Genomic DNA, 276,692 nt, shown 5'->3' on the forward strand with positions numbered 1-276,692 from the left:
AGGTAACCTGGGACCTGAAAGGAGCATCCCCCCCACTGTTGGAACCAAGTGATTCTAGGAGCAGAAACACCAGTGCTTGTTGCTGTAGTAAGAGAAAATAGAAACGATAACCAGTACCATTTATTGAGTGCTTACCATGCGCCAGGCGTGGAGCCACACATTGATGCGCGTTATTGCGTTCAGTCCTCACAGAGCCTCATGGAGAAGGTGGTATTACTCCATTTTACAGATGAGAAAAGTGAGGCCTAGGGCAGTTAAATGATACTCTTAAGTAGTGGTGTCAGGGTTAAACCTTAGATTTCCCTACCTTGAAGCCTGTGCGTTTAGCCATTCATCATCCAGCTGTTCAACTGATATTTGTGAAATGGCGTCTTCATGTCAGGCATTGAGTGGGTGCTGGGAACACACAAGACAGGGCCCCTCCCTGCCCCCGTGGAGCTTGCCGTCCCATGAGAACCAATATCAGACAAGGTGACTGTGGTGCTTGGCTGAGAATGCGGCTGGGACGGGGTGCTCAGGAAGGTCTTACTAAGAGAAGGCGCAGTGTCTTGTCTTGCCCTCTCACAAGGAGAAACCAGTCCACCTCCCGAGGATAAGTCCTCCGTGAGGTGCCAAAGGTGGAAAGAATCCAGGGCTGGAGGTCAAAGCATTGAAGGCGAAGCCAGGGCAAAGAATGGTCCTCCCGTGTAGCAGGCACTGACGGGCTGATAGCAGAAGGTGGGGTCAGGACGTGGATGACCGGAAGGAAGCAGGGGTCCCCTGTGTGAAGGCAGCAGCCATCATGATCTGAACGGTGTGGTCCCTGGCTGGGTGGTCGTTGGCTTGCTTAAAGGTGGAGGTCGAGAAGGCAGCTCGTCACACCTGAGAGGGATATCTCCTCTTAAGGGTGTCCTTCAGCAGCAGGAGATACTTAGAGTCAGATACACAGCAGCACCAAAGGGGTCAGTTCATGGGAGGTCCCCAGCCAGCAGCCAGAAGCTTGGGGAGCTGATGTGACTTTGGGGGATGGGAGCCGGCATGGTTTATGCAGGGGTTTCAAGCCCCAGCCAAGCAGGGTGGGTTTGGGTGGGTTCAGGGCAGAGTTCCAAGCCCAGCGGGAAAGCGGAAGTTGAGGGTGGAAGCCAGATCTGAGCCGATCCAGAGCCCGTAAGACAAGTACCTGAGGCCACCTGCTGGTGGCGCTGTGGCCACCAACCTGCTTTCCGCTCTGTCACAATGGGGAGTGGTGGAGAGGGCTCCACCTGGAGAGGCAGGGAGGCTGAGCCACCCCAGGCCTGGCACTGCCAGGGCCTGGGAGGGTGGCAGCCTCAGTCCTGCTGAAAAGAGCTTGTCCTCTGTCTGCATGTTGTTAGTGCTTCAGCCCTGTGGCATGGGGTTCAGCTTCTCGAATTGCAAAGTTTGGGGCCCTCAGAGCCTCTCATCCCCTCCCTCCCTGAGCCCCTCCTGCTCAAGGCTTCACCCTGTTGTTGAACCTGCCCTGAGCCTGACCCTCACTTCATCCTTGACCCTTGCCCTGTCCCTGACTCTCCACTCCCTGCTGCCCTGCCCCTCCCCCATTCGGTTCCCCCATCTCTGACTTCTGCTCCGCCCCCACCATTTCACACCCATCCCAGATCCTTCCCCCATCCTTCCCACCCACCCTGCCTCTGGAATGGGGTCAAGACCCCACGTGAGATTCCAGGAGGAGAGATGGGGGTATCTGCTGCTCATATTCCTTATAAATTATTTTAGAGCTGAGAGGTCCCTCTTTTCTTCAGGGGCCAAAAATCGGTGGGAATTTCAAGATGACCTCATTAAAATGCTATGTGCAAAATCAATCCACAGCTTGAGACATCAGAATAGCGGTCCCCCTTGTGGGAGGTGGGGGGCAGAGGGTAGAGGGAGGGCACAGGGCGCCATCTGGGGGCTTCTGTCCTGTTTCTTGATCTGGGTGCTGGGTACACAAGTGTATTCAGTTGGTGAAGATAAATCAAGCAATACAATTTGTGTACGTTTCTGTATCTATGTTATACGTCAACAGGAAGTATTTTTTAAAATGCACTGTAGTCTGGGCATTTTGGGCCCTCAGGGCAATGGAGCTGGCCACAGGGTCCCTGTAGCAGTTGGAACATGACCACCTAGAAGGCTGGTTAAGCTGATTCTGCCTTAAATGGGCCCTTGGAAAAGCACAGTTAGGCTCTCAGTGTTCCCAGCACAAGCTTTCACCCCAACGGGATGCAGACACCAAGCCCCACCCCACCAGGCACCCCCTGTCCGCTGGGACCCTGCCTTGGTGCCAGCTGCCTTTCCTAGCCTAACAGCTGTATTTTTCAGGTACAATATGACAGGCTCCATCTATCCCTGTTATATATTTCCCAGTAAATGGACAAGGTGAAAACAGTGTCAGTTCAAATCACCATCATGACACTTAATTCTGATTTACTGTACCTTTTGCTGCAATCTTGAAAGTGCCTGCGTCTTTGCTGAGCTGGATTGCCCAGCCAGGCCCCACGGGGTCGACGTTCAGATCAGCTTCAATAAAAGAATTTAGGGTAAGGCAGCCCCCGGTGGGCAGGGGGCAAGCTGGGGCCCAGAGGACAAACCAGCAGAGACGCTGGAGCCTGGCCCTCCCGCGCCTCCCTCCCACCAACTCTGCGTCCCAGCCCTGTGTTTGCAGCAGCTGGGAAATTTACGGCGGCTCCATAAACGGGTTTTACAGACAGCTGTTAGAGCGTGCGGGGCAAGGCTTGGCTGTCGGGGGACCTAGTCGCAGGCTTACAGCCAAGGCACTTAAATATTATGGCCTCACATATATAAAAAGTGTGCTGTGCACGTCCTCTGCTACCTCCTTCCTCCTGACCCAGGAGCGTGGGATATGGCCAGAGAATAGCATCGTTCCCGGCTGCCGGCTTGCCGGAGACCAAATGCCTGCAAACTCTCGCTCCAGCCTCTGCCACCCAGGCCAGGAGCCTCTGGCTGGGCTGGCAGCATGCATGCAGGGAGACTCATCCAAACAGCAGTGCCAGAGGAATGCCGGCCTCCTTCTGCCCTGTCCTCCTGACCCACTGTGCCCAGGCTCAGCTCACCAAGTTCTTTTAGCCTCAGGGCCTGGCTCCAGCTCTTTTCTCTGCCTTGAAAGCTCCCTCCCCACCCCCTCCCCCAAACTTTTCTTGCCCTGGCCAGTTCCTACCTACCCTTTCAGAACTCAGCTGAAATATTCCTTTCTCAGAGGCATCGTCCATGCTTTCTAGAATCAGGTCCCGTGTTATAAATGCTCACATCCCCCTTGGACTTCTTCATAACATTTATAACAATTGTAATTAACTAATTATTGGTGTCATTATCTGTTTAATGTCTATCTTCCCCACTGGACAATAAACTCTGTGAAAGCAGGGACTCTATTTGAATGTATCCCTAGTGCCTTGCACAGGGCCTGGCACTCAATAAATATTGAATGAATGAATGAAAGAATAAATGAACAAAGGAAGAGGCAGAGATGAATCACACACGACCTTCAGACATAGCACAAGGCAAAATGTGCTCAGATCCTAAGAGCAGGTGAAAGGTTTGTGAGGGTTCAGTAAAGAGAAGCCACTTTGACAAAGGGGGAATCAGGGAAGGCTTCCTGGAAGAAGTGCCGTGGAACCTCTTGGTATAGTAAAGTGCTTTCATTCAGAAGTCCCAATTGTGAAGCTTAAGATGTGAGTCAGAGGGCTAGTTTCTTAGTCTCGTTGAGCCTCAGCTTCCCGGTCTTTAAAATGGGGCTAATGATAGTGATGCTGAAAGCTTGGCGTCTCTGCACTGGTGCCTCATCAAATCTCACAGACAGAGTTTTGGGTGAAGTAGAAAAGAATAGCTTTATTGCTTTGCCAGGCAAAGGGGGACACAGCGGGCTCCCACCCTGGAAAACTATGTGTCCAAACCCAGGGGAGTTCAGTGAGGAGTTTCATGGCAACTGTTCAAGGGTGGGGGTGCTGATAAGATTAGGGTGTGTGCAGGGCCTGCATTCCTTTAATCTCATGTCAGGTAATTTTAACTTGTCCGATTCCTTTAGTCTGGCCTCAGGTGGTCTTCTCCTATGAAGAATGCTGACATCTTCCATTTGCTGGGTTTTAATTCTATAAAGGGCTTAAAGTTATGTGTATCCCTTGAGGGGAACCAGGACCCTGCCCCAAGACAACACTATTGTTTCTTGGCGGCCCCTCCCTTGTCTTTGCATCCTATGCTTCCCTTCCTGGATAAGCAGCTGTTCGAATCTGCCCTTCAGAACTCAGGGAAGGTCACAGAGGTCGGAGTCAAGAAACGGGGGACAGAAAGGCTTCCATGCTCAGGAGCCCCACAGAGCCCTGCTTGGTTTCAATAGTGACTACATCATGTGTTTGTTGTGAAGCTTAACTGTATTTATAGCACAGCTCATGTCATGAGAGTTCCTTAAGGTATATTACTGCTGGATATAGCCAGAACTTGGTAATTCCAGGCAAAAGGGGCAGCATGTGTGAAGGTATTTATGAAGGATAAAAATCATTCCCCTTGATGTCTTGTGCCTCAGAAGCCATGTTTTGTATCTCATAACTTTAGCCTGAGCTACCTGACCAGGGGAGAGTGTCTGACCCAGTAAGAGCCAGTCATAGGCTGGCCAGTGACCTAAGACCTATGGCTGGGCCAAACAGATTTCCTCTCTTGGGTGTTTGATTGAAGAGACATGGAAGAATAGGCAGGAGAGCCAAAGCTGAGAGTTCCATGATGAAAATATCATTGCACAGCAAAGTGGAAATTATAACTAAGCGCAAGGAATTGGAAAGATGCCTCGGATGCCTCAGCCCCCAGCCCATCTGTGGCCTTATGATAGAAGTGGTTTGTTTTTTTTTTCTTTTCTGTTTGAAGAGGCATTGTAGCAGTGCAATTAAATTTGACTTCTCACTCAAAGACATATTAGCTGTGTGACCTTGGACAGAGTACTTAACCTCTCTGAGCTTCAGTTTCTGTGTCTGTAAAATAGAGATCATAAAAGCATTTATCTCAGAAACTTGTGGTATGGATTCAATGAAATAATGAAGTAGATAGTGTTACTCTTCACTGATACCCTCCTCATTAAGAACACCAGCCTGGTGTAAAAGAGATTGTTGTAAAAGAGACTTCCCTGGTGGTGCAGTGATTAAGAATCCGCTTGCTAATGCAGGGGACACGGGTTCGATCCCTGGTCACATGGGTTCGATCCCTGGTCCGGGAAGATCCCACATGCCGCAGAGCAACTAAGCCCTGTGCCACAACTACTGCATGCTGCAACTACTGAAGCCCGCCCGCCTAGAGCCCATGCTCCGCAATGAGAGAAGCCACCATAATGAGAAGCCCGCGCACCTCAACGAAGAGTAGCCCCCGCTCGCCGCAACCAGAGAGAGCCCACGCGCAGCAACGAAGACCCAACACAGCCAAAAATGAATAAATAAATAAATTTATAAAAAAAGAAAAAAAAAAAAGCAACCACCTTTCGGGCTCCAATCTTTCGTGGAAAGAAAAAAGGCAGAGAAATCTGCTCAATCCCCAAACTGGGCATGTTCTCTAATGCTCTCATCATATGTGGACGAGGAAAGGTTGAGCCGTATGAAATTGTCAATATTCAATTCAGTGTTTTATGGACATTTTGATCCATTGAAGTGGATTTCCATATGGTTCAACTTCAGAAAAGAAAGGATTCCCCAAGAACCAAGAGCCACAGGGAATACTGGACCGGGGCATTCCTCCCAGGAGATGGAATTGGGGCCTAATCAAGGAACATTCCTGAGGCCCAGGGAATAGACCCCTGGAAATGTGTGCCCAGACTGATTTCAGAATCTACAGAGCTGTGACTGCCATGTGCTCCTCTTCTTGTCCCTTCAGAGTAGAAGTGTTTCTCTGTGACTCCCCGTCCCATTTCACTACAGCATATTGGGCCTGTGGGTGGCAGGTAGCTGGTCGTTTTGGTTCATAGATCTCTGAACCAAAGCAAGTCTGTTCTCTCTTCTCTCTGACGAAGAGAATTCCAGGCATCACACAGGAATATTGGACTTTGAGCTTGAGCCAGTGTCTGGATGGGACTTTGCCTTGCTTGCGTAGAGGCGAGCAGGTTCTACAAGTAGGGTGGGGCTGGGGAGATGGAATGTGTGATGACCAGAAGGGCAGACCAGGGTAGATTATTGTGTTGGTCACCAATGTCCCACCCCCTTGAAGTCAGTCTTGGCCACGCAGCTTACTTTGGCTAATGAAATGTGAGTGAAAGTGACACGTCACTCTAGGCAGAAACTCTATGAGCTAGTTTGTGCTTTGCCACACTCTTTCTTGCTGAAATGACAACCACAGCCAGCAGTGTTCCAGACAGAAGAGGCTCCAGAAGCCTGGGTCCTGGAAGAAAGAAAATAGGTTTCCAAGCCACAGCCAATGTACCTCATGTAGGTAGCATGAGTGGGAAGTAGACTTTGGCCATTGTAAGACCCTGGCATTTTGGAGTGGTTACTGCAACATAGCTGGCCCATCCTGACTGATAAGATGATATGCAAAAAGCTTAGCACAGAGCCTGGCTCAGAATAAGTGTCGTCATGATTTTTCTCCTATCTCTTGAAAGCCAAGGAGTCATATTAAAAGCCTGGAGGCAGAAAGTATGATTTTGGTTTGGCAAAGAATTTGACGTAACTGGGGTGAAGGCAACATGAAGGGGAGTAGTTAACAATGAACGTGGAAAAGGGAGGCCAGATCATGGAGAACTTGGAGTAGAAACCATATGTCTGGCTTAACTAGCATAGAAGATAAAAAATAAAGTCACCTTTTAACATTCCACTGACTCTCGGACCCCATCTCCCCGGAGCAGAAAGAGTGTCTTTCTTCTCTCCTGACAGCACCTGCCCCTAAAGCTCCCCACTCACCCCAACTTAAGTTGAGATCCTCAGCAAGCATCCATTGGAATTACTTTTGTCTCACAAAGAGGATCAGAAAAGTGAATCTGTCCATCAGAGGGAGGGCCTGTGTTTCCCTGCCTCACCATGTCACTGCTGCAAACAGACTGGCCTGAGCCAGTCTGTTTCATGCTGAGCAAGCAGCATGAAACCAACAACTGACAGAGCTCACTACACTAAAATGCAAACCTTCCAAATGACAACAGACACCATCAACAAGCTAAAAACAAGTAATAGCCTGGGAGAAAGTATTTGCAATTTATATAACAGATAAGGGATTAGCATCCAGAATATATAAAGAATTCTAACCAATCAATAAGAAAAAGACAAATGGCCCAATAGAGCACTCTGCAAACGATAAAAAAAAAAAGTCTATTTATGGAAAAGGAAATTCAAATGGCCAATAAACTTGAAGAATGTTCAGTTTCACTAGTAATCAAGGAAATAAAACATTAAACTACCACAAACTATATTTCACTCATCAGATTGGCAAAAAAAAAAGAAATGAAGTTTGATATTAAATGCTAGTGAGCGTGTGTGGAAATAGGGACTCTTGATTACTGCTCGTGACAGTACAGATCGGCACAACCACTTTGAAGGCCAACAAGTCTACTTGGTAGTATCCCCCCTAGAGAAAACGTTTGCACACGTGCACAAGGAGGCCTGTGTAAGGATGTTTACTGCAGTACTGTCTGGAAGAGGAAAAAATTGGTGAAAAGCTAAATATCCATCAACAGGGGATTAGCTAAATAAACCATAGCATGGCCATCCTATGAGGTACTATGCAACCGTTTAAGAGAATGAGATAAATATATGACATAACATGAAAGGATATTCTTGGGTGAATAAAACAAGTGGCAAAAAATACATAAAGCAGGAAACTTTTTAACGTAGAGATAGAGAAACAAATATACACGATAATTTTTAAGAGATATAAACGCATAAAATATCTGCAAGGTTGATTCAAAGGGGAATAAGAGTAGCAACTGTGGGAAAGGACCTTGTGTGGTGGTGGTGTTGGGAAGGTGGTAGACAAGTAGGGTTAAGGAGAAGGAGTCAGAGGGGACTTGAGGGACTTCCATGGTGGTCCAGTGGTAAAGAATCTGCCTTCCAGAGCAGGGAATGCGGGTTCGATCCCTGGTCAGGGAACTAAGATCCCATGTGCTGCGGGGCAACTAAGCCTGTGCACCACAACTATCGAGCTCATGTGCCACAACTACTGAGTTCACCGTGCCTCAACTAGAGAGCCCGCGTGCCACAACTACAGAGCCCACGTGCCCTGGAGCCTGCATGCTGCAACTAAGACCTGACGCAGACAAAAATAAAATAAATAAATAAATAAGAAATAAATCTTTAAAAAAAGACTCATTTTGAGTTCTGAAATGCAATTTGCAAAGTAAGCATTAACAAAAACAAAAAAACAAACAAAAAAACAAAGGGGACTTGTACTGTATTGTCAATATTTCTGTATTTTTTACAGACAAGAAAAAGAAGGTATTTATGGACTGCTTGTGTGATTGAAAATGAATTATTTATAAAGAGAAAAACAGGGTGTCTGGCCTGTGAACTCCCTCCCCACTGGCATCACCACCACTGATGGGCAATTATTCTTTAGGTGCAAGGGGTGGAGCAGGAGCAGGAACTGTGGCTCAGTCGGGAGAAGGTCACTGCTGTAACTAACACCAACACCACCATCTCAGTGCCTTAACACAACAAAAATTAACTTCTCACTCATGTGACAATTCAACGTGCATGGTGGGGGAGGGGAAGCTCTGCTCCACACAGTCACTCAGGGGCCCAGGCCCCTTTCATGTTCGGGTTGTATCATCTTGTGGTGCCTTGTCTTCCTCTGCAATTGGCTGGTGAGTAGGATACAAGAGGCAGCATGGAGGATTGCTTGGGAGACTTATAGAGGTCAGGCTTGGAAGTGACCATACCTCACATTCTGTTGTCCAGAACTTAATCATATGGTCCCACCTAACTGCCAGGGAGGCTGGGAACTGTCGTCTAGCTGTGTGCTTGGGAAGAGAAACTGGCTTGGTGGTCACAGAGCAGTCTCTGCTTCACACCGGCTCCTATTTATATAGATGCTTTGGGACACACCCTGGCCTACCTTCTGGCAGCACCTCCCCCACCTCCCTGCACCTCACACTGTCAGCTTAGGAGGGGTTTCCGACTTTCACCATCCTCTGAGCCTAGACCTGAGGCAGGAGATAGATGGGCCCCAGGCTGAGCAGCTGGAGGTTGTCCCTTGTGGGGGAACAGGAGCAGAGAGGAGCTGAGCCCTGCCCAGATAAAAGATAAAGAGACCACACATTCCTCAGTCTCAAGGTCAAGGAGACCTTCCCAACTACACATGTGCAGAAAGGCTCCTAGGAGGTCAAAAGGGAGGGGCGTCACTCCATAGGACGTGATGTCAACCTACCCACAGGCCTGTTCGCTAGAATCCATCTTGGCTAAGAGATGCACGCACACACATGGGAGGACCCTGAGATGAACCAAATATGGACTCAGAAGCAGGCAAACAAGATGATTGGCCAGAGGAAACCTGGAAGAAATGCTCCATGTAAGTGATTAAAATTGCTATGAGGGCGTGACTCTCTCTCTGAGTCCACCCGTGTGAGTCTATTCACAGGTACCCTTTTTCCTCCTAATGAACAGTTTACTTGTTTCACTACTTTCCGTCTCTTTGTGGGAATTCATTTCTACAAAGCCAGCGGGCCAGGGCCTTGTCACTGGCCACTGGTCTAGTGGCTGGGATTCGGCGCTCTCACTGCCTCGGCCTGACTTCAGTCTCTAGCTGGGGAAACAAAATCCTGCTTCAAGCCACTGCAGGCCAAGGCCACCTGAGATCAGACCCACCCTCTGCCCTCACCTCAGTGTCTTGGCTCTGGAGAGCAGAAGAAATCCCTCCCCACCCTCATGTCCAAATGCCCATCCTATTTTTAGTCCAGTGGGATGTTGAGGCACACACATGAGCAGAGGAGACACGCACAATATTTACGTCCACTGTTCCTTGCCTCCCTGTTGGTGTATAGTGTTTGCAATGCCCCACAAGCACAAAATACCGATGGACCCACAACGTGTGGGAGCCCAGTGAGACTTCAAGCAACTAGAAGGTGCCCACAGCCCCAAGTGGTCACACGTTCCCTTCAAATAAGAATTTGCTTGGAACGTAGAAAGAAGGCAATTGTATTCTAAGAAATATGAACTACCAAGCACAACCCTATCACATCCTTTGCTCCTTTCCGGTATTAGCCAAGCACTTAGGTTGTAAACGGTGATACGAAGGAAAGGAAAGATAGAGCAACCATAGTTCCTTTTCTTCTTGATACTTCCTTACTCCTCAGTAAGCTCAGGGTAGACAATGCTAAGAGAATGTGCATATCAAGAAGTAAATAAGAAAAAAAAGTTGAGTTTGTTTTGTGCAGTGTTCCTATTATTCTGATAAGAAGAAATATCGGTCTATGTGAGCTACCAAATATGTATGTAATTTTGGTGATTCTGCATATGAGTTAAATGCTCTTATATATGCACTTAAGACTGGCATTACAAAATATAAAATACAGTTTATGCTAATAATTTTAAATTATATTATTTCTTCACCTAGCGTGGCATTAACTAGCAAATAAAAATATTAAAAGTCAAGAGATGTACCACTGAAGAAAGGAAAAAGCTTTGTATTTTAATATTTTTTATTGCACTTTTCCCCTGCTTTTTGAACAAGGGGCCCATGTTTTCATTTTGCAGTGGGCCCTGCAAATTATTTTGCCAGACCTCAGCTCAGGGTTTTGCTTAGGGCCTCAAGACCCAGGGAAAGTCTGTGCTCTGGGGAAAGCATTTGGGCTCACTTGCTTCTTGACCAGGCATTCGAGTTCTTCTGTAATTTGGGCCTGTCTCTGATTGTGGTGGCAGATTGCCCCATGGTTCAGAGCTAGGCTTGAGCCAGTCTGCTCCAATTCAAGCCCCAGCTCTGCTGCTTTTGCTGGCTGTGTGATCTCAGGCAAGTTACCTGATGTCTCTGAGCCCCAGTTTTGCTATCTCTTGAGCGGGGATTTTGATAACACTACTCACCTCAAAGAATTGTTGAGACGGTTAGGCCAGTTAATACCTGCAAGGTGTTTGGGACAGCCCTTGGAACCTACAGTTGGGACTCAGTATGTGTGAGCTATTATCCACATGGCCCATGAGGCAAGTCCCTGGGTGCCCTCTCCTCTTGCGTCTTGGTGACGCTGAAAGATGGGACCAAACTCAGTCCCTGTGCTTAGGAAGGGGCTGGGAGGAAGGGGGCTCCCCAGCAGGAAGTGGGCTTCTGGTCTATGCGTGTGTGATGTGCTCACTGGGGATTCTGTGCTAAGGCTGTGAAGGCAGCAGTGGGCCTGGGGTGGTGTTGGGGGGATGTTGGCGGTCACGTGGTCTCCATGTCTGTTTCTAAGGCTGCCATAATGAAATACTCCAGGCTGGGTAGCTTAAATGGCAGAAATTTATTTTCTCATAGTCTGGAGGCTGAATGTCTGAGATCAAGGTGTTGGCAGGATCCGTTCCTTCTGAGCCCTCTCCCCTTGGCTTGCAGACGGCTGTCTTCTCCCTGTGTCTTCACGCGGTCTTCCCTCCGTGTGCATCTGTGTTCAAATCTTCTCTTCTTATAAGGACACCAGTCAATATTGGATTAGGGCTCACCCAGTGACTTCATTTGACCTTAATTATCCCCTTCAAGCCCAGTCTCCAAATACAGTCCTGTTCTGAGGTACTGGGGATCAGGACTTCAACATGTGAATTTGCGGGGGAACACAATTCGCCCCGTGATAATGTCTGTGAACGCGTGGCTGCTCCGTGGGTCCCTCTGGTCGCATGACTGCACACCTGTGGTTCTCTGTCAGTGTCTGTGTCCGTCTGAGTGTCTGACCGTCAGAGACTGTGTGTCTGTGAGGCCAGGCTCCTGGGTCTCTCGGTGTGCCTGAATTGGTAGACTCTGACAGTGTTCTGTGTTAACCTGCCTGTGTCGTGTGTCCGTCAGTCGGTCTGTAATTCAGGATGTTGTAAGTCTGGGAGGTGGGGGGCCTGGGGAATGGGATCTGCTCACCTCTGGGTCTCTGTGCATGTGAGTCCTATCCTGTGTGTGTCTGTGATTCTGAAATCTGACCAGGCATGTGGCTGGCAGGCAGGATTTGAAAGGAGAGGGGAAGGAGCATATTGAGATTTGAAAGAAGACAGCGTGTTTACAAAAGCGGGAGAACAGCGGGTTAAACATATGTTGGCGATGACGGTGAGAGGACGGCAGTTGAGGCCGGGCTGGCTCCGGTGTGAATTCTGAGGCATGCTGGTGTCTTTAAAACTGTCACGAAACCAGATACAGAAGGAAACAATGGGACTGAGCGGGGAGAGGAGGAAGCGGTGTGTCTGGGAGGCGGAGTCATGGTGGAGGCCGCTTTGTCTCAGCACCAGCCCGCACACAGCAGGGGGAGGGGTGGGGGAGGAGTGGGGGGAGGGGTGGGGCCCGCGGGCAACAGTGAACTTGGTCTCACTCTCCACCCCCTTCTTTCCAGCTGAAACAGGTCTGCACCCTGAGCCCCGGAGCAGTGGGGCAGTGGGGGCGGGTGGGACTCTAACGTCCAGAGCCCCAAATCAGGCGGTGCTGTGTTCTCTACTCCTCCCTACTGGCCTGCAAGGGGGTATTTATTATCTCCATCTAAGAGTTGAGGAAACTGAGACCCAGTGAGATGCACCGCCTTGGTCAAGGCTTTAGCAGCCAGGGTTTGAACTGAGGACTGTCTGATAGCTCTCAGGATTCCTGGATGGTGTTTGGTTAAGAAACAATGAATGAATGAATGAATGAATGAATGCATGAATGAATGAATACATGCTTGAGAGAGAGAAGGAAAGAAAGGAGGGAGGGAGGGAGGAAGGGAGGAAGGGAAGAAAGAATTGATAGAATAGTCCCTGTGCTTTGAGGTAGAATCTATGTCCAGGCACTAGTTAATACCCTGAAGGGCAGTAGCCAACCCTTATTTTCTCCACCACACCCATCGTTCCTGTAATAAATGGGGTTAAGCATTTCGATCTATTCTTTTTGAAAAATCAGTAGCAGTCAAGGGACAGTGGACACGGGTGTCTTCTAACTGAGGGAGCAGACTTTTTCTTAGGAAACAAACAAGAAAGAGATGGTCAGGACAGAGATTCTTTTGTTCCCCACCCTTCCCCAACACACAGACACTAAGTGCCAGCCTTGGTTTCGCTCAGCTGTGGATCCGGGTTTGAATATCGGCTCTACCACAAACTAGCCTGTTCATTTTCCTTACTCTCCTGTTCTGGCCTTATGCTTTCATGCCTACCTTTATTTCACTGAGCAGGCTTAATGCACAGGGCTCTCAGGTTGTTTTCTCATCTCCAGGTCTTAAGGTACAAATGTCCCCCCCTGGATGTACCCACTGGGTCTTCCTCTTGGTGGCTTGTTTCCTTGTGTGCTTTATAATTGTCGTCTGTAAACTCACACACTATGCTTGTTTCCCGTGGGGGGTCTCGTGTACCTTGGGTCGTAGCTACAGAGCAGGTTGAAGCTTGCCTCCACTGGGGATTGCAAGGTTTTTTTCTCTGGTCCTAGATGAGTCTCCACAGCTCCAGGCTTTGTATGGGAGCATGTTGTGGCCCTGGAATCCCATTTCCTTTTCCACTCCTGACACAGGTGGATGGTAAGGCCTTTTGTCTCTTTCACAAACCAGTGGGCAGAAATTTTTCCCTATAAGTTTTTTAAAAAGTTTTATTGAAGTATAGTTTGATTTACAGTGTTGTGTTGATTTCTGCTGTACAGCAAAGTGACTCAGTTATAGATATATATATGTGTATTCTTTTTCATATTCTTTTCTATTATGGTTTATTACAGGATATTGAATATAGTTCCCTGTGCTATACAGTAGGACCTTGTTGTTTATCCATCCTATTTATACTAGTTTGCATCTGCTAATCCCAAACTCCCAATCCATCCTCCCCCGCCCCCCTGCGCAGCCACAATCTGTTCTCTATATCTGTGAGTCTGTTTCTGTTTCATAGATATGTTCATTTGGGTCGTTTTTTAGATTCCATGTATAAGTGATATCATATGGTATTTGTCTTTCTCTTTTTGACTTCTTTGCTTAGTATGATAATCTCTAGGTCCATCCATGTTGCTGCAAATGGAATTATTTCATTCTTTTTAATGGCTGAATAATATTCCATTGTGTGTGTCTGTGTGTATATATATATGTACCACATCTTCTTTATCCATTCATCTGGCAATGGACATTTAGTTTGTTTCCGTGTCTTGGCTATTGTAAATAGTGCTGCTATGAACATAGGGGTGCACCTATAAGTTTTAATAGGTAGAGTTTCTGTCCTTGTTTATTATTATTATTTTTAATATTTATCTATTTATTTATTTATTTTGGCTATGCCAGGTCTTAGTTGCAGCATGTGGGATCTTTTTTTTTTTTTTTTTTTTTTTTTAAAGCTACTTGCCTTTCTTTTTTATTTATTTATTTATTTTTATTTATTTATGGCTGTGTTGGGTCTTCGTTTCTGTGCGAGGGCTTTCTCTAGTTGCGGCAAGCGGGGGCCACTCTTCATCGCGGTGCGCGGGCCTCTCACTATCGCGGCCTCTCTTGTTGCGGAGCACAGGCTCCAGACGCACAGGCTCAGTAATTGTGGCTCACAGGCCCAGTTGCTCCACGGCATGTGGGATCTTCCCAGACCAGGGCTCGAACCCGTGTCCCCTGCATTAGCAGGCAGATTCTCAACCACTGCGCCACCAGGGAAGCCCAGCATGTGGGATCTTTAATTGCAGCATGCGGCATGCATGTGGGATCTAGTTCCCCGACGGGTCGAACCTGGGCCCCCTGCATTGGGAGCACGGAGTCTTACCCACTGGACCACCAGGGAAGTCCCTGTCCTTGTTTATTTGTAAGTGTGGCACTTTCTTTTTTTTTTTTTTTTAAGTGGTAGGTTTCTGCTTTTAAGATTTATTTATTTATTTTTATTGATTGATTGGTTGGTTGCTATGTTGGGTCTTCGTTTCTGTGCTAGGGCTTTCTCTAGTTGCGGCAAGTGGGGGCCACTCTTCATCGCGGTGCGCGGGCCTCTCACTATCGTGGCCTCTTTTGTTGCGAAGCACAGGCTCCAGACGCGCAGGCTCAGTAGTTGTGGCTCACGGGCCTAGTTGCTCCGTGGCATATGGGATCTTCCCACCAGGGCTCAAACCCGTGTCCCCTGCATTAGCAGGCAGATTCTCAGCCACTGCGCCACCAGGGAAGCCCGGCACTTTCTTATTTCCATGACGACATCTTCTTGGACCCATCATAATCTGGAAATGTCTTTGCAACTAGCTCCTTTTTTCCTTTCCAATTCCCTTGTTTATACTGTTGTCTTACCTAGTAATGTTATGTAGCTTTATTTGTTGCCTGATTCTTCCACCACAGATTTCTTTGAGGGTAAAAGTTCCCTTGTAACCTTGGCTTTGGCTCTAATCTATGAGTTTTGATGAGGCGTGTTCTCCAACTCAAATGTTCTAACGGCCATTGCAATTTCATCTTTGATCTTTCCTGGATTTATAAGTGCTTTGTTTACTTCCCAAGGTTTCTTTTCTCTTCTTTATCTTTTGTCAGTTCTAACAGACTTTTAGAGTAGGTACTAACTAGAAAGGACAACATGAGAGGTGTCTAGAGATGGTTTATTTAAGTTGAATGTTTAAATAAATTGACAGTGCCTGATGGGGCAGTACGCAGGAGGGGAATCTGGTGGCCAAGTTGAACCCCTGCTCCAGGCCTGACTTAGTCATGTCAGTTGGATGATCCAGCTCCGCTAAAGGTCTCGGGGCCTCTGGCTGCTCATCAGGAATATGGCGGCAGAGAGCCCTGGGCAGAGTGGTGCCTCTTTCTCTTAGCAAATACTTGCCTGTGGCTCTTGGCTTTATGGACGTGACTCAGTTCCAGCCCATTGTGTTCACAGGGCCCAAAGCTCCCCCTGGCCCCCCTCCCCAGGGAGCCCCTCAAGCTCAGATCCCGCTCACTGTTGCGACTCCGAATTCCCTCTTTGTCTAGTTCCTGGGGTTTCCTCTTTTTTGGCTTTGAACTCAGCTATGCATTTCCATTTTGGGGGTTATATTTTACCAAACATTTTAATGTGTGTAGAATAGGAGGGGGGATTTCCCATATTGACCCAATGTACCACATTGACTAGAAATTTCTGATGTGATTAGCTATATATCTTTGAGCAAGTCCCTTAACTTCTCTGAGCTTCTTTCTTCATCTATAAAATAAGTAGGTCCTATAATAGGAATATCTACAACATATTGAATAGGTTGTTATAAGAATTATGTGAGACAGGCATGTGAGTTTAGCATATATGGTGCCTGGAACATAGTAGATGTCTGATAAATGGTAGGTATCATTATCATTTCTGCTCCTGTTTTACATAATAAGATCTCGAGCTCAAAGTGATTAATTTGCCTAAAGTCACACAGCCGGTCAATGGACTAAACCCCAGATGTCTGAGTCTTGTCAGCTCAGATCCAGGCATGTGAGTGAAGAGGTCTTTAGAATGTCTGGGGCCCAAGTCACCAACTGAATATACCCTCATGAGGGACCCCAGGTGAGAACTGCCTAGCAGGACCCAGTCAGCCCCCAGAGGCACGAGCAAAGTAAACAGTGGCTGGTATTGTAAGCCAGTGTCTGGGGAACGGTTGTCACACAGCAGTAGAGAGCAGGAATACTGTCCTGTTGCTTACTAGCTGTAGTTAAGTCCTGGGCAGACACGAGGAAACAGCGCTGCATCATTTGTTCATTTGTCCGTTTACTCAGCAAACAGAGGTTGAGCCCCATCTGTGCCGCAGGCTCTTTGCTGGGCACTGAGGACTCAGTGGTAAACAAGACAGGCAAGATAGGAAACAAACAAATAAATTAAAAAAAGAAAATACCAGGTAGTGATAAATGCCGGGATGAAAATAAAGCATGATGAGACAGAGTGACAAACGGAGTCTTTTCAACTTAGGTGGTCAGGGAAGGTTTCTCAGAGGCATTTAAGGTGAGATGATGAACAGGAGGGAGTGAGAGCTGGCAGCAGAATATTCCAGGCAGAAAGAATTGCCAGGGGAACTGCCCTGCAGTGGGAGTGAGCTTGGGGTGTTTGGGCATCCCTCAGAGGCTGGCATGGTTAGAGCATAGTGAACATAGGAGTACGGAGCAGGAGAGGAATGTCAGGTGGTGTGCGGGGCACAACGTGTAGTGCTTTGTAGGCCAAGGCAAAGATTTCAGATTTTTTCCGAGAAGGTACTGGTAGGTATTTTAGCAAGATGGTGTGTCAATAAGAATAGGACAGGCTATGCTGCAGTAGCAAATAAACCCAAATAAACCCCCAAATCCCAGTGGCTTCCCCAACAATGGAAGTTTATTTTCCTCTTACATCACAGCCTGTAGTGTGTGTGTCTGCAGGATTTCCTCTGTTTGGCAACTCAGAAGCTCAGGCTGCCTCCATCTTGTGGCTCCATCATCTTGTAGCTTCAAGGTCATTGTGATGTCATCTACCTAGGGACAGGTAGAAGGAGAAGAGAGGGTGGGGAAGGCTCACCAGCTACTTATCTACCTTAACCTGGAAATAGTACAAATCACTTTGCTCACATCCTCCCATTGGCCAGAACTAGTTGCATGGCCAAGCTAACCAGGAGACTGGGAAATGTGAAGGAGCACACAGATATATCTGAGAGCTCCCAACAGGCTCTACCACAGGTAGTAATAGAATCTGATTTATATTGCAAATTGGCACTCTGGTTACTGTAAAAAAAAAAAAAAAAAAAATGTGAATCATGAGTAGTGGGAAGCCGAGCTATGGTTAGGTTCTGAAATTGTAGCCTAACTTCTTTCCCTTTAAATTGGTCACTTGTGGCCTTAAATGCTGGGCAAATTTTACCTCCTGGAACAAAATCCACTGAAAGTTGTGTCCTGAAGGGATGCTCAGGTCAAAGCTGGAGTCAAGACTTCAAAACCAAATGTTTATGTCACACCAGTCAGAATGGGCATCATCAGAATCCCTACAAATAACAAATGCTGGAGAGGGTGTGGAGAAAAAGGAACCCTACTACACTGTTGGTAGGAATGTAAATTGGTGCAGCCGCTATGGGGAACAGTATGGAGGTTCCTTAAAAAACTACAAATAGAACTACCATACGATCCAGCAATCCCAGTCCTGGGCCTATATCCGGAGGAAACTATAATTCGAAAAGATATTATACGTGCACCCTAGTGTTCACAGCATCACTGTTACACTAGCCAAGACGTAGAAACAACCTAAGTGTCCAGTGACAGATGAATGGATAAAGAAGATGTGGTACGTATATACAATGGAATATTACTCAGCCACAAAGAAGAATGAAATAATGCCATTTGCAGCAACATGGATGGACCTAGAGATTATCATACTAAGTGAAGCAAGTCAGCAAGAGGAAGACAAATATCATATGTTATCACTTATATGTGGAATCTAAAAAAATAATACAAATGCACTTATTTACATAACAGAAACAGACTCACAGACATAGAAAACAAACTTATGGTTACCAGAGAGGAAAGGTCAGGGGGAGGGATACATTAGAAGTTTAGGGTTAACAGATACACAGTACTGTATAAAAAATAGGTAAACAACAAGGACCTACTGTATAGCACAGGGAACTATATTTAATATCCTGTAGTAACCTATAATGGAAAAGAATCTGAAAAAAAAAAATATATATCTATAAAAACTGAATCACTGCTGTACACCTGAAACTTAACACAACATTGTAAATCAACTATACTCCAATAAAAAAACCAAAACAAACTCTAAATGTTTAATTAGGGAAGCCCTGATTCCCAGACTTTGGGATCCTGGATTGGTAAATTCCAAAACTAATTTGGAAACCAACAAAGAGTTATTTTGCCTCATAAGTACATACTGTCACCATCATTTCACTTTAAAAAGGGCATCTTAATATTTATAAGTTGGAAGGAAATAATAGCACAATATAGAACATTCCTAGAAAAGACAGTTGACAACTTTACACAGATCATACGTGCACACGCATCACGCACAGGCATAGACACACTAGCCGAATATGCACAGACACTGTACATTCGTGCTTCCTGAATTGCCCATGAGAATATTTTATCATCATTAAATAAGTGAGCTACTCGGAGTTGCCTGTGTGAGAAGCTGCTTGAGGCAATTTACCACTTCTCATTCAAAGCATCATCCTCAAAACTTTCAATTTGGGAGTCACAATTGAAGTCACTGTAGGTCTTCTTTTACTGTGATACCTTAATCCTCACGTCATGTGCCTCTTGATGGGTCACTTGACAGGCCTCTAATTGTAATAACTGTTTGCCTGTTGGAGGCATCTTTCCCCTTAGGGCTCCCAATGTGAATTTTGTGCTCACTGCGTAGCTTAAATTTTAAGCCAGAGCTTTCCAGACATTGTACTCACATTCATTATGTCCAGCCATGTTCCTGTGATATGGTAACAAACAAGAGGAGATGAAATTCTGTTTATATAATGCCACATTGTCCTTACTTTTCTCATTTCCCGTCTCACTGACAGGCACTGGCCCAGGAACTGGTATTTGGAGGTTACAGGGCTGGGTGAACAACAGCAGCCAAGGCCCAGAGCCAAACACAGAGGTTTGGGAACCAGGATGCCAAGAGCCAGGGATGGCCACATAGACAAAGGGCAGGAGTCTGGGTGAATACAGAAGGGGCAGGCACATGCCTTGGTGATTGGTGACAGGCCACAGAAAGCCTGCAGGGTGAGCTGGGGGACCCAGAGAAGCCTCGTCAGGCCCTGCAGGAGCTGGCAGGACTCTACGTGCTTCTCCAGCCTTCCCTCCTCTGGCTGCCTGCAGTCAGACTGACCTCCCTCCTTCTCCTATTCCTGTGCCCTCTGTCCTTTCTGCCTGCTTGACCTCCTTCCTGTGCTGCGACCCCACCATTTTCTGCCTGGCCAACTTGTATGCACCCTTCAGATGGAACATGCTCCGTCTTCTTCCACCAAAAAAAAAAAAAAAAAAAAGACAGAGGCAGACACAGGGAGAAGGAGTAATAGGAGGACACATGTGACTCTGGAAAAGCCCTGGAATTTTCCTGCCTTGTGATGGCTCCCATGAGAATCCCCATTTGTTCCAGGACTCCCAGTGAGGGATTGAAGGAACAACCGTCACCCATAGAGTAGCAGGGCTCCGTCCATCAGAATGTTCTCCAGGACTCTGGGAATCCTGTTCCAGAGTTTTGTACAGTGAAAAAGCATTTGATTTGGAGTTTGATGCCTCCAACCCACACTTATAAAAATAAACTTGGCATTCAGGAGAGGCACCTCCTTTACTTCCCCGAGCCTTGAGGCGCACACAATAGATGTGAAGTAGAAGAGAGAAAGAGGGGGCAAAGATGGCTCCTGGGTTTCTGGCTGAGCACCTGGGAAGATGGAGTTTCCAGCAGCTGAGATGGGGAAGACTGAGGGAGGGGCGGGTTTGGAAGGGGCCATCAGGAACTGAGTTCTACATGTGATGCATTTGAGGTGCTGGCTAGACATTCAAATGGGCAAGTCGGGTAGGCTGTTGGATATATGTGTTTGGAGTTCAAGGAAGAGGACCAGGCTAGGAACGTAAATTTCGGAGTCATCAGCATAAGGCTGGTATTTAAGGTCATTTGGGGGATGAGATTATGTGGAATGTGGCTCCCAAAGGCCTTCAGCCTGGGACATCAGAGCCTTCTAGCTGGCCTTGGCCATCACTTAACCTCACTGTCTCCCCTCCAGCCGTGTGCCCTTCACAGCGGCTCCCGCAGCCCCTCACCCTTCCTCTGCACTCTGCGTGTGCCCACAGCTTCCCTCCTTCACCTGTCGCTGACTGCTCCTTATTCTTCAAAGACCAGAGTATCCGTCCTTTTTCTCTGTAGCTTCTTTCTGGAAGAATGAATATTTCTATTCTCACTATTACAACAGCACTCTAACTATATGTATTGAAACCCTGGGGCAAATTACTTCACACCATATTATAATACCTGTGTCATTGGTAAATATTTTGAAATATTTTACCCAGTGCGTTTTCTCCTTGGCAGTTCCTTCTAGCATCTCAGCCTGAGGCTCTTCCCTCTTTAAAGCCTCTTCTCTGAGGCTTAGTACCTCAGGGAAGAAATAGTACAAAGTAAAATCAACAAACAAACAAACAGCAAAAACAAAGGATTAACTTCTTGGCTTTGAGTTTTCAAATTTCACTATTAAAAATCCATAACATCAAGGGAATAAGAAGAGAAGCTGCAGATTGGGAGAAAATATTTATGAGCAACAGTGCCTGACCCCCAGGTTATTGGGTCCAGGGTCGACCTGACCATTACTAGACCTTTCAGATTCCCCCCACTAAGACTGGAATTGGGGCTTAGAGATGCCTGTCTGTGTCTGCAGTTCTCTGGAACTGATGTGATATAGACAGGCTAAGGGTACTATCACAGCAGCCCCAGTAGATTGTGAACAGGGAGAAGAGAAAGGTAGCCTGTTAGAAAAGATGAAGAACAGAGGCAGGGACTTCCCTGGTGGCACAGTGGTTAAGAATCTGCCTCCCAATGCAGGGGACGCGTGTTCGATCCTTGGTCAGGGAACTAGATCCCACATGCATGCCGCAACTAAGAGTTCGCATGCCACAACTAAGGAGCCCTTGAGCCGCAACTAAGGAGCCCACCGGTCACAAGGAGCACATGTGCCCCAACTAAAGGAGCCAACGAGCCACAACTTAGGAGCCTGCAAGCTGCAACCAAGGAGCCCGCCTATCGCAGCTAAGACCCGGCACAACCAAAAAAAAAAAAACAAAAAAACAGAGGCAGACACAGGGAGAAGGAGTAATAGGAGGACACACGTGACTCTGGAAAAGCCCTGGAATTTTCCTGCCTTGTGACTGCTCCCATGAAAATCCCCATTTGTTCCATGGCTTCTCTTTTTTTGCCCAAGCTAGCTTGAGTGCGTTTCTGTTACTGATGATCAGATGGTTGTTGACCAACAGTAACTGAATCCCCTCCAGACTGTGAACATCTTGGGGGCAAAACTGACTCTGTTCATCTCTCTAAATCCAAAAGGCTGGCCAGGACTCCCAGTGAGGGATTGAAGGAACAACCGTTACCCATAGAGTAGCAGGGCTCCGTCCATCAGAATGTTCTCCAGGACTCTGGGAATCCTGTTCCAGAGTTTTGTACAGTGAAGTTATAAGCATTTGATTTGGAGTTTGATGCCTCCGACCCCCACTTATTGCAGTGTGACTTAGGAAGCCCCAATTTCCATAGCTGTAACTTGGGAGTCCCAGTTTCTGCTTCACAGGGTCGATGTCAGTATTGAGTGAAATAATTTCTGCAGAAGGACCTAGCCCAGTGTCTGGCACAGAGAAAATGCCCTGTGAATGGAAATCAGCATAATTTCTAACTGCTACTGAGAGCTGACATTATTCATTCAAAAAATATTTGTTGAGTATCTGCTGTGCCCTGGAGTGGTGAAAAGAGAGACAAGACTCCTCTGGTGCCTGCCCTCATGAAGGTTACAATCGAAAGAAAAGGAAGCGGCTTTTCTTGATTGCCTTCTGTGTGCCAGCTCCCCGGGTCAAGCTCCTCTTGATTAGGGAGGGTATTGAAAGAATCACTCTTTGGATCTGTCATGATGTGGTGCCTCTGTGTAATAAAAGCAGTTCTGCACGTGGTTATGGTTTCTTAGTTTCAACACCACCATTTGTGGTTATGCCATGTTTATTTTTCACATCCTTCCAGTCAAACTCTTGTGAAAGAGAGCCAGCCACATTTATGCACCTGCCCCACGAACGTGTCTGTCCCACCTGCCTGCCTTCTGCTCCTGCAGGCATCTGGGTTCAATCTGAGAGCACAGATCAGATTAAAAACTGTGCAGATCAGGGGCAAGTTCTGTTTAGACAGCAAGACTGGTAACTGATGAGAGTTTACCCTCCATCTCTCAAGGCAGAGTCAGTCTGTTCTATCTAGTTCCTACAGATCAATACCAGAGAACAGCCTTAGGGGCAATGATGTATTTATTGAGAGAGCCCTTAAGGAGAGCCAAAAAGGATAAAAGTGATCAGTGGCGATCTCAGGTTCAGGATGCTGCCGGACTTGCTTCCTGACCTGCGTGGGCTTGGACTGGCGAGCAGAGAGCTGCATGCTGTTCCCCGTACTCTGCCCACCTCTCTCAGAACAAGTCATCTTTGTGGTATTGACCACCCTTTGGGATCTCATCATGTCTGAAGTACACTGACCTTTTTTTTCCCCCTGACTATAAAGGTTATACATGTTCATTATTAAAATTTAAAAAAATCTTAATGGCCTTCCTCCCTAATAAGGAAACAGTGATTATTTTAATTTTATTTATTTATTTATTTATTTATTTATAAATGTTACGTTTACTGGTCTTTTTTTTTTTTAAAGATTTATTGATTGATTGATTGATTGCTATGTTGGGTCTTCGTTTCTGTGCTAGGGCCTTCTCTAGTTGCAGCAAGCGGGGGCCACTCTTCATCGCGGTGCGCAGGCCTCTCACTATTGTGGCCTCTCCTGTTGCGGAGCACAGGCTCCAGACGCGCAGGCTCAGTAATTGTGGCTTACGGGCCTAGTTGCTTCGCGGCATGTGGGATCTTCCCAGACCAGGGCTCGAACCCGTGTCCCCTGCATTGGCAGGCAGATTCTCAACCACTGCGCCACCAGGGAAGCCCCTTTATTTTATTTTTTTCACAGGTTTATTGAGATATAATTGACATATAGCACTGTGTAAGTTTAAGGTGTAAAACATGATGATCTAATAGATGTATATATTGTGCAGTGATTACCACGATTACCATAGTAGCACATCCATCACCTTACACAGTTATTTTGTGTGTTTGTGATGAGAACTTTTAAGGTCTACTCTCTTAGCATCTTTCTAGTGTATAATACAGTATGGTTAACTGTAGTCACCATGCTGTATATTAGATCCCTAGAACTTATTGATCTTATAACTGGAAGTTTGACCCCCTTCACCCATCCTCCCACCCTGCCCCTGGCAACCACCAATTCACTCTCTGTGTCTATGAGTTCAGTCTTTCTTTTTTTTTTTTTAATATATATTTATGTATTTGGCTGCACTGGGTCTTAGTTGCAGCATACGGGATCTAGTTCCGTGACTGGAGATCGAACCCGGGCCCCCTGCATTGGGAACGTGGAGTCCTTACTGCTGGACCACGAGGGAAGTCCCCTGAGTTCAGTCTTTTTAGATTCCACCTATAGGTGAGCTCAGACAGTATTTGTCTTTCTGTCTCTGACTTACTTCACTGAGTGTGATATCCTCAAGGTTCATCCATGTTGTCACAAATGGTAGCATCTTCCTTCTTTTTATGGCTGAATGATGTTCCATTTTACATATCTATAGCTATATCTGTCTCACACTTCCTTTATCCATTCGTCCATCACAGACACTTAGGTTTTTCCCATGTCTTGGCTCTGGTGAACAATGCTGCAATGAACATAAGAGTGCAGATACCTCTTTGAGACCCTGTTTTCATATCTTTTGGATATATATCCAGAAGCGGGATTGCTTGTAATTCTATTTTCCATTTTCTGAGGAACCTCCATACTGTTTTCCAAGGGAACAGTGATTTTTATTGCCCTGGCAATGTGGGCAGCCTCAGGCCATGACTGACAAAGCCAATCTCCTAGCCTCCTTTACAGTTAGGAGTGGCCAGGTGACCCATTTCTGGCCATGGGATCAGTTTCTGGGAAAGATTTTGCTCCCCACCCCATCCCCCATCCTGCCATGAAAGAAGAGGCCATGACACCTGAAGCAGGAGGAGCCATGCTGTGTCCGTGAGGCAGCAAACATGAGTGTAAAAGACAACCACCTGAGGAGGTCAACGAAGGATGGAAGGATATGCATTCTTAACGTCTTCATTTTCCTGTAACAGGAAGACTGGAAGTAGATGACTCCTGGCCAAATACATGCCTGTTGTTCAAGCCACTGTTGGTTGGGTGTTCTGTTATTTGCATCCATATTCCTAAATATGCTATAATATAGATATACAGACGGTCCCTGACTTATGATGGTTCAACTTAACGATTTTTGACTTTACGATGATGCAAAAGCAATCCGCATTCAGTAGAAACCATACTTCGGGTTTTGAATTTTGCTCTTTTCCGGGGCTAGTGATGTGCGGTAGGATACTCCCTTGTGATGCTGGGCAGTTGCAGTGAGCTGCCACTCCTAGTCAGCCACAGGATCACAAGGGTAAACTACCAATATACTTATAACCATACTGTAACCAGACAACCATTCTGTTTTTCACTTTCAGTACAGTATTCAGTAAATTACATGAGCTATTCAGTGCTTTATTATAAAATGGGCTTTGTGCTAGATGATTTTGCCCAATTGTAGGCTAATGGAAGTGTTCTGAGCACTTTAAGGTAGGCTGGGCTAAGCTTTGATGTTCGGTGATGTATTAAATGCATTTTTGACTTAATGATATTTACAACTTATGACGGATTTATCAGGGTGTAACCCCGTCATAAGACAATGAAGATCTGTAGATACACTAAAATAGAAGATGAAAGTCTCCACCCTTTCCCCAAATATAGCCACTGTTAATGTTTGGTATACATTTTTCCAAGTATTGTATGCATATATTAATACATATAAATAATCACAAATACATATAAAATTAATAGGCTCATAGAATAAATGCATTCTGTTCTATAAACTGCTTTTTTACTTAACAAAATATCATGGTGTATTTCTGTGTCAGTACAACTTTTTTTTTTAACAAGTTAATTTTTTAATAACTTGTTTTTTTTAACAAGTTATAAGCAATGCTGAAATAATTATCCTTGAACATACATCTGTGTGCACTTGCCTGATTGTTTACTTTGGATAATTATTAGACATGGACAAAGGATATGCACATATTAAATGTTGACACATCTATCTATTAAACAAATGTTTATTGAGGGCCTAGTATGTGTGGCACAGTTATGCTTAATGAACAGATACCTTGGAGCTTTTAGTCTCGTGGGGAGACTGACAGTTGAACAGGTAAACAAATAGTACATAGTTACAAATTGTGATGAGTGATGAGCAGGAAATGAACTGATATGGTATGAAAACACTGGGGACATACTTAAATAGATGACCAGTGAAGGCCTCCAAGGAGGTGACACTTAAGGTCAGAGTTAAAGGATGAGAAGAGCCCAGGTCCTGTAAAGATGGAGAGGAGGAGTGCTCTGGGTGAAATCCCCCAGGGAAGAAGGAGCTTTGATGTTTACGGATCTAAAAGGAAACAAGTGTGGCTGAAACAGCTGAGAAGTGGATGGAGGGGCAGGCAAGGTCTAGACAAGACAAGATCTTGTAGGTCATGTTGGAGCATCTGAATTTTATCTTATGGAAAGTCACTGGAGGGCTTTAAGCAAGGGAGTGACTTGCTACATTTTATTATTATTATTATTTAATGACCACTCTTGTTGCTATCTTCCATTGTTTGGATGGAGGCAAAGCCAGATCAGTAAGGAATTTATTGAAGTGGTCTAGGCAAGATAATATGGTTTGGAGTGGGATATTAGAAATATTCAAATAGGTCAGTGGATAGAAACAAAGCATTTATAAACAGGGAACTTATACTAGTGGCCCACAATTTTATTTACTGAAGTTTTACATTATATATTAATATGTTAGAACAATATTATTACTGCTCTAATAGATATTACACTATAATATAAAACTTACTTTATATTGTATATTCATCATTATTTTTAATAATGTTCTTATAATAATAATTTATTATTATTCAGTTTCAAAAATTTCTTGGATATTTCCCCGTATTTATTTATTGGGATAAGTTTTAAAATAATTTTGTCATATTCCATTGCACCCCACCCCCAAATTATATTGGTTCTTTGATTTGGATTCCACTAAATTTATAAGTTGAGTTGGGGAGATCTGACATCTTTGCAATATTGAGACTTCCTGCCCGGGGATTTGTTACGCTTTTCCTTTACTAAGGACTTATTTTTTTATGTCCTTCAGTGAGGTTTTATAGTTTTTTTCCTATGGGCCTTGACATTTCTTGTTAAGTGTATGCCTAGGTATTTTATAGTATTCATTGCTAATGGAATATAATCTTTTTAAAAAGTCATACTTTCTAAATGGAAATCACAGATATTTAGTGTTGTAATTAGGGAATCTTCTAAGTAATACTTCTCTTCCTCTTCTGAATTTGGAAAAAACTGAGGCATGGGTACAGAAAAGAGACATAGGAGATAAAAATACTAACTTCATTACTGATAAAGTTGACTGGAAAAATGTAGCTTTTGATCTGTAATCAAGTAGGCTTGCTGTATTTCTCCCTGAACTGGATAGATTTACCTCCATAAAAGCAGGTAGTGCTGGACGATAGTATCTTTACCCCGGAAACAGGTCCACTTACCACCTGGTGGAGAGCACATGAAAATATTTGCTCTCTGCAGTAAGCGAAAGCCAAAAAAGAGAACTCAGAGCATCTGTTCTTGTCTAGTTCCTTCTCCCAAGCTCACTAGTGAGATAAACCATTCATTGTCCTCTAGGGTGGAGAAAGGCCACGAGTCTTTTCTAATGCAAGTCCCTCTATATGGAAAAGAAGTCTTTTCCCTTAACATTTAGGAAAGCCATTGATTTTCATTTTTATCTTATAACTAGCCACTTTACCAAAGTCTCTAAGCTTTTTAGTTGATTCCCTTAAATTTTTATTTTTAGGCATGCATTTACATCATGAACAAATGACAATTTTGTCTCTTCCATTATTTGTATTTCTTATTTATTTTTCTTATCTTATTGCATTGGCTTTAGTTTGTAGCAATTATAACGGGCATTCTTGTTTTGTTTCTGACTTAAATGAGAATACCCTTAGTGTCTTACCATTAAATATGTTTGTGGATGGCTTCTGATAAACTTTGTCATGTTAAGAAACTTAAGTTTTCTTCCTAGTTCATTAAGAGTTTTTAAAGAAAATTAATTGTAAGGTATTGGTGTTGAATTTATCAAATATTTAAAAAATATTTCTCCTGTTGATAATATCCTGTGATTTATTTTTCTTTAACAATGAAATGAATTTACATACTCCCTAATGTTGAATCATCCTTGTACTTTTGGAATAGATCTTGCTTGATTATGGTGGATTTTGACTTGTTTTACAGCAAGTTGGATTCAAATTGCTAAAATTTTGCAACTACTATATAGTTAAGCAGATTGGTCTATAAGAGTAATGATTCACATGTTAGAGATTAATTGGTGAACTTTGAACAGGTGGTCCTGGCTCAGATGAGTTTGGGAAATGCCAGGTTAATCAGGTTTCTTTACTCTTGGACTTCACAGAGACCTTAATAATACTTATTGTGATTCTCCAAAAGATGGACCAGAAATGGCATGCAGCACTAAGCACTTTCTCAAGTTATTTGACTGCAGAACCTCTTTTTCAAAAAACACATTAAATTCTCTGGAGACTAGTGTTCTATAACTGATCTGTAATTCTCCATTTTGGTGTTATCTCTGTCAGTTTTGTTATCAGAGTTACGCTAAACTTGGGAAGTGAAATGGAAAACTTTTTTTTTTCTGTATAACAGTTTAAATAACATAAGGATTATCTGTCCCTTAATGGTTTGATAGAACTTGCCTGTAAAACCATCTGAAGTAGTAGCATTTCTGAGTGATACAGATGCTCAGGAATGCACACACTAACAAGGCTTCCCCACAGGACATTTTTTCCCAACAGCCAATTCTTCCTGGCACCCTTTTCTTTAGGATCAAACAGCTGTTTTAGAAAAGCCTAGAATGTGTGAAAATTAGACTTGAGGCATTAGCGAAGTGATGCTGAATCAGTCCTGCAGGGTCCTCAGCTCTAACAAATAGCACGCTGGCTACTGCTCCGGGGTGCCTTGCTGGGGCTGTGTAGGGCATTTTTGGTTAAGGGTGCAGAGTTGACTCCCACCTTTCATAGTAGCCACTCTAGCTGAGGGCCAAGCTCTGGACCCCTTTCCTCATCCAGTTCCATTTTATCCTCTGGCTTGTACCTTTTTCCAAGTACTGTAGGGCGATAGGTCTGCTTAAACTTCTTCTAGATGCTTCCTGGAGGCCAGCCCTCAATAGTCCTTGCTTTAGACCTCTGTGGGTAGATCATTTGCCCAGCATAAGGGGGAGGCAGAGAATTGCTAGGAGATCAGGGTCAGTTTGAGAGGCCTGGTATTAGCAGTGGGGACTAGGGCCAAGCAAAGCTTATGTGGGGTCAGCTGGACCAGTGGGTCTCCTGAACTGTATGAGCTGAAGGATTGGCTTGGGGTTCAGTAGGGCTGGGTGTCCCTTCAAGTGAGGGGGGCGGGTGGTGTGTGTGTGGCTTGGGGGCTTCTAGGGATCTAAGGCTGTGCTGAAGGATTAGTCTAGGGTACAGTGAGGCCTAGGAGAGCTGAGGAGGCTGCGGGTCCCTGGAAGAGGCCAACTTGGGGGAGGGGGCAATTGGGGCCCAGGCTCCGACAGGCCCGGGGCTCCCGTGGGTCTGGGCTGGGGCGGGGGCCGCCTGCGTACTCGGAGAGGCCAGGTCGGCGGCGCCGGGGCCCTGCCCGGGGCTAACGGGCCGGGCCGTGGGGAGGCGGGGTGCCGGGCAGGCGGCGGCGCGGGCTCCGGACGCGAGGGCTCCCGCTCCCTCCTCCCGCCCGAGCCAGCCTCGGGCGCCCGGCGCCTCCCACGGAGCCAGCGCCAGAGCCGGGAGGTCCCGGCCCGCCGCCGCGGCCCGGGGAAGGAGCCGCCGCTGTTGTTGCTGCCGCCGCCGCCGCCGCCGCCAGGCCGCGCCCCGCCCCTGCTGCTGCCGCTCCCCGGTGAGGCTCGCGCTCGACCTGCGGCGCCGGCCCCGCCGCCTGGGCCCCGGGCCCGGCCCCTTCCGCGCCGCCCGGGCGATGAGAAGCTGCTTCTGCGTGAGACGGAGCCGGGACCCGCCGCAGCCGCAGCCGCCGCCACCGCCGCCCCAGCGGGGAACAGTTAAGTGAGGCCGGGTGGGCCGGGCGCCGCGGAGGCTCGGCCGAGCCGGCCCTGCTGCCCCCGCGGGCGGGCGGGCCGGCGCCGGCCCCGGGCCGAGGGGCGGGTGGGCGGGCGGAGCCGGGCCGCACCGAGGCCTGCGGGCTGTGTGCCCGGCCGGCCGCGGGGACAGGCCCGGCAGCCTCTGCTCGGCCTTGCGCGCGCCGCGGCTTCCCGTCCCCGGCTTGGCCTTGCGGCTTGGCGAGGCCGGAGGGAGCTCGGGGACCAGGGTGCGAGCAGCGTCCCCTGGGCCGGGGCTGGTGAGGGCTCCCGAGAGCCACGTCCGCCCAAGTGAGAGGTGAGGCGGCCCACCTGTGCCGGGGCACGGCGGCCACCTGCACAGACCCGGACAGTGGTTTCGCTGGCCGGGCCCGGGGGCCACTCTCTGTAGTCACGTGGGTGTCGAGCTGACTGCACCTGAGCCTCGGGCATGATCTAGGGTGCGGTCTCATCTATGACCTGGGCAGAGCAGAGAGGACACCCAAACTCCAGGGCACCTGTGTGCAAGGTGAGGTGCCGGTCGGGGCACCCAAGACCCAGAGTACCCATCCTCGAAGAATGGTGCGCCTGTTGATGGTCACCCCACGGGGACTTAAGCGCAAATGAGGCTCAGGGGCAGGGGCCGGGTGAAGAAGGCAGACCCATGATCATCTTCGTCCTCTTTGTTACCAACACACAACTCTTCCTGAATCATCAGCCTTTCCGGCCATTAAAAATGACTCTTGTATTCCCTGCCCCTCTGCAGCCTCTTCAGCAAGGCACAGGGGAGGGCCCAGGAGGGCAAAAGGCAAACGGCTGTTGCGCCTTCTCTGCTCCCCGCCCCCACCCACGAACCAGCCCCCCCGCTCAGTTTTCTGCCACAAAGCAGACAGCAGGCCAGAGTCTCTTTAGGGGCCTTTGTCTCCGTGATTCCTTCTCAGTATAATCTCATTGTACATTTCTCGACAGCTGGCTGGATCTCATCTCATTTTAACTGGGCAAGAAAATCTTATCAGCTGCACCAGAAAAGCCTTAGAAAAGTTAGGAGATAAGCTGTGTGGAAGCCTAGACTAACTCAAAAACTCAGTGTACTCAGAAGATTAGTACAGGAGACAGGTGACACCTTTCTTGCTTGTGGGAAATTGAACCAGGTATTTCAAGACATTGTGCCATGCATAGAATATTTAAATGGGGCCTCTTCTGGGACCTGGGCACCAAGACCCATGTGAAGCAGTTGACATAGCAATTACTGGTTCATTTGAGCTTAGGATCATCTTCTTTAATCCACATTTTTCATTCCTTCCTTTTAGCTTTTAGGCCGCACTCCTGATTTATGCTGAAGGCATTTCCCTGCCCGGCCTCCTTCCCGCTGGTGGGCTTTTCCCCACTTTTAGCTGGAACAGTGCACCATGATTAAGTGCAAGGACTTATAATTAGGCCTCGGCTTAAGCCTTGGCTTTCCTACTTACTGTGTGTTCTTAGGGAAATTAGTGAACTTTTCTGAGCCTCAGTTTCCTCATCTGTAGAGTGAGGCTAATGATAATATCTATCTCATAGAATTATAGTAAGAAGCAAATGAAATATTATAAGAGAAGTGCTCAGCTCCATTCATGCCACAGGGCAAGTAGTTAATAGAAATTAGTGGTTATTGGGACTTCCCTGGCGGTCCACTGGTTAAGACTCTGAGCTTCCACTGCAGGGGGCACAGGTTTGATCCCTGGTTGGGGAACTAAGATCCCGTGTGCTGTATGGCGTGGTTAAAAAAATAAAATGAAAACAATTAAAAATTAGTGGTTATTATTAAGGGTTTGTTAACTGGTTGATCAGAAGAGTAGCTTCAGTTTTTTTTAGAGTGCCTTTCTGTTTGTGGTTATTATTTAGGGCCACTAGGAAGGGATGGTAGAGTAGAAAGAACACTGGGCTTAGAACCTCAATTTACCTCCTGGAACCCAGGAGACCCTAGGCAAGTCATGGAACCTCATGGGACCTTTCTGAATCCCCATTTCCTCATTTGTTAAAGGGGCCTAAGAATAAAACCTGCCCCGTAAGGCTGAATGGGCTAATGTGTATGAATGTGTGTGACACTGTGGAGGGGGTTGGTGGGTCCTCACTAAATGTAAGTGGGATCTAACGGCAGACCCCGGTTTGGTGGGTCTGCTGTTTTGACAGTTTGTTGTGGTGGGGGAGGACTATAAGAAGAGCAATGCAAGAATATCTTGTTTGTGTACAAGGATATCTTGGTGCTTTACAAAACCATACAGCCGTGTGAACACATTGTGATCCCCCTCAGGGCCTTGGAAGGGGGGAGTGGGTGCTGACGGTTCTTAATCTCTATCAGTTTCACAGCAGATTTGCTTCTGGGGGCATCAGAATCCAAGTGTCCCCAGCCCCTCTGCCTTAGCGGGTTGGAACTGCTCCATGCTTCGTGCTCAAAGAGCGACATCCTTGCCACACTGGAAAGTCATGATGGTGTTGGGGTCAAGAGTGGGAAATGTCAGAGGTGCTATTATGATGGTGAAGATAACAAATGACTACATGGTTGGATGCGGTGGGCTGAGAACACTGTATTTAGTTGGCTGTGGTTGAGTGAGCAGTCTCGTTTGCGCGTTGGCTTGTGGGAGGGGAGGCCTGGGTTCCTTGAATGAGCTGCCCCTCCCCAGGCTGTTCTCGCTGTCTCTGAGGCCCTGCCTGACCAGCGTTGCACCGGCCCCACTGGCTCTCCTTGGCCTCGTGCTCGCTGGGCCGCCCTTGGGAATTGTGGTTTCCCTGAGTTGTCGGCACTGTTTGCGGCGGGGTTGCCTACCTCACGTCTCTTCTCCCCAGCTGCTTGGGAGGCAGGGTGTGCTTGACGTTGCCTTCTTGTTGGGGACATCCTGTGGGCAAGCGTTGGTTTACTTGACACACTTCTGGCGGGATGCAGAGCTTGTCTAGGCTGAAATGTGAGAGGCCCGTGGGCCTAGAGCCCAGGGGTCACATACTAGAGCTTTGCAGCTCATACTCCCCTGAAGACTGGAGGGCCATCTTGCTGGGCCTGTGGCTAGGATCAACACAGGATCGTTCTACACACACACACACACACACTTTTTTTTTTTTTTAATAAATTTATTTATTTATTTTATTTTTGGCTGCGTTGGGTCTTTGTTGCTGCATGTGGGCTTTCTCTGGTTGCGGCGAGCGGGGGCTACTCTTCGTTGCGGTGCACGGGCTTCTCACTGTGGTGGCTTCTCTTGTTGCAGAGCATGGGCTCTAGGCTCATGGGCTTCAGTAGTTGCAGCACGCAGGCCCAGTAGTTGTGGCTCGTGGGCTCTACAGCGCAGGTTCAGTAGTTGTGGTGCATGGGCTTAGTTGCTCTGCGGCATGTGGGATCTTCCCGGACCAGGGCTCGAACCTGTGTCTCCTGCATTGGCAGGCGGATTCTTAACCACTGCGCCACCAGGGAAGTCCACACTTTTGGTTTTTTTTTTCAAACAGATACTGATCAGCACAGCAAAATGTTCAAAAGAATATCCTTTAGGAGAGAGAAATAAATGAATTCTTAACGAACTAAGAATCCTTAGGATGTTTATTAAAATGCAGAACCCAGGGCCTCAAACCCAGATCCTGAATCAGAATATCTGGGGAAGGGGCCCCAGAATCTGCATGTTTAACAAGAATCTTGGGTTGTACTGATGCTTACTGAAATTTGAGAACCCCAATTATAGATGCTTTTTAAAAATATTGTGAAACACACAAAATAAAATTTACCATCCTAATTGTTTTTAAATGTATACATCAGTGGCATTAAGTATATTCATTCTGTTGTGCAACGAATCTCCAGAACTTTTTCATCTTGCAAAACTGAAACTCTATACAGTTGACTCTTGAACAACATGGGTATGAACTGCGCAGGTCCACTTATACGTGGAATTGTTTCCATAGTAACTACTGCAGTACTACACCATCCGCGGTCGGTTGAATCCCCAGATGCAGAACCACAGATACAGAGGAACTCCGAATTTGGAGGGCCAACTATAAGGTATATTCGGATTTTCGACTGCTGGAAGGTTTGGCACTCCTAACCCCTTCATTGTTCAAAGGTCAACTGTACTCATAAAACTCCTGTTTCCCCCTCCCCAGCCTCTGGCAACCACCATTCTACTTTCTAGGAATTTGACTACTCCAAGTACCTCATATAAATGGAATCATATTTGTGAGTATTTGTCTCTTTGTGACTGCCTTATGTCACTTAGCATAATGTCTTCAAGGTTCACCCACACTGCAACATGTGTCAGAATTTCCTTCCTTTTTTAAGACTGAATAATACTACATTGTATGTATAGACCACATTTTGCTTATCCATTTATCTGTCTGTGGACACTTGGGTTGCTTCCACCTTTTGGCTATGGGAAATAATGCTGCTGTGAACATGTATGTACAAATATCTCTTTGAGACCCTGTATTCAGTTCTTTTGTGGATATATATCCAGAAGTGGAATTGCCAGATCATATAGTAATTCTATTTTTCATTTTTTGAGGAATCACCACACTGTTTTCCATAGCTGCTGCATTTCCATTACCACCAACAGTGCACCAGGTTTCCGATTTTTCCACATCCTCACCAACACTAATTTTCTGGTTTTTGGTAGCAGCCATCCTAATGGGTATGAGATGATATCTCACTGTGGTTTTGGTTTGCATTTCCCTAATGAGTAATGATGTTGAACATCTTTTCAGATGCTTGTTGGCCATTTGTATATCAGCTTTGGAGAAATGTCCTTTTTCAAGTCCTTTCCCCATTTTTTCATCGAGTTATTTGCTTTTTGTTATTGCTAAGTTGTAGGAGTTCTTAATAGATTTGGATTTTAACCTCTTATCAGATATATGATTTGCAAATATTTTCTCCCATTCTTTTGGATGTCTTTTCACTCTGTTGATTGTATCTTTTGATGGAAGTTCTGCAAGTTCTTTATACACATTAAAACCCTGTAAAGAAAATATTATCATCCATTATTCCAATTTGAGGGGCATGGAAACTTAGGCCCAATTCAGTTGAGTTGCTTGGGGTCACACAGCTGTGTCAGACCTGCGACTCAAGCCCGGGTCCCTCTGAGTCCAAAGTCTGCACCCTTTCCTTTCCTCTGCTTTACCTCCCAATCCTTCCCTGAGCTAATAGCATGAAGAGGCCCTACAGGGTGTGCAGGAAGTGGCCTTGGCTTGAGAAGCATTCATTTACAGGAGAGGAAATAGGAACGCAAGACTTGGGAATCTCTTCCTTCTGACCACTGGGGCGCTCCTTCCTGTAGATCCACATCATTACTTAGACCTTAGAAATAGCAGAGAAGTGCAGACAGGTTTTTAACGGTTTTGTTTATTTGTTTGTTTGTCTGTTTAAGCGTTTCATAAGCTTGTTTCAGAGCCCATCTGCTACTTAACAGTTTCCCAGACAGTCCGGGACTGTTCACGCCACCGTTGGTGCCGTGTCTTCTGCCTGCACCGCTTGCAGTACTCGGCACCCTCCATCTTTCAGGAAGCCCAGCTCCCTGACTGCCCAGCCAAAGGGAGCATCCCCTCATTTGCGGTCCTTTCCTTTCGGGACATTTCCTCCAGCCCGTGAGCCCTGCAGCTGGTACCCATGACTTATTCGTCGCTGTGTCACCCAGCACAGTGGCACTGCACCTGGGCTCTGCATTCTCCAGTCTCTGACCCAGCCCAGATCAATGAGATCAGAACCTGGGGGTTGGGACAGGCAGCTGTAGTTTTTACAAACTCCTTAGGGGAGTCTTCGTGCAGCCTCCTGCCAGGCCCTCATCCAGCCTGCTCCAGCTGAGTCACACCCACTTCTGGAACCCCCTGGAGTGCCGCAGTCCCACCTCCCTTCCTCGGCAGATGGCCCAGCCCTGGAATCGTGGTGTTTGTCCTGCATGGAGCATCAGTGACCCCAGCGTGGCACTCTCACCATCGCCTCTGCTGCTTTACATGCCCTCCTTAATCCGATGAAACATTGGCGATTTTGAGAGGAGGACAGGAACTTCATTCATCCATCCTCCCGTCCATCCGTCCATCCATCCATCCATCCATCTATCCGTAATCCATTTATTGAGTTCTCATTGTGGGCTAGGCACTGTGGTGGACATATACCTTTGCACAGCTGATGTTCTGCTAGGGAAAGTATTATAGCCTTCTGAGAGGCAAGACTCTGTGTAAGTGTGTATGTGCATGCGTGCATGTGTGCACATGTATGTGCTAAGGCCATGTCCTTGGACAACATCAGGATTCTTAGTGACAGCACTTGTCTGGCTGGGCAGTGGGGAAGGTTTGGGGTGAATGGGAGATGTGACCCAGATTTTGAATGGTGGGATGGGTGCCATAGGGGAGGAACTGGGTGCTCTTGGGCAACCTGTGTTGGGGAGGGAAAGACTGGGGGACTTACTCTGAGGCTGTTCCCCATGGATGATGACCTTCAGGTTCCTTCCTCCTTCCCTCCCTTCCTTCCTTCATCAAACATCTAATGAGTACCTACTGCCTTGTAGTCAAAGTTTGGACTACGGACCTGCTGTTTCAGCATCACCTGGATCTTGTTAGAAATGCAGCTTCTGGGACTTCCTTGGTGGCACAAGGGTTAAGAATCCGCCTGCCAATGCAGGGGACACGGGTTTGATCCCTGGTCCAGGAAGATCCCAAATGCCGCGGAGCAACTAAGCCTGTGTGCCACAACTACTGAGCCTGAGCGTCACAACTACTGAAGCCCATGCACCTAGAGCCTGTGGTCTGCAACAAGAGAAGCCACCACAATGAAAAGACCACGCACCGCAATGAAGAGTATCCCCCGCTCACTGCAACTATAGAAAGCCTGTGCACAGCAACGAAGACCCAACACAGCCAAAAATAAAAATGAATAAAATAAAATAAATTTATAAAAAAGAAAAGAAATGCAGCTTCTCAGGCCCCATCCTAGACCTGTTGAATCAGTATCTCTGGGAGTGGCTTTAAGACTGTTTTAACGAATTCCTTAGATGACTCATGCGTGCTAGAATTTGAGAACTCCTCATCCAGAATGTTGGGGTTTCCATCTTCACCATTGTTTCATGCTCAGCACAAGGGCCCTCCGTAAACATTTGTGGGCTGACTGTTACGCACCAGGTCCTGTTAGGTACCAGGAACGTGGGAGATGCTTCAGGTGGGAGGATGGCAAGGTCCGCCAGGTTTGAGGTATTAATGGGACGTGTGGGTGACCGTAGCCAACAGGGTACTAGATACACTCGTCTGAGTCTCAGGAGAAAAGTCCGGGCCATGGAAGTAATTTGGAAGTCATCAGCACACAGAATGATTATACGACCAAAGAAACTCTGAAGACCCATGTGCAAGTCACAGAGCGGGTGGTAGTGATGGGAGGTGTCTGCTGACCTGAAGCCAGGTGTTCTGATGATTCTGGCCTGGGAGCCCATTTGCCTGGCGTTGAGGTGACATTTTTACTCTGTACACTGTGGCCATCAAGCCAAGGCTGTGACCGTTTTACGTCACCGAATATCAAGAGAATGTTGCTCTTGGGACCTCCTGGGGTGGGTTCATTTGTAGGGCATCTGCCTTCCATCGGTGTCCTTCTTCCTTCTCTCTAGGGGACAGTATGACACTAGACCTGATGGGAGTGGGTGGGGACGACCTTCATTTGCAGTGATTGTGAGCAAGTTGCAGGTTGCGGTGGGGCTCACAGTGTACTGGAGAACGCCCCCTCCTCCCCAGCACCAGGCTCCCTGGTTTTTCACGTTCGGGCCTATAGGGGCAGGCCTTTGGCCACGGCAGTGCTGTAGAACTTGATCCTGATTTATCTGGGGAGAGAGAACTCTGGGACCTAGCACTGCACTGTACGGGCTGCAGCAGCCCAAACCCCAGGCCCGCCTCACATGGTTTATGGAAAATCTGTTTGGTAATCAAATGGTTCATATCAGTCTAAACATAGGTCTGATGGAATGGATGCATTTGTACACCAGATTCTCCTATTAGAAGTAACAGACCTTCACTGGAGAAAAAGGAAGTGCTTGCCATTGTTAGTTCCCTAGCTGGAAAGTCTTTGTGATCTAGGGGAGCTTAGGAAAATATTTGCTTTAGTTCCCCAGTATCTTAGCAGCCTTCCCAGCAGCCTGTGGCCTGTTGCCACCAGGTCGTACTCAACAGCATTTGTCGGAACGATTTGGTTTCTGACTGGTCACTAGGTAAGTGGTCCAGGCCCAAGTACAGGTGGCGCCAGGATGCTATCCTGAGGTTCCGTAGTGGACACCTCTCAGCCTGTGTCCCCCATGGGCAGCCCCCAGAGCCGGCTGGCCATTTGCCTGGTTGCCGCAGGGATTCTGGCCTCAGCCTGCAGTCTCCGTAGGAGGTAGGGCTCTGCACCAGGGCTGCCTGAGGTGGCCCAGTTTGTGTATTTGTGTGTGTTGTGGGTGCATTGGTGAATCACGCCTGGCCTCCCCTGTCCTCTGTCCCCTGCTTAAGATTTGTTAGCAGGAAGGTGCCAGGAATTATGGAGCAACAGAGGAGGGCATGGGTTCCCTGCAGCCCACTGGTACCACTGCTGCTGCTGGGAAACAGGCAGAGAGCTGCCGCACGACGGCCAGAGCCGGAGCTTTTACTGGGGGACGGCCGTTCTCATTGGAGGCCCTGCTCTTTGGCCGTTTCCCACAGGGAGTGAAATATTTATCCACTGCTTTTCCCCAGCGCCACAAGCTGCTAGATGTGGGCAGACAGTTTGTCTTTTGTGCCCTTGACTTTGGATTTCAAACAATCTGATCACAAGTTCATCCTTCTGTAGGGACTTCATTAGCTCACTGGTTTTGTCATTTCAACTACAGTAGCTCAATTTAACCTGCTCCCCCCGCAATACTTTGAAATTACTCTCCTCAAAAGTTGTGTGCGAGTCCTGCCTTCAGCCCTGGTGGGCAGCAAGGGCACCGCTTCTGAGTCGGCCTTCCTTCCTCGCCTGGGGTCCCTGCTGCGCCTCCTTTGAAGGCAGCACCCCCTGCCCCCCGGCAGTTGTTGCCTCCCCCCGCGCAAAGTGCTTTAAACTCCTCGGCCTGCACCCCACCCTGCTGCTGGAAGGGCCTCCGTGGAGAGAGGTCTGAGCTCTGCTAGTTGGGTTTTGATTTCAGTACAGGAGCTGATAAAACGAGATAAACCCCAGGCTCACAGGGCCGGGGAAATTAAACAGAGATGATATCAAAGTTCCCCTGAGTTTTCAACTGTGATACAGTAGCTTAGTTTTCTCCCAGACTGGGGCTGGGAGGCACGCCTTTGATTCTGAAACAATGTTCAGCATCAGTTAAGCCCAGCACTGCTGACTTTTAGGGATTAAGCACACTGTTGTAGTGATTCTTTGATCAGCTACAAGGGAGCCGTGTGCTGTCTGTATGAAGGGGCTTTATAGTTAAAGTTCATTTCTCTGTGAACCTGGGATGACAGCACTGGTGAGGTGTTGCAGTGCTGTGAGCTGCGGCCTCCCCCAGGCACCGTTTGCAGCATTGCAGGCTCACGCAGGAAGCTGTTCTCTTACCCAGTGTTATTGGATAGAACTCATTGAGCACAGCGTGGAAAAAATCTTGCTGGCCTGGAGATCACACCTCACCCTAACTGACCCCATCCAGCCCCTCTAGTCCCAGTATGTACAACACACACACACACACACACACACTCATTCTCTGTCTCTCTCCCCACCTTGCAGAGAAATCCTCTTGGGGCAGACACGGGCACACCTGTCCAGAGCGAGGCTCTGTAGCCCCCAGCCTGGGCAGTGATCTGAGTGAGGCTGGCTGCACACTCGGGGTAGAGGTTGGGATAGGGACCAAATGACCTGCGAGGTCAAGCTAGGAGGACTAGCTCAAGGTCAGTGTCGCCAATGTACTCTCTCCGTGCCCGAGGGCAGATGTGACTCCCAGGTGCTGCCGCCATCTTCGTTCCTTACCTCGCGTTTACTGAGAACCGACTTAGCTTCAGGTTGGCTCAATCCTGTAGTTCTCAGAAATCTCAACATCTGTTATCTTGGCCTCTAAAATACTGCATCAACTTTTGGCTTTTTCTGTGGAAGCCCTCCTTGTAGCCACAGCTGGGACGGTAGAAGTTTCCCCAATTGCACCTCCACCCCGGTTGGCCCTGTGACTTCCAGCTGGTCATGGAGCCCCCGTGTGCCGTGGATCGCACTCACACCGTGCTATACATCAACCTATCCCCTCCTGTGCCGGGCTCGCATCTCCCTCACTAGGTCTAAATTTACCTCCGTCGTACACAAACATGGCCTTAGCTCAATTTTATTGTTGTAAATTATTTATGAGGGAAATGTTGAATCTTGAAACTAAGGTGTGGGGAAAATTAATCCCATGTTACTTCTATCTTTCTGTACTCTTTTCCCCCCTTGCTTCCGTTACTGGGCTACAGCTAGAGAAAGAAGAGCGTTGGCATTTTAAAATATAATTGGTGTTCAAAGTGCTTTCTTGATGGGATATCGGATGGGAAGTCCGTCTCTCTCTGCACAGTGTATGGAAAGCAGACCAGGCTGGGGAAGGAGGGCCAGAGGTCCCGTTGGGCTCTGCCCTCTGCCAGCTCGTGGTGTCTGAGAACTCCAGGCTTCCGTTTTTCTCCTCTAAAACAGGGATAATACGCCCCAGCCACCTTCTAGGTTTGGTGTGAGCATCGATTGAGAAGGAGCCCGAGAAAGCTTTTTGGTAATTGCAGGGTGCTGTTCAGATGCGGGGAGGTGTGTTAGTTTGTTCTGTGTGCAGCTAGGATTTGGAGATAGAGGTGGGTGCTGGGCGGGGAGTGCTGAGGATGACACCAGCTGTTGCAAGTAGGCCTTCACGTTTTCTGCTGTAGCCCAGCATCGCATCTTGCAAGACAGGTTAATGTTGGCCTTAAACACCCTGCTTCCCCCGCTCCTCTCCCCGCGGCAGGTCTGCTCTGCAGCCCGGCATTAATGGCCTCTTCTCCCCCTCGCAGAGGCCTGGCCTGTGACCCGGGCAGCCGCGAACACAGTGGTGCCATCCCTTCTGGCTGGAGGCTTCGCACAGCCCAGGGAGCATCGAGAGCTAGTTAATAAATGGCCTTTTGTTAGGAAGGTCAATTGAAGTGACGGTAGAGACGCTGTTAAGAGTAATTTGCAGTCAGAAAATATGTAATTCAGGGCAGGCTGCTTTGAGTGATTGCCTCTGCCGTGGATATCTTGGGCGTTTCTCATTAAAAGCTTCCTTTACTGGTGGTGGTGCTTCCTCCACCGCGGAGCTCCGCGCGGCGAGGAGTCATTTGTCTGTATCTCACAAAGGCTGCTGGATCCCCAGGGCACGGTCACTGCGGGGGAGGAAAGAGGGAGGCGTGCATCGGAGATGCTCGGTGCTAATGCCCTGCCCGCCGCATCCTCCCAGCCTGCAGGCCGGGCCGTGACCAGGCACGCAGGCCCGGCCGCCGGCTCCTTTGTCTGCTCCGGGAGGCCGCCCGCAGCCATCTTGGGGCCCGGTGCCGGGCTGCCCGGTGCATTGTGGGAGCAGCGGCGTCAGCCCCCCGCCCTTGCTCACGCTGCAGAGCAGAGGAGGGCCGTTGCCATCAGTACGTGGCATGTGGTGCCCCGAGGACGGGCATCTCTCAGCTAATAAAATGTTTCTTATTTATTCCCATGCTCACTTCCCCCCCCCCCTCAGATAGTAGAAGCGCTACTATCTTAAAAAAAAAAAAACAACACTTACCTCTGATGTTCTTTTATTAAATTCACAGCATGATATTTTAGCACTGGCAGAATTGTACATTCTATTAATGAGTTGTTAATTGCGAAGCATTTTGGTAACCAACAGCAGGTACCAATATTTTGCAAACTGCAGCAACGTTATTTCCATGTTACCAGGAATATGGGGTTTTCCACGTGAAGTACTTTTTGATCAGTGTTTGCTTTGGATTGGGCTGGTGCAGATATTTAATTCTAAACCTTCTTTATTGGGGGCATGCATGCGGATTCCGTCAATAAATATTTATTTAGTGCCTACTGTGTGCAGGAAGCATTAAGCCCTGTTCTTTATGCAGATAAAGCTGCCTGGTAAGTGAAATTTGAAAATAGAAAACGATGCAGTGATGTGGTTTGGTGTCCTGTCCCCCCTGCCCTGTGCTTCTAGAAGCTTATTTTCAGTAGAATTAAGTAAAGCATAACTTAGTTTGGCTTTTGTCATAAACAGAAGCTGAGAGTGTGGCTGCTGCCCAGCACTTCTAGCCTTGATCCGAGACTTGGCTCCGTTGCCCTGACAAGTCTGTTTCTGGAGCCTTTCGTGGGTTCCAGGGGACGCTGATTACATGGTAACTTGCATACAGCATTCTGGTTGTTTCTATTCAGGAGGCTGTAGTCATTTTTAATAGCCTCTGCCTTTTCTGATTCTAGGCTGAGAGCTAAGAATATTCCTCCTGCCTGCCTAGTTAGGCAGGGTGTTTGGTTTGCTTTGGAAGCAGTAACCAGCCTTGAGAGATCTGGCAGACCTACAGCCAGTGGAATTCAATTGCTGCAGAAGGAGGTAGAATTTAACTTGCTCTTTTTCGCTGCTTGTCCTTTTAAAAGCACTAGAAGTCATTTACATAAGGTGTTACGTTTTTTATTTGCTTTCTGGTGCACTGCCACTCGAGCTGCCCAGACCCAGTGCTCTCTATATTCTGCTTGTCTCCTCTGGTCACATCAAGAGGCAATCAGCAGCAGAATAATAATTTCATTTCCCTCCGTTTCTCCCAAAGTGCCCAACAAGAATTATGGCCATTGTTAGTGCTTAGCTTTGAGTAAGTGCCCACATGACCTGCGGGATTAAACACAACAAAGGGACCCGCCAGTCCTCTTGGGAGCAGCACCAACCATGTTTCTGGCCAGTTACACTGGACCTTTGTATCCCAAACCCTCCAGTCTCATCTGCTTTTTGTTGAGCGCCTACTATGTGCCAGGGAACCTCTCCAGGCCCTTGATTTACGCGACTCCTTTAGTTCTCACAGCAGCTCTGCGACTGTCAGTGTCCTGACTTCTTGCTTGCCCGGTCACCAGCTAGTAAGTCATGGAGACTGGACTCCAGTGCCATGCCTTGGCCTCCACGCCCAGAGCACTTTCTTCTGTGTGTTTGCAAAGCTCTGCCGCCCGAACAGTCCACCCTTGGATGTGGTAGAGGCTGTGGATTTGGAAGGCTGCACTTCTGCAGGGAGGTATTGTGAGGGAGAGAGACGGAAGGTACTGTTAGATTTAGCCGTGTCTGATTTATCCTCAGAGAAGCTGGTGGTATCTGTTCAGAAGTCAGGCAGCTGGGCAGGAGAGTGTTCAAAGCTAACTTGAGAAGAGCAGGGGCCGGAGATGACTTGAATTCTTGATCTGAGGAAAGGGTCCAGGGCTCCCTTAGCCAGTCCAGGTACATGGAGCTTAGTTCAGGATATTTTCCCCGAGACACTGGTTCTGTCTGTGCGAGACTTTACATCGTTCACTTTAAATGCTCCGTTTGAATTGTACGCTTTCTTTTTCCTTTTCGGAACCAGGAGCAATCCGCCATGCCTGAAGTCAAAGACCTTTCAGAAGCCTTGCCAGAGACGTCAATGGATCCCATCACGGGAGTGGGGGTGGTGGCTTCTCGGAACCGAGCCCCGACAGGCTACGACGTAGTAAGTCAAGATTCGCTGATTCAGCAAATAGTTATCCCCTGTGTTCAAGGCCCTCTGAACCCTGTGTGTAAGATGTGCTGCTTCTCTCTAGGAACTTAAAACAGGGAGGGAAGACGTCACCAATGGGAAGGCGTGGGGAGCGTCCTGCTTTGGGAGTAGATGACCTGAGCCCGTCTGGGCTGTTTCGTGGCCTTAGCTGGGTCACTTGACCTCTGTAATGGTCATCTTCACATTCTGTAAAGTTAAAGGGTTGGATTAGTTGATTTCCAAAGCCATTTCTAGCTGTGACATTTCATGAAAAGGATCCAAGAGTCTGAAAGACCCTTGGTTTGTTGTCACAGATTGTCCTACATGTATAAATGTCATAAGTGTATTGACATATGTTTATATAGCTCCTTACAGTTTACAAAGCAGTTTCCTACCCATGAACTCATTTGGCTCTCATGATTCCCTGGAGGCTGGGAGGGGAAGTTGCTTTCTCTCCACTGTGCTGATCAGGAGAACTCAAGCTCTGAGAAGGGAAGCGATGGAGCCCCAGCCCTTGGGAGTGGTGAATCAGGACCAGACCCCCTCCCAAGTCCAGGGCTCTGACTGACCACATCACTGCGGTATAGCAGAGAACTTGCTTTGCTTTTCAGCAGACATCTGTGGTGGTGTTCAGTAGTACCGATGGCTGGAATTGGTTATTTTGTTTTTTCAGTAGGTAAATTCCGTTTTGGGTGAAGCTTAAAAAGTGCAGAGGAACTATTGGGAGGGTTTAGTTAACAGTGACTGTTGTCATGTGTTCTGAGCTTCTAAGGTGGTCTTATTTTCAGTTTCCTCATTTTGTTTATGACGATGTTTTATTCTTGCTCATTGAAAATATGCACCAAGAATACATAAAAGAATACAAGTCTCATTAGCCAGCATTGAAAACCTGGCACAGTGATTAGATCAGTGTCTGATGTCCCAGGGGTGGGAGGGATGCCATGCCTAGTCCAGAAGAAGCCCAAAGGCAGGGTTTCTTGACCTTGGCACTACTGACATTTTGGGCCAGATGATCAGAAAATAGTGTGTAGTCGGGCAGCATCCCTGGCCTCTTCCTACTAGACGCCAATAGCACCAACCCCCGAGTCGTGACAACCAGAACTGTGTCCAGACATTGCCAGATGTCCCCAGGCGGAGGAGGTGGGCAGGCAAAATCAGCCCCCGTCGCGAACAGTGCGGTGCATTTTGCGTCAGCCCATGCCGGGCCCCGTGTGAGAAGGGGAAGCCTGTTAAAATGCTCTACATCACTTTCCCAACTGTTTGAAAGCTTATAAACATTTTAAAAGTGAAAGAACGGGGGAATCTTTTTTGACAAAGATTTGAGTCTTACCTGCGGCCTGACTTCAGAGCACTGTTGGAATGTATAACTTGCCATAAAATAGAATCATTAGGTATGGCTTTGTGCCATAAAACTCCTGAGGAAGCTAATAAAAATGTTCCTGATTTGAGAAGCCCAAGTGTCTTTTGATGAATTAGATATGAAGCAGTGAGGCGTGAATCAGGGAAGGGGCTTGGTGCGTGCCATCTCTGGGAGGACTGGCTCCGGAGTGGCTCTCTGGGGGCGAGGGGTTGCCTGGGGTGTGGCCCAGGTCTTCTCGCTGTTCCCTCTTGCGGATCTGTGTCTTTAACATTCTGCTTGTACCTTCGGGGTCACCGTGAATGCTTGGCTAGTGGGCGACAGATGGCCTTTGATAGTCTGGTTTTCTGAAAGTCTTGGTAAGTCTGACAGGAGCAGAATCTATCCGTATCATTTTCTCCTAACATCTAGCTCAGGGCAGAAGAGCGCAGTGTCAAATGGGTAAGATTAATAAGCACATTTCATGATGAGGCTGTACCAGGCATTACCATGAAAGGTGAGCAGGGCAAGAGGCTCCAGAGGGTCAGCCCGGCAATTACCCAGCCCCTGCGCGCCGAGGCGGAGTGTCCGAGCTCCCTCCGAAAGCCCTTTCAGGGAGGGAGGCGGGAGTCCTCTCTTTGGACTGACCGCTGGACTCTTCCCAGATAAGCATCTGCTTCCTCAGAGGTCTGACCCTGAGTTCAAGGGGAATGAGGGAAGGCACGGGGTGGGCAGGCAGGGAGGCACTCCCCATTCCTTTTATCCGGAGGAGTTTCATGTGAGGTCAACATCCAAACCGAAGTGCGAGGCGTCGGGTGGTGGCCGCGCCGCAGAGACGCTGAGACGGAAGTGCGGGGGCTGAGGAAGCTCTCTGCGGACCGTGGCCAGGCCTCTCTCTCTCGGTCGCGTCTGCCGGAGGATTAATCCCTCCCTGTGCACAGGGCACGTTAAGTACCGTGACACGCAGCCCCAAGAGCCGGGCGCTAGATGGGCTGCTGACCCTCGATGGTACAACCACTTTAAAATGAGCAGAGGCCCTGTTGCTGCTTGAAGTAAAAGATGCCAAGTATTTGTTTATAAAAATTTAATTTTGTAACTTCTCTGCAGGTCAGGGGAAGCTTCCTAGGCCAGGCAGCTGGGGATTATTTGCTAAACTTCTCAATTTATTGTCCCTATTTCTGCAGTCCCCTCTGAAATAGCCTGCACTTCCTGCCCCTCAGCCACGCTCTCAGATCTGGGAGTGACTGGGGTTCCCTGCCCTCAGAGGGCTGGTGGGTCTCATGTGTCCACGGTCCCTGGTAGGATGACTCTGTGTTGTAGATGCGTGGTAGCACGTGCTGGTTTATCATATGCGATGGGCAGTTTTCAATGAATCGTGATGCCGTGGGAGCACTTCATGCTAAAACTCCTCTGCACAAAATTAACCTTTGATTACCAGGTCCCTCTGGGATGTTGCAGTGTCTAAGGGCATCAAGCTGGACATCACCGATGACCACTGTTGGGTGTATTTCTGTGTATTTCCAATGAAATACATCATACTTTTTACCTGCATTCTCTTGCCTTTCTCAGTGAGTGTTTACAACTCACAGACTAAAGCCACAACACTGTATTTGTGAGATGACTCTTTCTTTCCAAAAAGGAAATAGTTTCCTTTGATAATACACTTCTTGGTGACATAATTTCATATGATGATATACTTTTTTGGCAAAAACAAAAAGTCAACAATACAGAGAAAGAATAATCAAACACTCCAGAGTGTTTTAATTTTAAGTTGTTTATTTGTCCAACCTATATTTTTGGATACCTACTATGTGCTGTCTATCTAGGAGCTGGGGGTATAGTGGTGAATGAAAACACATTCCTGCCTTCTTCATGAAGCTTAAAGTCTAGATAGAGAGAAAGACAATTAAATGATCATACAAGTAAATGTAAGATAAAATTGTGATAAGTGCTTTGAAGGGAAGTCCTAAAAGACTGTTCCATCTTTCAGATCTAGCTTTCCAGATCTCCCCATTTCTCTTGCTAAGTCCCGGATTGTGACAGCATGACCCTCTCCAGCTTAACTTCTAGAAGTTGCTCCCTTTTTTCCATACCCTGAGGCCTGCCCAGTGTCTCTCCTCCAGCTTTTCCTGAGCATTTCCCAGGGCACCGGCTCAAGTGTGCTTGGGGTCCTTCGGCTCTGGCCTTCTCCCCTGCCACCACACTGCACCATTTTTGTTGGTGACGTCTGTGAGGTCGCCCTTGTCTGGGTGCATCTCCCCCGCTAACCTGGCGAGGCTGCTCCCCTCTTCCTGGCCTGAGTGGGGAGATGGACACTGCTTTCCCTTCCACTCCCTTGTTCTGTGACCTTCCGTGGTTTCCCACAGAACAGCTGAGACCAGAATTACTTTTCCTGAGATTTTTCTGGAGCTCTGAGGATGATGGGAACAGGAGAGTGAGGCTCAGAGAATATTGCTGCTGAGGCCCAGGTCCGTCCTCCGACCCCTCCCTGCCCGGCCTCTGCCTTGCTGTTGGCTACCTTCATTCTACCTAACGGCGTTTACAACTGCCGTGTGTAGGGGCCCCGCCAAATTGAGTCTTGGCCTCAGAGAGCCTAGGAGACTTTTTTTTTCTTTTTCTTCACTGAAATCTAAGACCTCCTTCGTTCCCTTCCTGAGAAACCCCGCCTGACACCCGGGAGTCTTTCGGCACAGTGACTCTGAAGTGACAGATTATCCCCTAGTTCAAGGACTGTTTCCAGATGTCCAGGTGGGGGATTCTCAAGCTTTCGTGGGCCTCATTCCTCTGCGGGACCCCACGCCCCGGGTTCCTGCTGCAGTAGGTCTGGGGTGGGGCTGAGAGTTTGCATTCTAACCAGTTGCCAGGTGATGTTGATGCTGATGGTTCAGAGGCCACACTTTGAGAACTACTGCTCTAAGTTAGGTCATTCTTAAATAATCTGTACACGTGGTCACCACAAGTCTATCTCAGGAAGTGCTGTGCTAGCTTTTCCTGTTATTTTTTGGCCTCTCCTGATTTAAAGTTTAGAAAGTCTCAGGGGATGTGTGTGTACGTTTGTGAGTTTTTTAAAAAAAACATATTTTAAAAATACAAATGGGATGGTACTATTTATACTGTCATAACTTAAAAAAATATATTGTGGGCATAGCTCTATATCAGTCTCTAGAGATAGGTCACATCCTCTTAATAATGCATTTGTTTTTTTTTTTAAGGAATTCCTTTATTTTCATTTTTTATTTATTTATTTATTTATTTTTGGCTGTGTTGGGTCTTCGTTTCTGTGCAAGGGCTTTCTCTAGTTGCAGCAAGCGGGGGCCACTCTTCATCGCGGTGCGCGGGCCTTTCACTATCGCGGCCTCTCTTGTTGCGGAGCACAAGCTCCAGACGCGCAGGCTCAGTAGTTGTGGCTCACGGGCCTAGTTGCTCTGCGGCATGTGGGATCTTCCCAGACCAGGGCTCGAACCCGTGTCCCCTGCATTGGCAGGCAGATTCTCAACCACTGCGCCACCAGGGAAACCCCGATAGTGCATATTTTATTGTCTGGCTGTACCAAAATTTGGCTAATAATCCCATATTGAAGGACATTGAGTTTGTTTCCATTTTATGTTTTTAACGTGATAAACAACATCCTTGTGTATGTATTTTGGTGTGGTCACCCTGTTAGTGCCATAGAATAATTTCATAGGTTGGAATTACGGGGTCAGAGTGTTCACATTTTAAACTTGCTAAGTATTGCCAATGCCTTCTAGAAATGTTGTGACATTTTGTCAGTTTCTATTCTCACTCAAGCAGGTGTTGAGTAAAGTGAAATTTGGGGGCTGAAGGATGAATTGACCAAGTTGCCCCCCTCCCCCACCCCAGGCTCTGCGCCCAGCTTCCTGTCACTGGCCCTCCTCTGGGCCAGGCGGACCTCTGGGGCGAGGGCCTGGATGGTGTGTCGTTTCAGGGGTAGCCGTGGATCTTCTCCCCAAGAGCTTCCTCCTCTTGGGTAAACAGAGAAAGGACAGACATGCAACTCCTTTCACTCGGCGCACGTGCTCTCAGTGTGTCTTCCTGTCTCACTTCCTTCTACTCACTTCTCCTCCAGCCTCATTGAACCTCGTTCTTTCTCATATTCGGAATAAGGAGCAACTTTGTACCATCAAACCCTTGAACCCACTTTTTCCATATTTTCAAAATTCCCGTCCTCCCCCCCTTTTGGGATAAAATTTTCTGAATCTTTTAGAACCCACTTTGAAAACTCCTTGGTAAAGCTTTTTCTGATGTTATGCGTTCATTTATTGCTTCACGCAGTGGCTTCACAGATGTTTGTTGACCACCTACTATTGTGCAAGGCCCTGGGAATTGCAGTATCTTGGGAGGGGTTCCATCAGGTGAAAGGCGAGAGATGAGGAAGGGTGGGTAGATGAGGCTGGATCACCCCAGAATGTTGTAAGCTACACGAAGGCATTGGCCATGCCGAGGGTGGTAGGAGTCACGAAAGGACTTTAAGAAAAAGGTTCTTAGATTTGTGTTTTTAAAAGTTTCCTTGGTGTGTACAGGAAGGGAAATAATTGGAGGGCGTAGGTACTGAGGCAAAGGGCTGAGTTTGGAGGCTCTGTATTGGTGTCGAGTGAGAGGGTGGAAGCCTAACCCATTAACAGTGGATCGACCTGAGGGACATGGAAACATGGGGCATGGGGACCCGAATACATATTCTTTCACAGAAAAGAAATGGGTTGAATGTTGAGAGATGGGTGCAGAGGTGAGGAAAGGGAAGGACCAGAGTGACACGAGGGTGTCTTGCCGGGCAGCTGGGTGGATGTTGATGCTTTCTGTTGAGATAGGAACATAGACAACCAGGTAGGTTGAGGGTGGAGGAGGACCGTTGGTTCGGTTTTGGACACACTGCGTTTGAGGTGCTTGTGTGACCTCTGGGTGGGGATGTTGAGCGGCCCTGTGTCTGAAGGTCTGGGGAGATGCCTGAGTGTTACCATCACGTGGCAGAGACCGTGGTGTCATGGAGATGGTCCTGTCGTATCAGACTCCTCGTCAGAGTCCCCTGGAGCATCGATGATGAGGGATGGTTGGGAAGGAGGCACTCAGAAGAGGGCTGGGGCTGAGCATCCGGAGAGGTGGATGGAAAATTAGTAAGAAACTGGAGGAAAATGTATTTCTAGAAGAAGAGGTGGTCAGTAATAGTCAGAGTTCACTACGGGGTAAGTAAAATGAGGCTGAAAGCTTACTCTTGGGTTCAGTAACAAGAAGGTGCTTGTGAACTTGGTGGTAGGCTGAGAAGCAAGATTGGAGTGGATTTGAAAGGCCCGCCTGAAGTGGGAGGTGAGAGTGCAGATGGCCTTTAAAGGAGGGAAGGTGGCAGCTGGAGGATGATATGGGATCAGGGGTCTTTTTTCCTTTGTTAAAGGTAGGCAGGTGTTGAATGTTTAGTTGCTGATGGGAAGGAACCAGCAGTGAGGAGGGTTGACGATATAGGAGAGAGAGGCGCTGTCTGATGAAGCAAGGCCCCTGAAGGGGCAGAGGACTTGGTGTCCAGAGCCTGGTCAGAGAAAAGCCCAGGAAGTTGTGTTTGTGTTGCTCTTGTTCCTTGCCGGCGCTGCGTGCTGGAAAGCCAGCCTTGGTCGTGGCCTCTGACCAGCAAGTGGGCCTCCGAGGGCCATGCACGGACCAGGCATCCCCTAAGTCTCCACTTCCCATTTCTTCTGTGCTTCTTCTCCCCCCACCTCGTTTCTCTCAACACTCCTGTTTATTTCTTTTTTTTTTTAATAAAGTTTATTCATTTATTTATTTATTTATGGTTGTGTTGGGTCTTCGTTTCTGTGCGAGGGCTTTCTCTAGTTGCGGCAAGGGGGGGCCACTCCTCATCGCGGTGCGCGGGCCTCTCACCATCGCGGCCTCTCTTGTTGCGGAGCACAGGCTCCAGACGCGCAGGCTCAGTAGCTGTGGCTCATGGGCCTAGTCGCTCCGCGGCATGTGGGATCTTCCCAGACCAGGGCTCGAACCCGTGTCCCCTGCATTGGCAGGCAGATTCTCAACCACTGCGCCACCAGGGAAGCCCTCCTGTTTATTTCTGAAACTAATTAGACAGCCAAACATTTCTTAAAAACTGCTGGTCCTGTATAGTTTATATATTTGGGATTTCCTAAATAATTGCAAGTTTCAAATGCTTGAACTGCCAAATGAGGGGGGCTTTGGGGGTGCTAGGAGTGATCAGCTCCCCTCTGGGCCTGTGGGCTGTGTCTAGGGGCATAGAGAAGGATAAGTTTAAAATTCTAAACCCACAAATGAGGTCCCGCCTACCAAAGTGGAGAAAGAAAAAAATAATCCACTAAATGCTGAAGCTGATTCAAACAAGTTGGTATTTTTGTATAGAACTCAAGAAATTTTTTAAAATGAATGAAAAGTATGTGAAGATGGGAATGATATCTTATTAAAAATATATGGTAGACATCAAATGGGAGTTGTAGGACATAACCATATGTCCCGTCTGATCACAGCTGTCACATGAGTCTCCAGAAAGCTGAAGCTGTGTGGGAGGCCCGAGCCGGGCAGGAAGACCACCCTGCTCCTGTGGCCGGAGGACGGGAGAGCCGCCCCTCCTGAAGCTCTGGTTCCATGAAGCAGATGCAGGAGCAGGTGTGGCAGCCTCTTCCCGCTACCCCTGGCTCCCTCCCCGTGTGGCTTCGCTGTCCAGGGCCTGCTCCCAAGGGCGGAAATGACCGCAGACCGAGTCCCAGCTCACCCGCTGGTTTATTTTCAGAACCAGAGCTAGTTTTGATAAAAGGCACCAGGTGTTCCTCTCTTTTGTTTTGTGAGAAAATACATGAAACTGAGATTTACTGAAAACACAGAAAGTAGTTTTATGACCAGCCCTTGGGCCTTTGTTTCCTGTGGCCTGGATTAGCAAGCTTCGGTAACAGCATTGTCCCTGCACCTTCCCCTGTGACCTGCAGAGCCCTGGCCTCGGGCAGTGGAGCCACGCTGGGCAGGACGCACATGGACCACTTACACATGCACATGCCTGGCTTCCCGGAGGGGTGCATGAGGCAAACGTTGCTGCTGTCAGGATGACTCTGAGGTCATGGCTTTAAATTGCCTCCTTCTAAGTGTCTCTCCCCCACCAACTATGAATTTTGGTTTTGACCCAAAGACTTTACTCTCCCTAATGACTTGTTCCATGGTTGGTTCATTTGGAAAGGGGAGAGGACTTGGGGAGCACTGTAGTATTCTGGCACTCCCTCCTGTTCGCTGCAACCTCCCATTCACTATGTAGAAAGGCTCCTGACAAAAAACCTCAAGTAGTGGATTAATGGAAAAGAGGAGGGACTTGCTTTAATCTTCCATTTTTTTCAGTTAAACTTTTTATTTTCGGATAATCATAGATTCACATGCAGTTGTAAGACATAATATAGGGGGATCTTGTTTGTACCTGTTTCCCCCCAATGGTAATATCTTAAAAACTCTAGTACAGCATCACAACCAGGATATTGACACGGATACAGTCAAGATACAGAACATTTCACTTTTAAAATGTACCTGGGATTTTATTTTTGTTCGGGTGTGGTGAGGCCTACAGATCAGGAGAAAACTGCCATCGAAAAGAGAGTTTGTTTTCACGGTCCAAGAGGAGGGGGCCTTCCACACTATGCAGGGCCACATGGGGAAGCACCAGGGTTGGTCAGCAGGCAGAGGGAGCAAGGGGAAAGTGTGGGCAAGAGCCTTTATTGTGGTTTCTGTGGGAAAGGCAAAGCAAGGAAGGGTAAGCAGATTTTGGATTGTCGTAATAATTTCAGTGTGCTCTGGGCTATAAGGGTGGCCTCTAGTTGTCAGATACCTGGCCTTGGGGTGATTTAGGGCAGGAGGATAGTGTTTCAGACTGACGGAGCCTGAGAAAGGGGGCTGGTGGGCATATGGCCTCAGGATTGGTTGGTTTGCATACTGAAAGTGTACAAATTGTGTTCTGTCTCTAGGAATTAACTAACCTTCTCCTTAACCACTGACAACCACTGATTTGTTCTCCATTTCTATAATTTTGTCTTCAGGAGTATTATATGAATGGAATCATATAGCATGTAATCTTTTGGAATTGGTTTTTTCATTTTCAAAAACTCAGCATAATTCTCTGGAGATTCATCTAGAGAATCTATTGCATGTATCAATAGTTTGTTCCCTTTTATTGCTGAATAGTATTAATTGATACTACTGCACCACAATTTGTTTAACCATTTACCCATTGAAGGACATCTTGGTTGTTTCCAGTTCGGAGCTATCGTGATTAAAGCTGCTATAAATACTCGTTTACAGGTTTTGTGTTAACATAAGTTTTCATTCCTCCAGGATAAATGCCTAGGAGTGCAATTGCTGGTCATATGGTAGTTGCATATTTAGTTTTTTAAGAAAATGCTGAACTACTATCCTGTGTGGCTGGTAACATTTTACATTTCCACCAGTTACTCCACATCTTTTCTAGCATCTGTTATTGTCAACACTTTTTTGTTTTAGCCACGCGGATAGGGTTTTAGTAATAACTCGTTTGGCTTTAATTATATTCCTTTAGTGGCTAATGATGTTGAACATCTTTTCATGTGCTTATTTGCCATCTTTATTTCTTCGGTGAAATGTTGCTTCATGTCTTACTCATTTTCTAATTGGATTGTTGAGTTTTAAGAGTTCTTTGTATATTATAGATATGAGTCTTGTTAGTTAAGTGGTTTGGAAACATTTTCTTCTAGTCTGTACTTGTCTTTTTACCTTAGCAGGATCTTTACACAGCAGAAGTTTTAAATTTTGATGAAGTCCAATTTGTCAGTTTTTCTATTTATCAATCATGTTTTTGGTGTCAAGTCCAAGAACTCTTAGCCTAGCCCAAGAACTCTTAGCCTAGCCCTAGATCCTGGAGATTTTCTCATTTTTTTTCCTAGGAGTTTTATAGTTTTACATTTCACATTTAACTCTGTGATACATCTTGACTTAATTTTTGTACAAGGTATGGATTTAGGTCAGAGTTATTTTTTTCCCCCTATGCATGAACAGCTGCTCCAGTACCATTTGTTGAAAGTTGAATTGCTTTTGAACCTTTGTAAAAAATCAGTTGGGCATATATGTGTGACTCTCTATTCAGTTTTTTTCTGTGTGTCTAGCCCTCTGCTAGTACCACACAGTATTGATTGTTGTAGCTTTACAGTAAGTTTTGAAATTGGATTAAATGATTCCTCCAACTTTATTCTTCATTTTTTTTTAAACATCTTTATTGAAGTATAATTGCTTTACAATGGTGTGTTAGTTTCTGCTTTATAACAAAGTGAATCAGTTATACATATACATATGTTCCCATATCTCTTCCCTCTTGCATCTCCCTCCCTCCCACCCTCCCCATCCCACCCCTCTAGGTGGTCACAAAGCACCGAGCTGATCTCCCTGTGCTATGCGGCTGCTTCCCACTAGCTATCTATTTTACATTTGGTAGTGTATATATGTCCATGACACTCTCTCACCCTGTCATATCTCACCCCTCCCCCTCCCCATATCCTCAAGTCCATTCTCTAGTAGGTCTGTGTCTTTATTCCCGTCTTGCCACTAGGTTCTTCATGGCCTTTTTTTTTTTCTTAGATTCCATATATATGTGTTAGCATACTGTATTTGTTTTTCTCTTTCTGACTTACTTCACTCTGTATGACAGACTCTAACTCCATCCACCTCATTACAAATACCTCCATTTCATTTCTTTTTATGGCTGAGTAATATTCCATTGTATATGTGTGCCACATCTTCTTTAGCCATTCATCCGATGATGGACACTTAGGTTGCTTCCATGTCCTGGTTATTGTAAATAGAGCTGCAATGAACATTTTGGTACATGACTCTTTTTGAACTATGGTTTTCTCAGGGTATATGCCCAGTAGTGGGATTGCTGGGTCGTATGGTAGTTCTATTTTTAGTTTTTTAAGGAACCTCCATACTGTTCTCCATAGCGGCTGTATCAATTTACATTCCCACCAACAGTGCAAGAGTGTTCCCTTTCCTCCACACCCTCTCCAGCATTTATTGTTTCTAGATTTTTTGATGATGGCCATTCTGACCAGTATGAGATGATATCTCATTGTAGTTTTGATTTGCATTTCTCTAATGATTAATGATGTTGAGCATTCTTTCATGTGTCTGTTGGCAATCTGTATATCTTCTTTGGGGAAATGTCTATTTAGGTCTTCTGCCCATTTTTGGATTGGGTTGTTCGTTTTTTTGTTATTGAGCTGCATGAGCTGCTTGTAAATCTTGGAGATTAATCCTTTGTCAGTTGCTTCATTTGCAAATATTTTCTCCCATTCTGAGAGTTGTCTTTTGGTCTTATCGTTTCCTTTGCTGTGCAAAAGCTTTTAAGTTTCATTAGGTCCCATTTGTTTATTTGTGTTTTTATTTACATTTCTCTAGGAGCTGGGTTAAAAAGAATCTTGCTGTGATTTATGTCATAGAGTGTTCTGCCTATGTTTTCCTCTAAGAGTTTGATAGTGTCTGGCCTTACACTTAGGTCTTTAATCCATTTTGAGTTTATTTTTGTGTATGGTGTCAGGGAGTGTTCTAATTTCATACTTTTACATGTATCTGTCCAATTTTCCCAGCACCACTTATTGAAGAGGCTGTCTTTTCTCCACTGTATATGCTTGCCTCCTTTATCAAAGATAAGGTGACCATATGTGCGTGGGTTTATCTCTGGGCTTTCTATCCTGTTCCATTGATCTATATTTCTGTTTTTGTGCCAGTACCAAACTGTCTTGATTACTGTAGCTTTGTAATAAAGTCTGAAGTCAGGGAGCCTGATTCCTCCAGCTCCATTTTTCGTTCTCAAGATTGCTTTGGCTATTCAGGGTCTTTTGTGTTTCCATACAAATTGTGAAATTTTTTGTTCTAGTTCTGTGAAAAATGCCAGTGGTAGTTTGATAGGGATTGCACTGAATCTGTAGATTGCTTTAGGTAGTAGAGTCATTTTCACAGTGTTGATTCTTCCAATCCAAGAACATGGTATATCTCTCCATCTATTTGTATCATCTTTAATTTCTTTCATCAGTGTTTTATAATTTTCTGCATACAGGTCTTTTGTCTCATTAGGTAGGTTTATTCCTAGATATTTTATTCTTTTTGTTGCAATGGTAAACGGGAGTGTTTTCTTAATTTCACTTTCAGATTTTTCATCATTAGTGTATAGAAATGCAAGAGATTTCTGTGCATTAATTTTGTATCCTGCTACTTTACCAAATTCATTGATTAGCTCTAGTAGTTTTCTGGTAGCATCTTTTGGATTCTCTATGTATAGTATCATGTCATCTGCAAACAGTGACAGCTTTACTTCTTCTTTTCCGATTTGGATTCCTTTTATTTCTTTTTCTTCTCTGATTGCTGTGGCTAACACTTCCAAAACTATGTTGAATAATAGTGGTGAAAGTGGGCAACATTGTCTTGTTCCTGATCTTAGTGGAAATGGTTTCAGTTTTTCACCAATGAGGACAGTGTTGGCTGTGGGTTTGTCATATATGGCCTTTATTATGTTGAGGAAAGTTCCCTCTATGCCTACTTTCTGCAGGACTTTTATCATAAATGGGTGTTGAATTTTGTCGAAAGATTTCTCTGCATCGATTGAGATGATCATATGGTTTATCTCCTTCAATTTGTTAATATGGTGTATCACGTTGATTGATTTGTGTATATTGAAGAATCCTTGCATTCCTGGGATAAACCCCACTTGATCATGGTGTATGATCCTTTTAATGTGCTGTTGGATTCTGTTTGCTAGTATTTTGTTGAGGATTTTTGCATCTATGTTCATCAGTGATATTGGCCTGTAGTTTTCTTTTTTTGTGACATCTTTGTCTGGTTTTGGTATCAGGGTGATGGTGGCCTCGTAGAATGAGTTTGGGAGTGTTCCTCCCTCTGCAATATTTTGGAAGATTTTGAGAAGGATAGGTGTTAGCTATTCTCTAAATGTTTGATAGAATTCGCCTGTGAAGCCATCTGGTCCTGGGCTTTTGTTTGTTGGAAGATTTTTAATCACAGTTTCAATTTCAGTGCTTGTGATTGCTCTGTTCATATTTTCTATTTCTTCCTGGTTCAGTCTCGGCAGGTTGTGCATTTCTAAGAATCTGTCCATTTCTTCCAGGTTGTCCATTTTATTGGCATAAAGTTGCTTGTAGTAATCTCTCCTGATCGTTTGTATTTCTGCAGTGTCAGTGGTTACTTCTCCTTTTTCATTTCTAATTCTATTGATTTGAGTCTTCTCCCTTTTTCTCTTGATGAGTCTGGCTAATGGTTTATCAATTTTGTTTATCTTCTCAAAGAACCAGCTTTTAGTTTCATTGATTTTTGCTATTGTTTCCTTCATTTCTTTTTCATTTATTTCAGATCTGATGTTTATGATTTCTTTCCTTCTGCTAGCTTTGGGGTTTTTTTGTTCTTCTTTCTCTAATTGCTTCAGGTGCAAGGTTAGGTTGTTTATTCGAGATGTTTCCTGTTTCTTGAGGTAGGCTTGTATTGCTATAAACTTCCCTCTTAGCACTGCTTTTGCTGCATCCCATAGGTTTTGGGTCATCGTGTCTCCATTGTCATTTGTTTCTAGGTATTTTTTGATTTCCCCTTTGATTTCTTCAGTGATCACTTCGTTATTAAGTAGTGTATTGTGTAGCCTCCATGTGTTTGTATTTTTTGCAGATCTTTTCCTGTAATTGATATCTAGTCTCATAGCGTTGTGGTCAGAAAAGATACTTGATACGATTTCAATTTTCTTAAATTTACCAAGGCTTGATTTGTGACCCAAGATATGATCTATCCTGGAGAATGTTCCATGAGCACTTGAGAAAAATGTGTATTCTGTTGTTTTTGGGTGGAATGTCCTATAAATATCAATTAAGTCCATCTTGTTTAATGTATCATTTAAAGCTTGTGTTTCCTTATTTATTTTCATTTTGGATGATCTGTCCATTGGTGAAAGTGGGGTGTTAAAGTCCCCTACTATGATTGTGTTGCTGTCGCTTTCCCCTTTTATGGCTGTTAGTATTTGCCTTATGTATTGAGGTGCTCCTATGTTGGGTGCATAAATACTTACAATTGTTATACCTTCCTCTTGGATCGATCCCTTGATCATTATATAGTGTCCTTCTTTGTCTCTTGTAATAGTCTTTATTTTAAAGTCTATTTTGTCTGATATGAGAATTGCTACTCCAGCTTTCTTTTGATTTCCATTTGCATGGAATATCTTTTTCCATCCCCTCACTTTCAGTCTGTATGTGTCCCTAGGTCTGAAGTGGGTCTCTTGTAGACAGCATATATATGGGTCTTGTTTTTGTATCCATTCAGCCAGTCTGTGTCTTTTGGTGGGAGCATTTAATCCATTTACATTTAAGGTAATTATCAATATGTATGTTCCTATTCCCATTTTCTTAAATGTTTTGGGGTTTTTTTTTATAATTTTTATTTTTATTTTTATTTATTATTTATGGCTGTGTTGGGTCTTCGTTTCTGTGCGAGGGCTCTCCCTAGTTGTGGCAAGCAGGGACCACTCTTCATCGCGGTGCGCGGCCCTCTCACTATTGTGGCCTCTCTTGTTGCGGAGCACAGGCTCCAGACACGCAGGCTCAGTAATTGCAGCTCACGGGCCTAGTTGCTCTGCGGCATGTGGGATCTTCCCAGACCAGGGCACAAACCCATGTCCCCTGCATTGGCAGGCAGATTCTCAACCACTGTGCCACCAGGGAAGCCCCAATGTTTTGGGTTTGTATTGTAGGTGTTTTCCTTCTCTTGTGTTTCTTGCCTAGAGAAGTTCCTTTAGCATTTGTTGTAAAGCTGGTTTGGTGGTGCTGAACTCTCTCAGCTTTTGCTTGTCTGTAAAGGTTTTAATTTCTCCATCAAATCTGAATGAGATCCTTGCTGGGTAGAGTAATCTTGGTTGTAGGTTTTTCTCCTTCATCACTTTAAGTATATCCTGCCACTCCCTTCTGGCTTGCAGAGTTTCTGCTGAAAGATCAGATGTTAACCTTATGGGGATTCCCTTGTGTGTTATTTGTTGTTTTTCCCTTGCTGCTTTTAATATGTTTTCTTTATATTTAATTTTTGATAGTTTGATTAATATGTGTCTTGGCGTGTTTCTCCTTGGATTTACCCTGTATGGGACTCTCTGTGCTTCCAGGACTTGATTAACTATTTCCTTTCCCATATTAGGGAAGTTTTCAACTATAATCTCTTCAAATATTTTCTCAGTCCCTTTCTTTTTCTCTTCTTCTTCTGGGACCCCTATAATTCGAATGTTGGTGTGTTTAATGTTGTCCCAGAGGTCTCTGAGACTGTCCTCAGTTCTTTTCATTCTTTTTTCTTTATCCTGCTCTGCAGTAGTTATTTCCACCTCTTGGGCTGGTGAGTGCTGGTTGGCAAGGCACCGATCCTCTGTGCGGGAATCTCTCTGCTTTGCCCTCCGCACCCCTGTGGCTGTGCTCTCCTCTGTGGCTCCGAAGCTTCCCCCCTCCGCCACTCACAGTCTCCACCCGCGAAGGGGCTTCCTAGTGCGTGGAAACCTTTCCTCCTTCATGGCTCCCTCCCACTGGTGCAGGTCCCGTCCCTATTCTTTTGTCTCTGTTATTTCTTTTTTCTTTTGCCCTACCCAAGTACGTGGGGAGTTTCTTGCCTTTTGGGAGGTCTGACGTTTTCTGCCAGCGTTCAGTGGGTGTTCTGTAGGAGCAGTTCCACGTGTAGATGTATTTCTAATGTATCTGTGGGAAGGAAGGTGATCTCCTTGTCTTACTCTTCTGCCATCTTCTTCGACCCCGCCCCATTCTTCATTTAAGAAATTGTTTTAGCTATTCAAGTTCCTTTGTCTTTCCATGTAAATTTTAGAGTAATCTTCTTGGAATTTAGATGGGAATTAATGTTTAAAAGGCACTGTGGGACTTCCCTGGTGGCGCAGTGGTTAAAAATCCACCTGCCAGTGCAGGGGAGACGGGTTTGAGCCCTAGTCCGGGAAGATCCCACATGCTGTGGAGCAACTAAGCCCGTGTGCTACAACTACTGAGCCTGCACTCTAGAGCCCAAGAGCCACAACTACTGAGCCCGCATGCCACAACTACTGGAGCCCACGCACCTAGAGCCCGTGCTCCGCAGCAAGAGAAGCCACCATGATGAGAAGCCCACACACCACAACAAAGAGTAGCCCCTGCTTGCCACAACTAGAGAAAGCCCGCACGCAGCAACGAAGACCCAATGCAGCCATAAATAAATAAATAAATAAATGGACTGTGGACCAACATGGGGGTGGTTCCCTTTACCAACAACAGGCAGTTCTCAGACACCAGCTGTAGGTGTCCTACAGTTCAACAGTTCTGACACTGTCTACCTGGAGATAGCGTCAGAGTCCATAGGTTAAGGGCTCAGTCCCACAAGACTGCCCCCTCCCAACTTCAGACACTGATCACCAGCCCAGGTTGTCACCTGTGTGTCTGACCAACTGGCTGTAGTTCGGGGGTTCCAATGACCCCCTCCTTAGGTTCAGTTAATTTGCTAGAGTGGCTCACAGAAGTCAGAGAACATTTTACTTACTAGGTCTTTGGTTTATTATGAGAGGATATAACTCAGGAACAGCCAGATAGAAGAGATTTATAGAGCAAGGTATATGGAAAGGGTGAGGAGCTTCCATGCTGTCTCTCCCAGCATGCCAGTCTCCCCAGATCTCATGTGTTCATCAGCCTGGAAGCTCTCCGAACCTCATCCTTTGGGGTTTTTATGGATGCTTCATTACATGGGTATGATTGATTAAATTATTGGCCATTGGTAATTGAGTCAACCTCCAGCCCCTCTCCCCTCCCTGGAAATCAAGGGGTAGGACTAAAAGTTCCAACCCTTTATTCACGGTTGGTTCTCCTGGCAACCAGTCCCCATTCTTAGGTGCTTTCCAAAAGTCATCTCATTAACGTAAACCCAGTTGTGGTGGAAAGGGGCTTGTTATGAATAACAAGACACCCATTTCACTTTTATGGCTCTGAAGTGATTTCAGGAACTGAGGACAAGAGACCAAATATGACAAAAGATGCTCCCATTGCTCTTATCATTCAGGAGATTACAAGGGTTTTGGGAGCTGTGAGCCAGGAACTGTGGGTAAAGACCAAATATGTATTCCTTATTATAAATCATATTATCACAATGTTAAAATTGTACATCAATTTGAGGAGAATTCCCATGTTTATTAACATTGTGTCTTCCAATTCATGAGCATAGTATGTCTCTCCATTTATTTAGTACTTCTTTGATTACTTTCAGCAGCATTTTGTAGGTTTCAGCAGACAAGCTTTATACGTGTTTTGGTTGCTTTAAGCCTGAATGCTTTATTTTTTATTTTGAGCAATTGTAAATGGAATTGTATTTTTAATTTTGATGTCCGTGTGTCTATTATTATTATATGTAGAAATAAGACTGATTTTTTTATGTTTATCTTTGCTGATCTCACTTCTGTATGTTTATCTTTGCTGAATTTTGAGACCTTGCTGAACTCACTTATTGGTGTATATTCCTTGGGATTTTCTATGTAGACTGTCATGTCATACTTTCTTCCTTTCAGGCCTGTATGCCTTTTATTTCCCTTTCTTGCCTTATTGTAATGGCTAGAACTTCTAGCACTGTGTTGCGTAAGAGTGGTGAGAGTAGACATCCTTGCCTTATTCCTGATCATAGAGGGAAAACATTCAGCCTTTCACCATTCAGTATAACATTAGCTGTAGATATCTTTATAGATGCTCTTTATCAAGTTGAGAAAGTTCCTTTCTGTTTCTGTTTTTCTAAGAATTTTTATTATGAATGGGTATTGAATTTTATCAAATGCCTTTTCTGCATTGATTGATATATTATGTGATTTTTTTTTTCTTTAGCCTGTTAACGTGGTGAATTACATTGATTTTTGAATAATGAACCAGCCTTGCATGCCTTGAATGAGTTCTATTTGGTCATGGTGTATAATTATTTTCTATATATCGCTGAATTTTCTTTGCTAATATATTTTTAAGAATTTTTGAGTCTGTATGCATGAGGGATGTTGATCTGTAGTTTTCCTTTTTTTGTACCATTTTAATCTGGTTTGGTAATATTAGATTCATAAAATGAATTGAAAATTGTTCCCTCTTCCATTTTCTGGAAGAGACTATGTAGAGTTGGTGTTAATAAAACGTAAGCTAGGATTTAAACGTTAAGTAGAATTCTCTAGTGAGATCGTCTGGACCTGGAGATTTATTTTTTGAAAGTTTTAAAATGATGAATTCAATTTTCTTAGTAGTTATAGGGCTATTCAAATAATCTGTTTCGTTGGGTAAGTTGTGATAGTTTGTGGTTTTCAAGGAATTGATCCATTTCAACTAAGTTGTCAAATTTATGTGTGTAGAATTGTTCGTAGCATTCCTTTATTATCCTTGTGATGTCTGTAAAGTCTATAATAATACTCTGTTTCTGATATTGATAATTTGTGTCTTCTCTCTTTTTTCTTTATCAGTCTTCCTAAAAGTTTGTCAATTTTATTAACATTTTAAGAAACTTTTTTTCATTGATTTTTCTGTATTATTGTGTTTTCAATTTCATTGATTTCTACTTTTATCTTTATTATTTCTTTCTTTCTGCCTGCTTTGAGTTTATTTTTCTCTTTTTCTAGATTCTTGAGGTAGGAGCTTAGATTATTGATTTGAGAGTCTTCCGCATTTCTAATATATGCATTTAGTGCTATAAATTTCCCTCTCAGCACTGCTTTAGCTATGTCCCACAAATTTTCATATGTTTTATATTTCTTTTTGTTTTCATTCTGTCCAGTGTATTTTTAAATTTCTCTTTAGAATTCTTTGACCCACGGATTATTTAGAATTGTGTTGTTTAGTTTCCAGACATTTAGAGATTTCACTTTAATCTTTCTGTTACTGATTTCTAGTTTGATTCCATTGTGATTGGAGTACACACTCTATATGATTTCAGTTCTTTTAAATTTGTTGAGGTTTGTTTCATAGCCCATGAAATGGTCTATTTTGGCATGTATTCATGGTTACTTGAAAAGACTGTGTATTCTGCTATTAATGAGTGGAATTTTCTTTAAATATCAATTAGACCCTTTTGGTTGATAGTGTTGTTGTGTTCCTCTGTATCCTTGCAGATTTTCTGTTCACTTATTCTATTAATTTTTGAGAAAGGGAAGTCCCAACTGTAATTTTGGAATTGTCCTTTTTCCTTTCAGTTCTAATAGCTTTTGCTTCACATATATTTTTCAGCACTCTTGTTTGGTGCATACACATGTAAGGTTGCTATGTCTTTTTGGTATATTGACCATTTTATCATTATATAATGTCCCTTTCTGTCTGGTAATTTTCTTAGCTCTGAAGTCTATTTTGTCTCATATCAATATAGCTACTCCTGCTTCCTTTTAATAAATGTTTTCATGAAATATCTTTTTCCATACTTTTACTTTCAACCTGCCTATAGAATTATATTTGAAATAAGTCTTTTGTAGACAGCACATAGTTAGATCATGTTTTTAAATCTACTCTGCCAGTCTCTGTCTTTTAGTTGGTATATTTAGACCATTTGTATTTAATGTAATTATTGATATGTTAGGGCTTAAAGCTGCCATTTTATTTTTTATTTTCTAGGGTTTTTTTCTCCTGCCTTCCTGTGAGTTACCTGAACATTTGTTAGAATTCCATTTTTAGCTTATCTAAGTGTTTTTGAGTGTATTTCTTTGTATGGCTTTTTTAGAGGTTGCTCTAGGTATTACATTGTGTGTGTGTGTGTGTGTGTGTGTGTGTGTGATAACAATCTCCTGGTAACATCATTTTACTAGTTCACGTAAAGTGTAGAACCCTTACTCTCTTTTATATCCTTTTACCCTCCCTCATTTATAAATATAATTGTCTTAAGTATTTCCTCTACATATATACAGAACCATATCAGAAAGTGTTGTAATTTTTGCTTCTACCATCAAACATAATTTAAAAAATTCAAGAGGAGAGGAAAGTCTATTTTATTTACTTATATTTTTGCTTGCCGTTTTTTTTCTTCCCAGTGTTTCACAGTTCCTTCTTTTATCGTTTCTTTTCTGTTTAGAGAACTTCCTTTAAGCCTTTATTTTAGAGTACATCTGCTGGTGACACATTCTCTTAGTTTTTCTTTATCTGAGAATGTCTTTATTTCTTGTTCATTCCTGAAGGATAATTCACTGGACATAGAGGATTCTGGGTTGACAGTTCTTTTAGCACTTGAAAAATGGTGTGCCATTTCCTTCTGGCCACTATGATTTCTAATGAGAAATCTGCAGCCATTCTAGTTGTTCTTCCCCTATAAGTAAAGTGTCATTTCTTTCTCAAATCTTTAAAATTTTTTCTTTGTCCTAGTTTTTCAGAAGTTTGACAATGATGTGTCTTGGTGTGGATTTATTTGGATTTATTCTGTTTGCAGTTTGCTTACCTTCTTGACTTTGTGGATTTATGCCTGTTGCTAAATTTAGGAAATTTTTAGCCATTATTTCAAGTACTTTTTCAGCCTTACCCTCTTTCTCCTCTCCTGGAACTCTGATGACAGGAATGTTAGATCTTTTGTTACAGTCCCACAGGTCCCTGAGGCTCTCTTTATTTTCTGTTCAGTCTATTTTCTCTCTGTTGTTCATACTGGGTAATTTCTATTCTGTCTCCCAGTTCACTGATTCTTTCTTCCCTGTCTTCCATTCTGCTGTTGAGCCCATCCATTTGGTTGATTTCAGTTGTTGTATTTTTCAGTTCTAAAATTTCAGTTTGGTTCTTCTTTTATCTTCTGTTTAGTTGCGAGCCTTTCTATTTCTTTGCTGAGACTTTCTGTTTTTTCATTTGCTTCAAGCATGTTTGTAATTGATCATGAAGCATTTTCATGATGGCTGCTTTAAAATTTTTTTCAGATAATTCTAACATCTGTCGCCCTGACTTTGGCATATTGATTTTTTATTTTTATTCAGTTTGAGATCTTTCTGCTTCTTGGTGATTTTCTTTGATGAGTGAGTTTTGATTGAAAACTGGAAATTGGGGGTATTATGCTACATGAGTCTGGATTTTATTTAAACTTTCTATTTTAGCTAGCTTCTTTTGATACTGCTCTGATTCCTGCCAGCTATGAGTAGTAGTCCAGTTTCCCCACTTGGTGACACCTAAGGAGGTGGGGCTCCTTTTTATTGCTGGATGGAGGTGGGAGCTCTAACTCCCTACTAGGTCTCACTTAAACCTTCCTGGTAGGAGTGCCTCATTACAGCTCCCCTTGTGGCCTCCACTGGCATCACAGGGTTGGGGAGGTGGCCTTGGTAGATATTATGGTGAAAATCCTGACTCCCCACCAGGCCTCTTCACCATCACCCCACCACAGGGAGGGGTGCCTCATTACTCCCTGGTGGGGATGAAAGTCCTGGCTCCCTACTTGGCCTTCCCTGGCACCATCTTGAGGTGTTGATGTCTTGTTACAGCCCAGTGAGGGTGGAAGTCTGGCCTCCCTACCCTGGTTTTGCTGGCATGGGTCAGGGGGTGGGCACCATATTTTATGTGGTGTTTGGCTGGAGTAGATTTGTTACTGCCTAGAAGTTTCTGTCTTGCTAAGATTTTCCTTTGGCTAGAGAAAGCAGGCTTTTGGGGGGGCTTGTTTTGGTCTGTCTGTTGCTGTTTCTGGGTTGCTGGCTTCTCTAGCTCCAAGTCAGGGATATGTCAGGCAGAAAGAAACCCAGGAACTCACTACTATGTTGTTCCTTGGGTCCCAAGGTCCTTAGCTGCTTACCTTCTTCTCTCACCTTTCAGAGTCCACTTATGTTTGTTTCATATAATGTCCAGTGTTTTCAGTTGTACTTAGGAGGAATAGGGAAACGTATATCTACTCCATATTCCTGGAAGCGGAAATCCTGGCTCACTTTAATTTTATGTTAATTCAGGGTTAACTAGAGAATCTGTTTGTTTCCAAGCCTGTCAGAAATCTTTCCAAAACATTTATGTTCCAGCCTTATTACGTATGTAGGCAGGAAATACGGTACTGCATGCTTGTAAAATACGAGCTAGTTATTCCTTAATGCCTGTGAGACTTGAAATGCTCAGGGCCACCTTTCTCAATTTTTGTGGTCCACGTTTACAGTATTAACAGGCTGTTTGTGTGAGGATGATGTGTATCAGGAAGAGGAGATGTGACTGAAGTTGAGAACTGTGGGTGGTGAGCTATATTATTGAAAAATCAAGATCGCTAAAAGGGAGAGTCCGTGAGATGTCTCCAGAAAAGGGACGTGAGGCTAGGAGGAAGTATCTGCTTTGGTTCTTGAATAGGCGGACATCCAGGGGATCTAGCAACCAGTTCCGTTAATTAACTAGCTATTTGTAAAGTATTGTTTTGTCTTAATAACAAGTAACTATTGTTAACAGTTTGGTCTATATCCTTCCAGTCCTTTTTCTATGAATTTGCAAATGTCTAATATATAGAGAGAGGCTGTGTAGTTGTGGTCAAAAGCATAGACCCTTTAACCCTCCAACCTGGGTTCAGATCTTGGCTCCGCCACTTATTGCTGTGTGACCTTTGTCAGGGTACTCTACCTCTTAGTGCCTCAGTTCCCTCATCTCTAAAGTGGGGATTAATAACAGAACTTTCCTCAGAGAATTGTGGTGAGGATTAAATGAGCTAATAATGTTCATAAAGTGCCTAAAACAGTGACTGGCATTAACTTGAGCTATGTAGCTGTTAGTATGTTATTGTTATTATTATTTGTACAAATGCTATACATAATATTCTTTGACTTTCCTCTTTTCCTTAACAATATATATAGGAAATCTGTCCATGTCATGTCTGGACAAATATATCAACCTCATTCTTTCTAATGGCTGTTTTTCCACTGTATAGTAAGTAACTTGTTAACCACTGCTCTGCTAATGAAAACTTTTTATTTTTGCCTTTGCAAAGCAGTACTGTGATAAGTATCCCTGTACATACATCTCTGGGTGTGTGCTGATGGATCAAAAGATATGTCCATTTAAAATTTTAGTAGTTACCACCAGTAGCTTTTCAAAAATGCTTTACCAGTTTATATATACTCCCAGTAAATGGTATACAAAATTTTCTATTTACCCTCATCCTTACCATCATTCTTTATTATCAGTCTTCTTATTTTTATTTTTCCAAACTAGGAGCTTGTGGTGTAAATTTGCAGTTCTGTTACTAGTAATGAGGTTGAGCATCTTTTCATGTTTACTGGCCATTTGTGTTTTTTTTTATTAATTTCCTGTCTTTACAGTTGACTCATTTGGTTGGCTTTTTCTTATTGATTTGTAGGATTCCTTCATCTATTCTGTTTATTAATTCTTTGCCTATTATATTTGTTATGTATATTTTTCTCAGACCATCATTGTCTTTTAACTTTGTTCATAGTATCAAACTTGGTTTGTTCATCTAATCAAAGTTTTTCATTTTATGTAGTCACGTCTGTCAAATGTTTTCTTTTTGGACTTAGTGGTTTAAAAGATCTGTCTAGATGCTAAAATTAGTAGGTAGAAGTTTTAGGAGAAACAGTATATTTACATAGTCTCAAAGTATCTCACAAAATACTAATTACAAAAGAATAAAAGTGGGGAAACCAAGCAGATACCACCTTAAGCAAGTGATCCAAGTTAACATTACCAGTAAGGAGACAAATCAGTATCATGTGCCTCTTGATATGATTATAAATGTTACATATATATGTGAGAGAGAGAGAAGAAGCAAATATGGTAAAATGTTAACATTTTAGGGAATCTGGGCAATGGGTATACAGGAATTCTTTATTTTATTTTTGTAACAACTCTAAATCTTAAATTATTTCAAAATAAAAATTAAAAAAATTAAAGACAGAAAAAGCCTGCCTATCCCAGGATTATAGAAATATTAGCCTCTATTTTTAGCCAATACTTCATCTTGTTTTGTTGATTTGGCTTTTTAAATATCCAGATTTTTATTTTGGAGTGTAGTATATGGTGGGGTCTAACTTATTTTTTCCAGATGTGTAGCTGTGTTCTGAGCACCACCCGCTACATGTGCTGCGGTTGTCGTAGGCTAGATCGCTGCATATACTGCACAGGGTTGTGCTTTAGTCTGGCTAAAAGCTCATTTCCTGACCCAGAGGTGGAACTCAGCAGCTTCTTTTCCCTTAGGGATAGGGCCCTTATGTAGACAACACAGTACATGAGGCAAACAAATATAAGCTGTATTATGGTCTCCTTCTGACCTCTGCCGACCCTCAGCCAGACCACCAGGGTTGAGGGGGAGTTAGTTGATCTGGGGGATCCACAAGGAATGCTGGGTGGGCCTTGCCTGTAGGGCTGGGATGTGAGTCCCATGTGCCTTTTCAGTAGGTATAACAACAGCTACACTGCAGCAGGCCCAGGGCCAGGGGTAGCACCCCAGTTTGGTCAAATTATACCACTAACAAACAGCAAATCGTGCCGTTAACATTCAACCCTGGCTTTTGTGCTTAAATCTAAACTCCTGCATTATGACAGTGTTGCAACATCTTGCTTATAACTGGAGGCCTGCAGCCATCAACTCATTTAGGAAGCAGTTTGGTGATGAGTCTTGTTGCAGGATGACATTTGCTTGAGCCCCAAAGCCGGGAATTTTCCAGACTATTTCTAGGCTTTCTTCCATTTCATTAATTTATTTAACCTATTCTTCTACAATAACACACTGTTTTAGTTATTGAAATTTTATAGCATGTGGATTTTTTTGAAGTTAGTAATTCCTTGATTTTCTAAAAATTGAGGTGAAATTAACCATTTTAAAGTGAACAGCTCAGAGGCGTTTAGTGCAATCACAGTGTTGTGCAACCATCACCTCTATCTAGTCCCAGAACATTTTGTCACCCCAAAAGAAAACCATGCACCCCTTAAGAAGTCACTGGCCTCCCCGTTCCCAGTCCCTGGCAACTGCCATCTGGGTTCTGTCTCTATGGATATACCTATCCTGGATATTCTGTATAAATGGAATCATATAATGTATGACCTTTTTTGTTTGGCTTCTTTCACCCAGCATAATGCTTGCAAGGTTTTCATAGAATGTGTGATATCTGATAGAGTGATTTCCTTCCTTTCTGTTTTCATTTTTCAAAAATTTTTGGTTATTACAACCTACTATCTGAAAGAACTTGAGAATCAACTTGTCAAATTCCACAAAATATTATGTTTTGACTCAAAGTACAATGCACTGAGTTAGTAAGTTGATTTGAGGGGAATCCATATATTTACAATATTGAATTTTCCCATCTAGGAACATGGTTTGCATTTCTCTTTATTTAGGTCTTGTTTTATGTCCTTCAGTAAAGTTTTATAGTGTTCCTTGTATGTCATATCATTTCTGTATGTGCTTTGTTTCCGATGTAAATGGGTTCTTTTTAAATACAGCTTTATTGAGATAAGATTGATCTACAGTATACTGCATACATCTAAAGTGTTCAGTTTGATCAATTTTGACGTAGGTATGTATACATCTGTGAAACCATCATCACGGTCAAGGTGACAAGCGTGTCCACCACTGCCACAGACCATTCCTAAGACACCACTGGTCTGCTTTCTGTCACTGTAGACTAGGTTGCATTTTTTAGAATTTTAGATAAATTCTTTTTTTGGCCTGGCTTTTTTCTCTCAGAATTTTTTTTGTTTGAATTTTTTCTCTCAGAGTAATTATTTTGATATTCATCTTTATTGTTGAGTATATCAGTAGTTTTTATTTGCTTGTTAATGAGCAGTAAGTACTTCATTGAATACTTACATGACAATTTGCTTGTTGATGATTATTTGGGTTGCTTCCAGTTTGGGCTATTAAAAATCAAGCTACTCTGAACTTTCAGATACAAGTCTTTGTGTGGACATATGCTTTCATTTCTCTTGGGTAAACACCTAGGACTGGATGCTGGATTGAATGGTAGAAGTATGTTTAAACTTTTTAAGAAACTGCCAAAACTGTTTTCTAAGTTTTTATATCATTTTGCATTCCTACCAGCAGGACATTAGAGTTTAGTTGTTTCATATCCTTGTCAACACTTAATTTTTTCATTCTTTTTAATTTTAGCCATTTTAGTGTGTGCGTAGTGGCATTTGATTATGGTTTTAGTTTGCATTTCTCTGATCACTGATGATTTTGAGTATCTTACCTTATGCTTTTTTGCCATTGGTATATCTTCTTTGGTGAAGTATCTGTTCAGATTTTTTTGCCCATTTTTTAAATTGGGTTGTTAGTCTTACTATCCAGTTTGAAGAGTTCTTTGTATATTCGAAATATCAATACAAGTCCTCTGTTGGATATGTGTTTTACAAATATTTTCTCCCAGTCTCTAGATTGCCTTTTCATTTTCTTCACAGTATTTTTGAAAGGCAAAAGTTTTAAAGTTTGATGAATTTAGTTTATTAATTTTTTCTTTTGTAGTTAGTGTTTTGTATTACATGTAAGAAATCTTTGCCAGGGGCTTCCCTGGTGGCGCAGTGGTTGAGAGTCTGCCTGCCAATGCAGGGGACACGGGTTCGAGCCCTGGTCTGGGAAGATCCCACATGCCGCGGAGCAACTGGGCCCGTGAGCCACAACTACTGAGCCTGAGCGTCTGGAGCCTGTGCTCCGCAACAAGAGAGGCCGCGATAGTGAGAGGCCCGCGCACCGCGATGAAGAGTGGCCCCCACTCACCGCAACTGGAGAAAGCCCTCACACAGAAACAAAGACCCAACACAGCCAAAAATAAAAATAATAAATAAATAATGAATAAAAAATTTTAAAACAAAACCAAAAAAAAAAAAAAAAAGAAATCTTTGCCAAATGCAGGTCAAGACTTTTCTTTATAATCTCTTCTAGAAGTTTTATGGATTTATCTCTTACATTTAGGTCAATGACTTATTTCAATTTAATTTTTATATGTGTTATGATGTAGGGATCAAGTGTCACTTTTACATATAGCTGTCAAATTGTTATAGCACCCTTTTTTTTAAAAAAAAGATTATCCTTTCTTCATTGAATTGTTTTGGCACCTTTGTCAAAAATCAGCTAATCTTATATGTATAAGTATATTGCTCACTGTATTCTATTCTATTGATCTATATATCTATGTGCCAAGACCACACCCTTTGGTTATTGCAGCTTTATAATAATTTTCAAAATCAAGTAGTCCTCTAACTTTATTCTTTTTCAAAGTTATTTTGGTTATCCTAGGTCCTTTGACTTTTGATATAAATTTTAGAATCAGTATGTCAATTTCTACAGAAAAGGCCTGCTGGGATTTTGATTGGGGTTGTAGTAAATGTATGGATCAATGTGCAGAGAATCGACATCTTAACAGCACTGAGCCTTCAGATCCAATAACATGGTATATCTCTTCATTTATTTAAGTCCTCTTTAATTTCTCTCGTGAATCTTTTTTTAGTTTTCAGTGTAGAAGTCATGAAGATCTTTTGCTACATTTTTCCTTAAGCATTTCATATTTTTGATGCTATTGTAAATGGTATTTATTTCCATTTTTAATTAATTCTGTTTTACAGAGATAATTCATTTTTGTTTATTGACTTGGTATTCTGCAACCTTGCTTAGTTCTTATGCTTTTTTTTTTTTAGTATTCCTTATAATTTTCTACATAGACCATCATGTTGTCTGTGAATAAAAACAGTTTTGCTTCTTCATGTCTGGTCTGTATGCCTTTTATTTATTTTTCTTGTCTTATTCACTGACTAGATCACTGACTAGAACCTCCAATGCACTATTGAGTTGAGGTGGTGAAGGCAGACATGCTTGCTTTGTTCCAGATCTTAAGAGAAAATCATTCAGTGTTTCACCACTTAATTATAGTGTTAGCTGTAGATTTTTTTGGTAGATAGTCTTTAACAGGATTAGGAAGTACCCTTCTAGAGAGTTTTTATCATACATGGATGTTGAATTTTGTCAAACACTTTATCTGCCTCTATGTAGATGGTCATATGGTTTTTCCTTTTGTCTTTTATTATATACTGATTGACTTTCTTTAATTAATTTTTATTGGAGTATGGTTGCTTTACAATATTGTGTTAGCCTCCACTGCACAACAAAATGAATCGGCCATACACATACAGATATCCCGTCCCTTTACTGATTGACTTTTGGATGTTAAACCAAACTTGCATTTCTGGAATAAACCCCAAATGACATATTCTATTGTCCTTTCAATATATCATTAGATCAGTTTGCGAAAATTTTTTAAGACATTTTATATAGAGGTTCATGAGAAATATTGATTGTTCTGTGGTTTTCTTTTTGTATAATTTCTTTGTCTGGTTTTGGTATTAGGGTAATGCTGGAGTCATAGAATGAGTTGGAAAGTGTTCCTTCCTCATCTGTTTTCTGGAATAGTTAGTGTAGAATTGGTATTTTTTCTTCATTAAATATTTATAGAATTTACCAGTGAAGCTATCTGGACATAGGAGTGTTTTTAACTTCAGTTCAAGTTTTTAAATAAATATAATGCTATTTAAGTTACCTACTCTTAAATGAGCTTTGGTAATCTGTGTCTGTCAAGGAATTTTTCCATTTAAGTTTTCCAATGCCTGGGCATAAAGTTGTTCGTAATATCTCCTTATCTTTTTAAATCTCTCTAGGATCTGTAGAATATCCTCTTCTTCATTCCCAATAATGATATTTGGTATCAGCTCTCTTTTTTTCTTCCTCGGGCTGCCTGGGTTTTATTAATCTTCTTAAGAAACTAGCTTTTTTGGTTTTATTGATTTTTCTCTATTATTTTTGTTTTCTATTTTATTATCTTCTCTTTATTACTCCCTTCTACTTACTTTGGATTCAATATTTTTGTTTTGTTTTGTTTTTAATAAATTTATTTATTTATTTTTGGCTGTGTTGGGTCTTTGTTGCTGTGCGCAGGCTTTCTTTAGTTACGGTGAGCGGGGGCTACTCTTCTTCGTTGCGGTGTGTGGGCTTCTCATTGCAGTGGCTTCTCTTGTTGCGGAGCATGGGCTCTAGGCGCGCGGGCTTCAGTAGTTGTGGCACGCGGGCTCTACAGCACAGGCTCAGTAGTTGTGGTGCACGGGCTTAGTTGCTCTGCGGCACGTGGGATCTTCCCGGACCAGGGCTCAAACCCGTGTCCCCTGCATTGGCAGGCGGATTTTTAACCACGGTGCCACCAGGGAAGTCCCAAAACAGTGGACATTTTTTTTTTTTTTTTTTTTTTGGCTGTGCCGTGCAGTTTGTGGGATCTTAGTTCCCTGACCAGGGATTGAACCCACGCCCCCTGCAGTGGAAGCGTGGAGTCTTAACCACTGGACTGCCAGGGAAGCCCCTTGGTTTTTTTTATAAATCTATTTATTTGTTTTTATTTTTGGCTCTGTTGGGTCTTCATTGCTGTGCGTGGGCTTTCTCTAGTCGTGGCGAGCGGGGGCTACTCTTCGTTGTGGTGTGTAGGCTTCTCATTGTGGTGGCTTCTCTTGTTGTGGAGCACGGGCGCCAGGTGCACGGGCTTCAGTAGTTGTGGCACGCAGGCTCAGTAGTTGTGGCACACGGGCTTAGTTGCTCTGCGGCATGTGGGATCTTCCGGACCAGGGCTCGAACCCGTGTCCCTTGCATTGACAGGTGGATTCTTAACCACTGTGCCACCAGGGAAGCCCCACCCCCTTGTTTTTTAAAAGTAGAGGTTTGGGTCATTGATTGGAGAGCTTTCTTCATTTCCAACAAAAGCATGTAATGCTGTGAATTTCCCTCTAACTCTGCATTAGCTGCATCCCTCAGATTTTGATATGTTGTGTTTAATTTTAATTCCATTCACCGTACTGATTTCCCTTTTGATTTCTTTTTTGACCCATGGGTTGTTGAGATGTGTGTTACCTTGCTTCCATATGTTTGAGGATTTTGTAGATATACCTTTGTTATTGACATCTTATTTAATTCTGTGTCATCAGAGAATAACTCAGTTTTATGGCCTAGCATGAGTCAGCAAACCTTTTCTTAAAGGTTCAGATAGTAAATATTTTAAGCTTTGTGGGCCACATAGGGTCTCGATTGCATATTGATTTTTTTTTTAACCCTTAACAAATAGAAAAACCATTTGTAATTCACAGGCTGTACACAAACAGGCTACAGGATGGATTGGCCTACATTGACCCCAAGCCTAGACTATGATCCATAAATGTTTCTTTTCTCCTGAAAGGAATGTATATTTTGCTGTTATTGCAGTTGGAAAATTTCTGGTCATTATTAAAATAGTTCTCCTTCATCTTTCTTTTCTCTGGGACTCTAATTACATGTATATAGACCACTTGATATTGTCCCACAGCTCAAGTAGCTTAGATGAACACATGGAAGGAAATAACATAGATATAATCATGACGTAAGAGAAAAGAAATTAGAAGAGAAAAGAGGGGAAAGTTGTTAATTGAGAATTGATTCTTTGTAAAAAGCATAATAAACTTTTGGCAAATATAATAGTAAAAGGAAAGAAAATAAATATAAGCAGAATTTAGATTGCAAAGAGGAAAGTAAGAGTATACGGACATTTGAAAATTATAAAAGAATATGATGTCTAGCTCTTATGTGCAGCCTATGCAACTAAAATTGAAAATCTTGATGAGTTAGATCATTTCTACTGCTATTTAAGAAGAAATTTCATAACAAACCCATATCAAAGGAAGAAATTGGAAAAGTCATTAGAGAATTATTACCAACAAAAGCAGTCAACTCTTTGAGTTGGCCCAACTCTTTTTAAGGTAGCAGTCTATAAACTTGTCAAGAACAGGTAATTCCCACATTCTGCAAACTATCTTAAAACTTTGAAAAGAGTTGGGAAGCTTCTCAGTTTGTATAGAGGAAAACTAATCTTTTGAAAATTTATCTTATGTCCAGCAACCTCACTGAATTCTTCTATTGTTCCTATTTCCCCACCCTGTTTCTTGGCTGTTCCATGACCCTTCGGATCATGTTTTAGGCTGACAAGTTTTTTATGAGCTTTATGCGATAGGAAATTATGTGATTGCAAATTGCATGATGTTTGTGGAGAGGGGCAGCAGATGAGAGGGGAAGGGTTTAAGAAGGGGTTGACCTGTTGACTAAGCAAATGTCCAAGGACTCTATTCTCCACTCTTTTTTTAAGGCCTGTTGAATAGTCTCCCAGTGCCTCTCCCTAACTCCATTCTAACCTGTCTTTCCTACATTCTCTCCAGTGGAAACTTTCTAAAAGATCAGATTACTCACCTGCTTAGAATTCTCTTCCAGCCCTCTGTTTTTAGATTCAAAGGCAAGTTCATTGTTTTACTTACTACTGAATGCTTAGCAGCTGGCAGCTCAGTACGTGTTTATCAAATGGGTGGACCTCACTGGAATCTAAGACTTTTTTGATTTGCCCCTTCCCTGCATTTCTAGCCCTCCTCCTGCCCGTGGGAACTCTGTATAGTTCTCCAGATGTGCTGTTGCCATTCTTGCCTCCGTGCCTTTGTGCATGCACTCCGTTCCTCTCCCTGTGGAATTATGTTCGAGCTCTGTGTTGTGGTAGTGCCTTTACTTTCCTCCATCGGAGCTCTCACCACTCTAGTTACAGAGGCCAGTTAGCGTGCCCCTTGCCCTGCAGCCAAGGCCCTGGAGGTCATGCAGTGGTGTCTCTCATAGGCTCTCCCTCCAGCACGGTGCTTGGCTGCGTCCGTGCTCCAGCAGGCGTGCAACGAGCGTTTATGGAAGTAGCTGACTCCTTCCTGTTTTGCCTTTCCGTGTCTGGGATATTGGATGCCAACATCCAGCTAAGTTATGTTTGTGTTAAACATGAATTGAAATGCAATTACAGCTGGCAATGTGGTTTGAGGGCTGAGTAATAGAGTAAATAAGAAGGGTGTCTTAGTCACGAGTGCCAGTTCATCTCCTTTGCTTTCCCACCTCCTGTCATTGAGTGTGACTCATGAGCGGCACCAGTTCAACTTGTCTTCTCTTAAATCCTATCACTTTCACTCTTCCTGTGCTCCTAGCCTTGTTGGGTCTCTTCCAGGGCCCCTTTGTTAAAACCGCTCACAAGCCCACAGCCAGGCCTTTGCGGGCTGGTTGGTTCCCACAGCACGTCCACGGCCTGCTCCGGTGGTCTGTGCGGAGCCTGGGCAGAGGGGGGGCAGCGACACGGGGCAGGGGGAGCCTGGGCCAGGCAGCAGCCGGCATCCTTCCTCAAGCCCCGGAAGCCATGCACGGTCGCTGGGGTTTCTGCTGATGCCAGGATCACTAGTTTTCACTATTTTCTTAGCCAGATCCTGCTAGTACCCTAGCTGAGGCAAAAACAGTGCCGTTTATCAAAGGTGTTGCCCCCTTATCTTAGACCCATTTTGTTTTTCTTAGCCTCATTGAACTGCATTCAGGAATTACATCTTATAATTCGGTCTTACCTTGAAGTTAATTGATTTGGTTTGATGGAAAAACTTCCCTCTTGTTCTGAAGAAGACACTTAGCTGTCTTGGGGTCTCCAGAATCTTTCAGCCCTGTGCCCTTGCTTGTTAATGAGCATTTCCATAGTCTCCCTAAGTCAGCCGGCATGCTCCTTCATAGAAGCCCACTCTCCTAGGTGCGGAGGAGGGTTCCTTAAACTTTAGAGACGGAGCAGCTGAAGAGGGGAAGCATTCCGGTGTTAGCAGTCATTTATCAAGCCCTCACCATGTGCAGGTCCTGCGCTGGGCACTGGGAATTGTCAGGTGCAGTCGCTGCCCACAGGCAACTCACAGACCCAGACAAGAGGGGTAAAATGAGCAAAGACATGGAGCCCCTCTTCCTTCCCAAGATTGATCCCCCCATGAGCGGGGAGTTCTCACTTCCATGTCTTCCTGCCTTGGTTCTTGCTTGTAAACCCCTCTCGTGAAAATCTCTCTCCTTCTCTCCCTCTTCTCTCCCCGTTCCCTCTCCTCACAAACATGCTGCTGTCCCCTCTCTTCCTGAAATCAGACGCAGCTCACCCCGTGCTCCCTAAGTGTCTCGCTCAGTAGCTTTTTCCTAATTTTTATTCTTCTTGATCTCATCTCAGCTTTGCACGCTGTTGACCAGTTTCTTCCTTCCTTAATGTATTCGTTTTCTGAATACAGAACTAACGCATGCTCATTGTAGACAATTTGGAAGATATAGAAAAATACAAGGAAGAAAAAAAGTGGCTCATAATCCTATCACTCAGAGGAAAAATGCTGTTAACATTTTGACATACATCCTTTAGTTTTTTCCCTCCGTGTGTGTGTTTTAGCAGTAGTGGGATTCTATCATATATGCTATGTAATAACATGCTTATTATTGCATTGTATGTTATTATTATACTATCGCAGTGTTTTCCTGAGTCATCAAATATTCTTCTCTAGCCCTTCTTTCCTGAAGCACTCTTATCCCTTAAATGAGATTCCGCCTCTCTTCTCCCTTGTTCTTCCCCGATTTCCCCTTTGTGTGGTATCTCTGCCACACCACCACACCCCCAGGCTCTGACCCAGTCTCCTTCACTGTATGCTCTCCTCCAGCCTGGGGCCCAGCCACTCCCCACTCCTCACGCACCCATGCTAGCCTCCCTCCTCAGCCAGGCCCACGTTTCCACCTGCCTGGCAGACAAGCCCACAGGTCGTGGCTGGCTGACACTCAGCCTGGATATTCCCAAAGTGAACTGTCTTGTGTGTCCTCCCCAACTCCCCACCCAAGTCCCCAGCGCACAGCCGCCCCTGCTCTGAACTCCCTCCCACTTGGAGGCCAGACTCCTCCTGGGCCTCCTCCGCCCAGCCCCCTGCCCCTCCCACACCCAGTCTGGCAGTTTCTTGGATTCTCCCCCCGCTTCATCTTTTGCATCATCCTTTTCTGTCTCTATCACCCTAGGGCAGGACCTCACCATTCTTGTCCTGGATAGTCTCTTCCAGGAGGACTCTGGTCCCTCCCTTCTCAGCTCTGGATTTTCTCCTTTAAGCATCACTCTTAGAATTTCTCTTCCGGCTCTAAGCTCTCCAGACACTGTCCCTGTTGCTCAGGGGCGAGCCCTGAGTCCTGCACCTGCCCTGCTCCTCCACGCTGCCGTGTGTCTCCTCTCACAGTCCAGCCATCCCAGCCCCTCCCAAGTGGGCCTCTTAGGACCCAGGCCCCTGCCATTTCTGGTCCTGTCTTTTCTGGGGCCGTGCCTTCCCCTCTTCCTCTGCTTCATTCCTGCCTGTTGATGCTTTATGAGGCCCCCACCTAAAGCTGCCTTTGAGTCTTCTCTTGCCCCACCCCCTCCCTGCACCCTGAATATCCGTGCTGTGTCTGTCCCTGTGCTAGTTGCTTCCATAGATAGTATTTACTTCACAGAGTGACCGCATGAAGATACTTACTATAATCTTATTTTACAAATAAGAAAACAACCTCAGAGAGCTCAAGGGCTCAAGATCACACGACAGGTGTGGATGAGCCGAAATGAAACCTGGGTCTCCTGCCTCTAAGCGTTGTGCCCTCTTGCTGATTCATCGCATCCTCTGGCTTTCCTCTGAGGGAGGTTCCGCGTCTTACTCATACTTGTACATGCTGAAGCGCATGGTGCAATGCCTTCCATGTCGTAAGTGCTTAGTAAATGTTTGCTGAAAGAAAAGTAAAGACTTGTGGCCTGAAGAGATGAATTGCAGCCTAGTGATGACTGTACCCACAGGTAGAAGTCTCTATTTAAAGCCAGGTCAGCCAGCATACCCCACTGCGGTACGGGAGGGACACAGTGCTTCTGATACAATGTGAGCAGCAATATTTACCACTGAGGAAGTGTTTTCTGTATGCTAGGTGCTCGGCAAGGCTCATAATTGTCTCTTTTAATTATTACTACAACTGCGTGAGATAGACTCTATTGTCTCCATTTACAGAGGCAGAAGCTGAGGCTCAGAGAGGTTGAGGAACTCAGCCAAGGTCACACAGCTACTAAGTGGCAAAGCCAGGATTTGAATTCACATCTGTCCTGTACCAAAGCCCATGTTTTAAGCTGCTGTGTTCTGCCTCCTTGGCCCAGGAGAGTAGGTATTGGGCATATGAGGCCTAGGTTGTTAGCTCATAGCCAGAAAGGGACTTTGGAACACTGTGCCATGGTTAGCCGGGACAGAGAGGGTGGTCTTTAGGGGCTGAGCTAGGCTTCAGCAGCAGCTTCTCTTTTGTTCTCTTTTCCTTCCTCTGCTTGGCAGACGCATCCTCCATAATGAAATTCTTACTCTCCAGATTCCGTGATAGAGAGAGAATCAGTGAACCCTGCCTTTTTTTTTTTTTAATTAAAAATATCTTCATGACATTTTAAAAATTATAAAAGCTCAGTTCAGAAAATCCAAATCACATAGAATTACAGAAATAAAGAGCAAAAATATTACCTTTCTTCCCTGTAATCCTACGCGTATTATTAACAGTTTGGAAATATCCTGCTAGGCTTGTTTTTTCCTTTTGCAAGAAATTGTATTTATTTTTAATAAAATAAGGAATACAAAAACTTCTTATTTTAGAAATATCAAACAACACAGCCAAAGCTCAAGCACCTTTCGACCACACCTCTGATTTCTATTAGCTGCTGTCATCCGTTGGCTTTTTCTTCCTTCTCCTCTGCATTTGCATATGTAAATAACTTTCAGAACTATAGCTTCATAACTTGTCTTCTCAGTATGAATTAGATCATGCAGTGAGCTCTCGCTACATCTTTACGGAAGGATGCACGTGTCATTTAGCTCCTCCTAGATCAGCATCTGTAGGTCACACACGTTCCCGCTCCGCGGTGTGTGGTGTCCGTGTGCACTGAGCGCTCTGTGCAGGCGTCCTCCCGCTGCTCAACTTTTAGTTTCATTCCGGTTTTTCACTAAACAAAGCCTTAGTACAGGCCTCCTTGTTTGGGTCGCCAGGCTTAGCAAATAAGAATACAGCGTACCCAGTTAAGTCTGAGAAATTTGAAATTTTTTTAAAATTTGAAAAAAATGATTCATTGCTTACCTGAAACTCACATTTAAGTGGGTGTCCTTCCTGTGTCTCCTCTGGTAACGCTCCTCCTTGTGCACATTTGCGAGTATTTGAATGCCTCACTCCTTTATTTTTAAGGTCTCTATCGTCTGATTTTTTTTTTAATTAAAAAATTGTGATACAAAAGATTTCATACATATACAAAAGTATAGACAATAACGTAACAAATATCCACATAACCGCCATGCATCTTTCCCAAGTCTTAACATTTCACCAGGTTTATGTGAGGTTTTTTTTTAATAAAAGAAACAAAATGTTACTGGTGCCTGTGCACCCTCCAGGCCCACGTGTCCTTCCACGTGCCAGAGTAACCACTGAGTTCGGTATTTATCATTCCTATATGTTCTTTTCAGCTTTTATATAGATGCTATCATATGGAATACATATCATACTGTACATATTTTCAACTTGCTTTTTTGCTTAGCATTGTTTTTGAGATTTATCCTTGGGGATATGTGTGGCTCCCCTTCATGTGTCTTCAAGGCTGTGTGGAATTCTGTTGCATGAATATACTGTGATGTATTTATTCACCCTTCTGTTGATGAAGATTTGGGTTGTCGCCAATAATTCACTACTATGAACGGTATTGCAAATAATATCCTCATATCGTTATGCTAAGAATTTCTTTTCTAGGGAACAATTTAGGAGCAGAATTGCTGGGTCATTTTCCCCTTACTGAACATAGTAAATGTGTTCTCCAAAGTGGCTGTGCCAGCTTGTGCCCCACTCATTTTGGTCAGATAGTTATGGTTTAGTCAATGATTTACCATGAATGGTATAAAATTGTCATTTTTAATTTGTATTTTCCTAGAGTGGGTGAACATTTTCTCATATGGCTTCTACATATTGTATATAATTTTTCTTTTCACTTATTTCTTTTTCTCCTTGATTTGCAGGGGTTCTTTATTTATTTTGGATATTAATCCATTGTCAGTTATGCATTTCTCACAGTGTGAGGCTTGTCTTTTCACTATTTGAGTGATCTTTGTAGTATCATAGTTTTTAATTTTAGGATAGTAAGAATCATCAGTCTTCTCTTTTATGGATTTTCTTATACACATGTGTTTATTTCTTTAATAATTCCCTCTATTAAAATCATAAGATAGTTTACATCTTCTTTGAAAAGTTTTAAAGTTTTGCTTTTCACATTTAATCTTTAATCCACCTAGAATTTGTTTTTATGTGAGGCAGAGCTCTAGTTTAATTTTTTGGTCCACAGTGATGACTAGGTATCTGCGTGCTATTGATTGAGTAGTTCATGCCTCGGGCACTGGTGTGTCATCAGCAGCTCTGTCACAGATTGAGTGCTCGTGGCTGAGAGGAACGCACCCTCCACTTGGGTGCCAACCAGCCACGAGGGAACCTCTAGGCCACTGATGCTGCCCTCCATGGGGTCTGTGGAGGTCCAGGGCTGTGTCCTGGCGTGGCTAGCTGCAGGTGGCAGAGGCAGGAGCATTTGTGGCCCAGGTGCTCTCTCCTGACCACCAGGAGTGCGGAGGAGATTCCCCTTTGATGCAGCCAAGTGCCCTGCCCATGTTTCCTTCCCATTTCCTGTCTCATGGGCCTCACAGTCCCCAGGAACTGATTTCCCTGTGTCTTCCCTTCCCCATCAGCAGATGCAGAAGCAGGGCTCCTGATTTCCAGGGGTGTCTCTAGGGCCCTTTGCTTTCTTCCGCCCTGCCCAGCACCAGGAACCGGTCCCCTCTGTGCCTGCGGTTACCACGGCAGCTGCAAGGAGGGTGGAATAAAGAGAGGGCTGTTCCATGCAGCCCCTGATGTGCCCCCTTCACTCCGTGTACATCTTTCACACTGTACATTCTTTTACTTGTTCATTCAGCCATCTGGCAAATACCTGATTGTGTCCTACCAGCAAGGCCTTGGGCTGTGTACTCTGAAAAGTTTAAGGAGCAGAAGTAATAATAAAGAGCTAACATTTTTGGAGTGTCTATCACGTGCCAGATCTTATGCTAAGAGTTTTTTTAAAAAAATACAGCTTTATTGAAATATAATTCACATACCATAAAGTTCGCCCTTTAAAAGTGTATAATTCAGTGGCTTTTCATGTAGTCAGAGTTGTGTAATCTTCACCACTGTCTAGTTTCAGAATGTTTTCGTCACCCCAAAAAGAAACCTTATACTCATTAGCAGTCACTCCCCATCTCCCCCTGCCTCCAGCCCCTGGCAACCACCAATCTATTTTCTGTCTCTATGGATTTACCTTTTCTGGACATTTCATATCATATACTTGTGCAGTTATCTGGCCCTTTGTGACTGTCTTGTTTCACTTAGCATAATGTTGTCAAGGTTCATCCACATTGTAGCATGTGTCGGTACTTCATTCCCTTTTCATGGCCAAATAGTATTCCATTGCATGGATAGATCACATTTTGTTTCTCTGTTCATCAGTAGATGGACATTTGGGTTGTTTCCACCTTTTTTTTAAAATTTTATTTATTTATTTATTTATGGCTTTGTTGGGTCTTCGTTTCTGTGCGAGGGCTTTCTCTAGTTGCGGCAAGTGCGGGCCACTCTTCATCGCGGTGCGCGGGCCTCTCACTATCGCAGCGTCTCTTGTTGCAGAGCACAGGCTCCAACGCACAGGCTCAGCAATTGTGGCTCACGGGCCTAGTCGCTCCGCGGCATGTGGGATCTTCCCAGACCAGGGCTCGAACCCGTGTCCCCTGCATTGGCAGGCAGATAGATTCTCAACCACTGCGCCACCAGGGAAGCCCCCTGCTTCCACCTTATGACTCCAAAAATCCAAGTTCTTTCCTCTGTCTCATCGTTTTCTCCATATTAGAGAAGGTTTGATGCACGCAGCTGTCAGAAGGGAAGATCCTGGAAGAAGAGAGTTCACTCCTGGCTAGTGTGTGCAGGGAGGCCTGGCAGGGTGGGACTCTGTCAGCCACCCCCTGAGTGACGAGAGGGAGCCACGGGGGCAAAGCCGGGGAGGAGGAGGCCACAGGAGGTCTCTGGGCAGATTAGGAAAGATGAGCTCGAAGAGGGAGAGCTCGGCCCGTGCTGTGGGACGTGAGTGGAGAGAGCAGCCCGGAGGCTGAGGGAGCGGCGGCAGGCTCAGGACAGAGCCGCGCATTCGTTTCTCTTGCTAAGAAATATCAGACATTTCAGCTGAAGACCCCTGGCAGACTTGAGTCTCCAATCAGGATTCAAAACAATAAAATGATGCAAATCAAATCAGAACCGAAAAGCAAGCATTCCTGGGCTCATCAGCAGATAAGTCAAAAGGCTCTTTTCACTTTATCATCTTTAGAAAGCATTTGGGCACACCTCCTGTTAGGGATCCAGAAGGATGTTGTGCCCACACTGGTCTGAATAAGGGTTTAAGGGGCTCCACGGTTGGCCACTGTCTGACCTGGGCCAAGTGTGTGTGTTTCAGCAGAGGATGATCTAACACATCAGGAACCCTTTGAACGTTGCTCTTGTTTCTAGTGTCCACCAGATATTTCCTTTGGAATGTCTGCAGAATTTCCTGGCCCCTTTGATTGCTTTCTGTCTGGCAAGCACATCTTTGAATTGTGGGTGGGCTCTCTTAAAACACCAGGGTGTGAACAGATTGACAAAAACCGGTGGTTAGCTGTCTTTCAAGAGCTACTCTTTGGGCAAGGGTACTTGATCCTGACATTGAAGGACCTCTGACAGTTTTAAGGATTTACTGCACAGACCCTCTCCAGGGGACTTAGTTGGAGAGCTGGTTTACAAAGTGCTTCTCAGGTTTAAATCCAGCATATCTTTAGTTCTCATCCCATCAAATGAAGTCTTTTAAATTGTTTTTCTTTTTCTTTTAATATTAAATTTTTTTTTAATTTTTGTTTTTCTTATCATACAAGCTATATAGAGTGAAAAGGTACAAACTTCCAGTTACAAAATAAATAAGTCATGGGATGTAATGAACAACATGGTGACTGTAGTTAACGATACTGTATCACATATTTGAAAGTTGCTCAGAGAGAGTAGGTCTCTAAAGGCCTCACAGCACACACGCAAATTCTGTAAGTACATATGGTAACGGATGTTAACTAGACTTACTGTGGTGATCATTTCACAGTGTATAGAATATTGAATCATTATGTTGTACAACTGAAACTAATGTAATATTGCATGTCGGTTATACCTCAATAAAAATAAATTTTAAAAAATACCATTAAAGAATACCCGTAATCTCAACTGTGCAGAACCAAACAGTAGTTAATACTTTGCTTTGTATTTGTCTAGATCCTTTTCTGTATAGATAACTTTTAAAAAACAAAATGTGAGATTGTACTTTTTAAAAAAAAAATTTTATTCAAATATAGTTGATTTACAGTGTTGTGTTAGTTTCAGGTGTACAGCAAAGTAAATTGGATGGATATATATATATATATATATGTGTGTGTGTCCATTCATTTCCAGATCCTTTTCCCATATAGGTTATTACAGAATATTGAGTAGAGTTCCCTGTGCTACAGTAGGTCCTTGTTAGTTATGTATTGTATATATACAGTAAGTTTGTATATGTTAATCCCAATCTCCTAATTTATCACTTCCTCCCACATTTCCCCTTTGGTAAATTTGGTTTTGAGATCTGTGAGTCTGTTTCTGTTTTGTAAATCAATTCATTTGTACTGTTTTTTTAAATTAGATTCCGGGATTGTACTGTAGAAACCATTTTGTAACTTATTCTTTCCCCTGAACTTTCCATATTAGTAGATACCTGTCCTCAAAGTTGTTTGAAAAGGCTGCTGAGTCTTCTGTTGTAAGGGTGCCCTGTAATCATTAGAAATGTGTCACTCCCTCCCCACTTTTGCCGTTACACTGTCTAGACAGCACCCCTCCCCTCCTACCAGGCTCCAGTCCCGAGCCCCTCTCTCTGCCCCTTTCGCCCATCAGCCTTGCTCCCCCTGCTGTCCTCACAGGCCCCCGCCAGCCCCCTGCACAGCTCTGTCTCCAGATCTCATGCCAGCATCTTCCTGTCACCTCCTCAGAGAGGCCCCCCCGGTCCCCCACCTGAGTAGCCTCTCCCTACCCTCCATCACTGTTCCCATTACCCTCTTTTATATAAGATGCTTATTACCTCCTGAAATTATCTTATATATTTGTTTATTTGTTCACCTGTTTATTGTGCATCTTCCCCCGTCTAGAATGTGACCGCTGTGGGGTCAGGGACCGAGTCTGTCTTGTCCAACCCTCTGTCCTGTGCACCTCATCGGTGTCTGGCACCCAGAAACTCAGTATGAAGGAACAAATGATGATCCACTCTTGTGCACAGAACCGATTATCTCCTCAGACTCTCTGCCCAGAAGTGGAATTCCTTGGTCACAGAGCATGTATATCTTTAAGGCTTTTGATATGCAGCACCAAATGAATGTCATTTAAGGCTGTACCACTTAGTACTCATTTCTGGAGCAATTGGTGTGCCCATTTCCCCCTTATATGGATTCTCTCATACGCTTTTTGGTTAAAAGATCCCCCCACACACACACTTAATAAATTATGGACATAATTCTATATATAGACATACTCCATCCTTTCTAAGAACTGAATATGTGTTCCATTACATAGACATACCATAATTTGTTTAGCCAAGATCCTTTTGTTCCTCAGTTTCCTCATCTATAAAATCAGGTAGTAACTGATTATTACTTACAGTAACTCATAGGGTTGTTGTGTTAAATGAGTGACTTACACTAACAATTTGAGAATAAAATACTTAGGGCAGGTCCTGGCACATAGAACACGCACAGTAAACGTTAGGTGTTGTCATGGCCCTCGCAGCGTGGAGAAGGCAGTGGAATAGACCGCAGAGTAGGGTCATCGATGATGATGGTGCAGCATCTCACACAAGTCCATGCGTCTCTCCATCGGGGTCCTGAGCAAATGAACCCAAGTGTGTTCTCTTCCTAGGTCTGCCTGCTGGGGCACTCCTTGGTCCTCGTGTGCCAGCATCCTCTAGTACCTTTTCCTCCACCTCCCACTGTGTGTGTGAGCTCAGGTATTTCCCATATCCTGCAAGTTAAAGAATGTAATTAGAACACTAGGCCTTGCCTGAATGTACGGGACCTTTTAAAACCATTAGGGCTATTACCTTAAATTTAAGTCTCACAAAATAAGTCAGTCATTTCAGCGTTACAATTAGTTTGTTTTCTTCTCTTCTTCTGTCGTCAAAGCGAAGCTCTCCAGACCTACGTGCTTCCAGAAGTGTTCTCAAGCCCTCTCTTCCCTGCGGCATTCAGCCTGAACCTGTGCCATGTGCCCACAGCTGCCTTTCACTGTGGCAATGCTGGTGCTTCTTTAAAGTGGCCCTGGGTGGTTCTTTGTGTTTGGGTCCAGGGAGGCCTGCACGTGGCTTCTCAACTGACCTAAAGGCAGGGCCCACGGGTGTCCTGGTTTTGACCTGGGAGGTTGACTGTCCTTCCCTGGGCCGTGGAGGTGGGGGGCTCTGCTTGCTGGGTGCTGAGTGGGGAGAGGCAAGGTGCAGGGAGACCCACCTCTGCTCTGACCAGTGAATGACTTTGAGTTTACAGAGGTTCTCCAAGCCTCATCTTCTCATCTGTAAACTGGGTAGTAAATAGTACCCATTCCATTGGGTGGTTGGGAGGATTCAGTGAGAAACTGCACATAACCTGCTTCGACCAGAGCCTGGCAAACAGTAAGTGCTCGGCAGGAATTCCTGCCCCACCACCTGTCCTCAGACCGGGAGGGTTTCCTACATTTAACCTCAGGATCCCCTCACACGGGCTTGCCCCATAAGCCAGCTGCAGGCAGCCAGCCCCGCTCCCCGCGGGCCGTCAGGGCTTCCTGAACACACGTTTCCTTCTGGGACTGCCGCACGTCGGTGCAGAGTTTGACCTCTGAGCTTGAGCCCGAGAAGGAAGGAAGTCGGCGGCCTGGGCTGCGTGAGGCAGAGGCTGAGCCCGCCCTGGGCAGGCAGCTTGTTCACGTCCCGGCATTGGTTCTGCGGGACTGGGGGCTGCCGCTCGCAGACACTGGCCTCGGGGCTGCGGCTCCTCCTCATCCTCGTGTTAGCTCTGGTGGACTCCGGCAGTGGAGAAGGCGCGTGCAGCTTTGACCATTGTCACGCACTGGGACACACTACAGAGATGCCTAGAACCGAGGTCATGTGCCTGTAGGAACATCCCTGATGGTCCTGATAGTAAGGCTTCCTCTAAAAGGAATGATACCCCCATACTGTCTTTCATGGGACATTTTCCCAGCTCTCTGATTTTTTAAAATTAAAATTTGTTTTTCTTTTTAACAAAGTGATACACATACAGGTTAAAAAATCAGAGTACTAAAAGGCTTATAAGAAAATTCAGCTGCCCCCAGCCATGTCCCTGCCCGCTCTCCATTTTTCACTCCCCAGAGGCAGTTACTTTCAACTCTTTTAGATTTTTTCACTTCTGGTACATCTCCTTATTTCTAGATAATGTGTTTATACTGCTTATTTCTTTTTTTTTTTGAAATTTATTTATTTATTTATTTTATTTTTGGCTGTGTTGGGTCTTCGTTTCTGTGCGAGGGCTTTCTCCAGCTGCGGCCAGTGGGGGCCACTCTTCATTGCGGTGCGCGGGCCTCTCACTATCGCGGCCTCTCTTGTTGCGGAGCACAGGCTCCAGACGCACAGGCTCAGTAGTTGTGGCTTACGGGCCCAGTTGCTCCGCGGCATGTGGGATCTTCCCAGACCAGGGCTCGAACCCGTGTCCCCTGCATTGGCAGGCAGACTCTCAACCACTGCGCCGCCAGGGAAGCCATACTGCTTATTTCTTGATCTCCCTATCCTCACGTTTAGTTTTCTCATAATCTCCCCCCATCAGGCAGTATCACAATTTTTGGTAAATTAGTGGGCAGTGTTTACACATGTAAACATTGGGTACCACTGAATCAAGTAATGCACCAGGACTAGAGTCTCTTTCTTGTAACCCTTTCCTTTTCTTGGAATTAGTTCTTGACTTGTTTCTTTCATTTGCTTTATTGTCTAGGTGCCTACTGATTTTTATACAAGAATTTAACATTTTTCTTTAAAATTTTCAAGTTAGTTACTAAATTATGTTTTCAAACAGCTTTACGCCTCTGTTTTTAATTTTGTAAATGCTCCAGTACGTCTGCCACGTGCCCGTCTGTATCTCTTCCCAGTGCTGGAGTACAGTCCCGTACTCCCTCCTCTCTCAGAGACGGCCGCATCTCTCTTTGTTCCACGACCTTCTCTCCTTTCCCTCCTGTCCAGGCCCTGCCCAGGGGACGGGCCACTGCCATCCCCTGGCTGTCCTGTGTGGGATCTGTTCTGGAGCTCAGGGTTTCCTCTTTATTGATTCAATCCCCAGCCGTGCTCATGCATCCTCCTGTAGGTTCAAGGGTGGGCAGGGGATGAATTTAGTAAATTGTTGCACGTCTGCAAAGGTCTTTATCCTACCTTCATGCTTACTTGACATTGGCTTAGGTGGAGAATTCCAGAATTCCTCGGAATTTTGAAGAGGTTGTTCTCTTAGTTTCCAGCGTTGCTGGTGAGAAGTCTGATGCATTCTGATTCCATTCCTCTGCACGTGGCCTGTTATTTCGCTCTGGAAGTTTTAAAGTGGTTTCTTCATCCCAAATTTGGTGGGATTCTCCATTGCTTTGCTTTGGGGTGGGGCTTTTTTATTCACTGTGCTAGAACTCTCAGGACCTCTTTAAGGTGGAGGCTCACCTTTTGTTCCATTTTTTTATTTCTCTTTCTGGAAATTTCATTAATTGGATGTTGTATTGATTCTTCAGTTTTCTTAGTTTTTTTCCCCTCTAGTTAACCTCTTCATCTTTGTATTTTACTTTCTGGAAGATTTCCTCAATTTTCTCTTCCAGTATATTTTTTGAATTTTTTACTTTAGCCGTAAGTTTTTTATGTCTAAGCTCTTTACGTTTTCTTAAATTGTTCCTTTTAAAATGTTTTTCACAATATTCTGTTCTTGTTTGGTGGTTGCAATGTAGTCACTCATCCATCTGAAGATATTAATTATAGATTTGGTTGTTTGTTCCTTAGCCTTCACTGTTTCCTCATATTATCTGTGCTATTTTCAAGTTCCCCTTTTCCTAATAATTTGGGCCCTGTCTTTCATATCTGAGACTTCCCGCAATGCCTGGTGACCCTTTGTTGTCAGGTAAGAGTGAGGCCCTAGCTCCTGGGGTCGGAGCCCCGCGGTGGGGTAAGGCCTGATGACCTGCGGGCTGCACAGCGGGTGGTGCAGCAGGGAGCTGGCTTCTGTAACAGGAGGCCACAGAGCCTGTGGGTGCTGGTCCTCTCTCTGGAACTCTTCAGTTTCTCCAGAGATGCATCCTTTAATTTCCAGCATTTAGAGGGTACGCCTGGCTGCCGAGGTGCCAGAAGCAGGACGGAGGGTGAGCCTGGAGGAGGCCACCATTCAGTCACCGTTCACTCTGCATAGTTACCGCCTGCTTTCACTCTGGAGTCTTACTTCCTCCTTCACCTCCTTCCCCATCAGTCTGGTGTCCTGGAGCCCTGAGCCCTACTGGTCCTGTTTCTGCAGAAAATACTTCTGAAACAGGGGTAGGGATCTGGGAGTCTAATGGCTTTGTTTATAGGCCTGTTCCCGTCTGCCTGTCTCAGCCCTAAACTCGCACCCACCCACCTCCAGGCCCTCCACCCTCATCCCTGGGGTATCTGGTGGCTCGGGGCCCTGGGGCATCCGTCACCCCCTCCACTCTGCTACACCCCCCCTGACCTTGCACTTACCACACCTCCACACATCCGATGGCATCTCTCTCGCGTTGTACCCCTCTCTTGCTCTTTCTTTTAGTGGCCCCAATACTTCCTCCACTTTGATTGTCATCTTAGAAGAATATTGGCAGAGAAGAGAGATAAACCCATGTGTCCATTCTGTCACTGCCCACCTACTCCTCCGCAGAGGCAGCTCCTGTACCGGAGAAGATGCGAGAAAGAGAAGGAGGGTATGAGAGTGTGAGTGGGAGAGTGTATGTGAGTGTGAGTGTGTGAGAGAAGAGTGTGTGTGTGTGTGTGTGTGTGTGTGTGTGTGTGAAGCCCTGTGACAGACACTCTGGGGGCGCTGCAGCCAGCAGCAGCATTGGACATGTTCTAGTCATTTGGGGAACGAGGCAGGGTACAAATAAGAACCAAAAGGATAAGTGGCCTTATTGTTGAAATGGGGATGTGGCCTCAGAGTGGTGATTTTGAAGTGGATACATACACTCAGCTCAAGGGATTAAGTCGTGGAAATTTCATGTTTTAGAATTCTTATTACCTCACTCCAGGAGTTGGCAGGGTCCTTGGTTTTTCACGCTTTGCTCCAGATTGACTGGCTGATTCCTTCATTCATTCCTTCAGCAAGTTTTGGTGGAGCCCATGTGTATCAGGCAGCATGCTTAGTGCAGGGGATAAATGGCCACCAGGCGTCGTCCTTGTCCTGGTGAAGCTTTTAGTACAGTGGTGGGGCAGTAGGGGCAGGTAAACGTTAATCACACAGGTCCCTGATTTGCGTCTGAAGACCAGGCCCAGTCCCAGGGATGGGGAAGGAGTCCCAGAGATGAGGAAGGAATCCCAGAGGACCGGAGGTTGGAGCTGAGCCCGATGTGACAATGCAGGGCTTTTCGAATCCTGACGTAGTGTGGTATCACTTTAAATATCTGTTTTGCTGTCAGACCAGACATCCTCGTGTTTAGTGTAGACCTGTTGGCACTGGCTTTGTGGGGGTCCTGAGTGAGCACTGAGGCACGTCTCATGCATTATCCCCTCTGTCCCCGCAGCGCCCTCAGGGTAGGGGGCTTGCTTAAGCACTGGGGTGTCAGGTTGGGGTCTGCTGTGCCTAGAGCACTTCTTCCGCCTCCCCCTGCAGCCTCCCATCCTGGGACTCAGGACTGAGCTCACAAGGGCAGAGTTCAGACGTGAACTTCTGCAGGGGTGCCCCTGTAGCCACCTGCCACATTTACGTTGTAGCTCATCTCACTTGGGATGGGAAGAGTTTAGGTTAGTCAACACCTTTACATGCCTGGGTTGTAAAGAAGCTTCTGGGTACTTCTTATCGCTCCACGGAGGGTAGGGCTGCCAAGGCCCAGGCTGTTACACCGGGGCCACTTCCCTAGTCCGACTGTGAGCCAGGCCCGGGCCTTCCCACTCCCTGCTTAGCAGTGGAGCCGGCCACCAGTGTGGATCCGGCCTGCGGGCCCCAGGCTGCGGGCAGCTGCGCTCTGCCCAGATACACACACACACACACACACACACACACGCTCACGCTCATACTCACACTCACACACTCCCCCACCCCCTCTCTTTCTCTGCCTCTTCCTCTCTCTCACCCTCACCTCCCTCCACACCTCCCCTTGGCTGGGGTTGGAGGGCGATACACATTTTCACTTCATTGCAAAGGAGTCGTGGCCTCAGGGCAGAGCTGGGCCTTTGGTTGTCTGTGTTGAACGTTTCTCAGGAGCGGATTGGACGACTGTAGCTGCCAGGGTGAGAAGGAGAGAGGTGAGGGGGGCCTCTGAGGAAGGAGCAGGTCCACTGCCTGCTTTCTCCCTTTGCATTCCTGCACCGGCCTCTTTATCCTACCACGGTGTCTTCTCATTCAGAAAAGGGAAAATTCTAGCAGTGGGGTGAGAGGAGGGAATCATCATTTTCAAACCCTGGAAACAATAGCCTTGATTTAGGGTGCATAACACCCCTTAGTGGAATTTCCAGTAGCCTGGAAAGCCCTTCTGAGCCCCCTGCCTTTTCCGTGGGAGGTTGGACACAGCTCTCTTCCTTCTGAGTCCCAGCCTGTGGTCCCACAGCCTTTGAGTGTTCTGCAGTCTCTATTTTTAAAAATTTATCAAAAATAATGCATTTATTATAGAGAAACCACGTAGGTTTCCTTATTTCTTTGTTCCTATAGCATCTTTTCACATTTTAATCGTCCTGAAATGAGGATGCATCTTAAAATAGGTTTGTGCTTTTTTTTTTTTAAAGATACAGATTTTTTTTTTTAATTTTTATTTATTTATTTATTTATTTATGGCTGTGTTGGGTCTTCGTTGCTGTGCATGCGCTTTCTCCAGCTGTGGCGAGCGGGGGCCACTCTTCATCGCGGTGCGCGGGCCTCTCACCATCGCAGACTCTCCCGTTGCGGAGCACAGGCTGCAGACGCGCAGGCTCAGTAATTGTGGCTCACGGGCCCAGTCGCTCCGCGGCATGTGGGATCCTCCCAGACCAGGGCTCGAACCCATGTCCCCTGCATCAGCAGGCAGACTCTCAACCACTGTGCCACCAGGGAAGCCCGGTTTGTGCATTTTGATATGATATTTCTTTTTTTCCTGAAGGAGTGTTCTTTAAATCCATGGGTGATTCCCAAATGACTATATCTTAGAACTGAGGAAATACAATAAAAGTACAGTTTGGGAAACAAAAATCTTTCAAACATGGAACCCATGGGAGAAAACAAAGCAAAAGGGATCCTTGGGAGTGGGAAGTTGGGACCACTGCTTCAAATTTCATGTTTTCCGAGAAACTTTATGTATGACCATTACGGGGGGAGATGCGGCCAAGGCCTGATCCTGTTGCGTCGTGTTTCTTTCTGTGAGGGTGACATACTTGGAGCAGACGGTCCCTGAGATTGTCCCCATACCACTCCTCCTTCAGATTTCAGGTCAAACATATCCGCATATTTAGAATAAGGACCTTTCTTTTCCCTTTGTTGCACTTGCTAACTTACAATCATTCGGTTTGAAAGAAGGCATTTTTCTTTTGCCAGTTGGCCTTTGGGCTTTCCAGAGGCCCCCTCAGAGAGCGTGGCCGTCGGGGCTCTGGGACTATCCCCGTGTTGCCACCCCCGCACCCCTACCCTGCGCATGTGACAGTCCGAGGTCGTGGGCCTGCTGAGCAGTGTGGATACGGGATGGGGCTGCATCAGGGCTGTTTTGTGTAAAGAATGGAAGTGCTTTCAGCAGTTTGTGAGAACGGCCTGGAGCTTGTCAGATCAAGGACGGCTTCCCAAAGTCTAAGCCTCAGAAGGACGAGCAGGGAGATGCCCAGAGTGCCCTGGTGGGGGGAGGGGTGGCGGCTGCAGAGCTCATCCCCAAAGGGGCGCTGCTCCCAGTCTTCCTGGAGGTCCCCCGTTGGGGTCCAGCCAGGGTGTGGGAGCTTGATTAATACTCTGACCTGTTAGGCCGCTGAGGGAGGAAGCAGCCCAGGCCCTGATGGTCCGTTAACGAGTATCTTGGAGAGAATGGGGAGAGCGCATCCTGGCCGGCCTCCGTCTCCTCTCCTGTGTCCTTGTGAACTCTTCCCACTAATAGCCCCAGCCCCGCAGTCTCATGCACAGGTCCTGTAAGACTCAAATCAAGGCTGGCTTCATCCTTGAATGCTGCTTAGAGGAAAATTTCTGCAGCTGAATACGAGAAGATGGCTCTTTAGACTATAGACAAGCAGCTGAGTCTTTTTTTATTTTCCTGTCATGCGACAGTTTCCGACCTTGACTACCACTCGCAGAGCTTGTACCGAGAAGAAACAGTGAATTTCCCAACTCGCCGCCCCCCCAGTGCCCAGCAGAGTCCCGGCGACGGCAGCCCCTGGCCGGCCTGGGTCCCAGACAGAGCAGGAGGCCGTGCCAGGCTCACGGCGGGCGGTGCCCCTCTCAGGTGGCATTTCACGCCCCATTGGACTTTTTTCTGTACCCTGTACTGTCCCCCGAGTAAGTGGTAATGAGCAACTTAATGTGCTGACTTCTCCAATCCCTTCTTGGTCCATGACAACAAAATTTGCTCTCTTCTCATTAGAACCACTTTTGTCAGGGTGTCTTTAATCAATGGCTTCCCCAGGGACAGTATTTTTAGAAGTTGTATTTTTCACACTCTCCCTTTACCCCTCTTGGAAAATCTCTTCCCAGGGCCTCATGAAATGGACTAATGAGATGCCGCACGAGTCCAGGCCGGAGTTAATTGGTGCAGGTACGAAGAAGCTGCTCCCACACGCCCTCGGCTGCATCCTGCCTCACCTGCTGTCCTTTTCTCCATCTCTTTGGTGTAGGTTGCACAGACAGCAGATGGTGTGGATGCTGACCTCTGGAAAGACGGCTTATTTAAATCCAAGGTTACCAGATACCTATGCTTCACAAGATCATTTTCCAAAGAAAATGTAAGTCTTAGGGCTTTTCTGTTTGCTAAGTGAGCCCAAGTCATTTACATTCCTGTTTGAAATCTCCTCGTTTTTTGGCTGAGGTTTATTTTCATCACTATGTTAATTTATCTGTGGTTTTAGTGAATGGGGTAGAACCAGCAGCCAGCGCTGTGTTTCATTTATTAACAGTATTATTAACCACATACCCAAGTGTACAGTGAATTCCATTAAAACGTGTTCTCTGAAGGAGACTAGGAGATTTCCCTCACAGCTCTTGTCTGCCTGCCTTTCCTCCAAGTAACAAATCACAGGGTAGTACGGAGGTAAGTGTCTTCCAGGGGAGCTGCATTTAAAGCTGACCAACAGATGGGAACATAGCTAGAAGGATGCCACGCGGTCACCCCTCCCCCAGACGTGGCCTTGTTGACTTTTCTCCCCGCGTCTCTCTGACATATGACATTTCACTGTTTCTGCAGGTAGGTGTCCACCACACAGGCAGATTTCTTTTACTGTGTTGTTTTTAATACTTAAGCCCATAAATTAGGAAATTTTAAAGACATCTACTAAAGCTCTTCCAACAAAGTATTCTAATGGGTGGCTTAGAAAAAAGAGAAGTGGCTTTCGTGAGTGTCCACCCTGTGTGAGGCCTGTCCTGGGCACTGTGTAAATATGCCGCTTCTGTCCTCAGACAGGCTCTTGAAGTACTAGCTCCTTTCTGACGTCAGGGAGTTTTCATGCTTGTCCAAGGCCACCTGTCTTCCCTAACTGCAAATAGGGAGCAGTCAGATGTTCATTTTTAAGGTGACATTTTATTTTGGGCCTGAATGCTAAAAAAAAAAAAAAATTGGGTGGGAAATATTTTTATAAGTTTTATTATAACAGTAATACATGTTCATGATTTATAAAGAAAAAATCAAGTTCAAACATCCCCATTCAGAAGCATGGAAGGGGAAAGGCAACGGTCTTTCTCTCCATCACAAACCCCACAGCCCCATGGTCCTATCACGGTCCTCGTGCGTCCCTGCAGCATTTGCTGGCCGTGGACAGTCACACAGTTCTCTGGCCCGCACTCTCTTCCAGCAGCCATTCGTGTTGTTTGTTGGTAAGTCTTTGTTAGGAAAATCATTCCTAACGTACTCAGGGAGAACTCATTGCTTTAATTTTTTCCCACTGATGATGAGAGTAATACATGCTTGCTGTAAAGAACAGAGTTTCTGGTGGAGTAGGGGAAAGTCCTGGCAGCTGAGCCTGCGGTGGGTCTGAGCAGGTCCCTCAGGTCACGGTGCAGCCGAGGAGACCCCAGGAACAGGTCTGAAGGCCGGGTTGCCCTTCCAGACGTGGGGCTCGTGATCTTAGGGGTAGTGCCCCCTTGGCCCCATCCTTCCCTCCTGCGTCCACATCCACATACAGTTCACTCTTGTCCCCTTTGTCCCTGGAGCTTACCTAAACCTTTTTTGAAACTAGTCGTATCCTTAGCTTTTGTCACCTCTTTTCTGCCCATTGGCTACCCTTTCTGCAGAAGGTCCGTGTGTTCACTGCCGCTCGGGGCTGTGAGGACCAACTCCTGAGGGTTGAGCATCTCGTTCACACCCTTACTCTGCCTGGTGGTTTCATGTGTTCACTCCTGGTCTCCACACAGCCTCAGCCTATCCTACTGAAGAGGAGACTGTGGCCGCAGAGCACAGCTACGATCTCATTGGTCATTTTAAAAATTTATTTATTATTTATTTATTATTTATTTTTAGCTGTGTTGGGTCGTCGTTTCTGCGCGAGGGCTTTCTCTAGTTGCGGCAAGCGGGGGCCACTCTTCATTGCGGTGCGCGGGCCTCTCACTATCGCGGCCTCTCTTGTTGCGGAGCACAGGCTCCAGACGCGCAGGCTCAGTAGTTGTGGCTCACGGGCCTAGTTGCTCCGCGGCATGTGGGATCTTCCCAGACCAGGGCTCGAACCCGTGTTCCCTGTATTGGCAGGCAAATTCTCAACCACTGCGCCACCAGGGAAGCCCTCATTGGTCATTTTTGATTGCTGTTTTTATTGCATTTCCTTGAAGGCTGTGGGGTGTCAGTACTCTAGGCCAGAAGAGCCCCTGATCCCTTGGAGTGGGGACAATGACAAGTCTCAAAATGACGGAGAGAGTCACTGGGGCTTGTTAATTTTAGGTGTCACGGGTAAGTGGATGATAGAAAATACACCGATTTAGTCAACATTTGTCGAACGTTCAGGAGATGTTCTTTGAGTGCCTACTATGTGTGTCTTGCTCCATGAGGCCTGGGCAGACGTGGGGAGGTGGGTGTGATGAGGGGATGTAAGATGAGGACAAGGGCAGTGGGAGAATCCTCTGCCCCTCTTTTGAGGCAGTAAGGAAATTAGGTGCATTTTATTTTCAGAAAAAGAATGAATGGGTCCTGTAGTGAGATCCAGAGGGATACAGCTCAAGGGGTGGCAGAGGCCCACTTGCCAGCCCAGGATTAGAGCAGGAATAAGGCATATTTTAATGTTACAGCCGGTCTGTCCCGGCCCTGCTGTCAGAGCCAAGACTTTGCATGACATAATTTTTTACAACTGCAAAGGAGGGATGTGGAATCTCAAGACTGGACAGATTCTTAATTAGGTGACTTGAGACTCCCTGTGTAGGAGTTTGGGGAGACTCCTTTGGAACCTAAATTCCTTCCCCCCAATAATGCTATTAATACAGAAACCTGGCTTTGGAGTGACATTGCTTCCTGGGGAAGGATTGAGATTAATTGCACTTTTCATGCCCTGTACTTTCTGCATTACCTGTAATAATAATGTACATAGATTAGGTAGGGAGGATATTAAACAGAAGAATTTATGAACATTTGAATATTAAGTTGGTTATCTGTGGCTACCTTAAATGCAAGGTTGTCAAAAATAATTACAGTATACTAGCAAATACTGGCTACCAGAGACAATATAAATACCCTGAGTCAGTGCATATTGGGCTTTTGGCATGAATCATTTGCTCAACAAGGATTGGGAATACATTCTTCATATTTATGAGGAGGAAATGAAAGAGAGCACGGGATGGGGGAGGGGAGAGGAACAAGCAAAATTAATGGTGTCGCAGACGTACTGTATTAAACCTGGTGCAGTGGCAGCCCCTGCACGGAGGGACCACACTTGGGCTGCGGGAAGCTGAAACAGTGTAGGCTCCCGTTCCATATGCACAGGAGGGGTTTTTTCATGCTTTTTTTAATGGCTGCACCACTGATGTTCTGGTTTTATGATCAGGGACATTTGTAGAGTGTGGAGTGTGAGGTCGCTAAGTGGTTTGCAGTTGACTTCTGTAAAACCCAACTTGTCAAGTAGAAGACATTTGAGAAGAATATTGATGAACACCCATCCGTCTATGGGGCAGGAAAACATACCCAGTTGTTAATTTCTCAATGCAGAAAACAGTGATGACATGGAAAAGCAACTGCCATGAAAAAGAATTATGATAGATTAGATCAGGTGACTCTGAAAGCAGCTGATGTTTGTGAGTTGGGTTAATGGTTCAAACCCTTCCTCCACAGTCAGAGATTTATTCCGCATTGGTGAGGGTTCCGCTTTCCACTTGCTGCGCTGGTCTGTGCATTGTTTTCCTGAGACCCAGCTACCTGAAATGTAATAATATTAAATCCTCAGCAAATACCATATTTCTAGAGAAACGGTTTTGTGACCACAGTGCCGAAAAACCACTGGTCATAGTTTACACTTGACATTTTGACCTTCATGGCTAAATTTCAAGAATTTATTTCATTTGTGTACTTTTGGTTTATAATACGTTTATTAAATATACTTTTAATATATCTATTGATATTGTTTAGATTCATCATCCAAGCAAATCCAATTTGATTTCTGATTCTGAGTGGCCCGCCCAGTTAAAAATGTACCAAAAAAATTAATTTATTCAGCAGATAATTATTGAGCACCTACTGTGTGCCCAGATCTATGCTAGGCTTGGATATATAGTAGTAGCAGAGATAGTTTTGGTCCTCATGGCTCTCAAACTCTAGTGGGGAAGCAGATATTAAATAAAAACCTCACAAATATGTCATTATAAATTGATATGAGGGAAAATTGAGAGGGCCGGGAGAGAACATAGCGTAGAGTTTAGATGGTAGGAATTCCCTGACTGGCTTTCAGGGATGGTGTTGGCACTGCGCAGGACGGGGTGGGGCACAGAGACGGAGGGGCACGCCCTTCTCCGAGCAGGACGGGAACGACGCCTGATGAGTTGCTGTGCAGGGCAAGGTGGTGGGGTCGTCCAGGAATGCAGAACAGGTAAACTGAGAGTGTGCTCATGGGGACTTGTGGGGATGAGGCACTTCTGGAAGGTGAGCATTCCAAGTGCATTGCTAGTATCCTAACAGGAGAGATTTGGGATCAGAAGGCATCATTCTTTTTTTAACTGAAGAATTTAATGAAATCTCCGAGGTGGGCCCACATATCTAAGTTGTAGGGTAGATCGCTTTAGAGCTTGTTTCCAGCTTGAAATGTGGGCTGCGAGTGCCAGTGCGTTTGCAGAGAATTCTCTCTTGCAATTACAGGATGGCGTGCTGTCTTCGAAGATATTTTTGCACTGGTTACGGAAACTGCGCACTGTGGACCCCGTGCACTACCACTAAGTAGCAGCTATAAGAGGCCCTTGTGCATGTCATTTTAGAAGGTGTGTAGTATTAGGCAGCAGGGCTTTTCACTGTGTATTAGTTTATGATTCGTGGGGTTTTACAGAATGTGTCTAGCCACCGAAATGTGTGTCAGTATGCAGACTGGCGATCACTTAGGAGTGTGATTGGTTCTCTGTTAGGCCGAGATGCAGCTCTCCCTGTGCAGCGACCACCCCAGGAATGTGCTCTTTCTAAACCTGCTGCCCCAACAGCTGATGCTCAGGGCTGAGTGGCCGCGTGGTCCCGCGACGTGTGTGCACAGCTGCCCTCTGCTGGGTTATGTCTCAAGCATCTCCTGGGTTGCTCATCTTGCTAACCAAGGCCACATCTGAGTAAGTGGCTTTGAGGTTCCGCAGATGAAACTCCTCCCCGGGGGCCACCAGAGTCCCTGTGTAACTGCTGGGGAACATTAAATGACACCTACTCTAATTAACCTGCTGTCGTAAAGCTGCACAAGTCTTGTGTTAAATATGCATTTTGAAGCCAAAATGGCAAACCCACCACAGGCGTGTTCAGATTAATCATCTGTATCTCTTTTCTTTCTTCCCAAGAGCCATTTAGGGAACGTGTTAGTGGACATGAAGCTCATCGACATCAAGGACACTCTGCCTGTCGGCTTCATCCCGATTCAGGAGACGGTGGACACACGTGAGTCACCCCTTACTACTTCTTGTCACGATGAGAATTTTCTTCCTCCAGGTATTATATTTTTAGACATTTTTATGTGCGTTTTTCTTCAGAAACATTTTAGGAGGCCTTACTGCGTGCCCCAAATAAACTCTGCTGCTTTTGACATATGCCTGACTTGGTTCTCCAAGGAGTTTTCAGCGTTCTGGGTAGCGGCATGTAAATGAGCAGAACAGTGCTCCCTGCTGAATCGGCTCACTCAGGAAGGGGACAGCGAAGCCGGTTATAGTTTGTCCTTAGCCCGTTCTCCGGTGCTGCTGAAGCCAAGCTTGGCAGGAGACCCAGAGGCAAAAGGAAATAACCAAAAGCACACAGGGACCACAAGTGCAATAATATCCCCATTTTTGGCTCTTGGAGCGCACAAGAAAAGTCAGAACCAGAAAGACTGCAACTTAGAGTCCTCAGGATTCGAAATTGAGGGAAGACTCTGATCGCTGAGCAACACAGAGCGGAAGTGAGTGGCTGACACGTCGGAAGCTTCTTCAGGATCCTGGGGCACTTCGGGGTTCTTGTCGTGCACGCCAGTTATTAAATAGAGCTGGAAACCTCTGGGTAGTTGAGCCTCCTCATTTTGATGTGCTATAACTTGTTTTATTTTAAATTACTAATGACCAATGTTAGGATATCCACAACAGTGATGCAGTAAATAAAAAACAAATACAGAGAATCCTTTCTTTATGACACATGATCCATTTATGAAACTCTGCATTTCACTTTTTGTCACACATACTTTATTTTTCCATAGTTAGCCCCATTTTGGACCTACTTTTTTTTTTTTTTTTTTTGCTGTTTTCTTACAAGCATTTCTTATGGACCAGACTTTTCGTAACCCCACATAGCTGTTATTTTAATGAAACAAGTGGATTCCATTGTGTAGCCTACTTTTCTTAATACGCTCCTCACTTTTGGACATTGGGCTGCTTTTGTTTGTTACTGACATGTATTAGCTAATAATTGTGATAGTTGGTATTTAGTATGTCTTTACTGTATGCTAAATGCTCTACATACCTGATCTCATTTAATCTTCGGAAGACCCCTATTTGGAGATGGGTATTATTATACCCATTTCACATATGAGAAAAATGAGGCACAGTAACAACTTAGGTATTAAAGAGCTTATCCAAGGTTACACATCTAGAAGTGGGGGAATGACTAGATTACACACACAAGCGTGACTCCCCACACTTTTAACCATAGTGCCACTCTGTAAAAGCATGTGTTTAAGCACCTTGTACCGATAGATTTTATATATTTATGTATTGGAGTTTTGGGATAACAGCTTTCTTGAGGTATAATTCACATACCATACAATTTACCCATTTAAAGTTACAATCCAACGGTTTTTCGCAGAGCTGTGCAACCCTTACCACAATCAATTTTTTATTGAAGTATAGTTGATTTAAACAAATGTGTTCTTTTGCATGTGAGTATCCAGTTGTTCCAGCACCATTTGTTGAAAAGACTGTTCTTTCCCCCATTGAATTGTCTCAGCATCCTTGTTGAATACCAATTGACTGTAAGCATGAAGGTTTGTTTCTGGTCTCCGAGTTCTCTTCCATTGATCTATATATGTCTCTCCTTATGCCGGAACCACACAGTCTTGGTTACTGGAGCTTTGTAGCAGGTATTGAAACCAAGTGGTGTGAGTCCTCCAACTTTGTTCTTCTTTGTCAGGATGATTTTGGCTATTCTGGGTCCCTCAAATTTCCATATGACTTCTAACATTAGTCAGTTTCTGCAAAGAAGCCAGCTGGGATTTTGATAGGAATGGTGTTGAACCTGTAGATCAGTTTGAACATGTATAGATTTTGAATGATTTCCTTGTGATATGTTTACAAGTACTTGAGGCTGCTGGGTCATATGTCCTCTACGGCCTGCTCCCAACCTTCCTCTACAATAGAGGTCCCCAAGCTTTTTGGCACCAGGGACCGGTTTCGTGGAGGACGGTTTTTGTCGGGGGGAGAGGAGGATGGTTCAGGCAGTAATGCAAGCGATGGGCAGCGGCAGACGAAGCTTTGCTCTCCCGCCGCTCACCTCCTGCTGTGCGGCCTGGTTCCTAACAGGCTGAGGGCCGGTACCGGTCTGTGGCCCGGGAGTTCGGGACCCCTGCTCTGCAACGTACCTCTTACCTTCAAGCACCCCATGCTTTATCCAGACCGAGCCACTTGCTGTGCCCTCTTCATGCTCCTTTCTTTTCTGACTCCATGTATTTGCATTGTTGTTTGCCCTGCCTGAATGCCCCTGCCCTCAACTCTGACTGTCCACACCCCATGTCTTTCAAGGGTGAGCTCAAGACAGCGTGAAACAGCCTCTGATCCCTAGACGTGAGTCTGAAGCAAGCAAGCTCTCCTCTCCACAGTCAGCTACAATGGATGTGTGTCTACTGTGGGCACCGCAGGCTTTGGGGTATAAAGATGAGCCTAGGAAAAGAACCCACAAGGAGCTTATTAGTCGAGCGGGTGGCTATAATCAGTCGGAGGTCAGGGTCCCCGTCTGCCTTCTTTACTGCTTTTCACCTGCCTGGCACAGCACACATGTGTTGACGGGAGGGCGGAGAGTAAGCAAATGCCAGTAACAGTGGTGGGAAGCCAAAGGGAGTGGTTGATTCTGCTTCTGAGTTCCCATCTTTACCTCTGTTAGGACAGACTGCACCAGGCATAATGGGAAGAACTTGGGCTCTGGAGTCAAACTCTCCGAACACTGAGTCTGGCTCTGCCACTTACAAATGAGGGACCCTGGGCAAATGACTTCAGCCCCCTGGGCCTCAGTTTCCTCAGATGGGGGGGGATATTTGCCTGTTTTCTTCATGTCTTTGCCACTTACTTTCTTCGAGGGCAAGATCCGTGTTTAATTCATCTTTGAATCACCTAAGGTACCTGCCATACACAGTGCCTTGATCAGAGGATGGGCTCAATACAGATAAGCTTTATTATCCTCTGTTGCCAAATTAACTTCCAGAAATACCAGTTCATGTTGCCGCTAATGATACCGGCTTGTACCTGCTTTCCACCGGCCTGCCAGCATAGGCTTTACATTTTTTATTTAGTTTTACTATCTAATTTTATTTAATTTTCACTTATTATTTATTAGCAAAACTGAATATTTTCACAAGTGTTTGCTTGCTACTTTTGCTTATTCTTATATGAATGGTCTCTTTAAGAACTAAAATTGCCTTGTAGACTTTTTGTATGTATTTCCTACTTTTCCCCTGTGTTTTTCTTAGTTTTAAAATTTGCATTGTCGTTCGTTTTTGACAACTAAGTGGCTTAAAGTGTCTTTATATTGATATACTATAGAGCCAAGGGAGTTCTCATTCTGTGTTTCCCTCTCAATTTGTTGAACCAGTTGAGCGAGGAGGCCCAGGGCCGAGTCCTGGTCTAGCTGCCGTGGGGCCCCAGTGATCCTGGGAAGTCCCCCCACCGTGTCTGGGGGTGCATTGGTTGCTGCCCCATGGACATTCTGAGGTCGGGCCCTGGCACCTCCAACAAATGTCTTATCACACAGGAAGGGTGAGTTTAGGGTCGCCTATTCATTTAGGTTCATGCGGTCATTCCTGGAGCCTTTACCCAGGGACAGGTGAGCTCAAGCTGACCAGATGAACCTGTGGTCAGCTCTGTGATGTTTGAGAGCATTTAGGGTCCTGATTTTATAAAATCAGCCAGAAAGATGAGACTCCTGTAGTTAATTTAAAATACGGTTTGTTGCAATCTGTATAGCACTTAAAAACTGGAAGACTGTTTGTTTTAGTAAAGTGCTGTGTCCTTTCTCCGTGTTCATTAGCATGACTGAACACATTTCTGTGGACTCTGTATGTTTGCTTAAAATCAGGCCTGTTTAAGCATGTGTAATTAGTGGCTCCATCTCTTACCCCGAGTTTGCTGTAGATGGAAGAATGGAGCAAAGAGCAGCTGGCAAAGCAAGTACACAAAATACCTGCATCTTATTTTACTTTGAGGAAAGTTCTCTCCTCCTTCACGCTTTCAAAGGCCTGATCTTATCAGCTCATAGTTTTTGAAGCTGCAGGGTTGCTGTGGACAGTTTACCCCCAGTTACCACCCCTACCTTCTTGGATACAATATTTGGGGTCTGGATTCAGTATCCAGTATTATTACTCATAGCTGGTAGATCTGATCTAGCCCTCAGTTTCCTCACTAGGAAAAGAACCCACAAAGTTTCTGAGTTTCCATCTGGTTCCCCCCAAATATCAGCACCTGATTCTAATCTCCCCTTGGTAAAATCAAGACCAGCAGCAGGACTGCACTTCCCTCTTCATCCTGCTCCCTGATTTAAATGTGCTTATTTCCTGCCACAGAACTGAAAGGTCTTGAAAATCAATGCCAAACACTGACACGAATTGTGTGCCAGAGGCTTACTTACAATCATACGGTAAGAACATCCATGGCCGCTCTTTACTGAGCACTTACTGTGTGCCAGGCACTGGGCTAAGGGAAGCACATGTGTCATCGCATTTCATCCACCCAGTGTCCCTATGGCCTCAGGTTTCATTAACTCCCTTTTACCGATAAGTCACTTGCCTAAGATTATGGTGCTGGGTAATGGTGGAGTTGGAATTTCAATCCAGATCTATCCGACTCATGTACCGAATGGCTGCAGCTGATTGAAAGTCATGTTTAAAAACCACAAATGAGGGCTTCCCTGGTGGCGCAGTGGTTGGGAGTCTGCCTGCCAATGCAGGGGACACGGGTTCGAGCCCTGGTCTGGGAAGATCCCACATGCCGCGGAGCGACTGGGCCCGTGAGCCACAGCTACTGAGCCTGCGCGTCTGGAGCCCGTGCTCCGCAACAAGAGAGGTCTCGATAATGAGAGGCCCGCGCACCGCGATGAAGAGTGGCCCCCACTTGCCACAACTAGAGAAAGCCCTCGCACAGAAACGAAGACCCGACACAGCCATAAATAAATAAAAATAAATAAATAAAAATTAAAAAAAAAAAAAAAAACCACAAATGAACAAACAAAAAACACGTGGGTGGTTGTTCACCTCTGGCAGTTGCTGGGGTACCAACTCATCACTCTAAGACTTGATAAATAAGAGAAAAGAATCACATATTTATCTCTCCTTTCCTATAACAAAGCATGTTTCAGGGAGACCAGGTAGTTGAAAAATAAGATGTTTTTTATATAGAAAAATTCCAGCTAATAAATGCAGAAGGCATGACAGAAAATCACTATGTTGACGACTTTAATGAGATTATGAATCTAGGCAACAGTCATCAGGGGATGAGAAAACCTCATGAACATGGTTGTTGGGGACTTTATAACTGAGGTACCAACAGCAGTGGAACCTACCGAGGGCGGCCCAGCTGAGCTCCAGGCCGCATGTGTGACACCATCGGATGTACGTTGCATCACCTGTGAAGTGCTCCTGCCTAATCGGAATCGAATCGAGCCTTTCACTCTGCCGGTTTACAGGAAGTACAGGGGGTGACCTGAGTTCTCCATCCTATCAGTGCCCTGAAGATAAAGGGAAGGTGGAGAGGTTGCCACAGAACAAGAGACCTAACAACCAAATGCAGTGCACAGACAGTGTTTGGGTCTTGGTGCAGACAAACCAACAGTTAAATGACACTTTTGAGATAATGGAGAAAACTTGAGTATAGACTCTTGGATGATATTAAGGAATCATTGTTCATTTTGTTAGGAACGATAATGGTCATGGTAAAAAAAACAAAAACAAAAACAGCCTGCCATGGATGCCTACTGAGATATTGGTGGGTGACGTGACATGGTGTTGGGGAGTCATTCTAAATCTCCAGCAAAGCTGAAGGGGGCGGGGGAAGGAGATGAAACCAGCTCGCCCATTGTTGACAGTGTTAAAACCGGATGATGGGAACATGTGGATTCATCTTACTGTTCTCTCTGTTTGGGGGGAATGTTTGAAAATTTCTGTAATAAAAAGTGAAAAAGGACTTCCCTGGTGGTCCAGCGGTTGAGACTCCGCACTTCCAACTGCAGGGGGCACGGGTTAGATCCCTGGTTCGGGGAACTAAGATCCCGCATGCCGTGTGGCATGGCCAAAAAGTAAAAATTTAAAATATAAATAAATAAAAAAATGTTTTAAAAAGTGAAAAAAAAGACCATGTAGTGAAATGTGTTGACACTCAGGGTGTCCGTGTGTTTGTATCTGACGGCTGGAGCAGCGAGCAGGTTGTAGTCGCGGGTTTATTCCAGGATGCTCCTTGCAGAGGTGTGTGTGCCCTGTGGGCCCCTTCTCGGCAGGGGATGTCGGGGGTCAGGCCCCGAATGCAGAGCGGGGTGACTGGGCCTGTCCTCTGCAGCCCTGCGCCCAGCCCTTCTTTCGGGCAACTTGGATGGCTGGTCACTTCCACTGCCAGGAAGGGAACGTGACAGGAGACATGGTGTTGAAAACGGAGATGTGGGCCCCTCTGGAAGACTCACCCCTTTTCTTGTCCTTTCCTTCAGAGGAAGTGGCTTTTAGGAAGAAGAGGCTGTGCATTAAATTCATCCCACGGGATTCAACCGAAGCTGCCATTTGTGACATTCGGATCATGGGCCGGACCAAGCAGGCCCCCCCTCAGTACACGTTCATTGGGTAAGTCTCAGCGACCCCAGTCTCATCTCTCCTGTCTGCCGCGAGTGCTCAGGTCACCCCTGCGGACCGGGTCCTGAGACCTTCTGTGTGACCCGTGGGCTCAGCCGTCTGCCTCTCATCAGCCTCTGGCCTTAGCTCTCCTTGCTGCCCTTCCTACCCGGGAGGCCGCTGGTTCAGGACACCACGCTCCTGACCAGTATTCAGAAGTTCTAGAATTCATTCGCCTTGGTCTTGATTGATCTCACTGGGGTCATGTGCACCCTGAGCCCGTCACTGCTGCCTGGAAAATGTCAATCTCTGATTGACCAAGTCTGAGCTGAAAGTGGGGTCAGCTCCTTTGGAACTCAGGCACTGGGAATGAGGGGTGGCTGCTCCCCGAATACGGAGGGAAGGTAAAGAGTCAGGAGAGGGATGAAGGGATGCTGGATGTCCAAAAGATAATAGATGTTCACCCATTGTACTCAGTCAACTGAAATTCGGGTCTCTCGAATTAATAGTGTGGTAGAGGGTTTTCGGCCTCTTGGCCATGTGCCTCTCCCTGGCCGGCTTTGCAATCTTCTTGCTTATCCCTGTGGGTCCCTACATCATGGATGCGTTCTCCTACTTGGCTTTCGAGGTCGGCCTCCTGGATCTTGCTCATTTTAGCCCAGACCCTCCTCTTTACTCGAAAAGCCACGGCCTTTCCTTGAAGGCTGCTCACGGACTGGGTGATAGAGAGAGAGATAGAGCTGCGGTGTTTGCTTGAAGCACATGGGGAGTGGGTGTCACAGAGGTTATTTTCATCTTGGTGCACGATAGCTTGTTTGGACTCTTCAACTATGGAATCTGATTCTCTGTCTCAAGATTTTGTGGTCCTTAAGAAGGACTCAGGCTTCCCTGGTGGCGCAGTGGTTAAGAATCCGCCTGCCAATGCAGGGGACAAGGGTTCAAGCCCTGGTCCAGGAAGATCCCACATGCCATGGAGCAACTAAGCTCGTGTGCCACAACTACTGAGCCTGTGCTCTAGAGCCTCTGAGCCACAGCTGCTGAAGCCCGGGCACCTAGAACCCATGCTTTGCAGCAAGAGAAGCCACCTCAATGAGAAGCCCGTGCACAGCAACGAAGAGTAGCCCCCGCTCGCCGCAACTAGAGAAAGCCCGTGCGCAGCAACAAAGACCCAACGCAGCCATAAATTAATTAATTAATTAATTATTTTAAAAAAGGACTCTATGATCATACCCTTTCTACACACTCAAAAATCCTGTTTTGCAACATGGTTTAAAGTCATTATGGAAACAGGATTATGGAAGTAGAAAATAGGTAAGAAAATAACCATACTTCAGGTATCTTAGAAACAGCCATTTACATACAAATAGTAGAAACCAACAATTTAATAATTACTACATGTATTATGTATATTCAGTTGCTATGTGTATTCAGTCCTTTAAAATTACACACTATGCTACTTTAAAAGATTCAATTTTTAACCAATTTAAACAATTCTAAAGAATAGATTCTTACCATATATGTCTTGGTAATCAAAACTAGAATCCTTTTTTATATCATTTTGAAAAGATTGCTAAATAAAGTATATTTTTGTTTCATCTTGGGGCAAAAATTCTTTTCCAGAGGAAGACAATTCCAGTGTTATTTTTAAGGAAAGAGAATTCAGTGTTCAGAACTCTGTCACTTCTTCTTAAAAATGGGCACAGTTCCACAGGTTACTTTGCAAAGGTCTGGGGTTGTCAGACTGGGAACAGGTCCTCCAAGGCCTGACTGTGGCCTGATACCGGGAGGTGGCAAAATCAGTGCAGCTGATTGGAGTCAACCATCTGATAAGACACGGCTGTGGTTCAGAATAGTTCTGCAGTGTACTGAGAGGCTACCAGAAGAATCCTCTGAACAAATCTGTTCTCATTTTTTTGGAGAGATGATCTTCCTCTACATCCCAGTGTGTAGTTCTGTGGGGCAGCTGAGCAGTTGGACGTTGATGTGGCTAAAATAATCCTGTTACAGTTCCTGCGAGTATGCCTGTCTCATAAACACTTGTGACCGTGGGGCATGGGGCCGGGCTGCGGGGGTGTGTGCAGATCAAGTAACAGGAACCCTGACGTGGCATCCGTCGGGCCCTGTTGTCACCACCCTTAGTTGTGGTGGTTCATGGGGCACATGCCTCGGGCTCTGTGAAGATGTCTCCCAGACTGACCCTGAGAATGAGGCTGACTACAGGTGACACCAGGCAGTGAGGAGCTTTATCCTGGAGGTGGGGGGGCGCGGCACGGCATGGAGCTGGGTGGGGCTAGTTCTCCCCATAGTTAAACACCAGGCACACGTGTCAGCCCAGTGCTCTATCTGTCTCACTCTAACCACACAAAGAACTTGAAGCGGATGATCGCACAAACACCCACAATGAAATGGCAGAATACAAAGAATTTTGCAGACCGAGAACCAAGGAAAATGTTGATAGCATATAGTAGGAAGGCAGGAGGCCCAGGGGTGGGGGAAGAAGACGGCCATGTCAGACGGGCCTGCTGAGTTGGGACAGTTGCCATCACGTTAGGCTTTGAACTGTGAAGCCCAGAGCACAAAGGGAGGTGATGTAACCCACCTTCATGGGCGAGCATCGATTCCCTGGCGTCTGAGGCTATGATTCTCTTAAATGAGTTGGTTTGCTTTGTAGCTCAGGTGATTTTATGTTAAACGGTGCCATGAAGATTTCTCTTTTCTCCTAAAGGGAGTTGAACAGCATGGGGATCTGGTATCGAATGGGCAGAGTACCAAGAAATCACGACTCATCTCAACCCACGACGCCTTCCCAGTCATCAGCTGCTTCCACCCCAGCCCCCAACCTTCCCAGGTGAGGCCCCGTCAGTGGCATCTTGTTCTGTTATGCATGTCACAGAGTCATGTGGTCTTGGGTCCCACCGCGTGACATCTTAGAACCCCTGCACTTGGTATCTGCGGAAACATTGCAGAAGCGATATACCTTTAGAGGAGATTTTACAAAGCCAGTTAGAAATCTTTGCATTACATGAACGTAAAAGCCATTCTGTATTCTATTGTACCTATTCTGCAGGCTTCTAAAATAGCAGAATATGCAACTTAAAATGGGCTTGTTACTCTAAAGAGCTCATAGTCGCACACAGACACATGACTTGTAGCCACGCTGCCGGGAGTGCTGGCCATAAAAGGTGGAATTCCTTCTCTGCCTTGGCCAGCAACTCTTTCAACTCCAGGAGGGTTGGTAAGTAATATTGTTCATTTCCACATTGTTCCTGTTCCCAAAGAGCTACAAACTAAGAGATAGGTACTTTGGGTAGGAGAGAATAGTGAGAAGTTTTTCAGGGGCTGTTAGTTTTAATAGTTGTTTCCACAAAGAAACTTGGGTGAGCAGACTGGTCTCTGCACCTGATTTTACCTGATTTCCGTTGGAGCAGAGGCAGTAGTGGTCTCAACACCTTCTGTCCGATCAAAAACCTCTGCGTCATTAGCAGTAAATTATTTGAGGACAGGGAACAAACAGCAATGATAGACTAAGCTTGAGAAAGGAATTACAAAAGTAAATAAAACCAGTAAGAAGTGGTGAGGTGGTGCCATTTGGAGATGGACGTAACATAAATGAGGACGGATCTCAGAGCTTCCATGTGGGCAGTTCAAGATGAGCAAAATCGATCAGGAACAGGACAAAACCATTACTGCGTGCTTCCCCCTCCCCACGCCCCACGGTCCACACCCTGCCCCCGGGAGTCAGGGGAGGGGGTGGTATAGGCGGTCCCCTGCGTCCTGTTCCTTGGTTGGGCTTCCCGCTGCCTCGGACGAACGCGCGGTCGTGAGCCAGCAGCTCGGGGCCTGTCCTTCGGGGTGTTCTCCAGAAGACAGTCTGGCCTTTCTCACTCTCGACAGTTTCACAAACCAAGAGCGGTACTTAATCATATCTACCCCTGCCATCGCCTGAAACTTGAGGAGTATTGACAGCTTTCAGTTTCACTTTGGTGTGAAGAGATATGACTAGCTGATGAGCTTCCCAGAGTTGCGCGTCTTTGGTTTAGGAGTACAAGGCTCGCACAGCTCAGTTCAGCACTTTGGAGTTCCTTTCTCACTGCCCAGGGCACCGTCAAGGCTGCGATTCCCATCACGTGTGCTCAGGGTCAGCTCAGGCCCATCGCCTTGGAGAGGTTCCAGCTGCTCCCTGTTGACATCATATGGTCTGGAAGGGCCTAGAAATAGGCACCACCTCAGGGCAGGTTTTGACTTTCTGTGAGATAAAGGAAGAGCTCTGATTCTCCAGTTAAGGCAGGAAGAGCGATCTCCCCGGAAGCTAGCCGGTCAGCGTGGGCGCACGGGCTCTAGGAACTGAAGCCAGGGGACCCGAGAACACAGGCCACAGAGAGCCACGCAGAACTGGAGAGAGTGCGTGGGAACAAGCCTTATGAGGCTTATGTATTTTATAACCTCTTGTTGTACAGTTTATGGTTTACACTGGCTGCAAGGAAATTGGATCAGTTTTGTTTTACTTGCCAAATAAAGCAAATGTCAAAATAGTCAATATAAAATGTATTCTAATTTGACTGAATTAAGTCAGCCAGTATGCAGTAGGATAACTGAATGTTACATTAATGCTTCTCAGTGAAAACCACTTGTCTGTCCCAAGCTCTCCTCTCACTATGCAGTAATTTACAGGTGGCCTGTACACCTACATGAGCCCCCTAATTCATCAGGGTTTTTTTCATGTTCTTCAGTTTTCGTATTGTTCTCCTATCGTGCATCTTTGATAAGAAATGAAATGCTGACTTTTCAAATTTTCCACTGAAGATTTATGAAATGATGTGTATGCTATTCCGTGAGGCTTCGGATCCCTGTAATCTGTCCAGCAGAGGAAACTAACAGCTTTCTCTCTGGCGGTGAGCTGTGGATGAGGCTTTTGTTGCTGCTGGGGGTCCGCAGTGGGCCTGTAGGATGGAGGCCTCCAGGTCTGGATCCCAGGACTAGTCTTCTCACTCTCGTCCCCACGCCTCAAACTTTGAACCAATAGCCTCTTTTCCCCTTCCTGTTTTGTGCTTCTGTGCCTTTGCTCATGTGGACACCTGTGCGTCAGGTGTGTCTCCCATCCCCTACCTCAGATGTTAGCACAAATGCCGCCTCTCCCAGGAAGCCTTCCCTGAGTGCCCTGTGCCTGTGCCAGGCTCTCCCGTCAGAGCGCTTCTCAGCCGTTATACCTTCACTCGTGTTGTAAACTCCTTAAAGGCAGGGACTGTGTCTAGTGCCTTTTATTGCCCAGAGCTCAGCCCAGGTGCAGGCATATATTCAGTTTTGCAACAAATGCTTCTCCAACAGCCTCAGACCCTGGGCTGCAGCCTCTCCACTCCCACCTGCAGACAGCTCCTGAGTCCCTGAAGACTCCTCAGGTTTTTCTGATTATGAGAGGAATACAAGCTTGTAGAAAACTGACAGAATATAGAAAATAATGAAAAAAACAAATTCCATCTCCAGTGAGCAAAGGCTCATAACCTTTGGCTATATTTCTTTCAAGTCATTTTTCTGTGTACTTTTTACATAGGTGATATCATATCATAAAATAGCAAGTTTGCTTTTGCTGCTGCTTTCTTCTGTACTATTAAACCACAAGCATAAGAAATACCTCAGCTGTGGTCTTTGTGTGGACACAGGGATCAAGTTGCAAAGCCCAGGCTGGAGAGAGAGTGCGGTGACGCAGCGCCCTCTACTGACCAGATTTGGAGGAACCTGGAGGACAGGCAGGCCGGTTCCCCCGCGGGCAGCGGGCCGTTTTCCCAGCCAATCCCCGGGGGAAGGAGGGGAGTCAGGGAGGGCCAGTAGCCGACCTTGTTGCCTTCTTGAGCCGGAGCTTCTGTCTCAAAAGCTAAAAACGTGTTCGCTGCCTACATTTCTTTTGTTGTCACTCATATATCAAAGAATTTCCTGCCATTTTTTGGAGAGCTGTCATCCCCAGCTTATGTCAGACAAAAGGGGCAGCTGGTGGAGTTTCTGATGGTGGGTCATCACCTGAGGCCCTCGTGGTCCTGGCAGAGCCGCCTTCCCTTTCCAGAGGCCGGGACTGCCCCTCAGAACGAGCACCTCCTGCCTCTTTCCTCCCTGTTACTGCAGAGAATGCTAGTCGCGGGGCCAGATGTGGCGTTGTCCTTTCAGGATGGGCAGTCCCCTTGGCTGTATCCAGCGAATGGGACACAGTGGTCGAAGTTCACGGCCAAAGGCAGGATAAGATGTGTTGGCAGAGCTCCTCTTCCTCACCCAGCGAGTCTTCATCACACATACACAACATCTCTGCGCTCATTTCTTGACAGTTTTTCCCGCGTGAAGAAGGGCATGCCACTTCTTCCGGGAGCCTGCAGCCTCCGTTTTCTCCCTGGGCCCCAGCGCTGCCCCATCCTCTGCCGTCTGCTTCACACACATTGATCAGCAGGGTGGGCCTGGCCTTGGGCATCGGTCGTGATCCCACGTCCCCACCTCTCTCCCGTCTGGCCTCAGCTTTGCAAGTCGGCCTGGTGTGTGTGAGCAAATGTTGGGGTCCCTGGATTTGGGCTTTTCCGGTTGCTTCTTTGCTGCCGCCTTGGGGCACGTGCAGACAGAGGAAGCACCTTCCCCCTTCAGCCAGAGCAGCCCCCGCTCCTCCCCCACACACCGGCTCTCACATATGATTCTGCGGGGAAGAGGAGGTTCAGCTTCTGCTGGAACCGAGGTCCGGAAAAGCTCGGGGAGGCAGGTGGGCTCGCGGTTGATGGAGTACCAGTAGCCCGAGAGTGTGGCTGAGTGAACGGTTCTGTGCCTTCCCACGAGGGGCCCTGGGGGGCTGCTGCCCCCCAGCTTGCCGAACAGCAGAACCCGTGGCTTGATAAAGACATCAGAGGCATGCATGTCAAATGTGCAGATGACACAGAGTCATTAGGGAGAGCTGATGTGCTGAGTGACAGAATCAATACTCCGCATCGCCTCTACAGCCAGAACACCCTGCCGCTACCGGGGGATGAACGGTGATGGGCGAAAATGGACAGGGCCCCCCAGGGTTCAAAAAGTCAACTGCTCGGGCACCAAATTGAGGAGATGTGGCTTAGCAGCGGTCCGTGTGAAGTAGCCAGGCTGGGCACGAGCTTGGGTGCCTCGAGTGCAGCCTGGCGTGCACAGTGGGGCACGCCCCCTGACCCGGTGTCCTGCGCCTGTCAGGACATCAGGAGGGTCACGTCCACTGCCACGCACCACCTTGTCAAAGTTACCCGACTCGAGCATTGAGCTTGAGTGTGAGGAATCGCTGAGTTTTGATCGGAGTCAAGACGAGGCAGCTGGCTTCAAATGTCTAAATGGTCACCGTGTAGAAGGGAAAGTAGAAGTGCTTCCAGGTGGGGCTGGGGCATTGGGAGCCCCTGAAGGCAAAATTAGATCAGGTGGGATGAAGTTATAAGGAGGTAGGTTTGGGCTTAACATTTTAAAAAATTAATAAAGAGAACTTCCCAAGGGTAAAAAAAAACCCCATGGCATTGAAGAAGCCGGCTTGCGAGGTCACGTGCACCCAATTGCTGGCAGTATTCAAACAGTGTTTGGGTTTTCAGACCTTCAGTGGGTCTTGAAATGCATCATATTCCCTAGCCCCACCCTCAGAAATACAGATTTAGCAGACCTGCACGTTAGGGCCGCAGACACCTTGCCCCGGCTGACTCGGGGAGCTCCAGCGGGCACCTGTCACCCAGGTCTGCTCGCGCCGCTGTCGGCGTTTCCTCATCCTCCGACCTGCAGCCGGGCCTCCTCCCACGCACTGGAGCCGGTATCAGGACGGAGCTCAGGGCCTGCAGGGTGGCCACTGTGGCGCCCTCCCGAGACGGAGGCCCAGAGGCCCAGGCGCTGCGGCCCGTGGCTCGTCCCAGCGTGGGCAGGCAGGAGCTCGCTCTCGGAGTCCAGCTGAAGCCAGTAGTCTGCACCCCGGAGTGCTGGGATGTCCGGGCACTTCACGGCTCTGCGGACAAGGGCTGGGCGGGGCCCCATGGCTCCGGCAGCACCACTCTGCCCTTCCCGCTGGCCTGGGGTCCTGAACTCTGCCCCCCAGACCTCAGGCCACAGACTCCTCCGGTGACCCTTCACCGACACTGTCCCCCCAGGAGAACATGTCATCTTCCCTCCCAGAGACACAGGGCGCAGCCTCCCGGGAGCCTCTCCCCATGTCCGCTGGGGCTGAGCTTCCCTTATAAGGCGCGCGGCGCTGCTCCGAGTTGTTCAGGAATCTTCCGGTGATTTGTCAGCTTCCAGCAAGTTGTCAGTCACAGGTTCCGAAGTATGTTTCTTAGTGACAGACATAATTGTACTTAACTTTTTGCGTGGATGTTATCAATCTGTGACAGATACTCTGGGAAATGGGGCATTTTGATGGCAGAAGATCTGTCACGTGCATTTAGTCTTCCACTCAGGGACACCAGGATTCAGTCACAACTTTTGCACGTCGATGTCAGGTTCTGAGAACAGAGATCCTTGCTGACCTCAGAAATCGTTTCGTCACTCCCGTCCCAGGGCTGTCATCTGAAAGGTTAATAGCTCTTCCTAGAGGAGAGGAAACATCCCTCCGCGGTGATCTAGCATTCAGGCCACGCACGTCCGGGCTCATCCCTGTCACATCCGTTGTCAGGAACCTGTGGGCTGCCGTGCTCCGTCCTGGCCCCCCGACCCCACCTTCCCGCGGGTGTGGGATCCACGGGGCCACTTGATCCACCCACGGAATAAGCCGGCAGCAGGGACGGAGCCTTTGCTCACCGGCTGCAGTCCTGTCGTCTGAGCTGACGGCCTGAAGTGCTCGGGCTGCCTTCTGTCAGTGTTCAGTCATAAGATGCTCTTTGAACCACAGACGACATCTGTCACCCGCCCTGTTGTGGCAGGACTTGAACGGGAGGCCTGGAGTTGCACAGATCAGGGAGGCTGTTCTCCCTTTCCTGCCGAGGTGTCTGCCCCTCCCCAAGGGGCGGCTGGCTTGGAGCAGGGGCATTTGCCTATGAGGAGGCCCAGCAGTTTTTCCTCTTTTATAGGTTTTAGTAGGAGAAGGCTCGGCCTAGAGGATTGGAGGGAATTTATTTTAGAGTTGAAAGCTGTTGTTTAATAAGGGTTCATCATTTATGAGAAGGGTTATATGTGTCCCACGTCAAGGTAAGATTAGAAGGCAAGCCCAAGGGCTGATTCCAGTGATTCTTTTTTTTTCCCCCCATAGTAAACAATTTATGACATGGATTTTGAGCTCCACAGTCGCAAGAGACAGTTTGGGGGTACGTGAGCCCAGGGAGGGCCTGCAGGACCTTGCCCCTCTGCAGGCCGTGGCCAGGCACAACTGCGGGTCTGGCTTTACTTAGGAGAAGTAGACTTACTTTCTGTTCATGCGAACACCACACACATTTTTGTTTAACTCTGAAGATAGGACACACGTGTTCGTATCCTTCCTGCTATGACCCTCCTTTGAAGATGGAGACGGTAACACAGCTTTGCTGTTCCGGCACAGGGAGCGCGGGAATCATCCTCACTCCGCTCGTGGTACCCTCCACGCGCTCCAACTGAAAGCACCAGCCACCAGGGGTGTCCCAAAGAAGAACCTGCTGGAGGGGCGGGACCAGAACACAAAATCAAACTTAGATTAGAGGCTCCTGGGGCTCGGTATTATTTCATTTAAATAGCCCACGCTTACATTCTTTGTCTGGAACTTTAAAGTCCTGGGTTGCCTGCCATCCTGTTGGGGTTCTCAAGCATGCACGTGCTCTTTTACCTGTCCGGAGCCTTCGCTGGCTTCCTATTGCCTGACACGCCTCCCACATCATCTCGCTCGAATCAGGCCAGTCTCCTCTCGGCGCCTGGGCACCCTGTGCTCATCCCAGATCCATCTCTGCTCGGGCCGTTGCTGTGAGCCGCTGCCCCCCTGAAAGACGCAGGCTGGGCTCCAGAGTGCCGAGGACGGGTCCTGTCCACTCTCCAGCCCTCGCCTCGCCCTCACCTCTTCTGGAAAGCCTGGCCACGTCGCTTTCCGCCTTCCTCTCCTCCGGTTGCCTGCACCGTACAGTCTGGCATTTCACGTTTCCCTGTCATTGCCGAGTTTATTTATGTTTGGTCTTATGAATAGATTTGCTGGCTTACTGATGACAGGGGTTCTTCTCATGTTTCCTTTTTCTCCTTTAAAGCCTCAGAAAAGGCTAGTCACAAAAATAATGATGATAATGTTGCATCACTGTGTATCAAAATTTACTGAGTACTTTGAGCTGCATCATCTCATTTGACACAGTAAGAATTCAGTGAAAAATGTGTGGCTCCAAAGTGGTAGGGACCTTTGAACTCCAGGTGCCTGGCACGTGGCGGCACTCAGAAAATATGAATTGAATGTATAAAGTGAGCTGATTTAGACACATAGGACCAAGTATTGTATATTGATACATCTCTCCTTCCATCTATCCATCCATGCAACCAACCAACCAGCCGAGACTTATTTACTGGGTGTCAGGCACTATTCAAGTACTTTACAAAGAAAAGCTCATTTAATCCTCATAACAGATCTGTGAGTCGGGTACTATTTTTTCCTCCTTTTCAAGGTGAGGAAACTGAAATCAAGGAAGTTTAAATTCCTTTCCCAAGGTCACACAGCTACTAAGTGTCAGAGCTGGGATTTGAACCCAAACGGATGAGCTTCCCCTGGCTTGCAGACCGTCCCTGTGCCCTGATGCTCGTGGTCACAGGCTTGCTGGTGTGAAGCATTTCGCTGGGGCGCGGAGCCGTGGTTGGGTGCAGCCCCAGGTGTCCCAGCCGTCTTCACGCGCAGCTTCTCCAGGCTCCCGACCGGCGCTGGAGAGAAGGACTTCCCAGAGCCTGCCGTGTGGGCGGGAGCTGGGGGGCCAGTCCGCTTGAGTTGTGGTTGCTGCCTGAGGAGAACCTGTGGGGGCCATACACCAGAGGGTCCCCTCGACCGGCTTCCAAGCCCACGATTGCACAAGATTGCGAGCAGTTTGATTTATTCTGGTGATCATGAGAGTGGTGTGAGAGAGACCTACAGAGCAAGGTTATTTGAATATCTTTAAAATGCATGGGCCACAAAGCACGCACTGCTTTTGGAACGGTATCAAACTTAGTTTTGGTGTCAAGAGTTATTTTGAAGGTGAAATTTCATTAGAATGCAGTTTGGTATTGTTAGATATGAATGATGAGTTTAGGCTGAGCGATATTATTTTTGATATTAATTTTTAATGTGGCTTCTTGGGAAGTCAGAGCTTCTATTTAATGAACAATTAGGTACGTAGTCAGTACGGCTCCCACCTCTGAGCTGGCCTTCCCTGCTTTCAGTCTCGCACATCAGATTTCTGACAAGGTATATGCTGCTTGTAAATGTGTTATCTTTGTAATTTTTGTGACTGTGAGTGTCTTGTTTTTCTTGGTGGTTATGATGGTTATGTGGGCTTGTTGTTGTCCCAGAGAGCAGCTTTATAAATGTGAAATGATTCCCTCCTATGCCTGGTTCTCAAATGTGCGAGGGCTCTTTGCACAGTGGGTTTGAGCTCGGGGGGTTGGAGAAAGGCCTTTTTCAGGATTATGAAAATAGTTTTCCATGTGTCAGAACAGATTTATCAGTTCACTTCAGGGTCGGTTTTGTGAACCAGACCATTTAGAGGAGGATATTTTACCTTTTATCAGAGTGGAAGCTGATAGTCTGTTTGCAGGTGGCTCTATGGAATATTTCACCTGGATCTCTCAGTGTAAATCTAGCCTCCAAACAAAGTAAAAATGAGTGTTAAGTGAAATTTCCTGGTATTTTACCACCTCTGCGTGCACACCGCTCCCCCTGCCCCCCGCCCATGCTGTTCTGTTTCAAGGCAGGGTTTCCGTTATTAATTTGGATATTTAATAGAATCCTTTGCTTGCAGTAACTTTTCAAAGGCCTTTTGGATTTATTTAGGTGGGACTTTTGCCTGTGGGTAGGGTAGCATTCAACTTGGAACTTCCTTTTTGAGCAGCAGATGTTTTGTTTCCAGTTGAATAAGAATATTAATAATTATCAGAATAAATACAATCATCACCATCATCATTATTATTTCAGCTACAATTTTTTGAGCGTCTTGTGCCAGGCATTGTGTAAACACTTCATGTATATCGTTTTAATCTTTACAACCATGCAGTAAGGTGAATAATCGTGTCCTCATTTTAAGAAATGAGAAACCCGAAGCTTGGAGAGACGGTGACTTACCCAAGGGCCAGGATCGGAGCCCAGGCCCCACCATCCTGTTCCCGCTGTCTTCAAGGAGCCTCAGGGCTTCCTGAATTTAGGACCCTCCACCTCAGTGTCCCCTGCAGCCAGTGGTACGGCCTCCCCCGGGACCAAACCCAGCCGTAAACGCTTCCAGACCAGGACCCACATTCCACCTCCTAATTAGTCATTGCTTCATTTTGCTAAACAAATTGTTTTCCACAGCTCTGGAGAATGTTTGGGCGAGAAGGGGAAGAATGTGCCTTGGGTCTTTGTTGGGGTTTGTTTTCTGCCCAGGCTGCTTCCTGCCTGCCCTGTGCTCTCACGCATGGGGCCTTTCATGAATCTGGGTTTGGCAGCCTCGCTACTCTTGAATTTTGGAGAAGCGGGTATTTTAGTAGGCTGGAAGAAGATGAAAAGCTAGCAGTGCCCATATGTTCCTTGTTTTTAAAAGCAGGGTCAGTGAGGTTTAGAGACTCTTTAAATATTTCAGTTTATAAGATGAGACTAGATCATCTGCAATGGAAGTGCGGTGCCCTCAGCCAGGCTTGGCTTTTTTCTTCATTTCTTTTATAATGGAGGTAGGTGTTTCGGCATTTCAGGGTTCAAGTGTAGTAAAACTTATATGTAGTGAATAAATACCACGATTTGGAATGTTGCTGCAGCTATGAAAATTAGTTTCCCTTTTTTTTTTTCCCTTTTTTGTTTTATGAGTAGTCAGTGACTTGAAAAATAGCAGAGTGGTCCAAGAATGGTAGTTCAAGAAACCGAAAACTCCCAAGCGTTAAAGCAGTATAGGCTCTGACATTTTTCTAAGAAAGCATTTTCTTCACTCAATTAAATCTTCCCTGGTTGAGATTAGACATCTATCCTGAAATACATATTTGAATACTGTAGTTTGAAATTCTACACAAGTGCCCATTTTTAGTTAAGACAGTGTCATCCTATGCCCCCACTTTCCCTTGAATTTTGAAAGGTAAATGACATGGTGATGGTTTTTCTTGATCCCAAGTTATTTATAGAAGCCCAGAATCTGAGTGACTGTCTAGCCCAACCCTAAGTATCCAGCAAGGGGCTGTTGGCAGTGACTTGTTGAGGCTGGCACATGGGGAGAGCAGGGCTGGAACCAGTGTCTCACCTCCCCGTCACGGTGCACCTGGGAGGTGAGACACTGGCCACTGACACGAGGTGCAGGCGGGGATGGCTGTGCTCACGGCCCTGGCAGAGCCACCAGATGCCCAGAGAGGTGGGCCCTTGATCCGAGTTGTCTTCCAGGGCCCAGCCCTTCCCCGCCGTGGAGTAAGCAGGAACTCCGTTCTGCTGGCATTTCCTGGCATGCTCCCTTCACTCTTCATACCTCTCCGGTTCTAAATTTCACAAGTAATTTGTCACTTTAGAGGAGGGAGTCATTAATAACCATTATTCAGAACTGTCGAGTCTTCCTCTCTGTGTGTGAGTGAGTTAAGCATCCAAAAAATTGGCCTTGTTGGTGGCAAACAGGGCCTCCCTATTGACAGATCAGACCTGCCCCGCCCGCGCTGGCCTTTCTCACGTTCTGGTTATTCCAAGTCTGTCTTTCATCACTGAAAGGGTGGTGACAGAGTGGTTAAAGCACGTCCTCCTGGAATTCATTAGTATTATTACCAAAGACCGTGTTGTAAATTGTTGATTTTTTTTTTAACTGCTCCGAAAAAATTTCTCCTGAACTATTTCATTTTAACGTACTTTAAAAAAAAAAAAGATTTTCCTCGTCAAACATTTGAAACAGAATAGTTCAGGAGCCCGGACTGCAGATCCCACCGGGGGAAGGCTGGGAGTGGTTGTCCCAAGTGAAGCTCTGAAACTGTGTCGCCATCAGGTTGTGGGGTGAGGGGTGGAGGAAGATACCCCCAACCTTCCGACGGTGGTTACGGAAAAGAATTGGCATTCGATGTATGTTAATGCAGGTAACGATTCTTTAACGTTAAAATTCCACTGAAGTACTAATAATTACTGTTAATATCTTTCAGTGGAAACTTACAGTAAAGGAGCAGTAGTAGAAACAGTATTTAAGGGAGAGCTGCCGGCGTGAGAAGAATGCAAATAAGCGTTATTAGCCTAATGATTTTGCCGTCGCCATGGTTGTGCAGCAGCAGTGTTGTGAATATGTCATCCGGCACCCGTGAATTTGGAAAGTGTGTCAAAACACAACTTCAATTAGTTTGCTCTAATTATGGCTCTGGAGAGTTTGTAACTACATCACTCCTCATTAAAAGAGATTTTCTTGTATGGATTAATGTGATATACAAAGGAAAGTTTCAAAGTTCCCGACGCCACTTGCTCCCGCAAGGAACAGGCTCGGAGCAGGGCTGCTGGATCCTGGGTCTCCTGCAGCCCACCCGCCGGGCAGGGGGCCGAGCGCGGGGCTGCGCGGCCGGCTCTTCCCTTCCGTCCCGTAATCCGCTTCCTGCCAAGAGTGGCCGCTGCATATGGAGCTCTGGCCACGTCCACGGGAGGGTAATTGAACCCATCGTGAGCTTCTAAAAGAAAATTGCTAGTCGGAAACCATCAGGACGCCCCTCATTCTCAGCACTTCGGTGGAGTCTGGAAGCAGAAAGATCTCTGAACCCACCATGGCCAAGCGCAGTGTGCACAGCCAGCCTTTGGCCCCATTCTGGGGGTCTTGGGGGAGATTGCATGGGAAAATGTGTTACTTTTGGTCACTCAGAATCACATGGCACCTGTGAAATGTCAATGAAAGTCTTTTCATACAGTGAGAAAGAGGACCTTAAGGAAATGTAATCTCTTGTCCAAACTGATAGGTAGTTATAAATGCTACTGTTGAGCCATTGCCATTTTGGAAGAAAAGAAAACCAAATTCACGTCTTCTTGTCCTGTTACTGACCGCGGCCACCCCGCCAGCCCGCCCGGCCACCAGTGGCGGTGTGCAGTGACTGCCTCGGCAAGGCTCCCTCGTGCAGGGTCGGGGCGGCAGCACCAGGTGCCAAGTTTGCAGTCCAAGGCTGTTTGCTTGAGCTTTGCTGCCCGTGCCCTCACCCGTCTCCGGAGCAGCTGGACACAGCGTCATTGTGATGTCCCAGCCTGGGGAGCTCAGTGGTGCATTTTGAATCTGAGAGGTGAATTTTCGAATGCTGCTTGAGGAGGCCTGGGTTTGGTTGCCCTCTCCCTCCAATTTATTTGCACGATGAAGAATATCCAAAATACAGCTTTATATACATTTTTATTGACTGTTAAGTGTTTTCTTTGTCACTTTTGGAGAGTACAAGGTAGGGGTGTGTGTGTGTGTGTGTGTGTGTGTGTAATGAGTGACTTGGCCTTCTTGATACCACTCACAAGCAGTGATACCTTGAGTAAGTTATATCAGTCCTCTGAGCCTCAGTTTCCTTGTCTATCAAATGGAGATAAGAATACCTTCTTTGCAGGGTTGCTGTGAGAACCAAATGGGGAAACACATGGAAGTGCCACGCCGGGCACACAGTGGACACTCGCGCATGTGACTTTCTGTCTTGGTCCAGGGTTCGTTTCAGAGTTCACTCTGGGCACGAGCAGTTCGTTCCCTTGGACCTTTTCTATTGTCACCATCTGGCCCCTCTCAGCCTCGATCGCCAGCATCCCCCCTGAGTTCCCACGGCGTCAGGCTGGGCACAGGCCTTCTCCCCCGCAGAGCTGCGCTCACAGGTGAGCAGCTGGGAAGGGGTTAAGATAGCAATTGTGTAAGTCTTCCAGGCTTTCTCCCAGTTCTGTGGTAATTTGATGAAGAACTTCACCCTAATTAAATATTCAAATTAGGAATAAGTGTCAATATGGCTTCCCATTGCCTGGAATGATGATTAATTGTATTCAAAACTCTAGTGGCCCACTGTAATCTAAACTGAACCGTTGTTCTTGATTATTTCTGCACCACACTTGCCATGTTTCTGTTTTAAGATTTAAACTAGTAATTGATTTGCCATATGCTGTCGAGTATGTTGTGGTAACATACTTTAAAGTTACGCGTTTAGGAACTTGGGGAGTTTGGAATTGAGATTTCCTTAGTCTTACAGTGGCAGCTTTTTTTTCCCTTGTCCAATGCAGAGTGATTTGGTTGGAGTGTGCGTGTGTGTCTGTGTTGCCCATGAGGGAGACTCATTACATAGTCAAGTTGGTAGGTTGAAGTTATATTGATCATGGCAATTGGGTTTCCTGAATGGAAAATGAACAAGTCTGCATTTATACTTTTGTGCTTGTGTTGTCTTGGTAAAGCAACATGGCTTTGTGGAAAAAGCATAAACTCAAATCCTAGCTCAGCCAGTTCCTTTGGCTGTGTGACCTTGGACAAGTTCCTTAACCTCTCTGAACCTTCTTTCTTCCTACCTGTAGAACCCACTGGGTTGTGAAGATTAGAGATGAGTGAGAAGCATGAAGAATGTGCTCAGTAAGTGGTGACTGTCATAAACACAGGTGATAACAGGAAGAAAGCATTCAGTGCCCCGGCCTCCAGAAAGCCACTCCCAACCGTGAATCAGCAATGACCTCCCAGGTCTCTGACTGCAGAAGCCTCTGTTGCCCCTCCCTTACTTTGTGACATTTCTTAGGTCGTTGTCTTGACTCTTGAATTGCTGTTTCATTGCCCCGGGCTTTCCTCCCCGACCACGTTCTTCCCTCTTGGCAGGTGGCACTGCAGCTCCCACATCCCTGGGTACTTCACAGGCTCTAGTGGAGGCACTGGTGTGTGGTAGGCCCTCAACAGATGTTTGTTTTGTTTTATGCCATTGCTTTAAAATTGAAGCATATAACCTTACAGTCTTCTCTTTGTATAGCTTATGATATTTAGAGCTTTTTACTTTATGATAGAGGGGATTTATGTATGTGTTTCAATTTACTTATAGATACAACTAAAGGGGAAAGATGTGAGTCTTATTTGGGTTTGGGGATTTTTTTAAAAATTATTTTTAAAAGACTTTATTTTTTTAAAGAAGTTTTAGGTTTACAACAAAATAGAAAGGTACAGAGATTTCACATATACGCCCTTCCCTCACTCATGCCTTACTTCCTCCATGATCAATGTCACTCACTCACCAGAATGGTTCCTTCTTTTTCTTTTTTTTTTTTTTTTTTTAAGATGAATACATTGACACATTATAATCACCCAAATTACACAGTTTACCTTAGGGTTCACTCTTGGTGTTGTACATTCTGTGGATTTGGACAAACGTATAATGACATATGTCCATCATTATAATATCATGAACAGTATTTTCACTGCCCTAAAAATTCTCTGTGCTCTCCCTGTTCGTCTCTCCCTGAGGCCCCTCTGGCAACTACTGATCTTTTTTTTTTTTTAATTATTTATTTATTTATTTATTTATTTATTTATTTATTTATTTATTTATTTATTTATTTATGGCTGTGCTGGGTCTTCGTTTCTGTGCGAGGGCTTTCTCTAGTTGCGGCAAGTGGGGGCCACTCTTCATCATGGTGCGCAGGCCTCTCATTATCGCGGCCTCTCTTGTTGCGGAGCACAGGCTCCAGACGCACAGGCTCAGTAATTGTGGCTCACGGGCCTAGTTGCTCCGCGGCATGTGGGATCTTCCCAGACCAGGGCTCGAACCTGTGTGCCCTACATTGGCAGGCAGATTCTCAACCACTGTGCCACCAGGGAAGCCCACTACTGATCTTTTTACTGTCTCCATAGTTTTGCCTTTTCCAGAATGTCATAAGAGTTGGAATCATACAGTATGTAGTCTTTTCAAATTGGCTTCTTTCATTTAGTAATATGCACTTATCATTTTTAAAAAACTATCCCAGGGCCAAACACAGTGCTTGGCATACAGTAGGAGCTCAATTAAAAACTGGTGGACTGAGTTGGTCACAACGTATTGATTCTAGTACCCTTGTGTGCCTCTGGATCCCACAGTCTGTCTCCCCTTGGATGGCATCAGTTTATTGGGTATATTTGGAATTAAGTTTCAGGTCTGGGCATGGAAGGTTTAAGATAGTGAATTATCATTGCAGAGGAAATAGGTCCATTTTAGGTTTTATAAAACCACACTTGACTTTGCTGGTGTCATTTACAAAACAGAACAAAACAAAACGTCTCATCAGATCACGAGAAAGGGTAGTAAACTGCACTTTCTGAGGTTGGCTCCAAAATCAGTGAGAAAAAAAATCGCCACACCTAAAAATATTTTAGGGCCCAGGGTCATAACTGACTCTCTGTTTTAGTAGAACCAGGTTACAAGAAAACGCAGTGTTTTCTCACCTCTCCGGGTCTGCACAGATCTGAATGGTAACTCAAAATCTCGATTTGGAAGCACAGGGGACCCAGCGCAGGAATCCTGGCTGTGAAGTCTTAGAGGAGGATGTGAGCGCCGGTCAGGCCCTTCCAGCTGAAAGTGATCCATTTTAATTACCTTCCAGAGCGCTCCAATACCTGAGCATATGGTCCTTAAGAAATCAGCTTCCCCAAACTGTCAGCGAGTGTGGGCAGTGGTCAGGGACCTGGTTCTGACACCGTTGACCAGCCTTGGAGAGCGGACACTCTAGAAGGTGCTTATTAAAATGCCAGCAGGTGCAGCGAAGGTCTCCCTTCCTGTGACTCCCTCACCCTGCTTGTGCCAGGTGTTTTATAAGAGCCTTTTTCTTCATTAAATGGCATTCATTAAGCACGTCCTTACACCTGGCACAGAAGCTGTGTGTCACAGATGACTTCTTCCCAATGGTGTTTTGCAGGAATGAAGTGGAATTTCATTTAGCCATTTGCTGTGTTCTTTCTCCCCCTGCCCACCTTCACTCAGTTATTGTGGCTTTTGCATATTCCTCCTCCATCCCTCCCCCGATTCCGTTAACTTTCTTTTGCACATCACCTCTGGTCCTTGTCCACCAGCAGCCACATTAGCTGGAAAACAAGATGTTCCTTTAGCACCAAGCGCTGTGCAGGACGTGTTTATATATACCCTTGCTCTTCTAGAATTCTCCTCCTAACGTTTGCCATCTTTTTTTCTGATACAAAGAAAAATAATTTCTCGTTGAAAAAATTAACATATAAAAATATATAAAAAGCAGGGGGAAAAAAATCCACACCCTGACCTCAGAGACTTGTATTGTCCACACCACAAACACCGTCCTGCACCGCAGTCCTGCCGGTAGCCCAGGGCCATCACTGCTCTAAGCTACCAGGTCCTTTTTGTCCTGGGATATATGTGTATGCGTACCCGTAGGAATATATTGTTTGTGTGGTGGCTTACATGTATGTCATTCTGCAGCTTGGTTTTTGTTTTATTCCCTTTTGTTTTGACCTTACAGCCACGTCCTTGAGATCTGACCATGTTGATATAAAAATGTCTGGCTCGTTCCTTTTCCTTGGTCTGTCCTGCTAGCATTGCATGAACACTTTCCCAACCCCTTGCTCTTACAAACGCCACCCCAAGGATCCGGTTTCTGCCTCTTCCTGCAGCCGAGATCACTGTCTTCAACACAGTCTGCACCCGAATTCCTCACTCAGCATCATGTCATAAGCACCCTCCCCCAATTCCACCCAGAAAACCTGTAAACATCATTTCACGTCTGTAAAATATTCTGAATCAGACATCTTATAATGTTATTTCCTGTTTTTGAGGAGAGAGTCATGACTCAGAGCTGAATTTTGTAATTTGCCTCATCCGGGTTCAGATCCAAGCTCTGCCCCCTCAGGCAAAATGCTGAACCTTTCTGAGACCTTCTGTCCAATAGAGATGATCTCAGCGCCTCGTTATAGGATCCGGGTGGGATTACATGATGCATGTGAAGGGTAAGCCCTGCGAAAATGTCAGCGAACATTATTTTACTGTTTTTATCTTAAATAAGTCATTTCTCATGTTTCAGATTGCTTCCTCAGGCTAGGTTTCCAGAGGAAAAGGATAAACGCCAGTCCTTTTGTCTCATTACTTCCCTATTCTTAGGTCTTAATTTTGAATCACCTGGAGCATGTTTTAATGTATTTATTTCAGGGAAAGGGACGGGATCTTTTTTGTTGTTGTCTTCACATGTGAAAGGCAACTAGGGATTCAGAAATTTTTCATCCATTCAGCTTTCTTTCCCTTCCTAACTCTGTGGCTCCCTAGCCTTCAGCATGTAGTATGCCGGAAGAAAGGTCTGAAGTCACCGTTAGTATTTGCCAGGATTCCTCGTGGGTCTCTGTTCATTGCCTTTTCTGGAATACTGTGAACCCCATTGGCTTCTTTATTAGGTCTTTTTTTTTTTTAAGATCAGGAAAGTGTTTTCAGCTTTACTGAATGAAGTATACTCGATGTGCAATAAATGCACATATTTAAAGTGTAATTTGATGAGCTTTGACATAGGTAGGTATACACCTGTGACACCATCACCAAAATCAAGATCATGAATATATCCACCACCCCCAAAAATTTCTCTGTGCTCCTTTGTAATACGTCCTCTCTCCTCAGGCAATCACAGATCTGCTTTCTAACCCTATAGGTTAGTTTGCATTTTCTAGAATCTTATACAGATGGAATCATGCCATATGTACTCTTTTTGATCTCTCTTATCTCACTTAGCATCATTATCTTGAGGTTATCCATTTTGCATGCATCACTAGCTCCTTTTTGATTGCTGAGTGGTACCCATTGTATGGCTAGACCACAATATGTTTATCCAGTCACTTGATATTGGACATTTGGCTTGTTTTCAGTTTTTTACTTTTTACATATAAAGCTGCTTGGTACATTTGTATACAAATTATATGCTTTTGTTTCTCTTGGGTAAAAATCTACAAGTGTAATGGCTGTCTTGTACCATAGGGTACGTTGAACTTTTTAAGAAACTACAGACTGTTTTCTGAAGTGGTTGTACCATTTTATATTCCTACCAACAGTGCATAAGAGTTCTAATTGCTCCTCAGTAATGTAGGAGCAATTAGTAATATCTCACTGTGGTTTTAATCTGCATTTCCCTAATGACTAGTGATGTTGAACATTTTTTTCATGTGCTGATTTACCATTTGTATATTTTCTTTAGTGAATTGTCTGTTCAAATCATATGGTCTTTTTTAAATTGGCTTGTTAGTCTTCTATTAGGTTGTAAGTTCTGGATATGTCCTAGTTATAAGTAAGGTATGTGTTTGCAAATATTTTCTTCGGGTCTGTGGTTTGCCTTTCCATTTTTGTAACAGCATCTTCTGAATAACAAGAGTTTTAAATGTTGGTGAAGTCCAGTATATCGATTTTTTTTTTCTGGAAGAGTTTTGGTTTTTTGTGTCCTATTTAAGAAGTCTTTGACAAACCTAAGGTCACAAAGATTTTCTCCTGTCTTTTCTCTGAGAAGAGGCCATGCTATGTCTGGTCAATCAAGATGTGTTTAAATAAAAAGTATCAAACCCCAGGGCCTGGACTTAATAATTTACCCTTTCCTTTTCCTCTTTTCTAGAATAGTTCTGTGAATCTCTTGGGTTATTTTATGTATGTATGTGGTGTGAGGTAAGCGTCAAGGTTCTCTTTTTTGTGTGTGGCTATTCAGTTGTTCTAGCACCATTTGTTGAAAAGATTACTGTTTCCCAGTTTAATTGTCTTGGCACCTTTGTTGAAAATCAATTGATCGTATATGTGTGAGTCTGTTTTTGGACTGTCTATCTGTTCTATTGATCTATATGTCTGTGTTTATGCCAGTACCACACTGTCTTGATTACTGTAGCTTTACACTAAGTCTTGAAATTAGGTAGTCTTGAAATCAGGATTTATTTGGCAGTGAGTCTCTATTGATTTTACTTGGAATGTTGGAAGCCCTATCGGCTTCTATATTTTGTTGTTTGTTGTTTAGTTGGTTTTTAATCAGGCAAGCTTTAAACTGTTTTTTATTGTTACTTCTCTTTTAATTGTTCTGATTTCTTTCTAACACCTAGAATATTTAGATTGGTCTTAGTTCTCCATATTTATCATATTTTTCCTCAACATTGTCATCTCTGTGTTCTTTCCTTCTCTGCATTCTGGAAAATAGTGGGGGTTTATCCACGATACTGCTGATTCAGTTTGGGGGATTTTATTTCCACATTATTTCTAATGCAGATAGCTTTTTCTGTATCCTACAGTACATTTTTTTCCCAGAGGTAATGTTCTTTTTATCTTGTTGTGTGACATTTTTTACAGGCCCTCGTGAGGATATATATTTCTAGACTGGGTGTTGGCCAAAGGGCAGGATGTGTGAGTTGCTCCTTCCCTCCCCTCCTCTCCCTTGGGCGCTCATTGTTTGGTGGTAATCTTCTGAACCTTCATTACCTTTCTCTGTTCTCATTAGTTTTTGTAGACCCTTGGTGACTGGAGTCTGGCTAGAGCCACGTCTGACCCTACAAGTCATATAGTCCTGATGTCTTTTTAGGGCATGTATCATTTCATCCTTCTAGTTTGAATTTTTTTCAGTATTTTAAATATTTTCAACTAATGATTCTTTTTTTTTTTTCATTAATTAATTTATTTATTTTTGGCTGTGTTGGGTCTTCGTCTCTGTGCGAGGGCTTTCTCTAGTTGCGGCAAGCGGGGGCCACTCTTCATCGTGGTGTGCGGGCCTCTCACTGACGCGGCGTCTCTTGTTGCGGAGCACAGGCTCCAGACGCGCAGGCTCAGTAGTTGTGGCTCACGGGTCCAGTTGCTCCGCGGCATGTGGGATCTTCCCAGACCAGGGCTCGAACCCATGTCCCCTGCATTGGCAGGCAGACTCTCAACCACTACGCCACCAGGGAAGCCCTCAACTAATGATTCTTTATACCAGTGAAAGTGAGTAAACAAATGTTATTTCTCATTATTTGGGTGATATACTGTTTAAATATCTAGAGTAGTCTGTCATTCTGACTCAGAGGAGCCTTGTGTCTAAGGAACATCCTGACCCAGAGGTAGTACAACTAGACATCTGCCTCCACAGAGTTACATTTAACACATTGTTCTAGAAGAGTGGTTTTCAAACTTTTGGGTCTAGGACTTTAATAGTCTTAAAAATTGAGGATTCCATCCTGCTGGAGAAAAAACAAAATGAGGATTCAAAAGAGCTTTTGTTGATGTGGGTTATGTTTATCTATATTTACCTTATTAAAAATTAAAACTGAGAAAAATGTAAAACATGAGACAGAGTGATGACATCCTCATAAGCTTCTGGAAGTTTTTTCTGTCTGCTCGTGAGAGGATGAGAGGGAAAAAGGCAAGTGATGTCTTAATGTTATTATGAAAGTAGTGGTGACCTCGTGGACTCCCTGAGAGAGTCTGAGGAACCCCTGGAGGTCCCTGGAGCACGCATGGAAAACTGCTGCCGCACGCAGAAGGTGGTTCTGATATAGCCAGAAAACGGAATGGGAATTGTGATTTAACACCACAAAATTTGTTGGTTGCAAGTGTGTGTGTGTGTGTGTGTGCGTGCGCAGGAGGTGGAAGATAGAAGTGACATCTGTCTCTAACCATGAGTCCACCTCTGCCGTACCAGCCACGGGCCCCTCAGCGCTGCCCTCCAACAGTTTGAGAGGAGAGCCGGCATCGCGGCTGCCTGGGCAGAGCCATCTTCATTACATGTGGCCACTGGGTTCGGAAGATTAATGGTAACATTTTAAAAATTCACACAGACCTGGAATCAGCACTAGAAAATACAGATTTAAATTAACAAGGAAAAAGCAGAATCCCATCAAAGGAAATAAATCGTGCTGGCAACTATTGTCACGTAATAAAATGTATTCTATAACTGAAGGGCTTTTATATGGAGCTGTCTGCGGCTTAGTGGCCATGTTAATTGAATAAGGTGCCAAAGACTGACTTGGGGGAAAAAAAACGGAATTTCCCTCAGCCTCTATTTAGCCGGAGCTGTGGTTGGCAGCACATGCGATGCTGGCCTATTTGTTACAGAACAGCCAGCGCCCGTGCAGAGAGACGTGATGGCTTGCAGGGTGTGCCCTGTCTTCTCTGGGCCACTCTGGGGGTGGGGGACAGGGAGGAAAGCTTGGTAAAGCTGCCCTAGGATTCAGGGGCTGTCCTAGTTGGAATTCTCTGGTTACCAAACAGATTTTGGAATCATGATCCATCATTTGAGTCAAGTGGCAGAAATTGCTGGCCTCTAACGGTCAGTCCCCTGTTCCAGTGGTCCAAGACCTACTGGGGATGGTACCAGAGGGTCTTCATCTCTAGGTGCTACCCCAGGTAGAGCCAATTTCCTGAGTTCTTGGGTTTACTTCTCCTTGGCCTGCTGGTGATCTTTATGAACTCTCTTAAAATCTAAAATACACTCTTCTAGATCAACAGAGTGATCTAGAGGGATCACAGAGTGATCAACAACTTTGGGGCCCATTGAAATGACTCCACTGAAATTGCTGTCTGGGTGGGTCCCAGCCAGCATCATGGTCATGGACTTTGTCTCAGCCTTGTTTGATACTCGTTCTTGTAACTCCCCTGGCTTAGGTGCTTCAGAAAAGCTGAGTGTTTAGTGGCCATGTTCTACTGAAGTGCCTGGCTTCTTCTTTCTTTCCTCATCCAGCATCACCCAGTGCCATGAGTGGCGCATCCCTTTAATCTTACTAGATCATCAGGTTACGGGCAATAAGCCAAAGAGTGTTGGGTTAACTGATTATAATTCCAAATGTAAAAATAAGGGTTTTATATTTTTTCTCAGTAGGCGCTATGGTAATGGGCACGAGCTCAGGCTATTAAGTAGTCTCTAAAATATTTTAAATGACTGTAAAATATTTTATCAGATGGCTGTACTGTAATTTTTTAAGCAGTCCCCTATTATTTGATATTTAATTTGATTCCATTTTTTGGCTTTATAAGCAATGCCATGACGAAGGTAATTCCTATAAGTTTCCCCAAATGATCTCTAATTGCAGGTCAGAACTGGATTCACTGGTTCATTCAGCAGCATTAGGTAATCTTACAGGGTTCTCCCTAATAATTTTTAAGTGCCCACTGTGTGCAGGGCACTGTTGTAGGCACTAAGGATACGGTGGAAAGAGGAAGTGTCACGGAGATCGTGTCCTAGTGACACATAAACAAATTGACAGTCCTGTTAAGCGGGAAGGGCTCAGCAGAAAGGGAAGTGAGTGTCGAGGGGGCACGCCACCAGAGAGAGGTGGAGTGCTTCCCCAGGGGTGCCTGACGGAAGCAGGAACAGCAAGTGCAGAGGCCCCAAAGAGGGAATGCGAGTGAGGGAAGGAGGGGACCAAAAGCAGCTGGTGAGGTTGGAGGGTGTGAGTGCAGGGACCACAGACAAGCCCAGGTCAGAGAGGAGGGATGGGCCAGAACTGGCAGGACCTGCCAGCTGTGGGGGCAGCTCAGGTTTCATTCTAACGCAGCGGGAAGGTACAGGCGTTTCATAGTGGTCCTGTACTGAGGCCCTCGCGAGCGGGGCTTAAAACAGCGCCAGGGGGGGCAGGAAGGGGAAGAAGCAGAGCAGGAATCGTACTGCCACGTGCTTGGCACGTCCTGGTGCTGTGCTGTCAGCTCTGCCTGCGTCTGTGCACTGGGAGGCAACACCCCCTTGCTGAAGGGCACCCAGCCCCTGCTGGTGGCGCTGGGATTTGAACCTATGTCGGGTGGACTCTGGGCTCGGTACTCTTCACCACTACACCAGCACTGCCTCCACTGGGTGTCCAAATCGGCCTGTAGCTTTTCCCTTTTTCCCATATTAGAGGGACTGTGACCTGTGAGGGTCACTGAGCTAGTAAGTGGCAGACAGGTCGAGTCCCTGGCATCATCGGTTTCCCCGGGCCTCTCAGGGTGGACCCCAGATTCCTGGTTGAGTGATCTCACTCTGTGTACCTGATGGTGAAGACGACCCATCAGGGCAGCTTTAAGATGACGGTGGTAACCTCCAGAGGACATGTGGACCGGCCTGCTCATGAATTCTAGCTCGCTTCCGTCAGCTTCGTCTCGGAGGGCCTCAGTTTCCTGTTCTGTTAACTGAAAGTGATTGTTCCTGCCTAAAAAGGTTGCTGAGAGGATTAGGCAAGGTGACATACGTGAAGGAACCCAGCCCAGCACCTGGCAGGTGGGTCCCCACCAGATGCCGAGGAATTAGAATCTCATTTCGCTCTGAGGCTCGGCTGACTGCAGGGCCGTTCGTGTCCGTCCTCACTTTCAGGCTGATAGGAGGTTGAGCGCCCCTGGGCCACTTCTCCTTCAGCGGGGGACTTTTTCGTTTGATTTAACCACAGGTGATCTGTCTCCTCGGCCCAAACTGTCCACTCTCATTAACGGGAGGCCTCGGTGTGCCTTTTCGTTCTCCTGTCCCCACGTCCCTTCCTCCCTATGTCCAGGAACAATAGAAGTGAAAATGCAAAAGCAGCAGCTATTTGTGGTGCAGGGACTCCTCTTCCTACGGCCCTCTCTGGCCGGGGGCCGTCCCACTGTCTGGTCTTAATGCTGCCCCGTCCCCCTCACCGTCAGCCACCAGAGCTGGAGTTTTTGGCAACCTGATTTCAATTTGATGGATTCCTATTGAACAATTGGTCTGTAAAAGAGTCAGGCCTGCAACTTGAATTCTCTTTTAATTTCCCATTTACCACATCAGCCCCACATTGTCTATCATATGTGATCAGAAACTTTTTCTTTTTTTTCCCCTTGTAAATTCCTGGTTGCTGCCACCACTGACTTCTTACGTCATACCTGTTTTCCTCCGTAGCAGAGGGGAGTGGGATGTGTGGTGTCATGGGTTTCCCAGAGACCCCCTGAGTCTAACTCAGCAAACACACAGGGGAAAATGCAGTGGTAGAGGCAACAGCAGTTCATGTTTGAAAAGATCCAGGGGTTTTAATGCCGTAGGTTCAACACTCGATTTGTTCAACGGCCATTTGTTCAGTGATTGTCTACTCTGGGGAAGAAATTGTCCTGGAAAATGGGGTACCAACTTGATCTGATCTGGTCCTGCTCTTGAGAAGGTGTCTTGGGATAACTGGAGTGAGAGAGGACGCACAGACACCCAGTCTAGCCTGGGACAAGCCCAGCAAGGGTTTTACCAAATGAGGATGAATGGAGTCTTGAAGGACGAACGGGAGTTTGAGGAGGAGGGAAGGAGGAAATGGGGATTCTAGGAGGAGGGAGTGGGGTGGCTAAAGAATCAGGCTGAGGCGGGAAAAACCGTGGCAGATTCAGAGATGTACAAGACTTTCACTCTTCCTGGTGGAGGGAGGGGTAAGCAGTGACGAGAGTCTGGAGAGGTGGGCTGGTGTGTGAGGACGGCTAAAACCAGGGTACAGATGTGGGTTAGGTTGCCCAGGGAAAGTGTGTGGAGTGAGAGAACACACTAAACCAGAACCCTTGCCGACAGCAACCCTCACGAGGTTGGAGGAGGAGCCAGGAGGGGCTGCTGCGAGACAGAAGGAACGAGGCCAGGGGAGGAGGAGTTGCAGAGTGGGGTCAGCCAGGCAAAACCCGTTGCCCCAGAAAGGCAGGCAGGTTCGGCCAGGAGGTCCCTGTGGACAGGGCAGCTAAGGAGCCGGGCGGCTTGATTCTCTAGCGTACACTTCTTAAGTTCCGTGGGCTGTAGAATTACCCCAAAACTGTGCATTTAGATGGTCACAGCAGGTGGTATTGACAGGAACTGTTGAGTCTGCACGCAGTAGGTGCCGCATAATTGCTTGCAGTTCCATGACAGTCCTCATCGTGATTGGCTGCTCTGTTCCCAGCTACCGTGGCATCTCAGTTTTTTCCCTCACTTTGCCGCAAGCAGGTCATCTTTTAAAATTGTAAATTGGATCTCGTCACTTCTCTGCTTAAAAACCCTTTAGGATAAAGTCAGAGCTTGTGTGGGGTCCTGGGTGCCGTGGCCCCGAAGCTCTCTTCAGCCTGGTCCCCTACCCTCTCCCTAGCCTTCAGGCCCTGACCACCCCGGCCTCCTTCCTCCTCAGCCAGACCTCCTGCTGCTTAGGAGATGCCCCAGAGCCCCTGCCTGCCTCACCCCTCCACCCCTGCCCATCCCCAGTTCCCCACCGGAACAGCACTTCCTCGGGGGAGTGGAGAGCCTTCCTGCTTGCCCTGCGTCAGCCGCTGCTCCTGTAACTTCATGGACGTGTTTGTGTCCCCTGCTGCAGCGTGAGCTCTGCAAAAGCAGCGATCCTGCCTGTCCTGCCGCCCCAGGTCCCCCCCTCCCCCGCCATCTGGGTTGATGTGGGGCAGGGCTTGCTCAGCCATCTCTGACAGCTGAATGGCTGGGCTGACCCTGTCTTCTCATCCAAGGAGGAGGCCCTCTGTGCAGTCACCCAGGTGCACCTGTCGTCCGAGGTTCAGCCAACACGCCACCTCCTCTGCGAGCTTCCTGGAGTGGCTGTCGCACCGTGCAGATGTTCCGTGTCCTCAGTTAGGTGGGATGCACCTTCTTAGGGCTCTCGGGGCACAGCAGTCTCGGGGTGTGGGTTCTTTCCCGGCTCGTGGAAAAGCCCTCGGCGTACAGCAGGTGCAGTGCCAACATCTGCCCCCGGCCAGCTTCTCGTGTGTGCGGCCAGTGCATCGCACGGGGCCCCGTGCTCAGGAGGGCCCCGCGCTTGGTTTAACGCTCCGCTGTCGCCATCTTGAAATTCTTAATGATATTTGACAGGCCCCCCCATGGTTTTGCACCGGGCCCTTTGCCTGCCTTGCGGGGGCGACGTGCGGGACCACGAGAGAACCCTGGGATCTGTAGACCCCGGGGCCCAGCTCAGGGCGAGCCCTCCCTGCAGGGTCGCCTGTCACCATCTTAGCGCTGCTCACCCACAACCACAGTCAGTAACTCATTCTTCTGTTTGCTCAGCTTCATTGACTAAGTGCTGTGGTCAGAGGCATCGATCAACTGCGTAAAAACGCTCTGCAGCTGCTCCTCCCCCTCCCAGGGTTCCCGGACGCGGCCTGTCTTCAGAGGCACTGCTGGGGCTTGTCCGAGAGATTTCTGGGCTGCACCCAAGGCCCACGGAACCAGACTCCCCGGAGCTGGGACTGCGAATCTGTATGGTTAGCGGTAGTGCCTGCCTCTGTGCTGGGACGGGCGGAACGGAGTGTGAGAACCTCCGTCCAAGTGGATGAGCCCTTGGTGTGGCGTTTGGTGTCCTCTCGGTCTGGCCCCGGCTTTGTCTCCCACAGGCAGCCTAACCCTGCAGCAGAGTCAGCGCTCCCTGACTGCCGTCGCTCCCGTCTCCTCCTGTAAGACCGGCAACCTCCTCTGAGGCCGTGTCCCCGGAAGCCCCGCCCGCCTGCTTTCGTGCTCACTCAGCACGGGGGTTTTTTTTTGTTTGTTTGTTTGTGTTTTTTTTTTTTTTATAGCTACTTTTATTTTATTTATTTATTTATTTATTTTTTGGCTGTATTGGGTCTTCGGTTCGTGCGAGGGCTTTCTCTAGTTGCGGCAAGCGGGGGCCACTCTTCATCGCGGTGCGGGGACCGCTCTTCATCGCGGTGCGCGGGCCTTTCACTATCGCGGCCCCTCCCGTTGCGGGGCACAGGCTCCAGACGCGCAGGCTCAGTAGTTGTGGCTCACGGGCCCAGCTGCTCCGTGGCATGTGGGATCTTCCCAGACCAGGGCTCGAACCCGTGTCCCCTGCATTAGCAGGCAGATTCTCAACCACTGCGCCACCAGGGAAGCCCAGCACGGGGGTTTTTAATTCTCCTCCGAGCACGTGTCCTGTTGCACAGTGGCTTGTTCCTGCCCCGTTGTCCCCCCAGCCTGAGAGCTCCTTGCAGGGGGTAGCTCACCTCTGCATCCTCAGTTCATCAGGATTGAGCCGTGGACACAGGACTCACGCTCAGCAAGGCCCCACTCCCTGGTCCAGCTGGCCGGCCGGTGGCAGAGATGTTTGCTCCTCCGGGGCCTGTGGGAACAGGCCCTGCCCAGAGTCATTCTGGGAGGTCACGCGTTTGTTGTATGGAAAGGGCAGCACGTAGAACGTAAGCTTTCTTTACGGGATCATTACCCACCCCTCTTCCGTTTTAGAAATGACCGTGTGTGACCAGAGCTCAGGCTACTGAGCTACTTCAAACCAACCCCCAGTCACACCACGAAGAGGTAATTGTGTTGCTTTTGTCCCCCAAACCTGTTGGGTTTTAAATGGTTTTCCTATTATTGTAACCTTTCTTCTTGGCATTGGCTAAAGGCAGCTGATGACCACAACAAGCGGATTATGTGTTTTGATCGAATACCTGCTTATGTGTGGGCATCGTGAGCCTTAATGGCCAACACCTGCGCCATAAAAGACGAGCTGGGTCGATGGAAGGTACTTTCTGAGCACCTACTGTGTGCTCCCACCTGAGGGGGACACGCGGACACAGCAGTTCAGGGGAACGTGCCATTGTGGTTCTCAGTGGGCATTCGTTTCCTGGACACACATGGTAATAACACCTGACGCCTTCGTTCACAAAGTGCTTCCTGGGCTGTCACCCTCCACAGCCCCGCGGGACAGGCGTGGAAGCCACTGGGTGGGTAATGGGACCAAGACAACAGGACAAACCAAGTCCTGTGCTCAGAGCTGAGTGTCCTGGTCCCACTGGTGCACTTTGCCCAGTGGGTAGAGGTCAGGATTCAATCACCCACTTCCTCGGAGCACCTGCCACATCACTTAAGGCTTGGGAAACCCTTTCTTCCTCTTGGATGTCCTTCGCCATATGGAAAAAGGTAGCCACTGATGTCTGGAAACTTCTGAGTTCCTAGGGGGACTCGAGCTGGTGGGGCAGCTCAAGTCCTGCTTGAGAAGGCGGAGGTCCCCAGGACTGCCCGCTTCCCGTGCTCTGTGTGCTGTGGGCTGTCGGTGGCGCCTGTGCTTTCTGAGCCGTGGGGACTGCTCCGTGCACCCTGTAACCTCCTTTTTCTCCTCTGTCTTTCTCAGGCACATCTCCCTCACGCTCCCTGCTACCTTCCGAGGCAGGAACAGCGCTCGGGCTGACTACGAGTACCAGCACTCCAGTCTGTATGCCATCTCAGGTACGTGGGGCCGCTGCGAAGGGCCAGCTAGTGCGTCTGTGTCCCAGGCGCCGCCTCCCGCTACGTGTTTTCTGGCTGCTAATGGCATCTGTGTGTCTTGCCTCTCTTTTTACCCCTGCAGGGGGCCCGTTCCCTGCAGGGACCAGGCCTTCCCTTTCCTCTGTGTCGCCGTAACGCTTAGTGAAGGGGCAGATACTCAGCATGTTTTGAAACTAATGATGAAAAACAATGCGTGGCTTTCACAAGCTTGAAGGGAGGTTTCCAGAGAATAGTCACCACATCGTTCACCTGCCAGATCCAGGGCAGGTTCCCCGCGGGGACTGGGGACCCCGCAGACCTGAGGCCTGGTGCCGCCTGCCCTCCGTATCCACGTCTGTCCTCGTCTCTCATTTCTCAAAGCCAGGTCTGTGACCAGCGGGTGCGCTGGCGCCTCCCCCACCCCCAGCCCCATCGTATGAGTCTGTGATTTCTGAACTCGGCCTTGAAATGGATAGTGTTACCTTGGCAGGAACTTCGTCAGTCCTAGTTTCCTTTTTCAAAAAACTTACAAGCCTTATTACAGAATTGAGATTCATTAGGTGCCTGGCAGGGCAGGTGACTTGCTAAGAGCTGAGGAGACCCACAAACTTGACTCTGGTTATACAGGGCTTCCAGTTGGGGGGCGTTTGTATATAAGGGGGAAATGGCAAATCGGTGCCACTTACCAGCACATACCCTTAATGGTGAGTGACGTTTTGAACACGGGAACATGGCATTCATTCATGTACCATAATGAATCGGTTATTTGAAAGGTAATCTTTTTCTAAAAATTGCAACTTCGGGTTACTAAATAGATGAAATAGAACAATGGTATAATTCGTGTCAGTATTAGTTTTTCTTGTTATGATCACTCCCTAATAGGTTTGGAAGTATAAGCAAAGGCCAGTTGTTCCGTTTCTGGGTGGCGCTCCTGCTGGGGAAGGGGAAGGGGAAGGACAGGGACGTTCTCAAAGCCCTCATCCTGGCTTTTCTCCAGGAGCCAAGCTCCCCAGGGCAGCAGGAAGGTGTTGTTTAAGAGAAGCATCTCCAGGGAGAATTTCTTTTGTGCGCTGGCTATTTCAGCAGAGTCGACAAGGAGCATAATAAGTGTGGAAAGATGACCTATTTTGTAGAAAAGCTGAATATTTCCCCAGATGCCTAGTGGCAGAGTGGTGCAGAATAGGTCTGTGAAATCCAGCAGGGCGGCCCGTTCCGAATGCACATAAGGAAAGCTCAGTCAAAGCAGGTGACTTTTTTCCCCTCCAGCTTGCAAATCTTCTTCCAGCCACGGGGTTCGGCTGCCCCCACCTTACCTGGATTCTCTGATGGCTTTCCCAGCTGTTGACGTTTCTGCAGAGAAGGGCCCACAGAGTGAAATCTCCTCTGGTTTGGCAGGAGTGTTCCTGTCTGCCTCTGGGCCACTGCTTCCTCGCCCCGCGGCTTTGATGAGGTGTTGTCTGGGTTCATTTCAGCTGTTAGTTTAGCAGTACCGAGGTAACAGCCTCAAGACGCAGGGGAAGCCATTCAGAAACTCCCTGTTACATTTACGTAAGTGGCAGTCAATTGGATTTTATCTTCCAGACAGAGGTAGTTGAGGCTGTGGCCCAGGGCAGCAGGCAGCTCGGGCCTCCTCGGTGGTGGCAGCACCACATTGCCCCGCCAGGGTCCACGACTGCTTTGTCGTGATGCTGCCAGGCGGGACCCGCGGGCTCCATGAGGCCTGCAAACTCAGCACTGCGCAGCCGTGGTGCAGCTGGGAAGCCTGCCCAGCGGCAGCCTGCCCGCGAGCCCTTCTGGCTAGAAGGGAGCAGAGACCGCCCCCCCCCCCGCCCCCCGTTCCGACAGTATTTGGCACTGAGTGGCATGTCTCAGTTTGGTATTGCGAAGTTAAGGTTTCAGTGGTTCACTCCAAAAACAGGCAAGGCAACGTGTGCCCCAGCCCCCAGCCCGTGCACAGTGCCCAAAGCCATGATGTCTGGCGCTCTGCTGGTAGTGGAACGAATCACCAAACTGTTCTCCTCCCGAACCAGCTCTGGCACACGTTCGCTGCGGACATCAGGCACTGAGCCTTTGGTGCGAACTCCTGGTCTGCTCTGGTTCGTTCCTGAAACCATTTGATTACTGCGCCCCTTGCTTGCGGTCCCTTCCTAAGATAAGTAAGTTTCCAAACAATGTAATTAGAAGTTTGAAGAGCAGCCCACATTTAATTTGTACGTATGGTTATTAAAGTAATAAGTACTTTTAAATGTTTTCCCAAGGGCATACCTGTTAATATATTCCTCCTGTACCTTTCACTGAGACAGTTCATCTCTGTCCTGCCTGCAGAGGGAGAGACACTGCTCAGAGCTGCTGAGAGACCGGTGGACACAGCATGTAGCTCTGTCCCCAGCACACAGAGGTGCTCGTGAAATGGCTGTGGAAGGAAGGGGGGGAGGAAGGAAAGCATTTAGCCTAGTGTCTGCCTTGCCTGGGAGTACCCTCTGACCTCTGGGGCAGGTGATCGTCCTGATTTGCTGCTCCAACCCTGCAGTGTCTGGGCCACCATCTCTGAGCAGCCCAGCCCATCTCTGCATGGTGCTCCCGTGTTCAGCGGGGCTGTCTTGCTGTATCTTCATATCCATCCAGCCACCTGGGGTACCACTCGTCCCGTCAGCATTGCATGCCAACTGTTCTGCACTGTCCAGCCAGTGGGTAGTTCTCTCTTGCCCACAGAATTGGGGTGAGGAACATCGTGCTGAAATCCTGAGCACCTTATTCCCTTCTCTGCCATCTTGTACCCTCATCACAATGGCCATGAACCACACCTTTGATCCGCACACTTCCTCTTCCAGGAATTTCCTTTGGAAAATACAGATGTGCAAAAAAGATTTATCCACAAGGGCGAGCACTGCTGCTTTTTTAAAATATAATACCCCAAAAAGGGGTGGGGGGTGGATATCGTAAATGTCTAAAATAAAGGCAAGTGGTTAAATTATGAAACATCTATACAGTGGCCTTAACTTTTCAAGCATCAGGAACAGTTCTGATTTAGATAAAAAGATGTGCATGAATGCTGTTAAGTGACAGCCAGGACGTGCAGTGTGATCTCATTTTAAAAAATATATCTAAAGGTCCGGGAAGGTACATGCCAAGGTGTTTAGAGTGGTTTTCACTGGATTTTACTGCTCTTCTTTTTGTTTCTTTGCGGTGTCTCATTTTTCTGTGATAGCACATATTGCTCTCGTAAGAAGAAAAAATAGAGGACCGGTGTTAACTTGGCACGCTCTTGGGAAGCCTTGCTGATCCCAGCGATTGCCGTCTTTTCTGAGTGCTCTCTAGTCTTCTGACTCGTAATATGCTTGCAAATTCTAGTGGATATCACTTCCAAGCCACAGATCAATAACTATCTTATTATCCCTTTTTGAGGACGTGATTTTTTTTCTGTTGTTCAGTCCCCTGGAACCTCCAGTCCACTGATGTTCCTCAGAGACCACTGACTTATCCTTTGCGCCCGGTGGCCCTCCAGACACCGACTGAGCTTGAAAGCACCAGGCTGCTCCAGCCGTCCCCTCACCTTTCTTACCCCTCAAATTCCCCATCACCATGTTATTCACTCCTTAGGGTTTGAGGATGGTTTTCCTTGAAAGAGGAGATGAAATAAAATAGTGGGTACCTGGTTTGTCTCACTCTGTAACCTGCATATAGTAGGGTTGGCAAACCACTTCTTAAATTGTCCTTACTTGTGATAAATGGCAGCTCATGGGCTCATGCTTTCCTGGCGATGTTCTTACTGGTGTGTCTCCCTCAGTTACATGCCCTTAAGATCTTCTCCTGGGAGGACTTGCTGCAGGGCCATGTTGATTTCTCTACATTCTGTCCCAAAGCCCCAGTTCCTAAGTTTCCTTGTCAGAACTTTTAGTGGCTGTTAGTTTTCTTTTAAAGAATATCTTCTCTCTCCTGAACATCTTCTACTTTAGTCCCAGATGATGGTATCCTCCCTTTTTTTTTCCTTATAATTTTTTTAGATGTTTAGGTGTCTGACCGTGTGCTCATTTCTCTTCCACCTATTCCAGAAAGATTTAAGGTAGCTGCAAAAATGCATGTAACAAAGTGAAAACGAAAGGGAAAAAGTAAGAGTGAATGAAAATACAGGATAGCAAAGTAGGGGGCAGCTGTGGGTGAGGCTTTGCATGAAGCGGAGATTCTGGATTTGGTTCTGAGTCAACAGTTTCCTTACGGACAACCTAAAAATAAGCTGGTTGTTCGAGGAGAGCCTGACTATTCCTTTTATGAATTTTTCTTTGTACAGAGGGCCCTGTAAGGTGCTGGGAACAGCAGAACAGCCGCTTTTCCGTGAGTTTGATAAGGACAGACTGTATGGCCATGTGAGGCAGATCCACTCATGTTTAAACCCCTAAAGTGTTTGGAAGTTGAGTGAGATGTTTCTTAAGAAATGTTCTTGTGCTGGGCGTCATGTGCCTTAGAGGCTGGGGACCTCGGGGGACGTCAGGAAAGAGGAGTTCCCCGACGTCCTGTCCAACCTGAGGGCCACCTGTGCCGAGGGTCCCTGTAACAAGCAGCTCAGCCCAGAGGCACCAGGATTGCTTTTTCCAACCTAGGAATGTCTTGTCAGCCACGTGGCAGGTTTTACTTAAGGAACAGGTGACAGTAGGTATGGGACACTACGCTGTAAGAGTCTTTTGCTTTTGTGGTGGTTATAAACTGATTTATAGCTCCATGTAAAGAATTTTTACCAAAGAACTTGTTTTTCTCCGTTTTGAAAAAAATTGACACAGTCGTATAAATTAGTACAGTAAAGCAGATGCATATTAAAACCAGCATGTAGGGCTTCCCTGGTGGCACAGTGGTTGAGAATCTGCCTGCCAATGCAGGGGACATGGGTTCGAGCCCTGGTCTGGGAAGATCCCACATGCCGCGGAGCAGCTGGGCCCGTGAGCCACAGTTACTGAGCCTGCGCTCTAGAGCCTGTGCTCCGCAGCAAGAGAGGCCGCGACAGTGAGAGGTCCGCGCACCGCGATGAAGAGTGGCCCCCGCTCGCCGCAACTAGAGAAAGCCCTCGCACAGAAACGAAGACCCAACACAGCCATAAACAAATAAATAAATTTAAAAAGAAAAAAAACCAGCATGTAATAAAACCAGAAATCTCCAGCTCAGCCCACAGTTTCAGGATGAGCCACGTGCAGAAATGCGCTGAGGCCTCGTGGTGCGGGGAAGCACCTTTTAGCGCCTGACATCTTCATCTGTCCGTCAGCACCAGGCTGACCACGTGCTTTATTTTCTACTTCGTCCCTTTTGAGAGTGAAAGGGGCACAGAGTTGCATCCGGACAAAGCCAGAGCCTGGAACCGACCCGGCAGACAGGGGCTGTGGTCACCTTGCCTTTAGCTTTTCTGTGTTTTTCAGGGTTTTTTTGTTTCTGTTTTTGTTTTTGCTTTTTTTTTTTGATTGCTGGGAAAGCCAGCTTATGGCCCTGCACAGCTGTTGCCTCTTAAAAACCAGTCTCTTTTCAAGATGTTTGACATCAGGAAGCATGTGAGAGTGGACAAGCCTGAGTCCATCGGCCAGCAGTTTAGCCACGACACTCGTGCAGAGAGAAGGAGAATTTTATCTGAAACACAGAACCCCGTATGAGCCGTGTGACTCTGACATCAGACCGGGAAAGCGCAAAGCAATTAAAAATAATTAATGATTTCTGAATATCAGCCTTCTCCATGCAGTTTTAATCTAGTCCTCATTTAAATTGGAAGATGGACATTTAATTATCAGTATTATGAAATTCATGATTTATATATTTCATCCAACTGGATAAAATTTCTGCCATCAGCTCTTCATCTTATTATGAAAGAAAATCTGTATATTTCACAGTGTGATCATTTAAAAACTCATCTGCAGCATACCAAACAACTGCAAACATATTTTCCTTTCATTTCTGGTGATTACATTATTTCTATCTTTTAATTAGGAAAAAAAAAAATCCCACCTGGAATATCGGAAATAAACTTAATACTGTAATGATCATAAAGCACTGCCGGGTCAGAAAATGAAGACCAAAGGGCTAAAACAATAGGGTGTGTGAGAAATGCTGTTCTTTTCTGTGTAAGGTGTTCTAACAGATAGCTGTTCCACATGTCACGTTTATGCTGCAGAGTTTGCGTGTGTGGGGTGTGTGTGTGTGTGTGTGTTTCTCCTTTTCCCATGCATGTGGGTGAGTGTCAGCCTGCGATTGGGTTGACAACCTCAAAGGAGAGGAAGGGCTGCCAGCTTCTAGTGGGAGCCCCGTAGTAATGTGAATCGCCCCCTGCATTCGCAGGTACCCCTGTGGCCTCTATGTCATTAATGGACATGTTCAAGCAGCTTTTGTGGCCTTGAACTTCAGACCCCTGCTTTCCTTTATCCTCCAATGAGGATTTTCAGACTCACCTAGGACTGGTTGGAGAGGTGGGGGGTGAGCACGTGGGAGGGAGGCAGGGATCCGAGGGAGGAACATCAGTTTGATGCAGCCCCAGATTATAGCATATGGGGAAAATTCCTCAATGAAGTGAAAAAATATTTACAATAACGGTGCTCAAATCAAGGAGGAAATAAGTCATTTTAAAGACATATAAATTTTTATCATCCCGTCTAACAGCCATTGCGTCCCTTGTCTATCCATCTATTCCTGCCCTGACAACAAAGGAAAACAGGATAAGAAAAAGCAGAAATGAATGGGAGCGGGTGGGCACTTTATTGCATAGTGTATCTGTACATCCTGACGTAAAGGTGCGGGTGACAGGTGGCCAGGTTTGCTCTGTACACAACCATGTGTGTGCTGTCAGGCGCTCACACGCTGCCTTGTTTCGATTGATGAATTGCCTGCTTTCTTGATTAAACCTTCCGTCACTTAAGAAACAAAAAGCCTGTGTTTAGATGGCAGAGTGGGACACGTCAAAAAAAATCTGTCTCCTTTACCTTTGTGCAGATGTTGGGCACAGACTGTAACATGTATTATTAAAATGAATGTGGCATTTACTGTGCATTATTCCTTTCCTGGGAGAAAGGACTGTAAATTATATGCTAATAATAAGCTTTAACCCTTTCGAAATGCAAAAGATTTAAGAGTGCAAATATTCATGTAGGCCTGGCTAATTGGACGTGCTTTCATACAGCCACTGTGGTCACTGAAGTTAATGAACGGTGTGTGCGGGCAGACACGCAGGGCGCTTGGGAACTCGAGGTGCTCCGCTCTGCAAGTGCCTCTGCTAGGATTTTGCGGAGAGAGACCCTGAAACCCCTTGGCTGGGCTCTGGGTCATCTTACGACAGATGAGGTCCGGAGCCATGTCCAGTCCCCCCGGCGCATCTTCTGGACCTGAGCATCAGGCGTGGTCCTCTGGTGTTCTCCTGTGTCCCCGCTTACGGGGCTGGCTGGGCTCGGGCCCGGCAGGTACCAGGTGTTGGTGCCTCGCACTTGCTGGACCTGGCTTATCCAATCCTCAGTCCAGTTGCCGAGGTGGCAGACTCATGTCCCCAAAGCACAGCCTCTCAGATCAGACCTTGCATTCTTTCCATACTTCACCTGCCCGGCGTTGGGGCTGTCGGTGGCCAGTCTCCACCTGTCTGGTGTCCCTTCCTCTGTGCCCAGCAGCCGGGGTCGCTCCCTGTGTCCTCACGTTTGTGTCTTTCTGTGCATCTGCCCCTGCCAGTCCCATGGCCCAGGTGGCCCCACCATCTCTTCTCCTTTTCTCTGTTGACCCATCCTTGAAGGCCTGCTCCTACACTACCTCTTCATGAAGCTTGTCTGCGTCCCTTCCAGTCGGGGCCGCTGGTCTCCTCCCACACTGCTTTGTGTTAGAGCGATTTCACCTGGGAGCATTCTGAGGCAGCAGAGGCTGTGTTCAGAAGAGACGATGGAGGCTGTCTCCAATCCTTTTTGAATCCATGAGGTTGTAATTAAAGGCAAAGAGACCAGAACGACTGTTTACTTCCCTGTTCATTCAGCAGATAGCGCTGCCATGTGCCAGGCGCCGTGTTCCCTCTTCGAGGGAAGCATGTGGAAGAAGGTTCAGCATGTGACTGACGGGGCGTTTGGGGTCAGAAGCACGTGTGGCCATCACGCAGAGCCACTGTGAATGGCCGCACCGCACAACGCGTGCGAATGGTTCCTGGCTGGAGCTGTGCAAGGGCCCTGCGTTATGTTACCCTGGGCAAGTCACTCAACACTAGTTATTCACCCCTGGAAGATAATGCAGTAACCGCCCACTGTCTTCCCAGGATTCTTGTGAGGATCCAGCATATGGACGAGTATGTTGTAAATCAGGAAGCAATGCGGGAATGTCACTTCCCTCCATCCTCGCCTCCCCTGCAGGGCTGTGGTCAGAGTAGGAGCCTCTCAAAGGTTTGATGAGAATTATCACTCAGGACACACTGGCGCATCTTCTTAGCCCCGTGCTCCCTTATATGATCTTATTTGTAAGATTACTTCTCAGCAGTCAGAGTGCTCTGAGTGCTCGGCGAAAACATCTTCCTCAGGCCAGAGAAGTTTGCAGTAGAGGCTCTGGCAGGGCTCGGCTTGGCATCCCCTGGAAACCGAGACCCACTGTCACGCATCGTCACTTAGGCGTTGGCTGCTTTCCGTGGCAGGCAGCCCATGAGCCCTTCTCGGGAAGGTGACAGGATGCTGGCTTGAGGGCGGGAAGGAAAGACGCGCTTGGCAGAGTGAGCTGGAGACTTCCATGAAATCTTCTAATGTGACTTTGCTGTTTTTGGAGGAAAAGTGCTGGTGGGCTGGCTGCCTTCCGCGCCAGGCTTTCATTTCTGCTCTTCCTGTGCTCCACCGGCAGGAGAAAGTTACGACTTTTTCCAGTTTCGTCATCGTGAAAAATAAAAATATTATTAGGTGACAGATACTTCAGTGCTCTTAAAAGGTGGCCACCCCCCTGCCGTGCCTTTAGCCTCTCTTCGGTTTTTAGGCACGGCAGAGTGTAGGCGGCGTTGGTTTAATGGGCCACGTCCCCCTCTTAAATCCTCCAGAGAGGCAGCTGAGAGGCAGCGGGAAGAGCCAGGGCAGGAGCCGGAAGAGCCGGGTGCAGGCCCAGCCTCTCCTGCTGACCAGCCCAGTGATGCCAGGCTCGGCGCCGAGCGTTTCTGGATCTAAATGCCCACGTCTCTCGACATCAGTAATTGCAATAACAACATCAGTAATTCAAATGTAACAGTAGTTCAGCTAATATTTTTTGGAAGTTTCCTCTGTGTCAACCGTTGTCTAGTATCTAAGGTAGCGGTGGTAACACCCACCTCCCAGGGCTGGGGTTGTGTGGGAAGGAGCCTGTGTGTTTTTCGGGTTGGGATACCTGAGGTGTTACTAGCAAATGTGTACTTATTGACTCCAGACTTCAGAGAAATTCCATCCAAACGCTGTCTTGACTATAAAGTTCCCAGACACGGACAATTTAGAGAAAAACCAACTTTCTGACACCTTTCTCCCTGCGTGTTTACCTTCTTTGTCTAGTTTTTAAGCAGAAATATGCCTCCATTTCCCCATCGTAATTCCCTTCCTGGCAGGCAGCATGATTGTGGTCCTTTCTGAAGGCCTAGCCAGGGAAATGCTGAAAACAGAGGGAAGACGCTTAATCCCAGCTCCTCATCTGCTCTTAGCACTTCTTAAGAGGTTTTCTCTGGGGCGAATGAAGTCGTCAGGTTTACCAAACACTCCTGCCTAGGAGCAGCTTATATCAGATTAGCCCTTTGTTTCTTTTTCTATCTCTGTCTATCCCTATGTCGCAATAATAGACTATCAGCTGAGAGGGGAAAATGATATAATTAAGGAAAATTCTTTAAACACGTTTAGGGAGCTGAAGTTGTTTTTGCTTTTATTAAAATGGATTGCATTAATTTATTTTAATAATACCTAGCCTTCTTCTAGCACTTACTGTGTACAAGACTCTGTAGTAAGCCCTTTCCATGCATTTTGTTATTTAATCCCAACAAATCCTTACCAAGAAAACCTTACAGAAAACCTTTAGGATTTGTCCTATTACTACTACTATCTCTATTTTACAGATACAGCACAGCTGCCCGTGTTGCTGAGTTCCTATGTTCAAGCCTTGTTTCGAGCCTCATAAAATAAGTATCTTTATTTTACAGGTGGAGAAACTGAGGTTTGAGAGAGTGATTTACCCACAGTTACACTGCCAGTAAGCGGGAGGGCTGAGATTCAAGCCCATCCAGACCCTAAGCTCCCAGCCCCTACATGAAGGACGCTCCTTCTGGCTGTGGACCATTTCCCTGCCTTGTCAACTGAAGTTGGAAGGACACACACACCCAGAGTGGCTCATGGTTTATTAGGTCTCAGTGTTGTTTCAATCTCAGATGATCCCTGGCCCCTCATCTCTGGGACCGCATCAGAGTGAGGGCTTTGATGCTTGACTGGCAGTGACCCCCAAGTCCGCAGGGCAGTGCCAGGAGTGGTGTGACTCCTGTTGGCCGTTGCTGGGCAGAACAGTGAAGAGGTGAGCACACAGCCCCTCACTGAAAGCTGAGTGACCTTAGGCAAGCGGCTTCACCTTTCTGGGCCTCAGTTTCCTTGTCTGTTAAATGGGAATGACAGTGGTTTGTAGTGAAGATTAGAACCGTGCCTGGTACATGGAAGGTGCTATAGATGTGTTGATTATGATTGTAGTTATTCCACAGCCCCTCCCTCCCGCCCCTTCTCAGATTCTTTCCCAACCAGGAAAGGGAATACTCCAGATGCTTCAAGGAACCTCCTCTCCATCAGTAGACAAGCCTACTGCTGGTCTTGTGTCGGAGACGGAGACCTTTGTCGGGGGCTAGGGTGGGGTGTGGAGCTCTGGGCATCTGGATGTCCCCTTGCTGTGGCCTTCCATCAGCCCTGTGGTGGCAGTGGGCAGCACAAACACACCATTTCACATCTTGGGACTGAACTGTAGGCGTCTTCTTCCCCTGTCCCAGCTTTCTGGACCCTGCCCACAATAGGGCTCTTATTTGAACTGACAGTCACCTCAGTGCCATCCGCTTTGAAGCTTCATTCTCTAGATTGGGCCTCCTAAGGTGCCAGCCTCTGCTGAGGTTACGGAGCCATTCCAGACCCTGTGCGACCCTCTCCTGAGCTCCTGTTCCCAGCTCCCGTCCTGCTGCCCCCACTGCCTAGGTTCTCCTGCTCCCACGTGGGCCCGGCTCCCAGGCTCCAGCCTGGCTGACTTACGACAGTAGTCACAGGGCATCAGCTTCCAGGTGAGCGTCTTTAAACTCCTGAAGGCTTAGTGAGTAAAGATGTGGGCGTCGGCAGAACTCGGGGAGAGGTTGGATGGCTGCACTGAATTCGGTGATGAGATCAGGAGTTATCCTCTGTCCGTCACACAGGATGTCAGGACGAATGCATTTAACTGCTAACATTAGGACAAAAGACATTCTGATCTGTTTTGTAGCAGTGAAGCCACCTTTCCTCTGGACAGAATACCTGAATCCATCCGTTGCTGTGCATTTGATGTTTGTGTCCTGAATACCCAATGCTTTTTTCCCTCTTTTTATAAATGGCCGGTGGTGGTCTTAACCTTTTATGTTTAAAAACACAATCTTCACTGCTCCAGCCCAGGGTTTGGATGGGATGTATTTATCACATACCCCGGAGGACGAGGCTCCTTACTCCTCAGATTTGTGTTTTGATTGTCTCTGAGATGGTGAGTGATGCAGAACTCTCCTCCAAGCTTGAGATCCTTTGTTAGAGCGCAGTTTCTCGCGCCTGGCTTGTTTTACAGTGTGAACGATCTCATGATCCACTGGCGAGGCAACATTCATAATTTTGAAGGAGAAAGGAAAGCGTGCCTCGTCGGCCCCAAGCATCGCTCCTGGTGACACACTTAGAAGGACTTAATCGCTTCCTGCCTGGAGGCAATAAACTCACCCATCTTTCTGTTCCATTGCCTCCTGTGTTTACCTTAAATATGCCCTATGCTAACAAAATGCCAGTGTCACTCCTGTCAGAGGGTCCTTTGGCTCATGAATTACACAGCCCCCACTCACCCTTCTTCTGCCAAAGGTGGTTGGACCTTTTATAGGCCCAACGTGGGCAGCTTCTTTGGCCATAAGCCTCTTGGCTATTCGTGTTGCTTATAAACTTTGGCCGTCTGACTGGTTTCCCAGTTCTAATAAGGGCGACCTGTCTTTGGTTACAATGTCTGGTTCAGTGCTCAGTTCTCTGCTGGAGTCCAGGGTCCGTCCCAGGAGGTTAGGACCACGAGCCTCATTCACTGGTGTGTGTCCAGGCAGGGCCCGGCCCGCGGGAGGCGCTCGGTGATATTTGTCGTTGAATTGCTTCTTGAAATCCACCCTTTGTATCCGCCCTTCCCAGCTGCGTGACTTTGGACAGTTTGTGTAACATTTCACTCGTCTCCTCTTCTGAATCTTGAGGATTAGGGATAATGGATGTGAAGTGCCTTGTACTGAGCGGGCCCCGCAGAGATGGCAGCTGAATGACTGTCACAGACACTGTCGTTCCAGGGAGCGCTGGTCTTAGTCACCTGCAGTAAGACCCCCACCTCCACCCCGCCTAAAATACAGTCAGGAGGGGCAGCTGGTCCACTAGGCAGGGCCAGAGGGGAACTCACAACTCACACCTGGAGGGACCCTGCCCAGTTCAGGGGACTTCTTGGTGTCATATAAGACCAACCCCCCATCCTAGCTCAGAAATTGGTAATTGCTTGAGATGTCAGTTTGTTACTGGGTAAAACAATTTAAAAGAGAACATCTCAACATTTAAATGAGCCTCCAATTTTCCCCTTCCCTTCTCATCAGATCAGCTCCGACTGAGAAAGGAGCATATCCGTGCTCAGCCCTCTAAACACTGTGACTTCTTTCTTCTTTGCCTTTTGGTTTGTGGCTCTTTCTTTCCTGCCCCTGTCATCCCAGGACCCTTGAGCCAGAGTCCTTACATAACTGTGAGCCAGGGCTTTGGTTTCAGGGTCCATGAGAGTCACACCACCCACCGAGCACACCGTGAAGGCTTCCCCGCGCTCCAGAGCTGCTGCCAGGCTGGGTCCCGGCTCCAGGGCTTGTGCCGAGGGCTGGCTCGGCAGCCACAGGACACACCATGCACTGAAGACGATCTTTCTTGGGGTTTGGGAGAATAGTTTAAACAACTTTCTTAGATGTCCCCATCTTAGGGGAGGAAGCCAGGGTATCTTTCGATGCTAAGGGACTGCTCCTTTCTTCAGACTACATTTTTTTAAAAAGATACTGTACCTTTTATTTGGATTTAATGAGGACAGACATTTTAATCAGAGGTTAGTCATTTATTTTTGCAAACTATTGTTTTGATTCATCATTTTTGCAGATAATTAAATGGTTCAGTTGGCACAGTGTGTCTACTTTATTAAAACAGGTAATTTTGGAAAAAAAGAGAGAGAGATGCTATTTTTTGGATCACTGCACAAGAATTGCTTTTATCTTCATCTTTGAGCATAGTTTCTGGTTGTTTTGCCAAAAGGCTCTCTCATGTTCAAGCATTTGGTATACTCTCTGGTCTGGGGGGGCTTGCCCTTGAATGATTGGGTTGTTAGCCTTTATGCCCTTTGAACCGGGAGGTGAAGAATAAATTCTGTGCTGTTACCTTTTAGAAAGACTCCTAGGTTTTAATTGGATTGGGGAAAAGAGCCTACAAGTTATGAACTTTGCAGAGCAGCAGTTCTTATGCTAAAAACAGATTAATTGTAGCCCTCGCAGTGGGTGGAGTTTAAAAGTCAGTTACTGCTTGTCCTATTATAATTTACACACCTAGGATTTGAAAAAGTCTGTCACTTGGTATAAAAATGAAAAGGTTACGTGTACTAGTTGGAGTATTCCTGTGACTTTTCATTTGTAAATGCTTTAGCTACACATATTTGTGTGTATGCAACTTGTAGCTGCGGAGTTCTACTATTACTACAGCTGTGAGCAAGATTCTTCAGGAAGAGTAACCTTTAAGATTTCATTCTTTAAATCCATAACCGCTTGGAATATAGTCCTTTGTCTGGCAGTTCATTCCACTTGTAGGCACCGTGGCAGCCCCTGCAGGGCCTTGGGGACACTCCACTCCCGGGTCATGAACCAGTAAGGGATGGCCCTTCAGGGGTCAATTTTTTAAAAACAAATTGCTCACGACGTTTGCCTTCTTTGATTTGCCCATGTTTGCATCCTGAATCCGTTAATTCACTCATTAAAAGGATTTATTTTAGGTGGACCAATTAAAACTTTGGAAGCTAATTTTTTGCTGAGTAGCGCAGACCTCTGGAAGCACAATTTATAACACAGCTTCTGCCCTTTCCCACCGAGAGCTGTCTGATCGTGCTGCAGTCCCTGGTGCTCAGAGTACGGAACCACTGTTCTTTGTCCTCCCGTCCCGGGAAGCTGCCGTGTGGGTGGGTGTCTCCGGGCCTCCGTTGTTTTATGGGGAACTGGCAAGTCTGAAAAACCCAGCCCAGCCCGGGAGTGGCTTGCAGGATTTGTTTGCTTGCATAAACCCCATAGTTTAATTTTTTTTTAATAGGAAGCTGCTGTGTAGTTGGGATATTTAAACAGTTATTAACCGAATGACAATTAACAGATTGCATAGACAGATTTTCTTTTGAAAACCTCTGAAATTGAGTACAGTTTGCAAAACTATCACGGCCTAGTAATGACAATGAATTTTGATTTCCCGGAACTGATATTAGACTCCTTATTAAACTATGTGCATCTGCTTTTAATTTACTCCAAATAATTGGAAAATGCAATGAAGCTTTCCAATTAAAGCACGGCTTTATGCTGTTTAATAATACCCCCATAATATTATAGCTTATGAAGTGACAGGTGAGTTGGTGTATGAATAAAACATAAAGCCAGCAATAAGGGACAGAAAACCGGAGACAGTTGTGGGGATTTTAAATGCTGGATGTAATTTGCATATATTAATCTCTTCTTTTCAGCCTTATCAGGCGTTCTTCAGTATTTGAAGTTAAAATAGCGTTGACAGGCGGGAGTACGCTTAGTTTTTTCAAGGATTTATTACTTGTATAATTTCTGATCTTTAATAAGCAGATATGACTGATCCTCATAGTTCTATAGAACTCGGTTAATTGTTCCAGATGGCGTGTACTGATTATGCAAAATTACTTTTCACACCATTTTTTTTGTGATGGAGTTTGGAGTAAAATTAAATTTTTTATAGCCTTCTTATCATACTGCTTTACAGTGGTTTTTCCACAGAAGTTGAATTTAATCTACTATATTACATTGACCAGCACAGTTGTTCTAATGTAGCATTTTGTGATTTGACAAAGAATAATAGAGCACATTGCTCATTGTTCATTACTGTGTCCCTAATAAAAAGGAGCTTCTGTGTATAGAGCATAGCTGTTATTTATGAAGAATGCCTAATTCATACAGTTAAAAATGCAAAATTGTACTATGTAGTAGTTCCTTTTGGGGAGAGAATATCTGGGAGAAGCAAATGGAAATAGGCTTGTTGCTACAGATTTTACATGCTAGAGGAGGGGTCTTCTTTTAATGACCAGAGTGTTTAAATTGTGCTACTTTCTTCTTCTGTGAAGGAAAAAAAAAAAAAAAGGCTAGATAATCTCATTCTATTAAGAGAGGTGTCACCAGTTGACTTGTCTTGATTTACATAATCCCAGAAGTCTTTCATAATTGAATAGCATATATAAAAGGTGGTTATACTTTGGTATAAAGTATCAAAAAAAAAAGTCTAAAAAGCTCCAATGATAATTCATCTCTAACGTTTTCTATAGCGTCCATTTTTGCAAAGCATCTTGCGCTGGTGTCAGATCCAAGTCCAGGCTGTGCGCGCTACCGGGTGACATTAATCTAGGCTTATCCGTGTCCAGGTTCTCAGATAACATTCTCTCTACAATTCAGCTGGTAGTGGGATATGATGGACTCAACATATGCACCCCAAAATGGGATTATAAGGCTCTTACCTTGATGCGGGGGTAGTTGCAGTTTCCTTCCTTTGGGAGAACTCCTCCCAAGAGCAGGGGGAAGGGGATAGATTTTTCTGTTGCATGAAGAATCCTGTTCGGGTGCATAGTATTTTAAGTACAGTACATAAAGAAGAAAAGCATTTCTAATGTATATAATCTGAAGTTTGACTTGTTTTCAAGAGGCCGCTGGGTAGTACATCTTATCAGGATTTTTATAGACTCGGGATATACATTTCTATTTCAGATAGAGTAGAATCCCTCACACAGGGAGACCCACAGGTCTTTCTGTGGCCTGACCGCTTGCTCTGGGTAGTTAGTTCAGTTCTGTGCGTCAGCACCTCACACCCGCCGCCGTCCTCCCGCAGGCCTTGAGAATGCTTCCTTGTTTGAACAGACTTGAGGTGGATTTGGATCTGTTTAAAAGGTTCAATTCCCTTAGCCCTGGGGGAATCAAACTTTTTAAAAAAAATATCCTTCTACTAGCAACACTGATTGCTGTTCACAGCGAGGGCCCCGGAGTAGAAGCAGGACTTCACTGATGCCTCCGTGACAGGCTCAAGGGAAACAGACAAACAGAAGGTTGCAGACCTCAGAGGTCAGAGGACGTCTGTCCAGCTGTCTGCTGAGGGTGGGAGCACACGGTGCAGGGCAGGGGTGCTGTCTGGGAGCGTGGGCTCTCCAGAGGGCCCAGGAAAACAGATTCAGTTAGATGCCCAGATGTTACCACTGCCAGTGTTGTGTAGATTGTACTGTATTCTAGTCTTCAAAATATTTTTGGTTAAGGTCTACTTTGTTTTTTTTTTAAAGACAGTGAAATAGAGAGAAAGCCTTTTTTTTAAATTTTTTTTATTTATGGCTGTGTTGGATCTTCGTTTCTGTGCGAGGGCTTTCTCTAGTTGTGGCAAGCGGGGTCCACTCTTCATCGCAGTGCGCGGGCCTCTCACTGTCGCGGCCTCTCTTGTTGCGGAGCACAGGCTCCAGACGCGCAGGCTCAGTAATTGTGGCTCACGGGCCTAGTTGCTCCGCGGCATGTGGGATCTTCCCAGACCAGGGCTCGAACCCGTGTCCCCTGCATTAGCAGGCAGATTCTCAACCACTGCGCCACCAGGGAAGCCCTATACTTGTTCTTTTAAGAAAAATACATGAAGTGAATCACATATATACATACATATTTTTCTATGGCTTGCTGGTTTTGGCTAAATAATAGAGCTCTTTTCCATGTCGAAGGGTACAGGTCTATTTATTCTTCTTAATGGCTGGGTAGTGTTTCATTGTTGATTGGTTTTGTTTTTTTTTGAACAAGTCTTCTCTGGATTTTGAGGTCGTTTCCCTCTTTTTTTTTTTTTTTTTTTTTGCTATAGCAAATAAAAATGCTCAGTGGACATACATATCCTAATATGCTATTGTAAGTACTGTGTATTTGTAGGCTTAATTCTTAATAGTTAATTGTGGGCTAGATACTTTGTATCTAGTCTAGTCGTGAAAGAAGTTAAATGGTAAGGTAAATATATTTGGCCGCCTGTAGAACTGGAATGACTAATTAAACCAAACGTAAAGAAATGTGATTCGGAGCCCAGAGCACTTTCAATAAGCAGTACTAACTAAATTCTGTATTCGCTGTACCTCCAGAGTACTTCAAACACTTCAAACCTTTTGCATGCCCTCTTTTGTAAACTCAAAATGTATTTTGTGAAAATTATATGAAAAAGAAAATGCATAAATCAGACATGATTAAAAATATTTGTTCTAACACAGTAATAATTTGGTAGTAATGCTTTCATCAGTACAGCTTAAGGCTACATTAAGTGGACAGACTTTATATGGGTTCTCTAATTTTAATCTTCAAAATGCTATCTAATGTCTCATTAAGACTTGCATATAATGTATCTTAAGTACAGTCATTAAATATAGTTTAGGGAGATTTATGTTCAGATATTGCTTAAAGATGTTTTAATAGGCCCATTTACTCTGATGATATTAATGAGCTCTTAATACAGACTAAGCTTCTAAAACTAATGGTAACGACTCCAGCCTGAACACAACAATTTGGGCTTAGAACCTGGTTTGCACAAGAGCCCACAGGTTAGCCCTGCTGACACGCAGGGTCAGGGCAGACCCTCTGTGGAGCCTTAAGTTTTGGAAAACGGTCTCCCCTGACTTGGTCTGACTGCTGACCCAGACGACTCCCTCCTTCTGCCAGCCCTGAGCACAGTCCCACACCGTGCACAGGACATGTGCTAATTTGGCCGGATCGTCTGTCTCCAAGGTCATCTGAGTGGCATCGACGCCCTTGGCGTTATCGCTGGGGCACGGGAGGGTTAAAGGGGGCTGTTGCTGTGCTTCTCCTGGAAGCATCTGCCAGGTAAGGTGTGCACAGCCTGGCAGCGTTACGTGAACAGCTTCAATCTGCCATAAGTGAACTGTAAAAGGTCGCATGGGTGTGCTTTCGTAGGCATTCCCAGTGACTGAAATATACGTAATCAAGTGGTCCTGCAAATTCAGAATTGGAAAGAAAAACCCAGCTCACCAGGAGTCCCTGTGTGCCCCGCGCTTGTGCACAGTCGTTCCCCAGGCCCCACTTCTAGACGTGTTGCAAAAAAGTCTCTATTGGTATTTCCTTTTCTTTCAGAGAAATGTTGAAAAGCACTTTTTTTTTGCGGGTGGCGGGGGGGGGGGGCTTTCAGTTATTTTAGGGGAAGAAAAAAAAAAGAACCTATGAGTTCAGAGACTTTTCTAATTACTAAATTGGTTTGTTATAAAAAGATAATAGCAAATTTCTTCTTTTCATAATTGGACGTTTCTTCCCTGTAGGCTAATGCATGCACAGCCCCTGCGTGCACAATAAGTTGTGCTTCTGAAAAGCCATAACTAGCTAATAACAGCTACAGTGTCATCAGAGAGTAATGGTGTGCTGATTAGCATAATTAATGACAAATGGTGGTGCAGAATTGGTGGATTGGTTTAGCGGATGATGAATGTGGCGAGGCCTGGTCTGGGACCTGCCAACTAGGCCTCGCTGGCTGTCAGCCCTTCTGTTCTCGCCGAGGCAGCCCTCATTAGTCATGATGGGAGGTGCCAGTTTGTATTCTGTTTGGAGCACAGAAAACTTAATAATCCAAGCAAATGTGGCTTTCCCATTTTCCTCTGTTTTTACTCCCAAAACTCTCTTCTCGCCTGTTCCCACCATGGCTGATCCATGAGCACACAGGTCCTTCGAGACGCTGCCCTGATCCTTGAAGGGGGAACACAAGGTAGCGTAGTGGAGGGACACGTGTCGCCCGGCTCTCCTCTGACCATAGATGAATTACTTCCGCTAGGAGGACTTCTGCTTGTGACTCTGTTTATCTGGGTATTTATAAGGGGAAAAGAAATGAACTCGGTAAGCTATACATTCTGTCCTGAAATCTGACTAGCACATTTATCTTTGACTTGATTAATCAGACCTAATTTGCATTCTCAAATGAGACTGATAAAAGTGGATTTACCTTTTAACCTTTAGAGGGGAAAAGTATTTCTCTGCAAGGTTTCTAGGGCTATCTTTCCTTAACTGATAAGAAGCAACTCCTTTATCAATAAAGATGAAAATCCTTAATTTGCATTAGTGAATGAGACTAATTATTATATAGTTAATTAGCATCTGGAAATGAGGATTATCTTAATTACAAAGCACAATTTCCCTAACAGCTACAAAACTGTAAGTTTGATCCGTGTGGAAATTGGTAACTATTATTATGTAATTAGTGATAACATTAATAGTACAGAGTATTTAGACATCATTTGCATATGCAAATGTAATTTACCTGAGCCAAGCAATTGGACCATTAATGATTAGAACATGACAGAGCTGAGTGAAAGTTCTAGATAGCTAAATGGTATCCATTATGCAGAGTATCTAAATAATTGTCGTCGAGTAGGTAAGGACCTTTTATATTTAGATGGTCAGAGTGGTTTTTGTTTTAAGAAGAATCAGGAGTGGGAAGGTTAAACCAGGACACTTCACTGCTTAGGGAAATAGCTGGCCATATAGTCATCTCCTTGACTCTGATTTCCCCATGCTTCCCAATATCCCTTGAATCTTAGATGTACTTTCCCTATATATTTTAACATTTCTGAATATTGGCTCTGTCTTACAATTGATGTGTACTCTTAAGACAGTTATACACACACATGAGCGTAGTGAATTACGAAGTTGATGGTGCAGCTTACAGTTCACAGGGGAAAATTCAGGGCTTTCTGAATTTTATCTGTGTATTCCTAGAGTCTCCTCCCTTCAGAGCTGCTTCTTTATCTACATCTCCTCTGGTACCCATCTACTCCCTCCTCAGGCTGTAGCAGTGTTTCCCAGAAGATGGGGTGCATGCCCGTGAGGGAGTGTGAGATGCGGATGGCCTTTAAAGTTATTTTATTTCAACCATAATAGCACCTCAACAGATAGTACTGTTGAGAATAAGATTAAAGCAGGTGTATTAATCAGTCTTTGCTGGGTAATGTTGCAGTCAGCAAACAACCCCCCAAACCTTAGTGGCTTACCATACCACCATTTTGTATGTCACTCAAGTTCCAAGTTGGTGACTGCAGGTTAATGCTCCATATGTCATCTCCATATGTCATCTCTTTCTGGGACCCAGGATGAAGGAGCAGCTCCCATCTGCAACATGCTGTTCTCAGAGTAGAGGGGAAGAGCAGGAGACCTGGAAGAAACACCCAGTGGCTCCGAAAGCCTCTGGTCAGACATGGCAAGGCGTCCAGCCATCCTCCTCCCCAGGAGGCCCTGACCTCCCGCCTCTCACAGGGAAGTGGGAACACACACCCAGGAATGGTAACTTTGAGTTTTAAAAAGTAGTTCAGAAAAATTAAATTTAAAATGATAAAAATAAAATAACATTTTTTTAATTTAAAAAAATTTTAAGTGAGTTTTCAGGTGTAAAGAAAAATATAAAGTCAGTAATAATACTGGAAAAAAATAAGTGAATCTGGGACATATGAGATACTGTTTCCTGAAGTGTGGGAAACATTGGCCTAGAGTGTCTGCTGCTTATCTTCAGCTCATCAGGAGCTTGAATTCTCCTGGGATGGTTAGGGATTCGCTCAGGGATTTTCACAGGTGTCCCAGTGTGGCGGAAATAGCACCGCCTTCTGGGATTTAAGGCTCATTTTGACCACTTCCAAACTTGAGGAAGTCGCTTCCTTTGCCTGGGGTTCAGTTTTCCCAGCTGCAAAATGAAGCTCTTGAGCCAGGTGGTCCTTCTTGCTGCTCGGCCCTCCCACCACCCCTTCTGAGCACCTGTTGGGAGCCAGGCACCTGCAGGGACTGGAGCAGAGGTGCTCCAGAAAGTTCTGCCTCAGGGCTGGTGGGACTCAGCGGTTCCTATAAGAACCTAAGAAAAAGTTTGTTGCTAGACAGAACAGTTCATTGATATTTTTTATCAAAATAGACACAAACTTCTCTGATTTATAAAAGTAGAAAAGTTGGAAAATATATAAAAGCATAGGGAAGAAGATAAGTATCACTCATAATCCTGTTATCCAGAGAAACAATTATTTTAGAGTATATATCATATATATTTATATATAAAAGTATATTCCTACCTAACCATCCATTATGGGTTTTTATGTTAGATTTATTGAGGTATAATTTACATACAATAAAATTCATCCTTAATTTTATTGTGTATTTATTAAAACTATAATGTGTGCAGTTAATGAATTTTGACAAATGTCAAATCACATGATAAATGTCATGTAACTACCACCAGAAGTAAGATACAGAATTTTTCCATTACCCCCCAAGGTTCTCTTTTTCCTGTTTCCAGTCATTTCCTGCACCTCCCCCCAAGTCCCTGGCAGTCACTCATGTGTTTCATGTACCATAAATGGAATCATACAGTGTGTAGTTTTGTTGTCACTCGGTGTAATGTTTTTGAGATTCGTTGTTGAACGTATCAGCAGCTCCTTTTTATTCCTTAGAATGTCCGCTCCATCTGGAGACCCGCTCCTTTTTACTCATCATTTCCAGACCCTTCCTCAGGGCGAATTGAACGTTTGCACAGTCTTCCTCATGGATCCAGTGCACTTTTCCTAACCAGTCCTCTGTGACTGGATACTTCTCTTGTCTTCACTTCTCAAAGTTATACTTTGGTGAGCATTCCTTTAGATAAGTCTTTGTTCCTTAGGTTAAGTGTGCATTTTTAAACATTTTGATGCATAATGACAGATTGCCCACCAAAATGGTTGAATCCATTTACACTTCCACCTAAGCCTTGCTTTCCCTGAAGCCTTTACCAACTGGCTGTTGTTTTCCCAACTCCTTATCAATTTGGAAGGTGAGATAGTGAGCGGGCTGTTCCCCATGTGGCTTGGCCCCCTGGATCCCTCCAGTCTTTTCCTGTACCCGCCCTCCCTCTCTTCTGTTGAAGTCCAGCTTTTGCTTATTGAGTTGCAGCAGCTCCCTAAGGACAGGGTCTTTAAGGACATGCTGTCATGTTACTACTGCCTTTTTCCAGTTTGTGGTTTGACCTTTAATTTTGCTTTTCCTTTATTTGTTGTGCCTTTGCCCATCACATTTTAGAAGGACCTTCTCTATCTCATGATATATTCTGGTACCTTCCTTTTCTTTAACATTTAAATCTGAATTTCTTCTATAACTTGATATATGACATGAGATAAGGATCTATGTTTTCCCAAATTATTTATCATTGTCCCGGTGCTACTTATTAAATAATCTTGTTTTACCAACTTACTTGAAAACAATCTTATATTAACCTCCTGTTGTCTACTATGATATATTTTGTGGCTTATGTCCTGTTCCATTGGCTTGAATGCATATTCTAATGAGAGAATCACACCTCTAAGTATTATACATGTGTATGTTTCGATATCTTGTCTTATTATTCTTTGTAGTTGATTTTCAAAATGTTCCTGGTAATTCTTTTTTTTTTTTTTTTTTTTTTAATAATGAAGCTGCTTTTCTTTTTTTTTTTTTAATTTAGGGAAGGCTCTTTTATTTATTTATTTATTTTTATATTTATTTTTGGCTGTGTTGGGTCTTCGTTTCTGTGCGAGGGCTTCCTCCAGTTGCGGCAAGTGGGGGCCACTCTTCATCGCGGTGCGCGGGCCTCTTCACTATCGCGGCCTCTCTTGTTGCGGAGCACAGGCTCCAGACGCTCAGGCTCAGTAGTTGTGGCTCACGGGCCTAGTTGCTCCGCGGCATGTGGGATCTTCCCAGACCAGGGCTCGAACCCGTGTCCCCTGCATTAGCAGGCAGACTCTCAACCACTGCGCCACCAGGGAAGCCCTGTTCCTGGTAATTCTATCTCAATTTTTTACCCAGTTGAAATTTGGAATCACTTTAAGTTCCAAGGAAAATACTTTCAAGATTTTGACTGAGAAAATATTGAAATTATATTAATTTGGGGAGAATGATCATCTTTAAAATACTTGATCTTTCCTTCTAGAAACGTAATATGACTCTCCATCCATTCAAATGTTCTTTTATATCATGCAGTAAAGTATTATAGTTTTCTTCCTGATTATCTAATTCCTAGGTTTTAAATTTGTTGTTGTTGTTGCTTTGCCCATTATGTTTTAACTGGGGATTGCTTATATATATTTTAAAAGCTACTGTTGGTTTTTGAATATTCATTTTGTAACTGGCCACCTCTCTGTTTGCTTGTTATTTCCAGTAGCTTCCAACTGATTACTTGGGTTTTCTCTGTAGACAACGTCATCTGCAAATATGATTTTGTCTCTTCAATAATATTTATACCTCATTTCTTTTTCTTGCTTTATATTATTGGCCAGAATATCCAAAGCAGCAAATGATAGTAGCAATAGCTTGCATTCTTATCTGGTTCCCGACCTCATTTAAGATGTTTCTAGTGTCCTGCAGTCAGGTTTAAGGTAGGCTAGTAATTTAAGAAAGAGAGTTTGATCATGCTAAAGGAATGATTCTTCTACTTCTATTTTCCTGGGAGGTTTTTTTTTTTTTAACTTTTCATTTGTTTTTTGTTTGGGGGGTTTTTTTGTTGGCCTCACTGCACGGCGGCATGTGGGATCTTAGTTCCCCGACCAAGGATTGAACCTGTACCCCCTGCATTGGAAGTGCGGAGTCTTAACCCCTGGAATGCCAGGGAAGTCCCAGTTTTTGTTTTGTTTTTTTAATTCAGAGCTAATTTCAAGTTCATATAAAAATAACTTCAGAATCTATCAATGTATTATTGTATTCATACTCGTTTAATTTATTGATATGAATCCTTTTATTTTGATGATTTAGCATTTAGAAAATTATTGCTATACTTCTGAAATAAATCTTACTTTCCTATGGTGCATTATTCTTTATGGTACTAGATTTGAGCTGCTGTTATTTAAGTTAGGATTTTGGTATTTTATATGTGAGGTTGGGTTTAATGATTATTAAGATATTTTTGAGTGATCTAAGAATCAGTTTTTTCTTTCAAATAAAAGAATATTTTTAAAATATTTTAATTTCTGTTCTTGGGGGGAAAAAGAAAATGAAAAAACAATACCCTGTAAAAACTAAATGGAGTCGGAAGCATTTGGGGGAGATAGGGGTGCTTTGGGAGGAAGGACAACAATTTCAATTTCTTTCACGGTGATTTTTTTTCAGGCTTTCTGCTTTTTTTGGTCAGTTTTGTTATTTACATTTTCTTTGAAAGAAAAATCAGCCCTTTCACCTAAATGTTAAAGTTTGGTGGTACAAAATTGCACCTAAGAGTTTATTTTGATTTTAAAAGTAACATACCTGTGGTAATATATATCACAAATGGGCTTTTTTCTTCCTTTTTCTTAGTTATCCTTACTAAAGACTTGTTTTATTTATCTTTTCAAGTAACCAGTTTTTTATTTGCTTGTAAAGGCATTAGGATTTTGCTTTACATTTCATCATTTAGTTTTATCTTTATTAGTTCCTTTTTTCTACTTTCTTATGGCCTATTCTGGGTTTTTTATAGCTTCTTGGGTTGAAAGGTCACCTCATTTGTTTTCAGTTCTTTTTGATTTTTTGTAAAAAGTATTTAAAGCTATGTAAATATTCTTGTGTATTGCTTTGATGGTAGTCTGATATATAGTACTCACATTTATAAATACATAATAATTTTAGTTTTGATTTCCTCTTTGACTTAAATAATAGAAAACTTTTTTCTGAGTGATTGGGATTTTGTTTAATTAATTTCTAATTTTATTGCATGGTGGTCAGAGAATATGACCTCTATAATTTTTTTATTTTTTCACATTTATTGGGTCTTTCTTTGTCATCTAGTACATGAACAGTTTTAGTAAATGTTCCATTGTCACTTGAAACTATGTCTTCTTTCTGTGAGGCACAGTGTTTGACATACACGCTACCGTTCTTTGATCAAATAGGAAGAATGGATCCATATCCATATGCATATATACATCCATCCATCATGTTTGACCAAAGATGGTAGTGTTTATTGTTTTTTAAATTTCTTCTTGTGTCATTATCATTTCGATCATCGGTTTTGTTTTTTTCAAAGTAGTGTTATTCAGGCCGTGAAGGTTTATGGTTGTGTATCTTACCTTTCATCAAAATAAAATTCCCCCTTTTTGTTCCAGTTTGTGTTTGGGGCCTTAAGTTCTATAATGTTCTTGTCCCACGTTGGCTCTCGAGTTCTTAGCACGGGCCCTGAGGCTGTGGGCTTGGTCACTCTTCCCTCTGCTCTGGCCGGTAAGTCTCCGCAGGGTGCTGCCCACAGGGGCCTTGCTTTGGGCTTCCTCCTGCCCCAGAGAGCCTTCCCGTCCCCTCCACATCCTCACCAGCCCCTGCCCTGCACCCTAGCCCCAGCTCTTCCCAGAAGCCATTTATCCCTGGTGACTCCTGTTGCCCCCTGGTTCCTTCTACAAGTGCGTCCAGCCCACCTTTGTACCCAGGCGTGAGCACAGTCTCTCAAGTGTCCTTCACGTGCACGCCAGCTGCCCTGCATCGGCTTCGTCCACTGCTTGCAGACAGGAACTCTGGTCTCGGAGTCTCCCAACCCTGGCACACGGTACCAAGTCTAGCCCTGCTCAGTCTTTCTTTGCCACACAGTTACCTTGTTACTAAAGGGGCTGATTGCTGCTACTGGTTATTCTGTGCTTAGAGAGCAATCCTGAAACACCAACTATTTCATCTTTCAAAAATTACTTTAAGACCTTACTCTAAAACTTTGATCATCGGAAGTGCTATTGAAGCCTTGCACATTCCCTGGCGATACTCCAGGGACACACACAAGAATACCAGGCGCGGGGCAGGGGCTGGGTAGGGGAGAGCGCGGGCGCTTTGGAGACCCCCGCCGTCCAGTAACTTGCAGCTGCTCTCATTCAGGCTCGCAGGGCTCCCTGCACCCGTGTCACACTCGGGCTGTGAGAATTCACGAAGCCGTCCACTCATTCAGCAAGCAGTCACTGAGAAACTCCTGAGGGCCCAGCCTGGGGGCCAGGTGTGGTAGGTGACACACACAGTGCCTGGCAGACCCTGGGGACAGTGGGCAGGTGCTCAGAGTGTATCGCCCACCACACTGCTGTGACCCACCACCAGAAACGTTCGAATCACACGCGGGGAATCAGACGTGTTCGTCAGCTTGTGGATGTGTCATTGAAGAAGGTTCGGTGGCCACAGGCACACAGCGCCACGTGCAGAGTGAACCTGGCAAGTGGGGACGGCCCCAGAGAGCCGCGGGCCCTCTCTCTCAGGCTGGGTGTCTGACAGACAGTCACGGCCTCCCTGGCTTCCTGTCATTAGCGTGGTTTCGGATGAGAGTGGATGTGCCCCAGCGCCTCCCCGCTAAGGCTCATTTCCACAGGAAGGCAGAGGCTCATCCTTCATGGTTAAGAGCAAGGAGAGCCTATAACTGGGGCAGATTTAGACACTTCCTACCTTTCCTGCCCGGAGACCCCAGAATTTTCTGAACCTGGAGGGCCTGGCCTGGGCCCAGTAAGCCCTGAGCCCTGTGGGCGGCTGTGCCTGGGCTGGGATGACTGCTGTATCGTCGCCCACACTGAGAAGGGCTGGCTCCTCTCCTCCTTGGACCAGCCGTCCCACGAAGGAGCAAGCGACACGCTTCTGTTTGGTTTCAGGAATAATAATATTCATTGAGTGAAATTGCTTTCCTGCAGGAATTTATTTAACTGTTATTCCCATTTTATAAATGAGGCACAGAGGTTCAGAGAGGTTAGTGGGTTTCCCAAGGTCAGACAGTAAATCACGGCAGTGCCCCAGGGTGCGTTCACGGTGCCTTCTGCAGAATTCCGTCGCAGCCTTTCACCATCTCCTCCTGGTTTCAGGTTTCTTTCTCGTTTCCTAGACTGGATACTCCATGAGGAAAGTGCTTGGCCTTGTCAGTCTTTGTACCCCCAGCCTCCTGATGTTTATAGCTTTGACTGAGAGGGCTCTGCGGTCAAGTTCATACCGCCTTTCGGTCTCCCCTCCGGCTGACAACCTGCGCCACAGCACAGCGGCAGCAGAGCGGCCCAGGCAGGGAGGCTCACGAGGTGGTGAGCACTGCAGGTTACCTGCCTTGTGTAGAGCCAGGACCCCAGGCCCTCCCTGGGAAGGAAGGCCTGGCTCCCAGGGAGGTGGTGGGGAAATTCCATTTCCTCTCATTAGGCAGCCTAACTGATGGCCTGCTGAGCTTGCAGATCTGTCCAGGGACTGGTGGACTCTCCCGCGTGCTCCCAGAGCAGCCTGGGAAGCCGGCCCCCGGCGGGGTGGCACAGATGGCAAGCCCAAACGACAAAGTAAACTCCAATATGTCTTGGAGACATTGTCAGCCTGCAGCTTATTTGTCATGTCACAGCAGCCTCGTGGATCAGGGACGCCCCCCTCCCTGTCCTATTCCCGCCCTGTGTGAGGATTATTTACAGGAAACTGGTTTTTGTAGGTTGGGGGGAGGGCAAAGCGACAGAGCATTTCCAGAATAGACATTGGTCATTTTCTTTCATGTTTGGGAAGTGAATAATAATAACAAGAACAAATACTTAACCTAGCATTTATGAAGTGTCGGCCCCTATTCTGAGTGTTTTACCTAAACCATTTCTATACTCGTAACAGCCCTAAGGGGTGTAAGTATCATTAATCCCAGCTTACAGATGCAGAAATGAAAGCACAGAGAGCTTAGTTAACTTACCCATAGTCACACAGCTCAGGCAGGCTGGTCCAGCAGCTGCTCAGTCGCCACACTCCAGTGGCCAGTGTGTGGTGGAGGCTGAAAGGGCACTTGCCCCTCACTCGGGGCTGGCACCCGGGGCTAAGGTCACTAGGGCAGCTGCCTGTGGGTGCAGACCAGCCGCTCCTTTCAGCCTGAAATGCGAGACACTAAGGTGGGGGTGTCTGGACCATCAGGCCTTTGTTCCACCCCAGGTTGTGGCCTGGCTCCTCGCTGGTGACATCTTCGCATCACTGGAAGGGCAGGGGTCGAGTCTCCCCCAGCTCTGCCTTTCACCCCAGACCGTGATCAGGAGGCAGGCCCCTCACCATCTGGGCCTCAGTTTCCTCAGCTGTAGAAACAGAAATGGAGGCACGAAAAGCCTCCTCAGAGAATGCAGTGAGGATTCAACGAGGTAAATGGCCTGGCCCACAGCAGGAGCAGAGAGTGGGCCGGGGGCGGCAGCGAGGAGGAGGCTCAGGACCCTTTCAGGCGGAGGAGCCGTCGGGGACGCACGGTGGGCCGCTGCTGAGGGGATGACTCTGAGGGCTGGCTGCACCTGTAGGTCCTTCAGTGCTCTGAGGCGGCGGCCGGGCGCCAGGCCACAGCAGGGCTCTCAGAGAAGCGAGGGCGGGGAGGTCGAGGTGGGACTGCCCTCGTCCCTGCCTTCCAGAGGCGGGGGGAGAAAACGCTCAGGGCCTGGCTGGGTGCCCAGGATGCACCTGATTTATGCACAGATACCTGATGTATCCGTCTTTCTGATTTAACTTTAAAGATGCCCCGGAACTCACAGCCTCTGGTCACAGGTAAGCAGTGAAAAGCAACTTAGGTGAGCCACGTGATGGTCCCGAGCTGTTTGCGGAGTCTCTGTGTAAATTCCAGGCCGGCTGGCTGACTGGGGCCACCGGGAATGTCCCGGGCTTGGCGGTGATGAGAGTCCCATTGCCTCACTCCTCGGACCCGCTTACCGCTCGTGTGACGGTTTGTACAGGAAACCCCGTTCCCTCAGCCCCTGTGCACGGGGGAGCAGGGCAGCTCGTCAAAGCCTTGGGCAGACGTTCGAAATGAGGTGCCTTGTTTTCCTCTGCAAGATGAAGGAAGGAGAGAGGTTACGGAGTGCCCGGGAGGGTCTTCATGTCGTGTGTGCCCGTACAGACGTATGCTGTATGCTTCGTGCTCGTGTGGCCACATGCATACGCGCAGGTGCACACCTACACACGACCAGGGCTCTCGAGTAGAATTTGCATTGTTCCTGGTGTTGGGTGTAGGCCTTTCAGCCAGTCGTTTATTAAACCCTGAAGCTCTGCTCCCCACCAGTCACTCTACTTGATTCTGGGCCGTAAAAGGCAGAGAAGGCAGCCCTGCCCTGGCCGGGGGCTCTCCCTCAGGAGGCGGCACAGCTCTGCTGTGCACGTGGGCCTGGGGCTGGGGAGACGTGTCCCCCACGGAGCACAGTCTGTGTGGTGATTTGGGGACAACCGCAGTAAGAAATTTCACGGGGCCTCCAGGTTGTTTGGCTGTCCTGGAAATTTGGTTCTATTCCAAATATTGCTGGAAATAACAGGGGAGCTGTCAGCCTCTGTGCTGGTGAATAGGCGAAAAGGGTTTCAACCAGAGAAGGACAGAGCTGTCAGAACCCTCTTCCACCACACGTGGGCTCTCTCAGACCTGTGTGTTTGGGGTGCAATGATTTGGGGTTGGGGTGAGCTTTTTGGCGGAAGTGCTTGCAATAATAATTGAAATAGTAATTGAAATATCATAGGAGGGAGGAAGGAAGAGAAGTTCAAGGGTAGATGCCGACTGAGGCCAAAATAAAAGCACCGTGAAGCACGTAGCACTCCAGGCCTCTCTGCAGGCCATGGTGCAGCTCTTTCTCTGGGATGAGTGACCTGCCAGCATTGGGCGGGGGGACGGGGGGTTGGCTGCAGGACAGTGTGGCTTCATTTTAAAAGCCTGGACTCGCGTCACAGCTCTGCTCCTAGGACAAGTCACTCACCTTCCAGCTTCAGCTCATCCTCTGTCAAATGGGGATTGTGGGACAGACCACGAGGAAGATGTGCTAAAGTGCCCAGTCAGCTGTGAGATGCGTAAGGATGGAATCCCGATTTCCTCAATGCAGCAGGTTTTTACTGAGCATCTATTTTTGCCTGTGCCAGTGTCATGTACACAGAACCCCATGAAGGCGCCACCTCCCTGTGAGCCCTCCCCAGGTCAGCTGGTCCTCGGCATCCCTGCCCACGGGGTGGGAACTTCCTGGTGCATGAACGGTGCGGGCAGCGGGGAGGGGGTGATGAGTGGGGGCGGGCCAGGGACCTGGCCAGGGCAGCAGAGACACCCTGAGGGCCATCCGCATTTGCCCCTGCCACGTTCTCAAGTTTGGAGTTTTATTGTCAACTCTACTGTTGGAAATTTCCGTGACAGTTTTCTCTTCGTCCCTGCGGACTATGAAGGAACTGGGTTGCCAACATCACTGGCCCTGTGTGTGCCCGGGGCTTCGTGGAAGAGGTCGGTAGTCACACCTGTGAGGCTCGAGTGGTTTCCTTCTTCTTGCTGTGCCACTTTCTCATCCACACACGTGTGCACATATGCGCACACACGCATGTACACACACACGTGCACACCTGGCCCTGCCTTCTCTCTGGAACATCAGCATTACCAACCCAGTCACCATCCAGGCCCCGAGAGGGCAAAGCGAGATAGAGAAAACAAATGTCTCTTGTCCCATCACGGAAAAGCTAAGCCAGGAGGAGATGCAGTACAACCAAGGCAAGCATCCGGAGACAAACATGCAAGCGTGTAGCTCTGATCTGGTGTGACTCGCCGCCCATTAGCGCCTTCCCTTGGTGCCTTCAGTAGTTTGAAGCCATCTTTCTATACCGAGACGTTGCCTTTCTGCTTTTATTTTCAGACTTCAAAGATTACTTTTGAAATAGTTTTTCCTATGAAATTCCAGAGGTTTTACACATATGTGAAAGGAGGAGTTTGGCTGTTAAAATGTGTTTGTCTGCCCCTCGGTTCTCTTAACTATAAATGTTCTGAGACCACCGCCACTTTGTTCCCTTAAATGTTATACCAGCTACCTCACCACCATGTAGCACATCGCCCCAGCCTCTTCCCAGCGTCCCCCAGGCTGATTTCTGTTCAGCTAGAGCCCCATGGGGCAAAATTGATTTTTTTTTTTATTACTGGAAGAAATATTTTGTATTTGGGCACTGTTCACAGCTCTCGGCCCTCCCATGAACCCCGGTCTCGGTAACTGAGACAGCCACAGTGTCCAGTGCTGGGCAAGAGGGGTGATGGCCCTGGTCATGGCCAAAGGGATTTCCCATCGAAGAGTAGGGGTAAGTTTGCAGTGGCCAGGGGTGTGGGCATGGTTGATTTTAACTCCTGCGTGTCTTTAGCCCCACAAAGACCCAACTAAATAATTGGGGTGAGGGTGGATTTTTGTGCTTCTAATGCTCCATGTTGTGTTTTTGTTGTCATGGATGATTCTAGACTAGTGAACTTTGATAGGTCATCTTGAACATCTCGTCTGAATACAGTAATTAGACCATAAATGTTTTCATGGGACGATTCCCCAAAACATTCCCAAATGCCCAAACTTAAAAACAGCTCTTTAGCACATAATTTCTCCCACAAAATCTAGTAATGTAGAAGTGAAGTGTGTTGGTGAACCTTTAGAACTAACGATTCTATGAATAAAAACTGACATTTATGAAGTTTTTAAAATAAATTTTGTCATTTAAGGAAATTCCTCCATATATTACATCACCATTAATAATAATTTTAACTGTGGGTTTTGTTTATGTAAAAAAGAATTGGGCCAAGACCCAGGCTTTTGCTAATCAGGCTGTCGGTGTACTTGGCCCAGGTTCCCATTTTGCCCCTTCCCGCGCCCCAGCTCAGGATGTTCAAAATGATGGCATGAATCTAAAGACAGCTGCAGAGGGAGTTCCCTGGTGGTCCAGTGGTTAGGACTTGGCGATTTCACTGCCAGGGCCTGGGTTCAATCCCTGGTCAGGGAACTAAGATACTGCAAGCTACACAGCGCGGCCAAAAAACAATAAATAAAAAAAAATAAAGACAGCCGTGGAGCCCAAGGAGCAGTTGTTCTTAGGCCACATGGAACCCGGAAGCTTCCTTTGCTCCAGGATATCGGGTCTGGGACGGCGTTTGCTTATAACAGAGGCCAGTTTCACCTGCACCACGTGTTTCTCCTCAGCCCTGAAGCCAGGTGGTGATGCCATCACCAGCAGCCTCCTCTGCCCACAGTTCCCTCTCCAGCTTCCCTTTGTAAAATAACGCAAGAGACAAAAAGACCTCCAAAAACTCTCAAGCTGCCTTTAGTCTTGGAAGTGTTCCTGGGTCCCTGCTTTAAAGCTCCTGAACCACCTTTGAGAATCTGTACTTTCTGTGAATATCCTCACGTGGTCAGCGCCTGGCGGCGCCGGAGTCCAGCTGTGCCCTTGCCCCACCTCCCCAGCCCACTCTGTGATTAAACCCGGACTCCTCTCCTCACCCTCCAGGAAGCCCCTTCACTTCCTTAGACCTTTTTGACTCCCCCTCCCGCTTCCAGCACCAGCAGCAGCAGGTGGCTCTTTGTGGGGCTCAGTTTTTTAAAATGAAGAACATTCAAGAAAGTTACTGCTTTGGGGGCTTCCCTGGTGGCGCAGCGGTTAGGAATCCGCCTGCCGATGCAGGGGACACGGGTTCGAGCCCTGGTCCGGGAAGATCCCACATGCCACAGAGCGACTAAGCCCGTGTGCCACAACTACTGAGCCCACGTGCTGCAACTACTGAAGCCTGCGCACCTAGAGCCTGTGCTCCACAACAAGAGAAGCCACCGCGATGAGAAGCCCACGCACCGCAACGAAGAGTAGCCCCCGCTCGCTGCAACTAGAGAAAGCCCGTGCGCAGCAACGAAGACCCAATGCAGCCAAAAATAAATAAATATAGATAGATAGATAGATGCTGCTTTTGCAGGAGGAAAGTGGGGAGTATCCCAGATGGGCCGGAATTCAGGTGCTGAGTGTCTGATGGGCTTACTTCCTGGCCAGACACCCCACTCATGAAATTCCAGTTGTGCTTTTAGCAAAATGACAGATTATTTCACGTCACGGCCTGCTGGGTTTCCGCCCATAGCAGCCACCGCGAATACCGAGTACCGAGGGGAGGGCCGTTTCAGGGGCAAGGACAGCTCCCCTTTCTGCCTTCTCTACTTCCGATCACACTGCAGATGACCCCAGAAATGGGGAAGTGTCCCCTCTCACTCCAGAGGGGAGAGGAGGTGTGCTGGAGGGGCACCCCTCACCCCTGGCCACTGGGGACCCCAGGCAGAACAGTTAAAGCCACCTGGTGTTTTCACAACCCTCCGTGAAAATGAAATCACTGGTTGGTGCTTGTCCGGCAGCCTGGACGGCATCAAGCTAAGGGCCCCAGTCAGCACGTGGCTTTGCTCTCTGCCAAAAACTAAACAATAAAAACGAGTGGAAAAGGTGTGCTTTCAAAGTGTGTCTGTCAGAAGACAATTTGGAAACTCTTTCACAGTAAGGACTGAGCAGACTGTGAATGGCCCGTGTCCTCGGAGCCCCCAGAGCCGCTAGACCAGCAGCCCTGAACTTTCTCTCATCAAGAGGCAGCCTTTGACTTTAGGTTCTGGGGTCTGTTCAGGCCTCTGCTCAAATGGTTTTTCCACTGACCCAATAAATGATTACATAGTAGTTGGGAGACCCGTATTCAACACCCGGTTTTGTTACCGGCCCGCTGAGTTGCACTGAGCAAGCCAGTAAACCTCTCTGAGCCCGGTGTCGTCATGGCAAAGCTGGGACAGGGTCAGCCTCACGGGCACAGGGTGGAGACTAGGCTAAAGGAAATCATGGGCGTGTGGCCCAGAGGACAGTTGCAAGGCGCCACCGGTGTCCACCGGGGCTGCTCAGGACTGTGGTGTCCGTGCTGCCCGGCCCGGCCGAGCCCTCCCTCCCCACGGGCCTAGAGCTGTGCCCACCTGCAGGGTTTCTGTTCCCCCGAGGGGTCTGGTCTTTTTTTTCTTTTTTAATTCATGTAATATTCCCCTTCCCCTGGGGCTTTAAGGAAAGTATTTTTAAGAACAGGCCCCTGGTTTCCTACTGACCTGCCTTTCTCAATGGTTCCCTGCTCCTGGCATGCAGCTTTTCCTCCCAAGTTACTGCAGCAGCCCTGAAAGCCTCCTGGTGGAGAAGTCACTTAGGTGTGTCTTTTTGAGCTGTTTGCTCCCATTGAAATGTGGACTTTCACACTTTGTTCTGACCAAAGGGTCCCTTTAAAAAATCCAGGGCAGATTTTCAAGTGGCTAGAAGTCATCACTCAGAGAAACACAGAAAGGTTTAGGAAGGAAACTCAAGAATCCGGTACAAGTGAGAAATGTGTTCCTCAGCTTCAAAATGTGAAGAGTTCAATTTGAGTTCAGGGTAGGGGAGGGGGAGGGGGAGAGAGAGAGAGGGGGAGAGGGAGAGAGATGGAGAGAGGGAGGGAGAGGGAGAGAGAGGGAGGGAGAGAGGGAGAGAGAGAGAGAGAGGGAGGGAGGGAGAGAGAGAGAAGGAGAGAGGGAGGGAGGGGGAGGGAGAGAGAGAGGGAGAGAGAGAGAAGCCTTCTGTCTGGATTCCAGAAAGACAGTCACAAGCTAAGTGAATCTTTTTTACCTACTAGTGAAGGTAAAAGCCATAGAAACCTTAGTACTCAGAAACCTCACTACAGATGAAGAGCCAGGAAAACCAAGGACCTTTCTGGGTTCCTTTTCCCTTGTGAGTTTTAGAGGCTCAGTGCACGAAGGGTCTGGACCGAAGAGAAATCCAGGGTTAGGTTACAGCATAGGGAATAATCCATTAGTGAGTAGAGTCCCTGGTTGTACTTTGGCACTGGTGTTTCTTGACACCAAATTCTGTAGGAGTGTCGAGAGCCCGGCCTCCTGAGCTAGACAGACGTGGGTTACAGTGCTGGCTTCCCTTTCGACTGGAAGCACGGCTCCCTTGCCTCTGGCGGACATAGGAGAGGGTGATCGCGTCCGCCTGGCAGGGTTGTGACCGGGAAAGGGTGGAGCAGAGTGCCTGGCACTAAGTCCAAGGCTTTCACCAAATGACAGCTGTGACCGGTGCTACGGTGCTGCCTTCCCTGCCGTGGTTAGTCCTTACAGACAACAGAGAGCCCTGCTTGTGCAGAAAAGCTTCACGGAGCTGCACCCATGAGACCTTTGTAGCCGTTTGGTCCATGAGACCCTCAGCGAAGCGCTCTCTGGCTCTAAGCACAGAGCGGAGTTTCTCCTGGTGCCATTGTCCCTAAGTTCCTGAGCCCGTCTCTGGAGGTTTGGGGCTAGGGATTCACATTTTTAACGAGCATCCCCGGCCATTCTGACACACCTGTAAGTCCGAGAACCTGTGGTTTGGAGAGAGAGGATGCCTCCTCTGGAGTATGGGGCCAGCTCTGAAGGCACTGTCTTTAAAGCGCTAACAAAGGCCGGGCTCACCGGTGCCCACCCTCCCTGCCTCCCCCGTCTGGACCAGCATGTCTCCCATGGTGGTGCTACTGGTCATCTCGAAGGGTGCGATTGCTCTCCAAAGAGAGGGCCCCTGTGGTTGGCTTCCTGAGTGAAGGTGCCCTGGTTGAGAAGCAGTGACCCTACGATTGAGATTATCTGCCTGGACTTTCCATCTGGGGCTCCTATTGAAACCACTGTTTTTTCCCCTGCCTGTGGCATCTGTGATCTCATGCAGCTCCATCTCAGCGGCTCTGTCTCTTTGAGGGCCCCCTAGCAGTCCCCCAGATGAATCTGTGATACACCTCACAACCTCTAAACCTGGCAGAATTCCACCGAGCCACGGTTGCTCGCTGTGGCTCTGCTCAGACCTCCTGACAGGGCAAAACGAGGCCCTGACCGCCGGGTGGGGCCGGCACTCACTGCCTAACGGGTCGGGACCTGGGCGGAGGTGCCCTGGGGCCTCAGGCAACCTGGCTTGAGCTCTGGCTTTGTGGCCGCCTTGCTGGAAATGTCCCTGTGAAAATCATGAGACTCTGACCCACGTGTCTCCACCTGAAAAAGGAGGGCATTCCGCAAAATAAGCCACCGAACTGCTGGCTTGGGCCTTCCCATGTCCCTTGAGTTGTTTATCCTCAGAATTCTAACACCCCTGTTTCAACTCACATCAGCTGTGTTTTCAGCTGTCCCGCTGTACGCCCCAAATGCTCCGCTTTTGTTGCACTTCCCATGTACTGTGGAAGCGACTGCTTGGACCCCATTTCTTTCCACATCCCCTTCTGTGAGAGAGGAGACTAGAGGGAGCCAGGGGTAGCGAAGCAGCTAATGTCAGGGCCAGAAGGGTGGGCATCCCCCTGGGTCCAGGGCAGCAGAGGTGGGCAGGAGGGCCAGGTGCCAGAGGGATCCCTGGGTAGAATTAAGAGGCACCGTGGTGTCGCAGGAAAGAGTCAGGCTCCTGGGTTCAGTTCCTCCTCTGCATCTTGCTGGCCACGTGCTCTCGGGCAGGTTGCTTACCTGCTCTTTGCCTGAATGTTCCTTGTAAAATGGGGTTGATGATGATGATTTAAATAATAATAATATGTAACCTCATGGGATTGTCATGAGGAATCAGTCAATACACAGAAAGCACCTAGACCAGGGCTTGCACAGGGCAGTTCAACTAACTGTGAGCTGCCGCCACTGACCGCCCTCTTTGGGATTTAAAGAAACTGATGCCAGATGAGAGGGAGGGGGCAGGTCCCTGTGGCTCCAGGCCCCGGGGTGGGTGGTAGAGCCGTTCACCGGAATTGGGAAGACGAAACAGGAAGCTCCCAAGGGAAAAGAGATCCACCCTTGCTTGCTTCTCTTTCCGAGAGGGCAGAACAATGCCTGCTGCCTCTGCCAAGGTCCCCTCGCGGGCTCGGCCACGTGCAGGCAGAGCCCCCCGCGATTCCCGCCCGCCGGCTATGCTGCGGCTCTTCAGGGATTGCGGTCTATTGTCTTTGAATCACACTGCTGGGGAGTAGTTTGCATAGATTCCCAAGTTTGTAATTAAAACAATTGAGAAACAATTTTTACTGTATAAAAAAAAAAGAAATCTCTTTTAAGCAGATGTTGTGCTGTGAGCCCTGTAGAAATATTATCTTATCATCAAGCCAACACAGTTATCTCAAAGCTCAAAAGAAACTAAGGGAACATCTTTTCTCCTAACCCAGCATTTTTTTAGCGCCTAATATCATTTCACATTTAAAGGTGACAGCAATATCTTTAACGTTTTTCTATTGGATTAATAACATTTAACGTTCAAAGCAATAAAGCGAAATGTTTTCGTGAGGCTGCTTTATATCACTAGCGGAAAATTCAAGTTGAAAAAAAAAGACCACACACACAAAAGTAATAGACGTCGAGAGCCATAAACTCAAAAGGGAGCCTGGGCGTGGAGGTGGTTTCTCCAGCTGGCAGTTATGGGTGTGCAAGGCGTGAGCCCCGCCCCGCCTGGTGCCAGGAGGGGCTTCTGCACTTGGCGTGAGCGCTCAGCACCCTCACCCACTCCCCCAGCCATTCGTCTCCCCCCAGCAGCGGAATATGACAATGTTAGCATTTTTCATTTCCCTGACGTTACCATTAATAAAGCAATGATCCAAAAGGGGCTTTGCTGAGTCTGTCCTTTATGTTCCCATCACTCACGACTAGATAATTTCACACAGGATCGTTTTAAAATTAAATGACGATAAAAACGCTCTGCTGTTCTGTGTTCACCAGTTCATAGAAGTCTATCAAGTCATTAATGTGTCATGACAAACTGCTCGATGGATACAAGAGTAATTAATTATTTGAATAAATAACAAGTTGAACTTGGGGCTTTGAACCACAATGACATATGCATCCCATTAAGGGCGTCTTAGAACCTTTCCAGGGCGCTGGTATGAAGAGTTAAAATGCAGGCCAGGGTATTGGAAATGATGAAAAACAATTTCGTAAACACAGGGTAATAATTTTACGAGGAGAAAGCCAAAGTGTCACGTTTCCATGCCCACATGGAGTTCGGTGTTAAAAGTTCTCCGGCTATGGCCATTTCAAGATACCACTTCATCAGTGATGATTTCAGAGAACAATTATACAGATTTTCATAATCACCATTAATCTCTGCATATTTTTCAAGATAATTACAGCAATTATTATTTAGATTTCTCTTTTATATGCCCATTGTAGAAAGGAACAAGTGCTTATTATACTGGATAGTTCAAAGAACCTTGGATTAAAATTCTTTGTCATCTCCACACTCATTATTTCAACTTATGTTGCCTCTGAAAGTTCATCAGCTCTAGAAATGAGAGCAATATTATCAGGCTCTATTATTAAATCTTAAGGTTGAGCTCAGACTGTGGTTAGCGAGGATGGCTGAATTGTTCGTTTGTGGGACTGCTGGGTTCCGTTGGAATTACTGTCAGGTGGCAGGAGATGCCCATGACAGATGTAGTCAGAGCTGGGTGGCAGCCTCACACCTATTTTCCGTGATAGACTTACAAAGTGAGCTCACAACCAATATTTAGAGAATACATTTCTGTGACATGCCCTTTAAAGGTTAATTTTAAATCTGAAATCTGGGTAATTTGTGGCATTGTACTTCAGAGACACAGCAACCAGATAGAAGGGAGCCCACTCCCCAGTATTCCACATCAAATCGGGTGTCAGCCGAGGCGTCAGTTCTGTCTGTGGCTGCTCGTTTTCTTCACATTACCGTGCTCCAGGGAGCTTGTCCACTAGAGCTGAATTTTGGAAATGTGATGTACTGTTTTCCCGAGAAGCTGTTTCCCAGGGAAAAGTCCCTTGAACCTTCTGCTGATTGGAAAGGCACCTCTGTGTCGGTCAGTGTGCTTGCCTGTGCCCTGTCCCAACTACAGGTGGTAATTCTGTCGTCTCCTGTCATTGCGCACCCTCTGTGGGCACCAGCAGCCTGCCCTCCTCACAGATGCTGCAAGTCTAGCTACATGAAGGGGAGGAAGCCCAGGCCTTTGGTTTTGAATTGGGAAGTTCAGTGTTTGAGAAAAATACAAGGTGTAGAAATGGGGTTTTTTTCTTTTCAAATTAAGTTTTTTTTTTAATTTTTTTAAATTTTATTTATTTACTTATTATTATTATTATTTTTGGCTGTGTTGGGTCTTCGTTTCTGTGCGAGGGCTTCCTCTAGTTGCGGCGAGCAGGGGCCACTCTTCATCGCGGTGCGCAGGCCTCTCACTGTCGCGGCCTCTCTTGTTGCGGAGCACAGGCTCCAGATGCGCAGGCTCAGTAGTTGTGGCTCACGGGCCCAGTTGCTCCGCAGCATGTGGGATCTTCCCGGACCAGGGCTCGAACCCGTGTCCCCTGCATTGGCAGGCAGATTCTCAACCACTGCACCACCAGGGAAGCCCTAAGTTTTATTATAAAGTTACAACCTGGTTCGAAGGCACACAGGCATTGCAGTCTTATGTAAACATAGGTTGGATTTCGATCGTTGTGAGACTTCCCGTAGCAGGTCGCTCTTCATTTGGTGCATGTGTGACTGTCACTGTGGCGGGGCTTTTGGAATCACTGGGCAGCTTGGGGAGGATGAAGCCGGGGGCCTCCCGCGGTGGCTGCCCCTCCAGGGCCCACCTCCGACCGCAGGGCTCAGGGCCTTGGCTCCGGGGCGCTCATCCTAAGTTCTCCCGTTTACTCAGGGGCGCCCAGGCCCTGGGGAATGGGATCCCACTAATCACGATCAGAAGGGCTCTGTGCTGTTGGTACCAAAGTGTCACATTTTGTACCATTTTCCTTTAACCTGTGGGCAATCTTTTCTCAAATCTTAAAATTTATAACAAGGTTATACCTTTCCAGTTTGTGTGATGCTCAAGCCTACTATCCTAGTGTTAAAGTACTTGGGCAAACAAACAAGTAATTAAAAGCTTACTCATTGATCATGGAATCGGAAGAAAAGGAGTTAGAATGTCTCTGTTTCACGGAGTCCTAGAGAATTCCCATCTCGAAACACAGCTTTCTTCTGAAAGGTGGCCTTGCATCATTTATCTGTCCATCGCCTCATCCTTGCAGGCCCTGGGCTAGCCTGGAGCTTGTCATCTGGGGAAAGGCATTGGGATGGATGATTGCAGCAGAGTGGCAGTGGGAGCAAGACCACTGACTCCAGTGAGTGACAGCTCGGAAGGTGACCCACATGGGTAACTTTCAGCTGGTTTGGGGGGTTCACGGACAGGAATGGGCTCTCCAGGCCGAGCACACAGCAAGGAGAAGGGCATATCGCATACAGAATGCATGGCTTGGTCAGGAAATGGTGAGTAGGTTGGCGTAGCTAGATCCCAAGTTGTGGGGAGCCAGGGTGGGAGGGCAGCTAGACCACAAAGCTAGGTTGGGGTCAGCCTGTGAGGGCCTGGGCTGAGGCATTTGGACATCACCCCTTAAACCTGAGGAAACAGTTGAAGATTTTAAGTAAAGGAATAGCCTAAGCAGACCTGCATTGAAAGCCAACTCCAAAGATCCCTGGGGCAGGTATGTCTGTCTGGGCCACGAGTGCTGTCTCCCTGGGGCGAGAGCCCAGAAGACACCATGAAGACCCCGCACATGCTGGCTTCTTCACACCTTCCAGCTCTGCGTTCCTTCCGTTCACATGTTCGCCCTTCTCGATTATACCTTTCTGCTTCCATCCTTGGATGACTCCTTCATGCCACGTAGGGAGGTGTTCCCACCTCTTCCTCAAGTGGTGGGAAAGCAGTGGACTTGGAAGAGCTCCCTTTCTATACCAGCTTTGCGGCCCTGGCCAGGCCCCTCCCTCCTGGGCTTCAGGTCCCTTTGGCAGAGTGGGGGTGGCGACACCCATGGGGCTGCTGGGAGGTTTAAGAGGGCACGTGTGTAAGTGCCCCGACGCTGTTCCCTGGACGGACGCCCCTGGTGCAGTGCTCTCTGGAGCGTGGGTCAGCGCTGGCTGTAGACACCCGGACGCCCTGGGACACCTTCTCTCCTTGCCCTTTGACTCCAGGGGTGGGGAGGGGAGGGGAGGGGAAGGGAGGGGAGGCATCTGGCCCAGAACCTGCTATAACTCTTCCTGATTGTTGCTTTTGAGAAGGCTGTTTGAGTAGAATCTAGAGGAGGGCTAGAGAAATCAGTTTACCTACAATGGGCCAACTTTGGTGGATTTTGTACATTGTATCTTCTGAGGTTTAAATCCAGGTCTCAAATCACCAATACGTATTTAATACTTAAGGTGATTGTTATGGTTTGTGAGACTGAGAATGTCAGGGTTGGGAGGGATTTTTTTTAACATCTTTATTGGAGTATAATTGCTTTACAATGGTGTGTTAGTTTCTGCTTTATAACAAAGTGAATCAGTTATACATACACATATGTCCCCATGTCTCTTCCCTCTTGCGTCTCCCTCCCTCCCACCCTCCCTATCCCACCCCTCTAGGTGGTAACCAAGCACCGAGCTAATCTCCCTGTGCTATGCAGCTGCTTGGGAGGGATTTTTGAGATCATCTGATGGCCCAGGGCGGTACACACCTAGCTGCACATATTCTCACCTGGGAGCTTTGAAGAACGACTGATGCCCGGAGTCCACCCTCAGACCAAGTAAATCAGAACCTCTGGGGGAGGAACAGCAGGCAGCAGTAATAATTTTTTAAAGTTGCCAGATGAGCACCAGCCGAGTGGCTGATGTGGTCCAAGCCGTTCACTCACAGATGAGGACGCTGAGACCTGACTGGCCGACACGTGGGCCCCCTGACTCCAAGAACAGTTCTCTTCACTGTTATTTATTCTCAGTGCATCATATCAGGAGGTCCATGATGTTGGCATGACCCAGCATTGGTAAAATTAGCTGGGATCACGTGGTTGAAGTGCTGTTTGCCAGGTTTCTTCACTGTGAAATTTCTGTTTTTCCTTTTGTAATTATATACGTAATTTGTGGGAAATACTTCAGGACTATGTAAGTAGCTCATTCCTCATCAGATTTTCACCTACTAGTTTTAGCACCCATTCATTTTATAACTCCATCCTTCCTTCAGTATTTCTTACTTGGCATTTTTTTATAAGGAAGAACTTTCCCTTATCCCCAGTTTGTGTGTATTCGTGTGGACTAGTGGATTCTTATTCATTCTTATCATTATTTATTTTGATGCTCAAATTTTTTCCATATTTAGCCCATGGGAGCCCTGGCTCCTGTGTCCGTCTGATGCATTGCCCCGATTCTTAGAGAACGTCTTTACTTTCTGGTGCAACAAGATGTCCCAGGTGTGTTCCTTCCCTGCTCAGTGCTGAATCAGCCATTTCTCCAAAGAGCCCTATTTCTTTTAGAGGAGAATCCTGGAAACCAAAAGCTGGGCCCTGGGTATGCTCATCACTCTCGAGGTGCCATTGCTTCTAGGGCCTCAGCAGGTAGAAATATATTACGTGTGTGTGTGTTGGAGCACATACACGTGCATGTAAATGTGCATGTGTATTTACATATACATATCTACATGTATTTACACGTATACCTGCTTTTCTTTTTTTGAAGTATAGTTGATTTTCAATGTTGTGCTAATTTCCGCTGTAGAGCAAAGTGACTCAGTTATACATATATATATATATATATATATATATATATATACATTCTTTTTTTTTAATATTCCTTTCCATTATGGTTTTTTTTTTAATTATTTATTTATTTATGGCTGTGTTGGGTCTTCGTTTCTGTGCGAGGGCCTTCTCTAGTTGTGGCAAGCGGGGGCCACTCTTCATCGCGGTGCGCGGGCCTCTCACTATCGCGGCCTCTCTTGTTGCGGAGCACAGGCTCCAGACGTGCAGGCTCAGTAATTGTGGCTCACGGGCCCAGTTGCTCCGCGGCATGTGGGATCTTCCCAGACCAGGGCTCGAACCCGTGTCCCCTGCATTGGCAGGCAGATTCTCAACCACTGCGCCACCAGGGAAGCCCTCCATTATGGTTTATACAAGGAGATCGGATACAGTTCCTTGTGCTATACAGTAGGACCTTGTTGTTTATCCATTCCAAATGTAATAGTTTGCATCTACTAACCCCAAACTCCCAGTCCGTCCCTCTCCCTCCTCCTCTCCCCCTTGGCAACCACAAGTCTGTTCTTTCTACAACGGAATACTACTCAGCCATAAAAAAGAGTGAGATAATGCCATTTGCAGCAACATGGATGGACCTAGAGATTATCATACTAAGTGAAGTAAGTCAGAAAGAGAAAGATAAATACCATATAACTTCACTTACATGTGGAATCTAAAATATGGCATAAATGAACCTATCTACAAAACAGAAACAGACTCACAGACATATATCTGCTTATTAAAACCAAGTTTATACTAACACCTCCAATTTTTTGATCCATCATCACCGAGTACCTTCTAATCTCCTTCGCATTGTTTTGCCAGCTTCTCTTCCTCAACCTGAGTGTTAACTGTCAGCATCCCTCAGTGTTCCGTCCTGGGCCTGCCTCTATCCTCACGTGTTTTCTTCCAGAACACCTTCCCTTCTCTCGTGTCCTTGGTTATCACCATGCCGGTAACTCCCAATCTCTCCGTCAGGACTCACTTCTGTACTTGCATCCGGGCGGTCCTCACCAACCAGTCTTGCATTCTTGGTCATGGTGTTCCCACCAGTGTTGGCCAGGGTCTTCCCTTGGATGTCTCAAAAGCCCCTCAAACCTGGCACATCCAAAATGGAACCCACCGGCTCATCCCCGCGCTTCCTACTCCACCCCACTGGCCCCCACATCTGTGCCTGGCATCCCTTTCTCCCAGCTGTTTGAGGCAGAACCTCAGACACCCCTGACTCCGCCCCCTCCTCCCTTAACCCTCCACAGCCCGTTGCTGGATCCCTGGATTCTGCCATCTACATATTCCTCCATGTGTCCCCTCCCCTCCGTTCCTACTGTCACAATCCTGGTCCAGGCCACCAGCCCCCCTTGATTTACTGTCAGAACCTCCTCCTGGTGGTCCTGCCTCCAGCCTAACTCCCTCTAATGTGCCTGGACCAGGAGACATCCCTCAAATATAAATACAATGTGTCACTCTCCAGCTCAGAAACCCTTCAGTGGCTCCCCAGGGGCCTCACGGGGACATTCAGGCCACTTTAAATGGCAATCAAGGCTCCTTATGAGCTGGCCCTCGGTTGTCACCCCACCTTTACTTCTGTGCAAGTGTAACAAAGACTGAGATAGATCTGTAGCTACCCCGACACGGAAACCCTCTGACAGGTGAAAAAAGCAAGTTGCAGAACAGTTAGTTATGCTGTGATGCTATTTTTATTAAAAACACAAACACATAGCCCCAAAAATTCTATATTTCTTCTGTACATGCAAACATATACATAAGCCCATAGGAAATGGGCTGGGGGGGGAACCCCAAGGACTGTGCACAGACCACTACCCCGGCTCTTCCCCCGAGGAGACCCCCGAGATGCGGCTCTGGAGTCAAGGGGTGCTTAACGTAGCTGGACTATTGGAATTGTTTCTTTAGAGAATGTATTTGTTTTTTGAGGAGTTAAAAAAAATAAAAATATATATTAGTTGGTTTTGAGAAGGTGAAAAGAGCTCTGGAAATGAAAGTGCATCTTCCTGCGCTGGGGCCCGAGCCCTGCCCAAGCCTGTCCCGTCCCCGTCAAGGCTTTGCCTCAGTCGCAGGAGGACAGTGGGTTTAGACCATGCCTGCCTCCCCAGGAATGTGCCTGGTGGCAGTACCCCTGTGTTGGCCCCTCAGTTCAGCTTTTTATTCTGCACACCCAAAGCCCTTTTTGTTGGTCTCGAGCTCACCAAGGAGTTTCTGTGCGTGTGCACTGGGGAAGCAGGTGTGAACACATGGTGATGGTGACTTACCCAGGAGCCCCTCAACAAGCAACAAGGAAAAGTCTCACTTAATTGGATTTTATCTTTACTTTGAGCAAAATGCAGTTGGTCTCTGCCGCAAGCCATTAAGTACTTACAAAGTTTTAAAATGCGTTTCTGTAGCAGAGTGAGGACGTTCTCTTTCATCTATTTAGAGTCCCTGCGGGGCACGTGGCCCAGCCTCCGTGGGCTCCCGCCTCCCAGCAGAGACCCACGAGGCGTCCTGCTGCAAAGCCCCGGGGGCCCGCTGGGCGGTTACTCCAGAAGGAGGGGTGTAGGAGGGCTGGAGGGCCCTCGGCTTCCTCCCAGGATGTTGGGACGTGGAAGGGTGAAGCAGGCTGCAGGGCTGAAGTGACAGTTAGTGTCAGGTGCTCCGCGTTTTGGAGGCCGGGGGCAGTGTGGGCAGAGAAATGAGGGGGAGGGCTTCCTAATTACCCACGCGAAATAGAACCTCAGAGAATATTCGTTTATGGTGTGAAGGCGCCTTTATTTGAAGAGTATGGTATTTCTGACTAACCTGGTGAATTAGCCTCCTGACACCCAGGGGCAGTTTTCTTCTCTTTGCTTTGGGGGTTCTTTTCCAGGGGACATTTAGCACCTGGGCCCACCTTGGGCCCTGCTCCTGCCGTTGAGCTTGACCTGTGACAGCAGGGATGGCAGATACCAGGAGAGCCATGGTCTGGACACCAAGGGAAGCCCTCCTGGGTAGGCTTCACTTCCGCACCTCCAGAAGCCTTTGGATCAGGAGTTACAGCCTCGGGTTACGTAATTTAATGTGGATGCACTTGTGTTTTTATGTAAAAGAAGAGAGAAGAAAAAGGTCTACCTTGGAAGGGCTTTTCCTCTAGTGCCGTGATGATGACAGTTACTGAGCAGTTAGTTTGTACCTGAGCCTTATGCTTTTTTTAAAATTTTTATTTATTTTTTATACAGCAGGTTCTTATAGTTATCTATTTTATGCATATTATTGTATATATGTCAATCCCAATCTCCCAGTTCATCCCACCCCCACTTTCCCCCCTTGGTGTCCATACGTTCCTTCTCTACATCTGTCTCTATTTCTACCTTGCAAACCGGTTCATCTGTACCATTTTTCTAGATTCCACATATATGCATTAATACACAATATTTGTTTTTCTCTTTCTGACTTACTTCACTCTGTATAACAGTCTCTAGGTCCCTCCACGTCTCTACAAATGTCCCAGTTTCGTTCCTTTTTATGGCTGAGCAATATTCCTTTGTATACATGCACCACATCTTCTTTATCCATTCGTCTGTCAGTGGGCATTTAGGTTGCTTCCGTGACCTGCTGAGCCTTATGTTTTTATCTCATTTAAACGTCACAGCAATCCAGGTATGATTTCCTTCCTTCTACAGTCAAAGAATCAGGCACAGAGAGATTGAACGCTTGTCCTAAGTCAGAGATGGGGCAGAGGGCCTGACCTGAATTCACTCCTCTGAAGAAGCAGTGGGCTGCTTGGTGTGCCTGCTGCAGGCCCCTGGCCCCTTCTGATTTCTTCCCATCAGCCATGCTGCGGAGCGGCCGTGGCTGTCCCCCGTCCCCGAGGACAGGCAGACGCGGAGGCTAAGTGGCCTGCCCAGGCCCCAGGGTGCTCACGCGCTAAGGCCCCTCTTTCCTCCCGCGGAGCCACCTCATGCGTGGGACTCGGGAGGCTCTCGCCGTGGCTGATAAATCACTCCTTCTGGCTTATGAATAACGTGGCAAAACAAATTACTTTGGGGATCTAGAAGGAAGTTGTTGGCCTTGTGTAAACTCAATTGGAATGTCACCTAGCAGACAGCTCTGGGGCGTCTACAAATGTCTTCCAAGGAATATCCCCAAAGTGAAATCACCAGGAAAGCCGAACGGGCTTGGTGTTTTGGTTTGCAAATGAGTTTTGAGAAATGGCCTTGAAATCTAGAGTTGCTGGCATTTTTCCCATCACAAATTGTAAAGAACCTTTGAAATGCCGCAGGAAAGGGGAGAAGAAAGGGCCAGGTTGCTGATTATTTACAGCTCTGAGCCCCAAGCAGGCCCACAGAATTAAAGGTCTCCTACCATTCCAACTGCATTTAATTTTATTCTGAAAATGACTGCCTGCCAATAAGCCGCGTTGTTCACCCTCATCTCTGCAAGGACTTCTGAGGAACCATGACCAAGCTCACTTAACACCACTTGGCAACTGTAAGCAGACAATTGAGATGCTAGTAATGGAATCTTTTTAAAAATTTCACATTTTTTTACCACATGACTTTACGAATCTCTTTATCAAGGGCGTTGAAATTAACACATGTGTCGACTGGAGTATTTCCTCATTGAGGAAGGAATCGCAGGCCTGACCAAGGTGATGGGCTGGTCCTGGTCCGGTGCCTTTGGGAGCTGGTCAGCGGTGGGTTTGTGCTGAGCCCTCAGAAGTCCGGGGGTGTGCATTTGGAGGGGAGAATCAAGGGAAGGCGCTGAGGGACTGCCTTGGCAAGTACAGTTACACAGTAGCTCCCGTACGCAGGAGCTGTGACCCTATCCCCTTGTCAGGCAGAGTTCCTACAGATTCATGGCAGAGCTGTCTGTGCAAAAGCCGAAATCCAATTTTATGTCCAAACAGATACGGCACCCAAATTGGACTTCTTCCCCTAGGAAAGGAAAGGCAGGTATCCCGGTCAGTCGGGGGGAAAAAAAAAAAAAAATCACCCCCCCCTCCTTTCCTTCTTTAGAATAAGGGGTGGTATTAATACAGTAGCAGATTAGAGCTTTATTTGTTTAAACCTTGCAGATTCTGTAAGCATTCACAATCCTCTTGACTTGTAGTGCCTGATTGTAAAAAGAACAGTTGAATGAGCTCATTGTTTCCTGGTTTTTTTCTTTAATGTATTTTACAAACACTCTGGTGACAGGCCTGACACACTGATTTCTATGTACTCGCACTTCAGTTTGGGATTACAGCATTAATAACAGAGTTCCATGCATCATGCCATTTTTAAGCATGATCGTTATGATAAAGGGCATATACTTAATTACAGGCCTGCTTAATTACAGCTCTGCTGAAGCTCGTTTGTTTAGGAGAATGCTAATTGCACCACGGAGCCCACGGCACATCCTCGCTTTCATCTGCTCTACGCCGCTCGGTGCAAGAGGATCAGCGTTTTGTTAAAACTGCCACCAAAACTAAAATAGAGAAAGGACAAAAAAGGAAGACGGCGAAGAAAGCACTGTCCTGGTCCTGAAAGGGAGCCTGCCTGGCACGGGGCTCTGGGTTGTCGCAGAAGCCCACGTTGGCTGTGTGCCCCTTCCAGCCCTCACAGCACCTCCTAGGACAGCTGGCTGTGTTGTCCCTGCTTTACAGGCAGGGCGGCCAAGGCTCAGAGAGGTGAGACTGCCTCTCGGCCACAAGTGCTGCCCCCTGGAGTTCAGGCCCCTCCTCCCTGCCACACCCATGGCAGCGCCACACCCACGGCTCTGGACTTGAATCCTGGCCCCATCAAGCTGTGTAACTCCTGCAGCCTCAGTTTCCTTAAATGTAACTTGCACGTGATCATTTTGAGGGTTAAGTTATTTGGTGCATGTTCACTCTCTAGTATGTGGTCAGTAAATGTGGTTTCCTTTCCTTTTCTCTCTTTCTAGCCTAGAACTGGGCTAGGGGAGAAGTTCTGTTACAGCCAAGGTTTAAGGGAGCCGAGGGGCCTGGAGATCGGACTGCTCTGGGCCCCGGGAATGCCGCCGTTGGTGCCAATGAGGAAAGGACAGGCTTCCGTGTCCTGCCTCTGGGTTGTGACCGTGGATCGGTCAGGCCGTGTCCGTGTGAGAACCCTGTACAACCCCAGGCTGACTGGGAGGGCCGGTTGGGGGGCAAACATGTACCCCCTGAGCAGTGGCCCCATGAGAGCTGCCCCCTCGTCATGGCTCTCCCTCCAGCCCCTCCACTGCACGTCACTCTGAGTAGGACTCGGCAGCAGGCTGAAGGCTAGAAGGAGGATCACGGTGAGGCCGAAACCCTGGCCTCAGCTCGGGAGAAAAGGAAGGAAGTAAACGCGGCTCCCCACAAGGAGCCCAGACGGAGATGACCTATGAACTTCTTTTGGAACGCATGAAAAATGTGTGCCATTGATTTCAAGAATTATGTTTGGCAAACCTCTAGATATCTTAAAATATGGAAAGGCTGCCCAGATAAGGAGAACAGAAATGGATGTCATGGAATTAGAAGGGGATTTAGCAGTCCCACAGATCAGCTTTCTACCAACACATAAAATCTCTCCCTAACTCCCTGACGAGCGGCCGTCCACCTGGACCTTTGTCAGCCCGTTCTGCTGGTCCTGCCTTCTGCCTTTCCCCGAGGAGGGCAGGGTCCCCCCTCTGAATCGTGCCCCGTCTCTCTAGCCCCTCTTCCTGTGACAGCTCCGAGAACATGTGCAGACATTTGACCACATTCACCTTCAAGGCCTCTCGTATCTGGACCAAACCCCATCTTGCTGCACTTCCCGTGTGCCGGGCACGGCGCTGGGCACTCGGGTGCCAGGTGGGGTGCAACGATGAACAAAAGTGGACGGCATCAGGCCTTCCTGGAGCAGCAGGTCTGATGGCTTCCTCTCCTTCCCTCCTGTGGGCTGGCTTCAGGTCCCTCACCATCTGGCAGGCTGCCCAGGACGACCCTCTGAGAGTGCAGCCCCGGCACTGAACCCCTCCCTTGAGCCCGGAGCAGACCAAGGTGGCGGCTCCCTCACCCTGGCACCAGGACTGCTGCACTCTCCCTTACAATGCCATCCCTCCCCCTTTCTAAACAGTCAAGTCACGCTGTTGACTTGTTCAACTACAGACCAGTCTTTTTTCATGTCTTCTGCTGTTATTCCAGCATGAACATCTCTTTCATTCCATCTATAACGCACTTGGTGTTTTGGACCTAAAGTACAGGACTTAGCACTGACCTTTAGTAAATTCCATCTGTTAAATTTAGCCCGTGACTCCAGCTTTTTGAGATCTTTATTGGTCTTCTGTTATCCAGTTTGTAAACTGTCCTCATCAGCCACATACTGGATAAGCCCACTATGCATGTCTTCATTAGAGTAATTGATAGCACCCTGGGCACCCTCCAGAGAGGTCACTTGAGGTCAACATCAATTTGTTAATCAGCGTCTTGAATGTCTAGTGCAACCAGTTACGGATTCTCCTACCTTAACGTTGTCCAGCTGTATTTATCCATCTTGTCCGTATGGGTAACATGGGAAACTTGTCAAGTGCTTTGCTAAAATCCATGTTTTCCTCAGCCTACCATAATCTTGGCTATATTAGATTTTTTAAATAAGTGGAACTTGGTTGGCATATCATCTGTTTAGCAAACTCTCACTGGCTCCTGGGGACTCTGGCTCCCCTTTCCAGGGACTCGGGACGTGTCACCATGGCGACTGTTCCTCTCGAGCCAGCTCCCATTCGGGAGCTTCAGCCCCTGGGACCCTATGGACTCACTCTCTTTTCTTCCAAGATTGTTAAAGTCTGTTTTCTAGAATACAAGGAGCATCCGGCTGTGCCCGTCTTTCTGTCCTGAACTCTTAAGATAAAGTGGTAACTTATCCCCAAGTTCGCATCTCTCTCCCTTCCCCAGACAGCTCCCCTTGAGGTCGGGGTAGGTCCGAGTGGATCTCCACACCGTCTCCTCTGCTGCTAAACCCTGTCAGGAGGGCATCAGCCCCACAGTCCGGAGGGCCACCCTCACTGCTGCCTCTTGCTTCGCAGACAGTCTTGGGAAGGCGTCTTCCCTTTCTTCTCTCCAAATGTCCCCAGGCTGGAGCCCCGTTACAGGGGATGCTGAGCGCCCCAGGAACCCCCTGTGCTGGGACAGGAATGCAGAGGTGGCTCACACGTGGATGGCCAGGACCCTCAGCCGAGAGAGGAGATGCGGCCCTGGCTAGGCACCCAGGGGGCCACTCTGAGCGGATCCCAGAGGGATGGCGGTGGGTGGACGTAGGGCGAAGGGGCGGGGCGTCCTGTGTGGAGGGGCAGTAAGCACCCACCTTGGAAATCCTCCTGTCTCTTCCCTTTGTACGCAGGCTTGACTGCCAGCCTCGCGCTGGGCAGGGGTCACCAGCCTTCCTCACTTTCGCCCAGTGCTCCCCAGGTCTCTCATTTCCCGGGGTCGTTGGGCCTTTGCAGGTCACTTACCTTGTCAGAACACCAGTTCTCTGAACACGCGTTGACATTTGGATGGAAACAACTGTCACCAGGGAGAAGGGAGATCTTCACCATATCTTACCAGAAACCCCCAGACACTAAGGAGGTCTTTAAACACCAAAGGCAGAAAGCCTAGTGAATGAACGAGCGGGGTTCTCCGCTTAGCAATGTGGCCAAAGATGTGCTCACTGGAAACCGCTCTCCAGCGTTGGGTTGGATTGCTTCCCGAGCTCAGGAAGGGAGCTCTGCCCTGGGCCCCACCGTCTGTCTCCTGGGCAGAGAGAAGCTGGGAAAGAGGTGCGTGTGTGCAGACACGTGTGCAGAGAGCAGAGGGTGACATGGCCAGGGCAGGTGACAACAGGGGGCTTTGAGAATCTGAAGAAGAGGTAAAGTAGGCTGTGGCTTCTAGCGCCTGACTTGGGGTGGCCAGGATGGGGGCGGTGCCTTAACGGTGAGGGGGATGGCCAAGGGAAGAGTGGCTTCGAAAAGACCATGATGGGTCTGATGGGGCTTTTTGCACACAAGCCCACCTCCTGCCCCATAGGTCTGAAGGGAAGGAGCTGGTAGAAGGGCCAGCTAGACACCTGGGTGGGGGGGGAATGGTAATGTCAAAACCGTGAAAGGCCCTGGTGTGGAAGAAGCAGGTTTGCTCTCAGAAATTTCATGTATACCTCATGGAAGGGCCAAAGACTGGAGTCACTGCTTGGCACCTGTGTGGGCTCTGACCCCCAATCTGTGAATGATCAGAAATGCTGTCAGTGTTGCGTGCTCTCCTGCCTCCGTGGCTTTTGAAAGGGGGCTGGGGTCAGAGTGCCGCATGGGGTGAGCCTTGACTCCCAGCCACATTGAGTGGACGGTGGCAACTTCTGGGAAGGGAGCTTGGCCTCTCCTTGGGTCCTGGGTGGGCCTGGTCCTGCTCTTTCTAGAAGGCGTTGTGGCCTTTCAGGGACCATCTGTTCAGGGATGGGTTTTCCCAGCTGTAAATGAGCATAGGTGCTCAGACTTCATTTGTATATTTGCATGTGTGCTGTACTGTGTAAGGTTACTGTGGGCTTTCCCCTGCCTTTCTGGGGAGCTGTCACACTGTCCCCAGTGCTTAGCTGGTCCTCTTCCAGGCAGTGAGGGCAGGTCGCAGGGCCTCCATGATGCGAGGTCTCTGACCACAGACTTCTCTGTCGGAGCCCCGTGGCCAAGCAGGCTTCCCAGGAAAGGAGGAAGTTTCCAGTGCAGCAGCTGCAGCCATCTGTGCTATTGCTTTTTCCTCAAACTTCCCAGAGAAGGTTCCATGTTTATCTTCCCAGAAATTAGGAATGTAGCTTAAAATGAGACATTTGGTTCATCTTGCTGATCAGAGAGGCTTTGTCCCAGATTTCTTTTCTTTCTCTTATTTCCTTTTCTTCTTTCTGCTTCTGTGACTCTTATTCCTTAGGACTGAAAAAAAATTGTCCACCACTTGTGTACCAGAGAGGGCCCCATCTTAGATGTCGGGGGAGGCAGAGATGATCGTTTCCCAGGGAACTCATCACTCCGTTTCTTCTTATGACCACAATTTACCAGAAAACCGCTGCCCTCGGCGTGATGCTCCACGCCACGCCAGTGGCTGGGACCAGGGAGGCCGGGTTTGGCCTCTGTTCAGACCTGAGGGCGAAGCCGGGCCCCAGGAGAAGCCCCCGCCCGCCCCACAGCCCGCGGCTGCCGGGCTTTCACGCTGCGGGGTACCGGCGTCACGCTCGGTCCTACCCCGGCGTCATGCTCGGTCCGGCGCGACCTGCTCCTCCGTGTGCCGAGGTGTCCGCACTGACGTCATAATGCCGCTCCTCCCGGGAGAGCGCGCGCTCGGGGAGGCAGCTCCCGGTCGTGATTTGACAGCGATGACCTGGGGACTCGGTGGGCACGGGGCTGTGGGAAAGGAACTGAACCGCTGACACACACCCCCGCCCCGTTTTCCTTTGCTGGGGACCCATTCCCGCCCCTTCTGTGTCCTGTTAACACTGAGCAGACAGGGGAGCCGCGATTCAGCCCAGGAAAGCGGACCAGGAGCCGGCGATGGTGGCCGCGCAGCCCCGCCTGCCGAGCACCTGGGCGCCGGGGGCGGAACCCCACACACAGCCCGCTCGCACCTACTGGCAGGCCGCGCCGTCTTCCTTTTAAGCTCAAGCGCACCCAAAGCCGTGGCCAGGGTCCAAACCCAGTGTGTCTGACTCCAGAACCACTCTTTCCTCCAACCTGGCTGGGATGAGGCTCAGCTGGAAGGACGTCTCACCAGCACGCTTACTGCCCACCTCCTCGCCGAGCGCGGCCTTGTCCCCGCAGCGCTCGTGCGCCTCTGTCCTGCCACCAGCCCTTCGGTGGCTCCCACCACTTACAGGCTGGACCCCGGGTGGGCTCTGGACCCTTCCCTGCTCTCACAGCTCGTCTGCACTTCGGCGGGGCATCTGCCTCGCTCACCAGGTGTGTGTCCTTCCTGGGAGCAGGAATGGTACCTGGGCACCCGTTGCCCTCGGCCCCACTCACCTGTGCACATGTCGGCCGGCTCCAGCCCCTGACCGGCCTGTACTGTCTGTGTCAGTATCTCAAGGTGCTGAACATCAGTGGTGTTCGCAATGCCATTTCCTCTCTTTTTTTCTTCTTTTGCAGCAATGGATGGTGTGCCATTTATGATTTCAGAGAAGTTTTCTTGCGTTCCAGAAAGTGTAAGTTTTAAGCACGATCGCCCTCCCCTTCTGCCCCACTCCCCTTCCCCTTCCCCTGCCCCTGCTGGAATCACTGCTGTCCTCGTGTTCTCCCCCCGCTGGAAGCTCAGCCCTGCAGCCTACAGCAGGGCTGCCTGAGAGCCGGAATTGGGTCGTGTTCCTCCCTGGGCCCCTTCAGCTAATGCTGCACATAGTGGGTGCTTGAGAAGTGAAAGAAAGGATGAGGGTGGGGAGGGAGTGAGACAGACTAGCAGACACACTCAGACGCAGCCGCAGCCGAAGCTTTTTGATTCAAATGTGATGGCAAATTGTACTGAACTTCACCGGCTGTAAATGTTCTTGCTTTCCAAGCTCACCTTATTAATTTCTGTTCTTTTTTATTTAACAAAGTCAGTGTCCAGCAGGAAGAAAGCTGCCTCACTTCCCCATTGTCATTGCCGCATTCCGTGATGACCACGTTCTCTGCTCTAAATCGCAGGCATCCGAATGGCAGGGCTGGGCCTGCTAGTGCTGGGTGCCCTGCAGCTGTGGGTCTCCCGCCCACTGCAGGCTAGCACGGACCCCATGATACACGTGAGGCAACTGAGGCCAGGCTGGGCCCTTGAGCCATCTTTAGTGACAAAGGGATTGAGTGAGCTAGCTGGGTCTGAAGGCCAGAACCCAGATCGTGAGAGGCACCCAGCACGCACAGCTATGTGGGCCCCGCCTGGCACCCCTGTGTGCTCTCTCCGGTGGCACCTGCCCCCCAGTGTGGCAGTGGCCCTCCCTCAGCTGTGCAGGCCTGGTCCATGCTGGCTCAGTAGACTGCTTTCCTGGGCTTTTTAAAATCCTTTCTGCAGAAGTTTGCTTTGAGTAGCTAATAAACATGAAGGCCCTAGTTTGGGCACTAGCTAAAGAATCCTTCAGTGTTTTTCTTGGACCCAGCTTAAAACCACCCAGCTCGCGATTTGACCTGCACTGGAGTTTCCATTTTCATGAAATATAATAGGCCTCCTCTGAACCCTTCTGGTAAGCAGCTTAATCTTGAAAAACGCTCGTGACTTGACCTGCGGAGCATGAGTAACTTCAGCCGACTCCACTTGGCCGCGTTGCCATGGAGATGCTGGCGCCTCTCCCGCCCACTCCCTTGGAGAGGCTGTTCTGTCCTGCGCACCGGCTCCAATCAGGAAAGTTTAGTGGGGCAGTTAGAGCCTAATGATACAACAGCTGGACCTCTGCTGGATCCCGGGCCGCTCGGGCAGGCAGCCCCACTCTCTCACCACTCGGGCTGGCAGCAGGAGAAAGCCAAACTGTTTTGTGGCTACTGGCAGAGCAGCCCCAGGAGCTGAGTGCCTAATTCGGTGGCCCTGTCCCAAGATCGGGCTCTGCCGACTCAGCAAGTGCTCAGGCAGGCGGATTCGGGCCAAGCCCAGTGCAAGAGCTTCTGTGTTTAATCTCAGCAGCCCAGCCGGCAGGGCCCGCCCGCAATGCTTTGTAACGGGAGAGGAAATGCTCGAGTGATTAACCTGCCGCTGCTGCGTCACGAAGGGGCACTGAGCCCAGTTAGAATCCAAGGTCCGTGGGCTTAGAGCCGGCCTCTTTCTACCACCCCTCCCAGGAAATCCACCCCCTCCGGGCTGCAGTTCAGAACCGTGAAGGCCCCGGGGTTTTGTCAGAGATTCTCAGGTTTCACCTGTTCATCCCCGGCTGCCAGCTGCTGGCCTGGGCTGCAGAAGGCTGGGCTGGTACCCCTCGGGAATACAGACCACTGATGATCCCTGAGGGGACTCGGACCAGGGACCTCAGAGACCAGGTTCCCGCTGCCCCTCACCATGCATTATTTCAAACCAGGCTTCTCTGGGCCTCCAGCTGACTCTTGTTGCCATGTGTATTTGATTTTTCATGCTGTCTGGAAAAGCCAGCGTTTTTAAAGAAAGGTCCCCATCTCTATGAAGTTACAGAAACACCCATTAAAATGCAGTGTTACCATTTTCCACCACCACTGACTTCTTAAATGACAGTTGATGGGCAGTTACTTCATTTACCTTGCATTTTCAAAGACCTGGAATTCCCTCCAGCTCCTTCTCTGATGCCAAGGAATCCCGGGCAGAAGATTGGCTGCCTGCCTCGTGGAGTTCCTTAGACCCGTTCCAGCACACAGACGCGGATGTCAGGGCGGTGTGGGGAAGCCGTGGGCACCTCCATCCCCGCGGCTGCAGAAAGAGCACACCGGCTTTTCCTGTGGGCAGGGAGAGACAAGAGGCAGAAATTATTGGTGATAGTCATGGTCTTTCAGGAGAGCCGTGACCCGCCCCCCGGGTTCTGCAGACAGGTGCCTAGGCTGGGGTCCCCACCAGAAGGGACCCCGGTGACGGCCAGGTCTTCTGAGTCTGCTCCTGCTACTGGTCTATTTACCCTCACTCGTCACTATAGTCACACTGATGGTTTCCATGGAAAAGGAGTGGAGAAAACGCCAGATCACAAGGGGGTTTGAAGTGTCACAATTGTGAATAAGAACAAACGTGAAGCAGCATTTTTCCAGCCGTTTAAAAGGATGACTTGATCTGTATTTTCAGATGCAGCCCTTTGATCTCTTGGGAATCACCATCAAATCTCTGGCAGAAATTGAAAAAGAGGTAAGCAAGCTTCCCAGAGTGGGGCAGGTGGGGGGCCTGGGTCATCACTCACTCGACCCAGGGTCTCCCATCCCCATTAGGGTTTGTGTTCCAGGAACAGGAGGGACCTAGCTGTGGGGTGACCCTCTGAGAAAAATACTTTCATTTCACTCAAGTTTATTTCTGAGAAAAAGAAACTCACTTTTAATGTGTATATTACTTAAAGTAATAGGACAGAAGGTTTTACGTGATACACGGAACAATCAATTCTGCTTCATTTTTTTTTAAATGTCATGGAGTAAAGAAGGTAGAGGTTGGGGGTGGGTGGGTGCAGAGTTGGTTTTTCCTCCTTCTGTTTTATTATTTGCCACCAGTAGGAGTTTGGGGAAATGTCAGAGGCTCTTCGTGATTTAGAGGAAGGATCACGGTACATTCCATTGTGCTTGATAAGCCAGACCCCACTTGGCAGCCTGTTTCGAAAGAGTTTGGATGTTTTCCTAATAAAAAAGAAAGAAATCCAGGATTGGAGCACATGTGACAACTCCGAAGAAAGAGAGTTGAGATAATGGAATCAAGCTAGAGGTCAGATCTGCCGGTGGTCTCCCCACTTTCATAAGACAGCGTTAGCGTGTGTGTCGTCTTTCACATGTAGACAGTTGTTAAGCGGTCACATGCTTGCAGCCAGCTCTCCTCTGAGAGGCACATTTGTCTCAAAGATGGAAATGGTAGAACCATTTCAATATTCTCAGTTCCTCTGGGTTTTCTGTTGTGTACCCAGCTTGCAGAAGCAGGTTGCATTATTGAAAGATGGCTGAAATCAAGGAAAATTGAATCAATGTAGTACAACAAATTTCTAAACCTGTCATAGCAAAAACAAGACAAAAAAGTCCCCTTTTGTCTTTGATTTTCAGTAAATCATAAAAACCAACGTGATTGTCATCTATAGATGTTGGGGGGCGGATAAACTTAGGAGAAAGAATGTCTGGCTACCACACCAGAAATATACATGTGCGTGGAGCCCCCGGTCAGCCCTGCTCAAAATTGAGGCGGCCGTCCGCTTACAGACTGCCTTTGCTTGGGGTCCCGCACAGAGTGGCGCCAGCGAGCCTATGTGGAACGCCTTTGCCGGGACCTGCTCTGGCTGCAGGCAGTGAAGCAGGGCCACGCATGGCCTGTGACCTTTCAGGATGGACAAGGCCACACAGACCTTAAGGGGCGCGCGTGGGGGTCCGGTGGTCACGCCCCCTCTCTGCTTAAAGCCAGGATAACAGTAGAACCTGTCTCACGAACACTAAGTGGATAGATGTGTGAAGCACTGCGGGCAGCAATTGCTCATCGCCCTGGGTAGGCGGGGTAGGTGGTGAGTGCCAGAGACGGGGCAGCTGTGAATGTCTCCCCTTCTCTCCCCGCCCATCCTCCTGGGCTGTAACCAGAGCCCCGTTCATTTAAGCACCTGCTACATGCTCCGCTCTGGGCCTGGGCTTTACCTCCGTCATCACCGATTCTCACCCCAAGTTGACCAGGTGGCATTGTTCCTCCCCATTTCATGGGGCAGAAGTTGAGACTGAGCGGTGAAATAGTAATAATAATAATACCCAAGACAAGATTGAGACCTAGCGTGTCATACTCCAAATCCGCTCCGTTATGACATAAAGTCTGTTGCTCCCTGTCCTCTGATGGGGCTGATGGGGACAGTGGTACCTGGGAGGCCCGTCGACCTGGGTTCTGACCCCGGCCGGGCCTTCAGGCTACCAGGACGGGGTGAAATAGGAGAGAGCCCAGTGCAGAGCCAGTACATGTGGTGGAAACCACCCTAAGTTCTCTTAATTCTCTTCCCCACTAAAGGGCCAAAAATGTGTTTGGTTTGAATGCGTCGTCTTGATGTCAGGTGCTCTGAACAGAGCCTGGTGGGGCAGAATCCTCAGTTCCTCCACTTAACCTTTCTGAGCCTCAGTTTCCTCTTCTGTAAAATCGGGATAGTAATAAAAATGCCCTGTAGCATTTATGGGTTTGACCGAGACAGTCATGGAAGTGGCTTAGAACAGCACCTGCTCTGGCTACTGCCCAGTTAGTTATCAGCGGCTGCCATCATGGTCATGGTCATTGTTACTACTGTTCCCCTGGTCCACAGGAAGCGGGGAGAGTCGGTGTAAGTCTGTCCTGTTGCAGCCTGGCGAGCTGCCCTCTTGCTGGTGGTGGAGCAGAGACAGCCCCGTTGACCAAGCTTGGCTTGCTTCCTTGTTTTCAGTGATGAGTTAAAAACACATGTCTGTGTTCTCTGTTGAAAGAAATTAGAGTTAAAGAAAATGTAGGGAAACAGGGAGAGGTTAGAAACGCTAAATAGGGTGTAAAACCATCACAAATACTGCAGTCAAGGATGCTGTGCAGATTTTCACTTAATCTGAGGATTTAAAAGTTACTTCCACCAGCCATCCACGTGCATTTAATGGTGATTAGTATATTGACATCTACACACTTTGGTGAATGGGCTCCTCCTTCTGCAACAAGGTCAGAGGATTTTCTCTGTAAATAAACTGGAACTTGCCCCTTTTAGCCGCTGAACTCAGCATAGCTCCAAGGGTTGGAGGCCGAGGAGAAGCTTTGCCCACGGCCCCCTGGCCTCACACTTGGGCTCCATGGGTTGGCCCTGAGTGGCTGGGGGTCCCCCTAGTCAGGATGATTTTGCCCCTTTCCATTCCCAGTCTGGCTGCCCTGGTGGGGGCAGGGGGATGTGCTTGGGGAGGGGTCTTGGGGCAGGGGTGCTCCACTGGGGGTTTGCTTTGCTCACATTTACACTATCAAGCCAAGCGCCCTCCCCCAAGAAGGCGGGAGACTTCAGGGCTGACCACGACCTGCACTGTCCCGTTGCCCATCCCGAACACCCCCTTGGATTTCCTGGGATTCCCAAGCAGCGGGGAGAGCCCAGCATCAGTGGGGGCTGCTTTGTCTGGGGCAGGCGCTCCCCTCCCTTATCCGTCCGTGCCCCCTGGGAGAGGTGGTGTCACCCCAGCTCACAGCAGAAACCTGGGCTTGGGTGACCCTGGCTGTAAAGGAAGTGAGAGTGCTCGCCCCTGAAGGCAGCATGCTGCCTCCTGTCCAGGACTGGCGTGGGCTCGCTCTCCTGCCAACTTGAACGTTACTCACCCTGCCCTGCCTGGGGGATGCTTCTGAATTTTAGCCTGCGTGCGCCCTGTCACCACCATCTAGCCTCGGGGACAGGTCACCCCCTGAACAAGCCCCATCACCCCATCAGCCTTGAGCTTGGTGATTAGGGACCCGAGGGATCACCAACAGCCAGCCCAGGAGTGCTGTCCCCAGCGGCCCTCATCACAGCGCGGACCCGCCATGAACTGAGTAACAGATGCAAAGAGATGAGGTGCTGCCTCCCCCCAGTGGGTGACAGTGCACCTCCAGCCCGCCAGCCCGAGAATCTGACGAGCTCAAGCAAGAGCGTGCCGCTCGGCCCGCCAGCAGGAGGGTGGGACGAGGCTTGCTGGCGGTGTGGGCCGGAGCCGCCTGCCGTGTGGGTGTGTAGATTCCGGGTGTCTGCAGGGACATCTGTGGACAGTGTAGACGGTGGAGGCAACACGGCATAGTGGAGGGACACAGTTTTCTTTTTTTTAATAATTTTTTAAAATTTATTTATTTATTATTTTTGGCTGTGTTGGGTCTTCGTTTCTGTGCTAGGGCTTTCTCTAGTTGCGGCGAGCGGGGGCCACTCTTCATCGCGGTGCGCGGACCTCTCACTGTCGCGGCCTCTCTTGTTGCGGAGCACAGGCTCCAGACGCGCAGGCTCAGTAGTTGTGGCTCACGGGCCTAGTTGCTCCGCGGCATGTGGGATCTTCCCAGACCGGGGCACGAACCCGTGTCCCCTGCATTGGCAGGCAGATTCTCAACCACTGCGCCACCAGGGAAGCCCGGGACACAGTTTTCGAGTCGAGCCCCCTGGGGTAGCATGCCAAATCTGCCACCTAGGCTGGACCCTGGGGCAAGTCCCCTGGCCTCCCCCTCCTCAGGTTGGCGTGCAGGCCCAGGGATCCCACCCTGGCCGGAGTGCTGGTCCCAAGGCTGCTGCTGTGGCACTGACGGGAGCCCCGGCAGCCGTGGTGTACGCAGCACGTGGTTACGTTTCCTGAAAGGCCCCCAAGGAAGGTCATGGTTAAAATCAGTGCCTGTGCCAGCCGGCAGATTTGGGGGAAAAAATTCTTCAGACGCGCTCAGGTGGCATGGGCTGTTGAAGCAAAAAGGCCAAGGTTGTAAACCAATTCCCGCTGTGAAGCTGTCCCTCTCCTGGTCCCCAGCGCTGAGCCCAGCCTCCTTGCTGCCCGACCCCGCCCTCTAGCAGCCACATCCCCTGCCGTCCATGTCCTTCCGAGGCTCAGAGCAGGGGCTTTGCGTGTACATTACCCCGAGGCAGGAGAGTGTGTGTTTGCTCACCTCCCCTCCGCCCTGGGAGGCGACCAGGGAGCAGCCAGTGGCAGCTGTTGGCAGCAAAGGCCGGTGGGGGGGGGGGGGTGCCTTCTGGAGCAGCCGTCTGGCTCTGCAGGAGGGTGGCTGTGACCCCGGAGGGCTGTGTCCCAGTGAAGCCCTTATTGTCCTCCCTGTTGCCCAAACAAAAGGTTCTCTCTGTTCAAGAGTCAGGAAAAGTGTAATTTCGCAGCCGACCCCATGATGAAGCATCTTCTCTCGGAGTGAGAAGATGGGCATATAAATATTCTCTGTCTCTGCCGCTCTTTATTTCCCTTGTAAGCAGTCACCCTATTTCTCCATCTGATGGATGCCCCATCGCAGCCAGGGTGAGAGCTCCCCAGCTCCTCAGATCAGGCAGCAGCTTCTAAAATAATTCCTGTGTCGCGGTTACCTTTCCTGCAGCCTGTTTATCCTCCCTCCCCGCCCACTACCCCACCGTCCCCTGTGGCCCGTCCATCCCCAGCCTCGCCTCCCTCACAGACTGCCCTGTCCCTTGTCTCACGAGTGGTGGCCAGGAGACAGTGGCCTCGACTGTAGATTCCATGCCGCGTGCATAACACTGCAAGCCTCTAAAAATAGGAGCCGACAATTCCTGTGATTGAAACGGCATCCAGAGTGCCTTCCAGACCCGCACACAAAGCCCTTTCCCCACCTGCTGCCGACCTTCCATGGAAAACCACAGTGCTCACCTGGGCACCACACTCAAAAACGTGGCAAGGGAGCGTCATTAGCCCACCACACTTCCTGGTGGAGCAAACAGCCTCCATTTTCACTGGACTTTAAGGCTGAAAGACAAGGGAGAGTCTAATTAGTAAAGGGACGATCTGATATTAATCACTCCTTTAAAACTGACAAGGGAGGCAGTTCATTTAACCACTTAATTGCTGCAGGTTTTTATGGGCTGCTGTTTGCAGACGTATTTAATGAAGAAATTATAAATCTAAAGGAGCTTAAAATTTTAATTTTATACCTAAATATTTTCCTTGTTCTTATGTTTGTAGTCAATCCTCAAGAGTGTAGTCACGTGGAATGTTCTTTAAATGAACATATTTGCTAACTGGCGTGATTTCAGTTTTTAAAACATTGGTTCCAGCAATTAGGCATTTTTTTCAGTTCCCAAATGACTGGAGAAATTCGTCTTGATTATAATTGCTCTTAGCCACGCATATCTAATTTGTGTCTTTTTAAGTGTTAATTAGTAAACAGTTTGAGCTGACATCTTTATGTGTTTGTGTATTGAAAAATGGGGCTTATTACTTATTTAGCTTGGGGCAGATTACACTAGCATTTACGTCACGACATTGAGGTGAAATTAGTGGAAACACGTTTGGCGTCGCGAGGTAAAAAGAATTTTTGACTCCAACTTCTGTATATCCACTTTGCGTGGACTTCTGCAAGCCCTTCCAATATATGAGATTAGAGTGGATTTGGGATCTGCATTGTGCAGGAGGAAAGTGAGGCAGAAGATTTTTGTATCAGTAATGAAATGGCAGAGTCCAATTTTACAAAAGCAAAATGTTCATATCCCAGCACAATTGTTCATTCTTTCTACTTTTGGAAAGCTTTCATTGTGCTTATTAATGTTAAAAAGAATTTTGTAGAGGGAGATGTTGCAAAATGTGTGATCTCTTTGCACCATCTAGTGGTCAGGTCTTAAGCTGCAACAGGAAATAAGGTGTTTTCTATCTGTGAGACTTAGTATTTTCAACACCCAGAATCTTTTCTTCTTTCTTTTTCAGTCAGGAAGCTGATATGTTTTGGGAAAGAAATTTGCCTACTTCATTTATTAAATAAAAGTTAGTTAATTAAATAGAAGTTAACCTTTCTTATATATTGTTCCGCTCCCCTTTTTTATATTGTTCAAAGACATAGAGCTGCCACCAAATTGTTACAGAGCTATCAAGCTGAGTTGAGATAATTTCAGCCAAAAACAAAGGAACCTAATGAATTAGTTTAATGGATAGCCATTCCAAGCGCATAAAAGAAGTGTTAGGCTTCTTTTGAAATGTAGGAAGTAGCCTGGGGACCTCCACTTCTTGGACTTTTCAGGAGTCTGACCACAGCTTGGGAACCACTATTTGATGCCACAGACAAGATTAGTTCTGTCCCCATAAATTGTGGCAGACATCCTGGGCAGTTTGTCATCTTAAGCAGCTACCCTGCCGATCAGAATCGATTTTTTAATATTTAGTGTTTTCTTTCCGAGTGCAAAGGTTGTGCGTGTTTATTAAAATGCAAACATTACAGAAACATGTCAAAGATGAGAGTCCCCCGTGGTCCACTCCTGGGAGAGACACACATACACACACACGTGTGAAACAAAGATCACAGGAGTTCAACACTGGACATAATATTCTGTATTTTGCTTTCACACAGACCGGTGTATCTTGCACAACTTTCCATGTCATTTCACACAGATCTACCTCATTCTTTTTAATGACTACATGTGGTTCCCTTTTATGATTATGTCATAATTTATTTAAGCAATCCACTATTGATTGACTTTTGAGTTGTTTCCAATTATTTGCTATTACACCGGTGCAGTGTATATTTCCTTGTATGTGTGTCTTTGCTCCCTGGGTGTTTCTTTAGAAGAATGCATGGTATTACCATTTTGCCTTCCAAAAAGTGTGCCCATTTAAACTTCCCCTCCCCCATCCTGTGGTGTGTGAGGGGGTACCTGTTTCCCACATCCTCACTATAGCTAAGTATCACTGGTATTTAAAGGTGAACATCTTTTCATATGTTTATTGGCCATTTGTATTTCTTTTGTGAATCTCTTCTGTTTGTGCCCTTTGCCCAGTTTTTTCTGCCCTTCTTTCTGTCCTGTGTTCAAACACACACACACACTCAACCAGTGGCTTTTCACCTTGTTAAAGATGTGTTCTGCTATACAATGGTTTTTAATTTTTTCATGGGCAATTTTGTCTTTGTTTTAATGTTTTATTTTTGACTTCATGTCCTACTTAGAAGATTATAAAAATATTCGCCCATATTTTTTCATACCCTTTGTTTTAATATATTAAAATATTAAATACTTTTCAACTACTGAATCCATCTGACGTTTATTAGACGGTAAGATCTAGAACCAGCTTTATTTTATCCTAAAGTGTTAGCCAGCTTTCACAACAGTGTTTACTTTCTTCAGTGAGTTTTCAGTGTTACTCTTATCGGAGAGTTCCATCTGTAAGTGGATCAATGGATATTTTTCTTGACTCTGTTCATCTCTGTTCTTTTTATATGATTGCCACACTGCTTTGAATCTGATAGCTTTATAATCAACTTTAATATATGATAAGGTTAGTTCTCCCGTCTGCCCCACCTCAATTTTTCTAATTATATTCACATGATTATTCTTCCAGCTGAACTTGAGAATCTTTTCAGGGGGAGAAACTCCGTTCTAGATGTTTATTGTGACTGCACTGAGCATATAGATTAATAGAGGAACGATTGGTGAAAATCCTCCACCCGGGTCTTTGTTCTGTCGCTCAGCAGAGTGGAAGGGTGTTCTTTGTGGAGAGCCTGCACCCTTCTTTGTAGGTTATTCCTAGGTGTTTGATGTTTTCATGGCTCTTGTGAATAGGATCTTTTCTTCCATTATATTTTCTGTCATTTATGTATCAAAGAGCTGTTGACTTCTGCGTCATTTTGTGGGCTGGCTCTCCCACTGACTTCTTCTATTGTTTCGGACGGTTTTTCAGTTGCTTTTCTTCAGTTTCGCAGGCCGGAGTTTATGTCGTCTGCAAATACCAACACCACCTCCTCCTGCCCCTCTTCCTGTGCCTTCGCCTGGCACCGCGGCCAGCTCGGTCAGGTCACTGGGCCGCCTTGTCTGGACGGAAGTTTCTAGTTTCTGTACTAACCCATAATGCTGCATTTTGGCCTGCTGCATATAGACATATCTTTTTTTTTATTATCATGTTAAAGAATTAGCCATCTATTTCTATTTTCCTAAATGTTTTTATCAGGATTAGATGGTAGCTTTTGATAAATGTCTGTTAATCATCCATTGAGATGATCATATTTTTCCTCTGCAGGAATATTAATACAGTAGATTACATTAATAGAGTTCCTAATTCTGAGAGTCTGCGTTCCCCCCCCCCGCCCCGCACCCTCTTTGGTCCTGTCGGCAGCGGTGTCGCCAAGCAGCAGCCGCCACCCAGGTCACCAGGTCGCTCCTGCAGCGGCCCAGGGCGTTCATCATATAAATGAGGGAGCCAGGCTGAGCCAGAGCTGATGTTGGGTGGACAGAATTACCTGCCCTGGATACTGTCATGAGTTGTATACCTGGGTCATGCAGAACTGAGGTCAAGATGAATATTCGGTCTTTTGAAGTCCATCATAAAAGGATTTTTCTGTCATTTTCTGTCCTTTTGGGAACTCTCATCCCCCAAGTTTGAAAGTAATACCCCCCCCCCCACCAGTTGAACTCTTAGAAGTTTGCCTGGCATGTAGGTAAAAAAATGAGCAGAAAGATAAAGAATGGGTAGGGCACCTTCCCAGAGTGACCCCACGGCTTCTCCTTTTCCGCTCAGAAATCAGTGCCAGAATGCAGCATTGTTTGAAATATTATCCACAAATAACCTAGGAGAGGGAAAATACAAATATCCATTTTTTAGGTGACATTCAGATGAATTCTGACATGCTGACTCACTGAGGGGTGAGCCCCCATGGCTCTTTGCCAACAGAACCAGCGCTTATTCAGCCGCAAAGGCGTCCGTCAGCCCCCAGCCCTGCCCAGAGCCCCATGCCGACACCGCTGGCTGGACCCACAGGTACCCGCTGGGCCCCCAGCCTTGCAGCTTGGGAGGGGCCAGGAGAAGTAAGCTTGTTATTAATCACGCAGCAGTCCTGGTGCCACCACAGAATGTGCTTTCCCCCATTTTCCTTAAAATGCTTGGCCTTCTCTGTCTTTCATCTTTCTACTTTTAAGAGTCATGGGTGCAAGAAATATTTCACTTTCTTGCTTTGTCCCCATGTGCCCACACAAAATGCACTCACAGTGATAAAATGGCAGTTGACACTCTGGTTGGGCAGTTCGTAGGGAATGGTGGGGACTGCGGCAAACTGGAAAGCACGCCTCTCTCTAAAGGAAGCAGCCTCCATTCCCCTGTGTGAGGCTAAGGGTTGGGGTGCAAGAATGAAGGTCCAAAATTGCCATAACCCCCTATTTGTTTTATAAAATCTGGAAAATGTTGGCATTGTATGCAAAGTCTCTTCAACTTTTCAATGTTTATAACTATTTTTAAACACCACGTAGGCCACCAGTGTGTGAACCTCTAGCTTGCCCATGTCTGTGCATGGAGATACAAACACAGATCACATGTTGACTCATAATTTCACCATTCACAGGGGTGATGTGGACAAGCCCTGGGGTCAGCACTTTGCCTCCATGAGTTAAATACCACTGATTAGGGGCCATCACACCATCACGCTCAGAGGCTGTGGTAATTCAGAGGACCCAGGGCTGGACCGACACACTGCTGCTTCCAAACACTGAAGACCAGAATGACCTCCCCCCTGCCTGAGAACTGAGTTCCTAAGCTAGCTGTCTTCTCTCCTTTGCATTGAGCTGTCCCGAGAGCCTGATCTGTCCCTTCACTCACCTATCGATCCACCCGTCCATCCATCCACCTGTGTCTCCATCCACTCATTCATCCACCCATTCACCTTCCCCCTCCCCACATCCTGTACCATCCGTCCATCCATCCATCCATCATTCATTCATTCATTTATTCATTTATTCATCTATTCTGGGCCACAGCCTCTACGAGCCTCTGAAGCTACAGAAATGTCTGAGGCCCCATCCCGACCCTGAACTTAAGGAGGAGATGGAAAGTGATGTGGGGTCCTGGAAGCTAGTGATTAATCCTCCCTGGAGGAGGACGAATGTCCCAGAGAGAGTACCATTCGGAAAGGCACAAAGGTGTGGTGCTTGACAGGAAGAGGGAGGGGAGATCTGAGAAGCCTTGTGTGGGGAAAGGTCTGTGCAGAAACCTTTTGACGCCTCACTCTCAGAGCAGGGGGCTGGGGCTCCGCCCGGGTTGGGACGTGGGAGTCACTTCACCGCTCTTTGATGCTCTGTCAGTTCCTAGGTGGAGGTGCTCCTGAACTGAGGGTGCCCTGAGAGTGGGGGGCTCTCGCGGCGCTGAGCCCAGGGCAGCAGGCCGTATAGGGTGCTAGTGGGTGTCACCATCCCCCCCGGGAGTCCCCGGCTTAGAGCAGGAAAGGGGGAGGGGGTGCTGATGAGGGTTGATGAAAATGACCTGGGTGCCCCGGAGTCAGAAGAGGTACGGCCTGAATCGGCATGTGGTCCATGCATTCATCTGGCAGCCATGCCCCATGCCCCGTGCCCCGTGCCCAGACAGACGCGGTGCCTGCTCCTGGAGCAGGTGGGTCGCGAGGGGTCCTTTTTCAGCCCCTCATTTAGGGTGAGACTGAGCAGTGGGACTGGGTGGGGCTCAGGGTTTCTGACTCGGGGGTTGCTGCTCTCGGATCAGAGCTGAGGAACCCAACGGGAAAGCTGGAAGGGAAACACAGAAGAGGCTTCCTGGGAGGGTCGCACCGACCCTGCCGTGGGCTTGTTGTGGGACCCTCCTGCTTCCTGACCCCGGTGGCCTCGGTCAGGCTACTCCCCCCTCTCTGAGCCCCGCTGTGCTCGCGTAGGAAGGACAGCAGTACCAGCTTCACTGGGCGTGAGGATTCTGTCCCCGACCCTGGCTTGGGACCCGGCGGCTCCTGCCCCTCCTGTCCCCTTATTAGTGACCACAGGGCTCATGGGCTGTAGTCCAGGAGTCCTGACCTCCAGGCCCAGCTGTGGGCTCTCAGCAAGTGAGGGGATGAACAAGGCATCTCCCCAGCTCGGGGGTATTTCAGGACCCTCCCCCCGCCAGGTCTGGGGGGCAGTCCTGGCTTCCGTTCATCCCCCGGGCCCCAGTCTGCACGTGACAGCCCTTCTCTGGACAGAGCCCTTGTACGGGCTTGTCAACCCCAGGGCCTCCCCCTTTCACCCAGTTTTTTGGATGTGTCTGTGGAACCATGATCCAAGTATGAAACGAGCACTCCTGTGGGAAGAAATGAGGAGACCCAGACCACAGAGTGTCCCCTCCTCAGGCTCGTCCTTGCCCCTCTGGTCCTCAGTGGCCCTTTTGACAGCTTGAAGGGGTGGAGTATTCAAATCAGCTGGACGGGCCCTCCCAGCACACGGAGGAGGCCTGCGCCATGGCACGTGAGGCCCCTTAGGGCCCACTCCTCACAGTGGCACCTGCCCCTTTCCTCTCGTACCCGAGATCCAGCAGCCAGGCTTCCAGAAACACATGGGAGGACACAGAGCCCTCGTGTGAGGAGAGGAAGCTTCCTGGAGCTGAAATTCCCAGAGGGGCTGAACCCGGGGTGACACAGCAGGTGTCATGGCCTGGCCCATGGGGCCAGGACAGGCTTGGGAAAGGCAGGCTGTGGGGACGGCCGGGGCCACTGCTCAGAACCTCACCCACTGCCCGTCTGCCCTGGGGACCCGCCGTGACTGTCACTCCAGCCCTGAGCCAGACTTCAAGTTGGCTGGTGTCTTGTTCCTTTACTTCCCCCTACCTGTCCTCACCTGGCCAGGGCCCTGAGGCCCAGCCTGGGCTCCTTCAGACCCGCTCTTGCCACATCCTTCCAGGCCCTTCTGTGACCCCACCTGCCCCCCATTTCGGAATTCCACCCGTATGAGAGGTGCGTGTAGACACCGGTCCTGAGGCTGGTTGCCCCACCAGCAGTGTGCCTGTCCCCGCCCCTGGCCTCATCCAGCCCTCGGGGACCGTGGGAAGTTTGATCCTTCCCTGAGCCTCAGCTTGCACATCTCAAAATTCGGGTTCTAAAAACAATCCCTTACTGCTGTTTCTTGTCTGGAGCCCTCTCGTTGGTTTGATAATTACAAGACCCAGGGAGGGAAGGGTGGGAGGGTGTATGCTTGCCTTTACTTCTTTCTCCTCTATTTTATTTAGCAGAAGGTTTCAGGTAGTGGTTCTCTACCTGCTTAACCATTAAAGTCCCTTGGATGCTTTTAAGAAATGCTGATGCCTGCCCTGCCCTCACCCCACCCCGACCCCAGGCGGGGCCCAGGCAGCACTGGCTTTGGTTCAAACCCTTGATTATGATGCACATGGAGGACTGCTTTTTCACTCTCAAGAGTGGGTGGGGGGTTTGATCACCCTCCTTCTGCCATGAGGCTGGGGCTAGAGTGACTTGGCCTCCCCAGTGCAGCTGGAAACCAAGGTCGGCATCTCCCACCGCCAGGATGCTGGCCTCACTGTGACAAAAGGCTCTTGGAATCTGGAAATCGCGTGCCGTGGCTCGAGAGGTCTGATACGTTGGTGGCAGGGTCTTCTGCCAGGGGCCCGCCATCCCCGGCCCAGGGAAGCCCCGCAGAGCCCCTGACAGCGACGTCTCTTTCCTGGACTTCCTGCTGCTGTGATAATGGCCCATGCCCACCAGGGGGCGCTGTGGCCAGGGCCAGGCGCCGCTTGGCTGGGCTCAGCTCTGCGAACCAAAATGCTTTTTAATTGAAAATTTTTTTAATTCAAAAAGGATTTGCTGTTTGTACGCGAGTGCAGGTTTTCCTCATGCAGGAGGCTAATGTTCTGAGTCAACAGATCCGGGCCCAAATCCACCTTCAAAGGTACTCAGTGTTTGCCCAAGGGAGTGAAAGGGCTTCCAGAAGCGGCCCTAGTCTCTTGGGCAAACACTTTGGGGCCAGCAATCCCAGGCAGAGGACAGCGTCTGTGGGAAGGGTTATCCACGGCCTAAGGGGGATTATGACGGGGGACATATGTTGAAATTTCATTTGGGGAGTTAGAGAAAACAAGAGGTCCTTTTCTCCAGCCAAGATAACCTACAAAGGGAAGAATCTCAAGGGCAGGGGCGGGCGGACATCAATCTGTGCAGCGGGTCCCTGGCCCCCTCCTGGGGCGGCGGCGAACTCGGGCCGTGAGTCAGGAGGAGGCGCCGTGTGTACTCCTGATTCTCCTCCCGCCCCCGAGAGTGAGAGAAACAGGAGTTTAGCAGTTTGTCCTTGAAGACCCTTCTATACCCACCCCCGCAGTGACCGTGTCCCTACCCCTGGCCACAAAGACTGGCCTCCGACCCCCCACCAGGGCCCTTCCACCCTGGCCTGCCCACCTGCGCCCCCTCGTCCCCCCACCCCCACCCTGCCATCGGGAGCGCCCTTTCCGGGCCCACCCCGGCAGTGTCCAGGTCTGCGGCCCCGTTCCAGGCCGGCTCTGGACGTCTGGGAGCGCGGGCTTCCATCTCTCTCCACGTGCTCTCTGTGGCCAGACCCCAACTAACCAAGGAGGCCTCGCTGCCCTGGGCGTCCCCGCCACCCTGGGAGCCGGACACAGCAAACACTCTGGAAGAGCAGAGGTGGCACACCCCACAGCTGTCTCCCCAGCACGTGACGGGGCCCCTGCAGGGCGCCTGGCACTGGGCTCGCTCCCTCACCTCTGCTGCAGCCCCAGGTGGGCGTCTCCCAGGCAAGGCCTCAAAGCAGCCAAAGCGAGGCCCCCCCGCCACCAGCCTCCTCCCCACCCTCTCCCCCAGCCCCTCTTCAGCAGCCCCTCAGCCCTGACGCCTCTGGTCTCCTCTCTGCTCATTCCCATCCACATCCGCTCCCACATCTCACTGACTGGGCCACGGAACCGACCCACAGCATCAGATCACCTGGGAGCTGGTTGACGGTGCAGAATCTCAGGCCGCACCCCAGACCTACTGAGTCAGGACCTGCGTGTGTTAAAGGCTCATTAGCCTGCTGTTAACAGCCTCTTCAGAGCGGGGTGCCGCCCTCTCCCCACACCTGAGGAGAGACCACGCTCGCCTGTCCACGTCAGCACTGCTCTCTTGAACCTTTGCCCACCCAGAACTGCCCCTGCTAAGATCACCGTGTGTTTTTAACTACCGTGCCCCCAGCCTGTGCAGCTCAGGCACTGCTGCCCTCCTCGCTGGCCCCTGGGTCCATCGTCAGGGCTGGTTTCCTCCTCCCTTCCTGGCCCCAAGTGCCAGGCCCATCCTCTTGTCTTCCGACTCTGGGTGCTTTTCTCGAAACAGCTCCACACCTGTAACTCCAGATACCCTGCCCCCCAAGTGCTTCCACTTCCCATCCCTTTATTCCTGGTTCCATATGTCTCCAGCCGGGCTTGTGGCACCCCCTGGGTGCTCCTCAGGGACCATCCTCGGCCATTGGCAGAAATGCTTTTATGCTGTCTCCCCAAGCTGCTTTCGTCCTGTGTTGCCCATTTGGGTTAAAGGCCCCGGTGTGCCTATGTCCATCCCCTGCCACTCTTGTAGGGCTCTCACCTGGCCCCAGCGCCCAGCGCGGGGGCAGGGAATGTGATGGGTGCCGATGGAGCCGTGATGCGCCTGAGCAGCCACCAGGTGGCGGTATTGTCCCAAACTTTGCCCAAAGACCTGGTCCGGGGCTGCACTGCTCCTCCAGCCTCCTGGGAGCTGGAGTCCCCAGGCCATGGTCATTAGCGGGAAAGTGGGGCTACTTTAATGGGCTCCCCCACGTAGCCAACAGATGTGCAGTGAGTGCTTGCCTGGTGCTGGGGCAGGCGGGCCTTTAACCTGCCGCACCTCGTCCTACCTTCACAATAGGCCCCAGGAGTAGAGATCATCACGCCACCTTTTTTTCGAGGTATAATTGACATATAACATTGTATTAGTTGTAGGTGTACAACATGTTTCAGGATTTGTATATATTGCAAAGCGATCATCATCATAAGTGTGGTTAATATCCCTCATCATACACAGTATCAATTTTTTGACTTCTGATGAGAACTTTTAAGATTTAGCAACTGTCAAAGATGCAATACAGTATTAATAACTGTAGTCACCAGGCTGTACGTCCCCCCTCCATGGCGTAATTATTTCGTGACTAGAAGTTTGTGCCTTTTGACTCCCTTCACCCGTTTCGCGCACCCCACCCCACCGCTGCCTGTGGCAACCACCCATCTGCTCTCTGCACGGTGAGCTTGGTTTTGTAGTTGCTGTTGTTGCTGTGTTTTAGAGTCCACATGTAAGTGAGATCAGACGGTGTTTGTCTTTCTCTGTCTGACTTATTTCATTTAGCATAATGCCCTCAAGGTCCATCCGTGTTGTCACAAAGGCAAGATTTCATTCTTTTATTTTTTATTTATTTTAAAAAATTTTTTATTGAAGTATAGTTGATTTACAATGTTGTGTTTCAGGTGTACAGCAAAGGGATTCAGTTATGTATGTGTGTATATATACACATACATACATATATTCTTTTTCAGATTCTTTTCCCTTATTGGTTATTACAAAATACTGAGTATATTTCGCTGTGCTATACAGTAGGTCCTTGTTGGTTATCTATATTATATATAGCAGTGTGTATATGTTAATCCCAAACTCCTAGTTCATCCCTGCCCCCTGCTTTTCCTTTGGTAACCATAAATCTGTTTTCTATGTCTGTGGGTCTATTTCTGTTTTGTATATAAGTTCATTTGTATCATTTTTTTTAGATTCCACATGTAAGCGATATCATATATTTGTCTTTCTCTGTCGAATTTTCTTCACTTAGTATGATAATCTCTAGCTCCATCCATGTTGCTGCAAATGGCATTATTTCATTCCTTTTTATGGCTGAGTAGTATTCTATTGTGTGTGTGTGTATATATATATACCACATCTTCTTTATTCATTCGTCTGTTGATGGACGTTTAGGTTGCTTCCGTGTCTTGGCTGTTGTAAATAGTGCTACAGTGAACATTGGGGTGCATGTATCTTTTCGAATTATGGTTTTCTCCAGATATATGCCCAGGAGTGGGATTGCAGGATCATATAGTAGCTCTATTCTTAGTGGGTTTTTTTTGTTTTTTTTTTAATTAATTAATTTATTTATTTATGGCTGCGTTGGGTCTTCGTTGCTGCACGCGGGCTTTCTCTAGTTGTGGCGAGCGGAGGCTACTCTTCGTTGTGGTGAACGGGCTTCTTACTGTCATGGCTTCTCTTGTTGCAGAGCACAGGCTCTAGGCACGCGGGCTTCAGTAGTTGTGGCACGCAGGCTCAGTAGTTGTGGCTTGCGGGCTCCAGAGCACAGGCTCAGTAGTCATGGTGCACAGGCTTAGTTGCTCCGCAGCATGTGGAATCTTCCCGGATCAGGGCTCGAACCCGTGTCCCCTGCATTGGCAGGTGGATTCTTAACCACCGTGCCACCAGGGAAGTCCTATTCTTAGTTTTTTAAGAAACCTCTGTACTGTTCTCCATAGTGGTTACACCAGTTTACATTCCCACCAACACTGTAGGAGGGTTCCTTTTTCTCCACAGCCTCTCCAGGACTTATTATTCATGGACTTTTTGATGATGGCCATTCTGACCAGTGTGAGGTGATAACTCATTGTAGTTTAGATCCGCATTTCTATATTAGCGATGTTGAGCATCTTTTCATGTGCCTTTTGGCCATCTGTTATGTCTTCTTTGGAGAAATGTTTATTTAGATCTTCTGCCCATTTTTTGATTGGGTTGTTTGGGCTTTTTTGATATTGAGCTGTACGAGCTGTTTGCATATTTTGGAGATTAATCCCTTGTCAGTCACATCATTTGCAAGTATTTTCTCCCATTCCATATGTTGTTTATGGTTTCCTTTGCTGTGCAAAAACTTTTAAGTTTAATGAGGTCCTAGTTATTTATTTTTGTTCTTATTTCCATTACTCTAGGAGATGGATCCAAGAAGATATTGCTACGATTTATGTCAAAGAGTGTTCTGCCTATGTTTTCCTATAGGAGTTTTATAGTATCTGGTTTTACAGTTAGGTCTTTAATCCACTTTGAGTTTATTTTTGTGTATGATGTTAGAGAATGTTCTAATTTCATTCTTTTACATGTAGCTGTCCAGTTTTCCCAGCACCGCTTATTGAAGAGACTGTGTTTTCTCTATTGTATGTTCTTGCCTCCTTTGTTGTAGATTGATTGACCATAATTGCATGGGTTTATTTCTGGGCTTTCTATCCTGTTCCATTGATCTATATGTCTTTTTTTGTGCCAGTACCATACTGTTTTAATTACTGTAGCTTTGTAGTATAGTCTGAAGTCAGGGAGCCTGATTCCTCCAGCTTCATTTTTCTTTCTCAAGATTGCTTTGGCTATGCAGAGTCTTTTGTGTTTCCATACAAATTTTAAGGATTTTTCTTGTTCTAGTTCTGTGAAAATGCCGTTGGTAATTTGATAGGGACTACATTGAATCTGTAGATTGCCTTGGGTAGTATAGTTATTTTGACAATATTGATTCTTCCAATCTAAGAACACAGTGTATCTTTCCATCTGTTTCTGTCATCTTCAATTTCTTTCATGAGCATCTTATAGTTTTTGGAGTACGGATCTTTTGCCTCCTTAGGTAATTTTATTCCTAGGTGTTTTATTCTTTTTGATGCGATGGTAAATGGGATTGTTTCCTTAGTTTCTCTTCCTGATCTTTCATTGTTAGTGTGTAGAAATGCAACAGATTTCTGTGTTAATTTTGTATCCTGCAACTTTACTGAATTCATTGATGAGCTCTAGTACTTTTCTGGTAGCGTCTTCAGGATTTTCTATGTATAGTATCATGTTATCTGCAAACAACGATAGTTTTACTTCTTTTCCAGTTTGGATTCCTTTTATTTCTTTTTCTTCTCTGATTGCTGTGGCTAGGACTTCCAAAACTATATTGAATAAAAGTGATGAGAGTGGACATCCTTGTTTTGTTCCTGATCTTAGAGGAAATGCTTTCAGCTTTTCACCATTGAGTATGATGTTAGCTGTGGGTTTGTCGTATAGGGCCTTTATTATGTTGAGATAGGTTCCCTCTGTGCCCACTTTCTGGAGAGTTTTTATCATAAACGGATGTTGAATTTTATCAAAAGTTTTTCCTGCATCTATTGAGATGATCATATGGCTTTTATCCTTCAATTTGTTAACGTGGTGTATCACATTGATTGACTTACATATGTTGAAAAATACTTGCATCCCTGGGATAAATCCCACTTGATCATGGTGTATTATCCTTTTAATGTATTGTTGGATTCAATTTGCTGGTATATTGTTGAGGATTTTTGTGTCTGTGTTCATCAGTGATATTGTAATTTTCTTTTTTTGTGTTATCTTTGTCTGGTTTTGATATCAGGATGATGGTGGCATCATAGAATGAGTTCAGAAGTGTTCCTTCCTCTGCAATTTTTTTGGAATAGTTTGAGAAGGACAGGTGTCAACTCTTCTCTAAATGTTTGTTTGATAGAATTCGCCTGTGAAGACATCTGGTCCTGGACTTTTGTTTGTTGGGAGTTTTTAAATCACAGATTCAATTTCAGTACTTGTAAATTGGTCTGTTCATATTTTGTTTCTTCCTGGATCAGTCTTGGGAAGTTGTACCTTTCTAAGAATTTGTCCATTTCTTCCAGGTTGTCCATTTTATTGGCATATAGTTGCTTGTAGTAGTCTCTTATGGGCTTTTGTATTTGTGTCAGTTGTTACTTCTCTTTTTTCATTTCTGATTTTATTGATTTGGGCCCTCTCCCTTTTTTTCTTGATGAGTCTGTCTAAAGGTTTATCAATTTTGCTTCATTTTTCAAAGAACCAGCTTTTAGTTTCATTGAAGATTTCATTCTTTTTTTTTTTTTATCGCTGAGGAATATTCTACTGTATATGTACCACATTTTCTTTATCCATTCATCCATCGATGGGCAGTTAGGTTGGTCCATATCTTGACTATTGTAAATAATGCTGCTGTGAACACGGGGGTACGTAGAACTTTTTGAATTAGTGTTTTCCTTTTCTTGAGGTAAATTCCCAGAAGTGAATCATCATATAACAGTTCTATTTTTAGTTTTTTGAGGAACCTCCATACTGTTCTCCATAGTGGCTGTACCAATTTACATTCCCACCAACAGTGCACAAGGGTTCCCTTTTCTCCACATCCTCGCCAACACATTTCTTGATGTGACCCCTCTTTAGAGATGAGTTCACTGAGGCTCAGAGGAGGAAAGACCTGCCTGAGGTCACTCTGCAACGTCAAGTCCTTCCCTCCCTGCCCCTTCTGTTTGTAGGGACCACAGTCCTATCACCAGTGTCACCTGGTCCCTGTAGCTGCTCAAGGCTGCTCACCTCTGCTGCTCGCACAGGACAGCCAGGGTCAGCCCAGGCCTCGCCCCCACACCCAGCGCCAGCCTGGGTCTGTGTCTGTCCTGGGTCGGCCTCCGGGACTACTGGCAGGGTGGCTGAGGACGCAGTGCTGCAGTGGTAGTCTGCTGGCTGCCTCGGCCTCCCCACCATTTCCCCTTGGGAGGAGTAAAACCCTCCAGAAGCTTCTGCTTCCCCTCATTCCTAGAACGATCCCTAAAGCCCCTCAGCCCGTAGCTGTGCTCCTTGCTCTGCGTGGCCCTCAGAAGTGCCTCCTTGCCGCAGGCAGCTCACTTTGGGGGTTGGGAGGGCATTTGGAACCCATGGCTGCGGCTGGGGTCTGCACCCTACTGGGTGGGCACCCAGCGGTCACCCTCCTGCTGGGACGGTTCCACGTCACCGTCCTGGCAGCCCCCCACTGGCGTCCCCAAGGCGACAGCTTCAGGTAGTGGCTGAGTTCAACCAGGCAGCTCAACTTTGCTTTATGTAGGGAAGCCCGTTTTATGGCAATTCTACTGCTAAAAAGTTTTAAAATATATTTTAAATGTTTAACGACCACTGACCTAATCTAAGCAACTCATTTCCAAGACCCATGGACCCAAGTAGCTGCCCTGCGTGGTGTCCAGGCCATTCCTGCGGCCCCGCTCCCCAGCCCCGCAGCCTCAGGCCTGGCCCTTCTGCCCGGTGGGCATGCCTCACCTGCGCCCCCTCTTCTGCCTGGCATGCCCTGCCCAACATTTGGATGTTGACATCCTGCCTGGCCTTCAAGTTGAACCACAGGTGTCCCCACCCCTTCTCTAAATTTCCGCCAGACTCGGAACCGACCTTCTGTCATTTCCGTGAGCCGGGGTCAGGTAGGTAGGCTCGGGTCTCAAGCGGGAGGGTTGAGCTCAGGTTCGGGCCGGCAGCAGGGCGGGCCGGGCACAGGTAGGTACGCTCTGCCGGCGCCCGCCCTGGCCCAGGCTCATGGAGCCCCAGGTCCATCACATGCGAGGAAGTGCCTGGGAGCTCAGTGCGGAGCGCGCTTCGGGCTGTGGGGTGGCACCCCTTCCCTGTGTCCCATGTCAGCCGGTATTTGTCTTCAGGTCAGGAAGCGCTGAGCAGAGCAGCAAGTCCAGGGGTCCCCCAAGCCTGGTGGCTGCGGCTAGCCCAGGTCAGGTCTGGGATGGAGCCCCAGCTCTGTCCCTTCCCATCCGTGGGACTCCTCCAGCAGCAGGAGCGTGGGGACCATCCGCCGGGGGGCGGCAGGGCGCACGCGGGCAGCTGTGTGCATCCACGGCTGGCACCGCGGCTTTGGGTGCTGCTGGTGCCGAGAGCTCACCTTTCACGGGGTGGGCAGGGACCGGAAAGCACCAACTGTCACAAACTAGACAGCCACCTGCAGCACCAAAGGCGTCTCCCCCCGCCCGCCGTGCACGTGCACAGCTCACGCCTGCGGTACGTGTGCACGTGCAGAGGGCCGCCCTTCCCGTGTCCTCGGGGCCTCCGCCTGCCTGTCTGAGGCCGTGGGGGGGGGGGGTCTTCTCTGCTGTCCTCGCGCCCTGACTGTGCTGCTCTGCCCCCTCCCCCTGCAGTACGAGTACAGCTTCCGCACGGAGCAGAGCGCTGCCGCCCGGCTCCCGCCCAGCCCCACCCGGTGCCAGCAGATCCCCCAGTCCTGAGGGGCCGCCTGCGGGGAGAAGATGCATTGCCCAGACTACTGAGCGCCCCCTCGCCCGGTCCCTCCCGCCGCCCATCCACACTGCCCCGCTTGGCGCTTCTGGGAGACTCTGGGCAGCTGAGCTGTTACCTCCTCGGTCATCGGCGTGCCTGACGTGACACCCCGCTCCCCTGGGGATACTGTTCATAATCTCGACTAATCTGTGTGTGCTGTAGTGACCAGTGGCTCCTACCATGTCTGTGTGATGACCAGTTGTCCTGCAAACAACCCTACCCACCACGGGAGTCACCCCGAGGGCCCTGGACAGTTGTTCTGGCCGCCCAGTGACGCCACCGGCTCCCTGCTCTCCGGACTGTCGCCACCACTAAGCCGCTGCTTCCTCCCAGAAGACCCTGAGGGGCTGGCGGCTTCGCACAGGGCCCTCCAGGGCTGGCGGACCGCCCCAGACCCATGGGACACATCGCTCATGCCAACGGCATCAAGTGCCCGAGAATTTCACAGGGACCCTAAGGAAACATGGGAGGAGGACGCCAGTGGGTCCCCACGTGGACCCGGGCCCGCCTCCCTGCCCGCTGTGGACAACCTCGGACTCACCCCTCAATTCACACACTGGATGCCCTGAGGTCGGGGACAGCCATCCCCCAGCCACTGGCCCAGAGAGGACTTGCCTTCCCGGTGAGACGGCCGTGTGGCCAGGTGCTTGCTTGGATGTGAGTTTTGCTGCCAGGACGCTGGGCTCACCCACCTCACACCTTCATCCCCAGAAAGGGCTCATCTCTGCGGTGCCCACGTGCCAACAACAGCTCCAACTGCCCGGCCCGGTGCTCTGACCATGACCAGGCCGTGGGTGAAGAGGCTCTGTGAGCCCGTGCCCAGGGACGTGGACACGCAGTCACCCAGCTTCTCAGAGCCAGGCTGTGTCTTGGTGGCCTCTGCTAACAGAAACAGTTGTTTTGAAAAGTCCCTCTGACCCAGGTCACCAACCTGGGGCCAGAACTGACATTTCTGCCGCGAGTGGCCAGTGGCCTTGCTGGCGTTCCCCACAGTGCCAGCTGGGACTGGGTGCCAGTCCCGTGGGTGCCATGGGAACGGGGCCGCTGTCCTCCCTGGAGGCTCGGGCCTCACCCTGTGGCTGCCTTGTCTGGCCGTTAGAATTTGTCCTAACTCCCCAGAACTTGGTATCTCACATCTTGGGGGGGTCACCAGATGGTTGGCGCTTTGGACGTGAGGTTCGATGTGTGTCTGGTAGCTGGCGTAGGAAGGCAGCCTAGGAGAGCCACTGCCCAGCCAGGGACAGCCCCTCCTCCCTGCAGTTCCTAGGGTGGCACAGGGCCGGCTGGGGCGCAGCAGGAACTGGCCAGCAGTTAGGAGCCGCTGCCTCTGGCTGAGAAGTGAGGCCAGGGCAAAACGTCCCTCACATACCTGCATCAGCCCCACCGTCCCCAGGCCCTCCCCTCTTCCCCCACGGCTGCCCCTTGATCTTCATTTCGATACCTCCTGATTTCTGTGCATCAGAGATGTGCTCACCTCTCCCCACTGTCCCCGAGACCTGAGGACATCCCCGCTGGGGCTGGCCTTCCCGCGTGGCCAGGTGGCAGGAAAAGGCAGTTAGTTGGTGGAACCCGCCAGGGCCCGGGAGGCGCGGGATGGAAAGTCCCCGCGAGGACCCTTTGGGATCGGTGCTTACCCAGGACAGAGCCGATGAACCGGTCTCAATTGTACCCACTGAAATGAGCGGGCTGTTTCTGGGGAATTGGGGGAGCCCCGTGGGGCCCGGAGAACCCGTGTCTGCTGCTGCCGTTTGGACGGGCGGGGCTGGTCCGAAACCGGCAGAGGGGTGACGTCTCCGCTCACCTCTGTCCGGCTGTGTTGGCTCGCGGGCTCTGTCCTTGCACCTCTCCTCACTCCCCAGCTGTGGGATCATCTCCAACAGGTAACACCCCACGGCCTTTCTCCCTTGACTGAGAACCAAGCACTTTGGCAGCTCCGATGGGCCCTAGGAGGTCCAAAGACAGCCACGTGGGATCCCCTGTCAGGGAGCAAGAGGGCAGTGAGGGTGAGGTTGGGGAGAGGAGCCGCCAGCCCCCCCGCCCAGCCCTGGGCCATCCTGCAGTTCTGGGACAGGCAGAGCAAGGCAGGGCTGCAAGGCCTCCGGGAAGAGGGCAAACCTCTGTGGACTCAGGCGAGCTGGAGAGGCCTCCACAATGTTCCAGTCTTGGTCTGGGTCTAACAGTGACTGTGAACGTCGCCATGACGGCAGCTTAAGACAATGAAGCAGTGACAGTGTTAAGGAGAAGTTGGCGTCCGTGGTAGATTTTAGGCTGCTCCAGACTCTGCATCTTTCCTTCTGAGGTGGGTGCCCATGCGCCCCGCCTGCCCCGTGTGGACGTGAAGCTCGCTCACCTCGGGACCGAGCCACCTCTGTTTCTTTCTGGGACGGTGCTTTTTTTCACAAACCCTCTGGCCACGTGGGGAGGGGAGGCAGGGGTTCTCTCGGAGACATGAAGGGCAGCAGCCTCCATCCTTCCCGGAAGGACTGACCAGAGCACAGCGTCCCCTGCTGCCTTCTCTTTCCCCCTGAACGTTCCAAGTCTCTCTCCAAAGGCCTTGGAAACAGCACAACGGTGATAAGGAGCAAGCAGTTGACTCCAAGTTCACCTGCAAATTTATAACAAGGCTTTTTCCACCCAAGTCCGGGAACTGATACCAGCCACAGCCTCCACTCGGAGGGATGAGCACCCCGGTGGCAGGGAGAAATAGCGGGTTAGGCCCCCGCCCTAGCTCCCCAGAGGGCCACGCTGCTGGGAGGCTCTGATGGCCACCACCTGCCCCCGTGTCCTTCAGAAGGCGGCGGGGGACGAGGAGGACCAACACGTACAAAGCACCTACTCCTTGCCAGGCGCTAGGCTGGCACTTGAAGCACATTTTCTCCTGTCACCACCCCTCTCCCCCAAAAAAACAAATACTCCGAAGCGTATGCTGTTTGCTCCTGGTTCCAGATGAAGAAGCTGAGACATGTCCGCAGGCGCAAAGCTGGTAAGCGGCAGAGGCAGGATCTGGCCCCAGAGTCCCCGGTGCCAGCTGCCCCATCACGAGCACCTGCCTCCAGTCCAGTAATGGATTCCCAGCTGTCACCGGCCCTGCTGGTGTGACAGTGTCTCGCCGAGCACGGGGCGAGAGCTGGGTGCAATACCGGGGCTGCGGGCTGCCCATCACCGTTTACAGGGGTCCCAGCCCGCAGCTCCCCTGAGAGCTGGTGAGCCCAAGGGTGAGGACACAGAGAGGCCTTGACGGCAGCCCCGTGCCTGCCAGGCTCACAAAAGCCGAGCTCGCCTCCCCAGGGCCTGGAGGGGCCGGGTGCCCACTCTCACCACGCCCCCGGGGTGGCCAGCTTTCTTCACCTGTTGCGACCGTGCTGGCGGGGCCTGTCACCACCAGGAGACAGGCCTCAGGCAGGTGGCTATGTCACTAGCTTAGGAACAATGTCCTACCGCGTGTATTTATTTGAGGTGACTCTAGTACTTGGCAAAGGGAAGTTTCACTGTGTGATTGTCTTCTTAATATAATTTGTTAAATAAACGTTTGTTTTAACCTTTCCCCAGCTCGCTGCTGTCTCTGAGGCACCGAGATCAGCGTCCCTCAGGGGCTGCTCTGGGCTCCAGCTCTCTCTCCAGCTCATCCCGGCTGCTGGCTGGACTGGTCAGCACCCTGGCCTTCCAGCCTTCTAGAAAGAGCTGGTGGGTTTCTTTGCCCCCGTTTAGCTTAGATGACCTGGTGACAAGCCAGAAGGATCCAAGAGGAGCGAAGAAAGCCCTGCCATTCTCTGGCAACAGCCCTCTGGAATGCTTCTGGAGGGAGAAAACACCAGTTTCCATAAAAGCATGTGAAACGCGTGCATTTTAACGAGTTGCCAGCAAGGAACGCAGAGGGGCGCTCCCATCTCCGGCTCGCCCCAACCCTTGTCTGTGCCGGACCGGGGCCGTCTGGCTGCCGGGAGTGGGGGGACATGCACCCGGTGGTTTTGTCCTGTCTCCACTGCTCACCTGCTGGCAATATGCCACCCCAAATGCCAGGGAGGGGCTTCCAGCCCTGGACGCACATAGGCTCCTTGTGAGCACACGACTGGTCAGTTTTCACCAGCATAGCTCTTTACCTTCTTCATAAATGACTGCATTTTGGGGCTGGATACCCGAGTCTGAGCCGTCACTGCCTCCAGGCCTGTTCATGCCAGACTCAGGCGAGAATCGGGTGACCCTTAGCTCTCATTAGGACCATGAGAGTCCCCAAAAGGGTACTGGCACCTCCAGCCCAGGCCCCCACCTCTGGCATCCCTCAGGTCTTTTTCCCCACAGTGGGAGAGGGAGAACAGCCCAGAGAATTCCACGAGAAACCCACAAAGAACATTCAACATGGAGTTTGAAGAGTCCCTCCTAGTGCCGGGTCACCAAGGAAGTACATGTAGTAGCCTTTGACATCCAAGACACAGAATCTGTTTGCTGGAGGCCTTAAGCACTGCTCGGGGGCCGCCGGGGGGAAGCACCTCACACACGGGCCTTTGGGCAGCAAGAAACTGAAGTCCACACTCTACAGCCTGGGCCAGGGTGGGCTTAGTGGCCAGACCCAAAGGACACTCGGACCCCAAAGCAGAACACAGCCTAGCCTCAAAGGGGCCAGAGCAGGCAACACCTGTTTCTCCTCTGTCTGTCTCACCCACACTGCCTCGTCTCTGTCTGGGCGTCTTCTTGCTTCTCGTTCTCTCACACCCTGGCCCTCCCTCTCCCATGCTCTGTGCACCAGCATATGTGGCACATGCACGCTCACATGGCCACCCAAGTTCGCACATTCTCAGTTCACAAGACCCAGAGACAAGAGTCCCAAGACAGACTCTGATTGGCTGCCTGGGTCAGGTGACCCCCTTCTGCCCCTAGCAGCTCTGGCCCTGGTGGAAGGGGGAGTGTGTGATCACAAGGCATCTGGAGCAGGTGTAGGTTTAGACCCTCTAGAGGCAACTGCTACAGAGGGGGGGTGAGGCTGTAGGCAGAGGGGTGGGACACCTCCCTGGAGAGATGGAGGAGCTCTCCACCACTCTGTGACGAGGGGGGAGGATGGTGAGGTGGGTGGAGCACCATTCGTCCATCCACACATCCACCCAACCGTCCAAGCCGTGTTGTATGAGCACCTTCCACACACAGGCCCCGAGCCGGGCACTAGGGACTCAGCAATGACTGACACCACTGACGTCCCTGTCCTCGTGAAGCCGACGGTCTAGCCCATCCCACTCCACCCCACACACACACACACCCCAGCCATGTCTCTCCTACTCCCCCTACTTCTGCCTGCTATTTCCCACCATAACTGGCTCATCCCTAAAACTCTAGAGGCTCCCTGAGCCCCACCCTCACCTTTCTCCCCCTCTGCATCCTCCCGGCAGCTGGGAGCAGCTGTGTCTTTAACTACCCTTAGCTCTATTGCGGCCAGTCTCCTTGAGGTCCAGCCGCATAGTCCCAGCAGCCACCTGGAGGTCTCCACTTGGATGTTTCACCTTGACCTCAGCACATCCCGGGCTGAATGTACCATCTTCCCCCAGGCCCCACATTGTTCCCCTTCTTCTAACTTCCCCGTCTCTGGGGCAGCTCCACCATCTCTCACGAGAGTCACCCACACCCCCACCTGGAGCTGTCTGTGATCACCCTGTTTCCAGCTGGACAGTTCTCTCATCTAAACTTGCTTTCAAACTCAGCCACTATTATTCTTGCTGCTCCTTTTTAAGTTCTGGCCTCGACACTTTTCCCTGGATGACAGCATCAGCCCCTTAACCATTCCCCTGCCGCCCGTGTCCTCCCCTCTCATCCGTCTTCCTCATGGCCAGGACCCAATAGGACTGCTCCACTGACAGTACTTCACCCCTCGCCCTAAGAATGAAATCTGAGTCCCCCAGGTTTCCGTCCACCACTGTTCTAGGTCTGACCCCCACCTCCCATCCCAGCCTCACCTGCCACTAATCTCCCTGCTGAATTATTAGTGCTTCCTCAAACCCTAAGCTCTGCTTCCTTGCCTTTGCATATGCTATTCCCTCTGCCTAGAATACTTTTCCCTCATTTTTTTCTGCCTGGTAAACTCCTGTTCATCCTTCAAGACTTGCTCATATATCTCCTCTGGGATGTCCTTCTTGAGCCCTTCAAGCCACTGTACACCTTGCATTTTAAAGCCATTGATCCATTGGTAGTATTGGAGCCATTTGATCCTCTCATTAGGTTATCTGCTCCTGGAAGAAGGGGTATATGTCTCATTTATTACACATTCCTCCCCAGCCACACATATACTCAAACTGAGCACCCAGTACAAGCCTAGAGAAATAGCAGGCGTGAGCAAACGCTCTTTGAATGAGTTTCTTGACGTGGGCGGGCTGGACTCAATTGCTGAGGAGCCCAAGAAGAATGGGCCCCAGTGGCACTTACTGTGAGGCTTGGGACCACCCCAGGGATCATGATGACAAGCACTGGGCCTCCGTGGACAAGTCTATGCTGGCTTCAAAGACACCAGAGACAAGAGTGAGAGCTGGGCCCTTATCTGGCTCCTTTCTGAAGCCGCAGCACCCAACACGATCCATGATGGCGGTGGGGTGGGGTCAGGAAGGTGGACTGCCACGGGCTGCTGGTTCTCTCCCTTGAGCCCAACTCAGGGAGATGCCGGAGAAAGAGACAGGAAGATTGGTGGACCACGGGAGCCAACACTAAAGCTAGAAGGGGCTCGGTGAACAGCAACAGGCCAGAGGGAAAGACAGCCAATGCTACAGATGAGAGATTGCACGGGGGAGCGGTTTTCTGGCTTTGCTCATTCATCTGCCCCTCCCCACGCACACACACACATTGCTCTGGGTGGGTCATTTTCATCCTTTCACCACCAAAACAACAGCTGGGCTGGACCCCTCCCTTCTCCCCACATCTTGGGCCAAGTAAGTGCAACCAGAGACACAGGTCTCAGGAAAGGTGGTTCTGGGGCAGAGGTCTTGGACACTTTCCTGAAGGTCTGAATTTCCTGATTGGGGAGGACACACGGGCAGAAGTTGGCACAGATTAGAACATCCAAGGTGCATCAATTCCTCTATAACCCTCCTTGTCCTTCTCTGGAGGGAGCACAAGGGTTTGCAACATTGACTGCACGTTAGAATCACCTGGAGAGTTTTTAAAACTTCCTGTGCCCAGATCACAGCAGAATCTCTGGAGGAGGGACCCAAGAGCCAGTTGTTTGTCAAGCTCCCCAGTGATGTTAGTGTGCAGTTGAGGTTAAGAACCAGCTTCCTTGCCACTCTGCTCGGCTCCATTTCCAGCCAGTGGAGCTGAGAGGCCTAGGGAACAGTGAGTTCACACGGGAAAAACAGACACCAAAAGAGCTGGTCCACCAAAAGGAAGACAAGAATCTAAGCCACCAATACCAGAAGAAGCACTGATAGACCAGACAGAACATGAGTTTAATATAAACAAAAAGTAGCCCTTAAGAGATATGGGAGGACACTGAAACATTAGGCAGGAGCTAGTTGTTTCAAGTAAGAGCCTAAAAGTTCTGAAATACCAAAGAGGAAAAGAAACAGATAAATCAGCAACTGCACTTGAAGATTTTAATACAGAAACTGTAGCCAAATTGATAAAATACGAGAAAATATACAAGGCCAGCATTACCCTGATACCAAAACCAGACAAAGACACCACAAGAAAACAAAATTACAGGCCAAAAGCCTGATGAACATAGATGCAAACATACTCAACAAAATATTAGCAAACCAAATTCAACAATACATTAAATGGATCATACACCATGATCGAGTGGGATTTATTCCAGGGAAACAAGAATGGTTCAACATTCACAAATCAATCAATGTGATACACCACATTAACAACATGGATAAAAAAATCTTATGATCATCTCAATACATGCAGAAAAAGCATTTGACAAAATTCACCATCCATTTATGATTTTTTAAAAATCTCAACAAAGGGGTTTAGAGGGAATATTCCTCAACATAAGAAAGACTACATATGACAAACCCACAGCTAACATTATACTCGACAATGAAAAGCTGAAAGCTATTCCTCTCAAATCAGGAACAAGACAAGGATGCCCACTCTCACCACTTTCATGCAACATAGTATTAGAAGTCCTAGCCAGAGCAATTAGGCAAGAATAAAAAAAGGCATCCAAAATTGGAAAGGAAGAAGGAAAACTCACTATTTTCAGATGACGTGATATTATATATAGAAAACCCTAAAAACTCCACCAAAAACTGTTAGAACTAATAAATGAATTAAAGTTGCAGTATACAAAAAACAATATACAAAAATCAGTTGCATTTCAATACACTAGTAATGAACTATCAAAAAGGGAAATTAAGAAAACAATACAGTTTATAATTGCATCGAAGAGAATAAAATACCTAGGAATAAATTTTTACCAAGGAGGTGAAAGGACTGTATATTGAAAACTATAAGACACTGATGAAAGAAATCAAAGAAGACACAAATAAATGGAAAGATATCCCATGCTCATGGATTGGAAGAATTAATATTGTTAAAATGCTCATACTATCCAAAGCAATCTAAGGATTCAGTGCAATCCCTATCAAAATTCCAAGGTCATTTTCACAGAAAGAGAACAAACCTAAAATTTGTGTGAAACCACAAAAAAAAAAAAAAAAAATAGCCAAAGCAATCTTGAGAAAAAAGAACAAAACTGGAAGCATCATGCTCCCTGGTGTCAAACTTTATTACAAAGCTTTAGTATCCAAAACAGTATGATATTGGCATAAAAACAGACACATAGATCAATGGAACAGAACAGAGAGCCCAGAAATAAACCCACACGTATATGGTTGATTAATTTACAACAAAAGAGCCAAGAATTTATAATGGGTAAAGGACAGTCTCTTGCATACATGGTGTTGGGAAAACTGGACAGCCACTAGCAAAAGAATGAAACTAGACCACTATCTTACACCATACACAAAAATAAACTCAAAATGCATTAAAGGCTTAAATGTAAGACCTTAAACCATAAGACTACTAGAAGAAAACATAAGCAGTAAGCTCCTTGACATAGGACTTGGTGATGATTTTTTGGATTTGACATCAAAAGAAAGGTAGCAAAACCAAAAATAAGTGTGGCTACGTAAAACAAAAAAGCTTCTGCACAGCAAAGGAAACCATCAACAAAATGAAAGGCAACATACTGAATAGGAGAAAATATTTACAAATCGTATGTCTGACAAGGGATTAATATCCAAAATATATAAAGAACTCATACAACTCATTAGCGGAAAAACAAACTATCCAATTAAAAAATAGTCAGAAGATCTGAACAGACATTTTTCCAAAGAAGGTATACAGATGGCCAACAGGTACTTGAAAAGATATTCAACATCACTAATCATCAGGGAAATGCAGATCAAAACCACAATGAGATATCACCTCACACTTGTTAGGATAGCTGTTATCAAAAAGACAGAAATAACAAGTAAGTGTTGACAAGGATGTGGAGAAAAGTAAACCCTTGTGCCCTTTGGTACAAATGTCACTTGGTGAAGCCACTATGGAAAACAACATGGAGGTTCCTCAAAAAATTGAAAATAGAACTACCATATGATCTAGCAATTCCACTTCTGGGTATTACCTGAAGAAAACAAAAGCATTAATTCAAAAAGATTTATGCACCCCTATGTTCATTGCAGCATTATTTACAATAGCCAAGATATGGAAACAACATAAGTGTCCATCAGTGGATGAATGGATAAAGAAAATGTGGTATATTTATACAATGGAATGCCACTTAGCCATAAAAAAAGAATGAAATCTTGCTGTTTGCAACAACGTGGATGGACCTTGAGGGCAATGTGCTAAATGAAATAAGTCAGACAAAGAAAGACAAATACTGTATGATCTCACTTACATGTGGAATCTAAAACATAACAGTAAGGACCTGAATCAAGATGGCGAAGTAGAAGGACCCAGAACTCACTTCCTCCCATGTACGCATCAAAAATACATCTACAGGGCTTCCCTGGTGGCGCAGTGGTTGAGAATCTGCCTGCCAATGCAGGGGACACAGGTTCGAGCCCTGGTCTGGGAAGATCCCACATGCCACGGAGCAACTGGGCCCGTGAGCCACAATTACTGAGCCTGCGCGTCTGGAGCCTGTGCTCTGCAACAAGAGAGGCTCACGACAGTGAGAGGCCAGCGCACCGCGATGAAGAGTGGCCCCCGCTTGCCACAACTAGAGAGAGCCCTCGCACAGAAATGAAGACCCAACACAGCCATAAATAAATAAAAAAAAAAAAAGTACATCTACAGGACCTAGAGTCTGTCATAGAGAGTGAAGTAAGTCAGAAAGAGAAAAACAAATACCGTATGCTAACATATATGTATGGAATCTAAAAAAACAAAATGGTTCTGATGAACCTAGGGGCAGGACAGGAATAAAGATACAGACGTAGAGAATGGACTTGAGGACACGGGGAGGGGGAAGGGTAAGCTGGGATGAAGTGAGAGAGTGGCATGGACATATATACACTACCAAATGTAAAACAGATAGCTAGTGGGAAGCAGCTGCGTGGCACTGGGAGATCAGCTTGGTACTTTGCGACCACCTAGAGGGGTAGAATAAGGAGGGTGGGAGGGAGACGCGAGAGGGAGGGAATATGGGGATATATGTATATGTATAGCTGATTCACTTAGTTATACAGCAGAAACGAACACAACACTGCAAAGCAGTTATACTCCAATAAAGATGTTTAAAAAAAATACATCTACATGGGGAACAATTCTTACTGAAAACTAACTGGAGACTAGCAGAAAGACTCCTGTACTAACAAAGCTGTAAGATACAAGCAGAATCAGGTAGGAGGGGAAAAGAAGCGATAAGGTCAGGACCTGTGTCCCCGGGAGGGGACTCAGAGGAAAAGGGAGATTAGATGGGTGGAGACCCTCCCTGGGGGTGAGCCACATATTGGGCATTCCAGTCCTGGGGTCCAATAAAGGGAAGACGAGCCCCTTGGCTGGTTGGAGGGCCAGTGGGCCTAACAGGAGAGCTGTGGGAAGCCTGGACTCTGCTCACGAGGAGTGCACAAATGCTTGCTCCCAAAGCAGGGCAGAAAGGGCAGACGGAAAGAGCCAGCTGGCTGAACTGTTTCCCGCTACCACCCCAGTGTGCACCCCAGCCTGAGCCAAGCAAACGCTCCAGCACCCTTTGCCTCACGTTGCAGCTCCACACTGGAGCAAGGGCTGCCACAACCAAGGAAAAAAGCTCGGGCCATGAGACACTGTGTCAGCTCGAATGCTAAGTGATGACTTAGTGGGGAGGGCTCAGCCATTACTGACGATTGCACAGGGAGGCCATCAGAGGCACTCCAGGTCTCTGACGGCAGCCAGACCACCACACCCCCTGCCCTGACCCTCACCAAATACCCACACTGGCCCCTCTTACTCCAGCAGTGCTCCCCTCTGGGACTGAGGGTGCTGGGCCTGGGAGGGGGAAGAACACACACTTAAAGGGAACTGAGCCAGCTCAGAGCCAACCCTCAGGGCTTCTGCTCCAGCAACTTGGGACCTGACCCCACCCCCAACAGGGTGGTGACATCCACTGAGTAGAGGGAAAGCTCCACCTCACACCTGGCTCCAGCCCTAGCCCCTCCTTCTCCAGCCTCAGCTCCTACCAAGGAGATAGCTGCCAGAACACCCTGAGGAAAGATGCGACTTATGTTCGTGTCAAATCCAGCTCTCCCACCAAAGCCACTGGGCACATGCAGACTGTATAGGGAAACTACCACATAAGGACACCCCTTCAAGACCACCACAAGTAACTGTTTCACGTAATTCATAGAGACAGAGAAAGATAGGCAAATGAAAAGACAGAGGAATTTGTCTCAATTGAAAGAGCAAGAGAAAGCCCCTGAAAAAACAAAAAATGAAATAGAAATAAACAATCTACTAGATAAAGAATTCAAAGCATTAGTAGAATAAGATTGCTAACTGAATTAGGGAAAAGAATAGATGAACACAGTGAGAAGTTTAACAAGGAACTAGAAAATATAAAAAGGAACCAGCCAGAAATGAAGAATACAATAACTGAAATGAAAAACACTCTGGAAGGAATGAACAGCAGACTGGGTGATACAGAAGAAAGCATAAGTAATCTAGAAAATAGAATAATGAAAATCACCCAATCAGAACAGCAAAAAGAAAAACAAATTTTTAAAAATGAAAACAGTTTAAGGAATCTTTGGAATAAGATCAAGTGTACCAACATTCACATTATAGGGGTCCCACAAGGAGAAGAGAGAAAAGCAGGGGCGAGAGTCAAAAATGTATTTAATGAAATTATGGCTGAAAACTTCCCAAGCCTGAAGAAGGAAACAGATATCCAGGTACAGGTAGCACATATGGTCCCAAACAAGATGAACCCAAACAGACCCACACCAAGACATAATTAAAATAGCAAAAGATAAAGAGAGGATTCTAAAGGCAGCAAGAGAAAAACAAAGAGTCCGTTACAAGGGAACCTCCATAAGGCTATCAGCTGATTTCTCTGCAGAAACTTTGCAGGCCAGAAGGGAATGGCATGATATATTTAAAGTGCTGAAAGGGCAAAACCTGCAACCTAGGATACTCTACCAAGCAAGATTATCACTTAGAATTGAAGGAGAGGTAAAGAACTTCTCAGATAAACAAAAACTAAGAGTTCATCAATACTAAACTGACCCAAAAAGAAATGCTTCTAAGGGAAGAAGAAAAGGCTATAACAAGAAGTATCTATAGAAAAGGAAAAATCCCATTAATAAAAGCAAACATATAGTAAAGGCTGAAGATCAACCACTTAAATAAGCTAGTATGAAGATTAAAAGACAAAATTGTAAAAATCAACTATAACTAAAATAATCAGTAAAGGGATAAACATGAAGGTGTAAAATATGACATCAAAAATGCAAAGTGTGGAGGAAGGGAGTAAAAAATGTAGGTCTTTTAGAATGTGTCTGAACTTAAAGGACTACCTAGTTAAAGCAAATAGATATATAAATTAGGATATTGGGATTAACACATATGCACTACTATATATAAAACAGATAACTAACAAGGACCTACTGTATAGCACAGGGAACTCTATTCAATATTTTGTAATGAACTATATGGGAAAAGAATCTTGAAAAGAATGGAGATATATATATATATATATACTTATATATATATATCTGATTCACTTTGCTGTACACCTGAAACTAACACATTGTAAATCAACTATACTCCAATAAAAATTTTTTAAAATTAAAACAAATATCATTTTAGGTCAACATGTATGAACCCCATGGTAACCAAAAATCAAAAACCTACATTAAATACACAAAAACAAGAGAGAAATTAACACAAGCATACCACTAAAGAAAATCATTAAACTACATGGGAAGAAATAAAAGAAGAAGAAGAGAACAGGGAAGACCTACAAAAACAACCAGAAAACAAGTAATAAAATGTAAGTAAGTACACACCTAAAAATAATTACTTTGTCAGTGGACTAAATGCTCCAATAAAAAGACATAGGGTGGCTGATTGAATAGAAAAAAACAAGACCCATCTATATGCTGCTTACAAGAGACTCACCTTAGAACTAAAGACACACAGAGACTGAGAGTGAGGGGATGGTAAAAGATATTTCATGCAAACAGAAACAACAAGAAAGCTGGGGTACCAATACTCATATCAGGAAAAATAAAACAAAGTCCAAATCAAAAGACAAAGAAAGGCATTATATAATGATAAAAGGATCAATACAAGAAGAGGATAGTACACTCGTTAACATATATGCATCCAATACAGGAGCACATAAATATATAAAGCAAACATTAATAGACATAAAGGGAGAAAATTACAATGTAATAATAGCAGGTGCTTTAACACCCCACTTGCATCAATGGACAGATCATCCCAACAGAAAATCAATAAGGCAACAGTGGTCTTAAATGACACATAGACCAGTTGGATTTAATAGATATCTACAGGACATTCCACCCCAAAACAGCAGCATACACATTCTTTTCAAGTGCATATGGAACATTCTCCAAGATAAATCCCATGCAAGGCCACAAAACAAGTCTCAACAAATTTGAAGACAGAAATTATATCAAGCATTTTTTTTCTGACCACAATGACATGAAACTTGAAATCCATTACAGGAAGAAAAATGGGAAAAGCACAAACAAGTGGAGACTAAACAACATGCTATTAAAAAAACCAATGGGTCAATGAAGAAATCAAAGAGGAACTCAAAAAATACCTCAAGACAAATGAAAATGGAAACACAACTTTCCAAAATCTATGGGATGCAACAAAAGCAGCTCTAAGAGGGAAGTTTATAGTCATACAGGCCTACCTCAAGAAATAAGAAAAATCTCAAACAATCTAATCTTCCATCTAAAGGAATTAGGAAGAGAACAAACAAAGCCCAAAGTCAGCAGAAGGAAGGAAATTATAAAGATGAGAGAGAAAATAAATAGAGACTCAAAAAAGAAAGAAAGAAAGAAAAGAAAAGATCAATGAAACCAAGAGCTAGTTCTTTGAAAAGATAAACAAAATTGATAAACCTTTAGCCAGGTTCATCAAGAAGAAAAGAGAGAGGACCCAAATAAAATAAGAAGTGAAAGAGGAGAAATAACAACCAATACCACAGAGATACAAAATATAATGAGAATACTATGAAAATTATGTCAACAAATTGGACAACCTAGAAGAAATGGACAAATTTCTAGAAACACACAACTTTCCAAGACTGAATCAGGAGGAAATAAACAATCTGAACAGTCCAGTCACTAGTAGTAAAATTGAATTTGTAAAAAACAAACAAACAAAACATACAGCAAGGCTTCCCTGGTGGCACAGTGGTTAAGAATCCACCTGCCAATGCAGGGGACACGGGTTCAATCCCTGGTCCAGGAAGATCCCAAATGCCGTGAAGCAACTAAGCCCATGCACCACAACTACTGAGCCTGCGCTCTAGAGACCGCAAGCCCCAACTACTGAAGCCCGTGTGCCACAACTACTGACGCCCGCATGCCTAGAGCCTGTGCTCTGCAACAAGAGAAGCCACCGCAATGAGAAGCCCAAGCATCACAACAAAGAGTAGCCCCCGCTCTCAGCAACTAGAGAAAACCCGTATGCAAGTGAAGACACAATGCAGCCAAAAAAAAAAATTAAATGAAATGAATAAATAAATAAATTTTAAAACAAAAACAAACAAAAAAACTCCCAGCAAACAAAAGTCCAAGACCAGATGGCTTCTCAGGGGAATTCTACCAAACACATAATGAAAAGCTAATACCTATCCTTCTCAAACTATTCCCAAAAATTGAAGAAGATGGAACACTCCCAAATTCATTCTATAAGGCCACCATTACCCTGATACCAAAGACAGACAAAGACACTACCAAAAAAAAAAATTTTACAGGCCAATATCTCTGATGAATATAGATGCAAAAATCCTCAAAAAATTAGCAAATTGAATTCAACAATATATAAACCATACACCATGATCAAGTGGGGTTTATTCAAGGGATGCAAGGATGGTTTAATATTTGCAAGTCAGTGTGATACACCATATTAACAAAAGGAATGATAAAAATCACATGATCCTCAATAGATGCAGAGAAAGCATTTGACAAAATTCAACATCCATTCATGATAAAACTCTCATCAAAGTTGGTATATAGGGGCAAGAAGGGAATAAAGACACAGACCTACTAGAGAATGGACTTGAGGATAGGGGGAGGGGGAAAGGTAAGCTGGGACAAAGTGAGAGAGTGGCATGGACATATATACACTACCAAACGTAAAATAGATAGCTAGCGGGAAGCAGCCACATAGCACAGGGAGATCAGCTCGGTGCTTTGTGACCACCTAGAGGGGTGGGATAGGGAGGGTGGGAGGGAGGGAGATGCAAGAGGGAAGAGATATGGGGACATATGTATATGTATAACTGATTCACTTTGTTATAAAGCAGAAACTAACACACCATTGTAAAGCAATTATACTCCAATAAAGATGTTTAAAAAACAAAAACAAAAGTTGGTATAGTGGGAACATATCTCAACATAATAAATGCCATTTATGACAAACCCACAGGTAACATCATACTCAACAATGAAAATCTAAAATCAGGAACAAGAAAAGTATGCCCACTCTTGCCACTTCTATTTAACATAGAATTGGAAATCCTAGCCACAGAAATCAGACAAGAAAAAGAAATAAAAGGCATCCAAATTGAAAAGGAAGAAGTAAAAATGTCACTATTTACAGATGACATGATACTATATATAGAAAACCCTAAAGTTTCCACCAAAAAAAAAAAAAACAACTATTAGAATAAATGAATTCAGTAAAGTTGCAGGATACAGTATTAATACACAGAAATCTGTTGCTTTTCTATACACTATTAATGAACTATCAGAAAGAGAAATTAAAGAAACAATCTCATTTACAATCGTATCAAAAAGAATAAAATACCTAGGAATAAATTTAACCAAGTAGGTGAAAGACCTATACTCTGAAAACTAAAATATTGATGAAGGAATTTGAAAATAATGCAAAGAAATGGAAAGATATCCCATGTTCTTGGATTGGAAGAATTAATATGGTTAAAATGCCCATACTACCCAAAGCAATCTATAGATTTAATGCAATCTCTATCAAAATGCCCATGGCATTTTTCACAGAACTAGAAAAAATAATCCTAAAATTTATATGGAACCACAAGAGACCCCAAATTACCAAGGCAATCTTGAGAAAAAAGAACATAGCTAGAGGTATCACACTCCCTGACTTCAGACTATACTACAAATTTACAGTAATCAAAACAGCATGATACTGGCACAAAAACAGACACATATATCCATGGAACAGAATAGAGAGCCCAGAAATAAACCCACACACTTACAGTCAATTAATCTACAACAAAGGAGACAAGAATATGCAATGAAAAAAAGACAGTCTCTTCAATAAGTGGGGCTGAGAAAACTGGGCAGCTACATGTAAAAGAATGAAATTAGAATATTTCCTCATACCATATACAAAAATAAACTCAAAAAAGACCTAAATGCAAGCCCTGAAACCATTAAACTCCTAGAGGAGAACATAGGCAGAACACTCTTTGACATAAATCATAGCAATATTTTTTTGGATCTGTCTCTTAAGGCAAAAAAAAGAAAGAAAAAATAAACAAATGGGACCTAATTAAACTTAAAAGCTTTTGCACAGCAAAGAAAACCATCAACAAAATGAAAAGGCAACCTACAGAACGGAAGAAAATATTTGCAAATGATATGACTGATAAAGGATTAATATCCAACATATATGAACAGCTCATACAACTTAATATCAAAAAAATAAACAACCCAATCAAAAAATGGGCAGAAGACCTGAAAAGACAGTTTTTCCAAAGAAGACATACATGTGGCCAACAGACACATGAAAAGATGCTCATCATCACTAATCATCAGAGGAATGCAAATCAAAACCACAATAAGATGTCACCTCACACCTGTCAAAATGGCTATCATCAAAAAGTCTACAAATAACAAATGTTGGCAAGGATGTGGAGAAATCCCACTGTTGGTGGGATTGCAAATTGGTGCAGCCACTATGGAAAACAGTATGAAGGTTCCTCAGACAACTAAAAATGGAACTACCATTGGATCCAGCTATTCCACTGCTGGGTATATATCTGAAGAAAATGAAAAAAATAATTCAAAAAGATACTTGCATCCCAATGTTCATAGCAGCATTATTTACAATAGCCAAGATATGGAATCAACCTAAGTGCCCATCAACAGATAGATAAAGAAGATGTGTGTGTGTGTGCGTGTGTGTGTATGTGTATATATATATATATGTGTGTGTGTGTATACATACATATATATGTGCATATAGGTGTATATATACACATATATATAATGGAATATTACTTGGCCATAAAAAATAATGAAATTCTGCCATTTGCTACAATGTGGATGGACCTAAAGAGTATCATGCTTAGTGAAATGTCAGACCAGAAAGACAAATACTCTGTTATCACTTATATGTGGAATCTAAAAAATAAAGCAAAGAAATGTATATAACAGAAACAGACTCACAGATATAGAGAACAAACCAGTGATTTCCCGTGGGGAGGGGAGAGATAGGGTTATGGGATTAAGAGACACAAACTACTTTGTATAAAATAAACAAGCAACAAGGATATATAGTACAGGGAAATACAGCCATTATTTTGTAATAATTTTAAATTGAGTAAAACCTATAAACACATTGAATCACTATGTCATATACCTAAAAATAATATAATATTGTAAATCAACTATACCTCAATTTTTTTTAAAAAGATAGAAAGGGCAGCCGTTATCACCATCATTTTACAGATGAAGAAACCGAATCCTCAACAGGTTAAGTGATTGCCTAAGGACATAAGCTGATAAATGGTGGATTTAAAATGGGGACACAAAGCTAACTTTCCAGATACGATTTCTGATTCGTAAGCACTTTGCAATGTACTATTTATAAATTAAAAAACACCACCACCACCACAAACCTAGCTCATAGTATAGAGGACAGACGGGTAGTTGCCAGAGGTGGGGGTGGGGGTGGGCAAAACGGGTGAAGGGGGTCAAAAGATACAAACTTCCAGTTATCAAGTCCTGGGGATGTCATGTACAACATGGTGACTACAGTTATTAATACTGTATTGCATATCTGAAAGTTGCTAAGAGAGTAAATCGTAAAAGTTCTCATTATGAGAAAGAAAAAATTTTAACTCTGTATGATGACAGATGTTAACTAGACTTATTGTAGTCATTTTGCAATATATACAAATATTGAATTGTTATATTGTACACCTGAAACTAATACGTTATATGTCAATTACCTCGATGAAAAAATTAAAAATATTTAAAGTTATTAATCGAGTCCAATTATCAATCTTTTCCTTTCTGCGCCCTGTTTAAGAATCTTTGCCCATCCTCCCGAACCCTTTAAAAATGGCTTTCATATCCCACCAATACCGTCCCTTGGAGAGGAGCCCTGGAAGATGGGAGAGAAAGGGTTCCTACAGGAGACAAGATGTGCGCTGACCTCTAAGGTGGATGGACTGGGATGAAGGATGTTCCAAGGTTGGGGGGCGGGTTGCATTTGGTCACACAGCCCCGGCACACACTTACGTAGGGCAACAGCGGTTCTGCTTTGCGTGTGTTATCACCACACTCCTGCAGGCGGGGCCTCTCCACTTGAGCGCCTGTAGAAACCAGGCCGCAGAGAGTGCTCAGAAGCACGGGTCAACCACAGGGAGCTCAGGACGTCCAACCCGAGCATGCCCAGCTCCCGAGCTGTGCCCGAAGGCAGCCGGGATTCCGTCCCCCGGAGAAGAGGCGTCCTGTCTGGTATCGGGATGACTCATGAGGCCCGACAGGCCCAGCTCAGGAACCAGCTCTGCCAACTCCCCTGAATGCAACCCTGGGGCTCTGGGATAACAGCCAGAAGCCACCCAGAGCTTTCCAGAGGAGGAATTGAGATCAGACCCGCAGCATGCTTGGCGCAGGGTGTGGCACAGTGCTGGCCGGCACCCAGCAGAGAGCACTGGGCCACAGGGAGGCCCCAGAAGACCCCCTTCGCCGTGGGCAGGAAGGGGGACAGAGGGACTAAGGAGCCCCCGCCCCCCCCCAAGACCTGTCCACCCAGTGTGGGAGCCCCTGGCCTGGTGCACACTAGCACATCAGCGTTCCCTGGCTGGATTTTGCCAGAAAATCCAAGAGCTTCGTGTTTGGAATTTGCTTCCAGCGCTACCGCACCCATCAGCGCTTCCTGCTGGGTAGTAAACCGATGTGGGCCCCCGGCACACACACACACACACACACCCCCCGCCACTGACTGGAGGGGCTCCCTAGGGCAGGCCCCTGCAGGGGCCGGGACAGCCTCTCGCTGCTTCCAGGGAGGAGGCACTTTGGAGGGAGGCAGGCCCCCACTTTGAATCCCATTTCCCAGTTGGGGGAAACTGGGAGGTCTCTTGCACTTTTCTCCTGCCTGTTTTCCCCTCTGTAAAATGGGGACCATCCTAGCAGCTCCCTTTCAAGGTTCCTGGGTCCCTGTAAAGCGCGAGGCCCTTCTCAGCCCACACACCGGGCCGCGAGTTCGCGCGCCCGAGTCCGGCCACGCGGGGGCGCTCTGCTGCGCCCAGCCCGGCCCGGCGCCGGCCCTCGCTGGGCTCTGTGGGGACTCCTCCGCGTGCGGAAGATCGGCGAATACCTCCGACAGTTGGAAAATGAATCCATCGGCTCCACCCTGCGGACATTTGTTTGGAAGGAGGCCAGCCCGCAGCGCGAGCCCCCTCCGCGCCGCTTGGAGGTCCCACCCCTGCTGCGCCCGCCGGCTTGCGGGGAGCGGCCCGTGTGGGCTCTGGACCGCCGCGAGGGGGTACCGGCCGGGGCCAGAGCTCGGATCCGGATCAGCTGGAGGGACCCAAAGCCCCCAGCTCCGCCCTCCCTCCCCAGTGGCTTGAACGAGCCACATCACAGCGCCTCGACACCCAGCCTCAACTTGCACATCCATAAATCGGGGAAGTCAACAGTCCCTACTTTGAAAAGTTGCTGAGAAAGTTAAAGGAGATGTATCACTGTTGTCCAGCTTCCAGGCCTTAGGCAAGCCACTTGCAACTTTCTGAGCCTCAGTTTCCCCAGCCACAAAATGGGGATAATAAATGTCCTTACCTCCCAGGGTCATTAAACAGACGAGATTGCAGCAGCAGCCACCTGGCACCCCCTGACCACTCAGTCAGTGGAGCCATTGGGGTTGTTTGGAAAGCTCTGCAGAGGCCCCGAGTCCACAGCTCATGCCTGTGCCCCAGAACCACAGGTTATCTTTTAGGGATCAAGCCACCCAGTGTGGGAGCTGCTGGCTTAGAGCCAGCTGATGCTCCCTCACTTCCCTGGCTCCGATGGGGCGGGTTCGCTGTGCAGCCCACAAGCGCCTGGGCAGGGGGCTGGGAGGCAGTGCCCCCCTCCTCCTGGCTGGTCTTCAGGGCCCTCTCTGGTTGAGTCACCAGGCAAAAACATGCAGCTTTGACACCATCCAGAAAATGAAAATGTCCCGGGCGTCTAATCCTTCCCTTCCTTTTGGCAACTTAAACCACCCTGAAACATAACCAAGATAGCAAATCCAGTGTGAGTGTTCACGATGGAGTCCCGGCCCCCCTGTAAAGCCGGCCCTGGGGACTTTGTGCAGCAAAGCAATGCCTCCGGTCAGACTTGGCCTCACCAGGTATGCAATGACCCCTGACCTCACCAGTCCACATCCGTGCCTCCAAACCGGCCCCGACCTGAGGGGCACCCTCGAACCCTGACTTCCTTCCCAGTCAAGGGCTGTTACCCACCCCCATTCCCCCACCCCCAAAATATTTGGAATGGTCTTTGACTGAAATGAGATTAATCCTCAGTTCCCTGACAGTGTCTTTGGGCATGTGTTTTTATAACCTCCCTTTCAAATGAGAACCATTTGTCGTGGGGAAGCTGGGGAGGCCCAGCCCCAACTGCTGGGCCAGACATCACAGGCACCTGATTGAATGTCAAGGACAGTGCGAGGGGGCAGGGCCGAGGTGAGGGCGGGCTGTAAGCAGTGATAACCTGTCCTTTGCTGGTCTCTGGCCCCAGCCCAAGCCAGTGGCATAAGCCTGAGGCTCCTGGCTCCAACCCTGCCTCTCCCACAAAGCAGCCAAATACCCTTGAGCTGGTGAGCCCTTTAGCCTTTGCCTCTCTTAGCCTTACTTTCCTCATCTGTAAAATGGGAGAGCTGATGGGCCCTATCTTCCAGGTGATATGCCCAGCCCAGTGCCTAGAAGACAGTAGACCCTCGATGTCCAAAGAAGCGTTCGGTGGGAAGGCAAGTAGCCTTGGCTGGGGTCTTCCAGGGGGCTGCAAATGTCCATCCTAAGTGTGGCTCGACTCTCCCGCCCTTCCAGGCTCACCCTAGGTGAGGGAGGCAACCCTGCATAGAACTTGAGTCGCTGGTGCTTTAATGCCGAGAAAATACGGAGAGGGTTGAGTTGATAGGTGCCACAACGCAGTCTCTCTAATTAACCCTGAGCCCTCTGTCGGTGGCCCCCTTCCTCAGCACAGTCTCCCCACCCCACCCCAGGTCCTGTTTGAAGTTTGCAAATCCCCCACCCCCTCCTGCCGCCCCTGCTTGCTGAACCAACTACAGACCCTTGGGGCTCAGCTGGGAGGGCTTTACTGGCGGAGAATTTCAATCATGGGTTCTTGGCTCAAACTTGTTGCTTCCCCCAAAATCTCCCCAGCAGTTTGATACTCATGGAACTGAGGCTCAGAGGAGGGACTCTGATGATCTCAGAACTCAGAATTCCACCTGGGCCTGTCGGGGAGTTCACAGCCCCTCCCTTGGAGGAAGGGAGCACAGAGCGGCAAGAAAGATGCAGGTTCCTGAGACGATGCGGAGGTACCAGAATTTGTTCACTTTCCAGGAGCTGCTTAGAAACTATTTCCACCTTCAACAGCACCCCTCCCCCAGCACTGCCACTTGTGTACAGGTGTCTGGATCTCCGTGGTGGGAGCCCCCTGTTGGTCTCGGGGCTGGGAACAGTGGGGGCATCTGAGTGGAAAGCCCCAAACTGTAGAATTGGGCACGAGAGCCACAGAGATGTGCCACTTTTCTGAAGCTGTGTGCCTTTGCCTCTCCAAAGGCCTTCCCCCGGCAGTTTCCAGACCAAGGAGCCCACCCTCTTCCCCGGGAGCCGAGCCAAGAAGGTCCTGGGACAGAGGGCCCCATGTGCCGCTCATTTTTCTCCCCCTCTGGGCAGAGCTGACTCGTTCCGTGCCTCAGAGAGATCTTTGCAATGATGGATAAGCCGTGGCCCCGACTGCCGTGGCCCTGGGGAGAAAAAACATCTTTTGCAGTTTCGTGTAAAGCCTCCCACTTCTCGCTTAATAAGTGCTGAAAGCGGCACAAACAGAGAGACCCCGGGCTTGCCATGACTAACAAGATGACCACATCAGGCAGCCGAGCTGGGGGACAGGACCGCGCCGGCCGGCCCGGCGTCCCCGGAGCGAGGTGTCCGATTCCGATTCCCTCCCGGGACGCTCCGCCAGCAGTGCTTTGAAGCCGGGCCGAGGCCGCCGCGGAGCTGGGAGCTCGGAGGCGCGGAGCGGAGGGGGGAATGGGCTGGGGCTCCCTCCTGCACGATGGGCACAGATCGCCCGAGATAAAGGAACCACAGCCTCCGCCAACTTGTGCTGAGTCGCTCTTTTCAAAAGCCCTTTCAGATGGTTTCACTTCTCCGCGCGCGCTTTGTTGAAAGATGTAAAAATTTCAAACCACCACAGAGTAAACATTTCAAAACTCGCTCTTTGCAAAATCAGTCACATTTTCAAAAATCCCTTGAATTCCATCTCTCCACCCCCTCCGCCCCTTCTTCTGCGCTCTTCGGATTCGAGTGTTTTTCATTAATTTAGAAGCAGTCCAGGTAAAGCTGGTGTTTGCGAGCTGGTGTTTTACGGGCGGAAAGTAGCTTTGTTATTTAGGAGATGTTTTAGATAAGTCAATGTCTTGTCAAAATCAAGCAGGTTTTCTTTATTAGGGTGAAATCGTAATGAACTCATCTGCTTCTAATATTTATAAAGAGAAGAGAGGCCATTAATTCTACTGCTTGTGAATAAAACCATCTGTGATTTCTTTCCATTTGATGGGTTTTGGTTTTAATATACATTTTTCACAAATAAGCGCAGAGATTTTTTGGTGAAAATGTCACATTCAGGATCTCATAAAGAAAGAATGCAAAGAGAGGAAAACGAAATGTTTTGTTAGCTAAGTAATTTCTCACCTTGCAGAGTGGGGAACATTTGAGCCAACTTTAGCACATCAGGTGATAGAATCACCCGTTCAACGCTAATGCAATCCATGACATGTTACAACTCGAACCGCGTCCGTTTTGAAGTTTGTTTTCCTTCGGGAATTACACAGTTCGTTTAACCTAATCTGTCCTGACACTTGAATTATAATATTATGAGCTTCTTCAGGGAAGTAAAACAGTAGTTGCCTGCTTAAAAGCAAAGCAGAAGTTAATAAAGTGGGCAAAATGTCAAGGAAAGGGAGCTAATCGAATCACAGTGTCATTCTCTAGAGAAAATACAGTCAAGTTGTATTTTTTTTTTCCAGTCGAAATCTTGGACGCCTAATGACACATTTCTGTCCAGGAAGAAATTTGAACTCTGAAACCGAACTTGATTAAACCCCAAACTGCGAGACCTTGCCCACTGGGACCGCTCAGGGACTTTGACTTCTGGGTGTCAGAGCTTAATTAAAATATTCATCCAGCTGCTCTCCCCTCGCCAAGGGGGCCCAGAGGAATTAAACCAATAAGCCTAATTCTATTAGTTCACCTGCCTGTGTACACAGAGATGCGGAAGACCGTTTACGGGTTCAGAAAAAAAGCACCAGACCCACCCTGCAGATTCAGCGTTGGCCGTCACTGCATCAGCGAAACGGTCCCCTAAACAGAGTTCCACGTAACACTCAGGAGTCTCAGCTCCTGGCTCTAAACACACGCAGATATTTTTAAATTCTCTTTCAAGAAAACGAAAATGCCAAGCAAGTCGCTGTAAGGATTTATGAGTGTGTGTTATGATTTATATGTCGTCTATAATAACATGTAACGTTTACTGAATTCTCTGTGCCGCTGGGCTGATCCTTTCCCATTCACGTCTCAAGGAAATCTTCACTTCCACTCTGTGAAGTAAACACCATTACTATCCCCACTTGACAGATGAGGAAACTGAGGCTCCGTGAGACAAAGTGGCTTGAAGCCCAGAATTCTCAGACCACAGAGTCTAAGCTCCTAACCCCTAATATAATGACGGCTTTCCTGACATCTTGATCTTTGTTTTAAATTTTAATTATTTTATATCTGCCCTACACGCACACAGTATAAAATTCAGAAGGTAGAGAGGCTGTAAAGGGGAAAGTCAGCCTTGCTCTCACCCCTCCTCAGTCCCCTGGTCCCTTCCCCAAAGCAGTCACTTTGGACAGTTTCTAATGTCTGCTTCCAGAGTTGAGGCTTATTCCAACAAATATGTGTATATTTCCTTTTTAAAAAACACATATAGGACTTCCCCGGCAGTCCAGTGGTTAAGAATCCACGCTTCCACTGCAGGGGGTGTGGGTTCAATCCCTGGTCAGGGAACTAAGATCCCACATGCCGCACCGCCAAAAAAAAAAAAAAAAAAATTTTTTTTAATAAATAAATAAATAAAAATTAAAAACCACATACAGAGCATAGCAGGTACATAATTCTGCAGCTTGCTTTTTTCATTTCCTAATACATCTTGGAGAGTTCTCCATCTCATGCCTTTTAAGACGGCAATGCCATAGCACAGGAAACTATATTCAATATCTTGTAATAGCCTATAATGGAAAAGAATCTGAAAAAGAATATATGTGTATATATATACACACACACATACATATGCACATGTATGTATAACAGTATCACTTTGCTGTACACCTGAAACACAACATTGTAAATCAACTATACTTCAGTAAAAAACAAATTTTATAAAAAAAGACTGCACACCATTTTATGCAGTAGATTTAGTAGATTGAACCATATGAGAGTGTCAGTATTCAGCACTGTTTATAGGTACCCCCTGGCACCTATAAACAGTGCTGTGCTGGATGACCTTTCACACTGACAGGTACCATCTATAGCACAGACTCCTAGAAGTGCCACTACCTGGGACGTGGGTAAGTCAAGTCCCTTCCCTTGGCCCAAAGTCTTTGAGACAAAGTGGCCACATCGGCTAATTTCCGAAGCCCATGACATCCCCACATTTGTAATCCCACAGCCTAACTAGAGATGCCCCCACATCTCATGAACATAACTGCAGCTCCGGGGCCCCCCAGATTACTGTGGAAACAAACGTTTTCCACCAAACACAAACTCCCTTCCTGCTGGCTGTATTTGTCAGCCAGGGAATGAGACATTTCCCAGTGATCAATACAAATAGAATAGAAATCTAGCCCGGGCAGCAGCAAGATGTGGTTTTTCAATAAGGAGACCTCCAGAGGATATTGCATATTCCTATGACAACAGCAGACAGATCTTGATTTTTAGTGTCAGAATCTGTTTAATGCGAAGGCCTGCGGCTGGGGCCTGGCCGAGCACTGGGTGGGTTGTCTTGGGCTGGAACCAGGCTGGTCCTTCAAGGCTGCTGCAGAAACCAGCCGCCACCCTTGCGGACCACCTGTTCACAAAGGCGGCTGCGTTTGCCAGCTGGGCCGCCGTGGAGGCTGCATGGCTGGCCGGCCAGAGGTGATCTACAGCCACGGACCTGGTTATTTACAGCTCGCCTGTGGGTCCCCAATGCCTGGGCATCTCTAGGATGATGGCAGTTTGCCTTAAAAAGGACCAGGTACCTGGCAGAGGTGGCAACAAACGTGATTGACTATTGACAGTCTTTTTCTCCTTATAAATTCATCTGGTAACAGAGCAAGTCGAAGAGACACTCTGAGTTGGTTGCTATTTGAAAAGACTTGAGAAGGGCCAGCTGTGAACTGTCCAGGACAAACTAGGATGTTCTAAAAACACGATTCTTGCCCAAATAACCTAGATGCCTCTGAGTTCCGTCTCTTGATTCTTCTGCCTCTTTTAAAATTATCTGCTGATACAGACCAGGGCTGAGAAAGACAGCAGAAACAGGAAGACAGCTGGCGTTTAAGAGAGATGGGATCGGCAGTGATTTATTCCAAGGATTTGATATTTTAAGTTATTGTTGTTGTTATGTGTGTGCAATAAATCATGTTTTAAAGTATCTGTTAATAGAGTGTTTTATTCTTTAAAAATATTTTTTTTTCTTTCAAGTGGATGGATTGTTTTTTGAAGCTGAATTCCCAGGTTTTATGAAAAGATGTGATAATAAGTAAGAATGGGTCAATAAATTTTTCCACTGGGAAATTTTACCACCCAATTTTATCACCTAGAAAAGGTCTATGTCCTTTAAAAAATTAGAAGGAGAAGAAGAAAGGGAGCCTTGGATGGTATTGCTTAAAATACTTTGTTTGAATTTATGTAAATGTATTTAGTCCTTTGGCTTCTTAACCACTGAATTCACGTTTTTGAATTTTAAATACCATGATGGGCTCTCTGAGTTTCAAACAGCGACTCTCAAAGCTGCATCTACCAAAGCCCTTGAAACCAGGGTATAGTGGTCCCCCAAGGAAGGTCTTGGGGGATGATTACAACATTCCTTTCTGCGACACAATAACGCCCCGCTCGTGGACACTCTCGGACCCTCTGCTGAAAGTAACTGACTGGGCCGAGGCTTAAAACTAATCTTGTCCTCGGCTCCCCAGCAAGAGGTCAGGAGGCGAGGCTTTCAGAATATGATCTCCGGCAAGATCTGAAGGGCTCCGAGAATATAACAAGTTGTAAAAGGGCGGGGGAACGGGGAGAGAGAGAAAGGAAAAGAATAAAAGCAAAATTAAATTTTTACAATTAAATATATTCCTTTTTTTTTTTTATTTAGTTAATTTCCAGCTGCTCACGTTTATTGCACATTAATTATGCATACAGCTTTTGTGCAACTTAAAACGTGAAGAATGTGATCCTTATCCTTTTATGGAGGATCCGCTGCCATGCTGGAGGCCCTGCCAGAGAAGCTTCAGGTCAGATGGGGCAGGAGCTGCCAACAGCCAGAGGCCTGGACAGTGCTCTCCAATCCCCCACCTCGACTTTCTTAAAAGCGTTTCCTACAGCAGGGGTGATGGCCGTGGGCCCCGAGGGTCCAAATCTAGGGAAAGGATCCCAAACGAGCTCCCCTTGGCTTGTCTTGACCAACATCTATTTCAAAGCCACTGGCCAGACCTGGGGCTAAAACACAATGTGACGAACAAGGGGTGTTGGGGACCCATTACCTTCCTCCAAGTCCCCACCCCACATGCCAAAGGAAGCAGAGGAGGCAGCAGCCCAAGGTGGGAGACCCTTCCCCTAGTCCCACCCAACCCCAGCACCAGCCTCAGTGCCCGCACCAGTGGCCTCAGGAAGGGACTGGCAGGTGGCCCTCTGCCAGAACGCTCTGTGACACCAGAGAGGGCCACAGCCTCTCTGTGCCCTGTCAGGAACTGCGCAGAAAACCCTCTGGATGCCGGCAGGCCCCGTGCCTCTCTTCCTGCCCCCATTTTGGCCTCCCAGCCCAGAAACCCCCAAAGAGGAGCCCACCGCCCGAATAGAGGTGGGGATTCACCACTTGGTACGTCCACCGGGTGGGGCTCAGGAGCCCCTTCCCCAGCTGACCAGACCTGGGCCAAGAGCATAGATGCAGGGGCCCCAGGCCCCTAACTCCAGGAGGGAGAGACCCTGGGGGCTGAAAGTCGCCATGTTTGGCCAGGACCCCCGGGCTCTTCTCGGAGCAGGGCTCCCTGTGGCCTCAGAAGCTGTACTTCCTCCCCAACCTAAGGGCAGCTGCCGAGTCACCTCGAGGATACCCACCCTGAGCCAGCGGGGCAGGGCCGTCCCCCTACTTCCTGCCTGGGTTCCAAGCAGACTCGGGACCCTAGCCAGCCACACTCTCACTGCTGGGCGGCTTGGGTAACAGGGCTCCCTCTCTCTGATCCCCAATTCCTCATCTGAAAGGGGGGATCAGACTGGACACAGGGCCGCCCTGGGGTTGGGTGGAATATGGCCTCCAAAGCGCCCAGCCCAAGGAGAGCACCCAGGAAACAGGAGCTCACAGCAGCCCCAGGGTGAGCGTGGAGACCCCATTTCACAGTTGAGGAAACTGAGGCTTTTGGAGGGAAGCACCCCCCAGTCTCAGTGGCAGGGCCAGCTGTATGACAGCTCCCAGTGTCCTCCTCCTGGGTCCCACTGCCCTCAGCTCACGAGGGGCTGGAACCTCCACCCCTCCATCCACTGTGGGTGGAGAGGAGGTGAGAGGAAAGGAAACACACGCTCGGTCCCTCTCTCCCTTGGCCGGCTCTCATGGAGGGTTTGCCAGGGGCTGTCCACACCCTGCACAGCCTCTCGTCCACTGCTCCCTCCATTTACAACCACAAACTGGCTACCCAGTGCCAGCCTGGGGAACAAAGGCTGCAGGCACGGCCCAGCCGAGAGGCCCGCAAGCTGGCCCGGGCAGCGCGCGGCTCCCACCGCAGCCAGACAGACATCAGGAGGTCAAGGCCGGGGCCCAGGACAGGCGCCCGCAGGCCACGCTGGCCCCCTGACCCGTGAGTGGGAGGGGGCTTTGGGCCTGGGCTGCCTCCTCCTTTTCTGTTATTTTAATAAAAACTGCTCTCTACTTGGATAAACTGGAAACCGTGCCTCCCGCCCTTCTTTTCTAGACTCCCCACCCCGTCCGGCAGGGACTCGGTGACAAACTTTAAAATAAAATTGTCATCATAAAAGAAGTCAACCACACATACTAATAAACAACACGCTTAACATTTATTACTCTGCCTTCTGACAAACTAAAATGTGAAAACATGCCAAAATTCGGGTTTCATAAAACAATTTTTCATCAAGTTCTTTCCTTTGACAAAATGCCTCTGTTTCATTCCTGGTTGGCGAGACTCACTTCAAACAGAAACGTTTCCAGAAACGGGTCTCGGGTCTGACGCTCCCAAGCACCTTCAGCTCTCTGAGACTCTGCCTGATTGACCACGCTGTGGGCTTTGCTAGAGAGCACCCGGGGTGGGGGAGAGGGGGGCACCATCGTTCTGCAACAGAACCTTAACAAACCAGCCAGTCACAGGCACCGACACCCCACCATTTTATTGTGGTAAAATACATAATATTTCTCTAACCATAATCCTAACCATTTGTAAGTGTGCCGTTCAGTAGCATTAAGTACACTCACATGGTTGTACAACCGTCACCTGCATCCATCTCCAGAACCCTTTGCATCTCGCAAAGCTGAAATTCTGTCCCCATTAAACCACAGCTCCCCATTTCCCCCTCCCACCAGCCCCTGCAACCACCACTCTACTTTTTTTTTAATTTTTTTTTTAATTTTAATTTTTATTTATTTATTTTTTTATGGCTGTGTTGCGTCTTCGTTTCTGTGCATGGGCTTTCTCTAGTTGCAGCAAGCGGGGGCCACTCTTCATCGCGGTGCACGGGCCTCTCACTGTCGCGGCCTCTCTTGTTGTGGAGCACAGGCTCCAGACGCGCAGGCTCAGTAACTGCACCACTCTCCTTTCTGTCTCTGTGAATCTGCTCTAAGTACCTCACATAAGTGACATCACACAGTTCTTGTCCTTTGGTGACTGGCTTATGGCACTGAGCTGACAACCTCCAGGTTCCTCCATGCTATAGCCTGTGTCAGGATTTCCTTCCTCTTTAAGGCTGAATGCTATTCCATCATATTCCACCCAAACTCTCCTAACGTCACACACACAGGTACAAGATGCTTCCCCTCAGGGAGGGGAAGGGGCCTCACAGCGCCTGGGGAGGCACCACATCACACCCTCACCCCAGATGTTTCGATGGTCCCGAGGGAAATGGAGATTTGGGGGTACGCCAGTCAGCCCAGGTCTCAGAGATTCAAACAGCTCCAGTCTGTCTGCCAGGCAAGCCCCCACTCTCCCCACATGCCTCCCTCCTCTGGGCAAGGAAGGAGCCGGAAGGACAGACCCCTCTGTACTCTGGAGCATAAGGGGGGATTCAGGGATGGGCTGTGGCCGGGGATGCATTCAATCAACAAACACCTCGAAAGCACCCACTGTGTGCCCACGCTCTGCTCTCGCGGAGCTCACGGGCTTTGTCACCAGAGTGCCGTCCCCTCCTCCTCCAGCTGCCCTGGATAGAGATTGAAACCAAAGGAAGCTTTTAAAATAACACTCTGCCAGGCCTTTTGTTTTTCTGAGGTACCAGCACTTGATTTTTAACTAATTATCAAAATCCCTCCCTCTCAAATTACTGTTAATTTTCTTCACGTGGTAATGGTGTTAACGGTTACTGAGGGGAACGTCCTTATTCTTAGAAAATGCACACTGAAGTATTTAGGGATGGCAAACAGAATTTACTTTTAAACTTATAACAAAAAATACACAGATACAGATATGTGTATACATAGATAAAGCAAGTACAGTAGTAAGTTCGCTTGTGTTGAATCTAGGAGGTGGGTATGTGGGCATTCCTTGGACTGGTCTCACGATTTTTCTATGTATTTGTAATAAAAAGTTCTACGTATTTGAATATATTTGTAACAAAAGAAACCAACCTCGGGCTTCCCTGGTGGCGCAGTGGTTGAGAATCTGCCTGCCAATGCAGGGGACACGGGTTCGAGCCCTGGTCTGGGAAGATCCCACATGCCGCGGAGCGCCTGGGCCCGTGAGCCACAACTACTAAGCCTGCGCGTCTGGAGCCTGTGCTCCACAACAAGAGAGGCCGCGACAGTGAAAGGCCCGCGCACCGCGATGAAGAGTGGCTCCCACTTGCCACGGCTAGGGAAAGCCCTCGCACAGAAATGAAGACCCAACACAGCCATAAATAAATAAATTTAAACATAAAAAATTAAAAAATAAAGGGAGAAAAAAAAAAAAACCAACCCAATTGAAAAATGGGCAGAAGACCTAAACAGATATTTCTCTAAAGAAGACATACAGATGGCCAACAGGCACATGAAAAGATGCTCAACATCACTAATGATTAGAAAAATGCAAAGCAAAACGACAATGAGGTACCACCACACACCGGTCAGAATAGCCATCATTTGAAAATCTACAAATAACAAATGCTGTAGAGGGTATGGAGAAAAGGGAATCCTCCTACACTGTTGACAGGAATGTAAATTAGTGCAGTCACTATTGAAAATACCATGGGCGTTCCTCAAAAAATTAAAAATAGAGTTGCCATATGATCCAGCAATCCCACTCCTGGACATATATCTGGACAAAACTATAATTCAAAAAGATACATGCGGGGGCTTCCCTGGTGGCGCAGTGCTTGAGAATCTGCCTGCCGATGCAGGGGACACGGGTTCGAGCCCTGGTCTGGGAAGATCCCACATGCCGCAGAGCAACTAGGCCCATGAGCCACAACCACTGAGCCTGCGCGTCTGGAGCTTGTGCTCCGCAACAAGAGAGGACGTGATAGTGAGAGGCCCGTGCACCACGATGAAGAGTGGCCCCCTGCTTGCCGCAACTGGAGAAAGCCCTCGCACAGAAACAAAGACCTAACACAGCCAAAAATAAATAAATAATAATTTTTTAAAAAAAGATACATGCACCTCAATGTTCATTGTAGCACTATTTACAATAGCCAAGACATGGAAACAACTTAAATGTCCATTGATGGACAAATGGATAAAGATGCAGTATATATACACACAATGGAATACTACTCAGCCATAAAAAAGAGTGAAATAATACCATTTGCAGCAACATGGATGGACCTAGAGATTCTAATACTAAGTATGTCAGAAAGAGAAAGACAAATACCATATGATATCACTTATATGTGGAATCTAAAATATGACACAAATGAACTTATCTAAGAAACAGACTCACAGACATAGAGAACGGACTTGTGGCTACCAAGGGGGAGGGAGGGGAGAGGAGGGATAGATTGGGAGTTTGGGATTAGCAGATGCAAACTATTATATATAGAATGGATAAAAAACAAGGTCCTACTGTATAGCACAGGGAACTACATTCAATATACTGTGATAAACCATAATGGAAAAGAGTATGAAAAAAATGTATATATATGTATAACTGAATCACTTTGCTATACGCCAGAAATTAACACATTGTATAATAAATATACTTCAATAAAATAAGTTTTTTTAAAAGTTGGGGGAAAGTTCTCTGCTCTCATCATGCCCCTCCCTTTATCGCTGTTTCCCTCTGCACCCTCTTACCACAAATGTGACCCAGAGGTCCAAGAGGGCATGTCAATGATGGGACATGGAAAGAACACTCTGCCAGGGGCTCGAGCAGGAATTCTCAGCTCTCCAGCTCCTAACGGAGGCGTCACGTGGCTCCGCCCACAAGCCGCGGGTTCAGGTGGGAGCGCGAAGCAGCAGGGGCACCACTGCCCCGACACACACCATCCCTAGGGACCCACAGGGGCCACGGGAGGGCTGCCTCCCCACACTGTGTGGCTCTGTCCCCAGCTCTCGCTCGGGGCGTGGCTGCACTCTGGGGCGTCCCGATCCACTGTTGGAGCGTGTGGCCCAGAACCCACTGCTGATCAGAATCAGAAACCGCATCCACCTCACTGGCCACTGTGCCCCCGGTGCCAGCCCAGGGCCTGGCACAAAGTGGGTGTCTGATGGAATGAGTCAAGGCTTACAAGGTTCTCTTTTCACAAGTTAGACAAAAGTTAAGGTCCTTGCTCACAGCCCAGCGGACTGCAGAGATCAAGAGTGACTGGCCGCGGTGACAGGGGCCTTGGGCACAGCTGCCGCCCGTCTTCTGGGCAGCAGCAGCGAGGACGAGCAGGCAGTGGGCCCGAGGAGCCCTGCTGGGAAAGCCTCAAGGGCAGGCAGCTGGGATCAGGGCAGAGGGGCCGGAAGGCGGAGGTGGGGCTGCAGGCCACCAGGCCAGGGACAAGTCTGACCCTGAAGTCCAGGTGAGCCTCTCCGGAGCTGCCTTTGAAAGCGGGACCTCTCTTGTGGGAAGGTCCTGGGAGGGGACAGTCTCTCTCTGGCCACTCACCGTCTGCCATCCAGAAAGGGGGCTTTCCTCCCTGATAAGGAGGCACCACCTGAGAGGGCGTGTTCTTCTAATCAGAGATCACAGAGAAGTCCCACTGGCTGGGGGTCCTCTTCTCTCCTCCTGCTCCAGGGTGCCTGGTTCACGGCTCGCCCCTGCCAGAGCCACTGCCCGGGGCAACCTCTGGACACCGGGGGGAGGCAGGACCTCAGGGCTGGGGTCTTGCTAACATTATGACTGTGGTCTTACTGAAAGCCCAGTCACGTCACGGGTAAGAAGAAATGAAGGAGGGTCTGTGCACCCAGAAAACTGGTGTGTTGAAGGGGCTCAAGGGCCAGCTGAGGCTCCCGCCCCTTCAGGAAGGCCAGTGGTTAAGAGCTGGGCCGTGGGGTGACAGATCCAGTCCCATCCTGCCTCTGACCAGTAGGCCACTGCACTCGGAGCCTCTTTTTGCCCCTCTGTAAAAGGAGCACAGTATCATCCTTGTCAAACATTTGGCTCGGTGCCCAGCAGAGTGAGCTCTCAGTACGCAGACAGCATTATCTTTGCTGCCGCTGCTGTTACTGACCTGTGTTCCCTCACCATGCCAGCACCCCCCGTGGCTGCTAAGAAGCATTTTAGGTGATTTTTTTTTGCTGGCGGCCAGCGGACCCGGTGTGGCTGGCAAACAGTTCTGAATACCAAGCCCAGCAAAGCCCCCTCCTCTCCCCCAGTCCGTGGCCTGGGCCAGCATCCCCACTCCAGGGCTTGCCACCTCCCTGCCCTTCCCAGGAGGTGGGATGGCCTGTGTCCCCTGAGGACAGAGGCCAGGGACTTTGGCCCCCTCTGTCATGAAAGAGCAAAACCACCGCAGGGTTCAAAAGGAAAAGAGGAAAACCTGGTAACTCGACCCAGACGGTCCATCCGCTTTATCAAAGCTGAGTCCAGGGAGCAGCGTTCCCACCAGGAGAGGCCACAGCCTCATTAGGGAGCTCTGGGGACGATGAAAAAGCCCGGCCGTAGCGCACATCCCTAGGACAATTAGGCCTTGTCCCCTCCCTCCCTCCCCCCCCCCCCCGCCCCTGCCTTCAAAGGCAATCTGTGTGTGTGTGTGTGTGTGTGTGTGTGTGCGCGCGCGCGCATGCACGTGTGTGTGCTGTCTTTTTGATTCTGTTTCTCTCTCTCTCCCTCCTTTCTACCTACCCTCTCACCACTCCCAGCACCAAGCGATTCTGCATGCCATTACAGATCCATCCTCTGCCCACTGGGTACCCACACATGTTCCATACCAGAAAAGAACTCCCCCCACCCCCAGAGACCCTGCTTTCATGTCCTTGGCACTGGCCCCAAGACGCTGCCCCCAGACACCCAGCTCAGCCAAAAGATGGGAACGGTGCGATCACTTCCGTGGATTCCTCCTCCTGGACTCCAGCTCTCCCAGCCCCGGGGACAGAATGCAAACTATTCCCCCAGAGCAAACTCCCAGCTCCGGTTTCCGGATGCCTCCCTCCACGCAGCAGTCTGAGCCTGAACGGAGATTCTTCTCCAGATCCCCACGAGCACCTCCCCCGCCCCTTCCCATGGAATGTTCCTTACCCACTGGCAGGAGTCCTAAGCAGGGACAGTAACACATTCCACTGTACCCCAGAGGCTGCCTGGGACTTCGTTTGAGAGGCATCCTGCTGTCAGGAGACACGGACTCGTTTTTGGAATGCCACCCCAAATAGACCCAGACCCCGAGCACGACACGGGCCTCCCCAGTCCTGCCAAGCCCGCCGCCGGCCGCCCAGGCCCCTGGCACCGTGGGACTTTCCTGTAACCAACAACGCCACTTGGGAGATGCCGATTCTGACATCAGGCAATTATTTGAGGGGATCAGCATGTTGTTTTAAGTGAGAAGGCAAATTCTAGAGGCTTGCTTTTGTCATAACACCAGAGGAAGCGGGCGCAATATTTGCGAAATTAGAAACAGCCTTGGGTCTCAGGCCCTCGCTGATGGCACCCAGGTATTAATCCATTAAGGCAATCAAAAGAGCTTAAATAAAAGTCTGAAGGCTGCAATATACATGTCCATGAACAAGCAGTAAAACTTCCTGAAAAGGTGATTTCAAAGCCATATTGCCCACGCTTGGCAAATTGCATATTTAATTATTTTGTCAGTCCTGCTCTCTCCTCTAATCTTTGGGGAAAATGCCTTTGGACATACGAAACCAGTTAGGCTAATTAAGGTACGATGGAATTAGGTGTCGGCTGATTTCTCAGAAAGATGGCATCCTCTAACCTGGTATGAGATGTGTGCAGGCCCCAAAAGGCAGTAACGTTGGTAATGTCTGCCTTTCTATAGAAAGATCAAAAGTCTTTTGCCCCTTTCAAGATGTTTGTAGAATTTGTTTCCCAATTATCCCACATTTGCGCACTGGGACATCCTAGTTAACTCTTTGATGGCACCTCTGGAATTGGGCCGTAATTGACATCAAGCCCCACTTTCCGGCTCCAGGCTCCAGGCCAAGATTCCGATCTGAGATCTATGATCCCAAAGGGAAGAGGATGGATGGGAGCTGGAAAGGGGGTGCAGGCTGAGGTTTGGGTCCCTTGGGTTTCAGCCAGGCTCATTGCTCAGTGAAGCAGAACTCTCCCCATGGTTCAGACTTGGCAAATGGAGTGTAGGTAAACTCCCCTGTTCTCGTTCTGGTGTGAATTAGGACTAAGATTTTGTCTTTGCAAAATTTTGCCATCTTTAGAGCAGACCCTGACTGCCTTCGGATACCATTCTAGAAAAGAAATACACTGAATACATTATTTTCCCATATTGGAATATTTCTCCTGGTCTGGGAAGATGTTAAAAAAAAAAAGAAAGAGCCATCAAATATTTGGAAAAAGTAAGAAAAAGCCATCAAGATTTGATGTTTCAGTTATGGCATCTTGAAACTAAATGTGATTAGGATTAGCACGCCACGGTATAAAGTCAGATGTCAAAAAATTTTAACGAAAATCTAACATAAAGACTTTTTTCTGTGTGTTTTACTTGCTTTTTATCTGTTTCCTTTCTTTTCCGTGTTCTGTTGATCTTTCTTGACTCTGCAAATATTTTTTCCTGATTGCTTAGTTCAGATAATGTCTTTCAAATCTTTCTGTTAGCTTAAGAAAGAGAGGGAGTGGGAAAGAAAAAGAAAGGCCTAAGAATCTTTATATGCAAAGGCAATGGCCCTTTTGGAAATAATTTTTTGAAAAAGACCTCAACAATTTGAAAAATGAAATACCATTGATCCCAAGATTCATATTCCAAGGGCTGGCCCGAGAACATTTGCTGGTATTTTGTCTTTATCCTTCCTTCCATTTTACGTCTTAAAAACATCCACCTGTGTCCTAGCAAGTTTTAAATCAAGGAGATGAGCTTCCAGAAGCATCAGAGGGAAAAGTCTGCCTTACACCGTCGGCTGTTTTCCATATTCTTCCAGAGAAACCGGAGATCACAGAAGCAGCTTGCCCGGCACCGCTGTATCCTCCACAAACGACGAACTCAAAAACGCCTCATTTCCCTGATAAATAATTCCCATTGTGAGGGAGCCCTCCAAGCCTCCTCCAAAAATATATACCGAAAGAAAGATATTGCAAGAAAATTCATTTTCTCTTCTTTGCAACAGTAAAGGAGTGATTACAGCCTCTGGCGTCTCCGAATTGTGAGAGCAGTGCCTCCAGCCCGGGTTCCTACTGCCAGAGAAACGTCTGGAAGGTTCTTCCCGGGAGGGCACAGCAGTCCCAACTGGGGAAGGGGCCCTGGGTAGAGTTGTCAGATTTAGCAAATAAAAATACAGGATGCACTATTCAATAGGAATTTCAGGTAAACAAGGAATAATTTTTTTTAGTGTAAGTCAGTCCCAAATATTGCATTGTACACACTTACACTAGAAAATTATTCCTTGTTATCTGAAATTCCAGTTGGATAGAGTGCCCTATATTTGATCGAACAAACCTAGCCCTGGGTTCCAGAAGGGGTCAAGGAAGCTGAGCAGGGACATCCTAGTTTTCCATCCAGAAGTAGAATCAAATCATCAAGAAAACAGTGCTTCAGCTTGGGCTGGAACAAAGCTTGGCCACCATCGTCTGGCCTTGACTCCACAGACCTGTTACATTCTCTCTCTCTGTACCCCGGTTTTCCTATCATGAGTTGGGGGCTGGGGTGAGGTCTGCAGGAAGGAAGGAAGCAAGCCAGCTCTGCACCAGCCCTGAGCATGGCTTTCCAGGGTCTCTCCCGCTCCTCCCCTCCCAAGCCCCCCAGGTCAGTGGCCCTGGCCCTGATGCGAGGGAGGAAGTGCCAAGCTGGGTCACCCTGTGAGCAGACAGAGCCTGTGCTTAGAGCACCGGCTGAACGCAGACACCTAGATATTTTAGTTGGATTTTTAAAGCACCAAAGTATTCACTGTGGGTAGAACTGGGACTTTGCAGGCCTTCCTCATCCTTACTTTACAGTTTAGTACTTTACAGTTTATCTTGATGAGCTATGGGGTTGGGGGCTTCATGTTGGGGGGCTTTGGCCACTAAAGGTCTCGCCTCCTGGGACCAGCTGTCCCCAGCCTGCGGGGGCCCAGGCCTCCGAGACGTGGGTCTTCCCGGAATCCTGACTGTTTAGCCTCAGAGGCTCCTGTCCAAGGCTTGAGGCCCCAGACCGCTGGCCCTGCTACTGGAGCAGTGGGGCTTCTGGCGCACGAGGCAGGGCTGGGTGGGAGAGGGTGGTGGATTCATTCAAATCATGTTGTAGAGGAGGGGGGGTCAGTGCATCAGGGCTACCTTTCTGAGTTCTCTCTCTCTCTGGCCCCCAGGCCCTAGCTCGGAGCTGCCATCCTGTTTCTTACAGCTCCTCAAAGCCCGACCACTCCCCTCAGCCAGTTCTTCCTGCTATCCCCCCTAATTCTCTCCTGCTGTAGAAGCTCTTCTGGTTCTGCCGGGCCTCCAGGGAGACAGAGAACAGCTGGTCAGCATCTGGTGCTCCCCATTAGCCGGGGCCCCGGCCCCCTGGGCCTTCCGCTCCCCAGGCGCAGTGACCCTGCTTCCTCTAAACTTCTGGCTGGGTCCCGTGCTCCGGGCCTTTCATCACGTCCATCGCCGCCTCTGAAGCTGCTCCAGGCTCCCTGGACCTCCTATGGCTTCTGCTGGCCTGGGCCAGGCGGACCAGTGGGAGTCGGGGCAGGGGGTGAATGACCCTCTCTCCTCCCAGCACAGAGAAGTGGTGGGGGTGGGGGGCAGCCGTGTCCGGGGGACGGAGGCAGAGGTCAGGGCCCTGCCAGGTTCCCCCACTGTTAGGTGAGCCTCAGCTTGTGGTCTGCAAGCTGGGCAGCCTGTGCCCTCCCTTGAAGGTCTGATGGGAGGATGCCTGCAGGTGATACGGGTAGGGTCCTCTGCTTCTGTTCCCAAACTCTCTTCCTCCACTGGGTGACTTTGGGTCAGTAACCTCACTTCTTAAACCTGAGCTTCCTGGCACACAACGGGGTAGTTAAGATTCCAGAGGTAAGCCCCTGTCCTCCGGGTGCTTGGCCCTGACCCGCAGCAAGACCTCAGGACCTGTATTATCACGGGTGCTGCACCCAGTGACGGGATCGTTATCGTTATCTTCCCAGACAAGGAATGTGCACAACCCAAGGCTCAACTGTCCAGGCCCTGCTCTACCGCCCTCCCGGCCCTGGATCCGGAGACTGTGGGATTCTGCGCAGCCCCCTGGCTGGGGAGGAGGGGCCTGCGAACGCAGCTGAGTTAAGTGTTCCTCCTCAGGGCTTTCAGAAAGATCTGGATTATCTCCTCTTTCCAGAAGCCTCTGTGGCCCCAGTGTGTTGTCTCTGCTGAATCCAGCAGCTGCTCTCCCTAGCATGGGTGGCTTCCCTGGGTGGGGGCATGCGTGCACCAAGCCATATGGACAGACCTCAGGTCATGTCCCCACCGCCGCCATGGAAGTGTCCCAGAAATGCCAGTTATTAAGTGTCCAGAAGCAACATACACCCTTTGATTTAGAGATGAGCTCAGCATCCCGACCTCTGGTCCTCAGAGGCACCTCGTCCTGGAAGAGGCTGCAGATCCATGTCGGGCCCCCATGTCTCTCCCCTGGGCCTCCGTGAACCCCCAGGAGCCTAGGGCTGACTCTCCAGCTCACATGGAGGTGAAGAAAGAGCCACTGGCCGCATCCCCACTCCCTCAGCCACAAGGCATCGTATCTGCCCATAACCCAGCACATAGCTCGCGATTTATTTGGTGATCACGACATGGAAAGAACCCCAGAGACTAGAGAGATAGTTATTAAATGCAAACTTCTAATTAATTCATGGAATGCAGATGAAAACTACTCCTTAAGTAATCTTTTTTTTTTCCAGTGACTGAGCTACCACCTATTTTTCTAGCAATTACTTTTAACATCCCAAAAATTGCCCTGAAGATATGCAAAACACATTTCCTATGAATCGCACTTAAGAGAGGCAAGCTCTCTTTTCTCTGTCTCAGTTACTAAGAAAATGGGAAGTCAAATTTATTGATAATCACATTTCCACAGCAGATCCTAATGGGGGTGACTCTCTCACAGCAAACAAGGAAAGGAAACCAAGAAATCAACCAGAGAACACGCCTTCAACGTCTTTGTGTGTTTGCCAAGCCTGCCAAAGTGTGTGGGTTCCAGGGCGGAATCCTCCTGATGTCAAGCGGCAGCAGCGAGGCCCCGGCCCCCCCCAGGGCTCTGTGAGTGGCTCGGATGGAATCTAGGGCCCTGAGAACTTACCTGCAGGCATCCGAGGGGCAGGTCGGTCTCCGGAGCTGCCGGTGCCAGGGCTGGCCAGGGGAAGTTGGAGGAGCTGTGTGTGGAGGCCCTCTGTGGACAGGTGCACAAGCCCACCTCACTCCCAGGCTACCTGCGGTTTAGTGGACATTTATTAGAAGCCCACGCAATCTCATGAAGCACCTGCAGGCAATAAAACCCCTCACATGTGTGAGGCCTTGAGGAAATTAGCGGCCCCTCCCTGGGGATGCATATTTTGTGAAGATGTTTATTACAGATGAAGTGCTCCTGGGGTGGAACATTAACAAGTTGTAGAGTGATAAAAGGATTTTTATCCTTTTTCAGTGATAGAAGTAGGAAGAAGGCTTTAACGGAATCTATAAAAGACCCATTTCCTAATGAATTTTCTTAACTCTTTATTAATAGGGTTGGCTGAGTGGAGTCAGGGTCCTTGGACTGCTGGACAAGGGGGGTGGGGCAGAATGGGGGCTGCAGGGCCTGGATGTTGGACAGAGGATGCGCAAGAAGGATGTAGGTGGGAACTCCAGGCACAGAAGGCCATCGGAGAGCCCGGGCACATGGGGAATGCTTTCTGCCCCAGGAAACTCATTTGGAGGCCCTTCCAGGTGATGGGATAAGTCAGGCCAGAAAGCAGGTTCCAAGCTCCTGTTTTTAACCCCCTGTTCCCCACTCCAGCCTGCAGGCCATTACTGAGATGAAAGCCCAGAGAATGCCTTTGGACCATGACTGAGGAATCTAATTGAATTATATGAACGCAGTTAAACGTCTGCTTCAGAGAGGCAGGGCTCACTTTCAAGACTGGATGCTTCAGGAGTTAATAGGCTATTTGAACAATATAGTCTGAGGGCCGAACACAGGTGGGCTGTGTTAATAACTTTATTTAGACCCACTTTTTTTTTTCCCCTTTGAGGCGCACAAGCCTTCCATTAATGCATTCATTAGAGTTTATGGCCGGGCTCTGGTTTTCTCCTAATGACACTGTCCAGACCCGGCTCCCCAGCTAATTGAGGCCAGCTGCCCGGCTGCCCCGCCCCGGCCTCAGGGCCCAGTGTCACCAGGATTAGCTGCTGGGGCTGGAGCTGGACCTGGGCCTGAGCAGGGGTGGGGATGATAGCAGTTGGGGAAGGGAAGCCTACTGCTCCCCCCCTCACTGTAGCTGCAGGGGAGGAGGGGGTCAAGGGAGCCTGTGTTTCTGGAGGCCACCCCAGCCCCGCCCAGATGGGTGGGCTTCCATCTCCACGTCGCCTCATCGTGGCCGATGTTGCCTCCACTCCTGCCCCTTCCTGGCCCTTCTCCCCACCGCAGTCACACTGATGTTCCAAGAGGCCAACCTGATGCCACCGGGCCCTGCTGAGCAGCTTGCTGTGGCTCCCCAGGGCCCTCAGAGAAAAGTTCAGACGCTGTCTTGGCACTCGACATCCTTCTAGTTGCCTTCAGTCTCATCTCTCATCCCTCCTCTGCTTGTGTGTGGACCAGCAGCCAGGAATGCCTCCCTCTATTCCTCACGGACCCCCATTCTCTCAATTCTGCCAGACCTAGTTCAAATGCAACCTCTTCCAGGAAGTCTTCCTTTTCTGCCTGGATCAGAATCCTATGAATATGTATATGTCTTGTCACTGACCACCTCCGCCTACTAGAACATGAATACCTTGAGGAGAGGATATATGTTCATTATTATTACTAAAATAACTATAACACACTAGTGGCTCCCACTTGTCAACCATTTGCTGTATGTCAGGTACTTTATAAGCATTAACTCATGAACTCTCCACAGCACCCCAGGAGATACGTTTTATTGTCCCCATTTTACAGATGAGGAAACTGAGGCTCGAGGACAGGAAGTTACTTGCTCAAGAATACCCAAATCTCCCATTCACCAGCTGGGTGACCTCACTTCACCTCCCCGACCACAGCAATGACGTCATGGGATTGTAGCAGCCGTGTGCTGGAACTGATTCAGACTGGCTCACAAGAGCTGCTTGTTAAATTTTCAGGAATTAATTTTGCAAGTTGGTCATTAGAAATCACCATTGTTAAAAATTAAATTAGGTAAACTTGCAATTAAATAAGCAATATTAAAATTAAAGGTAATAAATACTCCAAACCTGTCAATTCCTATAAAATTACTTCATTTTACTCTCATCGATGCCCTGGAGGTTGTCTGAGTCTATTGTATCTGTGGTGGAAATTCCACATGATGCTGTGCCACTGCCCATCTCTTCAAATTCCACCTCCCATAACATCCCGTCAGTCGCTTGAAATCAACCATGGTTGAAGTATTTACATCATGGAAATTGGCAAACTCTGCAAATCAGGGTTTGTACGTTTTTTCTCCAGAGAGCTGGTTGGGAGACCTGTACCAGCACACCACTGGGTTACAGAGAAGAGTCAATAAAGAGATCACTCTGAGCACAGTGCCTGGTACATACTAAGTGCTCAATTAAAGTTCGCTTAGACGAAGATTGAGTGGGGATGATGAAAACAATGACGTCATGCTCCCCGTGCTCCAAGCCCAAAACCTCTCTTCAGCCCAGGCCTCCCTCCTGAGCTCTAGACCCACCTGGCCCCAGCTTCCCAGACACCTCCACTAGGTTGCCCAAGAGCCCCTTGGACTTGACACCCCCAGAACAGAATCTCCCCTCTGGGACTCCCCAGCTCAGTGAGGGGCAAGGCGTCATCAGTCTCGCCTTCTCCCTGCCTCCCTCCCCCTGAACCAGCCCTTCACCCCTACCCCTTACCTGCACTGGGGTAACTTGCCAGTCTCACTCCTTCCACGCCACGCCCCTCCCAACGGGCAGCGTGACCATCCCCAAGCATAAATCCAACCACTCATTACCCTTGCCTGGCTCCTGATTCACTCAGAAGAAGGTCCAAGCCCCTTGCCATCACCCGAGGCTTGCCCCCTTCCCCAGCCTGCCGCTGCTATCTACTGGCTCCCAGCCGCACCTCCCACCTCACCCCTCAGGTATGTTCTGCTACCAGCAATGCCAAACTGCTTGTATTGATAGGGCACATTCTTCTAGATGGTGTTCTGAGTACTGGGGCCACAAGAGTGAACAAGACAAACTCCCTGTTCTCCCGAAACTCCCATTTTAACAGGCAAAAAAAAAAAGTTAAAAATCATATATATATAGCATATCATATATTATGATATACACATACATAGAGCATAAAATGTGTGTGTATGTATACATATATATGTATGTGTGTGTATAATATCAGGTGGCTTTACTAGCTTGGAAGAAAATAAAGCAGTGTAAGGACAGAGAATAACTGAGAGGGCTGTTGTTTTATACAGGGGTCGAGGACAGCCTCACCAGCTGGTGACATTTGGGCAGAGACCCAGGGAGAGTGAAGGTGTGAGTCTCTAGGCAGAGGGAACAGGCAGTGCAGAGGCCCTGAGTTGGTACTGTTTGGGGTCTCCAAGGAACAGCAGTGGTTGGAACAGAGTGATCAGGTAAATTCAGAGAAACACAGGGGCAAGATCACATCAGGCCTTGCTCACACAAAGGACTTTGGAAAAAGTCCTAAAAAGCCATTCGTGGATTTTCAGCAGAAGAGTGACATGACATGCTAGGAGGCAACTACAGTCATCCTGAGAAGAGATAACAGAGTTGTGCTTGTTCTTCCTTCTGGATCTTGGCTCACTATATCCCCTTAGCATGGAATGACCTGTCCCCACTTCTCCTCATCATGTAAGACTAATTCCAGGGCCACCTTCTCCAGGAAGCCTCTTGGATCTCTCTTCCTGGGTTGGGTCGGATGGCCCTTCCCCATGCTCCCATAATGCCACTCATATCCCCCCAGCTGCAATTACCTCACTGTGTATAATGTGTGTTTACTCACCTGTTTCCCCAATAGCCAAATAGCACCTTGAATACAGGGGCTGGGATTCTTTCCCCCCAGGGCCAGCATGTGACCAGGCACAAAGGAGATGCTCAGTGAACATGTGTTGATGTGAACTAAAAGATACAACAATATTAACACAGTGAATGCCATTCAACAGGAATTCAAGGAACACCTATCAAAGGGAAGCTTCTACAGGGTGCCAGAGATTCTGCACTGAACAAAACAAGCCTGTTCCTATCCTCTTGAATCTCCTACTCTAGGGTCTGGGGAACTTCCAGAAGTTAGATGTGGCCAGAATATAAGAGAGGGAGGGAGAGTGATGAGAGCTGGTGCAGAGTTCAATCATACTCTACCTTGAATGTCAGGCTAAAGGATTTGTGCTTTATCCCGTGATCAATGAAAAATTATTGAAAGCATATGGCATAGGCATATTTCAGTTTTAGAAAGATGACACTAAAATGGCATCAGGCCCAGATGGTTTTATGAGCTCTCACAAAAAATATATAATTCACATGCAATTCATACTTTCCCAAGAATAGGAAAAGATGAAAAGCTTTGCTTATAATAGGAAAAGATGTAAAGTTTCACTTATAATTCTCTGAAGCGGTCAAAAATCTAATGCCATAACCCAACAAAGACAGTGCCGTAAGCCCAGTAGACCAATCTCATCTGAAATATTGATGGGAAAATGGGAAATCAAACACTATCAAAGGGAATCTGGTAGAACATTAAAAGTCTAATACACTGTAATTAAATAGCATCTATTCCAGGAATGAAGGTCCAAGAATACATGGTCAACACCAGGAAAAACTACTTAAGTAGCCCATTACATTCAATGCGCATTTAAATATTATGCAGACTTTGTACTTAGGAGTGAAACGCCAGCAGCAGACAGATGAGCCAACCCAGGTTGCTGACAAGGGTGCCTGTGATGGCGGCTAAGCTACAACGTTGTCCAGGGGTCCTCCTCCTTTTGTCTTAGTGACACAGATACACACTTACATACCCTTCTCTTCATGGCCCCCTCCAGGTATTGAAAGTGGTGCTCAGCAGACTAAGACACATCTGAGGTTACTGGTGATTCCCAGACCACAGACCGTAACCCACCCACTCCAAATAATCATGACATACCAGTGAGCTAAGAGGAAGTATAAATATTGGAAAAGAAAGCATCACCATTTTCAAATGAAGATGCTGTTTGCCTATAAAATCCAAGACAATCAAATAAAAAATTATTAGAACTAAAAAGAGAGCTTGGTAAAATAGCTAGTAGTTAGATGATTAGAAAGAAATGACTTTTCTATATTTCATTAGCAAGCAGTTAGAATATATAATGGAAAAAAATCCCATTTATAAAAACCATAAAAAAGTACCAAATGCCTAGAAATAAGCATAACCAAAAATGTATAGGACCTATACAAATAAAAATTTAAAACTTTATTGAGAGACATAGAAGAACTTTTAAATAACAGGGAGACAAGACATTTTATGAGATAGGAAGAGAGAGTGCTATAAAAATCTATAAAATGCCTATCTTCTCCAAAGTAATCTACAAATTTAACACAAATACAAATAAAAAGTCAATGGAATTTTATTTTTCAAATTAAATGATTCTAAAGTTCATCTGGATATACAAACGTATTAGAATCACCAAGTTCTGAAAAGGAAGATTAATGAGGAGGGTTTGCTTGTAAGATTACAAAGCATATTATAAAACTACAGTAATTAAATCAGGGAGATACTGGCAGAGGAAGAGACAAGCATGTCAGTGAGATAGATCCAAAGACAATAAGAATTAATTACAGCAAAAGACAATTCAAATCAATAAGGAAATAATGGGATTTTTAATAAATGACCTGGAGACCTAATGTCTAATGAACCATTGAGAAAAAAATAAAGTTAGAGCTCTACCTTAAGTGAAAATAAATTACAGATAGATTTAGAAGGGAATTCATTTTTTAATTACCAGAAGAAAATATTGGTGAGTATTTTTATAATGTTGAGTGTAGCAAAGATCTTTCTGACTCCAAAGACAAAAAAAATTTTCATTGCTCTATTTAAGTACATAAAATTGCAAAATGTTTGGTATAGCAAAGTATTCCAAATGAGTAAAATATAAAAGACACACTGTAACTTGGAGGGAAGAGGGATATTTGCTAGATATGAGAGAAAGAAGTGAACATATTTACATATAAAGTACATATACATATAAGTATCTCTCACAAATCTAAAAATATGTTAGAGACAATTCACAAAAGAAGAAATGAAAGTGGTCCATATGTGTAAGAAAAGGTACTCAATGTCACCAATACTCAAAGAAAGGCAAATTAATACAACATCAAGATAGCATGTTTGGCTTATCAGATTGATCAAGATTCAAAAGAATGATAATACCCAGTGCTGGTGAGGCTGCAGGGAGAGTCGATTGGTCAGCCTTCTGAAAGAGGCAGCATATATTGACAGCCTTTAAAATATACATAACGTTTTATCCAGCATTTCTGCTTCTAGGACTATGTCAGGAAGATAGTGAGATAAGTTCCATACACGAGCATTCAAGGAGGCACCATAAGTTATGTGAAAACTAGATACAGCTAAAAGTCAAGGAGACAGATAAATTGTTGCACATCCATCTTAAGCAGCATTAAAAAGAATGAGGGAGATCTTTGTGTGTAGATGTGGGACCATCTCCAAGACTATGGGTAAATAAGTAAGCAAGCAAATGCCAAACAGTACTTTTAGCATGTTTATAGTTATGGGGAAAAAACATATATTTATATCTATGTGCATAAAAATTCTGAAAAAATGCCCCCCAAAAACTGTTAACAGTGGATGGTAAGGGGGATATAGCTATTTGTACTTTTAAATTTTTTATCTTGTGATTTTTTTATTTAAAAAAAATAAAACAAAGTTATACTAGATATGTGTGTGCATTTTCACATGGGAGAGCTGTCAAAAATTAGCAGATTACTAACTAGCACAAATAACACGATACCATCTTTTAAAAACAAAAAAAAGAAATACATGTGTGTGCACGCACGTGCGTGTGTATGTGTGTGTTTTGTTTGTTTCTGGCTTAGTCATTGTTTCATCTCATTGCTTGGCACAAAATTGGGGCTTAATAAACATTTGTTGGATAAATCAAAATCCACGTTCCTGGAAGATATATGTTAATATCTTACATGGTGCTAGTCCCTCGGTGATGAGATTATGAAAGATTTTAATTTTCTTCTCTTTGTCATTTTTCCTTAAAGTTTCTTTAATAAATATTGTGTTTATTACTTTCATTACCTTTTTGATTAAAAAAAAATAAAAGCCCATTATTTCTCTACAAAATGGGCGACTGACGGCTGGTCAATGGGCCAAGTGGTTGAGGTCTGGTGACATCATGGAAGACAGATGGGAGGGGCCAGACATCCTGGCACAGTCTGCCTTGGGCGCACACCTACTGAAGACCCCTTCCCCACCATCCTGGTTTCCATCCCAAATAAGCATCAGTTTCACCTGGAAGCTTATTAAAAACAGTCATCCCACAGTCCCAGCCCAGACTAGCCCGCTCACCAGAGGTGGCCGAGGGCACTCTGGTCTGGAGCCCCCAGAGCCCAGTTGGCACAGGGCATGGGGCAGCCCACAGATCAGGGCTCGACGACGCTGCCCTGTTGGCACCCCTGCGTTCAAGGCCTCTCATGACCTGGCCTCAGTTTACAGCTCCAAAGTCATATGGCACTTCGCTTCCCTTGAATTGCATTCCCCCCAACACCCAACTAAAGCTCTCACTCTTCCTGGAATAGGCCTGGCCCCTTTGCACCTTTGCACGTACAGCTCCCCTGTCTGGGATGCCCCCACTTTGCCTCCTGGCACCCTCCTACCCATGGAAGCCAATTCTGGGTGCCCATTCAGAGACTCTCCGCATTAACAAGCGGGGTCTGGAAAGAGCCCGCAGCTGCCCTGCACCGAGTGTCCCGGGGCCCTGGAACGACTCTGATCACCCCGCCCAACCCAATTCAGGGCAGATCGCCTGCAGCCTTAGGCTCTAGGACCGCCCCTTCTTACAGATACGGTTACTGACGCCCAGGGACCACAGCTGCTAACTCACAAAGGACTCTTACACATTAACAAGCAACTGTCAAGGCCCCATCAGAAAAATGCCAATCTTCTTCCAGTAAGCCCGTGGGGTGGGGGGGTGGGGCCTTCCTGATCTGTACGGACCCTCAGTGGCTCAGGAACCTCATCTTGGGATGGAGGTGGGGTCCTGGCTTGCCCCTGGCCTGTGGAGGCTCTGGCCCGCCTCCCTTGCCCCTCACCTGGCCCAACCCCTACCCCAAGCTTCTCTAGCTGGACTTGGCATCTGATGCCCCCAAATACAGGATTAATAGCCTCCCTCAATCTCCTGCACCCTCCCAGCATCCTCCTCACCCCACCTCGCTCCCCGCAGGTGAGGGCAGAGCCCTGGACAACCTGGGGAGAGAAGGGCAGGAGGAAAGGGGGACATTGTTTGGGGAGGGGAGGCTGAGGGCCCTGGGGTCTGCATGGGCTCATTGTGGGCATGGCCACGTGCACACCCCACTTCCCACAGTGCCCTGGAGTGCAGCGGCACTATCTGCCCTCTGTTCCCCATCTTTACGAAACCCCACCCGAAGCCATGGCAGGATGGGGTGACATAAACCAAGAGATGTAGGCCTACCCTGGTGACTTAAGGACTCCAGCTCCTCTTGCCATTCGACCAGTCCTCCGGTTTGGATCTCAGTAAATCTGGTGGCCTGGCCAGAGGATTTGGGATCTCACAGGAGGGGGACGATATTGATTCTGTCCCAGTTGAAGTGAGCCCTGTCCAAGGCCTGGCCTCTGGATGTCATATCCCACCTCTGCCATCAGCTGCCTGGCTACTTAGCTGTGCAGCCTCAGGCAAACCCCCACCCTCTCTAGCCTCAGTCTCTCCCTCTGTTAAATGGGCCGGATGCCCGTGTCTACGTCACTGGCTGTTGTGCGGATTAAAGTAGAGTATGCACATAAAGCTCAGCCCCGTGCTGGCCCTGAGTGAGCGCTCCCCTCCCCCGCCCCGCTCCTCCCTTCCTTTCCTCCTCTTCCCGCTCCATCACTTTGAAAGAATAATAACTAATCATTGAGAGGAAGGAGAGGTTTGAAGTCTCTGAAGCCCACTGGGGATTCTCTTTGCAGGCTCCTGCCCTGGAGAAGGCCTTGCCCAGGGAGGCCCATGGGATGGAAGGGAAGCGATGGTCTGTAGTGGAGCAGCTCTGGGCCCTGGGCCCTGGGGATGAGGAAGGAATGGTGCCCGGAGCCTGGTGGGGAGTCAGAGGCACGAACAGACGAAGGGACCATCCGGAGCCAGGGTGGAGCCCGCTCTGACCCGCCATGAGCTTCAGCTCCCCGTCCCTGTCCCTGAGAGGGGCATCTTGCTGCCTGTCCTCTGTGCCCTGCCCGTGTCCCCCAAGCATCGGTGGGAAGACCTCACCAGGCCCTCCGGTCCTCCCTCAGGCCCCTCCGCCCCAGCCTCTCTCATCACCCCAGCCCAACAAGCTCCCCTTCCCAAGGCAGTGAGGACCTTCCAGTGGGAAGTCCCCTTGACATCTTAGGGCCCCAAATGGAAGTCCCCCCACTCTGGGGCCCGCCTGGCCTGCAGTGAACCCCTTCTGCTGGGCTCTGCCTTCATCAGAGGCCCCTTCTCTCTCTCTGCATGCACCCTTGGCCTATAACCTCTCAGGTCTCTCCACTTTTTAAAACAAAAGTCCTTTGACTCCCTCCCCCATCAGTCACACCCTCTCACTGCTTCCCCGCTGCACAGGCAAGCTTTCCAGTAGGGTCCTGGGCACCCCAGCTGCACTCCCCCCATAACAAAGCCCTGCCCTCCCGGCCTCCTGATTCCAGGCACGTCTCCACCCATGTCAGCTCCCCCATCCAGCCTTCCTTGGAGACCCTGCCTCCTCTGGGCTTCCGTCCCGCTCTGTGCGCTTGTCCCCCCACCCCCCAACTTCCTGACCTTCACGGAGAACATCCCTTTTGTTCCTTGCTGAATCCTGGGCACCTAGAACGGCGCCTGGCACAGCTGAATGAGGGAGTGAATGAACAAGTGAGAGAAGCCAGAGCCCAGCCGGGGGGAAGGGGCTCAGAGGGTCCAGAAGGCAGGGCCAGGCAGGAAAGTCCACCGTGGTCGGCAGAGTGGGTGTCACTGTGCTGGCAGGAACCCCCGTGAGGCCGCAGAAGTTGGTGGTTGAGGATAAGGATCACAGAGCCAAACAGTGCTGATTCCAATCCCGACTCTGCTCTCCAGGCCTCTGTTTTCTCATCTGTAAAGTGGGGCTAATACCCTCCCTGGGAAGGTATCTTTGGGGATTAAGCAAGCACATGACAATAGCTTGCTTCTGTCCTGCTTGCTGTAGGGGCCTGGGCTTATCTCCTTCTCACCACAAGCCTGGAAGTAGTCAGACTATTTTCCCCATTTTTCAGATGAGGACACCAAGGCCAGAGAGGTTTGGTGGTTTGCCCAGGTCCACCGGGCTCAAGGGCTATGGGGATGGGATTTGAACCCAAGCAGTGTGACCCCAGAGCCAGTATTCCAAGCACAGCACAGCAGCCAAGCACACTGAAGGTGCTCCAGCCGTGAGGGTGCCCACTCAACATGGGGCTTACTCTCTGGGGTTGCCCGGAGATGGAGGCCCCAAGAGGCAGTAAAGAAGCCCATGACGGTGAAGACTTTGGGCTAAAAGTGAGGATGCATCAGGCTAGATGAGAAAGGACAGGGAACCTCACACTTCAGGCTGGGAGTTGGAATGTGAGCCAGGGAGCCAGAGCCACAGGGAGCCAGAGCAGGTTCTTGAGTGAGGGGAGCCCTCCAGCAGCAGTGGGCAGGGTGGGTGGAAGGCGCCGTGTCCGTGGAGCAGAAGTTTATACTCTAGGAGGACAAGGGTCAGGCCTGGCTCGTTCACCACGAGGCCATCTGTGCCCTGCTTAGTGTCTGGCGCATAGTAGGCTAGCTATGATGTTGAATAGGAGGAAACTATTGATGGATGGATGGATGGATGAATGAGGTTGCGGTGTTAAGATAGATTCCACCCTTCAACCCAACAAGTTCTATTCTGGGAATTGTTCTGCAGACAAACAACCCAATGATATGTGTACAAGATTCTTCCATGCAGCTTTGTTAATAATAACAAAACACAGGCCATGATCAAAATGTCCATCATAGGGCTGGTTAAATAAACCCAGGCACCTGCACAGTGGAATACTAAGCAGCTGGGAAAAGGAGAGGACCCTTCATAGCAACATGGAAAGATCTTCAGGATGTAGTAAGTGAAAAGAGCGAGGTAGAGATCTTGGGGCACAGTGTTTTCGCTTTGTTTTGTTTGCACCTTATAATCATACCTAAACATATACGTGCATAAAGGAACTCGGGAAGAATACCTGAGAAGCTAACGGCTGTGGTGCCCTGCGGGGGTGGACGTGGGAACTTCACTGTTCTGTCTATATATAACTTTGAACCATGTGAATTGTTACCTATTTTAAATAATTAAATTTAAAATATTTTGTAATGGGTTCCAGGGTGAGGCAGGGTCTGGGAGAAGAAGACTCAGCTGAGCCCTGAGTCTAGCCTGGGGGAGCCGAAGCCAGGGCTGTGCAGTGCTGGATACACGGTGGGTGCCCCTCGGGTGCTGGATACACCCCTTCCCCAGGCAGAGTGATGGGTACCCCTGATGTGCGGGTGAGGAAACAGAGAAGATGAATCATTTGCCTGCCTGTTTTCTAGCCTGGTAAGAAGTAACACTGGTATAGGAGGCCCTGTTCCAAACTCGGGGTTGCTCGTCTGCTTCATTCATGCATTCATTCATCCATTCATATATCAGATATTCTCTGAGCCCCTGTTCTCTGGCAGGCTCTGAACTGGGTGCCGGGGATTCATATGCAATCAGAGGAGGACAGGGAGGGACACTGCGGGCTGGGACTTGAAGGACAAGTCAGAATCCACGAACAGGAGGCAGGGCAGAGGGACCAGCACAGGCAAAGGCTGGGAGGTGGGAGGGGAGGTGCTGCTGAGATCACAGCGCCTGGCCTCATCCTTCCCCTCCAGATTCAGCCTCCAGGCAGAGCTGGACACCTGCCCATTCCACAGGCACTGATATTTGGCTGCCCCGGCCTCCAAGGTGCGCTAGGGGATCGGGCCAGGGATGCGGGCGGCAGGAGAAAGACAAGACCTGGGCAGCGGGATGGGGGAGCAGGTGTGGAGCCGGGCCAAAGGCTCAGACCCAGGAATGCAGCAGCCCACCAGCGTGCACTGCAGGAGTGGGGGACACAGAGTGGGAAGAAGCGGGGGTAGAGAGGGGCGGCAGCTGCCTCCCAGGCCTCATCACCCCTCGCTGGCCGGGCGATGGGCAGGGTGATAGCAGCGGTGTCGGGCCAGCCGAGGGGCTCACTGCGTCTTCCCTGCAAAAGTTCCTTATCTGCAGGATGCGCCGTTGCCAGGAAACCCGCTTCAGGCCCTGCTCCAGCCGTTGCTGGGAGGATTATCAGAAAGATTTGAGTCTTTTTAATTAAATCCGAGCTGAATGCAATTCTGCGCCCGCCTGCTCGGAGAAGCCCATTTGGTATCCTGTCGACGACTCCGATAGCTTTGTCTCACAGGCCCTGCTATCAGGCTACCTATCTGGTCACAAAGCGGGCGCCCTTGTCCCCAGCCTGACAGCTGCAGGCACCTGGGGTGTAAACCTGCTGGGTGCTGCTGGCCTGACGGCCTCCGGGGAGACCGCCCTGAGCCAGACCAGAAAACCAGGCATGGGCAACCCCTCCACTCAGCTTTAAAAGCCACCCTCATGGGCCAGAGCACCCAAGCCCATGCCTTTTACCTGGTGCCAGGTGTTGTACCTGACTGTGGATTCCTCAGTCTGCAGCCCTAAAAGGAAGGCTCTATTATCATTCCCATTTTACAGATGAGAAAACAGAGCCTCAGGGGAGAGTCACTCACCCAGGTCCAGACAGCTAGGAAGTGGCAGAACCAGAATTTGAACCTGGACCCTTCTGACTCCCAAGTCTCCACTCTTAATTGCTGCATCTAGGATCCTGAATGCCCAGCCTGGGCCTCCCCAGCCATCCCAGCCTCCCTGTCGCCAAGGCCTCCTGGGCTCCATGCAGAAGCTCCCACCACTAGTGGTCACAACATCGACAGTGTTAACAGCCAACCTTTGCTGAGCGGTCACTGTGTGCCCAACGGCCTTCCTCATTGTCTCATCCAGGCCTCGCCCAGTCTCAGGGGGCAGCTTCAGCTTCTTGATGCAGAAACAGACGATCTCGGTGGAGTGGGTCACTTGCCCTATAGCACAAAGCCAGGGAGAGTCCTGCCTGAACTTCTGCATTTCAAGCTGGCGTTCTCGACCTTGCTCCTCCACAAAGGAGGCAAGCGTGTGCCTGGCACAGCCTGGGAGCTAGAGGCAAGTCAGGGTCGGGGCTCGGGGGCTCGGAGTTGGTTCACACTGTGACCAGAGGACAAAATTAACGCGATAAATAACATGGGCATGCGGGGGCAGGGGTGTTCCTTTTAGAAAACCCGGGAGCTCTGGGCACCCTCGCCTGTGTGCTGAGTTTATAGAGCTAAATTTTAATTGCAGGCCCTACGCCCTGGCTGCAGCCGCCTTGCAGAGGAGGATGTGTGTTCTTTTTAATTAAATCTGTCTGTTATCACGGGGTATTGTGATGAAAGGAGGCCCATTAATGGTGCATCGGCTGCTGGGAAACCTCTTGCTGCACTGGACGCGCGGCCCTGAGAAATCCCCCATGGGACCAGATTCCCTGACCCCTCTCCCGTCCACGCTGTGCCACCAGGGAGATGCTCTGGACAGGCCCCCTCACACTCAGCTCTACTACACTCCAGACAGGCACCTGCCATCCAGAGCTCTTACCAAGCACAGGAGCCCCTCACACCAGAAACTGGAAGGAGTTGGGCTCTGGGGTCAGAGAAACCTGGGCTGAATCCCGGCTGGGCCACTGGTTTGCTGTGTGACCTTAGGAGGGTAACTTCACCTCATTGGTCATGGTGGTGATGGGCAGCTCACATAAGCTGGCCCATCCTGGAAGGTAAGCTATAGGCTTTAAGAGCACAATCCTACTGACCACACAGAGCACCCCAAGAAGTAGAGGCTATTTTTATTCCCCTTACACAGATAGGAAAACTGAGGCTCAGAAACAACTTACTGTGGGTCATTATGACTGAGCTAGGACTTGGATGGATCCCTGCCTCAGTTTTCCCACCTAGAAAGTGAAGATAATGATCTTCAAGTGGGAATGGGGGCTTTAGATAGGACAGTGAAGGGCATGGAATGAGTCTCAGTAAATGATGTTTGTTTTTACCTGAACTTTGTATTTTAAGTACAGGGGTGACTATTAGCCTGATTATCCAGATGAGGAAACTGAGGCTTGGGCCCCCATCACCCATTGTATATCCCCCCAACATCACCCCACACGTGGACATCCCAGCGGCCTCCTTACCAGGGTTCCTGCTCTGATCTCATGCCTTTCAATCCTGTCCCCTCTGGGTACCCAGAGTAGTCTCTCATTCTATCATTAAAATAATGTATATTTGATTTTTACCTGATTATATAATAAAATCAGGATAAACACGTACAAAAGAAGAGTATAAAAAGAAAACTGAAATCACCCGTAATCCAATACTGTTATCTATTTAGGGTAATTTCTTTCTGTCATTTTCCTGTTTGCTCATTCATTCACTGAGTATTTAGTGACCTCTTACTCTGTGCCAAGCCTTGTGCATGGTGCTGGGGAAACAGACCAACCTGGTCCCTGCCTTTGGTGAGCTCAACATAATGGGAGGAGATCGATATTAAACAGGCAAGCACATCTATGATATTGAACCTCGGGTGCAAAATGTGCTATACCACATATTTGAAGGATTATATTCCATGACCAAGTGGGATTTATTCCTGGAATGCAAGTATAGTTCAACATATGAAAACTGATCAATGTAATATACCACATTAACAGAATGAAGGAAAAAAACCACATGATCAAAAATGAAACAAAACAAAACAAAACAAAAAACAAAAAACACAGTCCTCTCAATTGATGCAGGAAGAGCATTTGACAAAATGCAATATTCTTTTATGATTTAAAAAAAACCACCCAAGAAACTAGGAATAGAAGGTAACTACTTCAACATAATAAAAGCCATATATGAAAAACCCACAGCAAACATCATACTCAGTGGTGAAAGATTGAAAGCTTTTCCTCTAAGATCAGGAACAAGGCAAGGAAGCTTGCTTTTGCCACTTCTGTTCAACATAGTACTGGAAGTCCTAACCAGAGCAATTAAGGAAGAAAAAGAAATAGAAGGCATCCCACTGAAAATAAAGAAGAAAAATTGTATCTGCTCACAGACAATATAATCTTATGTGTAGAAAACCCTAAAATTCCACAAAAATCATTCATAGAACTAATAAACAAATTCAGCAAAGTAGCAGGATACAAAGTAAACACACAAAAATCAGTTGCATTTCTGTACACTAACAATGAACAATCTGAAAAGAAAATTAAGATAAGAATTTCATGTACAACAGCATCAAAAGGAATAAAATACTGGGAATTCCCTGGCGGTCCAGTGGTTAGGACTCAGCGCTTTCACTTTGGTGACCCAGGTTCAATCCCTGGTGGGGGAACTAAGATCCCACAAGCTGCGTGGTGCAGCCAAAAAATAAAAATAAAAAGAATAAAATACTTAGGAATTAACTTAACCAAGGAGGTGAAAGACTTGCACAATGAAAACTGCAATGCATTTCTGAAAAGAAATTAAAGAAGACAAATAAATGGAAAGACATCCCATGTTCATGGGTTGGAAGAATTAATATTTCTAAGATATTAATACTACCTAAGACAATCTATATGCTTAACGCAATCCCTGCCAAAATCTCAATGATTTTTTTTTCAAAAGTTAAAAAAAACCTCACCTAAAATTCACATGGAACCTCAAGGGACCCCAAATAACCAAAACAATTCTGACAAAGAAGAACAAAGTTGGATTCACACTTCCTGATTTCAAAACTTACTACAAAGTTACATGCATGAAAACAGTGTGGTACTGGCATAAATACAGACAAGTTTAATAGAATATAAAGTCCAGAAATAAATCCTCACATGTATGGGCAAGTGATTTTTTTTTTTTAAACATCTTTATTGGAGTATAATTGCTTTACAATGATGTGTTAGTTTCTGCTTTATAACAAAGTGAATCAATTATACATATACATATGTTCCCATATCTCTTCCCTCTTGCATCTCCCTCCCTCCCACCCTCCCTATCCCACCCCTCTAGGTGGTCACAAAGCACCGAGCTGATCTCCCTGTGCTATGCGGCTGCTTCCCACTAGCTATCTATTTTACATTTGGTAGTGTATATATGTCTGGGCAAGTGATTTTTGACAAGAATGTCAAGACTAGTCAGTGGAGAAGAGACAGTCTTTTCAACAAATGGTTCTGGAAAAATTGGATACCCACATGCAAAAGAATGAAGTTAGACACTTACCTAACACCATATATAAAAATTAACTCAAAATAGATCCATGACCTAAACATAAAATCCAAAACTATAAAACTCTTAGAAGAAAACATAGGACAAAAGCTTCACAACATTGGATTTGGCAATGATTTTTTGACTATGACATCAAAGGCACAGACAACAAAAGAAAAAGAATAGACAAATTGAACTCCATCAAAATTAAATTTTTGTGTGCATCAAAAGACACCATCAAGAGAGTAAAAAGGCAACCCACAGCATGGGAGGAAATATTTGTAAATCAAATATCTGATAAAGGATTAATAGCCAGGATATACAGAGAACTCCTAAAAGTCAACAACAACAACAAACAAACAAGCCAATTCAAAAATGGGCAAAAGAGTTAAATAGAAATTTCTCCAAAGAAAACATATAAATGGCCAATAAGCACATGAAAAGATGCTCAACATCATTGATCATTAGGGAAATGCAAATCAAAACTACAATGAGATACCTCTTCATACCATTAAGATGGCTATTAGGAAAATAAATAAATAACAAGTGTCGGCGAGGGTGTGGAGAAATTGGGACCCTTATATACTGTGGTAGGAATGTAAAATGGTAGAGTCACTGTGGAAAATATTATGGCAGTTCCTCAAAAAATGAAAAATAGAATTGCTGTATGATCCAGCAATTCCACTTCTAGGTAAATACTCAAAAGAATTGAAAGCGGGGGCGGGGGGAAGGGGGGGTGTTATGGACAATGGGGAGGGGAGATGAAGGCATAACCCTCAAAGTTATCTTATACAACTTTTCAATTTTGTTCCACATGCCTTTCCTAACTGATTTTTTTAAACAGATAACATTCAAGAAATAAGTAATAAATAACATGCTTTGCAAATATTCTGGTTTTAAATTTTCTCTTTGGGATAGAGCTTTGTTATCTATTTACCTGGGTTCAAATCCTAACCCCATCACTTCCTGGCTGTGTAACCTTAGCAAGTGGCCTCACCTCTTGGAGCCTCGGGTTCCTCATCCACACTATTCGGAGGAGAGCAACCTCACGAGACATGAGAACAACATGTATTAAGTGCCCAGCACATAGTGGCGCTCAGCTCTTCCTACTCGAGCTCTACCAGGGCCCTCATGCTCAGCTCAGCCTGGCCTCCCTTACTCCCTGCCCCACCAGGACCACCTCTAGCTGTGGCTTCAGCCAGGGTCTTTTCTGGGAGTGGCCCTGACCAGCTCTGGCCCCAGGCTTGGCCAGGAAGTCCCCTCCCCGTGGGAAAGGGGACTGGAAATGGTGGCCTCCAAGGGAAGCGGTCCCCCTCTGGGGCTCAAGTCCCACAGCCCCCATCCATCTCCTGCCAGCCGGCCAGCGCATCTGAAACCCATGTGTGTGCTCTCCTGGCCAGGAGTTTGGGTTCCTTGTTTTATGGCTTCCTAATCCACACTTGGCAGAAAGGAAGTAGTGGGTCCACCCAGCCGCGCAGAGAGTGGCCAGAGGATCCAGACAGGAAAGATTCATGGCCCATCAAACGGGACTTGTGCCTCTGAGGCCCCAGCCCTTCACATGGAGATAAATCACAGCCAGGGAAGGAGGATAAAAGGTGCAGGGATGTAGGGTCCCGCCTTATGGGAAGAAACATGCTAAGGAGGACTTTTCCCTGGACTCCTGCAGAGCTGGGCTGGTGACATCCCAGGGGCTCCTGAGACATGTCCCTCATAGGCCTTACCCAGACCCCTGGCTCCCTGGGCATGCAACTTGTGCAGTGACACAGAACCTCATACTTAGAAGGGCGCCATGCTTGGCTTGATGCTCTGCTCTCACTATCTTGAAATTCTTACTCTTTGAGCAGAGGGTTCTACATTTTCATTTTGCACCAGGCCCTGAAAATTATATCGCTGGTCCTGCCCGGCCAGGAGTGGCTTTGGGCATCTGGTGCCCCACACCCTCTCTGTTGGGTGCTTATCCAGCACAACTTGCACACCTCTAGTGATGGGGAACCCATTTCCTCCTGGTGGGGTGGCCCACTGAGTCTGCTGAGGGGCAGCTGAAGCTCAGAGGTCTTATATGCCAGTGGTTGAGGAAAGGCTCCTAGTCTTCTGGTCCTGGATACCCCCGGCTGTGACCTGGGGCATATTATTGCACCTCAGTCTCTTTGTCTGAGAATGAGGTTAAAAATAGGGCTATAATGAGAATTCAACGAGATCTTGCGCAGGTGGCACCGGGCACGAACTGCTTTTGTAGTTAATCAGTGATAGCTGTTATTATGTTATTGGAAAAAGCTTCCTTCTGTCCAGTTGGAGAAGGCACATACAAAACACACACACACACACACACACGCACACACACGCGCGCGCGCGCACACACACACACACACACAGAGGCTCTCCTCTAAGGTCAAACCTGTGCCCTTCACCTGGGCTCCACCCATCAGGTAACTTGTTCTCTGCTGCCATCTGCTGGCTTTAATAGGGCACTGCATCACAGGTGGAGCTGCGGAACTCCAAGCTTCATTTGTTTTTCTAATAATTAGAAGATAACCGACTCATTCGATAGCTGTTTACTGAAGGCCTGCTTTGTGCCAGGCACTGGGATTTTGCAGTGAACATAAAAGACAAAGACCCTGCCCTCTTGGAACTGACATTCTTGTGGGAGAAATGGATAACAACAAGAAAAACAATAAGTTGACTTCCACTAGTGAGAAGTACAACAAAAAGGAAAAAAAAAAAATGCAGAGGGCGGGGAATGGAGCTGGTGGACTCTCCTGGAGACAGGAGAACAAAGTTCATTCGGAGGCAGGGTCAGAAGGGCCACAGGCTGAAAAGCTGTCAGGCATGGAGACGGGATGGGCTCTGCTGCTTGCCTGGTCCACTCAGCCTGGCTTCCCAGCCCCGCTCCCCAACTTCCTGTGTAGCTTTGGGCAACTTCTGCCCCTGACCCAGGCCTCAGTTTCCCCATCTGGAAAATGGGGAGAATCACAGCTACTCCTCAAAACTGTGCTGTTGTGAGGACTCAGTGGGATCCTGGAGAGGAAAACATGTCGTGAATTGTATTATTTTGAATCATTATAATCTTATTGTTAGCTAATGTTTGCTAGGCACTTGCCAGAGCTCTTTTATAAATCACGGCATTGAGTCCTTAGAAAAATCCTGCTCATTAGGTACTGTGATTACTCCCCATTTACAGGTGAGGAAATCGAGGCCCAGGAGATAAAGTAGCTTGCCCAAAGGCACAGAGTACGGTGGCAGCAGAGGGGACTTGAATGAGTGAGAGTTTGTGGACCAGCGCCTGTCAGCAGGAGAGCTGAGAGTCTCACTCTTTTCCAGAATCACAGCTCCCTCCCACTCTGAGTCAACTCTATCCATCCTTCCAATCCTCACCTCCCTGAGGAAAGATAGTGAGAGTAGAGGAAAGGGCTTCCCTCGTGGCTGTGGCCATGGCTGGCAGACCCTGGGCTCCCATCTCCACTGCCCAGGAAAACATTATCTATTGAACATGACTGTCCCATGCCATGCAGCCCTCCAGATAGGGTGGGGGGGGGGCAGGGCTGTTACTCTATCCATGGAACTTAGTCATTCACCCTAAGCAGGTCCTGTCTCTACCCCATCTGACCCCAGATACGCTGCCAATTTTCTCAGCCTCAGTTTTCTCACCTTTAAAGTCAGGAGAATAAGCAGGATCATTGGGAGACTTGTGAAATAGAAAGAAAGGGCTGTATAAACTGTGAAGTGCAGTGCACACAGGGCCCCTGCCATCGCTGCTTTTCTCCAAGCACCATGCTTAGCACTTTTCATGCGTTTTCTTTTTCCATCCACATACAACCCTGTAAGTGACCAACTTGTTCTGGTTTGCCTGGAACTTTCCAGGCTTGAGCACATAAAATCCCACATCTCAGGAAATCACTCAGTTCTGGGCAAACCTGTAAGGTAGAGAACATTTTCTCCATTTTCCAGGGGAGGAAACTGAGGCTCAGAGTGGCTATGCAGTAGCCCCAGGTCCCACAAACAGGAAGGGGCCCGGGTCTGTGGGCTCCACAGCTGTCCTCTGGCTGAGGCACCTGGCTGGTCCCTGTGGACAGTGGGAGCCATGGAATGTTCAGGGCAGTGGCAGGTTCATGCCTGGGAGCTCACAGCCCACCCAGACAGGCCTGTGCCATGCAGCAATAGAGATGTCGGCCAGCGATACACTTCAGAGGAGCACAATCTGAATGAACAGCAAAACACCCGTTACCCTCCCTTCCACGTTTAGGTTTCGACTTTGAAGACACAAATGCCTCAAATAAGTTAAACATGGACTCCAGGCCCAAGAGACTTGGGCCCCAATTGCTTCCAAATGGGACTGTAGACTCACCTCCCAGAACGTGTGGTCGTGCACACGTAGTTTCAGAAGGCTGGGGGGTCCCTGGCAGAGCAGGAAGGGGCCGCATGCGTTCCTGGAAGGCCAGGCCTTGGAGTGGGAAGGCTCAGGGTCAGGGTCAACAGGTCTGGGGCAAACCCCAGCTGAGTTCTATTGTCAGACGCCATTCACTAATTGATCACTGAGTAAGCCCATAGAAGTCACTGAATTCTCGATGTGTTATTGTCCCCATTTTACAGATGGACAAGCAAAGGCTGAGAGGGAGCGTGTCTTGCCCCAGGTCACCCAGTGGCAGAGCCAGGTCAGACCCAGGATCTGACAGCCCCCAAGTTCCCACTGTTGGCCTGCATTTCCCACCTCCTGCATACTCAGGGGTGACCTGGGGGTCTCTGCCCTTTGCGTCCTGGTTGGTTCGTCTGGAAGCTGGGAGTAAGAGTCCACACCTCCAAGTGTGTTGAGAGGACTCAGAGAGATTTGGTTTGCAGAGCACTCATCGGGATCGTGACCGCAAAATGATTGATAATTGTGATTATCATTGATCACCAGTGAAGGGGCTCTTCATGTTCAAGTACACAATTTACTCCTGTATTTTTGCTGCCAGTGGGCCCATGACATCTGCAAGGGGGTCTAATCCTTATGTCCAACAGTCCTGAGATAGGCACCCCATCCTCCTCCTCAGCAGCTTACAGGTGCAGAAATGCAGGCCAGAGCTAAGGAACTTCAGCTGCTAGGTCGTGGGGCTGGGATTTGAATCCAGGCAGGCTGGGTCTACACTCCGAGTTTGATTCCACAGGAT

General features: G+C 47.4%; 1 protein-coding gene across 5 annotated transcripts; it reads left to right on the forward strand.

Moving 5' to 3' along the window:
• The first annotated feature begins 29,520 nt into the window (after positions 1-29,520).
• On the forward strand, positions 29,521-242,643 carry MVB12B (multivesicular body subunit 12B). 5 transcript variants are annotated; one of them, XM_082403350.1, is made up of 11 exons: positions 29,522-29,954; positions 42,147-42,264; positions 43,468-43,590; positions 93,906-94,013; positions 99,220-99,316; positions 105,797-105,926; positions 108,640-108,762; positions 136,910-137,004; positions 190,768-190,823; positions 193,379-193,438; positions 218,300-231,154. In XM_082403350.1, the coding sequence occupies exons 2-11, from the start codon at positions 42,262-42,264 to the stop codon at positions 218,423-218,425; spliced, it is 921 nt and encodes a 306-aa protein (XP_082259476.1). In that variant the 5' UTR covers positions 29,522-29,954; positions 42,147-42,261; the 3' UTR covers positions 218,426-231,154. The 5 variants fall into 5 exon arrangements, with proteins under 5 accessions (XP_082259473.1, XP_082259476.1, XP_082259475.1 ...); XM_082403347.1 differs by lacking the exon at positions 42,147-42,264 and having other exon boundaries at positions 29,521-29,954; XM_082403349.1 differs by lacking the exons at positions 42,147-42,264; positions 218,300-231,154 and adding an exon at positions 238,934-242,643 and having other exon boundaries at positions 29,525-29,954.
• The last annotated feature ends 34,049 nt before the right edge of the window (positions 242,644-276,692 follow it).

Source organism: Balaenoptera borealis (genome assembly GCF_965194805.1).
Source record: "Balaenoptera borealis genome assembly, chromosome: 8".
Lineage (NCBI taxonomy): Eukaryota > Metazoa > Chordata > Mammalia > Artiodactyla > Balaenopteridae > Balaenoptera > Balaenoptera borealis.

Excerpts from the sequence above, each read along its gene's own strand:
- MVB12B (XM_082403347.1), top strand. The coding sequence starts at position 29,874 with ATGAGAAGCTGCTTCTGCGTGAGACGGAGCCGGGACCCGCCGCAGCCG. Across the intron at positions 43,591-93,905 it reads CCCCGACAGGCTACGACGTA|GTTGCACAGACAGCAGATGG; the intron begins GTAAGTCAAGAT and ends TCTTTGGTGTAG. Across the intron at positions 94,014-99,219 it reads GATCATTTTCCAAAGAAAAT|AGCCATTTAGGGAACGTGTT; the intron begins GTAAGTCTTAGG and ends TTTCTTCCCAAG.